The sequence below is a fragment of the Homalodisca vitripennis genome, chromosome 2 (genome assembly GCF_021130785.1).
Source record: "Homalodisca vitripennis isolate AUS2020 chromosome 2, UT_GWSS_2.1, whole genome shotgun sequence".
NCBI lineage: Eukaryota > Metazoa > Arthropoda > Insecta > Hemiptera > Cicadellidae > Homalodisca > Homalodisca vitripennis.
The window spans coordinates 138828872-139034027 of record NC_060208.1 but is presented as its reverse complement, the minus strand read 5'-3'; the positions used below and the strand labels follow the sequence as shown (position 1 = coordinate 139034027).

General features: G+C 32.9%; 5 protein-coding genes and 1 long non-coding RNA gene across 15 annotated transcripts; 4 read left to right on the top strand and 2 right to left on the bottom strand.

Moving 5' to 3' along the window:
* Positions 1-3824: 3824 nt before the first annotated feature.
* On the top strand, positions 3825-42552 carry LOC124354814 (guanylate kinase). Of its 6 annotated transcripts, XM_046805547.1 has the most exons (6): positions 3826-4189; positions 14437-14707; positions 16997-17220; positions 28803-28913; positions 32853-32902; positions 35859-42552. In XM_046805547.1, exons 2-5 carry the CDS (start codon positions 14451-14453, stop codon positions 32873-32875), a joined length of 615 nt encoding a protein of 204 aa, XP_046661503.1. In that variant the 5' UTR covers positions 3826-4189; positions 14437-14450; the 3' UTR covers positions 32876-32902; positions 35859-42552. The 6 variants fall into 6 exon arrangements, with proteins under 6 accessions (XP_046661502.1, XP_046661500.1, XP_046661499.1 ...); XM_046805546.1 differs by lacking the exons at positions 32853-32902; positions 35859-42552 and adding an exon at positions 32637-32811 and having other exon boundaries at positions 3825-4189; XM_046805544.1 differs by lacking the exons at positions 32853-32902; positions 35859-42552 and having other exon boundaries at positions 3825-4028; positions 4143-4189; positions 28803-29093.
* Positions 42553-46619: 4067 nt separating this feature from the next.
* Positions 46620-86568, bottom strand: LOC124354813 (maspardin-like). The gene is made up of 7 exons (XM_046805541.1): positions 86177-86568; positions 71057-71191; positions 70786-70891; positions 70134-70254; positions 64333-64441; positions 56236-56487; positions 46620-52252 (listed from the first exon to the last, which is right to left on the bottom strand). The coding sequence occupies exons 1-7, from the start codon at positions 86270-86272 to the stop codon at positions 52157-52159; spliced, it is 915 nt and encodes a 304-aa protein (XP_046661497.1). The 5' UTR covers positions 86273-86568; the 3' UTR covers positions 46620-52156.
* LOC124354816 lies at positions 74077-80247 on the top strand. The gene is made up of 2 exons (XR_006921716.1): positions 74077-74127; positions 79708-80247. It is a non-coding gene; the product is annotated as an uncharacterized LOC124354816 (long non-coding RNA).
* Positions 86569-96682: 10114 nt separating the features above from the next.
* On the top strand, positions 96683-158629 carry LOC124354811 (DNA ligase 4). 2 transcript variants are annotated; one of them, XM_046805538.1, is made up of 18 exons: positions 96683-96773; positions 108319-108550; positions 115538-115695; positions 117590-117744; positions 119005-119180; positions 123274-123488; positions 124098-124255; positions 129583-129778; positions 129967-130093; positions 131683-131803; positions 131890-132083; positions 139442-139579; positions 140994-141243; positions 148905-149167; positions 156957-157073; positions 157258-157382; positions 158370-158522; positions 158563-158629. In XM_046805538.1, exons 2-17 carry the CDS (start codon positions 108413-108415, stop codon positions 158515-158517), a joined length of 2679 nt encoding a protein of 892 aa, XP_046661494.1. In that variant the 5' UTR covers positions 96683-96773; positions 108319-108412; the 3' UTR covers positions 158518-158522; positions 158563-158629. The 2 variants fall into 2 exon arrangements, with proteins under 2 accessions (XP_046661494.1, XP_046661491.1); XM_046805535.1 differs by having other exon boundaries at positions 96771-96788.
* LOC124354812 (general transcription factor 3C polypeptide 3) lies at positions 96797-108192 on the top strand. 2 transcript variants are annotated; one of them, XM_046805539.1, is made up of 2 exons: positions 96797-96980; positions 104564-108192. In XM_046805539.1, exon 2 carries the CDS (start codon positions 104595-104597, stop codon positions 107199-107201), a length of 2607 nt encoding a protein of 868 aa, XP_046661495.1. In that variant the 5' UTR covers positions 96797-96980; positions 104564-104594; the 3' UTR covers positions 107202-108192. The 2 variants fall into 2 exon arrangements, with proteins under 2 accessions (XP_046661495.1, XP_046661496.1); XM_046805540.1 differs by lacking the exon at positions 96797-96980 and adding an exon at positions 100064-100193.
* Positions 158630-162141: 3512 nt separating the features above from the next.
* On the bottom strand, positions 162142-204277 carry LOC124354810. Of its 3 annotated transcripts, XR_006921715.1 has the most exons (9): positions 203900-204277; positions 198674-198895; positions 196833-196920; positions 193431-193715; positions 190664-191063; positions 183714-186988; positions 168237-168367; positions 165631-165837; positions 162142-162324 (listed from the first exon to the last, which is right to left on the bottom strand). XR_006921715.1 is itself a non-coding variant. In XM_046805534.1 (7 exons), the coding sequence occupies exons 1-7, from the start codon at positions 203973-203975 to the stop codon at positions 186970-186972; spliced, it is 1137 nt and encodes a 378-aa protein (XP_046661490.1). In that variant the 5' UTR covers positions 203976-204277; the 3' UTR covers positions 186818-186969. The 3 variants fall into 3 exon arrangements, 2 of the variants coding, with proteins under 2 accessions (XP_046661489.1, XP_046661490.1); XM_046805534.1 differs by lacking the exons at positions 162142-162324; positions 165631-165837; positions 168237-168367 and adding an exon at positions 189816-189862 and having other exon boundaries at positions 186818-186988; XM_046805533.1 differs by lacking the exons at positions 162142-162324; positions 165631-165837; positions 168237-168367 and having other exon boundaries at positions 182568-186988.
* Positions 204278-205156: the final 879 nt, after the last annotated feature.

The following is a 205156-nucleotide window of genomic DNA, read 5'->3' as shown; positions in this document are numbered from 1 at the left end:
TCTGACTTTCTGCGGTTATATGAAAGATTATTGAAAAGACTAATGGTATTATATGTTAAATATCTTTAAAAAATATAGTTTATTAAAATGTTACTGTAGCTGTATGATTGCTCAAATACCATATGACCATAACCTTTGATTGTATATCATGAAGATGTCAGACAAAATTGTCTATAAAACACATCTATTACCTTGACCAACTTAAAACTTGTATTACAAATAATTACCAGGAAATTAATACATTCAGAGTTGTACAAATTAGAACCTTTAACACAGAGAGAGATAATCCCCATCCACATTCAAACTGTTACTGATGGCTAATTTTATCATTTGGCGTTAGGATATATTTTCGGGTAAAAGATTTCAATCAAACTAACGCACCACAGCCCAGGTTTTGGTGAAAGTTTTGGATTTCAGAAGGATTAGATTTGACGAAGAGCCGGGGATGTATCTACAAACAAACACGTTATTTTAGGTACATTTTAGCAAATCATTCATGAAAAAGAGAAAATGAAGGAGCCAAAAAGCTTAATCCTGGAGTTCTACATTTACAAACAGTATATGGAGGTATCTCCAAAAAAGCAGTTTCTCTAGCACCTATAGAAAATATGGAAGTTATGAAAATTGGTAGGTACTTACTACAGTTCATTTTATTGCCTAGTTATGAAAAGGTTGGAAATTAGAATGATTTAGAACCATTGGAAACTTCTTACAATTGAAATACAATCAACATAGCTCTTTACATGTACCATCTGCTTAAAAGCTTAGCTGAAAACTTGTTATTGTCTGTTTATACCATAGATTTTAGTTTAATCTCCATACCCATGATCAATTGAGAAAATGGACTTAAAAAGTGTATTTATCTAAGCTGTGACATTTTTTTTTATATAATCGTAAGGAAATTCCTCCTCGGTATAGCAATCACTAAAGGTGTTATTGTATTAATTTCACTAATCGTATGTGTAATTTTGTGTGTGCATGCTATGATCTATGGCCATTGGTTATCAACCATAATGAGTTTGACACATTGCGGGAGTGTGCTACTGAGTGTGAGTTCCCATCTTTCTTGCCTTGGCAAAAAATTGTAACAATAAAAAACAACTTTCAACCAATGAAATTTGAACAAACACCATGACTTTTAAATACAAAATAAAACTTAAGACCGAATGTTTTTCCCTTTTCTCCCTCCAACCATCACCATCTTGTTCTTGTTCTATTTTAGATGACGTTCCATGTCACCGAAGAAGTTCCCGTTATGATTTTTATTGGATGTGGGGTATATGTTGGTCAGATCACCTACTTTGTGCAGTTACATGGTGTTAACTTGAAACACTCCAAGCGAGAAGATACCCTTTATTCCTTTATTCCTAATTCCATGAATACTCATAATATCCCAAACTCTTATACTACCTAACCCATTCACAGAGATTGGAGCATGGGTGTTGGGCCAACGTTTCTTATAACATTGTGTGGGCCAATGTTGCAGACAATTACTTGTGATTATCCACAAAACTTTAAATAGTGTACCTTGAGGTTGTATGCGTTACTTAAATCCTGCTCAAAGCAAATAAAATGTTAAAAATTGTTATCCTAAAAAAACTCTGTGTTATGTATTTTTGAGTTTTGTGACGTAGAACTTGATCTGTTGTAAATTTTGACTGTTTGTTCACCCGTTCATCGATTACTTTTTAATTTTGTATTAATTTCTATATTATACATCCCTGAACTGCGGATTGAGTAATAACAATAACTACGTACCTTCGTCAAACTGCGTTCATACACTACTATAGTTTCGCCTTTTATGTATTGACACCGACACCATAAGATGACCTATTAAAAGTCGAAACTACGGTAGTATATGACAAAAGTTTGAACTATTTGACGATGGTATGTATAGTTTAATTTGTTGCCTATGCTTAACCTTTAGCCTTAGGGTGATGGCGCCTGAAGAAAAGGATAGACCCCAATCCTCAAAACGTACCATAATGTTCCTTTTTGGTAACATTTACAATGGTAAATTTCCGAGACCCTGTTATTCTTTAAAATTATTCATAGTCAACATTTAACTTTAAAACATGGAATATTCCATAGTTTTTACCTTATTTTGAAAATCACGAATGTTGTTAAGGTCAGACCATGTTTCGTTTACGAGGACTCGTTTAAAAGTGTCATATTTTTACTTGATAAAGTCTGTATCATGCTAAACCGCTTTCACTATTTATTGGAGACAATATACCAGATATGTCAACAATATTCTTTACCACCACAAAATTGAAAAATTTGTCATCACTCAAGTTGATAAAGCTATTGTCTGTATAAGTTTTATATCCTTTAACTTATCTTCCGTAAGTGATATTTATTTGTGTTATGCCTTACAAAAAATCTACTTATTAAGTGAATAAACTCACGAAATCAACCTGTAAACACGAATAGTTATGATTTAACTGCAGTATTGTTTTCGTAAAGCAATGTCTTAGTGCAATCGCAATCTACAAAATTGGGGTATACACTAAAAGACGGAATATGGGGTTCGATAGACACCCAGAACAAAACATCTTCCATGAAACATAAACCCTATACTTTGCTGTTATTAATTGGCGTCTGCGCTCCGGATATTAACAAAATATTCTTCTAGGGTTCAAATTATAGGCCGTTTTTCAATACACAAGTTCTCCCACCAATTTCACCTTACTGAAGAATGCTGTTACATAAGGATAAATCAGAGTGTTTCAAGATTGCTTTTCAAAGACCTTTCAATTTCCTCATATATTTTTTGAAATATTAGATTTTATTCCGCAAATATTTTGATGGAAGATCGTTACAACGATGTCCTATCTGGTAGCAATATTGTATTTAATCATCCATGTTGTTACGAGACACTATTTGGTGTCTCAATTTCTCAAACAATTTCTCACAAAATTCACAAAAACATATAAACTCGGGTATGGGTCGTCCTTGGAAAAATTTTCCTCATTGTAGTTGTTCAAACTTGTAATGTCATTATTAACAATTTTATTGAGTTTATCATGCCACTCGATTTCTATTATAATGATTTTCTTTTTGTCTGAATCTGCTAAAAAATATTAAAATAGAGAATTAACTCGTTCAAACTCGGAAGATTATTATTAGTTCATTCATTATAATACAGAAACCATTTTAGTAGGATCTGGAGTGGTCATCTTGTTACAAATAGAAACTTCTACTATACCAGTTACATGAACATTATTATTCAATATTTTTGAATTTTATTACTCAATGGCTTACGTTAAATAATTAAACTCATAGTTTATCAACTATTTAGCTCTCTGCTTTGTCTTAGAATCGCCAATTTTTAGAACTTTATTGTTTGAAGGAAATACCGTATCACGATCCTCAATTAACTTACAAATATCTATACCATAGCTATCTTTAATCCTAAAAAGAATAAATGTTAGAAACTACATTATTTTCTAGTTGCGGCTTAAACCGACCCTTTGTGTTTTGTACTGCTTTAGCTACGTTTTTATATTTAATAGCAAGTGACATATTTAACGTTGTCATCAGCAACCACAGAAACCAGCAACCACTTAGTTTATGTTACTATAACTTGAAAAATCTTAAAATGATAAAAACATCAAATAAGATTTTACAAAAATGAAGTGGTGATTGTCGATTAGCCATAATACAAGACACTACTTTGGTTGGCAACGTAAGCAGCATATATACATACACTCTCTTTATAGTCTATCAGTCCGAACAAAATTATTTTACTATAGTTACTGGATATTGGTTATTCTGTTATCAGCTGACAATAACACATTATGAAATAAGTTGAGCACTTTTAAATAAAAATACAATGTGATTTTGCGTTGCTAATTAACCTATCTTAAATCAAATTACGTGACTCTCGTGTAAAATCTGTTGTTTTGTATAATTTGGTTTTAAAACTTGGTTTGTGTAGTTTTTTAATGAAACTTGTGGATTCATTTTTATAAAATACTACACATAATATTATTTGTTATAGTTCTTGCTGGCGCTTAAAATCTAAGGTACTAAGTAAACTCCCATTTTTGGAATTTAGATCTAATCCTAATTTATAACTGGGATTTTGAGATAGTATTTTGTCTCCTACATTAATTAATATATCTCATTGTTTGAACTAGTTGGTGAATATTTTTTACGACGTTTTCGGTTTTAAACACATTGAGAGGTAAGACTTAAATTAACTGTACAGCTAAATGTTTTAACTATATCCTTTACCTAAGCCACGTGATTACATTATTAAGACTCAAGGTAAGCTTAGATCATTATTATAAGTACTTAAAGTTAAAAATTTCGGAAAATTGTTTACTGTAGTCACCTCACAATATTTTTTGTTTTTACAAAATGAAAATGCTTAACCCTGAAACTGGCAATGGTATTAATCTGTACTGGCGGCTCTAATTTAACAGCCACTCAGATGATTTTTATAATGCATCCCATTTCATATGTCAGTCCAAATTATATTTGGAAAATATTATAACAAAAATAACCCATTTTAGTTTCCATGTACCGTAGCCTAAATGATGTTTTACAAAAAATTTTTTTTAACTATTCCGTTATTCAACTGCTTAGCAATAAGTTTTACATCAAAACTGTATATCTACAACTAATCCTAAATGTTGTGCTAATTCCAAAAATATATAGATTTCCTAACCTTAATCTAAAAATTTATTTGTTACATTGATTTGTATCAAAAGGTACGGACATATTGTTGTTTTCTTTTAAATAGGTTAATCTTTAAGGTTCAAATAAGGGTAGAGTACAATAAGTGGACCCGGTTTTTATACTGATTAGTATAATCATCGATTCTTAATATTCATATATGAAATACAAGTCTAATTCAATTATATCAACATATTTATAGCCTATTCATAACAGCAATCATATTTGAAATTAATGTAATATACATAGTGATAATCTCATAAATAATAAAGGAGCTATAACAATCAAACAAGCAAAATATAATACAAAATGGATACAGATATACTAATTTTGAGGGTTTTACTTAAATATAGTGCTTTCTTGCAGTTAAAACAGGGTTTTCTCTGTTTATATAAAAGTTTGGGGAGACTGTTATAAGCAGCCTACATTTGTTATTCGGTTGTTTTTATCAAATTGTTCGGTATATTATCCACCTTCCTTATGAAAAAATCGTACACAATCAGAGTTAAATAATAAATTACTGTGACAAGAAGAATCTTGTTTATTACAATTTTAAAAACATACATTTAACACTAACATTTTAAAACAAAACCAACTAAGGCCTAGACTTACAGATCAAAGAAACCTTACAATATTTATAACTTGCTCAGCTTGATAGCAATGAGTAACTCCTTTTGTGAAATGAAGGAAAGAGTTCTCCCCATGGGTTACCAGGAGCCAAACGTACATGTTGAAGCCACTTAAACTAATCTCGTCACTTGTGAGAAATATCCCACATATTTTCCTCATATTTATCGCCATTTTCAGTCTCAAAATATTAGTTACTTCTTGCTGTTTATTGTTTACATTAAAACTGCTATAAGTAATAATGTGAAATCATATGCTAAGTTACATAAGTTGTAATATCGAATTATGCCTTCAAATAAAAACATTGAACAATTCGTTAAAACAACCGAATAACGAGTGTAGGTCACTTATTAAAGTCTACCCAAATTTGTTTGGGAGGGAGGAGATTTAGTATTTTCCTAATAGTACATTTTCTCTGCAGTAGGTTTATTAAACTGATTTTTTGTGTCTTAGTAGCAACTGTTTGGAATATAAAACACATGACTTATGCATTGTTTTCACCATTGCAAATTTGTAAATAAACATTTACAAAAACTGCAATTTTTATTTTATTGACAAAAAACTGCTTGTTATTTAATATTTGTATTCTACTTATTTTAAAAGTAATCACCACTCTTTATGGGAATCAGAGCCCCACCACATATATTTATATTATATTTACTGTGGGATTTATATAATACTAGCTGACCCGGTGAACTTCGTTTCACTTACCTCTTAACATAAACCATATTAATTTAAACCCTAATTATGCATTGCAAAACCTGTAACTTTATAAAGGCATCATCATCATAGTATAGGTCATGCTATGGCATCTTAGAACTGTTCAAAATTCAATGAATACAGCGCCTTCTACACAGCAGCTGTTGAACAATGCCACAATAATTAATAAAAAAAAAAAAAAACATAAAGGTGCCTTTAAAAAGGTGTTTTAAATTTCTATCAGATCAAGTGTCAGATCGCTTGTTTTTATAATTGGCTGAATTTGTAACGTGATAGTCACTGTCCTTTAAATTGATTGATTGATTTGTTTTTATAGAAGAAGAACTTTTACAATGCATTGTCCCTTTTGCAAAAAGTGGATAGAACGGCAGAATAAAACAACTACCTGTCCCAGTTACACTAAAAAATTGTTAAGATGCGACGAATGTTTGACAATAACCGCTGATACTTTCAACTTTTGTATCAAGTGCGGTCACAATTTGAGCCGCATAATAAGAATTAACAGGGCCAAGGAACAAAAAATCAAGTGAAACAACAATTGTTATCAAAACCGAAGTTCGCCTCAACAATGCTATCATCATCTTTATCATCTGAAGGAATAACATTTTCAGAACTTAATTTAACTGGTGAAGAATTAAAATATTTGGATGAGACAGAAGAAAATCAGGAGCACAACATCGGCAATATTCTGGCTTTGCCAAACTTGTCCGAGTCACCGAGGCCTCCTGCCACGCCGTCAGGTCCTAGCGAGCAAAGTGAAGACATCGTTAGCAAACCGGGTTTATAAATAATATCAATTAATCTAACATATTATTTGCTGATTCAAGTGCCGATTTTTTCAAGTGCCGAGAAATTTAAGAAAATATGTTTCTTACCATAAAGACTGATCAATATACTGTATATTAATATATGTTTATTAAAAAAACATTTGAATCGTATCAAAATGATTTTTATTTCAGACATTATGTATTAGTAACAACGTATATACCCAAGGGCACAACATGACACATTTAGTAATTACATCTCACATGGTTTAAATTTTGTTTTTTTTTATTCTAGACATTTTGATAACAATTCAAAATTAATAAAATATTTTTGCATACATTAAATACAACACATTTATTGTCAAATTATCATATCGGACAAAAGGAAATCATCGATTTTTAAATTAGGGCGATCATTTGTATTATTTAAATTTTTGATTTTTAACTTTAATGATCAATAGGAATATTTTATAGATGATCTAGCTATAAAGTAGTTAATTTGGCAACACCGGGTCTGTGAATTTCAATGTATATTTCCGAACGCACCCTAATTATTATGAATGAGAATAACGGATCAGGTGGTGGGACCAATTGTGGCAATTTTACTTTACCGCCTGCACAACATAAACCTGCAGATTCACCGCTGTATTTTAATGCTTTACAATGTAGACAAATGATTGACATTTCCCCAATTGTTACAGATGGTTTATGATCTTGTTAAATTTCTGGATCGTAGGAGATCGTTCCAGGTTCACAGGAGCATTGCGTTTGCGGAATCGGTCAATTTCCTTTTCCCGGGCTCGCTGCTGTTGTGATCGATGTGCCCGAACTCGTTGCATTCTTTGTCTATCCACTTCATTTTGATTTACTGTAGAACGCAAATGTGCCATACCAATACGACTGTTATCATTATCAGTCTCTTGCTGGTCATCAGTGCGATTAGCGCGTGAGATAAGTCGTCGCACATTCGATCTACTTCGACGACCTATGTTAGGTCGTTTTCATCTCGGCATTGTAAGCAGTATCTGATATTAATGTTTTCTTGCACTAATAATGTTAACCTATAATGGCGACAGCTTTTTTACCCAAAATTGCATGCAGTAGAAGTAAACATATGATACTGAGACACTTCGTCATTTGTATTTGTTACAGCTCTTAAATTAAATTAAGTTAAATACATGAACATTAATCAAACGTTTGACAGGTAAGAACAGTTTGTATGAGAAAATCAAATTGTTGTTTTTAGTATTTTCCTTGCAATTTTGTTATATTTTCTCATCGTTTAAACCTTCCCTGGACTTCCACGAACATTTCAAGACCAAAATTAGCCAAATCGGTTCAGCCGTTCTCTAGTTTTAGCGAGACTAACGAACGGAAATTCATTTTTATTTATATAGATTTGATATTTGTTTATTTTGGAATGATAAATATTATAGTACCAAATTTGATCCTATATTTTTCAATAAACATTTATTTACAAACGATACTTGTAGAACTCCTTACAAAAATGTAATTTGATGCTGTATTTGCCACATTGCATGCTTTTAAGTGACTGGGCTGTTACTGTATTCCTTTTATTATCCATTGCTGTATTTTTTATATTTTTTATTTTGGCCTGTTTTTTTATCTCCAATCACAGTTACAATTAATTCATATTTAAACCTAAAACGTTAAGTTTTACAACGTAAGCTATTGAGCTGTCTTAACAAATTGATGTGCATACGTGTCTTTTGCAATAAAGATTATAGAACAGCCACTTAAACGTTTGTTTCAGTTTCTTTGGTCTTCTATTCTGTTTGGTTTACTTGTGTCACTGATACATATTTGTATACCTATACTCAATGATCAATGACCATATTTTAGTATAAGTGAAAGCTAACAACATTTTCCTCCGAAACATAGCCACACAGTTATAAAGTTATAATAATAGACCAAGTGTAAAGGGGAGTGGGTAACTTTGGCAATCATTACATAATGTTTCAAACATTTAATACTATTTGTTCTCAAATAGGATTTCCACAAAATATTGTTTTTATTTTTTGTTAACTCATGTTTATAGGAAAATTTAAAAAGAGGAGATTTTTGTGAAAATTCCTTGAAACTATATTTGGTACTTTGGGATTATACCGACCACACCAGTATGAAGAACACAAAAATATAAATTTATAGAAACAAACATGATAGAACGAAAAAAACAACTCTTTAATTACAAAATTAAAAACTTACAACGATTATAAATATTGTTAATGGGGTCAGATTCTGTTATATGCCCCCAACGCTTAAACTTCAATGAACTTAGAGCGTTATAAAACGATATAGTTGAGTAACAGAACTAACATTCCATCAATCAACAAGCATTTCCAGTTGTTGTGATTGGTATTGTTGTTGCTGTTATCTTATCTTTCTCTTATCTTATCTTTCTCAAGAATCCCGATTAAGGTGGTGGCATCACATGATTATTTAAGTTTTTTGCAGGTACATAATTGCCTTTCCATTACAATTCAATTTATATTTCTGATCAGCCCCAAATTTCAGATTCAATTTCTAGAATTTGATATTTTACTGATAGGTACTATCAGCAACAAAAAAATCAGCATTAACGGTTTAGTGACTCTGGTGCTGATATAACAAAAGTTTATGGCCAAATAAAAGAATCTCTTGATCGCCCCCTCATGTTATTAGCTGGGAACAAACGATATGCTCAAGAAAAACACCTCAGGTAATCTATGAAAAAATGGAAAGCAAACTAAAAAATTTCAGCAAGACAAGATCAGTTTGTATTACCACAATTCCTCCTCGTTTTGACCTACAGCATGACAAGCCCAATACATGACGAGATAGCAATGGCGAACAACCTACATACGAGAAATTGTTTCCCGACTAGATAATGTTATATTATTGATTTTGATTCTTTCAATAGACTGCATTTCACACGCCATGGCTTGCACCTGAACTATAGGGGAAAAAAGAAACTGAGTTTTATGATTATAGATTTTCTAAATAAAATTGATACTGCTAATATCAGGTTAACACCAATCACTAGTTTCCCTCTCTCTCCAATATCAGCAAGGTCCTCAATTATACCAACAATGGAAAATAAAGAACCAATTACAGTAATTGAGGCGAACATCATGGATGTCTTTGAAAAAACATCAAGGAGACGAACATGTTGCTTTCTCACATTGCATATCGGCAGACCTAAATAATAAAAGAAGTATGAGTGCTGGAAATTGCAACGATTTTTAAAGAAAAGTTTGGCAAACCCTCTATGAAAGATTGCATTACAAGTCATTTGGCGTACCAGAAAACTGCAGAAGGTGCTGAAATATTTAGTTTTAATTACAAAAGATAAATACTACCAAAAACCCAAAATTAGCAATTATAACCTAGCTTTTGAAGATTTAACTCGAGAATTTAAAAAAAAGGGGTCTAAAACAACTTATTTGTTCACCAATGGGTTTGTACAAGAGATGGTATTGAACCTGAACACTTTGTTGCTGAACTGATTAAGTTTATTAAAGTCAGTAAAGCTTCTGTTTACATCGTCACATGTAATGAGTACGCAAAAAGGAAGCTTCGAAACGGACTATCCTATTCCGCCTTTGTGAGAAGCTAAGATACACCATCTCTTCTCACCGTGAACTGTGGGAGAAAGCTGATATGTCCCCAGCTGCAATACCGATATCTTCTGATGGTCTCGCTTCAACCATACTAACACATCCAGCAACTCCCAGTGAGATGACAGCACTTTTGAGTTCTGCTGATGAGATGTCATCATCTTGTGACCTCAGACGGGGAGACAATGGAGCCTGCTACCTTAGATGATAATACAGATGCTCACTTCACTCCGACAGTATCTAGTGGTAACATTTGTAATAAATGTGCTGGTGATGATTGGTCAGTTGTGTGTCATGTGCTACAGGTTCACTAAATAGTACGCCTATAAATATAGATTTTTTAGGAGTAAGACCCATAGAAATAAATATGCTTAGGTTTAAGACGTAACCAAAACACAAGTAAACAAAAAAAAAATACTAATACTAATCTGAATACTGTCTCTAAACTGTAACGGGTCAAATTCCAGTGTTTTGTTTTTAAATATTCAAGGTCTAAAAAATAAAATTTCAATTTTGGATAGCTTTTTAACTGATAAAAATATTTTTGTGGTAGGTTTGTGTGAACACTGGCTCAAAGAGGAGGAAATTAAACTAGCTGCACCTGATGGTTATACCTGTGTCAGCGCTTTCTGTCGGTCAAAACCACATTCGCGGGGGGTTCGTTGATTTTTACCCGCAATGAATGTCCAAAGCAGGACATGTGATGTAAATCAATTTGTTTCAGAAGTAAACTTTGAGGCAGCTGCAATTTTTATTGATAGTTTAAAACTTATAATAGTGTCACTTTATATCACTCACCATCCGGAAACCACATATCTTCCTTGAAAATCTTGACAAGTTTGCTCTCTTTCTTAGCTAGCTGCCCAAATTACACCTCTATCATAGGGGGGGACTTTAATTTTAATTTTGACGTCACCAAAACTAATAACATGTCAAAACAGTTTTGTAATGTCATGCGCCAGCATGATTTTTTATTACATTACATACAATAAAGCAACCAGAGGTGCTAATTGTCTGGACAATGTTCTAGTAAAATTACCAAAGAGAATTTAAAATAGATTGTGACATTTTTAACTTTTCCTTTCTCTGACCACAATGGTCTCATAATACATGCACCTTTTGGTTCAGTAAAGAGGAAAAAACAATTGGCGCGGAAAATAGTCCAGATTCTGTCAGTTATTGCAAATTATTTGTTTCTAATAATGCCTGGGCACACTTGACAGACAAACTAAACACGTATCAGTGGGGATGGCATATTGAGTATGAATAACCAACTGCTCTCAGTGCTTTTCAAATTTTTTTTTAAATTGCTAATAGACAATATCAACTATTTTGCCAAACTAAAAAAAAGTAACCAGAATAATTTATCAGTATTAAAACATTAATTGGTATACTAATGATCTAGCTGACATAAAAAAAAAGATTATTATTTTTGAATGGTATAGTAAAAAATTCTAAATCGGCCTCAGAAACCTGAAATAAAAAGCTTTTTTAGACCTGAAGAAACATTATAAACAATCAGGTAAAAAATGCAAAATTAACTCATAATACAAAATTAATAAATAATAGCAGCAACAAATGTAAAACTGCCTGGAAAATAATAAAAGATAATGGAAAAATGAGTTTTGTAAATAATTCTAACATTGGAATTTCACCTGATTCATTCAATAATTCCTACATCAATTCTGTAAATGAAATAAAAAATAAAATGGGCTCTGCCCTAGATATGGTTCAGAGGAGCTTATTAAAAATTTGCCAGTGTGAATTCTCAAAATTTTGCATGGCGACCAATTACTCCTAATGAAGTAATTACATTAGCCAGCAGTCTTAAAAACTCAAATAGTTGTGACATTTATCTAATGTCCAATAACCTTTTAAAAAAATATAATAAAATCCATTGCAAGTCCTTTGTCTTACTGTTTTAACTTATGTCTTGTGGAGGGAATTTTTCCTGACGAGTTGAAGTTAAGTCGGATATGTCCGGTTTTTAAGAAGGGGCCCAAGGACAAGCCGCAGAGTTATCGCCCAATTTCGATTATTCCCGTTTTATCCAAAATATTTGAAATGTTGGTTTATGACCAGATAAATGCGTATTTTGAAGGAAAACAAATTTTTAAGTAATTCTCAATTTGGATTTAGAAAGGGAAAATCTACTATTGACGCTGTAGATATGTTGGTGCAAGATGTGCTATCAGCCTTTGAGAACAAGGGCTTTTGCTCAGGCCACCTTTGTGACCTGAGCAAGGCTTTTGAATGTGTAAATCATTCAGAACTGTTAATGAAATTGAACTACTATGGTGTTTCAGGGTCACAATTATGTTTTTTTAAATCAATACCTTAGCAATCGAAAACAAAAGGTTTGTATAGATGGAGAATGGTCCAAGGTCCAAGGAGTTAGTGGTCTCATACGGTGTACCTCAGGGCTCTGTACTGGGGCCGCTCCTTTTTTTAATTAGTATTAACGATCTTCCAAATTCGGTTAAAGGTAAAAACCTATATGTATGCTGACGACACTACATTTTTTTAATTCTAATAAAAACCTTGAAGAACTTAGATCTCTTTGTCTAAATACTTTAAAAGAGGCTTCTGAATGGTTCATGTCGAATGGATTCCATTTAAACGAAGAAAAAAAAAAAAACACAAAAAATCTCATTTTCTTTGAGAAAATTTAATGAAAACTTTCTAAAAGATAACCCTTCTACTAACGTAAAGTTTCTAGGAATTTATGTTGACAAGACTCTTACTTGGGGACCACATATTGATTATTTAAGTATTAAATTATCTCGAGTAATATTTTTATTAAAGCGGTTAACTTATTGCATTCATCAAAATTACATTAGATCAGTGTACTTTGCAAATTTTCAATCGGTATTCAGATACGGAATAATTCTGTTTGGAAACTGCAGTAGGATTAGAGGAAATTCTCGTGCTACAGAAAAAAGCTGTCAGAACCATTTCTGATGCAGGGCCCTTAGAACATTGTAAACCCATATTTGTAAGCTTAAATATTCCTACAGTGATCAATGTGTATATCTTTGACTTGATCCTGTATGTTTTATAAAAACTCTGATATGCTTAAACCAAGCAGTCATAAGTATGACACAAGATCTAAAAACCAGTCAAACATTAATTCTTGTAGATTGACTAAAACATTGAATAGCCACATTGTCATCTCACTAAAAATATATAATAAATTACAAAAACTTAATCATTAAATATCCTGAGAAAACCTTCTGTAAAAAGTTGTATAAATGGCTGATAAATAATCCCTTTTATTCCATTGACGAATTTTTTAATTTGAATATCATAGACTTTTGAATTAATATTATTCAAGTTTTGTATAGTTATAATTTTAATTAAAACTTAGTTGTACTTGACATGCTTGTATGTTATACATGTGAATTATGACTTTGTCAATGCTTCCCTGCTCTTAACGGCAATAAATTATTATTATTATTATTATATTATTATTATATTATCTCGAGGGATGTTTTTTTTTTTTTTTCGTTGACATCAGCGCGGGAAGGTGCTGCCGAAGCCCGCGCTGATGGCCGGAGGCACTCGAATTTTTGGTGACAGAGTGTGATCAAGAATAAAAACAAGTTTTGTGTGTTTTTTTCAATAAAGAGTTTAGTTTTTGTTTGGTAATGTTTGTTTTAGTTGAATTTTTGTGTTTGGAGAAATGTAGGGGTAAAACACGTTATCTACTAGACCGTTATCTACTAGACCGCTCGACTTTGACCTCTGTCTGAGGATGGGGAGGGGTTTGCGATAGGACAATTCCTGTTTTATATTGACGAAATATTGTTCTACGCTAATCTAGTAATCAGTAGAAGCAAAATGTCAAATAACGATTCATGTCTGGGTGTGGTCGGTATAATCCCAAAGTACCCTATATTTTTTTTTACCCTCAAAATTTGGTAATCTCTGAGAAAAACCGGTAATATAGCAACTCTTAAATATGGTAGAGGTAATCTTAAGTATGGTAGAGGTAATCACTTCATTAACTCTGCACCTAATTTCAGCTGGTGCGCGGAGAATGGTGCGCCAGGGTCCTAAGGTGTTGGTACTGTGCGGACCATCTGGCTCCGGCAAGTCATCTCTCCTGCGACTCCTCTTTGAGGAGTTTCCGGATAAATTCGGGTTCTCCGTATCCCACACCACCCGAAACCCTCGTCCCGGGGAAGAGAATGGGAAGCACTATCATTTCACCACCAAGGAGGAGATGGAACAGGCTATAACCCGAGGGGAGTTCATAGAGTCAGCAGTCTTCTCCAACAATATGTATGGGACAAGGTGGGTTAGTCTTTTATAAAATTCATATACTGGTAAAGTTTTAATGTATATCAGAGTATATGTTATTAATGTGATTGAACTAGGTATTTGTTTTAAAATTATAAATGATTAAAACCTTAGTTTATAGAGTTTGGTAAATAAGAATGTTTTGTTTTTCATAATCTATATTGAAAACCTCTTAACACTCAAAATTAGTTTTAAAAATAGCTGTAACAATGAATATTGAACTATAATAAAATACACCATAAGGGAAACATTCAGAATAATTTTTGTCAAGTTTAATTTTAGCTTCCTTGGTTAGAGTGTGCTAAGGTACGAAGTGCAAAGGATTAACATATGAAAAATAATATTATTTAACATGTTTATGTTTGCTGATCAAAATGATAGCAAACTTTCTAAAGAGAGAAAAGGTATTTAACCCTTTTAGTGCCAGACAAAAAAATCAAAAGTTGGTCTGAGAAATGCCAGTGATTTTTCACATAATACTACTGAAGGATGCCAGGCCTGTTTCAGCCGTTTTGCAGTGTTTTACTAAAAAAATTGTAAAAATTACAAATATTGAGATATTTTCCGAATTTTTTCATTGTTTTGCAGTAAAATAAATTTCCTTATAAAAAACTATAAAGCAAATTATATTTCTAAATGTAATTAACTTAAAAAAAATTAGACATTTTACTTACAGTTTTTATATTTTTCCAGTTTCACATGAAAAATAGTACTTTAAAAAATTATTTCACTATAACACATTTATCACTTGAAAGAGGAATTAAAACTGAATACACACATAAAAAGTTTTGATTAATATTTCAAAAACAAACAAAAAATCATGATAATTTTTTTAGAAAGTTACATTTTCAATTTTTTGTGTTATTTACACTATTTAGCTTCTTTATAAAGCTTATAATATTTTCCGGTACTTTGGGATTATACCGACCACACCAGTATGAAGAACACAAAACTATAAATTTATAGAAACAAACATGATAGAACGAAAAAACAACTCTGTAATTACAAAATTACAAACATATAAGCATTTCCAGGTATTGTGATCGGTATTGTTGTCGCTGTTATCTTATCTTTCTCAAGAATCCCGATTACGGCAGGCCGCGCGGCATCACATGATTTGCACGGTACATAATTGCCTTTCCATTACAATTCAATTTATATTTCTGATCAGCCCCTCTAGAATTTGATATTTTACTGATAGGTAATATCTCGAGGGATGTTTTTCTTTCGTTGACATCAGCGCGGGCTTCGGCAGCACCTTCAGCGCCACACTCGCATTTTGGGTGGCGGAATGTGATCAAGAATAAAAACGAGTTTGAGTGTTTTTTTCAATAAAGAGTTTAGTTTTAGTTTGGTAATGTTTGTTTTTGTTGAATTTTTGTGTTTGGATAAATGTAGAGGTAAAACACGGAAGTACAACAAAGCGACGCGACTCTGCAATCACGTTATCTACTAGACCGCTCGACTTTGACCTCTGTCTGAGGATGGGGAGGGGTTTGCGATAAGACAATTCCTATTTTATATTGACGAAATATTGTTTTACGCTAATCTAGTAATCAGTAGAAGCAAAATGTCAAATAACGATTCATGTCTGGGTGTGGTCGGTATAATCCCAAAGTACCTATTTTCCAATATGAAACCATTAAAAACTGTCTGAAACTACTTTCTACTTAAAAAATAATGTACAATTTGTAAAATATCAACAACAAAATTTACACACTTTTGTACATAGGTATTATAGTTAGGTGGTAACACAAATATAGTGAGGCAAACATAAGGGATGCAATCCTTTTTTACAGCGTTTGCACACAAATGTAGTTTTCATTTTATTGAAGTTTACTTTTTATGTTAGTAAACTATTTATAAACAAACAAACACTGTGGAAGCAGCAACACAAACAACCAAACACATCGATTAGACTTGAACTATCAGCTGACACAACTTTCTCTGATGCAACAACCACGGCCATTTCTATCATGGCTAAACACCTGACTAACCTTACGATATTACTGTTATTATTTTTTTTATGTAGATTGGTTCATTCTGATTGTTTGTATACCAACAAATTTAGAACAAGTTAAAAAATTATTGCGGTATGATTTTTACTCCGAACGTCCGTATATACGGACGTCGGCATTCTTCGGTAGTTATTCACGCGTCCGTATATACGGACGTTGGCATTTCTCTGTAGTTTTTTAAACGTCCGTATATAAGGACGTTGGCACTAAAAGGGTTAAATTAAGATTTAATCAGACTTATACCTTAATGGTATTTTCTTAACAGTGTGTCAGCAGTGAGGTCGGTCTGTGAGAGTGGGAAGGTATGTGTACTAGACATTGATGTAGAAGGAGTAAAGCAAGTGAAGACAACAGATCTTAACCCTCTTCTGGTGTTCATCAAGCCACCCTCCCTTGCAGACCTGGAGACACGGCTACGTGGCCGTAAAACTGAGACAGAGGATAGCCTTCAACGCCGGCTTGACGCTGCACGCAAGGAAATGGTTTATGGTAGGTCCACTAACGCCAACCTAAATAGTGCAGGATTCTGTTGTATACTAGCCATAATTATTTCAATCCTTTACATGATGTTTATTATAAGTTAACAAATTACAATCCTTACTTTTAAAGTAGACTGGTAATACATCTGGTCCTTGATGAAAATCAATTTTATTTTTTGATTTGAGTCTGAACTGAGCTAATTGTGCAGGCAGTATGGTTTTAATTGCAAATAGTTATTTAATTATTTTCAAAATTTTTATTCGAAATAACTTTTATGTGAATGAAATAAGTTTATAATAAAACCATAAACAATAAAATATTTTGTTAATTTGCTCTGAGGAGAAAGATTAAGTAGTTAAAGAGGACTCAGATCCATCTAATGTGAGACAGAAAAGGTTTCACGTGAAACATGTTAAAATATGAGATACAAGTCACAGTTCCAACTTTAATTAAGTTTAGTATAAATTTGATTTTAATAGAAAAATTAGCTAGTAAGAAAGTTCTCTCACTTCTTCTTGCTTCAACTTAATTTAGTGCTTATTATTAATTAATATTAGTATTTATCATAAAGCTGGTATTAGCTGAAGGTAACCATATAATCAAGACACATCATTGCAAGTCTGGCCATATGGGCAGTTACCGCACCCCATTTCCTCCCTTACCTTGCAGCATTGCCACAAGTCATATCAGCTGATTGTTTGCATGAGGCAATGCGACAACATCTCGCTTCGTTCCGGTTATTTACATCTGTTTTATTGTTCGGCATGTTTTTATTTTATTATTATTTTTTGCTCATGTTCCTTGCCGTATTGTAAACACATGTTAATTTAAATCATGAAGGGAAAGGATTCAGGAAGATAAATGAGAAGTAAAGATAAGCAGTAATGATCACTCGATTGTTGAATTCAATAACTATTCAATTTTTATTTTTTTCCGTTTCTGTTACTTGTTTTGCTAATGAAAAAGAAAAGGAGTCAGGAAAATGTGTAAAGATCAATGTTAGTTTCTAGATTAAGTAAAGGCTTATAATACACATTATTTGATGTCCCGTACGTGCACATTAATACAGTTTTTCTTAATTTTGTATATCCAAACTATCATTGCTAAACCACAATTGTTAAACTAAAGAAAATGTTATTTTCTCTAATCTTGTCTTTATTTACCGCTAACTTCGCTGATCAACTTTTAGCCTTTAATACTTCAAAAGGTGTGTAGAGTGATTTTGATTAGAGATTGGGAAAAAAACAATAAGCATAGTATATGCTTGGGAGAAAGAGAGAGAAATAGCTGATTTTGCATGCCTATGCAGAAACAGTGGTGTCACCAGTCAGTGGGTATAGGTAATAAGCTACATTTACAACAATGCCCACAACATTGCTGAGGAAATAAGGTTGCCTGGTTTGTGACAGAGTCCGGCAACTGACCGTCACTAATTACTCGGTTGCGTCACTAGTTACCCTCAACTAATAGACTACATATTATACTATGAACCACAAATTCATCGGCAACCAGTGGTGTCCCTAGTTACCCTTAACTTATAGTGGCCTACGATTTAATTGTATGTTTAAGAGAACTCAAATAAGCTAATACTCTCTTTCACTTTCTAATTACCTCCACCCCCTTCTTGGGGGAAATGATTTTACAGGCATTACATGGTACAAGATCTGTATTAGGTATTATATAATTTAAAGTTATAATGGTCTTTATCTCATAGTAATACTTTTAAAACAGGATAGCTACCTGACTGGGAAAACTGGGAATAAGTTGGGAATCTCAGTGTAGAACAGGAAATTTCTCAAAACACATTTACTTTCTTTAAGAACTTATAAAATTAAGAAATAATTTGATAGCTACTTAAATAAGGAGTTAATTAATCCCAAACACTGTATTTTATACAGTGTGATCTATAAATCTGTGAATGAAGATTGACAATGAGTGGGTAATTATGTCACTGGATTGATTACAGAGTGCATGGACGACAGCGTGAGGTTACTAAAGTTTGTATGATCGGCTATGTGTTTGCAAATCCCACCTGATGTTGATTATTCCAAGGTTGCCGCCACTAGTGTAGTGGAGTTTATCTTGATCAGTCCTATCTGTATGTCGCGTTAAGTCCCCCAAACATGCAGTGATCCGTCGGATTATTAAAGTTGGACAACCGATTGTCCCAGTTTAGTTTGTGAAAGATTGCTCCTCACACACACTTTGGTCATTAAATTTCATAGGTTAAAACAAAGAAAGTTAGTTTATGTTTAGATATCACTGTCTTATCCAAACCTGAATTGAGCTAATATTGTTGCCAGTCTGGTAAAATTCCCCACACATGTTTGTTTTCATCATTAGAACATCAATTGTTGGATGACAGCTGGTAAAAATTCTATCAGTTCTTCAATCAAACATTCATCTGAACGACTTCACTGCACACATGATGATCAGTCGGACAATTCCAACTGTTCAAACCAAACCGTTCAACCAATCGTTACCTATATGAGGAGCCTTACGTCATGTTGTTTCATAGTGCATGACTACAATCTAACAAACACATTTTTGTAACTTTAACCACAACCAATTGTTTGTATTTATTTACTTAGAAATTGTGTCAAAGTCAAAGTCAAAAATATCTTTATTAACATAATCTTCAAGATTAGTAACAGAGTCATTAACATTAGAATAGTGTTAGTTATCATTTTTCCAATTAAAAAATTCAGTCAAGGAGTAGAATGGTCGGTCCTGCAGCCAGTTCTCTGAGTTGTCGTCCAATTGTGATGTTCAGTTCTCTTGAGTTCGTCCGGGAGTATATTCCATATCTTGGCACCGATATAGCTTGATTTCTTTTCAGTGGAGGAAAGTCAGTCTGTGAGCAGGAAGATGGTAGTCGTGTGAAATCTGGTATTGTAGTAGTATATGAGTTTTTTGCTCCGGTCTTTACTGTTTCTATTGCCCTGATAGTATGTAGAGTACTACTTCCAGAACATATAAATCTATCACTGTCAGGATCCGGAGGTCTTTAAAGGCTTGCCTGCAAGATTCACTGGGCTGTAGGTTTTTTTAGGAGTCTAAATGGCTCTTTTTTGTAATACAAGAATACGCTGCAAGTTGCCTGCAGCTGTGCCGCCCCAAACTGCAATCCCATATTTTAAGTGAGACTCAAAAATGGCGTAATATGCTGTTTTTTTGAGGTTGTCAAGTCACTTATACTTTATCATCCGTCGTATCACGAACAGTCCGGTGCTAAGTTTTACTGCATAAGTGTCGATGTGTGATGTCCAAGAGAGTTTGTTGTCAAAAGTAATTCCAAGATACTTTGCGGATGAGGTTTTCGTCTAGGCCCGGAAGTGTTTCCAATGCTTTTGCCATGTCTTTCCCAATATCAGATGTTTTGTTTTATTTTCATTAACAACAAGTTCATGTTGTGGCAGTATTGTATTGCCAATGCCATATTTTAGTGCTACAAAACTCTCCACTAGTTGTTCTGTTTTTTGACCACCCAAAAGAAGGACAGTGTCGTCGGCATACATAAGAGTTTTACTGTACCTTGCATGAACTCGGGGAAGTCATTTGTAAATAATATAAAAAGAACAGTCCCAGCACTGATCCTTTGAGGCACACCTCGCGTGTGATGATGATTTTGGATCAGAATTCACCGTGTTGGTTCTTCCATGTCCTGTGTGATTGATTTTATCTATTTTGACTCTTCCAGTCAGGTAGCTGGTGAACCATGCCTTTGCATTTCCTCGTATTCCAAGGCTTGTTTAGTTTGTTCAGAAGGTGCTTGTGATCCAGACAATCAAACCCTGCTGTAATCAAGAAAGATGGCTGCTGCGTTGCTTCCGCTCTCTCGTTAGGTCCAACAAAAACTCAGCGAGGCTTATAAGGGCGGTTTGTTGTGGACCTTCCTGCTATAAAGCCATGTGATGTGGTTTTGCAGATGGTTAGAGGAAAGGTGTTCGAGAAGTCGGGCAAGTACTAGTTTTTCAATTATTTTGGATATAGTTGGAATTAGTGAAATGGGTCGGTAGTTTGCTGCATCAGTTGTTAGGCCCTGTTTGAATTTTGGATAAACCTTTGCTATCTTCAATGCTGCAGGGAACATTCCTGACTTTGTGATTTGTTTGTAATGTCAATCAATGGGTCTCTTATTTCATCTTCACACAGCTTTATTAATTTGGATGAGATGTCATCATATCCTTTTGAGGTTTTTTGTTTGTATTGAGATGGTTTGATGGTTTGGGTATTTTGGATGTCGGTGTTAGAACCTGGACAGTTCGGTTTTAAAGGGTTACTTTGACAGTTTCTGTTGGATTCAGGTAGTGCTGGCGTAGGGTAGTTTACAGTTCCTAGTTCTTATTGTTCTTTCAGCAATTAGGTTAAAGAATTCATTCAAGTATCTGATATTTCTTTTTCTTTATAAGCTCCTGGTCTTGAATTATGATCGTTTTAGTTTAATTGAATGGTTTCTTCTTTCTTCTTCCTTCATCGTTGATAACGTTCCAGATTGCTTTGGATTTATGTTTTCTTCTTGGAATTTTACATTAGCTGTTTTCTTAATTCCGGAGCTGCAGGTCGTAATCTTTTTCAAGATAGTGCTTACTTTTTGTGCTCTTCTTGACCGGTTTGTTTGGTAATTTTGGGCTTTAAGAAACTATTTTTTTATGAGTTACTACAGTTACTAAGACTGTGCATAAGACTGTGTAGTTCTTTCTTCTTTCTGTAGAAGTAATGTGAGGCAACAGAATATGGTTGAGGGCTCGTTGTAAGGTATTGTTGAACTTGATATAGGCTTCATTAGCATTTTCAGTGTTGTAAACTTCTTCCCAGTTTTCCCTGCTTGAGTAGGTCTTTTAGTTTATGTAGGTTTCCTGTCATTCATGTTTTCTTCTTTTAGAGGTTGACTGAAGAGTATCCTGGGTTGTCTCTCTTTGGGATTCTGCACATCTGTCCTGAATGGTCAGATATTTCCTGCATCTATAATTTCCACTTTGATCTCTTCCACTTCCATGTTTGTACACCTTCTGTCCATGTTTGATCTGTCAATTGATGATGTTGGTGTTATTCGAGTTGGCGGCAGGTCACTCTCTATACATGCTGTGCAATTTAATGTATCTCGTAGTCTATAGTAGTCATTCCCCTTGTCAAGACAATCAATGTTGATAACTACCCACGAGAATTGTAGGATGTTTTTCTGCACATATGTTGTCAAGTGAATCATAGATTGCTTCCAGTCTTCTTCAGGTTTTGCCATCTGTTCTGTAGACTCCCATAAACAAATAGAGATGTTTTACCGGTTTTAAACTTTTACTGTCGCTAGCTCACATGTCATTTCGATACTAACATCCTCACTGTCAATTGTTTTCTATCTTCCCATCCCATTGAATCATGAGCGTAAATGGCCACTCCACCTTTGCGATGTGACTTTCGGCAGTATGCTGCTTTTAGACTATATCCAATGAGTCTAGTGTTGGCAAGGGTTTCTTCTTTTTTGTCCATGCTCTGTGATAATTACTAGGTTGGGTTTTAAGGTATCAAGAAGAGCATTGAGTCTATCAATTTTGTTGGCTATGGTGTCTGCGTTTTGGTGAAAGATGGTTAAAAGGCATTCTATTTAATGGGTTTCTGATGAGTTCAAAGTTTCCTTCGTTTTTCATTTTTGGTTTTTGATCGTCTTGGCGTTGTCTAAAAAATTAGTTTGCTGTAGTTGATTGATGGCTCTGAGGTGAATTCATTGGCTGGTAAAAGCTCTCTGTTCTCCCCTGAAGTTATATGTTGCTTCATGTGTTCTCTATAAAAGTTGATATTGTTTAGAAAGAAGTCATCATAACTTTTCATCCCTCCCTTTATTTTAGCATTTAGTGGTGGAGATTTTTTACTTTTCACTATCTGTGGTATAGAACTGGGGATGGTTTCTCTTATATTGCCTTATTTTTGGTGGTGGTGAGTTACTTGATCGAGGTAGTTCTTGAGAACGGGTTGCCCGTTATGTATATCCCAGTTGATGTTTTCACTTTTTTCCTCAAAATGGTTTATTTGGCGTGGGTTTTTCTTGCTTGTTGCGCATTTGAGGGGGATTGAGATGTATTGGTTATGAACACTTTTAAAAATGCTTAGCAGCAATTTCTTGTTCTTTTAGTTTTACTAAGGTTTTTTTTTCGTTCTCCCACTTAGCTTTATTAGCCACTTCATTTACTCTTTCTAGTTCATTTTTCAGTTCAGCATTAGAGATAACGAGTTTTTCATTTCGTTTTTGAGTGATTCATTTTCGTAACCCTTCTTTTTCAGAGTAGCATCAATTTGATCAAATCTGTCTCTCAGTTGTGTGTTGAGTAATATAAGATTGTTTAGCTGGTCTGTGAAGTTTGTTCTCTCATCTTCGGCTTGTCCGAAATGAAATCATCTCTTATTTTTCTTCTCATTTTCGAGCTTTATTGGTCATGAATGTAATTTCACTTTTTAGCTGATTGTTTTCTTCAAGCTGGTCTTTAATAATGCTTTTTGTGTTCTCCAGGGTATCTTCTAGTTCTAGTTCATGCAGTGATTTACTTGATTGTATGTCTTGTATTTTTTTGTTTAAGTGTGTTGTTTTCAGACAGAAGGGCGGTTCCAATTTCAGCAGCTAATGTTAAAGATGTTTCATGGTTGAAGTTTTCTTCCAAGGACAAAGTTTCTGTATTTTTGTTTGTATGTCTTTCACGTTTGATGAAGTATCATCAAGTGCACAGTTACTGCAATTTCCACCTTTTAATGTGTTCTTCTGTCAAATTTTTATGATATTTGTCAGTCCAGTTTAGGCATTTTGAGTGGTACCAATATTTACAGTCTCCAGTGCAAAGTATTCCCTTATACCTTACACCTATGCCACACACACCCGCATGGGTATTTAGACATGATTAAAGTTGGTCAAGAGGTCCGATTGTTACGGTGAAAAAGCTAGCCAAGATATCAGTTTTTTTAAGATTTTGGCTGGTTGTCGGTCAATCTTGAGGTCTGATAAGTCAGTCAAATATAAGAATTAGATTAAGTCTGACAGTTCTTAGTGTTTGGTCATTCACTATGTCATGAATCATGAATTTCTTGTCCTTTCTTGAGTGTCCTTGTCCCTTAGCCGTGAGCAGGATTTTTATTTCCCCAGATTATTGGGGTTACCTGCTCTTCGTTCCCAGCTGCACCTGTGTGGGAGGGGACACCACAGAGGACCTGTGCAGTCTATTCGGCCGGGGTGCTGCGGAAGCGCCCTGATACTCTTTATTAAACCAGGGACGCTTCCAGAGTAGTTTGGCCCTAGACTATTGAGATTGCTTTTTATGAGCTTCAGATTCAGCAGAATCAGCTTTAGAAAGCACCGATATAAGCATGCACAACAATATACTACTCTGTGGCCGCAGCCGTGTTCATGATGACATGATTTTATTCTTATGGAAGGTATGTTAAGGCAAACAAAATATTTAAAAACCAGTGATTGATTAATTACAAGCATTTTTCTCATATTTGGAGGCATCTATGGAAAAGACACTGTTCGATACTGGTGTCTACTAATTGTACAGATCACAAATTAACTACACTTTTATAACTTATGTACCAGCTAATTTTCTGATGTATTCTTCATACAGTGTTAGACGGTGTGATATATTAGGAACCACAATACTTCCACAGTACTGTAGCTGGAGCTGCCACTGACAACGAAAACCTGTAAAAACGTTTATTAGGCGTGAATATTTATAATGCCTCTGAAATCTTGGATTGATTTTGATACGCAATATGTGGTTCTTTTCAGTTGATTACAATACCAACAGAAGTGCTTAAAATAAGCTTTGAAAGATATGACTTCACAATGTTACAATAGCGATGTGTCAAGCTGGTTCTGAATCCAATTAAGTCTATTCTCAGACGACAACTAATCAGCTGTGGGCAAATTACTGATTGATAAAACAGTGCTAACAGTGTATAAAATGCTATTAACAAAAATCATGCGGTAATAGAATAGCATTATTTAAAAATATTATTATACATGAAATTTATATTTTCTGTCTATATTCACCATTGTGTGTGCTGGTTATGTGTGGATGTCAGCTGCGTGATGGTAAACAGACGATTGTTACTTTTTATTTTTATCTTTATGTCGTACTTTGTGTAGTTTCATATATATATATATATATATATATATATATATATATATATGGAAATATATATATATATATATATATGGAAGGTAGAGGATATGGCTAGTAGTACTAAAAATATATCAGTTTCCCTCAGCCTCTGTGAATCCCATTGAAATAGTATTCTAAGGCTTGTCTTCTCCCCAAACAGACAAACAAAGTTAAAAAGTAGAGTTCAGATGAAAGTTCTTTGGTTTATTTTAGATTGTACAAAACCAATGTTATATATCGGCAAAATGGTCATCTCTTACAGAAAATTTATACCACAGACCTCTACCCTAGACTAGACTCTACAGCTAGACTGTAGTCTACCCCCATGATAGTGTTGTGTTGGTAATTGTTTGGTGCATTTTGTTAAGCTTCTTGTCCTACGAGAAAATAAAGGTAAACACTAATTTTGAAACTTATGTTTTCAAACGTATGTATTAATTTCATATGCATAAATAATCATTTTTCTCTTTCTAAATCCATATTGTTGTGTGAAAAACATTATTGAAATAAGAATGGAATATAATGTGTGAAGAACATCTTTCAAATATTGTTATAAATGGTAAGAAAACTGAGAAAGGTATGTAATTAATAACGATTTACTTGCCAAAAAGTTTGGCACTCTATGCATATAATCTTGGAAAATAGTAATTGACACTCAAAGAGTTAAAAATCCTTTCCTCAGTGAGAAATATATATAGAGTTAAACTTGAAATTATTAGCCATTTTGGGGTTAAATTTTTTACAAATATCAGCTCTCAGAGTGAGAAAAGATGAATGGACGTAATATATGCATTTATACAGGGTGTCCCATGAAGAAACGGAGAAACTGTCAGGACTTGTTCTTACAGTGAAAATAACGAAAAAAGTTCATACACACATAGGTCCAGAAACGCTTAGTTAGCGAGCTATACAGGGTGAAAGATTTCGCCCAGATTTCAGTGCCACCGATAAAAGGGAGCCCTATTAAATTATTTTGGCCGTTACCCAGGACGTAAAATTTAATGTATATTATGCAAATTGAACTGAAAAATTGAATAAAATTGGTAACAGACCTCTAGCTGCAGTAATTTTTAAGATATCTGAAGAAATACACAAAATTCGGTGTCCAAAAACAAGTTTCATTTAGGTTTCAAGTAGATTAACTTTGTTAAATGTGTAACAAACACGTAAAATTCTTTAACAAAACTTGTAAAGAATTAATTTCTTAAGATAATGATGTAAAATAAGCCAGTAAAAATTGTACGTAAACGTTAAGAAAATCAATTTTTAATTAAATAAATAACGTATGAAGAATAGACAAAATCGGTTACACTTTTTTTTCTTACTGAATGTACATCCTAATATTCGGAGAAAACATGTTAATTATTGAAAATATTATTGAAAATAATTATGTATAGATTTTATTTATAGAAACATTCTTCTATTTTTTTCTAATGAATTACATACTAGTAAAAAAACTTTAGTGTCATAAAATCTGAAACTTAACAATAATTGCGAATTAATTTACGTTATTCTACAACTTTTGTAACAAAAATGTTATTTTCATAGGTTGGCAGTACTAACAGCTGTTTAACAATCACAATTACGAACTTTTTTTGAATATTTTATATTGAAGTGTCATACAGATAAGTTAAGTGTAAATATTGATACAGTATAAAAGTTAATATGCCGTTTCAATTTTCTAATGAAGAATATGCTGACATAATGTTCTGTTACGGATATGCTAATGGAAATGCGGAAGCTGCTCGACGTGAATATCAGGAAAGATTTCCTGCAAGGCGGATTCCGAATGCAAAAACCTTTTCTTCAGTGTTTCAATTTTTAAGAACGAATGGATCATTTCCAACAATTTCGTTTTCGGTTGAACGGCAGGCACATCATTGCGTTAACGATGAACTTCAAGTGATTCAACATATTCATTGTAGCCCGGGTACTAGTACGAGGTGAATTGCGTATCGCACTGGTTTATCGAGAAACAAAGTGTGGCGTATCTTGCGTAAAGAGAGACTTCATCCTTTTCACCTGCAAAAGGTACAGCATTTGCTGTCGACAGATTACCCTTTACGGTTAAACGTTTCTCATTGGCTTCTAGACAATGCTGAGAGGGTGAATTCAATTTTATTTACTGATGAAGCAACTTTCACGAGAAACGGGTCCTTCAATTGTAGAAATAATCATTTATGGAGCGAAGAAAATCCACATGGTACCGTAGAAACCTTTTTCCAACACAGATTTCACATTAATGTTTGGTGTGCCGTTATTGATGACAAAATTCTAGGACCATTCGTTTTTGAAGGAAACCTTACAGGAAATATGTACGAACAATTTCTGAAAAATGATTTACCGGCTCTTTTGGAAGATATCCCTTTACAAAAAAGATTAAAAATGATTTTCCAACACAATGGTGCAACTCCTCATTTTTCTTTAGTAGCTAGAAATCATTTGAATGCTAATTTCTTGAACTGGATTGGGCGTGGTGGACCAATCAACTGGCCACCACGATCGCCTGACTAATCGCCTCTTGACTACTTCTTATGGGGACATATCAAAGCTATGGTGTATAAACGTAAAGTTGATACCAAGAAAGAATTACTCGTTAGAATTCGCAACGCATTTGACAGTATAAGAAACAATCCAGACAATTCGCAGAACCACCACAAATATTTTACGTCGAGCAGAGTGCTGTGTGCATTGTGAAGGAGGGAATTTCGAACAGTTACTAAACTAAGGTTAGTTATTTTGTTAGCATTTATTTTTTTTGCAATAGTAAGTGAAAATAAAAGTTTATAAAAACATGTACATTCAGCAAGAAAAAAAGTGTAACCGATTTTGTCTATTCTTCGTACGTTATTTATTTAATTAAAAATTGATTTTCTTAACGTTTACGTACAATTTTTACTGGCTTATTTTACATCATTATCTTAAGAAATTAATTCTTTACAAGTTTTGTTAAAGAATTTTATGTGTTTGTTACACATTTAACAAAGTTAATCTACTTGAAACCTAAATGAAACTTGTTTTTGGACACCGAATTTTGCGTATTTCTTCAGATATCTTAAAAATTACTGCAGCTAGAGGTCTGGTACCAATTTTATTCAATTTTTCAGTTCAATTTGTATAATATACATTAAATTTTATTTCCTGGGTAACGGCCAAAATAATTTAATAGGGCTCCCTTTTATCGGTGGCACTGAAATCTGGGCGAAATCTTTCACCCTGTATAGCTCGCTAACTAAGCGTTTCTGGACCTATGTGTATATGAACTTTTTTCGTTATTTTCACTGTAAGAACAAGTCCTGACAGTTTCTTCATGGGACACCCTGTATAGTTTCTTCATTCTAAAATGATCATGGCTAATACCAATGCTGCACTTGAGTAAGTCTTGTTTATTTATTTTCAGTTTTTAATATAATAATAATAATTAATTAAATACTGTATGTTTTTCAGGTGAAACTCCAGGGAATTTTCATCTAATAGTGATAAATGACAATTTGGATAAAGCATATAAAAAGTTAAAAGAGTTTGTCTTGAAAGAACTAGAAAAAACGGATGACAAAGGTAAATTAGGTGATAGGTGTATAAGACATATAACATTATGGCGGATTTTAAAATCAAGGTTTATTTCTTTAATGTAAAAAGCTGCTTTAACTGAAAAGTATTAATTTTTGATTGTGTGTTTATTCCCCTTGACCTGTTTGATTTTGAGAACATTTTTGAAAATAAACATAGTATATTTTACTCACTGCATGTTTATTGTATGTTATGATTTTTACGTATTATATATGTTAATCTTTTAATAATACCTTATTGAAAGTATATAGTTTTCTATAGTGGTGTTGGATTTAATTATTGCTGATATACAACTTTAACAACTAATAATCATTTACACTAGTTTTTTATATAAATATTTGTTCTTTTATATTCCAGACAATTTACATACTTTACTGATTTCTTATTCTGACTGTTATTAACACATTCGAGTCTACGCTCGAGCCAGACTCGAGCGCCGTTGTTTAATCACCCGGCCGGCGCTCGAGCGTGACTCGAGCACAGCTTTGCCGATTGATATACGGAGTTGCCCGAGTGATATTCGAGTGCCGTCTGCTGCATTAAAAAGCCAGCTTTGTTGGTTAGTTCAGAAAAATTCCGCTAGGCGCTACTACGTCATACCCGCTTGAAAGTATCGACTGACGTGGCCTGGCGCGTCGTCAGTCTGTCTACGACAACAATAATTTTTTTAGCATTTGGAATTTTTTTGGCAAATAAAATAATTATTTGTAAATATGTATATAGTAAATGCCTTTAAAAAAATTGAAATTACTTATATTATTTATTCAAAAGTTAATTTTCAAGTAATACAAGACATGCGGGAGTTTTTATTTTTCTTCAAAAAATGTAAGTTTTGAAATTTTTTTAAAAATTTATTACATTTTATAGGAATAAAGTTTTACATATCAATTTAAAGAGGAAAGATAGAACTTTCAAGAAAATATAATATCATATACATAATATTTAACAGTTTTCTAAAGAAAAAATCTGAAAACCCAATAATTTGTGCAGACCAGGCTATTAAAACAGCAAATAGCGAGCCAGACTCCAATGTGTTAATTTTAGATTGAATGTTTAATCTTTTAACAAAGTTGTTTTATTTAATGTGGGGTTTAAATATTATAATTATGGTGATAACTTTGTTAACCACCATGGAAGTTATCTTTGTTCCTGTTTACTGTCTGGTTATAACAACTGTACACAGTCAACTCTTGAGTTTTCCATTAATTCAGGTGATTCTAACCACAGATAACCCAATAATTAAGGAGACGATTGTCAAAAAATTATCCAAAATCTTCTTTTCCTGAAGATAGTGCATGTGAAAGTATTACAACTTAATCAACGAGTAACTTTATTTTACAAACCTTGTTTTACTTTAAAAGTATATAAAATCTTTTTAACTCCAGTAATAGTAAATATTTGTTTTAGTTTCAGTTAAAGGTAAAAATTGCACATATTAAGAAAACATATATTGCATTAATAATGTGACGACAGCTTGCATAAACCTAATATTGAATATTTAGAGAGTTCAGAAAGTTGTTTGCATCACTGTAAAACATTTTTCAAAATAACAACTATTTTCATTGGTATATTTACTTTCTAATCATTGTACAAAATGTCATTCTTGAAGATATAATATTGCTCACCTTGCTATAAATAGGACAAACAGCACAAGGCACTAGTTGCGCCACCCACTTGGACATAATTTGATTTGTATAACAAGTTATATACATATATGGGTAAAAGTAATTGCAAGTGTAGAAAATGGGTTGTAAGATATTGTTGGAATGTGATTGTTTTATGCATATTGTGTGTTTGTTCAAAAACCAGGGTAATTTATAAATTGACCTTCTTTTGTTTCTTTTTTGGAACATTCTCAATCCTCTTCACATGAAAGAAGAAAGATATTATTTATTTGGCTATTCAGTTCAAGTTTTTTTGTTTTTGTTTTTTACAAAATGACCATTTAGTCACTTGCATATTGAACTAAATGGCTAAATGTAATTGGAATAAGCGGCAGATAGCAGTGACTTGTTAGTTATCAGTCCCATGTTCAGGGTCAACAATCCAGTGTCACTTGTATTTGTTTTTTACAAAATGACCATTTAGTTCTACTTGCATATTGAACTAAATGGCTAAATGTAATTGGAATAAGCGGCAGATAGCAGTGACTTGTTAGTTATCAGTCCCATGTTCAGGGTCAACAATCCAGTGTCACTTGTATTTTACTATGAGACATGTGCATGCAACTGCCAAACAAAATAAAAGTAAGGAAATATACAATGTGTTATTCGTGTTTTAGCGGCCGCAAGACCCGTGATAATAACCTAGTTTAATGGTTGACTAATTGTTAACCGTCACTGCAAAGATAACCAATCCAAAAAAGCCAAATCCAATTCAATAAGATAAGCCAATCAGATTGAAAAAATACTAGAATCTTTAAATATTTTCTTGATTTTACAGCAAATTTATTTTATGAAAACACAGATTCTAAAGAGGATTGAAGAAGGTTTCCATATATAAAAATATGAAGGTTAATAAATATGCAAACTTGGTTTTATACAAAATAGAGTCAAAATATTTTCTGGAATTGCTAGGTATATATTCAAGAAGCAGTTTACTGAAGGGGAAATTCTTATTACTGGGGTTGGCAGCCATTACACTCTGATATTCTTATCCAGAACTGCAGGTTGTTTCTGACAAAGGCTATTTTTATTTATTCAATTTTGAAATGTCTGGAGCAAACCAATGTGTAAAACATGATATAGGTAATAATTCCAGAAACCTTTTGACTTTACCTTGTAAAAGGAAATAATTTTAATTCAAGGTAAACAGCAACAAACATGTTTTATTTTTATATTTATTTGAAATTATTGCATTATTATCAAATACATGCCTACACTTGTATGTAACTACTGTATGTTGTTACGTTATGTATACTGAGTTGTTTCTAATGTATCTAAAATATATTATTTTATTACAAAATACAATAAAAACAATGTCATTATTAATGTTATAAAATATTTTTCAATTAGTTTTTGGATTTAACCTGAAGCCATAATTTCCCAAAATCTAATCTGAATTTGTACAGTAGTTTGATTATTTTCCCGTACAACTAATAATTTAATTTTTATCACATTTATAATCTATTTTAACCTTACAAAGTTAATATTTTGGTTTCTGTAAACATTTATAAATATCTTTCAGTTTTTATACAATGTTTTCTTATTTTCCCATTCAAATATATTTAAAACAAGTAATATATATATATATATATATATATATATATATATATATATAATTATTATTATTATATACAGTATATTGATCTAGTCCTATTAACTATTTTTCTATGTCCAGATTGCCTTTTTGCAAATTACTAGCCTCACAACACTAGGCTGAAAACTTTGACTGTGGCAGACACGTTAGTGTGTAGTGTACTGTAATGAGTAGTAGTATCACTCAGTAAATCACATTAAAGGTGTTAGAGGCAATAGACAATTGTAGGCAGTATTATGCTTCATCTCCAATTTAAATTGATTAGAATTAAGTAATTATTCTTGGAAAAGTATTGCACCAGTCTTCTATTAATAAATAATTATTTTAAGAAAAAAAATAACAAAGACAGGAACAAGGTAGTAATTGTTAATTTTAGGATTTTTACAAGAACAATGTTTAAACACATTTTAACTTGTTAAGATATTAATCTGATCACTTTGATGTGTTTGGCAGCTACATCAACTGAGTCCTTTATTGCACCTCCAATGGCAATGTAGAAATGTAATAAAATATCAGATACAAACTTTGAGAAATAGATTCAGTAGTTACACAATTTGATAGTAGACAATGACACTAGCAGTGGTATGGTACCAGTTTGTTGCTGTTTATTCTGGCATGAAGTTGTGTGGTAACAAAGAGCTGGGGACGCTCAGTGTGTGGCATGTACAGGTGGGAGCAGCTCTGCGGAGTGAACAACAACGTCATGATCATGACTTCTTGTGAGTATTCTTCCTGCATGGCTGTAAGAAATACCCTATTGTGTGGAATATCAATAATATAAAATCATTGATATAATATCAGTTTTTATATACCAGATCATTCCTTGTTGTTCTCAAATTTAGACAAATTGATGTATTATAATTGACATACATTAATATTAGTCTGATTTTATAGAAATTTATTTGCATATTGCAATTACTCTCATGATGAAAATTTCTGGACACATTTTTGCTTTCCTCTGATCATAACCGCCACAACGCTAAAACAGCATTACCCAGGAGTGTATGTGTATGTATGGACTCATGAATACAATAATTTGTGATAGGTTCAAACTAAATTTGTGGCATAGAGACAGTATTTGCCTGCAGCTCAGATTAGTTTATCAGCCAGTATCAACCAATAAAAACATTTAAGATTAGTGGCCTTTTTGCATTTTGTGCAAAATTTTTATCTCCACTATTTCCCCACATGAACTCAAAAGTTATTTATGGTTTATTAGTATTAAGCATTAAAAATAATTTTACATGCAAATTTGTTGATATCTTTTAAAGTTTCAAGACAGTGGGCAATCAGAGTTAATAAAAAAGAATACAGTAGAACCTCTCATATCAGACCATGACTGGACTGAGCCATGGTCAGAACGGCCAAAAGGTCGGATATCAGGAGGAGCAAAAAATGCCTTTCTCTGGTAAAAAAATGTCCCTGGCATAGACAATAGATCAGTTGGAAGGAGCTCAGTAAACAACTGGTTGTGACAGACAAAATAACATTGCCAGACAGACACTCATACATAGACACTAGATCAGTTGAAAACAGTGCAGTAGGTTCTGACAGACACACCAACATGGTCTTATTTCCCTCACGCAGATGTTAGATCTTTTAGAAACAGCTCAGTTCACAACCAGTTCTGATAGAAAGGCCAACAGGTCTTATTACTCTCAGACATAGACACTAGATAAGTTGAAAGCACAGCAATACACAACCGGTTCTGGCAGACAGGCCAACATGGTCTTATTACTCTCAGACATAGACACTAGATCAGTTGAAAGCACTGCAATACACAACCGGTTCTGGCAGACAGGCCAACAGGTCTTATTACTCTCAGACATAGACACTAGATCAGTTGAAAGCACCGCAATACGCAACCGGTTCTGGTAGACAGGCCAACATGGTCTTATTACTCTCAGACATTGACACTAGATCAGTTGAAAGCATTGCATTATACCATACGTTCTGGTAGATAGACTAACATGGTCTTTTTAGACTCAGGCATAGACACAGATCAGTTGAAAACAGTGTAGTATACCATACGTTCTGTCAGAGAGACCAACATGGTCTTATTACTCTCAGACATAGACACTAGATCAGTTGAAAGCATTGCATTATACCATACGTTCTGGTAGATAGACTAACATGGTCTTTTTAGACTCAGGCATAGACACAGATCAGTTGAAAACATGCAGTATACCATACGTTCTGTCAGAGAGACCAACATGGTCTTATTACTCTCAGACATAGACACTAGATCAGTTGAAAGCATCGCAGTATACCATACGTTCTGGTAGATAGACTACCATGGTCTTTTTACACTCAGGCATAGACACAGATCAGTTGAAAGCATCGCAGTATACCATACGTTCTGGTAGATAGACTACCATGGTCTTTTTACACTTAGGCATAGACACAGATCAGATGAAAACAGTGCAGTATATAACAGGTTCTGTCAGAGAGACCAACATGGCCTTATTACTCTCAGACATAGACACTAGATCAGTTGAAAGCAGTTAAGTTGTTAAAATCTAGATAATGATTAGAAGATGATGATATGATAGAATTCTAAAAAAACACAAACTAAAAGAACTTTTACATATAGTAATTCTACTTAACAGAATTTTCTAGGTCAAAACTTTAGATATGAAGTGATTGTAATGCTCTTATGTTGTTGCTTAACCAACAAATACAACAATGTTGGTATTTCAGGAAAAGTTAAACATTTGCACACGTTTTATAATAATTTCAAAAAAGGGTTAGCATATGTTCAACACAGATAGTGGTTTTCTGAAACCATATTTAACTTAACAATTCTGAGCTTATGAAATTAAAATTTTTTAAATAACATGAACTATATTATATTATAACAAATATAATAACATTTAATTCTGATACTCAAACGCCACTTCTGCAAACTAATATGTATATCAGTATTATCATCTAACTATAAACCATTCATGTTTTGAGAGTCTTTTTTTATAGTAGTAGTCTGTATATTGAATCTCTTTTGTAAAGATGATTTTAAAATTTCAAATTCGTAATTTTCATTTACTATTTAAACAATCTTGTAATGTATATAAATTATTTCATGAGTGCTTTTAATTTTAAAATAATATAACAAAACAGTTTTAGTTCTTTTAACAATAGTAGTTATCAGTTATAACTATTTCTGAGGCTAAAGGTGAAGAAAATATCTGTGATAAGCAATTAAAACATGGTATTTACTTTATCTTAATGAATTTATACATACTGTATTGTATAAAACTGGGAAAATATGTCACTATAGCAAACCAGGGTTGTAATATTGCATTGCATGAGGCATAAAGTGACATATACAAACCGAAGATCAAGTACACAGTGTGTCTGGCTGCATAATTATTGTACAACATTGCATCAGGCATAAAGCAAAATACTTCATGGTAGAAAGCAAGGTAAACACAATAGGTGGGATAGTTTTACAAGGTGGGCTGGAATAGTTTTACTAATACCTTCAAGCTAACCTGTATCTTAAAACAATTTATGGATTATATGTAGTTTTAAATACTAAAAACTGTGCGTGCTTTAATTATTTAATTATATTAAAAATAATAATCACCTATAGTAATGAAAAATTTATTTCATTTGCAAAAATTATAACTATACAATTAGTGTATTAAATATTTATACACCATTTTTATTTTTCAGGTAAACCTGTTTTCAAGCATGAGAAACTAATAGCACTCGTCTAAGTAGTTCCTGAATAGGTCCTCCGTAGAAGATAGAAACGGATCGGTTTGTCTGTTAGCATTAGTTTTTTTTCTGACTGGTACAATTTCTGTAGTTAGGGTGTATGAACTAAGTATTTATTTTGTTAAGAGAGGACACCTCTTCTTTTAGTACAAAAAGAAGTGAAAGAGAACTGTTACTTATTAATTTGTACACTATGTACGTGATAATTAAAACCAGTGATTATGTTAGTTATAACCTTCAAAAGTACAAATGGCTTTTGGCCTAAAAATACGTCTAGGTGTCAAAAACTGAAAAACTATAAAGGTTTTATGTAGTACTCATGACGAGAATCATAGATTTAACTTTATTATATTATAAAGCTGCAATGTTGGATTTGCAACACCTATTGATCAGTTAGCGTTAGCTTTGAAAACAATGTTGTTTGTAAAACTGAAAGAGAAGGTGCTCCAGTAATAGTTTTGCTACAGCCAACACAAATTATTTATGTGATTAAGTTTGGTATAGACCAGTTTTAATGTGAAAACCAATCTGAATTTATGGTTAAATATTTTATCATTCATATTACTTTTTTCCAATTTATTTTCTGTTGTGTTAAGTTCTGTCTTTTATTTGTATTGTTTTGACCAATATTGTAATCCTTATGAGCTACATGAAAGTTTCCCAATTATTCATCAACCTTTTATATAAATGAACATGAAAATAATTGACTGGCTGTCTAACAGATAAATATTTAGTGGTTTAATTGTTAATATCATTTGACTAGCATTCAGAAGTATGATACGAATGCCAATAATTTTGTTGTTTTCTTACTTGGTGAATATGTTTATTTTGGTTCAATGTTCTGTACATTATTTTATTTATTTGTATGTGTATGTGGGTTTTATACTAACAGGTCTTACATTTCGAATCAGTAAATTTAATTTACTCTTAAACAATATAAAATTTGAAAGTAATGTAATATTAGATACAATAATAGGTTAGTCTGTTGTGGTATTCGGCAGTTCACTGCTGCTTCGATTGTGCCAGACCAAGGCAAGATCACAGCATCACAGCTTGCTGATCATTCTTAGTCTTTATTGATAATGGGTACTTTGTATGGACATTTACATTATGTGTTAAAAAAAACCTTAATACGCAATATATTGTAACTGCCATTTCAGTAGGTAGAATTCCTATATTTAATATTTGAAATAGTTAACGCAAAAAAAATATCATTGAATATTCAATGTCAAGTGATCAGAAACTCAAAACTTCTCTGTTGTTCGTCAAGACAGGAAATAAATGACCGATGACTAAAATACAAGACAAGTCTCAATTCAATTTTTTAAAGCTGTTTCGTCTTTTTGAAAAAAATGTTTGTATTTATTAACAGATATAGTTACTAAATTCATACATATAATAAAAATTATTACTTTTCAAGAGATAAAACCAATGGTAAGGATTGAACATGATTTAAATCTTACCTATTGCATAAGGTGGTAGTAGATGTTTCTTTAAAAATTTGAGATCTATTGGATAGAAATGTTTTTATGTTTTCCTGAACCCTTACATTTTCACTACAATTAATATGTGGTGACTTGTCCAAGTTGCAGAATACTAATCAAGTCTCCAGTGGCTTAAAGAAATAAGACCCAACACCCTTTATGTAATGGTGGCTTAATGATATAATTTAGCATAAGTGTTTGTTATTGTAGTTGATAAAATTAGTATTACCTTCTCGACAACCCTGGGAAGATTATGTGATACATGCATGATTTTACATCATAGTCTATCATGTATCAAGGGCCCATAATATACAGTAAATATTTTTTATTTGCTTGCTGACCTCACAAATGTTGAGAGTGACAGATTTAAATTTTTGTAAAATTAATTTACAATTATATGTCTAGTTAATGAAAAATCATAAATTCTGTAAATAAATACTATGAGATTTCGCAATAGATTTTTTCATTTCAAATTCTTTAGTTTTTTTTACTTAGGGATTCTTTCAGAGTTAGGCACATCTGCCAATGATCATCACTTAAATTAAATATAATTCTGAAATGTCATTTTAAAAATATATTTCATTAATATACTAAAGAAAGTGATACCGGTAACATAATTATCTATAGATTTACGTGTTAGGTAAATCTCACGTGATGTAACAAGTGATTTCATGCAAATGAGACTGAATGCACTCAACACTGAAAGATATTTATAATCCATATTCAAGCTATATTTCTATAAACTTTATCATGCATTAGTGCAAAATGTTACATTACTTATGACAAACAGCAATGCAAATGTCTGATATTGTCACAGACACACAAATCTCTCCCTAGGGTTGTTAAGAAGCTTCTGATCATTAGGTGAGTGAAGAATATACTGTGCAAAATTAATTTTTAAGGAAGGAGCTAACTTGGATAAGCAGCCAAAGGAATAATTTCCTACCACCTTTGGCTATTAGTTTAGTATGTGTTGGTCACTCTGAAAACATTATCATTCTGTACTCGGGCTGTAGCACAGTGGCAGATATATGTCATTAAGAAAGAATATATTTAATAATTATGTATAAAAACCAGGTTTTATTTTTGTGAACTTAGTACTCTTTGGTTTAATTCACGACTCGTTGAGGATGAATACTTGGGTGGTGTCTTAAAATTTGGCACAGGCTGAGCCTTGTGTATCATTTTCTAGTGTAATCTTGCTCTTTCTTCTTCTTCCTTCTTTCCATACCTATCTTTTCTCTCATGGTGGTCAATTCCTCTGGGTTTAAATATTGTTACGTGTATTTTCTTTTTGTTCATTCAGTTGCAACTGTGTGCAAAAATCCAGAGAAGACAATAGTTTCGGCTGAAAGTAATTTTTAAAATGGAGAACGAGGTTTGATGATTCTCCTGCCTCACTGAGGAGTGCAGTTTTTTAGCTCCTTGGTGGACTAATGCTTTCTTCAGGAGGGTTGAATAAAGGAACTTGATTCACTTTAAAATCCTTAACTTCATTTCTGTCTCCATTAGAATTCTGATAGTCATCATATGAAATAACAAGTCAATCTCTGTTTTAAGTATGTTCCTTTTAAATTTGAAGGGCTAGTAAATCCCCATTCACCCATTTCCAGTTTCTTATCTCACCACATGCATTCCCAGTTTCTTCACTCACCACATGGTCAGTAACATTAATTTAATTATCTAGTCATCACTTGTTTGAAATGAGTCGCCAATTTTTGACATCTAATTAAATTAATTCAAGCATTGAAAATTAAAACAATTTGTATGTAGTATTAGTAATTTGTGTTATTTTATAGTCTTTAAAGGTAATATAACCCAGCTTCAAATGAATTATTGAATCGTAAATGTTTATGTCCAACTCAATACTCTAATATATTTTAATTGATTGTATGCTATAATTCAAGATAATAATGCTGAAGGATTAATTTAGTAGTAGGCTACATTAGGATTAATTTAAAACTTATTGAAAAAGTCTCACTGCCTAATCATACAATTTATGCTGTTTTTATTTGTTTATTGTTTGTTGTTTCTTTGTCAAATGTAGTATTAGACAGTAAGATTTATTCACTTTGTTTTGATCATAACTGGTTAAGCATATTGTCCGTAATAGTTATGGAATTATACTTACCGGAAATGGTCAAATCTCCACATATGGCTTGATTTTGCCTTTTTCGAGTTCTTCTGTGATATGGAATTAATATATATGGAATCGAATATGCATTTTTAAGGAATAATTCATAAAACTTAGATAACAAAACATTACTTATATTAAATTTGATATTTTACTAAATGACAATGGTAGGCACTATGTTATGTTTACCATGTTATTAGAATAACTTAACACTAATGCGTTGAAAATGATTGATTTAATTTAAGATTGTGCAAATGCCTGTAAAAGGTTTTAATAAAACATGATTTATTAATCCAAGTAGGATATTTGTTGTGTTTCCTCTTTTTTATTGTTATTGATTTAATTTCTCATCTAAGATTGTTATTTTCTCTTGTACATACAAGGTTAATGCAAACCTCAGCTAGTAGGTTTGCATTAACATCTGAGCTTAGAATTGTAGAAGTGTCAAGGTTGTCATAATTTAATAACTGCTAATGTGGAGGTTAACTTAACATTTTTGTTGTTTTATTGGCACTGTAACAAGAATTGTGATTGCATATTAGTTTATTTGTTATTTATCATAATTATGATAGTAAGTCTAAACATCACTATGAGATGGAAACTGTATATATCTAACAGTATCATCAGTCTCTTGTATTGCTGGTTACACAACTGAATGTAAATTTTATTTTGTAACTAAATACAAAGCAAGGAATTGGAGAAGGATTTCCCAGATTACAACCTTGTATTGATATTGTGTTATAAGGCAAAAGTTCCCATCATTGTGTGCCGTAGATGACTTTAAGGGTAATGTAATTAACTGATTATAAAAGATTAATATTTCTGTACTTATAATAATTCCCAATATTTACCAAGTATAGCATGAAATATAATTAGTTAGTGATTCTCAGGAAACCTTAATTAACATTAGTTGTACAATGAGTAGTTATTGTTGTACACTCATTTTATACTCTTTCTGCAATTTCTAAGTCAGTCATAATTAATTTGTAAAGAAAGTATGTAAACTATTAAAAAAGCTATTGTTGTTATAAATATTACTATAATTAAATAACTGCATAATTTGTCAATTATTTTTACTAGATGTTATATAAATGTTTATTTTTGTAAATTGTTTGTAGATATAAAGTAGTTTATTACGCCTACTAATACACTACAGTCTCGTTTGACCGAATTTTCTGAGATCGATGTAATTTGGTTAATACAGAATATTTTGAAATCTTCCTTTATATAGCAAAAACTTATGTTAAAACATGGAGTATGCCTGCAGGTTTTGGAATGTCACTCTTTATTAATTTGTTAAGTAAGAAATAAAACTGTTTTATTTCGTTAACCCAAAATTTTGTTAATTAAGTTTTGTGTTAATCAAGACTCTAGTGTACTATAATGTGATTACATCTAATTTTTGTATGAAAAATTGTCTTCAATGTGGAAAACATTTCAAAGTGAGTTAAAATTATGTTGCGTTGCTTTGTTAAAGATTATAAACTTATTTGAACCGTACAAATAGTAATACTATAATGTTTTGATTTATGTAAATTATGTGAATATTATAAGAGATTTAGCATTCTAATGAAGAAATCACTTTTAATTGCAACAAGAAAAGAAACCCAATATCATCAGTGTATCAAGGATGTTCGAATTGAAATGCCATAGGAAAGAAGTTAGAAAATGAAATGATTGTACAAAAATGGATTCATAATGAAGTAGGTATTTGTATGAATATCATCAGTGTATCAAGGATATTCAAATTGAAATGTCATAGGAAAGAAGTTAGAAAATGAAATGATTGTACAGAAATGGATTCATAATGAAGTACGTATTTGTATGAATATCATCAGTGTATCAAGGATATTTAAATTGAAATGTCATAGGAAAGAAGTTAGATAAATGAAATGATTGTACAAAAATGGATTCATAATGAAGTAGGTATTTATATGAATATCATCAGTGTATCAAGGATATTCAAATTGAAATGTCATAGGAAAGAAGTTAGAAAATTAAATGATTGTACAAAAATGGATTCAAAATGAAGTACCTATTTGTATGAATAAATACGAACGTAAAATATTAGACTTATCGATTTTTAAATAGAAAAGATGCATAAATCAAATAAATTATTTAGTTTATAAATTATAAGTTTTCTGCTTGTTGTAAATGTTAAAATTGTAAACATAAAATATAGTACAGCCTAACTCAAAAAATCCACACACAAAAATGTAGTTATACGATTTAGGAAAATGCATCTAAAAAAATCCCATTAATAATCAATTTTGTTTTTGTTTTAAAGCCATTTGACACTTTTAAAAGTTATATTTATAAATCGGAATCAATTACTATAATAATATAATTTTGCAAATACTATTTTATCATAAAACAAAATAACTAATAATCAGTTTTAAATAAATAAAACTAATACTTCATAAGGTTTTAGTATTGTTTGTTCTATTTGAATTACCTCTGTATTTTCTTATTCGTAATAAATATTTGGGATAGTATAATTTTCATAGGATTTACATAAAGATAAAAATAGTTCATTATTAATCTATTAGGTGAATAGGTACAGGAAAGGTTTTGAAAAATATCAGTGTCACTAACCAATGATAATTTTGGCTCAATGAAATAGAAAGTTGTGTGTATAAACTTGTGAATGATAAATCACATTCCAATTGATGAAATTTTATATTTCTGTGCTGGTAACACCTGTTTGTAAAGGTGGTAACAAGAGGTTTGCATTTCTCAGACTGATTTTTTTCTAAAGAAGTTATATTTGAGTACCTCTGTACCACAACTATGATGAGTTGAATGGCAAATACAAGTAAAAATTTGGAGAAAACCTTATTAGAATATTATGTTAAACTTTTTGTTATCTTTTCTTTGTGTACAATGGAATGAACCTTAGCTTTTTTAATTAAAAAATGTTGGTAAGAGTTACTGCTTTTGTTTTGTATTTTTGTACAGTGCTTGCTCTTATTCTAATTTGTAACATGTAATAAGTGTCTATGATATTGTGCCAATAAAATGTTATAAGAGATTTATTTTATTCTGAAGCCCACTAAATTTGACCAAGTTAATGTCATCAGATGTGGGTGGGACCACATCAATGATGAATGGGTCTGAGCCCACGGAAGCAGTAGGATGTAGGTAACTGCTGGCCATGTGTACTAGATTTTATTTTAAAATAATATTCATATCGATACAAATATTTAAAAATTGTTCTTGCCAAAAGCGGTCCAAACCTTAATGCTACACTGAGATTAGTATCTAAGACTAGTCAACATATTTCATTAGGTCTGGCCATGGGACTGTGCTGTTTCGGTGAGAAATTTCTGTTCACTTTGAACTGCTGTCCTTAGTAATTTACTTTTCATCAAGATGTTTTTACAAATCACCAACAAAGTCATATTACACTTGCCATACCAATTCGATATACAATCGAAATAAAAACTGGTAAATTAATCTAAAGCAAAGGGAGCAAAATCTCGATTAATTCTTTATACCGATAACATTATTAATATTCTTTTAAACTGAATAGCATTAAAGTGGTTACATGTTTTATTATAGTTTCTAAGATGATAACAACATATCATTCAGTAGCCAGCAGTGGTAAAGTAAAGACCTCATTATTTTCTAAGTGCACAAGGTGGATATCCTTGTTCTGTGATAAGCAGGTTTGCCTGTAGAGAATTTACTATATGGGTAGTTGGAGGGTTAATGAGCTTATACATATAATGAGCATTTAATCAATCAATTAAAACTCTTTTTTTAAGGAATTTGCAGGGTTTTACCACAGTTTGTTGGGATAGAAAATAAAACTAAATATCATCATCTGTATACAAAATATGGATAAAAGTAATGTTTTCATTTGGTCATGGCTGATGATTTTACACATGTGCTGACAAACGGTTATAAAAATCCACCAACGGTTATGCTCAGTTTTTACCAAAATAAATTCCATTGGACCAAATTTAATTTTTTACTTGATCAAGATTTTATTACTACAGATTATCCTGCCTAATCGTCTTGAAGTGATGATTGGTTTTTTCCATTGTATCATGTTTTTCTGCGTGTTAAAAGATTTTTCACATAAGGTTTTGATTAAAAATTAGGCAATTATATACATAAGATTTATTAAGTGAGTCGCCCATTTCCAAAACTCGTTATGTCCACCAAAAATGAAAATTGAGATTTTGGTGCCAACTGATAGAGGACAAGGTTAGCCACCATTTTGCTGTTTGAAACAGATGCATAATTCGTCTTTTCCCCCCTTTAAAAATAATCTGTAAAGATCTGCAGCAGTTCCAAAACTCGTCAAGTCCACAACAGCTACAGTTCCAAAAATACGTTATCCATCAGTGAGTACAGCAGCAAAGGCCGTTATGTCCAGTACTGTTTGAAATGAACTGCTGCAAGGCACAGTTCCAAAATCCGTTATGTCCATAAGTAGATTTACATGCTATTTTATAAATATTATTAAAATTAAACATCTGATGTTTATAATAGCAGTAAAGATACGTTTTCTTGTTTTGGTAGACCTGACATGTTAACATGAACAGCTGAAAGTAAAAAGAATTCTAGCTGGAGATTTTGTGGGTGGTTGCAAAGTGTATTGCGTGTTATTTCAATCAGATATTTTTATTTAATTATTGATATACAAGGATTTTGTAGTACATGCAATAATGGAAAATGAAGACGGAATTGTTGAAGGTGAATTAATAACACCAGCACCACCTGGAAAAGGAAGAAAAAAGAGAAGAAACCAGGAATCATGGAAGAAGTCAGTCGCCAAAAGAATGAGGTTAGTATAATATTACACTATATATCCCTATCTATTTCAGACAATTAAAAGATTGTTACACTTTAAAATTCCGGTTTTAACCTGTACTTGCTAGTTTTGTTTACAAACTCAGGTATAAAATAATGTTAATTAGTTTAAGACTAATAATTTCCTTCTTTTTTCAGATATAGCTGCAAGAAGTTACCAACAATGCCTTCCTGCAACCACAATGGAGGTTCATTCAGATGTGGTGAGCTTGGCATGCAGGACATAAGAAAGATGAACCAAAAAGTATTATTCCAAGCCTGACCGACAAGTGCAGAACGAATTCATTTTAAATTTTGTGACTGTCGAAACTCCAAAGCGTAAGAGACCCCGTTACAACCTACAAGAAAAACAGGTAACAATAAAGTATTTCCTAAATAAACAGCGAAATGGGGTTATTTCAAGGATTCCCGTTTGCAAGAAAACCTTTACAGATACATTGGGAGTCAGTAAGGATCGAGTACAGATTCTCTGTAAAAAATTTCTTGAAACAGGTGTCACACCTGTTGACAAAAGGGTGGTGATACTAGGTCACAAAAAATTTCAAGGTCAGAAGGAAGCTGTAAAAGCCTTTATTGAATCAATAAAATCAGTTGAGACACACTACATGAGAGGGAAAAAACATCCAAAGGAAGTATTTTATCGAGTGACCTCTCGATATCAAAGCTACATAACTTGTACAATGATAAGGCTGGTGAAAACTTTCAGGTAAATTATGAATACTTCCGAAGTATTTTTACTTCAGAATATAATATAGGTTTTGGATCACCGGCAACAGATGTTTGCTCATACTGTCTCGTTTCACAAAGAAAATTTAAAGTTAACTATCAGTGAACAGGAAAAAACCAAATTAGAAACTGAGTTAAAGGTGCATAAAATGAAGGCTACTGCCTTCTACGATCATATTCGCAATGAGATTGAAGGCATTAAAATATTAACCTTTGATTGCCAAAAGAATTTAATAATTCCAAAACTTCCCGACCAGTCATCCTACTACTTAAGGCAGATGTATGTCTTCAATTTTACCATTTGTGAGGGGTTGTCCCATGACTCGCAGAACAGTAACAACACATTTTGCTATACTTGGCTAGAACATGAGTATGCCAAAGGTTTCCACTCAGATTGCCTCGGCAGTGTATCATCGTCTTTGCAACACAGACCTGAATGGTGTAAGCACTATAAAACTAGTGGCTGATGGTTGTGGAGGCCAAAATAAGAATACCACATTAGTAGGTATGGCTATGTACATGGCTTCTGAAAGATGCACCACCTGCTGTTACGCAAGTTATTATTTTATTTCCCATAGTAGGGCATTCATACATACCACCTGACAGAGTATTCGGAAGAATAGAAAAGAAAGCTCAAGCCAAGGCAACCATACTAAACCCAGAAGAAATACTTCGGCATGTTTTGCGGAGGTGGCCACAGTGTTTAGGTTAGGAGAAGACGTGCCAGTTCTTGACTGGAAAAATGCTGTAATAGACACAGTAAAGAAACCTGGAGCATGGCACTTTAGATTCCAGCCAAGTAAAAGGTTAATACTCCAAAGAACTCCTTCGACTGTCACTGTTCAGGGAGAAGTAGACTACAATTTTAATATTGGACTGCCCAGGACTATTTGTAAAAAAGGAAAATCGTGGCGGGAAACTAATCCTGAAGTCATTGAAAAAGGCGTTAAACTAAAAGAAGCTAAACTAAAGGACATCAAATCTCTTCTGACCTCCCATTTTGGTTCACAGTGGAATATGATGGAGAACTTACAGTTCTATCAATCTCTGATCCAGACTCAAGAAACAATCAATGACATACCCGAACCTGAAAGATGACAATGATGAAATCCCTGTTGATGATGACCTTCACGTGTAAATTTAATTTTTAATATTAATTTACTAAAATATTTCATGTAAAATTTTAGACTTAGTTTTTTTTTAAGGTAATGTAAAGTTTTCATACAATAAACAAAAATGTAAAAATGTTGTTTTCATCATTCAAAAATCCCTGCTGTTCTATTAAATTTACTACGAGGGACAGTTCCAAAACTCGTTAAATCCCAACTACAGTTCCAAAACTCACTATGTCCAACTTAATGTGATTATTTTAAAAAAAAACAATTGATCTGTGATTTCCAGGTGTTATAATAATGAAATCAGAATGCTAAGTCACATGTTCACAAAAAAAATCATAATTATATCTCTCTTAGGAAGATAAATACAAGTTTTTTTAGGTATCCTGTAAAATTTACTCCAGCGGACATAACGAGTTTTGGAAATGGGCGACTCAAGTAATAGTATCACATTTTTATAAAAACTTACAAAACATTAAGCTTGCCTTAAGGTAACAGTAAGAGTAAATAAAAGTTATACCTAAAAATAAAGTATTTAAACAATTTGATCCATAACGTATAAAAGCATGATTATTTTTTGATTAACGTCATAAAATATGACTCCTGGTGGCACTTGCCCCAATCAGTCACACAGATAAAGCAGTACTTGTTTGGAATCCTAAAGCTTACATATACTAACTGTGCTGTGTAACACTCATAAGTATTTAACAAAATGCAGCTTGGGAGACAAAAGTACTATTGGATAACCAAAGAACATGAATAACCATATGACAGCTGATATTTTGATATTAATACTGCAGTATAAACCCTCAGCCAATTAATGCTTGTGGTGTAGTACCTAACTAGCACCCACAGCCAAAGAAGAAGGAAAAACCTTGGAATGGCCACTGTATGTAAGTTAACCGGGCCTGAAACTGATTTATAACCAAACCAAAAACCTTCAAGATGCTGTCTGTAATGTCTATTCCGCTCCTACTTTTCTAAAAATAACAAACCTAGATCAATGCAGCTAAGAAGGCTCTTGGCCTATCAATACTAAAATAGTAATACTCTCTGTCAAAACAATCAGCATGTTCGTTAAAACAGCTGGCCAAGATCAATTATTATGGGATAGCATTGTTTTGCTATTTACCGCTCCTTCCCAGTGACTATGGCGCAAGTGCCTTCTTAGCCGCCTTTATCTGTAACTTGTGTTTGTGCGGTAAATGAAGGAGTCAATAGCAAATCCAAGCATGGCATGAAGCTATAAGTATGGCCCTGGATATGTATTTATTGTGACACTATTTTATAATGCTCGGTCTGGGTACCTAAGCAATTATTTTAACTCTTACAGCCTAGGTCTCAAAGCTGTTATTGGGAATTGTTTTCTGGTGAAGTTAATGCCATGAGAATCCTTTCCTTGACAACCTTAGCTAGCTACTCTCAAAAAAGTTATTGCCCTTTAGCTTTGGTAAATTATCCTCCCTTTTTAGTATTACAAAAATTATATATATTTTTTAAATTTTAAATGCATATGATCCTTTAGGAAAGAATGGATTACCTATTATACATAAGTGTCAAACATGTTACAGATTCCTTGCATACTGTTTCAAACTGTCAGGCAGGGTTTAAGCTTCGATCACATTTGACGAATTTTGCGAAAATGTGACGGTGTTTAGAAAAGCTCTCGCAAAATCATAAGGAAAGCGAGAAAGAACAATGACCTCCGAGAAGTATACCGCATTTAGAAAATAAGTTAAAAATACTGTTTTATTCAATGATACTGTAAGATAAAATTTTAGACACTCCGCCGCCTGATGAAATGTCTGGTTTGAAATTAAAAAAATATAGATACCCGAGTTTGAACCTTAACTAATAAGAGTATGGGAGTTACTATAAATATTAAGCTTGTTTATTTCTGCGGCTAGACATATAAAGCAAATGATTTACAAACAATAAGCAAGTTTTATGTCTGGAAGAATGTAAAAGTACCGGGTTTGGCTCTTTACTACTAAACTGCAAATTTGAAAATGAATAATTTATTGTTAAACCTGCCATGAGAGGGCCAAAGCCTGTATGAGAAAAGATGATGGGAAATGGTTAAATGTATTAAAATAATATTTAATTTATTACGGCTTCCTCTTGCAGTCAATGACAGTAGTGGGCCATTGAACAATGTAAGAGTAGTGTCTAACGAATTGCCTTGCTTTGTTGGTATAACATCAGTGCTGGTGCACCATGGCTGACACGCTTCTATTTCTTGTCTTGGCATCTGTAACTAGTAATGGGGATTGTTTTTGGGTTATGTTATAGTCAGACTTTAAAAGGTTAAGTATAATCAATTTAAGGGTCATTAAGAAATTCATTTCAATGACATTTAAACATAGGTGTTCACATAAAAAGAAGGCTACAGATTTATTAAGGTTGGATATTAAGCTTGCACCTAATTAGTTTTTTAATGATAAACTGATGTTAAAAGTTATTTGTTTTATAAAAAAATCACTTCATTTTGTATGTACAATTTCACAATAAATTAAAAATACTATTTTGTAACTAAACTGTTTTTAATCGATCATCTCACAAGAATCTCATCTTTTAATTATTGAGGTTGTAAACATTTTAACAACTACTTTTATTTCCAGTAAATATTGGTTCTGGAAGGTAAAGTATTGGAAAGTATTATTGGAATAACCACTGAACACTAATGCAGTAAGTGCCACTGGACAAATATTTTAAGCTAAAGAATCTAAGAGCTTGTAGCATTGTTTATAAGAACATTTTCATCACAGCTTAAAACATGTTAGGATTAAAATAATCAAAACTGTAAGTTATAACTTTCCTGGACTCTAAATTTGCTGCTCTTTTACATTTTGATCCAAAATTCATCCTTACACCTAAGAGAACCCATTACGCATGTTTCAAGTCTCTAGAACCTTTCAATCAAAAGTTATTGGACAAAAGGAAAAAACGATTTTAAGAAGGACCTGCTGGATCCTTAAAACTTGAAATAGTATTAAGGCCATGTCACATGCTTGATACTAAACTTAAGCAGCTTATTTCCAATCACTCTTTAGATATGGCTTTATTCTCTGATGTAATTCTTAAAGGACTCAAGTTATCATGCAAAGTTTTAACCCTCCGACTGATGACCGACGGTCCAGACGTTCTTTCCACTATTATAACGCAGAAACCATTTAAGTTATAAAGACATAACTTGCACCATTCGAATCCTTTACACATAAACACCAATTAACTTGATTTAGTTTATATTCGTAATATTACTTGTCAGCTGATATCGAGCCAAAGGCTGCACAGCATTTAGCTGACAGACTATGCAGCTGTTATAATACACATTTTTCAATTTGTGTACAAGTAAAAAAAACCATATTCTAGTAAGTGCATATTTTTATTATTTTACATTTTTCTCTGGTTTCCAATAAAAAAATGTATATATAACACTTATTACAGTACTTAGCATTTAGCATATGTTTGAAAAAATATGCTACGCAAAGACAAAAACCAGTGTTATCATTCTGGAAGTTTCTTATTATCAGTCGGAGGGTCCAAAACTTGTAATGTTTATTTATTAACGTATTTTATTTGAAGTAGCAAAATAAACCTAGCTGGTATATACTGTGGAAACTTGACATTAGTAATTTGCAAAAGATCATATGTAAACAAATATAGCTTCTGAAAATAACAAAAAATGTAATATATGAGTCAGTATATGTGGTTTAAAAAAACAGTGGATAAATTTTATTTATAAGAAATATGCAACTATAAAATATGTTTTATCATAAAAATAATATGTTACCTTTTGATTTTTTTTTGGGTTAATTTTCTTCTTACTTAAAGGTACATTTTAGTTTCCCAAAAGCCATCTCCAGTATTTTTTTATTCAAAGAAGCCAAAATTGTAAACACAGTGAATAAAAATAACTTTGGTATAGAATTGTTATTGTTTATAAAAATATATATTGGTACGTTTCTTTCTTGTTTATACTGCTAGTATTTTATGAACAGGCTACCTGAAAGAATAGATAAAACATGAAATTATACTATTCTTATAGCTGCATTTAAACCTATGAGATAAGATTTTTTTAAATAAGGAAACATTCCAATATTTAGCATAAATTGTAGTAAACGTAAAATTATACTGTCAACATACAACAGTAACGAGTATAATGTTGAACAACTGTAAGGATCGTTCAACAAGTCCTTAAAAAGGGAGAAAAACTAGTTTTTTGACAAATAATTTTTTGTATCTTAACATTATCTCCTTTCAGCTCTATACACTTTTTCAATCTTTTTCCAAATTTTTTAAGCTATCCAAAAAATACGATTTCGGAAGTTCTTCAAAATAAGCACTTGTTTGCTCAATAACCTATATTGAGCAACGTTGCTAATAATAACCTATATCAACCAGCGTTTGAAGTAAACTGTTGTCCGCCAAGCTATTTTTTTTTCAAATTCGGAAACAGTAAGCGTCATTGGGGCCAAATCTGGCAAATATGGTGGATGTTACCACCTTCTGAACTTCAATTCAGCTATTTTTGCTGCTAAAACCTTGCATGTATGCACATGCGCATTATTCTGGTGAAAGAATATATTTTAATCTTCAAATGTGGGCGTTTTTCTTTGACACACACCGACAAAGAACTTGTCCAACAGAGATGAACACTACACCCCGCTTATCGTCTAGCCATTTTCCAGGTAGTCGATGAAAATGATACACTGTGCATCCCAGAAGATTGTAGTCATCACGTTGCCGATTTCCCTGTATTTGCCTTCTTCGGCACACGTTCACCTTCAAAAGTCCACTGTTGTGAATGTCTTTTTGCCTCTGGAGTGTAGAAGTGAATACATGTTTCATGGACAGAAATGTATCGATGAAAAAAAAAAAAAAACTGTTGGATTGCCAAAATAGCCTCAGAGTCAACCACACGATTTTTCTTATTGTCCTCGGTTAGCAAACATGGCACCCATCTTGCAGAAATATAACAACTTTTTATGCAGAACTGAAGCGACTGCACCTTGTGATATCCCTGTAAACTCAACTATTTTGAGCACTTTATTTCACTAATCACTCAAAATCATTTCTCAGATTTTTTCAATCATTTCATGAGTAGACACTTTAACTGGTCGTCCCGATCGATGTTTTATTTGTAGACGAATGGCCACATTTAAACTCATTTACTCAATTGTAAACTGTTGCAAACACAGGAGCAGATGTGCAACTCAGATTAGATTTTTTTCTGCATTAAAAGCGTTTCAAATGCGGCGAAGCAGAAGTCAGCAGAGCAAAAATGACTTAATTGTCCTGCCATATGCAAAACCAGGAGAAAATTCGTAGGGGCCTACTTTTTAAGCTCCAAGGAGATTAGAGATCAAGAGCCCTCAAATCTAATAAACTTTTGGAAAAGCTTTAGCATTTAAGAGCCTAAGGTAAGGTGTAAGGTAGAGGTGTAAGGAAGGCACAAAGTTCCTTTTAGGACTACAGTTTTAAAGTGTTTCATCACCCCTTGAAACTCACTTTTCTCTATTATTATAAACAAACTAAAGTTGTTCACTTCAATTGTCACCTATGCTATGGATTGAGCTGAAATTTTGACAGCTTTATAATTAATAATGCTGCTTAGAAACAATTTTTTTTCAATCCTATGAGTGCCATCTCTATGATTTTCTAAGGACTTATTGAACCACTCTTGTAATATAGTAAAATGTTTACTACGACTAGAGGATTACGCACCCTGTGAATAAAAACAATAATATACTAACAAAGCATCTTAACAATAAGTATAATAATATACAAATATAAATCTGATATAAAAAATAGTTTCACTGTTTAAACATAACTTATGTTTATGCATAAGCTACTCGGTATTACACCTAAAAGGCATTTTTTGCATCATCACAAGAATAACGAGGAATGTTTCAAGACCACAATTTATATATCCTCTGAAAGGCAACTTGTGAAGTCTTATCATTTTATCTGTCATCCTTCAGGTAATTTCTCATCTTCGTTTTCATTTTGTTTATACCCATTTTCTATTGCACTCAGGGGTGTTCCTTCAAATTTCCTAAGGTGGATCTAAAACAAAACCACAAAGCAATGGTAAAACCAGACACTTCTGATCTCTTTTTTTCTACACACTGCATTAAACATAGTATATAACGATACGCTTTTATATACACTACAAAAGTAAAGGTACTCAAAGAGTAAAGATTCAAGTTCTCACTCTTTTAGTTTGAAATATACTCCAAAGATAAAATGGAAGTTCCCTTTACTCCAGAAATAACAGGTATATCTATTTACAACAACTTTAGTTTCTTTCAGTAGTTTTTGAAATTTCAATAGTCAGTGCTCATTGTATTACTCTACACAAGGTTTAATAATGTTTCTTTAGATGGCCAAATGGACATATATAAAGAAACATAATATTAATATTTCTAAGAAACACAATTAGAGGAATTTGTTTATAAATTGAGTACTTTAACTAGTCAGGTATTGCAATATAACATTTTTAGCCCCAGCAGTCCATATTAATTGGCAACAAGTATAATCATCCTCACCCGCAATACTCAGTGGGGCTGTGTGTTGACAATGTGCACTTTAACTAGTCAGGTATTGCAATATAACATTTTTAGCCCCAGCAGTCCATATTAATTGGCAACAAGTATAATCATCCTCACCCGCAATACTCAGTGGGGCTGTGTGTTGACAATGCGCACTTTAACTAGTCAGGTATTGCAATATAACATTTTTAGCCCCAGCAGTCCATATTAATTGGCAACAAGTATAATCACCGCAATACTCAGTGGGGCTGTGTGTTGACAATGCGCACTTTAACTAGTCAGGTATTGCAATATAACATTTTTAGCCCCAGCAGTCCATATTAATTGGCAACAAGTATAATCATCCTCACCCGCAATACTCAGTGGGGCTGTGTGTTGACAATGCGCACTTTAACTAGTCAGGTATTGCAATATAACATTTTAGCCCCAGCAGTCCATATTAATTGGCAACAAGTATAATCATCCTCACCCGCAATACTCAGTGGGGCTGTGTGTTGACAATGTGCACTTTAACTAGTCAGGTATTGCAATATAACATTTTTAGCCCCAGCAGTCCATATTAATTGGCAACAAGTATAATCATCCTCACCCGCAATACTCAGTGGGGCTGTGTGTTGACAATGTGCACTTTAACTAGTCAGGTATTGCAATATAACATTTTTAGCCCCAGCAGTCCATATTAATTGGCAACAAGTATAATCATCCTCACCCGCAATACTCAGTGGGGCTGTGTGTTGACAATGTGCACTTTAACTAGTCAGGTATTGCAATATAACATTTTTAGCCCCAGCAGTCCATATTAATTGGCAACAAGTATAATCATCCTCACCCGCAATACTCAGTGGGGCTGTGTGTTGACAATGTGCACTTTAACTAGTCAGGTATTGCAATATAACATTTTTAGCCCCAGCAGTCCATATTAATTGGCAACAAGTATAATCATCCTCACCCGCAATACTCAGTGGGGCTGTGTGTTGACAATGTGCACTTTAACTAGTCAGGTATTGCAATATAACATTTTTAGCCCCAGCAGTCCATATTAATTGGCAACAAGTATAATCATCCTCACCCGCAATACTCAGTGGGGCTGTGTGTTGACAATGTGCACTTTAACTAGTCAGGTATTGCAATATAACATTTTTAGCCCCAGCAGTCCATATTAATTGGCAACAAGTATAATCATCCTCACCCGCAATACTCAGTGGGACTGTGTGTTGACAATGTGCACTTTAACTAGTCAGGTATTGCAATATAACATTTTTAGCCCCAGCAGTCCATATTAATTGGCAACAAGTATAATCATCCTCACCCGCAATACTCAGTGGGGCTGTGTGTTGACAATGTGCACTTTAACTAGTCAGGTATTGCAATATAACATTTTTAGCCCCAGCAGTCCATATTAATTGGCAACAAGTATAATCATCCTCACCCGCAATACTCAGTGGGGCTGTGTGTGTTGACAATGCGCACTTTAACTAGTCAGGTATTGCAATATAACATTTTTAGCCCCAGCAGTCCATATTAATTGGCAACAAGTATAATCATCCTCACCCGCAATACTCAGTGGGGCTGTGTGTTGACAATGTGCACTTTAACTAGTCAGGTATTGTAGGAGTGTGTAGTATATATAGTGTACATTTAAATATGCAACAATTCATTTTGAGGTTTTAGACCAAAGAAGAACATTGGTGATTTACCTAGGTACTGGTGACCATTGCTGCAGTGTGAGTCTAACGTAACATTTCCACAAAAAAGCCACTTTATATAGTTACTATAATACTTTTTGTTAAAAGTAATGGCAGCTTTCGATAGTGCATAAATCAAGTATCGATTAGTAAGAAGTTTGGTACTTTTATGTAAGTTGGAAAGAAGAAGATCATATTTAATTTGTATTGTCATAATTGCCTTCCTGTAGTTTACATATTGGTAGTTTGTTAACCTTTTATGTTACAAGCATGTTAGTTATTTGAAGTTATTATTTAGTCAAGTGGTATAAATAGTGTTATATTTCATAATGTTTACGTTTCTTAATCTATGCAGGCCTACGTTAGAGGTGTCAAATTTGTATTTTAGCAAGTTTAATTTATTTTATATGTTGATGTTTACCAACATTATGTGCGTTTGAAACGGATAGCGACTTTTTAGATCGAGCTAGTAATATAAGAAAGTTGTTAGAAAGTGAACTAGTAAACCATGACTATGACTCTGGCAGTGAACTTTCTGTTCATTGTGATGTATTTTCTCCCTTTGATGAGAAGATTCTACCAGACTAAATCATCCGTGATCCCTAATGGCTGACCATATTGTGGTTTATCATGGACATTTTCCTGTCCATCTTTGAAAGCTCTCACCTACTTCTGGGCTGAATACATGGACATTGCAAAAACTACTGTAAAATGCATTCTTATATATACTATATATATAGTAGGTATATACATATATGTATATAAATATGACGTTCTCACTAAAAATTCTACCAAAGTATTTTTTGTACATAGTATAAATTTATATATATATATATTGGTATATCAACAATCATAATGATCCACATTACAAACAAAAAATATATTCCTAGAAATGTTTTAAGATGAGATGTTTAGTTTAAATTTAGTGTAAAACACGAAAAGGTAAAAATGTAGCTTTCTAAGAATAACATATTTTTTACAGTTTTTAAAATATTAATCACAATTTTTTTATGTTTGTATTTAGTTTAATTTTTTCTTTCAATTTATATAATGTTTTATAGTTTTAGTTTTTAAAAGTGCTATTTCTCATGTGAAACTGAAAAATACATACAGTACTGTGTATAAATATTTTAATTTTTAAAATTAATTTACATTTATAAGATTTGTTAATTATTTTTAATTGTACTTAACAGTTTTATTTTTAAATATATACTTTTCAATTCAAGTGTTCACTTATTCAGAACTCAGTTATATCCTGTGTATTTTATAAATTTGGTTTAGATATCTCATAAGTTTAGGCCTAGGAGGAAAAGTAAACATGTATTTACATAAACAGTAGTGTTACCTTTACAGTTTTGTGGATAACAAACTTATTTTTTGTGTTTGTTTATAATTTTAATTGTACATAGTAATATCACATTTTTTTAGGAAATATTTTTTTTGCACTATTTTGCATACAAAACTGAAAAAATGTTAAAAATTGTTTTGGTAAATACCATAATGTTTTTTTATATAATACATTAGCAGTGCATGTATGTTTGATGTATTTTAAATTTAAACAATGTATCTGTAATTTTTTTTAAAATTGAGAACCTATCTAAAAAGTTGTTATTTTATGGGTGTTTAGTAAAATGTTACAATATCGCTGAAATAGGCATGGCATTTTTCAACTGACCTTGAAAGAAACCTCTGGCATTTTTCAGATAAACTTTGTTATTATCCAGCACTAAAAGGACTAATAGGCAGTTGCCTATATTTTGGTGTTTCAAAGTATCATCATGATAATCTGAAGTCACTTGGTGATAAGCGTTACCTGCAGGTGAAGATTGATTTCATCGCTGCGGCTGAGGTAAGGGAAGTTTCCACCACTCTTGAGATGGGCAAGCTTGGCGTTGGGGTAGAACTTGTATATCTCCTCACGCACTGGGCTGGAAAGCGCATACTCATCGAACACATCGATGATGGTCACCGACTCAATGTAGCTGAGTTTCTGTGGTTCCACACACGAGTAAACACAGTTCATTGTCAGCCGAGATGCCAGATCCTGCTGCGTCAGGCTGTCCAACTGTCCACAGTCAAACAATTAAAGATACTTTAAGTTGAATAAAAGTAAGAAACACAATAGAGTACATCGCTTAATTTTTAAATGGAAACAATAATAAATAAAAATATATTAAAATAAGTTTGTATAAAAATCACTTTGATTTGTGAAAAAATTTTAAAATATATATTCTAAATACAAAGTGCAAAAGTTTTAAAAATAGTATTTTAATGTGTACAAGCAGTTCCCACGACTTCACACAAAATTTTCAAAATCAAAGGCCATAGCTTTCTTAATGAAAGCATTTATGATGTATAATGATGGAGCCCTTAAGTTTTTTTTTAACATCAGGTACATATTATTTCAGTATCCATGATTGAGATTCAAAACGTAAATACAATTTTGACTAGTTCTATTTTAGGTTTTGTTGTATGAATAAATATATAAATATAAATCCCAAAAACCTAATTTGGTAAAAAGTGTCAACTTCCATCTGTTCAGATTAATTTTCTATCCAAAGTATTTTAAGTGCTACAGTTGAGTTTGACTTGTGCCCCAATAAAAAAAATATATTCCAACAAAAACCAACTTTTATTAAAAAGCGTCTACTTTCAGCTCTTTTCATTTACTTTCTGTCTAAGATTTTTCAACTGCCATAGTGATAGTTTGCTTTTATGTCCCGATATAGACAATATATAACACGTACAACTGACAAGTTACTGCGGTCCAAAAGAGTCAGATATGATTGATTAAATACACTTCCACTCTAACTTATATACAGTTCGACAGTTGAGTTTATATTGTTGCACAAACCAAGAAAAAAAACACATACGATAGTTTTGGAATCCAACTTAGATTTAAAAACTATAGTTTAAATTTATGTTTACAAAAATAAATTTCCTTAAAAAATAATGACTATAAACTCAATAACGTGACTAATGCCGATTTTTTTCTAACCCAACCCGGCTGAGAATAAAAGTTAAAATGGTTTACAAACAACTGATTCAACAACAACTTTTAGCCATATAATTCAAAAATTTATAACTACAATCTCTAAGTTAATACTATTGTACATATCTTGTTTAAAACTTTGGTCTTAATAGGATGACAAGTTTTCCTGGTTATGAATGTTCAAAATTGTAGCAACACTACAAAAACATGCATGCAAACATACTGTTTTGTATTGTTATTGAAAAGCGCCAAAACAGTTATCATTTTTTGTTTTTACCAAAATAAAATCTAAATTCAATGTTTGTAAACAATTATATTTATTTTTAGCCAACAAGCTACATTTTGATTTATCTACCATGATTTTTGCTCAACTAATTAGTTTGTGGTCAATGTTCAAAACAGGTTATCTGTACTTTTTGATGTGAGAGTAATATCCAAAGAACCCCCATGCTTGTTGCTATAAAAGCGGTTCTGATACTGATACTAAAGCGCCGTGGCTGATACTTCTAAACTTCTTGTCTTGGCGTCTGTAACTAGAACTGAGGATTTGAGGTTATTTTATAGTCAGATTTTATTTTGAAATTTTAGACATTCGTGAAAGGTTAAGCATAACAAATCTAAGCAATTTGTTAATGATATCTGTTGAAGGAACTAGTAGAAAGGTCCATTTCACTGAGGATTAAACATTGGTATTTACAAAACAAAGAAGGCAGGAGTTTGAATGATGTTGGTAGGGCCTAATTAGTTTTTTAAAGGTAAACTTATGTTAAAAGTTACTTGTTTTATAAAACATAACAATTCAACAGTTTATTTTGTATTTTAAACTGAGAAAAGACCGGTTTTTGTATAGTTTTGCAATAAATTCGAAATTTTATTTCCTAACAATATTGTTTTTAATAAAAACCTCTTCATTTAATCGTTTAATTATTGAGGTTTTAAATATTTTATCAATGGTATATTTACTAATATAAATATTGGTTCTGGAGGCTAAAGTACTATAGAAATCCAGACTGTTTTTCGATAAGTATTATTGTAATCTTCACGGAATACCAATACTATTAATAAGTCTACAAGGCAAACATTTTTGCTAAAAAGTCTTAAGAACTTGTAGCATTTTTTCTCAAATATTTTTCATCTCAGCTTAAACCCTGGTTTTAGAACACTGTTGAAATATTATTTTCAATGCATTTGATGGTTTATTCATCACTCGTGCAATCTAAAATAAAAATTAGATAGTTACTTTGTTTTTGCAATCTGTAAAAACACTCTACTACTGATAAAACACTGTGTAATTTTTCAACATTTTCTAAAATTTAAATGTAAACAATTGTTTCTGCCACTTTAGTGAACCTCAACTGAAAATGTCAATAGCTGTTTAGAATCAGTTAACAGTTGACTTTGGATTACGTTATGAAAATATTATAATTGCTTAAAAATTGTGAGAAATTTTACCAATGTTTCTCACCTTTTAAACTTTCCTTGGACTTCTACAAATATTTCAAAACCAAAATTAGTCAAATTGCTCCCACCGTTCTCGAGTTTTAGTGACACTCAGCCAGACAACCAAAGAAAACTCAGTGCTGGGATCAAGAATGTACACTAGCAAACGTTATTTTATTTTTATATACAAAGATTGACTCATGAAAATCTTGTATGTGATTTCTTTAACTCTAAAACTAACATGAGTTGCAGTATGACTCTCTGAACTGATAAAAGATATATATGACACATTTTTCAGGTCATGTTACTCGGTAATTGTTCAGCTTACTTAGATGAAACATTTTCCCATCTCATTGTTTATATCACTACAATAACCAAATATTACTCTCTTTGCTAAATCGGTAGAAGAAAAATCCAAATGGCTTGCAACTTAGCCAACTATTTCATGTTCCTTCTCAACATTGCAAATAAATTAGCAAAATTAGGGCAAATGCCCCAAATAAGATTATTGTACATTAACCAGAAATAAAATACTAAAAAAATTACATGTGGTTGATAAGAATCAAATTGACATACTACACAACATTTACTCCACAACTTAATATAGTTAATAGGTTTTGATATGTTTACAAACAAAATTTAAGAACTTACATTATTTTTGGAACATAACCATATCAGTTCTACGGTTAAAGTTTAATTCAAAGTTTAAGAACTAGTACAAATAAGATTGTGTCTCATTGTTTATTTAACAGCATCAAAAAGTTTATAAGTGTGCTTGTGGAAAAACCAGTGAATAATAATACAAAAGATAAACATACTGACAAAGTCTAAAAACATATTTGTTCTAAATGTTTGTTCAGAGCAGTGCAAGTATTTAAGATTATTTCCACTTCCAATTATAACACTCAACCTTCCTTATCAGAGTCATGACCTGAATTTCCAAAGTTCTTTGATTTCTAATTTGATTGTTTATTTGTCCATACTCTTGGTTTGTTATCAAGTCTGTTATGATTAATCTTATTAAAAATCTTAAGCGGTTTCATGACTAAATTGAAAAGTGTTAAATTACTCCATCAAGCTAATATTATTAGCAAGGTTAGCACTAAATTGCTGACAATAGAAAATTCTAGAGAAATAGGAAAATTGTAAAAAGTAAGACAGTGAAGAGGATTTAAGGTTATTTGATTCAAAAATAAATAATTCGGGACTAACAAAAAAATAATAAAAACCTATAATTAACAATTTATTTCATTTGTGCCTGAAAACTGTTATTTTTATAACGTTACTACCGTAATAAGATGCACTTTTTCTGTATGTTTTAAAGCCCAATGGTTTAAGATAGTTTAAAAAAAATTACAAGTTTAATAATTAATTGTACCTACAAAATATACTAAACTTAGGATATCCAAGAGTACCTATTTTGTTTTATAGATTTTAGATCACAAATAAAAGTAAAGTACAAGACTCATTTGCAGGGATCAAATAAAATATCTTTATAAAAATATAAAATAGGTATGTTTTATTTTAACAAATATTTGTTATACTTGTTTATTTGTTGTATTTAGTATATACTTGTAGCAATCAATAAAGAACTAAAATAATTGTGTTTTCATTATTGACAGCAACATTATTTATCAGGTTAAATTTATCCACATTCCACATACAGTACAAAAATGTTTACTGTTTTAAATAATTTGTAAATAATTGTTTTAAAAAACAAGATATCTAAGTAAGGAATTAAGAAGGAATAAATTTTTCTTTATTATATATAATTTAAGATATGTACGTGTCAAAAAACTAATCAGGAGAATGTCATGTTGCATCTGATATGAAAATGTAAATACACTGTGATTAAAGCTTGTCTTTTATTATTTCCATGTCTTTTAAAGAATAAAGCTTATGGGGATTAATTAATTACTTTAATATTATACGTTGTGTAAATCTTTTAACTAAAAATTAATCACAAAATGGGTTACTACCCGCTAACATCGAGAACAGCCAATTTGTTTAATCCTTTTTGTAAAATATTCGTTGGAATGTGAGGAAGGTTTATATGAAGAGAAAGATCGAAAAAGTCACCTAAAATAGTTTAGAATTCAGAAAAATGGCAATATTTATGTTTTAAATCCAAATTCAACTGACACTAAAAGCTGTAAACATTTTCAGTTGAAGTTCGTCAAAGAGACTGAAATATTTTATTTACATTTCATTTATAGATTAGTGATTGATCAATAGTGTTGGAGATAGCAAAGACAAGTTAATATTAAACTTTTAACTCCAGATTGCGCCAGTGATGTATTTAAAATATTAAATGCATTGTGTATATTATTGAAACACTGCTACAAAACCAACCTTAATGAACAAAGCTGTGAATGTTTTCACATAAGATACTTAACACAGGTGAGCTTGACATTGTGATATGGCATTTTTACACTGGCTTAAGGAAAAACAGAGAAATGAACACTGACATGTCTCAATGATCCATTGTTTCCCAGACTACAAGTCAAAAGCAATAAGACAGAAACTTTTATGAATGATTATTTTTAAATGTTGCATGAAATTGGTAAGGAGTTTTTACTTATACATATATAATAGGCTTTTCAATTTTACGTATGTATGTATATTTTTCTTTATTGGGAGAAAAAGGCAAACTCAACTATGGCACTTTCTTTATTGGGAGAACAAGGCAAACTCAACTATGGCACTGGAAATACCTTAGACCAAAAGTAGACATTCTTTGACCGATGTAGGTTACTGATACCCACATACATATGTAATTCTTGAATTGGGGCAGTAAGGTAAACTCAACTGTTGCACCGTAAGTGAATTTAAACAGCCGGAAGTAGGCTTCTCACTCCTAAGTATGTATATATTTTTTGGCATGGAGTAGAATTTTGTGAAATAATGACGCAGAACATTGATAATAATACAATTAGATTAAACATTACTTTCTCAAATGAAGCAACTTTTACGTTAAACGGTAACGTTAACAGACACAATGCTTGTTATTGGGCTGATGTTTACCCTCATTGGATGAGAGAGCAACATATCCAGCACCCTGAAAAATTAAATGTTTGGCTTGGCATTGTGAGGAAATAGTTTGTTGGGCTCTTTTTTATTAATGGAAATGTTAATGCCGAGGTATACCAGGAAATGTTACAAAATCGGGTTTATCCAGCTATCCAAGTAGCAACCAACAACTGTAATAAAGTTTAGTTCCAGCAGAATGAATGTGATGCACCTCCACACTATGGCGTGCATGTTCACAAGTATTTAAACAATATTCATCCAAATCGCTGGAAAGGCAGAAGAGGAAGTATCCCGTGGCCACAAAGATTGCCATATCTATCACTACTTGATTACTTTGTCCAGGATCACATTAAAAACAACGTCTATATAACGATACCCCTAGTGTAGCACTGGGACAGCAGTTTGAACATCTGATACAAAAGAACAGGTTAGCATGTTTTAGCTGTTTTATTGCTTAACGTAATTTTAATTACTAGTGCTATTGTAACTTTACATTTGAACTGCCCTCTAAAAAGCCCATTTTGGGGAAATGGTTTTCTTTAGTTTCCTAGAGGGGAGTCCTGAGTTTCTATCACTTTTTATTTTTAGTTTTGTCCATTGAAGGTTGAGCAGTATCCATCCATGCTTTTAAGTTAATTAATTTCAATGAGCTGCCATTTTGTACTGGGTTGAGATAGAAAGCTCTAGTTTCCACTGTTCTTATTTTATCTAGACCTTTCAAATAAGGTGTCACTTAACGGATCATTACATTTAAACATTTTGGGGAAATGGGTAAAATTGTAACAGTGACTAAAAAGTTATTCCTAAAAGACTTCTATTTCCTAGAAAGGTCAGAGTTCCGCCTCTCCATTTTTATCCATCAAAAACTAAACAGAGTATAGCCATACTTTTAACTCAGACTGTATATATATATATATATATATATATATATATATATATATATATTAAAACACAAAGCCCTAACTCACTCCTCACTAATTCTCCAACTTCCCAATATCACAGAAACTTCAAATTTGACACATGTGTGCATCATGACTTAAATAGAAAAGCTAAACCATTTTCATAAAGATAAAAAATCCATAGAGGTTGTTGAAACCCATAGAAGAACTATTCTTTTCAACTTCTCAATGTCCTAAAAAGTTGAAATTCAACACTCGCCTCTCTTTTGCTAAACCCAAGGAAGAACTATTCTTTTCAACTTCTCAATGTCCTAAAAGGTTGAAATTCAACACTCGCCTCTCTTTTGCTCCTAACAGTCAAATAAAACATGTTTCATGCCGATCAAATAAGCATAGGGGTTGAAATGGGATTGCAAACACTAGAACACTATATTTTAGTTCTGCCAGCTTCCAATGTCCTAGAAAGATAAAATTTGACATACTCAAGTCCCTTATGACTTATAAGGAAAAAAAGCATGTTTATGAAGATGAACCACCCACCCATAAGGATTGAAATAGAGTTACAACTACTAGAAAAATCATGTTTTTGTTTTTCAACTTCCCGATGGCCTAGAACAATGAAATTTTAAATAAACTTGACTTACACTCTAAATAGACAAAGTATATACTTTTCATGCTGATCAACTGTCAAATTGGAGCTGATGTAGAGTTGAAACACTTAGAGGAACTATATTTTGTTTTTTAACTTCTGGCTGTCCTAAAAAGGTGAAATTTGACACATGTGAATTATGCACTCAACAGGCTATCAGTACAGGAAGTATATTAGACCGCAAGTAGATTGCAATGACCGGAAGTAATCGCTTTACCACCAAAGTAAACTTTTCAGTTGTATATAATCTCTTGATCAGGGCAAAAATGCATGCACTACTGGGGCACTAGGAATAAGTTAGTCCAGAAGAAGATTACAAAGAGCTAAAGTAGACAATTTTTATTGAAGTAGGCTTCTTTCTCAGACCAAGTATGTATATATTTCTTGATAACTTCAAGCAAACTCTATTATGGCATAAGAAATATAAATTAACGCTTCTTGACATGCATAAAAACTGCTTCAGTCTTCGACTTCAGAGGCCCAAAACACTGCACTCCAAACTTAATAGTCCAACTATTCTGAAATGGATCAGAAGATTGGACTATACCTAGTGATCATCACTTATTCCAGGAGTTTTTACTATACCATTATTAAAGGATATGCTTATTACGTACATATTATTCAATAGGAAAGCGTATGCAAAGCAGTGGGTAACTGACAGTATTTAATAAAAACATATTTAAATAATTGTTTTGTTTAAAATGAAGCATTACTAGCATTATTCAAAACAATACAAATTCATAAAATTAATTTTGTTTATTTTAAAGATTGTTTTTTGCAGATTTTGTTTTTTCAAACAGCCTACACTTACTTGTATACTTTATGAAGTTTTTTTAAGGTTTAGGAAAATGTAGGAGAAGTAGAAGTCCTGTGTTAACTCTACATTGTTATACATCTTACCCTTTCAACCATAAAGTCTACAGACTCAATGATCCTAGGATCAGCATGCTCAGCAGTAAAGTTTCCCATCACCATTTTCTTAAGTAGTAGTGAAGGTAGCATCCAAAACCTGAAAAAACATGAATTTATTAATTACGAATTAATTGTTTAAATTTTTAAGTTCATTCTTACACAGCAAGAACGAAAACAAAACTATTATTTTCAAATAGATCTTAAAACTCACGTTTTATTTTTTATACTCAAGGTGTTTGGATAATTGTTAACCTTACATCGGGCGCTAAACTGTATTTTTTATTATTAAACTACTTTTATTATAGTACTACTTTTCTGATGTCGGCAGTCGTTTCCCGCAGTGTACTTCACGGGCATCTTTCGGGAAAGCGAAACAATAGCCTCCCGCTTATCTGTGTCAAAATCTGTCAGTATGAGGTCTACTTCCGTGCGAGACTGGACGATTCCTCCGTGAGCGCCTGATGTTGTGTTTGTAGTGCTTGGACGAAATCTCCGTAAGCGCCTTATAGTGTTTAGTTTTTATGGAATAATAATCCGTGTGCGACTAAATGTGTGACCTGTGATGGTTTCTTTTTAAGTTTTACAATATTATATTTTATTTGAATTTTGTGAAATGGAGAGTGAATACGAGAGACTTGTCAGACTTTTGGACAGTGTGGAGAGGGAAGAACAGTATGAATATATCAAAAGACCAACCGGTGGACTTGTTCGGGAACTTTTTGCAGATGACGTAGTAGATGATGCAGATTTGGATGTTGGATCAGACAATGAAGAAGAAATGCAGGAGCAATCTGGTGAGCAACAAATCGTTTTTCATAATGAAAATTCTGTTTAAGATCAGTTTTAAAGAGTGTTGTAGTTCCACGTTGGCTGTGTCATTTTGCCCCGAATCGTTGTTTAAAAAATGTTCAAACTTCCATTCCCACCTCGATGTGTCCTATGCTGTGGAAATTGTATGTAGTGTTGTTGGAAGTATACTAAGTGTTAGTGAAAGTATACGTATGTCACTAGGCCTATATTCATCTCAGGTTTTAAATAGGTTAAATGATAGTGCAAATTAAATATCACTGTATTGAAGGCTCACACTTCTTCGCAGATGGGATAGTCAATCATACTAAAACAAAGCAAATCACTTTGATACGTTAATTTATTTTGATGTGATACAAACAACTAATTGTACTCACTTTGCTTTGTTGTTAATTTATTCACTAAAAACAATATCCCATCGCCCAGTTATAACTTTTAATATACGATTTCACAATTCCGTATTGCATCACTGCCAGGTGGATCTACACGTCTGACGTCCTCTCTGCTTCAGCTCTCCAAACAGAAGGAAGATTCTGGGGCCAAAACCTTGCGTACTGTCTCAAACAATGCTCAACCCCTCTCCCGTTCAAATTAGCGTCTTCACAATTGAATATAAGTTAATTTTTTTCTCATAATCATCGAATTTTATCACGTTCACTATAATTGATCAATTTAAGTCTTTCTATTTTCTTTAACTATTTTTCTATCGCTTTTTATTTAAATTTTTTGCAACATGTGCTTTCTGATGTCATCAATACGCAAGTCATTTTATCCCACAATTGGCTTTTTTGCATAATTTTATTTGGTACTTTTAGTAAAAACAAATTTTGGTTATGTTTAGCTCAGTTTAATTATTTGAATTTGTTCCCGTATAAAGTTTAACATATTTCTCTATTAATTAAATTAAATATAATTAATTAAATAAATCTCAATTCCAATAACATGTGATTTACTTGTGTCACGGTCATTTGGTTCACCGTCTGCTAATTCCCCGCGAATATTTCAATGTCGTAATTTGACCTGTCACACAACTCCCCAAATATAAATTGATCACATATTTGTTGTGAATTTATTTTTCTCCTCTTTATTAATTTTTCCAACTACCTCAGGTAGTGCTTCTGCTACTGGTTTTATGGGAATTTTATTATAATTATCTTCATTGGTCAATTCATCAAACATGTCATTCTCTGGTATAAAAGCTGTATTCACCCCTAGTCTTAGTCAGGATTTTTTCTTATCTGATCTTATCAGATTTGTAAGCTCATTTGCTAGAATTGTTTAGACCCTCTTTATTCAGATGTACTAAATCTTCACACCATTTTCCTTTATAAAATATTTCTTTTTCATATAATTTCACATTACAGTCTGTACTATCATAGTTATCATAATACTTCTCTGCCACTTCCAAAACTGTAATTTTTTTCATTATTTTATTTACTTTTTATATGTTAATTTATTCTCTCAAGTTTATTTAAATGATACCTGTTATTCTCACCTAACTTTGGTATGGGTGGAATTGTTACCAAGATTATTTTTTCACCTTTCTCTAGTAAAACCTCTACCAGTTTGTCATAATCATTACAAATGCTTCTTACTTCTTTATCCCTTAATAAATCATTTGTACCTATCATTACTATTAGCTGTCTTTCTAAATTATTTGCAAGTTTTAGCTCTCTGGTCAACTGGTCAATTGTCTGACCTCCTATGCATAAGTTAATTCTCTTTCCTCCTTTCTCTTTATATTCACCTCTTAAATTCATTATTTTCTCCCCAAATCTCCTAAGTTGAGAGTCTCCTATCATTTGGTATCCCTCAAAATTAGGTTCTTTTTTCTCAATCGTTTCCTTAATTCTAGCCTGTCCTACCCATTTGTTTTCCATCCAGTTTCCTCTAGTCACCTATTACCTCTCATGCTTCCTCTTCCCCTTGTATATTCATATTGATCTCTCTGATACCTCGTTTCGTTGTTTTCATACCTTTCTTTCTCCTTTCCATAATCATTTGTGCCTCTACCTCTATTATCATTTTGTCTTCTCCTATCATTCTCAAACTCTACTCTCTCCCTATTATATGTGTCCCTATTGTAGTATGTGCCTACTCTAGTCAAATTATTTCCTCTTATATTCCCTCTAACTTGTGTCCCTCTATATGGTGTATCTCTAGGTCTTAAATTCATATATTGATTTACATTTCTATTAAGTGTTGTCTCATTTCTCATATCAAATGATCTGTCATAACTTCAATTTGTGTCACTATTCAGTACATTAAGTTGATTCAACAGGTTTTCTAGATCTTCCGATCTTTCAACATTTTGAGCTGCAGCAATTGCACTACTTATGGTTCTAGGAACATGTTTGCTTATGTATGCTAGGAATGTTTCCATGTCAATTCTAGTTTCTAAATACTGGCTTTTATTATAAAATTCCAATACATGGGTTACTAGATTATCAGATCCAACCCTATATGTACCCATTAGTTCTTTCTCAAATTTGTTCTGTTCCCCTATAGACCAATATTTCCCCTTAAAACTTCTATAAAACTGTTCAAAGTTTTTCCAATTATTTATGTGCTGTCGTCCCCACTTTCCTGCTTCATTTTTCATATATTTTAAAATTATCAATACCTGGAAGTCCCATCCTTCTCCATTTTTCTATATATATTTCTTACAAGCTTCCAAAAATTCCATGGGATGTACATTATTTTTTATTGGATCAAATTCCAATAAGAATATTTCTGTTTGCTGGTTGGCTTATTCTCTTACCCACCATGCTTTGATTTCTCATCATATTCTCTAGTTCTGTTTGTTTGTTTTCTAATTTCCCTAAAGTTTAATCCAATCTCTTATTCAGGGATTTTTCTACTCTATTTCCCATGTCCTCTATTTTTCCTCTTTTATTTGTCGTGAACATTCATCTGTAAGCTGCGTTAGCTGTGATGATCCTGATAAAGAAATGGAAGTGTCCAGCGATAGTTTACCGTAAGGACAATTCAGTACAGTACCAGTGTGCTAGGGAACATTTCAGTACTGTTTATGGAGTGAACATTGTCGTTATAAGAACCAGAAGGAAAATGTTCTGAAACTTTGTGTAGTGTGTAAGAAAATTTTTAGTAAAGAATAAATTTTGATTTTAGAGTAATAAATTGACATTACAATTGTATAGTATCTCAAGAATTAACCCTAGAACTGGCAATGGTGTCACTCTGTACTGGCGGCTCTATTTTAACAACCTCGCAGACGTTTCTTATAATGTATCACATTTCATAACTGTTAGTCCAATAATATAAACTATTATATGTCAATGTATTCACAACTATTTATGGAGATCATTATAATAACAATATCTTATTGTTTCCATGGAAATATATTTTTGTTTTTTCTACAAAATGTAAGAAAACATTTTTTTGGACATTATTTTTGTAAATATTCCGTTGTGTAACTGCTTAGCAATAAGCTTTACATCAAAACTGTAAACGTATAACTTATTCAAAATTTTGTCCTGATTCCAAAAACATATAATTATTGTAACTTTTACCTCAAAACGTATGTGTTACAGGGCTTTGTATGAAAAATCACCCGTATTATATTATTATACTTATTTTCAAAAATGCGTAGATTTCTAAATAAATATTATTTTTTGTGGGTAAACATAATCTCATGATTGCATTTTTACTTATATAAGTATGACAGATAAAACAAAAATAAAATAAAATAATAAATTTTAATCTTACCTTATTTACATATGTACAATATACTCAAAAGTTTCATTTTTCACTTAGCGTCACTAGATTTATTGGTCTCTAAGGTTTTCACCCATACTAAAACTATAACCTAAGAAAGCTAAAAAAACAATAATAACAACACTAAAACATTATAAAATACAATTTCCACAAATACTATTGGATTCGTAACCACAAACACAAAACCCGGCACTTGTTTACAGTTTCACAACAATGTGGTTGACCCGTATTACGTTCACGTCAGCTGTCCATAGAGAACGATGTTTTATGGTAAACAAAGAAGACAATAATCGAAGTAAGAACAGTAAATCGGTACTATAGTTAATGCTGTTCCAGAATGTATTAAATAAAAATCATTTATATGACCTTAATTGCCTAATATTTCAATAACTGTACATGTCTACTTTGGCGACGAATATTCGTCGTTGCCAAATCGGACGGGCCTTTGGCGAAAAAAATTCGTTTCATACCAGGTGGAGGGTTAAAGTAAGTTGTTTTTGTAAGAAGTTAATAACGAAGTTAATTTCCATATATTAGTACAGTAGGTTAAACATTTTTACAATTAATTGCATTATTCCTTAAAATAAATCATGTTGTTATACAATAACATTTTTTAAGATTTTGAATTTCTTATTTGGAAAATTCATTACATAAGAGAGTAATTTTTATTTAATTTCTGTTGTAATTAAATAACAACAAATAAATTAATTACAATTCATACATTGTAATTAAATCAATGAATATTTAAACAAATAAAAACAGTTTAAACGACTATGATATCCATTATTCGCTAACCTGGAGGAAACCTCTGTGAGCGCCTGATGGTGTTTCTAATTTTAAGTACCTGATGGAGGGTTAAAGGAATTTAGAAATATTAGAAAAAATATTAATATTAAAGATAAATGAAATACAATACATGAAAAATAAAATAATCTTGATTGAAAAGAATGATATTAAACAACATTTGATCAATACACAATGAACTCATTTGGTTTGCAGCAAATTGTAATAACTCAGAACAAAAACTCTTACAATGGACTGTTTAGAAATGGAAAGACACTAAAATCATTCATGCTGTTATTCAAATCCTTAATTATCAACTAAAACTAGTTATGAACAAAAAGTATGTCTGCAAATAAAACTACATAACTGCATAAACATACATTTATTACATTCACATGCCTTGCTAAATTAGAATTGATTGAAAGCTTTGTAGAAGAAAACATACAGTTCATTAAACTTACACAGCTGCTGAATCATCGTAATTAAACACAGACGTGTCGACAAATGTGTTGCACAAAATTAATGAGGCAACCCGTGGACAGTTAACTGTGTACTCTGCAAATTTCTGAACAAGAAAGCCACCTGAAAAACAGTCATAAAAAATACCAGAACAAATTAAAAATTAGTTATTCCTTTAATACATCTGTTATATCTTTGATGAGATAACAATTACCATTTCTAAACTATTAAATTCACTGAATGTGTCATAAGATATTCCAAAATTACACAGAGAATTAGCATTTTAATATTATTTCACTTCCTTATACTTTGTAAAATCAGTACTAAATATTAAGAATGATTTATTAAAAAATTGTATTTCTTGACAAAAATGCACGCTATAATTAAAACATAATAAACCAGTTGGATTGATCTTTTTACTTAATTGTGAAATCTAAGTAGCTTCAAAACTCTCGATCTCCATAAAATGAAAGTGAATACTGTTTTTAATGAGCCTTGATGAAGAAAAGCTAGAAACAAATAAAAATGTTTATTAAAAAAAAAAAACAAATCCTAAAGTTATGAAAATATAATTGGTAATTACATAGCATATAATTGTTTTTTAATTAGCTTCTGTCCATATAACTAAAAAACATAATAAAAGCTGAAACCTACCTAAGGAGGCTCCAAATAGATGCACTTTTTCCAGTTCTAAGTGATCAAGCAGCTTTTTGAAACCCTCACACCATTCTCTGACGGTCCAGTAGACAGGATTTTCAGCCTTCAACCAAACAATACACAGTTATTTCATGCCTGCCATAAATGCTGTATGTTTCTTGACAACAGTTTTAAGAAAAGACGACAAATTTGGTTAATTATATAATTTTAAACAGAAATTGATTAGCATTTGAATTTCACATGAGGTAATTGATAGATGTACACTCACAGATATAATCCTGTATCCCTTGGCGCTAAGTGCCAACATCTGTTTGAAGTAAACATCGGCAGTGCCACTAGCAGGTGGGAGACATATTAGAGGAGTCTTCACTGTCTTAGGTCCTGAGTCATACACCTTCCATCCCTGTTACAAAAATGCAGTACTGGATGTATCACAAAAGTATTTGCCAATTGAAGTATAATACAAAAGATAGGGAGGTTGTTCCTACAAGATAGATAACAAAACTCCTTGAATTTTAAATTTTATTCCAAAAGGGGTTTGTTTAAAAAAAATATATCTTCCTACAATTGTCAGCACTGTTAATGGAAAGTCATGTTCTCCTTCTTTCCATTATTATCTCAAAAACTCAGTCATTTTTGGCGAGAATGTGTTTATTCATTGGATTTTTCAATGTTGTTTTTACAGAAATATGACTGGTGTGAGCTTCATAAAGAAAGTACCTGGTCTCGTTACAAGTCACACCTTTCTGTAAGACGGTATTTTTCCATATGGCATGTAACATGTCCGATACTAATAAAGATGAAAAACTTACCCTGTTGCGTTAAATTGGCATTTTATAAAGGTATACACTGCTGTCATTGGTTCCTTCCTGAATGTATCAGAATGATAAATATTGAAGATGGAGCTTGTATTAGTTACTATTAACTTAATTACATTTAAAAACACACAAAACCAATAAACTTATTTAAAAACTTATTTTGTATCAAAAATAAAAGTTTTAAGGTATTGGTTTTAAATGTAATTAAGGATGATAAATGTTGAATATCTATCTCTCTTATACAAGAGACAACAATAAAAAATGGTTTTATAATAAATCTCATTATAATACTCATTTACGGGATCCCTCTGATGAAATGTTGACTTTAGTTTCTTTGTTATTGGAAAAAATTGGCTTAGCTAACCACTAAAGAAGAATTTAAAGCAGAGATGGGTGGAAAAATTACAAGTCTCTCAAGCCAAATTGCTAATTATGAATCATGGCTCGAATAGGTTGAAATCATTGAAGGAAGCTGTTCGAGAACTTGGAGAGCAGATGTCTGAGTAGTGAAAGTAATCATAGCTGAAATCAATGGTAGGTCTAATAGGGCAAAGAATGTGAAATGAAATGAAATGAAATGAAAAATGCCTTTATTTACAGAGGCGAAGTTAGGACTTAAAAGTCCTCTCTACCACTTAACCTCCAATGTGTTACCTTGTACAAAGTACCTGAATCAAATAGCAATGATGTCACCGTAAAAAAAGTTCAGACAAATCAAAATTGATTGAATTCTTTCAACCTGAGGTGTCTTCAAGTGATCTAATAACTTTTTTTGATTGGAAAAAGCATCTAAGATACCGCATCAAAATCATACTCAAGATCAAGGAACTTGCCACTGATATATTCAGAAATTTTTATCTGAGGTTAATTGCTGGTATTAAGTCAATACTGTCTGATGTCTTACTATCTATTGATAAAACCTACAACAAACAGCAAATCTTTCAAAACTTAAGAAACGATGCAAAAGAGGATAAATTTGCTTAACAATAAAATAAAATTTGTAATATTGTTAAATTGTAATTATTATATTATACTACAAACAAAGAGTAATTTGATTTTATTTGTTAATGTGATGCCCAAAATTGTACATAATAAAAGAACTAAATAGTTCCAAGTATAAATCTTTTTTATCTATCTACTATCACAATTTAAATGTCTTAGGACAAAACTTTATGAAATTAGACTCTCATTGGGCGACTTGTGTATACATCATTATAATGTTGACAGAAACATATCTTACATTGGATATTAATGATGCTGAGCGAGGTATCTATAATTGTGATATCTACAGATGTGATAGATCCACCCAAACACTGATGTGAAAATGCCAATAGATTTCATCAAGTTCCGCTCCATTTCCCCCACCATAATTCATAGCCATTTCCCACCACTCACCGGAGCGAGATAACCAAATTAGCTATAAGGAAAACAGAGGAGATGTGTTGTGGCAGTTGAGACAACATTTAGTTCTAAGCAGGTGCAAGTTAATGCCTCAAGTACCCTAGAATCTCTGTAAATATCTCACACAATGTAAATTGCTTAGTTAGCTGTATCTACATTCCTCCAAATAAATTGGTTCAGACCTACGTTGAATATTGTCAGGAAGTTGAGGAGGCTGTTAGAGTTCAACAATGTCAAGAGGTTGTGTTGTTTGGAGATTTTATTATACCTCATGTTGACTGGACAATTCAAGTCCAAGCAAACCTCGTCTCATGCGATGTTTGAACTTGCTGGGTTTTTAAACTTAATACAATGTAATCTGGTGTTGAATTCAAGAGCAATAGTTTTAGATCTTGTGATTGCTTATATAGATGCAGTGTTGAAACAGGATATGTCTCCTTTGTTGTCAATTGTTATCCAAAACCTAGAAATTTCACTAATTAGTTCTGCAGAGTTCTAGAGCAGAGTTAGTACCAGATTTGTTGACATGTGATTTTGGGATGGTTTTAATGGGCATACTCTCTTCAGACATACCAACCATCTGCACTGTCACGAGATTTTAACATAAATAAATCATTCAAACAATTTAGTATAGTCTAATGTTTCATCATACGAGGGTCGTCCACAAAGTAACCTCCGTTTTGAAATAAAAAATAAACCAGTTGAGATACAACAAGTTTGTTATATAAATGTTAAAACTACAGCTTTTCTCTACTTTTCTACATATTCACCATAAAAATTCAAGCACTTATCATATCTTTTAACAGTTTTTGAAATTCCGTCTTTAAAAAATTCTGCCGCCTGAGAACGTAGCCAACCTGTCACAGCGTTTTGAAGCTCTTCATCACTCGCAAACCTCTGAGATGCAAGCCACCGCTTCATATACGGGAAAAGATGGAAATCACTAGGAGCCATGTCCGGGCTGTAGGAGGGGTGGTCAAAAACGTCCCATTTGAACTTTTCCAAAAGTTCTGTTGTTCTTTTAGCTGTATGAGGGCAGGCGTTGTCATGGACAAACACAACACCAGATGTCAGAAGACCACGACGCTTGTTTTGAATCTCTCGTCGTAGCCGTTTTAAGGTTTCACAGGGGTGCGAAGTGGCGGGGTCTTCATACCCCAACACATGTGCCAAGCCAGAGCGTCCACGAAGCACACGCACAGCCACCTACTCTCTTCTTAAGTGCTGTACTTTTCGTGTGCGTGCACCTGGGAACTGCCTGATCCAACTCTTGTCTTCTTTTTACAATTCCGATCAGGCTGAGCTGATCTGGCGGGCTTTCTATAAACTATCCCACAATTTTTAATTTTCTTTTCCTACTACTCTCACCTGTCAGGTAATCTTCCCAACAATCTATCTTAAACTATTCTAATTCTAGTTTCCTTCTGTATCTAAGCCAAGGTGGAACAGCATATGCCGAGGGCTGCGTGATCAAGGGAGAGCTTGGTCGTAAATATGCGAACTCTTGATACCTGGCGACCTCCAGTTTAAACCTAGCCTTCCCCAAGTAGAGCGAGACAATGCTTGGGGTGACCTTTAGATCTACGCTACTCGTGGGAACACAATGAGTACAGAAATTAAAGACAACCAAACAAAACCAGAGAGCTCTTGTAGCACTCAAAAAGTGAATGAAAATTCACGAAACACAGAGGGACTGATGATGGGCTCTGACCCTAGCAATCCTGAACAAACCCAAAAAACAGGCGGTCTTCCTAGTAGAAGTCCAAAAGCCTCCGACTCGGTCAGAGTCGAAACCGATGAAGAAGATGCTATACTGGAGGGCGATCACCAGAAGGAAGAGGGAGCAAAAGTCGAGAGACAGCTCCCAGTACTGCCTAAGCTATGTGGAGCCGCCAGGAAACGCATGGTCTGGTTTCGGAAAAGGAGGTACTCCCAAGAAGAAGCCAGGGAATTGGCCTTAAAACCAATCCCAGAAGAAAGAAATAAAAAATTAAACAAACAAAAGGAGGGAAAGAAACCGAAAAGACCTCACTCTGATGGATCCACTCCGGAGGCCCATCAGAGGAAGAAAACAAAGAACGAAGGAAATCAAGGGGAACACAAGGAGCAATCTGGACAACCCCAGAAACCTTCCTACAAACAAGCGGTAGCTGGTATAAGGGTGGGGGTTTTGCACTCCAACTGTCCAGAGACCCTACTCACAACAGAACAGATGGAGAAGATCCAGAGCTTCATCCTGGAAGCTATCGTGGAGGAACAGGAGGGTCCCTACTCTCCAAGATTCTACGGTATCAACAGGAGACAAGGGGTTCTAATCTTCACCTGCGAAAATACCGAAATAGCTGAATGGCTTAAAGGAAAGCAAGACTCCCTCAAGCCTTGGGAAGAGGCCAGTCTAAGGATTGTACCAGAGGAAGAAATCCCTCGTGCGAGAATTGCGACTGTCTATCTTCCTGATAGTACACACGATACTACCGACAAGATGATGAAGCTCCTAAAAGGACAAAACAAAGAGCTATCTGTCGGAGAATGGAACGTTCTGCGGAGAAGCGACGAGGGGAAGTCTGTCCTACTCACCCTGGCAGTCGACTGCGCTACAGCGAACAAGCTTGAGAAGGAAGGTCCATGGATCGGCTACAAGTTTGGAAAAGTTCAGCTTAGACTGAAAAAGAAACACAGAACAACCCACAAGGGAAGAGGGGACTTCAGAGAAATCTGAGACGGTCACCACAGGAAAAAGCACCGCTGAAGAGATGGAAGTGGAGGAGGTCACGAAGGTGTCAAATCAATCTGTACATACCTTACCAGAAAGGTCTACTCCACAAGCCAGTGCAGCGGTCGAAGATGAAAGACCAACCTGTTCTCTCTTCTTGAAGAGGGGACCTTCTCTCAAAGGACCATCCGTCTCGGCTCGAGGAAGAAAAGGGGATAAAGTCTCCAAGCAATCCAAAAGAAGAGACGGGGATGGACCACCTGGGGGAGGTGGGAAAAAGGCGTAAGTATGCGCCTAATACAGATAAACCTACACCATGCAAAGGGCGCAACTGACATCTTGGGAAGAAGGTTTATCTCAACAGGCCTGGATATCGCCCTAATCCAGGAGCCTTGGATCAATAGAGGTTGCATCAGAGGACTGACAACTCAGGTAGGTAATCTCATTTATGATCGAACAATTGAAAACCCAAGAACTTGTATTCTAACTTCAAAACTAATAACAGCCTTTCCGATTACAGATCTAATAACAAGAGATCTGGTGGCGGCTACAGTGAAGGTGGCTTCACTGCAAGGGGACAGAGAGGTTACTATAGCCTCAGCCTACTTCCCCAACCCGTCAACAAGCTGCCCACCGAAAGAAATAGAAAGACTATTGCAGAGCTGCAGAGACAGAGGCTCGGCCCTCATTCTCAGCTGCGACTGCAATGCTCACCATACGTATTGGGGAAGCACAAACATAAACAAGAGAGGTGAGGAACTTCTACAGTTTATGTTCAGCTATGACCTAGTGTTAGAGAATAGAGGGTCAAGCCCAACTTTTATAACTAGAAATAGGAAAGAAGTCCTAGATATAACCCTATCTACAGGACTCAAAAACATAAATATTGTAAGGTGGCACGTCTCCAAGGAGGCCTCACTATCGGACCACTGTCCAATTAGGTTCGACATAGAGGAGATAGGGGAAAGATACGTGACCCACAGGGTTCCTAAATCTACCAACTGGAGAGGTTACAGAGAGTCCCTAGCAGAAGAGTTGGAAGAAATAGGACCCTTTCAGAAAAATGAATTTGAATTAGAAAGGTCAGCACAAATAGTAGAGCAAGCTATAATAAAGGCCTACGAGAAAAACTGTCCTCCCAGGCAAAACCGGTTGAAGAGGGATGTGCCGTGGTGGACTGGGAGGTTGGAAACATTAAGAAACAAAACGAGGAAACTATTAAAATAGGCAAAAAGGACAGACGATTGGCTCCCTTATCTACAGGCCCAAAATGAATATAAAAAAGAACTTAGAACGAATAAAAGAAGAACCTGGAGGAATTTCTGTAAAAATATTAACAGTCTTCCCGAGGCATCCAGGCTCCAAAAAACTCTCCAAACGGAGCATACTAATCCAATGGGGACTCTAGTAAAGGACAATGGAGACCTAACAATGAACAGGAAGGAGACCTTAGAACTACTTCTGGAGACACACTTCCCGGGGGGTCAGCTAACTCGTAATGAGGATACTTATTCTCTATATGCGGGGGGATCCAGTCGGGAGGTGGCAAAAGCCAGACAGTTGTCTAACAGACTATTTACACACGAAAGAATTAAATGGGCGATAAGATCGTTCAAACCATTTAAATCTCCTGGGGCGGATGGAGTTTTTCCAGCCCTTCTTCAAGAGGGGCTGGATATTCTATTAAATACCCTTAGCATTCTATTTAGAAGCAGTTTCGCCTTAGGATATATACCAAAGAACTGGAGGATAGCACTAGTGGTGTTCTTGCGTAAAATGACAGGGATCCAACAAAACCCAGTTTGTACAGACCCATAAGCCTAACCTCCTTCATGGTGAAAACTATGGAAAAAATAATAAATAGACACATAAGGGACGTAATATTACTGGAACACCCACTTAGTCCCACACAACACGCATATATAGAAGGAAAATCAACCACCACTGCTCTCCACAGTTTAGTGAGAGAGGTGGAGAATACCTTCGAAAAAAAGGAAGCCCTAGTCAGCGTCTTTATGGACATTGAAGGAGCTTTCGACCAAGTAGCATATCAATCCATGAAGACTGCGATGGAACGTTTTGGAGTTTCCCCAGACGTAGTCAAATGGATAGTAGCCCTCCTAAAAAGCAGACAGGTGAAAGCCAAGTACGGGGATGAATCGGCTGCGATCACGGCCCAAAGAGGCTGCCCCCAGGGGGGAGTCTTATCTCCTCTCCTGTGGGCGATGGTAGTGGATGATCTCCTAAGAAAAGCAGAGAAGAGGGGAATAAGGCTACTATGTTATGCGGACGACCTAGTGCTTATGATTAAAGGGAAAAACATAGGCAGGCTGGAACGCCTAATACAAACAGAACTGAACTTCATAAGCAACTGGTGTCATGGGGAAGGTCTGCGGATCAACCCATCAAAAACTAATATGATTACCTTTACCAGGAAAAGGAAATTCCAGCTAGCAAAAACCGGTCCTGGAGGGAATCAGCATTAACCAAACAAAGGAAGTGAAGTATCTGGGTTTAATCCTGGATGAGAAGCTCACTTGGAACTTCCATATTAGAAACAAGACATCCAAAGCAATAATGGCCCTCGGGGCCTATAAGAGACTCTTTGGATTTAAATGGGGACTTAAACCCAAAATGATATATTGGATCTACGAAACCATAGTAAAACCAATGGTCACATATGCTGCTCTAGTGTGGTGGCCGAAGGTCGAACAAACAACAGCTGCAAAAAGGCTACAGAGTCTTCAAAGGTTAGCTTGCTTAAGCATCACGGGAGCAATGAGCTCCTGCCCAACACTTGCAATGGAAGCGGTTCTGGGTTACACTCCTCTTGGCCAGGAAGTGATGAGAACAGCCGCGATGAGCGCAATGAAGCTACTAGGAACAAAGGTAATAAATGCTACCTCCCTAGAAGGCCACATGAAGATATTGGAAAATTTTCCTGAGGCTGAAATGCTAACCAAAGTATCTGATACTATGGTTAAGAAATACTCCTTTGAAAAACCATATACGGTCTCTATCGGAAGTAGGGAGGAATGGATTAAAAGGGAGGCCTACCCTAAAAAAGGAGTCCTGAAGTTTTTCACTGATGGTTCACTCCTAGACTCTAGGGCAGGATATGGAATACATGGACCTGGAGTTGACATGGCTGTGCCCCTAGGAAGACATGCCTCAGTTTTTCAGGCGGAGGTCATGGCAATAGATTCGTGTTCCAGAAGACTCACACAGTTGAGGACAAAAGGATTATCATACCTAATACTCTCTGATAGTCAGGCTGCACTGAAGGCACTGGATACCTGTTCGATTGATTCGAGAGCGGTCTGGGAATGCAGAAATGCTCTAGCAGAGCTAGCAACAAATAACAGAGTAACACTCGGTTGGGTGCCGGGTCATGAAGGAATTCATGGGAATGAAAAAGCGGACATCCTCGCCAAAAAGGGAGCAGAATCCACATTGGTGGGGCCTGAGCCAGGTTGTGGGATAGCCTTCTCCAACATTAAAGCTCTGGTTAAAGATTGGGAAAAGAGGACAAGATACAAGAATTGGAGCAGAGCCTCGGGTTTAAGAATATCTAAAATGTTTATCTCTCCTTTTGCAAAAGGGTGGATAGCTCTCCTAGACCAGAATAAGGAGGATATAAGACTGATATTGGGAATGTTGACAGGACATGGCCCTCTGAGGAAGCACCTTTTGAAGGTAGGCCTTAGTCGGAGCAGCGAATGTAGACTCTGTGGAGAAGAGGAGGAGTCAGCAGAGCACATTTGGTTGGATTGTCCTGCCATCGTAGAGACTAGGAAAAGATACTTGGGAGCATATCTCCTCAGCCCCAAGGACATCAGAGAACAGGAGCCCTTAAATCTGATTGGTTTTTGCAAAAGCCTCGGTTTTTGAGGGCACAAATTAAAGTAAGGGAGGCGCAAAGGTCCTTTTAGGACTAAGTGCGGGGACAAAGTGTCCTCTTCCCTCAGAAGGAAAAAAAAAAAAAAGGCTTCACAGTAAGCTGCAGCTGTAATGGTCGTACCACGCTCCATAAATTCAACGAGCAAGATGCCCTTAGCATCCCAAAAAATTGTAGCCATCAATTTTCTTGCTGAAAAAGATTGGTGAGCTTTCTTTGGCTTGCTTGGCGAAGTAGTATGACCCCATTGCATTGACTATTGTTTTGTTTCGGCATTCACATAGGCTACCCAAGTCTCATCTCCTGTAACGATCCTGTTCAAAAATGTTTCTCCTTCAAAGTCATACCGAGTAAGAAAGTCTATGGCAGAACTCATTCTTTTCATTTTGTGATCATCGGTGAGCACTTTTGGAATCCAACGAGCACAAAACTTGTGATAGCCTAGTTTTTCTGTTACTATCTCATGCACAAGACTTAGAGAAATTTCAGGAAAATGATCTGAAAGTTCCGAGATTGTGAAGCGACGGTTCTCGCGAATTTTCTCATCCAATTTGTTCACTAAGTCATCACTGACGAGAGATGGCCTACCACTCCGGTCTTCATCGTGAACGTGCGTTCTTCCATTTTTTTAAAAAAACGTACCCATTGACAGACTACACCTTCGCTCATAACGTTTGGGCCATACACCGCACTCAATTCACGATTAATTTCAGCTGCTATGTAATTTTCGACCACAGAAATCTTATTACACCACGCACTTCACACTTGGCGGGATTTTCTATCACGGCGCTCATGTTTTTACGTTGTAACAAAAGAACGCGTGATCGCACGATGCTCTTCCTTGCACAGCTAGAAGCGTACTGAACGGTTGCGCACGCCGATGTGAGAATGGCGGCGCTACCCCCACTACTTATCGCGCCACGCCCAAACGGCGGTTACTTTATGGACGACCCTCGTACTTCCAGTAGGAAAGTGGACAATTCAAGATTTTCACGCTGGTTTTCTGCAGAACTCATTTAACTTGTGATTTAGAAATAAAGATAGACTATAAAGAGACCTTCGAACGCCACAACTTCGTGAATTTCTCGTTCAGAGGTCAGTATCGCTTCCTGTCTGCAGCTTGTTCCAATGACTACGTTAACCATGTCCAAGACCAAAGGTTTTATGGAACTTCATCAATAATATTGGAAGAAAAAACAAGTAACACCATCTTCATTGATATGCAATGATTGTTCTTCTTCGGATGCTAAACAGTTGAGCCAGATCTTTGCAGACTTCTTTTCTACAGTGTATGCCTCTTCATCAGTGACTATTCCTGCGCCTATAATTTTAATACACCAAATTTTCAGAATATTTCATCATTGGATTGAGGTCTTTTGAAACTAAGGGTGAACTGTATGGCTCTAAGAGTAACAGCCCAGACATGATTCCTTCTAGGATACTGAAGTATTTGCAGAGTCTTGCTATAGTGTTCTATAACCTAACTTTTAATGTGTCTCTTCAATTTGGTATTTTCCTTGATAAACTGAAGATTGGTCATTTGATTCCAATTTATAAGTCTGGGTGCATGTAGTGAACTATAGACCAATAGTCATGCAAGCAGCATTAACAAAATTGTTTGAAAAATCAGCTCAGACCATTCTTTCAAAATATTTTGAGTTTATATATAAGGGTATATCTAAGGATTTATCTTGGTTTCTTACTACGAATAACTTCTTATAAAAATAATTGGTAAACAGTTGTTAAAACAGCACTTAAATAAGCAGTCTTTATTGTAATTTATTGTTATTATTTGATTAAACAGCTACCAATATATTTTTTATAATTTTTAAAACGAGTTGTGTAAGTTAATGAGTTTGTAAAATAGATTTACTGTTCAAAATAAATAAATAAATCAGCTACTGGTATATTAATCATCTCCCTAAGCATGTTTTATTTCCCACTTCATTTTATTCAGAAGATTATATGTTAGGAACAATGTCAAAATAACCTTCCACTTATGTATAATAAACCCTTCTAAAAATAGTGGCCTCCGGATAATACCAAAGTACCCAAATATCACCAAGTTTTCTAAAGTTAAATGTTCTTTTTGATTTCGATAAAGTCACTTATTAAAGACTAAAATATTGCTTTATTATCTCAAAAAGTGTTTACAGAAGTTAATTTTTCAAATTAATTTATCAGAATCTGTTGATTATATCGATATAAAAACCAGGTCCGCTTAACGTACTCAACCCAAATATTGAGTGACACATTTTAGAATACTCCCTGTCTACTATTCGATATTACTACATCATATAGATAATTAGGTATGTACATAAAATGATAAATTTAACTTTTATGAATTACATTATCTAACCTTGAAATTGGGTAGCCTACTATCTCAAGGGGTAAGCTATATTTCTTTTACCACCAGAAGACCGCACTTCTGAAGGAAAGAGCAAAACACTGGTAACTATTTACTAGTTCAATCAAAATTTTAACATAAATTAAAAAAGGCATATGGGAGTAGTGCAATATATATTATAGGGAGGAAGCCTTAATAATAACTGAAATTACATTGGAAAAGTACCGATTCAAAATGCCCTAGCCGCCAGTGGGGGCTTCAGTGGCACCTTTGGCACCACCCAGTTTTTCTGGCAATAAAAGAAAAATAGCTCAGATCACGTAAGTGCTTAGTTAGTCCAATACGATCTAACTTTGGAAAAGTAGCATACCTGGAAACCAAGTGGCCTATACAAGAAACAATAACATAGCAAACATTTGTCTCAGGTAAAACTAATACACTTGTAGAAAATAATGCAACTGTTGTAACCAAATTCAAGGAAACTCGAATACAAGACCGCTAATGGCGACAACTAAATACAACGTCTTTATTATGAAATCCACTACACAGCAAATCTTACCAGAATCAGAAACAGAAAAGATAATTTAATAACCAGATAAAATAAATACGATGCCTAAAGGCAAACAAGACTGAAAGGACAGAGAAAAAACTACATTAAAGAAGTAGAACCTGATGTAAGAATTTCGGTACTTTGGTATTACCCGGAGGCCACTACTTTTGAACGAGTTTTTCTTACCGTCAGCCAAAATAAATTACAGTATTAAAAAGAACAAAGGGTAGGGTCCAATAAGCGGACCCGGTTTTTTATATCGAAATTGGCAAACGATATTACTTAATCATAACCATCGATATAATCAATCAATACTGATTAATTATTTTTAACAATTAACTCAAATAATCTATATGAACAGCTGCAAACACTTTCAAATAATACAATTAAGGTAATATTTTAAATTTCACATAAGTAACATTGTGTATTAAAAATGGCTGTCAATCTTAGGAAGCTTCACGAAATTGCTTTAAAAGACGATAAAACATGTTTTTATGGCTTCAGAATGTTGGGTTAGGACCTAAGAATCCATTATGTGATATTTGTAGAAAGGTAACAAATGTAACTGTCAGAGGAGCTAACATGGTCGTCTTCAGATGCAAAAAAGAAGGTAATGGTGGACACAACTTTAGTAAAAACGTTTTCGTTCTGTTTCATTTAGTTAAAGTTATGAGTTTCCCTGATTTTGGTTATGTTCATTTATTATTTGTTACATCATTAAATTCACATTTTAATTTAAAACATATGATTGTTATTACTTTTATATCGATTGATAGTCTATGATTCGATATGCGAATATTAGGTATCGAATATTAGGTATCGATGATTATATTCTTCGATATAAAAAACCGGGTCCGCTTATTGGACCCTACCCAGAACAAATTTTATCTAACCTATTTTGAAATTTACAATTAATCACGACAAACAGTTATTGTATTCTACCTCCCAAAAGGAAGTAGAATTGAGTTGAATGCATTGCCACCAGTCGCCACTACTCCCAATCGCCACATGTACTCTGCCAATAAAAAGACTTTCCTCTTCAGTAGAGGTAAATGCCAGAGGTAATAATTAATCATGATGAAATTATAAATTATTGAAGAGCATAACAATCAATGAAAACAAAAATTAAAAGAACAACAATATTAATTATTCAAAAGTGACAGGTAATTTATGTGTCTAAGCCTACTTGAAGGATCGCTGGTCTGGGCCTATTTGGAGGCGATTTGCCTACAGGAAGTGAGACTCATTCATGGTATTTCACGATTCATTATGAACAAGGAAAGTACTTTAGTAACATATAGTGAACTTTATTTTGGTTCCCAATTACAAAAACTCATCCAAAAATACAGCCTCAAGTTAATACCAAAGAAGCAAAATTTCTTCTTCGTTCGCCTGTGTTGATTATACTTTGTTGTCCTGTGTTGGTGTTGATTATCCCACCTACCATTGCCTACCCCCTCCTTAGCTTGTTATCCCCCACCCAGAAATCCTGAATCCCTTCGGTCCCCAGATTGTTGGACTATTTGAGATATAACCTAAATTTTCTAACCTAAAATATCACTATATTATCAATTTTTTATTGTAACCGGCAAAAAATTCTTTCTGGGAATTAAAACATACAATTTTAAGAAATTGAGAAAAGTGGTTTGAGATCCTTATAACAGATATGGCTGCAGTAAAGTGCAACCCACCATTTTTACAGATATATGAATACTGATTCAAAAGGACAGTTTGATTTATATATAATTACGTGACATTGGTTACTTATATAAATGAAATATTGACAATTTTTAAGATCAATATAAAAGAAACATAAGAAGTAATTATCTATTTTTCAGCACACTATAGTAAACCACGAAATGAGTGTTGTTTACACAATGTATCTTTAACTAAGAATACACAAGAGGTCAATAATGTATTAAGTATTATTAACCCTTTAAGCGTCATGAAAAATTTGACCTGATCTTAGATAACGTTACAATTTTTTTACATTTCCAATGTGTAAAGTTAAATTTATTTTCGTTTCTGTATGTCAAAATAGAGTTATTTAACGGTGAATAAAATTTTTTAGCCCTTTTTGGATTTCCTAGGCTAATTTTTAACTTTTGAGAATATCGTAGTATAGCAGTGTAGTTGTCACTAATATTTTTATCATTAATTCAGTAAGTAGGGGAATGAAACACAGTTTTATAGATAAACATATACTATATTACAAACCAATAAAATTAGAAAAATACAAAAGTAGACAAAGAGTGTTTATTTGGTAGCGGGCTGTCACAACTGACATTCCGCGCGTATCCCGCAAGCCACTGTTATCGCGTGGACTTTGAACCTTCTTATCGCTCGGCAACCTGTAGGACAGCCTTGCGGGGCTTGAATTATGTTTCTTGCTTTCTGATAACATCCTTATGACCGTAGTAAAATATTAAAAAGTTAGGGGTTGACCAAGTAATTGCTCAGAATTACCAAATATTCAAATTCTGAATCGTCTGGATTCGCCATTCACACGAATAATGGCTAAAAAACACTAAATAAATACTGGAATCTGCTGTGTATAATATGAATAATTTACTTTAAAAAGAATAGGACACAACAGAAAATTAGCGATAACCGAAATACATATGCGTGTACCGGACGCTTCTCACTAACTGACTAGATGCCTTGACGGGAGCTCCCGTCAATGACTTTGTGAAAGGGGCGGGGCCACGCCCGCTAGACAGTGTTTGGCCAATTAGAAGCCACTGCCACTCCCATTGTAACAGAATTCCAGGCAGGGCAACCCGTCTGTATGTCGCATGACTACTAGAACCATCTAGCAGCAAAATATTCAACTAACATAGCAGTAAGAAAATAAAGAATGCAAAAACGCGGATCCACGGCAATAACGTTTTGAGCTTGTAGTGGCCCTCCGCGGATCCGCGTCAATAACGCTGGAAAGGTTAAAAGAATTCACAAGATAAAATATAAGGGTAGGGTACGATAAACGGACCCGGTTTTTATATCGAAATTGGCAAATGATATTACTTAATCATAACCATTGATTAATTGTTTTGAACTATTAACTTAAGTCATCTATATCAACACCTGTAAACAATTTTAAATAATACACGTAGGGTAATATTTCAATTTTACACAAGTAATTTTGATTATTAAAAATGGCAGTCAATTATAGAAAACTACACAACATTGCTTTGAAAGATGATAAGACATGTTTTCCGTGGCTTCTCGTACTGAAAAACCCATTAAGTTATGTGAAACTTGTGGGAAAGAAACAACAGTAACTGTGAGAGGAGCAAATATGGTCTTCTTCAGTTTTCCTAATTTTGGTTATATATAATAACTTGTTTGATCACTGTAAATATTAAATTCATATTTTAATTTAAAACATACTATGATTGTTATTGAGGACTATAGATACTTTAATATCAATTGATAGTCTTGGATTTGAGATGCGAACATTAGGTATCGATGACTACATTCTTCGATATAAAAAACCGGGTCCCCTTATCATACCCTACACAGATATAATAAGAGGGTAAAACAGTAACTACCTAACAACAAAATATGTAACAACTTAACAATATTTTAAGTAGGCTAGGCTAACATTAAATAAAGTATATTACAACCCACAAATTTTACAAGCACTAAAAAGAAAACTTACTCTAGTATTGGAATCCACAACAATTTTCTTCAAAGGAACACTGCTTCTAAAACTAATGTATTCCTGTGATTTTGACATATCTACAAAAAATGCCATCACTGGTATCAGCAAACTTAACCTTTTGAGAAAAATCAGTCATGTAGGCCTAAGATAAAACGTCATGATTACAAGTGATAACAACTAAAATCTTATAAGTACACACTATTAATTGTATCAATTTAATAATTCAATCTTAGTTAGACTAACAAGAAGAAACATCTAAAGAGTTACACAACTTAGCATTTTGACTTGTTGTCATTGGCAATGAATAAATAATTATGTAAAATGAAAACCAGAAAAACAAATATTCAACCAGTTAGACCTTTAGTTTTTTACTGACTAGGTTCAGAAACTCTTCCATGGAGAGCGGAAAATCCCGTACTTGGTGTCAACTCTAGTTTCTGCTTACTTCTAAAAATAAAAAATCCCACGTTACTAACGGAATTGGATTTTTGCTATAATTTAGCTTTGAGTGTAGATTTTTAGTTACCACCAGCATTGATTGTCCATATAACATAAAAGAAGTTTGAGCTACAGGACATCCTTTCTTTTCCAAATTCATGTATTTATATATAATATTCCAAAGTTGAGTAATTATTAAATATCATGAAAGTTAATACAGGCAAACATGAGTAATCATTTAGACTACTAACAGATTTTGGAAAAAAAATTACTGTCTAAATTGTATTGAACTGATAGATCCAACCAAAATACTTGGTATTTGTTTAATATTATGCATTTATTGATTGTTATTGGGTATATGTTGGTGCTATTGAAGCATATTTTATTGTTATTCATTGTTATTGGGTATTTGTTGATGTTATTGAAGTCAAATTTTGTTATCTATACTTACTGATACATGTGGCCTTTTATTGTTATTATTATATACATGTTCTTTGATATTGTTGTTTCTCAAAAAAATTATTGTTGTTATTTTCATATTTATTATTGTCATTTGTAAAGCGTTATCTAGTTTTATAATTTATATTTTGTATGTTTCTCATGTTTAAACTGCTTGTTGTTTTCTTCTTCTTCAGTAATTACCATTACCATTACCACTGGAGCAAACGTTGACCAGTAAGACTGGATAGTTCTTGTCAAAATAAATAAAACATTAAAACACTAATAACATTGTCAAAAGGTTAAAATAAACTATTTATATGGAACATGGAGGCTGTTAGCGACCTCAACAAATGTCTGTCATGTCGACCTCAAAATATTCTTCAATTTTATAAAAACTTTTTGGCCTAAACCAGCCCACCACTCGACGTCCAAAACTGTTCCTATCCAGACTGCGCACTTCTAGGGGCAACTTGTTGAACACTCGCAGAGCCGTGATTTGGTGCGAACTCTTCGTCTTGGTCAATCTACAGCGAGGTATGTCAAAAGCTGACTTGCTCCTTACATTGTGGCTGTGGACATCACTTCTTCTTATAAACGAATCTTCATGTAACTTAATGTATGCTAGACAGTCCACAATGTATTGGCCAGCAACAGTGAGAATACCTAGGGCCTTGAATAAAGGTTTGCAGTAATCGGTGTAACCACTGGATGTTAAAATTCTCACCGCAGTTTTCTGCAGAAGGAGCAAACGTTGACAACTCGAAGCATGGCCCCAGAGAAGAATTCCATATTAAATATGATTTTTATATGACTATGGAACAGCCCGTAGTAGACGGAGAGAAGGTGTTCTGGCGGTAGTAGGTCTTTAAGCCTTCTCAAGAGAAATAGGACTCTGGAGAGTTTCCTGCAGACAGCATCAATATGCAGCTCCCAGCTAAGTTTCTGATCCAGCAGGAAACCAAGCAACTTGACTGGTTCAGTATTTACAAGGTCTACAGTGCGACCGAGGCTGCAAGTGAGTTGCTGGGTCTTTACCTCATTTAGCTGCAATTTGTTAGTTTGAAACCAGTGCTTGGCCTCTCAGTTGCTATCTAATCACCGATGAGTCCGGACCGCTTATCTACAACGTCCCGTCTTATCTGATTACACGATTCGGCCTGCCTAGTTGAGGTTATACCTGTCGTTAATTTATTTTTCATATTGTTATCCTTATAACCTTTTTTATTACAATGTCGGAAAGGTGTGTTAAGGGGGTTCGGTATGCCCTATCCTTCCCATGTTAATTTGGCCAATTTTATGTACCTTTTTCTCAGAAACCTTTAAAGCTATCATCATAAAACTTTAGGACACTACTATTTAAACCTTTGTTAACATTTAGAGCGGAACAAAGTTAAAAAAAAGAAGTTTTTATTTAATTTGTTGTAAATAAAAAATTTATTAATTTTTTGTAAAATAATTTATAATTATAATTTTTTTAATAAAAATTTAAAATAGATTTTTATAATGTCTTCCGCTCTAAATGTTAACAAAGGTCTAAATAGTAGTGTCCTAAAGTTTGATGATGATAGCTTTAAAGGTTTCTGAGAAAAAGGTACATAAAATTGGCCAAATTAACATGGGAAGGATAGGGCATACCGAACCCCCATAAGTGTGAAACCGTTTTTCTTGCTAATGTCGTTATAGCCAAGTGCGTTGAGTGCAAACGTTCATTTCACCCCGCGTGTTCGCGTGCTGGTTCGTCGCAAAATTTCACGAAAGGCAAACATGTCTTGGAAGTGTGACACATGTTTTGAAGAAAACGCCTCTTTGTCCTCTATTCGTAGCAACGAAGAAATGGATATTAAGAAATACATGGTCGATCTCCTTCAGTCTCTAAAAAAAGACATTAATAAAAACACGGATGATAAAATCAAAACTGTTTTAGAATCCGTTAACTGTTTATCGGCTGAGCTGAAAAAACTTGCAGTGTAGTGTGACTGAGTTACAGAATTCTCACCAGAAGATGGAAGATCGCTGTGACGACCTCGAAAGAACGAACAACAAATTGAAAGAGGAGGTGCGAGATTTACACCTTCAGCTGCAAGACATCGAGCAGCCAACATAGAAATTATCGGGCTTCCAGGAACACACGGGGAAGATATATATTATTGCCTACAAAAGATCGCTCACGCCATTAATGTCCCCTTCAAGAGAGAAGACCTCTATTGCTCACCGGCTGCGCCTGTACTCTAAAAAGCATGTCCACCCGCCGATAATCGCGCAGTTCGTCTCTAGGAAAATGAGGGAAGAATGGAAGAACGAGAAATCTAAACGCTTCTGACATTGACTCAGCGCTGAACAACAGCCCGGTGTTCATCAACGAACATTTAACTGCGCATAACAAGGCAATTCTCGGGCGAGCACGGAGACTACAGCGAGAGAAGAAGATTAGTTTCGCCGGTTTCTTCAACGGGAAGATCCTTGTCAAGGTGGCTGAGGGTGCTGAGACCGAACGAGTCACTGCGCTTGCTGATCTAGACAAATTTGATAAATGAACACTATTCCGGCACAAGGTACACTGTTTAATGTATTACTATAGTTTATTGAAATAAGTCGATGAGAGAAAATTTGTGTTATGTTTTAATTATTTATTTGGGTACATTAGTAACACTTATACTACTTACATATAATACGTGTCTACCTAATTTAAAGATATATTCTTTATTATATTCATCAAATAATGTTCATATTGTTCATATGTTATATTCATCAAATAATCAAATTATGTTTACTAGCTTGTTGTTTAAAAGCCTCACTGTAACAAATTGTATTAATATAAATTTTAGTCAATCGTTTTAGTTTATTAAATATATTTATTAATATGGCACACAAGTAGGATATTATTTTAGTTTTTTATTTTTTCGAGATCAGCAGAAGTTTGAATTGTTTGCCACTATGAACAGTTATTATTCCAATATTTTAATATATGTACCTTACACAAAACATTCCTACTGTATTTTTTCTGTAAAATACTATAATGAATAGAGTTATCCGCTCCACTTACGTTAACAAGAACGTGATTGATGATAAATTGCACTTTAGCTTTTCATTAGCTTTTTGTCATTAACTCTTTTTTTGATTCTTTTCTAAAATCCGAGTGTTTCAAAAGTCCGAACGGGGTCGGGTCCGAATTAATCAGGATTTCAATAAACGCTCTATTGTACTTGCGTCCCAAAAACCACCAGAATTAGGACTGCTCTGATTTAAACATTATACAAAACTGCAAATAGCTATATAGTGTTAATATGTTGTTATATTTAACTTAATATTTTAGTTCATTAACATTTATAAAGGTAAGTACTATCTAAAAATTATCAAACAAAAAAATCATAAATGACAACTATGTATTCGTGATGTTTTTGCCACAGTGATCGATGTCAATTTACGACCGTGTCCTGTATTTACCGCACAGTCGCGTGTGTATTGTGGGGACGGCAACAAAAATCATAAATAACAATCATGTATTCGTGATGTTTTTGCCACAGTGATCGATGTCGATTTACGACCGTGTCCTGTATTTCTCGCACAGTCACGTGTGTATTGTGGGGACGGCAACAAAAATCATAAATAACAATCATGTAGTCGTGATGTTTTTGACACAGTGATCGATGTCAATTTACGACCGTGTCCTGTATTTACCGCACAGTCGCGTGTGTATTGTGGGGACGGCACGCGGCGCTATCACACGACATACGGCGGCAGATAAGTAATTAATCGCTGATAACAGACACGGACTGATAGTGATAACCGAACACCTGGTGACTACCCCGTCATCTTTGCTTCCTGTAACTCGTTATCGCCTCACTTTTATTGGGCTGTGTGTGTTTGATAACCATACCTAGTGACGTAAATGGAAAGTTACCAAAAATGTATTTTATATAGTAAATAATTTTATAAATTCTATTTATAAGGCACGTGGAACACTTTAACGCAATTTCGTAACCTATATAACATCATACCGTCTGCAGCAAAAAATTACCGTTTCGGATTCCTTTAGCAAATGTTTTTATAAATGATTATTTTTTAATGTTTTCATATCATTTGGCGTAACATTTTAAGAAATAAGATATATTAACATATATATTTTTCATTCATTTAGGTTAACGTACAGTGTTACATAGTAGATACGTTTCGGGAAAGATTATATACAGACTGTCCACGAATCTTCAACCAAATCTGGTGAGATGATTTTTTACAACAAAATATTTAAACACCATATGCGAAATGTCATAGTATAATTACACATGGTTAGTTTTACGTTTATTTGTGTGTTTGATATATAACATTATACAGAGTGAGTTTTATGTCCTGGCACACCTGGATATAATTTAAACGGCCCGAGATATATATGTGAAACCTTGACCCTACCGATTATAACATATTTTTTTAATTTTTCAAATTGTTGAAAAATCCAATAATGCAAACTAGAGGTCTCTACGTTTATTGTAACATATTTTATGACAAATTTACAATAATAAAATCAGTAACTGTCTTGTCCTACACACTAACGCAAATTCTAAAAACAGTTACCTGTGTGCTAGACGTGAACATAAAGGATACCGTACTTCAAATTTGTTTTTAAAATCATATGCTTCTAGCGCACTTAATTTTTACCACCTGCGCCCTGCGTATGCCCCACAAAACAACCATAGAACAGTTGCATATGATAAGTCATTTACAGTTTCGGCTTGGCGACTGTGGAATGCCCCTGCCTGTTCAAATCACCTCAATATCCAGCCACCCCCCCCCCCCTATTTGTGGCGTCATTAAAACGGTATTTCACTGAGCGGATGATCGCGGCTGTTACGTCCTAGGTCTCGGGCATTGCTGGGGTGGTTGGGGAAAAGTGGTATGATTGTAAGAGTTTATTCTTGAAATGTATAGAACTGTGAATCAATAAAAGAATACTGATAGGAGTGTAATGTACTGATTTTCTGTGTGTTAAGAGTACTGTAGTTTAAGAATTTTGTTTGATTGTAGCCTTTGGACATATGTTATTATCTTTTCTTTTATTGATTGCTTTGTATTTTCTGTATACAGAGTGAGTTTTATGTCGTGGCACACCTGGATATAATTTAAACGACCCGAGATATCTATGTGAAACCTTGACCCTACCTATTATAACATATTTTTTTAATTTTTCAAGTTGTTGAAAATTTTGCCCCCCTTTTCTAAAGGGGGGTAAAGGGGGGCAACTAAACATTTTCAAATACAAACCCCTACCATGCGACCCCTCATTTTAAAGGGAATAAAAAAATAAATCCAATAATGCAAATTTGAGGTGTGCCAGGACATAAAACTCACTCTGTTTATTATTTTTAATATGAGTGATATTCGTTTTGAATTTAGTCTTAATCGTATTTGCTTTGTGCATGCAAATTTGATAATAATAAATCGTATATTATATGTGGTCACGTTACTTTTGAGTAAAAAAAAAAATTAAAATACCATACTCCTATAAAACATTAAATAAGAATTTCAAGTTTTACTTTGTAAGTACATTTTTTACTTATTTTGACTTTTCAGTAGTATTAATTTTAAATACCGTACCTTCTATGTACTTCAAAATAGGCTCTTTGTCCGAATGTCTAACTATAAACTAATTTTACTCCTGCATTAAATTTGTTCAGATTAAATGTATAGCATAGCAGTATAGCATCAGTATAGCATACACATATAAGGATTTTGATGTTTATTGCTTCCGATTTATCCTTTTTCCTTATTTGCTCAATAATTTCTTCTATATATTGTTTATTTATATGTTCTTGCAATTTCTTTATATATTGCTACTTATCTATAAAAATAGACAATACAAGCAAAAGTTAAATTTATAAAAATAATTCTGCTATCTATAATAAAAACCACTAATCCGTTGAGTATTAATCAAAACACTATCTTTTTTTGTCTTATTCTGCCCGTCCTCATGGGCCAATGGCCTGTGTGAGAATCTTACCAAATAAAATAAGAAGAGGTCGATGGAACTGATAAAAAGTGCTATTGTCATAGACAGGATTTGAACCCCCGCTATGTCTTACTAAGGTCCAAAGTTCGACGGCCATCTGCACCCCCATAACTAATAAATAGGAGAAGTAAAACTATTTCTGGCAAAAATTTTATTCAGTTTTCAATACTACAGTAAAGCAATGTTAATTGCCCTAATTGTTAATATTTTCCTCCTACAATAAAAAAGTTTATGCGAAACAACTTCGCTGTGTTAATTGGCTTTATTATAGCAACGATAACATCGCTGTTAGTGCCGCTATTCTCCGATGAGCCGCACTAACGGCTTTTGAAAAAGCGCTAAAAGTTTTTCAACGGTCCTAGCTAGAATTCGTGTTGTGAGACGATTATACATCTAAACACAAAGATCATACTGTCTAAAACAGTTTTTTTTCAAATACTTTATATATATATATATATATATATATATATATATATATATATATATATATATATTATATAAAAGACGACATCAGAGACACCTTGAAATGGGTGAAATGGTAGGTCAACACTCAAATTGAATCAACCCTTTTTACTGTGGCCACGTTATGTGGCGAAATTTCGGTTGCTCCATCGTGCTTAGAGATCGTGTCAGGCACACTGTAATGTACTCAATTGTGCACCTGATAAGACAATGATACTGCCACTTCACCTAGCAGGAAAATAAACTCGGTTATATCTGAAAATTATGAAGCTGCCAACAGCTTAATTGATTCACAGTTCAGTGGATTTGTACCTTCCATCAAAAAATTTTCTGTAGGCGTGATAAATGTGGAGTGAGATGTATCTGAAGAGGAAATCCTAGAAAGTTACTAGAATATTATTCTTACTCTAGTCCAACTAATCAAAAAACGTGTCAATAATGAACTGGTACATACGTACTTTGTCAAAATTACTTTTGAACCTGATAGTTCCCAGACTACAAAAAATCAAATTAGGTTCGGATGAAAATTGTTACTTTTAATATTTCGGTTAAGTAATGTTATGGTTGCTTTGCTTATCGCCATGTAGCTAGTAAGCTCTGCAACAATAGGCTATGTGGAAATTGCGGAGAAAACTTCCATTCTGATGAATGCAAATCACAAGATAGAGAACAAATGTATGCTTTGTTTAAACATAAAATTGAGTAAAAATTATGAGCAGTCTACAACTCTGACATTTTAACCTAAAAACAATTGGGTGACCTTTTAGCTCCGCTTGAATTTTAGAAAGTCCATCCAAAATGTAGTAGTACTACTAGTAGTGTTACTGGTAAAACACTGATACGAAACACAAATAAAGGTACAGACTTCAATAAAAAAACTTTTTTTTACAGTTGGGAAAATATGGTAAACGATTTAAATTTAAACCTAAATCACTATTAAACCTAAATGGTTGGAATTTATACAAAAAATTGTTAAGAACAATATTCATATAGCATAAATTCAAGAAACTTCATTAACAGAAAGTGATAACATCGAAGATAACTATTACAATATGAAAACATGTAAATAGATTAGACAGTTATGGAGGAGTTTTAAAAGTATTACATAAGTCAATTTCATGCACCGTTATAGCAAGGTACAATCCCAATATCATACAGTTAATTGGAATTGAATTAGATAATTATAAGTAATGAATATGCGTATGTATTTAAAATATATTATTTTAAGCCTTCAAGTAAAGTTGACAGACATGTTTTGTAACAACAAATATTTAATAAGGTTAAAGGTTGTCTTTACTTGGTGGGGATTTTAATGCTCACCATCTAATTGGGGTGCAAATATACCAAATACAAGAGGAAATGACATATTTTTAAATATAACAATTCTTTATTTATTCTATTCGATAGTTATAACTTAGATAATTATTCTGACTTTGTTCATTTTACAGACTATCAATGTTCAAAATAGTTCATCTGCAAAAGTTTAACACATATTTTCAGTAAAAATTAAAGCTAGATGGCACAAAACATTTTTTTAATTCTATTCCCAAAAATTCCAATTTTACAAAAACGTCAAATTCAAATGATATGAAATTGTTAACACATGTTCGGTTATAAAAAAAAAACAACTAGTAATATTTTTAGAATCGCCCAGTACTTCACAACTTAATGTTTGAAGTGCACTTTAGGTTATGAAAACATTAGAGCATATATTTTTTTATTTGTTCTGAATATGAATATGCAAGAAATCAATGTTTCAAAAGAATCAGAAACAACTTTAAAATGGCAGATCAAAATTTGATAAACATTTTACAATCAAACAAACGATTTCCAAATTTTAAATAACTTAATAATTTTTTTAACTTAAAAGCATTTGAAATTACGTTAAGTTACAACAATCGTTCGCAACACTGTACGTGTATGTATTCTAGAAACGGTGCTTATTCCGTGGCCCTCCTTTTCAGGATAGTAATGTGGACTTGTTCCAGGTGGAATCAACTCCACAGTTTTACAATATCCTTTACCTGTCTATAAATAGATTACATAAATTCATTATTTAAAGTAAATAACAACATATACTACAATACTTAGAGAAATGTTGGAACATGTATGTTCATCCCAATAACATTCTTCATAATACAATTTAAACATTTACCAACTATTCAAATAATTTGTTTACATTTTAATAAAAAAAAGTAGTGATGCGCGATTACGAGATGTTACAATCGAAACGTTTCGATTGTTTGGACCTCTCGAGACATTTCGATTGTGATTCCCTTAACGAAAGGTTCTTACCGAGAGGTTTTTGCCGAGATGTTCCTAGCGATTGTTTCATTGCGACACAACATCTCTTCTCGTACCGGGCAATCGAAGTGTTTGACGAAATTATGAAAACGAAATGTTTGATTCCATCATCCATAACTTTGTTTTTGCGATACACCATAAACGCTTGACGAGAGGTTCCTACCGAGAGGTTTCTAGCGATTGTTTCGTTTACGTGTACGATCTATTCTATTCTTTTATTAGGGAATCGAAATTCTAAGTGAGATATGTTTGCCGATCGACAGAAGGATTTAACTGAAAAATAAATTAATTTAGTTACTTTTTTTACTGACTTGAATTCCGACTTGTTTTAATGAATTACTATATTAGTAGCTACATTTAACATTATACTACATTAAACGCTTATTCACGTTACAATAATGACGTATGAACAGTAAAACATTCAAAAAATAACATTGTACAAAATAAAAACATTTAATATTTTAAATTAATAACCAAGATAAGCTATTTATTATAATTTAAGATAATATACTCAATCTTAATGCTTGAAGAATTACTATAATTTACATTTTGACTAAACACTATAAAGTAAACTACTGGAATGGAGAGGAGAGTGGTGCAAACCAATATATTATGGAACGGAAGTATGAAAAACAGGTTGAGACAGGCTCGTGAAAAGTAAACAATAACAAATTGGCTTAACGAATGCAACAATCGAGAGAAACCTTTCGATTGTAAAGACCTCTCGCTAAGCAATCGGAACAATCGTTAAGCAGAACCTCTCGAGAAGGAACATTTCGATTGTAATAACCTCTCGCAATCGCGCATCACTAAAAAAAAGGGTCAACCACAGCAAAATCTTTTGTACTACGAAACACCATGGATTTCCGCAATGCATGCCTTTCTTGCCAAATGAGAGAAAAAAATGGTTTGGATTGTTATGGTTTGACTTTGACTATTTTGTGGAAGGTATGTCATATCTTGGTAAACGTGTTTTATTTTTATGTGTTTATTTATTATATTCTGTTTCATTTAACAATGGTTGTATCTGATCTGTTCAATATATTGTATTTGAGATTTCAAAATTCATATTCAAAGAATTTCCTGTTTTTAACTGAACTTTATTAGTATTTTATGCAGCATTAGAAGAGTTTTCTATAATCTAGGCATTAAAAGGTAAAATTTAAATATTACTAGTACAATATCTGTAATTATTGCAATTTATTTATAGACATAACTACAATTTTGGTCCAGTGTACCCTTTACAGTCCAGTGTAGCAGTATGAACACAGGGATATGATGATAATACCTCTTATTAACATCAATCTCATTAACTCTAGGATACTATATAGTTTGTAATATATAAATCAATAAGTATTTAGGTATCAATTTACAACCATGGAAAGGTATGTTTTTTTCATGAAAACTACAATTTTTCCTGAAAACAATATTGAAGAAAAAATTCGTCGGCAACAAAAATCAAAGGAGCTACGATTTTTTTAAATCCAATGAAAACTCCGTTTTTGACAGTTTCCTATAACTCCGCATCTGCTCAAACTCAGTATAGCCAGATTAAAAAAAACGATTATCATACCAACAACAAGAAATTATCGTACTTTCATATAAAATAATGGTATCAATTTACAATAACGTGACCATGGAAAGGTATGTTCATTTTTTTTCCCTGAAAACTAAAATTTTTCCTGAAAACAATAGTGAAGAAAAAAATCGTCGGCAACGAAAATCAAAGGAGTTATGATTTTTTGAAATCCTCTGAAAACTCTGTTTTTGACAGTACCTCTGGCAATACTATCCATATTTGAAAGTTTGGTATTACTCCGCGGCTCTCTCAAATAAAGAAGGGACGCCATTTTGAACTATTTTGTTCCTCTGTGTCTATTCTTAACCTCCTAGTTCAGTAGTGGTAATGGCACACCTTTGTGTTGGATGTTTATTAAGGTAAATGATAAGTAACTGAAATGATGCTGTAGTACGTTAATCCTGTCAACGATGCCTGCCCGCTACGCAGTGCTTGCTCTTTTAGAAAAAAAATTAACTCGAGCTTGCAAAAGTCGAATCCCAGATCACGTGATGCCCCTGCTCCTTAACGCAATAATGTCCGAAAGGCATCAATATAATGCAATAATATACTTTCCTCCCAGTTCATATGCACCTGTGATAATAATACTTGGCTATAAATGCCCAACCCATGAAAAAAAGTCCATTTTCCATGGTCACGCTAATGTAAATAAATACCAGTATTTACAAGTTAATTATTATTGAATTACCGAAACATCAGTTTTTCATACTGATCTGTAGGCTACATGTTATAAAATATTTTGCATTGCAATGGAAATCTGCATTTTTACAGCTTGAACAAAGCAATTAGAAAAGTATAAAATAGATTATGATAGGGTGTAGCATGCCAAAAAAACCATAACCATTAATTAATAATGTAGATGAAAGTTTAAATAGTGAATAAATGAAAATGGTAATTGTCACATTAACGGCCAGGGTGGCAAAATACGAGTTTTGCGTTATTAACTTATTGGAATCGTCCTACAGAACAAAACAATGTAAGGTTTGACAGGGTGGAAATGAGAAATAACAAAGTTTTAGAACATAAAAAATGGAGCAACTGTTCAAGCGCGGAGCAATATTTCCATGTTTTACATCCACATCGGGCGTCACGTGACCTTTTGTGACCATGATTCAACTCGTGATGACGTCATCGGATGCGACGTCATCGGATGCGACGCCATCTTTGCAAATGTAAATGAATAAATAATACTGAAATAAGCAGAATTTTGATCCAAATTAACAATGTTTTTCTTAAATTTTGAGCTACGTATTAATTAGTTGTTATCGAGTTGAGACGAGTGCCTCCGGCCATCAGCATCAGCACAATTAATTACTATAACTATTAAGTTGAATTATATGCTAAGTTAAATAAATTGTAATATCGAATTATTCCTTTGGATAAAAACAATCAAACCAGTCGATAATAGCAATTGAATAACGAGTGTAGGCCGCTTATGAATGTCAACTCCAAATAAACAATGATAGATATAGCAGATTATGATATAAAAGTAACAGAATAGATTATATATATACATATAAATAAAAACAACAATCACAACTAAAAGTGACAGTTGAGATAGACATTCGGTACTTTGGGATTATACCGACCACACCCAGACATGAATCGTTATTTCACATTTCGTTTCTACTGATTACTAGATTAGCGTAGAACAATATTTCGTCAATATAAAACAGGAATTGTCTTATCGCAAACACCTCCCCATCCTCAGACAGAGGTCAAAGTCGAGCGTCTAGTAGATAACGTGATTGCAGAGTCTCGCCGCCCGTTCAGCTGGTGCATCGCTTTGTTGTACTTCCGTGTTTTACCTCTACATTTCTCCAAACACAAAAATTCAACAAAAACAAACATTTACCAAACTAAACTTTTTATTAAAAAAACACTCAAAACTTGTTTTTATTCTTGATCACATTCCGCCACCCAAAATGCGAGTGCCTCCGGCCATCAGCGCGGGCTTCGGCAGCACCTTCGGTGCTGCCCCGCGCTGATGTCGACGAAAGAAAAACATCCCTCGAGATAGTACCTATCAGTAAAATATCAAATTCTAGAGGGGCTAATCAGAAATATAAATTGAATTGTAATGGAAAGGCAATGATGTACCGTGCAAATCACGTGATGCCGCGCGGCCTGCCGTAATCAGGATTCTCGAGAAAGATAAGATAACAGCGACAACAATACCGATCACAATACCTGGAAATGCTTGTAAGTTTGTAATTTTGTAATTGAAGAGTTGTTTTTTCGTTCTATCATGTTTGTTTCTATAAATTTCTATTTTTGTGTTCTTCATACTGGTGTGGTCGGTATAATCCCAAAGTACCAGACATTCTATTCAGCAATACAAATTAATTGAAGCCACAAAATCAGTTTTCCTCAATATTAATGTCTCATGATTTTTGTTTTGACTACACTGTCCTGGATAAAGTCAACAATTTCAGTAACACTTGGGCCAGACCTTTAAAGTCGGGCCATTGTACTGTTTGCTGTATAGTTAGTGTGGTGGTGTTGCCTGACAAACAGGTTGCTGGATAGAGTGGATGATGGAGTCTTGAACTGGACCAGATGCAATAAGTCAGGACAGTCAACCTTGCCATTGGGTATCTTATGTAGTAGCACATCAGCAGATAAACGGCGTGTCACAAGAGGGTGGAGCCTCAGATCTCGATACAGGTCTTCTATGGGAACCTGCTGGTAGGGAAGCTCTTTCCTGACACCTACCATATGGAAAAATCTTCTTTGCATACCCCCCAGATCCACAATGAAGAATTTCTGATTCTGAGGATTCCATATTGGTGAGTCTTATTCAAGTATTTGGCGCGCTAAGGGACAATACAAAGTTTTTAAGGCAGGTGTACTTAAATATCTTGAGAAGCAGAGAATGAATCCTAGCAATCTGTTTACCCTAACACAGATCTTCAGTACATGGGATTCAGAGCTTAATGAGGGTGTCATTATGACACCAAGGTCCTTTACCTCCTGAACACGAGCTATGGGTTCACCATGTACCGTATCTAGGCTATGGAAAGATTACTGGAGAGTGGCAAAGGTGAAAGGCTTGACACTTCTTAGTATTGAGGTTTAATCTATTGGCCTCACACCAGTGATCAAATTTATGTAGATCCTCCTGGATCTGTAGACAGTCGTCTTCTGTAGATATGATAAAGAAAATATTCACATCATCAGCAAAAAGAAGTGAATTTCTCTGAAGTGACTCGGACAGCTCACTTCAACTTCAACTTCAAAAAAAAAAAAAAAAATTCAGAGGAAATAAATAGCTGATTTAAATTTGACATTATAACCACCTGTTTTATTTATGTAGTATTGTCACCTGAGGATTAATGTGCTCTAAGTTTTATAAAAGTTAACCAGCCTATTCCATATTGTGATTAATTTTAAAAATTTGTTGGGAATTGATTTTTTGGCTTCAGAGCTTCAGCTTTTAGCTAAACTATCAAATACAAAACAATTCTTAATATAACTATTCACAGTTAATTAAATTTAGCTGTTTATAATGAATACAATATGTTTAAAATTCACTCAAACTCTCTAGCCTAATCATTTATGTAGTATTTGAGTAATAACCACAACAAAAATGGCGATGAACTGATGTTATTTGTGTCCCTAGCTGTCTTACACGCTTATCCTCCAAAATCCTAAGAATTCAATTTCACTCCCTTTTATTTGTTAAATTTAATAAATACACATTTCTTTTAATGTACAACACAATATACTTGATTTAAAGTGTTTTTTTTATTAAATTCAAAATTTTAATTTTTTTAAAAGCGTATTTTTTGAAAATAAAAAATGCACAATATATGATTTGTGACTGCCTAAACATTTTTTTTAGGTAAATAAAAATATAGTATTTGTATAAATTGTTAAAAGTGTTTTTATATCATTAATGTAATGTGGCTAAAGTAAACATTATTCTCCAATCATTATGACTTTTCTACAGGTGTATTCTTATGCCTAATAGTAATTAGGCTATAAATACAATATATATATTTATTTCCTCTTCCTCCCTCCGAACTATCTCCTTTGGGGGGTAGGAATGACCCACATTTTAGAAAATTTTTTTTATTTTGAATAAATTTGTTCTAAAAAGTGTTTTAATGTCTATTTTCTAGAAAACCAAACAAAAGTTTTTCATACCCCTAATGTAGACAATAGACAGTTTCTTTATTCATGTACATAGAGTTACAGAATTGGCGTCAAGTAGGTAAAGGTAATAATTTAGGATATTAGTCAGCAATGTAGAAAACAGTGGATAAACCATTTTAAGCACTATGATTAATGGTTCCTCCAGTTTATAAATTCTTCAAGGGAGTAAAAGGTCCTCTGTAGAAACCATTCTTGGAGTTTCTTCTTGAAGCATTTCTGTCCACTGTTTATTTTCAGATAGTCTGGAAGAATATTGAAGAGTTTAGGTCCTGCATAGCTTGGCTTCCTCTCGTACAGAGCAAGGCGATGAATTGGCAGGGCATAGTTCATGGCGTTCCGGGTGTTGTAATGGTGCATTTCTCCCAGCCTTGTAATGTTCTGTGAGACAGCATAGCAGATCACTTCTGTCACAAACAGAGATATCACAGTCAAAATTTTAAGATTTTGAAAAGCTTGCCGGCAACTAGCCTTTGGGTCTAGTCCTGCCAATGTTCTCACAGCTTTCTTTTGAAGTATTAGTACCCGTTGGAGATTCCCGATGAGTGAGTTTCCCCATACCACTAATTCATATCTTAGATGTGCTTCAAAGAGTGAGAAATAAGCAGTTTTTGCTGTGTCCAGATTGCTCATTTTTGTTATTCTTTTTAATACATATAGGCTACTGCTGAGCTTTCTGCAGAGTTGGTCTACATGTGGAGTCCAGGTTAGATTGTTGTCAATGATGATTCCTGGGTAGTTAGCTTCATTTTTCAATTCAATATCTGGCAAGCCATGTATTACTGCACTTGCTCTTCCTAAGTTCAGTTGTTGGGTTTTGCGGTCATTTAATATAAGATTGTTTTGGTGACATTATTGCTACAAAGGAAGATATTTCAAGTTCTGGTATTTGTTTCTCGGCCACCAGCAAGGCTGTGTCATCAGCATACATCATGAGTTGGCAGAACTCTTGTAGATATTTTTGGAGGTCATTGGTTAACAGAATAAAAAGCATTGGTCCAAGAACTGAGCCTTGGGGAACACCTCTGAAAATTGGTGGTGATCTAGTTTTATAAATTGTATTGTTTAATGTATATGCGACTTCGCGGTACTCTAGGACGTAATGAAGCACCGTTGTCGTTGTGCCCGAACTGAACAGAACATTGAGGTGGTTCGTGACAGTGTGGCTGTTAGCCCAGCGAAATCAATACGTCGCCGTTCACAACAATTGGGTTTAAGATGTTCTTCTGTACGGAGAATTCTTCGATACGATCTCAAATATCACCCCTATAAAATTCAGCTGACGCAACAATTGAAAGTGGCAGATCACCAGACGAGACAACAGTTTGTTGATTGGGTATTGAGAAATTCGCAGGAGGAAGAAAACTTCGCAATGAATATCATCTTCAGTGATGAAGCGCACTTCCAATTGATTGGATTTTTTAATAAACAGAACTGCCGTATCTGGGGTTCAGAAAACCCACGCATGATTAACGAAATGGAAATGTATCCACAACGAGTGACAGTTTGGTGCGGCTTTTGGCCGGGCGGCATCATCGGCCCTTATTTTTTTGAAGATCAGGAAGGGCAAGCTGTGACAGTGAATGGAGACCGATACCGTACGATGATTAGGGAGTTTTTGTAGCCTCATTTGGATAACATAGACATTGACCAGTTGTGGTTTCAGCAGAATGGTGCCACGCTGCCCGTGAAACAATTGTGTTGCTCCGTGACCGCTTTCAGGATCGCGTCATTTCTCGTAATTCCGACCATCAATGGCCACCAAAGTTGTGTGACTTAACACCTTGTAACTTTCATCTTTGGGGTTATCTAAAGTCATTAGTTTATGCCAATAAACCCCGAACCATCAATGAGTTGAAGGAGGAAATTCGACGGGTTGTCGTCCAAACTGAAGTGGAAACTTGTCGTGCAGTCATGGCTAATTTCATGGACAAAGTTGTTGCGTGCCAGCGTAACAGAGGAGGACACATGCATGACATTATTTTTCATACATGAAATCGGAAGGTTAGATGAACATATTTATGTATTTGATTTCAGATTTTCATTAAAATAAATCTTTTAATTTGATATATCAAAACCGGCGCTCTTTTTGAATCACCCTAAATTTTCTAGAAAACACCCGAGATTTTTCATCTTCTCAATTTATTTTGGGGTGGAGGAGGGTCAGTAAGGCCCACGAAATGACATGATACTATTTGTTTAAAGTTTGTTATTAGCGATGGAAGGTTTGACAGGATAACAGGATTTAGGAAATTTGCCATTGTTATGGTTACAAAAAGTTTAACACAACGTTTCGAGGATTGGAATCTATCCTCGAAACGTTGTACATCATTCTGTTCTCTATTTTTGTATGTACTAATACCTTCCCCACCTGAGGAAGAGATATGGCAAATGTCCAAAATCCTGTTATCCTGTCAACATGATATAATTTTACATTATAATAAAGGTAATATTTTCAACAAGGTGTCTAGTGTTTTTACTTGAAGATTTCTTAATGGTTCATATCTAGTTACGAAATCCCTTTTGATCCCAGGATTTTTAGAGGTCTATATGTCTGAGACCTACCACCTACAACTGAGGTATCAGCCTGAGTCTTTACTGAAGTTGTAGATTTCTATAAAATTACATACAATTTTTATTTACTTGTGGTAATCAATAATTATTCTTGTATATTATTTCATAAAGCATGCTCTATTACATTAAACAAGACTTTTCAATCATGCACCAAAAGTTTTATGTCAACAGTGTTAAATTTACTTTGGTTAGGAATTTTGTCTGGCAGTTTTTAGATACAAAATTTTGAATATTGTGTGCTAAGATGCTAATCTGATAAATGTTGTCTGTAGTATGTAAAATCAAGATCAATGAATTATTTGTTTGGATCTAGTGTTAGTATCACTGATACTGTATTCATTCTTTAAGAGATCTGTTAGTAAAAAAATATAGTACCTTGTTTAAATCTTTTACTTACTCTAAATTCTACCGTACTTTTTTGTCCCAACAGGTAACCCACTTTTGAATTCAACCCAAGAAAAATGGATGAAGAAAATGAAGAACCGATTGATTCAATTCCTGTGGAGAATGAAATAAATCCATTGACTGAAATTGATATGGATATAGATATGCCATCGACATCAGAGGATTATTCTCTAACAACTCTTCAATCCGTGATTCCTGTTAGTGTGACGGAAGAAGATTCAGGCTCTGATGATGAACAGACTGTTGTAAAAAGAACTAAAGAAGAAGTGCAAGACCTAACCAACAAATATTTAACTGGTGAACTTACATTTAGTGAATATGCTGCACAATATGGAGAAAATGTTTATGAAGAAGCATATGAGGAAGATGAACCTGAAAAGAAACAAGAACAAGAGACTTCTGCTGAAGCCAATGATTTTGAACAAAATCTTGCTGAAATCAAAGAAAGCAGCTCTACTAAGAAAAGGCCTAAGATTAGATCAAGACAAAGAAATAATTTACCTCCAGTTCTGAAGGGTTTAATGGGCGAAGCAAACTTACGATATGTTCATGGTGAACATGAATTGGCTATTAAGCTCTGTTTTGAAATCATCAGACAATTTCCTTGGGCTTCTCAACCGTTTGAAACTCTGGCTAGCTTATATGATGAGAAAGGTGACACTGAGAAGTCACTTCAAATTTCTCTGTTGGCAGCTCACTTGAATCCTAGAGCATCGAAACATCTTTGGATAAATTTAGCAGAGAGGTCAGAAGATCGAGGAGATCTGAAGCAAGCCATTACCTGTTATGGTAAAGCAATTAGAGCAGACAGTAAAGATTTTGAGCTCCATATGAAACAAGCAATTTTGTATGAGAGAACTGATGATAAAAAATCTGCCTTGAAGCGTTACTCAAAATTATTGCAATGTGTTGGACCTCAACATGGTGAAAAATTAGTTGAAATTGCAAAAATGCTTGCACATAGATATCATGAAGGAAATGATTTGCCCAAGGCTAAGGAAGCTCTAAAGACACTGTTTGAGAAATGCCCAAATCTCGTTACAATCGAGTTGGTTAACTTTATGTTAGAGATACTGATAAGTCTGAAAGACTTTGAAACAAGTATTGAAACATTGGTAAAGTTTTGTAATTTACAAGCTACTTTCGACAAAACTGAAGATAGTAAGTTCAGACTTTTAACATGCTCTGAGCCAGAAAACATGGTTGTTGATATATTTGCCAAACTTGTAATAATAGTGATTCATTCTCAAGCATTCCATTTATTTGATCACTTTTTAACTAAAGTTAAAACCATGAATCCTGAAGAGGCTGGGGATTTTTATTTTGATGTTGCTGAAGCACTGATTGCAGAGAAAAGGTTTAAGGATGCAATGGAGCTATTGACCCCTCTGACGCAGAGCACCAACTTTAATTTGCCGGCGATTTGGCTGAGAATGGCAGAGTGCTTGAAAGCGTTAGATAGGATTGAAGATTCTATAAAAGCATACTTGATTGTGGTGGATAAAGCACCTCAGTTACTAGGAGCACGGCTAGCAGTAAGTGAGCTATTGATCAGTTTGGGTAGAAGAGACAAAGCATTGGAGGTTCTAACTCAGGATGAAGACAGCGAAGTATTAAATACAGCTCTACTATATGAACGGTGCCTACTTTTACAAAAAATGCCTGACAAAAAAGAACAGTTCCTTGTAGTAGCAAATTTATTTCTTTCTCGCCATTTTGTTCATATAGCTGCTAAAGAGGATATAACTGCTTTAACCACATCAAAAGCTGAGAGGAAGAAAAGCATGATTAAAGAAAATAAAAACTTCCAAAAATCTTTCAGCCAAGGCGAAGAATTGAAAGGAGAGTTTAGTCAGACTTTTAATGAACCAGCATCAGAAGATGAATGGCAATTGTTTTGGTCCGTTTGTGAAGTTTGTTTGGAAATCGGAAATTACAGCACTCTGCAGCGTTTAGCTTTTTCAGCCCAAGGATCACCCAAGTTCTCAAAATATTCTAACCAAATTGATCTCTTGTGTCTGAGTGCATGTTATTACAACAGTGATGCTTATTTTGGTTACAATATGGTCAGGGCTCAGGTAATGAAAAATATGGATTGCAAACGATCGTGGAATCTGTTTAATATGATGATTTTGCGGGCAGATGACAGTCGACACAACCGGTTCCTTATGAGGTTATTGATCCGAAATCCTCACCACAGAGCACTGACCACCCTACATGCCAACAATTGCCTGGTTGCGGGAACTTATAAGTATGCTTTAAGTGATTATACTGCTGTCTATCAGAAAGAGAATTCTGCAATGATGGCTTTCCTAATTGGTGTTACACTCTGTCAGATGGCCTGCCAGAAGTTCTCTGCAAAGAAGCATTCCCTGGTGACCCAATCGGTGGCGTATTTCTGGAAATACAAGGAGTTGAGAGGTCGAGAAGGTCTGCAGGAGTCACACTTCAACATTGCACGAGCTTTTCATCAGTTGGGTCTCCTGCCCTCAGCCATCCATCATTATAAAAAGGCACTGGAAGCAAAGAGCAAGTTTATTGATGATAATGCAGAACATCTCAATTTACAAAGAGAGGCTGCTTTCAATCTTCATCTCATTTATTTGTCCTCGGGTACAAGAGATGTTGCCCGCATGTACCTAGAAAAATACATTGTAATATAGTTTTAATAAACAATTTAAATTCCTTAGGTTTTAACAAATTTATTTTGTTTAGGGTGTGTGGGTCCTATTAATTTTGTAATAACCATATCGATAATTATTAATAGTGATAATACGGTATTTTACTTGAATTTAATTGAAAATATTTATTTAGACAATATACAAGATTGTACACATTGTATACATCGAATAGCGGGAAAGCAATTAACAATGATAAAGTAATTACATAGTTTATTATCTACAAAATTTATTATTATGTATGTATGTGCCATTTAGCAATATTCAACAATTTATTACAATTTTATGTCACAAAAAATTATTCCTCAATATTGTATAATGCCTTACCTAATAGATATAGTTTTAAAGTTTTATTAAATTTAGTGATATTTTGCTCTTAAAAAAAAAAAAAAAAATAATACTTCATGTTTACTACAAACTATTGTGAGATTATTTACTATAATCTAAGCTTACAGTCAATTTTTGCACCCAATCTCATATTTTATTTACAAAATATTTAAATTTACAAATTGTGATAGTTTGAAAAAGTTTGTTTGTTTGATAAAAGTTCAGTTATTCTGTTGGAAGTTGTGAAAAAGGATTTTCAGCATCAAATAAATAGCCATGCATATATTTAAGTTATTACGTTTTTGTTATAAATAGATTGTCAGTATGCTCTCAAAATTGGTTTCTGTTATTTCTGTTAGTTTAAAATAGTCTGTGTTGAAATGTATTCAATTTTTTTTAGTTGGTCTGTTTTGTAAAAACATGAACAATTTGTCTTCTTGATAGTATTAAACCTAGGCAACTAAATGAACTTTGTTTAAGGCCATAATGATGTATGTTTTGTACTGCACAAAGGATGGCTTTTAAATACAGTCATATAGCCTATGGCTTATCACTAACATTGTAACTATGTTGTATTAGAAAAAAAAACTTATTTGGTCTTTGTTCATATTTTATTGTAATTATGAAAACAATATAATATTGTACTTAATATTGGAAGTTTCTTTTCATTCCATCATTATGTAGGTCCTTTGTAAAAAGGATTGCAGTAATTAATTTTAAGTTTATGCTTAGAATATTATTAATGATACAGTACCTGTATAGTCTCTTTGTCCAGTTCCTGTGTTGGAGAGACTGTCAATAGAGAGTTGAAACGAAATGAATTTAAGAGTGAAAATATAAATTTGGAGCAATAAATTGACTGAGATAAAATGGCATCAACCAGTAGACAGAACAAGGAGCTCATGTTCAGTGAGTTTTGTGCTGTGTGTGACAAAATCAGCACAGCTCGCAGGGAGAAGAAGGCTGACATTCTGAAGCGATTCATCTCGGATTACCATGCAAATAATGTGAGTTAACTAAACTGCAACTTATTAATCCTCTTCATTACCAAAAGCATCTATAAAACTACTAACTACGAAAATTTACCAATAAAAATATAATTATTTTCAAAGTATATATTTTTTTACAAAACTTGGGTGTGGTCTAAAATAATTTTTATATTTAAAGATTATATCAAAATCTGAATTAAAAAAAAAAAAATGTATGCACAATTCATTTACCTTTAACCCGTTATTAGTCACACTGAACTATAATGCTGTTAGATGCACTCTGTTTTTTTACTAATATTTTTAAATGTGAAAATGTTAAATGAAATAAAAACTGTTTCTTGTTCATATTTACGACACTGTTATTTGTTTATTTACATCAAAATAACAGTAGTTGTGGATAAATTAAAAATCTAAGTCAGTTTAAATCACTACATGTAAAACAATAACTAAATTGTATTTCTACTCATACTTATACTTGTTAAAAGACAAATTTTTCTAATATAAAATCAAAAATATTGGATGAACAAATCTATAATAATTCTTAATTTTCAATATTAACCATTGGCACCATATATATGTATATACAAAATTTACATGAAAATTAAAGTTATTCCACAAAGGTTTTGGGTTAAAGCTGATAAGTCCCTGCCACTGACCTCTCTTTCCTGATGTACTTGTCCTCCACAATTCAGACATCTTGGTGTGTTCTCTACAAAGTTTCCACTTGGTACATATTGTGTTTTGATTTTCCTGCTTGTTTTGTGTGACACATGTAGCAGTGGCGGACTCCGTCCACTTCCAAGGTCACTACAACTTACTGTATTGCTGCTGTCCCAACTCCTACGTTGTGTACCTCTCCACCGACAGTCATGGAGGTAGAAGCCGATATATTTACAACTGACTGTCTAGTGATGGAAAATTACAGACGTCGATATAAAAGACCACCATGCGACCGATGATGGGTTAAACCAAATTAAAAAGGAGTGTTATATAATGAAAAATAAATTTTAGTTAAATTTTTCCAAAACCCTGCATTTTAGCATAAAAAATTTTTTTTTAATCTCTAGCACATGAGTATTTCTTAACAGTTTTATTTATGGTACAATATTATTTTAGATTGTTTGTAAATGCCCATATCATGAAAGTATTAAAATTTCAAGATATATTTGTTTTATAATAGTTATTTCACCTTAAACTAGATTTTTTTTGTTTCCTTGAAAATGTTACTGTGTAAATTAATTTAAAAAAATCTGAATTGTATATATTGTGTGATATACAATTTGTTTACCTGAAAGTAAATTAAAAAATCAACTTTTAATGATAAAAATAAATGTCTGGTAATTGTTTTTTCAAACCTTGTGTTTCCGTCTAAAACCCCCTGGCACATTTCGCATAGTCATTCAAAAAATAATCAGCCACATTTCAACACAAATATTTTTTTCTCAGGCACTAAACAATTAAGTTATCCGTAAATAATCTGTATTGAAATAATTTTTAACTTCCAAGTTTAATTGGTAGACATTACTAACTATAGTTGGTGCCGGCTATATTGCAGTATGGATATAGTCTACCACTGTTCACTAGTTCTCACTTTTGCTACATTTTGACTACCACACTTATTGATGAATTGATAAATATTTGTTATGTCTTCATATATTTATAAGTTATACTAGCAAAAATATTGGCACATAAAAATTAAAGTTATTCCATAAAGGATTTGGTTTAAAGCTGATTAGTCGCTGTCACTATCCTCTTTTTCCTTATGTACTGGTCTTCCACAATGCGGACATCTTGGTGTGTTCTCTACAAAGTTTCCACATGTTGCACATCGTGGAACATGTGGGTAATGTACGAAATTGCCCGTGGCTTCGCACACATTTTCGTAGGTTTTGCACTTTTATGAACACCTGGTCCATGTAAATTATATTTCCGATGCCAATGTTGAGTTCGCCTTCTTCCCACAATCAAGAAAATATGTTAAAAAGTGTATATTTATGGTCATTTTAATTTACTTTGGTCTTATTTTTGTTTCAAAGCTGATTTTGCCTCTCTCCCAATCAAGAAAATATATATACATTTACAGCTCAGAGAAACCTACGTTTGTCAAAAGACAACTTAGATAGGTTTTATAACAGTCTTTAAATGTACAGCAAAAGTTAGATTACATTGTCTCATATATCTGCACTGCTAGCAGTTACCTGCATCTTTACATGCAATTTTAGTAGGTGTTGCATGTTGACCACTGCTGGTTCAAGTGAATTATATTTCCGACGCCAATTTACAATTTGCCTTGTTGCCACGATCAAGAAAATACGTTAAAAAGTATATAATTATATACATTTTAATTTACTTCATTCATGTTTTGGTCCATAGTTAATTTTGTTTTGTTTCCCAATTAACCCTACATCGGGCGCTAAACGGAGTTTTCCTCCGTGTATTTTTTATTATTAAAAATAGTACTACTTTTCTGATGTTGTCAGTCGTTTCCCGCAGTGTACTTCACGAGCATCTTTCGAGGAAGCGAAACAATAGCCCCCCGCTTATCTTTGTCAAAATCTGTCAGTATGAGGTCTACTTCCGTGCGAGACTGGACGATTCCTCCGTGAGCGCTTGATGTTGTCTTTGTAGTGCTTGGACGAAATCTCCGTAAGCGCCTTATAGTGTTTAGTTTTTATGGAATAATAATCCGTGTGCGACTAAGTGTGTGACCTGTGATGGTTTCTTTTTAAGTTTTACAATATTATATTTTATTTGAATTTTGTGAAATGGAGAATGAAGACGAGACACTAACTTGTCAGTACAGTAATGTTCCGTGTGCTTGGGAACATTTCAGTTTTGTTTATAGAGTGAACATTGTCGTTATAAGAACCAGAAGGAAAATGTTTTGAAACTTTGTGTAGTGTTTAAAAAAAATTTAATAAAGAATAAGTTTTGATTTTAGAGTAATAATTGACATTACAATTGTACAATATCTCAAGAATTGAAGTAAGTTGTTTTTGTAAGAAGTTAAAAACTAAATTAATTTTCATATATTATTACAGTAGGTTAAACATTTTTACAATTAATTGCATTATTTCTAAAAATAAATCATATTGTTATTATAAAATAACATTTTTTAAGATTTTGAACTTCTTATTTGGAAAATTCATTACATAAGAGAGTAATTTTTATTTAATTTCTAAAAATTAACATATTACATTGCAATTAATTCAGGATGAATATTTAAACAAATAAAAACAGTTTAAACGACTATGATATCCATTATTTGCTAACCAGGAGGAAACCTCCGTGAGCGCCTGATGGTGTTTCTAATTTTAAGCGCCTGATGGAGGGTTAAGAAAATATATAACAAATAAGAGAAGTCTATTTCTGTCTAAAGAAAACTAAGATGGGTTTTATACCAGTCTTTAAAATTATAGTAAAAGTTTTTAAATATTTAAGAACATTTAGAGCTGGAATTAGTACATTAGTTCAAAATTTCAGTCCAGTGAAATTTCATCTAGTATAGTTCTTGTCGAGTGTTTCAAAGGGAGTCTTTGAAGTCAAATTTTGACCTTCTATGTTTTAGGAAATTTTCTAAGATAGATTAGTACTTAATCACTGAAATTTAAAACACTGTTGAAAATTATGATTACTTATTAGAAAATGTATTTACTGTAAATGTAAACAAAATTGAAAAAAATAAACAATGTTTTTACAGAACAGTTGATTACACTAGTCAGGCTTATTCAATTAATATTACACAACTTAAGAGACCAAGATGGGATTTTTTTGTTACTTTAATGACCAGTGGGACATAGCCCAGTGGGATTTTTGAAATAAGAATAGGCCTATATTCATCACAGGAACTGTAGGAATGTTCATGTAAAATTTCAGTGCAATCGGTTGAGTAGTTTACGCATGAAAACAAAACATACAAACAAAGGCACTTTCGAATTTATAATATTACTATTATTTTGTAAGGAACACAATTGTATTGAAAAATATCCATACCACAGAAATTCATCACTAAAAATTGTTCTGGGGAAATTTTGAGTTGTCAAGACATATTCTGCACGTTTCCTTGTACAATATTCCCATATTATCTATGAGATTGTTATTAAGATTGTAGATATTAAGTTAGTTTGGTAATCAAATATGTTTTAAATAAAAATCTTTGTTGTAAAGTACTTATACAAAAACCTAATTGTTTTAATAAAAGTTTAATAAAATACTTGATTTACGTTTTATGTGTAGAGGTTACACCACGTGAAGGTACAAATTTGCACACTTTTAGCTTCAATATCAGTTAAATGTGAAACTTTGATAGATGTTTTACACAACTACTGCGTATATATTACAATAAAACAGTTATAAACATAGCATTCGACAAATTAGTCACAGTAAACTTAATTTTAACTAAAATCCATTTTATATGGAATATTCTGCCATCGTAAAACAATTTTAAACAAATATTTGATTTACTATGAGTTAAATTATTAATAATCATAATATTATAAATTATATATTTATTATTATAAACTATTATAAGTTTTGTAGCAGTCTCACGTCATTGGTAGAGTTGTCAACGTTCAGATCAAACCATTTATTGCTGTTGATCACATTTGTGTACATGATATAGGCATTGTCTTAATTTGCTGCTTATATAAATTGTTACAAATTAAGCAAGGATATTAGTTGATGTTGTGTGGTCTCCTGATTGGACGGCCTGTGCCTACGTGCAGGGCACTGGAAGATTCATTTGAATGTGGTCTGTGATAAGTGACTTGAGTGCATTAGATAAATTCGCATCTTTCTTAGAGATCTTACCATTTTAAATAATTGTACAGTTACTTAAAAGATCATTTTTATAATATAGTTTAATATTATGTAACATAATTTTAAACATGCCTCTTATATCCAAACTGAATTAAATGTATTTTAATCCTCTATTAAAGTATATGCAGTTTCCACTCTAAAAATTTAAACTATAGTATCAATATACAAGTTTGTAAAAATTGTAAGTCTTTACAGAACATGAAGTCCATCGAAATATAGAATATTTTGGAATAAAAAAATGTTGAATTGAATAATAACAATTTACAGTATAAAGATTTTGATATTAAAATATTTGAGACTGTTGGGTACATGATGCCTTTAAATATATTGTCAATATTCATAAACTAAATAACGGACCTAAAACATATTGAAGTATGATTTAGCCCTTCAACTTATTCTTATTTAGTTACTTGCTATACTTAATAATTTACTTAAATGAATATTAGTTTTTTCAAAGTGCTTCATAATTTGAAGTGATGCCGGTGTTGGAAAGATATTAGAGCTATCAGAAAACATCTATATATATATAAAAATGAATGTTTGTGTGTTTGTCCTTTATGGAATCGCAAAATATTAGACCATTATGAAAATTTGTATGTATACGTATTTTTCCACGGGGAAGGTTTATAAGCTATGCCCATTAATGTAACTCGCCACCAAGCGGCTTTGCAAAAGATAAAAGGTTTCAAAGCGCCTGCACACTATAAACTGAAATTACGAGACAGTTACGTATATTACATAGCCAAACACTATTTGAAGGCGCTAAGTTATTATGTATATTTGTCTTTAAGATACATTTCTGATTGAACTTAAAGTTTGAGTGTTAGACCACTTCATAATAAAGTACATGTACGTGCACAATGGCTATAAACATAAACATATTTTCTTGATCGTGGCAACAAGGCAAACTCTACATCAGCGTTGTAAATATAATTCAATTAAACCAGAAGTTCACATACACGGACAAAGCTTACGAAAAGCGTGCAAAGCCACGGGAAACAGCTAGTAATGTATAAATTTAACATTTCATTAGAAAATGTGCAAAAGAAGATAATTATGCTATAAGTATGTTTGTTAGTGGATCATTTATCATGAACACAGGAAAGTTTAGGTATATAAACATTTAAATAGTTTTAATGAATTTATTTGCTTGCCCTATATAACTCAGAATAGCTTGCAACACACCTGTATCAAATTTATATAAACTGCCAATAAAACACGTGCTACTGTCAGAAATTTACTGTCAAGGTTTTTTGTTAGTTGAGGCAGATTAAAAATTGGCATGAATACATCAATAACTCATTTTCTTGCATACCAATTTCAGAGAAAACATTCAGTGACATTGCAAAATGGGAGTATGGTGTATCACCAGGTTGGTATGGTGTCTTAAGTTAGAAAAACCAAATTTCCCTTATTGGCGTTTTCACTACCCTGCATGAGTGGTACAGAAAAATGGCCCAGTCTGTGAAAAATCATTCATGGTTCTACCAACAGGATAATGCCCTGGACCACAATACTTTGTCAACATATTTTTTTGGTCAACCCAAGACATCCCTATCTTAGATTATCCACTTTCCTCACTAGTCTTAATTTAACTCTATGACTATTGTTATTTGCTGAAGACCAGTCAATTTTGAGAGGAATGATACTTGAATTTGTTAAAGCAGAGATAGAAAATCGAGCAAAGATTATGAATATCCTTATTGAAAATTCCTTTCAGCACTGCATTGCAAGAGTGCATAAATTGCTAAAGAGCATATCCTGATTATTAAGTGATTACTTGTATGATATCAATAACTATGGTTATTTTAATTTTATGATCCTCAGTTTGTGTAATGTATTATTTCACAACTTTTATAGGTGCTATCCAAATTATCTGGAACAAAACAGAAATAAGATATGGTTTTACTGGTTGGTTCTCATGACGTGAAAGTAGGACTTTGCTCAATGAAACTCTAATAAATGGAAACTGTCTATGAACTTAAATAAAGTATTGTACGTCATACAGATTATGTTGTTCTCCAATGAGAGTTTGATCTTAATTTGAAATGTTGTGTTTAGTGAGACTTATAATGTAACTTTCATTATGTATGCAAGCATAATTCAATGCTGATATGAGCTCATTATTATTTATTTTTGTAATAAGGTTCAGACTGTAAGTATTATTAGTATGGTTTGTAACTGTAGGAAACCAGTTTCTATCGAGTGTTGCGACTGCTGCTGCCGAAACTTGACCGAGAACGAGCAGCGTATGGCATTAAAGAATTTGTTCTTGCCAATATCTACGTCCGCATCCTCTGCCTTCATCCTGAAAGTGCTGATGCACTGAAATTGAAAAACTTTCGGTTAGTAAAATCATTCTAATATTTTCCCAGCTGTTGACCATTTTACATATTTATTTTTAAGTAATAAATAAATGTTCCATGACTTAACTTGTGGCCTTAATCTCCCATACCTGCTATAACTATGTTTTTGAACTAAGTACAATAATCATTTTATTCCATTTATACAGTTTAAAAAATATAATTTCGTAGGTAAATATTTTTCATGTAAGAAGATTTTTCAATTAAATATGTTTTTAGTTTTTTTTTTTACGTAAAAGTGCTATTTTCATGTTTGATTACATCAGGAAGTTTATTTAATATTCGAGTACAAAGGTAGTATAGCCCCTTTTCATGTATGGAAGTTATGTGTCACTGAACTGTCATGTGCTGGCTATTTCTCTAATTTACTAAGAATAGTTCATTTGTGAAGAAAACACAATTCACAATGAAAATACTATAGTTGTTAGTAATGAACATACAGAACTCATACCCCACCATACTATACACAGTAAATACACAGAATCCAGAAAAATACGTTTTACACACCAATCTTAGAATTGAAATACCCTGTACAAATTTTGTAAGTTGAAAATCTAAATATAATACTATAATGCAAATTAGATTTCTCTTTGGGAAAATGTACAGTAAGGAGTATATGGGGACTGCATAACTGTGCATGGTAACCAAGGGCATAATAGATTTTATGGATCCTATTAAATAAGTAATCAACATGATGGTCCCATGTGAGATTGCATCTATGTGAAAACCCAGAAATTTAACTGAAATCAGTTGGATCGGGCTGTCATCTATAAACATGGGACAATCTAAATATGGTTTTGTTGGTTGACTTTTTTTGACATTTACAGTAATGTAAGCCCACTTTTATAGAACCATTGAGTTGTTTCTTTAACACTAGTTGTTTAGGATATAGTATACAACCATTAAATATTGGAAATTGTAGGTTACTGTTATCTGTAGTCGCTCTAGTTAGTTGTACTCTCAGTCATGTAAACAATGATTTTGACAAAAGCTGTTTTTTTTGTAACTATTATTTCTCTCATGTTCAAAACTAAACGAGTAGTTTTGTCCTGGACAGGACATAAGACACACGGATCAGGCAAAATGTCATCCGAAACGAAAGGGTTCCGGCCTGGGTCCTCCGTGGCCAGTAGGAGGTTTAGTGGGTTGTCCGCAAGGGAGTCCCACACTCTGTGCGCAAATGCATTCCCCCTACGTAAAAAAAAACTTGGTTGATAGTCTGCTGCTAAGTAGACACATAATGATGAATCTAACGAGAAAGTCATCATAACTTATGACTGGGAGGGATATCTACTGGATATTTTCATCCTGGTCATTATGGGATGTTCCAGTGAATAATCTACTTGATGCGGTTGAGCATGAGGCATTACTTTATAAACATTGTAGATCTTATGTTCAGCACCAGATCGCAAAATAAAGTATTAATGAAAATGTTAGAGAGATGCTTTCAAATTTATTAATGACCAGTGTAAAAAATGTATTACTAATTTTCAATTATTTAGGTTTTCTATCAAATGAGGATTGTAATTGTAAGTTTTGTTTATAAAAAGTATTAATTTTATCGCCATCATGTCAACTCTAAAAATGTAATAGTAAATATTAATTTACACTTTCTATTAAATGAGGATTACAGTTATTGTACTTTAGGACAATTTCTATGTACTGGATCTTTTTATAAATATTTCACTGGTATCATTTGGTAAAAGTGCTGTTTATATCTTTGAGTTACAAACATTCTTTGTTTGCTTAATTGTACTGGTTCCGAGTGTTCAATAATTTATTCTTACTTGAGAATCCCTCAAAAGAGTTAACTATTAATAAAATGTTTATTCAGAATTTTATTATAAAGTGTTATATTTGTGATTACCGTTTCCAGAGCACCAAAAAATGCAGGAAACCATGCTGGAGACTTTGGTGAAGTGGCATACTGGGTATTGAAGAGCCGCTGCTCAGAAGGTGGAGAGCTTACAGTGGATGATGTTCAGCGCCATCTTGATACTGTAGCTCTTAAACATGCAGAGAGACTTCCCCGTCAGTATTAATTTATGTTATTTAAATCATAAATTATTAATGAAAAAATCGAGATTCATTATTGGTAACAAAATTATGTTGCTTCAAGTTTATATGTACTAAAAAAATTTGGAAGGCCGTTATTGCATTACATTGAAACATAGTTTAAAATGAAAACACCTAGCTTTTTATAGAATGCTAGATTTTTTTTTTATTTTCAAAACACAATTTCTCAGAAACTATACTTGAAGAGAAGCGGTCCAGCTTTAATTCCCCCTATTTTCCATTGTAACCTAAGGAAAATTTTCTCAGCTTCTATCTAATAAAACCTCATCCAAAATTTTTATCTAAGTATCTTTGTAAAAACGCATTTTAATTTTAGAGTGTCTTGTTATACAAAACAATTCTATATATCATATTTTTTTTAACATTTGATATGTTGCCTCATACATTTATAGGGGTTTATTAAATGTTGTATATTTAGAAACTATAAATCATTTTGATAATATGTGTAATGTGTATTTACAAAGAAATCCTGAAAAGTTTAATACGTTATGTCAAGTAGATTCAGGGAAAAAGTTCCTTTTTGTGGACAATTCTAAGTTATGGAAAAAGAAAGAAAAATAAAGTAATATTTATTGTGTAACTACGCAGTCTATTCATATTCCTTATTTGAGTTATATTACTTTATTGAGTCTTTTAAAGCTTCTATCTTTTCTCTCAATATTAATTGAGAGTACCTACCTTTATGTACTATTACCTTTTTTACACTTAGTACTTAAAATACAACCAAACAAGCTTTTATTAAGATTTTTTTAAAGTTATTTAAATTAATTTTCTGTGAGATGCTGTCCGGTTTTTATATGGCCATGTGATAAAAAGTAAGCTGAATAAAAAAATGTTTTAATACAGTACACTACTGTTAACATTTGTAGCTATTCATAATTAACAAAATCCAATCTTGCTCGGGATTTTCCTCGATTTCTTCCAGGTTAGGATGTTGCATCAGTTGAGTACTTCAAATTCATTCATAACCTTGGCTGTAAGTAAAGAACACTAGAGTAATTACAGCGTGTGGTTTGATTACTGTTTTTAGCCCTACCTACACAAACCCTATCTTTCTCATTGTACTCTTTCTCATTTGCCCTAATTACAATGGTAACAAACTTCAGTTTATTACTAGATTGTTGTGTTTACCTTGCAAATTATATGAAGTGGCTTTGTATGGAAATACATTGGCATTGTTTGAACTCGTTAACCTAACCAGCAGTATCCTGATAGGAGAGAAAGATAAGGAGCTGGAGGTGATGTTACGGCGCATGTCGGCCCAAGAGCAGAAATGGTTGATCCGGATTCTGTTGAAGGACATGAGGCTGGGGTTAGGACACACCCGAATTCTGTCCGTGTACCATCCAGACGCCAATGATCTCTGGGTCCTCAACAACAGCTTACAACAGGTTGGTTACTACCAACGACCAGTATTGATGATTTATTTTAATGGTTTATTGCTGTACTCCTTATGGCAGGCATGCATTTCATTATGTTCATTGAGATATTGCAAAAGCAGATGAAAAAATTAGATTATTAAAGAAGTGTCTGAGACAACTTGTAATGTTGTAAACTAGCTAGCAAAAGAAAAATTATCTACCCAAAAAGGATTTAATAGAATGGATTCTCTGTGGAAATCCTAATTTGTATTAAATTAAGACTACAAATAAATTTTGTTACATTGAATAAAATTATTAGTTTGAAGTTAAAGAAGACTAAACATTTTAACTGTACAATTTTGGCAGGATTAAGAAGGGAAACGGAACATATATGGTTGATGAAAACTATTTAAAAATTTATTCATATACCTTGGTATTATCCTGTTTTATAGTTATTAATTATTTAATACTTTTTATAAGTAACAGATTATTATTAGGTGTTTAGCGTTTGTCTGTTATCACCAACCCACTTGTAAAAAAGTGTTTAAAAAAGTTTTAAATGTGTTCTGGTGTGTGTCAGTCCAGATTGCAAAAATTTATTGTTATTAATTATATATATAGAACAGCATCATAACTTTGTTGATCCACTGGTAAGTCTGACAACATCTAAGTGGTTGTTAATAGTTCATTTCCAGAGACATTTGTAATATTTACGATTGGGGCAGTAAGCACACTGCTATTATTGCATTTTATTGCAGTTTAGAGAATAATTTATTTAATGACACATATAAAGATGAGGTAAGTATACAAATTGATAATAATGCTGTTCTTCCTACATAATGAAATTTGTATTATAGAAAGATGTGTCTCCCTAAATATAACCATGTGGCAGGCTCATCCTGCAAAATGTTCTGGGAGACTCCATTCCATGTTAAAATACAAAACTTATTAATTAGTTTATCATTTCATAAATACAACTACTTAGTCCAGTCATTTAAGGTTATATCTACGGAAAAATTCCTAGTGAGCTAAATTTTGGTATACATCTTCATTATGGCGTTTTAATGAAGATGTGAAAAATCGACATAGATATTGTGCCGGCTAAAAAAGTTATAAGGGTCAAAAGGTCACGAAAATCAGTTTTTCACGAATATATCGCGACCTATGGCTTGGAGGTCAATAAAGGTCATTATAAAAATTATTTCTCATACGATTATCTACAAATAATGTATTGCATTTTTCTGTAAATTCAACCGTTTTCGGGCTAGAGCACTGAGAAAGCGACTACATTATGATGGTACATTCGTTTCCGCACCACCTTTGACGTAAAATGCAAGGAGCGTTTGTTTTTACATGGTTTCCCCCGTTGGCATAATCCATGAACTGTAATAAAAGTGTTTTTATGCTCAATAATTATTTATTTGTATATTGAAAAATAGGGGAAACAATTTATAATAAGTTTCTTTTATATTCATTCGTTGCCAATATCAATTACAAAAGATTGTATTTAGTAGATCATTGAGTGCTGGTGGCAATAAAGTTGTTATTGGCTGTAATATATTATTTTTCAACTCCCAACCTCATTAGTTTTTATCTATTTTATCATTAATTTTATTTAACATTTGACTTAGTGGTGGATAGGAGTCGTGAATAATTGTAATGGAACTAATATCTTCTTTGATTATCGATGCAGCATTTTCTGCAATTCATAAATGTTCATCTCAAAGATTTTTCTTTTTTTCTTTGTGCCACGAATTAGTAAAAATATTAGCTGCAGTATCTCGAAAGCAAATTATAGTCAAATATTTGCTCTTCGTGGTAACTACAATATTATTCCCATATCGAGCAATCAACTTTTTTATAATTGTCTTGTCATCTGGAACGTAACCATGAATTACATCTTTCAACTCAGCCAATGTGAATTGACAATCGTCATGGTTTTCACTGTAATGGAAAACATTGTCCATAGCAATTCTGATGTTCTCATCCAATAGACGGCCTACATCACCCTTTCCACTAAGTAACAAAAAATTGAAGAAACACTTATCATGGTACTTAGCTTCGACAGAGACTAGGTCATATTCAAAATGTATCCAAATATTTAATATTACCATCACTTCGAGCGACACTAGCATTTTTTAATGTTTGTAGACCACATCTAACTTCTACTACGTCACCACTAGATATCCATACATATGAAACATTTGTCACTCATTATGAAAACTGTTCAAGAGCACAAAACTACGAAAATAATGTCTTTAACACTCAAGACATATTTTTCAACTGAGCTAAACACAGTCCGACAGGCAGTAGCAGTTATAAAGAGAGGGGCCTGGAAGAATAAAGAACGGAACATTTCCAGTGGAGGTCATTTGTATTATATATAGTAGATTTTACTAAGTTCGAAAACCTCTATAATATAAGTATATTTGTCACAAAACGCCACATTAGAAGTTAGAAGTTTTAAGAAAACTTAAATACGTTGATAAAAAGCAATAAAGTTCACGTCTTATATGTATACAGCATATATTAACCTATGTGAGTGCATTCTACCTGCTTTCTCAGCACTCTAGTCCGAAAACGGTTGACTTTACAGAAAAATGCAAGAGACATTTTTCATAGATAATCGTTTGGGAAATAATTTTTATAATGACCTTTATTGACCTCCGAGCCATAGGTTTTATAAATTTGCCTAAAGGGTTAACTTCTACACCAGGGGTGCCCAACCTTTTTTACCCAAGGGCCACATTGTAAAGCCTTTATGGTCAGGCGGGCCAACATCCCAGGGGATTTGGAACCCCAAACAAAACGTATTGCCCGGGGTTTGTTCCAGAAATCTTGTGCAAAATATGAGTTTTAAGGTTATTTGGCCCTTGTTTCCTGATTATTGTAATTTCTTATTATTTATTTGTTGTTAGGTAAAGGTTTATAATATATTATGTTTTTAGGTTCTTTTAGTAGAAATAAATATAAACCCAGACTTTTGGATGTTTGCTCTAATTCTGAGGGAACAATAAAAAAGTCACCAATAAATTGAATACATTGATTTTAATTAACCCTACTAGGATACTAGGACATACAAATTACCACCATAAATGACAAAAAGTGAGGTTGTTTTGTTTTACATATTTTAAAATCAAAATACCACTACTGACAAAAAGTTCAATGAGATCCTTGGAATTGCTTAGTGCTGAGAATATCTTTCCACTTAGGCTCAAAATACGACAATCATTGTCAATCTTCCTCTTTTTGGTACTACACATTGCGATATAATGTTTTTTAAATAATTCGCACTATTATTAAAATTCAACTGCTGCAGTATTCAACACGTAAAGACTGACACCACAAACACTCTTGTCTGCATAGAGACACACGGGCAGTAGCACTAGCACTAGGATTGCAGGGGTGGGGTGGGGAGGTAGTGGAAATAAACAAGTCACGTGGCGAGTGACTATCTATTCGCCAGCCGGCAGCCACGACCGTAGTCTGTGAAATCTGTCTGCAACTACTTTACTTCTTTCAACACTCATACTCCACCAAATGAATACGTGAAATCGTTCTACGTGAAATCGGCTGGATTGCTTGGTTCTCAAAATTTGTATTTATTTAATATTGCAAATGCTTGTAAACAAATTTGGTTGTTTTGGCAACAAGGCGGGCCACATAAACTGACTCGCGGGCCGAATCCGGCCCGCGGGCCGTAGGTTGGGCAGCCCTGTTCTACACCATTCATATAGTTTGGGAAATAATTTTTATAATGACCTTTATTGACCTCCGAGCCATGAGTTTTATAAATTTGCCTAAAGGGTTAACTTCTACACCATTCATAGCCTAGTCACAATGTGAAATTAATAGTTTTTAACTAATAACAACTAAAATTACTTTAGAATTCCAAAACATTGGATGCAAGTGGTGAGTGAAAATGGTTATTAATGTATGTAAAAATGTTAGGGAAATCGTATTATTATAATTTAAAACTTTGATCTGTATTCACATAAGTTATCTCTAAAATATACACATTTCATTTCTGAAACTTTAATTAGAAATGCTGGATTGTTTTCAAAAAGGCTTGTTATCACTATGCATGGGAACATGAAGATTGTTATTATATTGTCTACAACAGGTATGTGAGAAGCTGAGAGATCCTACTCGGAGACTTCATGAGATAGAGATAACTCTGTTCAATCCATTCTGTCCAATGTTGGCGGAGCGCTGCAACGTTCAGGACATTGACAAACACTTGCAACGGCGACCAGGACCTCGTTACATTGAGACCAAACTTGACGGAGAGCGTAGTCAATTCCATTACAACAAGGGGGAATTTAAATTCTTTTCCAGGTGCTTAATAATACCCATAGCAAGTGCATAGTTCTTTCAACCTTTATTTCCAACATACTAATCTGATAGGTTGTCCTGTGCCAACCCTGATTGTATTATAATGTTGCTAAGTTTAAATTTTAGCTCATTAAGCTGTTAACTTCAATTCAAACCCAAACAACTATTTACAATAATAAAAGAGAAATCGTGGTAATAAATTTTGTATAAATATTACTGCAAAAATAATGTAAATTAACAATATTAAATTTGTACTCAATAAACTGTACGCTAGTTTAAAAAATTCTTACTATCAATATACCATTTTGTGTTATAACCACAATTTTTTTAAAAGGAACTTTCCAATTATTATAATTTATTTATGTTTATACCTATTTGATATTATTTTTGAAATTACTAAACATGTTTGTATACAAAGAAGGACATACCTTTTAGAAATAAACACTGGATTTAGAGTAGGTTTCTACTGATAAAATAAGAAGAGTTAAACTAGATGACTCTTCTTCATTTGTTTTGATCAAAAAAACCAGCAGCAATCCATAATTATTTTCTGGATTAACAAATAATTGAAAACAAACCTCTAATAGTATCTGAAAAATGTATTATTTGTAGGAATGCTTTTGATTTTACGGATTCATTTGGAAGTAGCAGCACTTCTGGGTCTCTTACCCCATACCTGGCCAAGCAGCTGAAACCTAACATCAAAAATTTCATTTTGGATGGAGAAATGATGCCATGGAATACCAAGTTCAAATGCTTTGGCACTAAAGGTAAGTATTTCGTCTATCTCCTTATGCTTTAAGTGTTTATAATTTCACTTAGCAAATTGGAGGTTGAGTTACTGTCTATAAAGTAGTCATAAATATTAAGGTCTGATCTGAGTACCTGGGGCACAATTTGGGTGATAATAGATTAGCAAATACAGAAAAAAATTATTCAATATAATATAGCAAGTGTTCATAAGGTCTTGGTAACTGTTATTTATGTGTCTGATGGTTTTGACTTTTACTCATATGTGCCCGCCACTCCATTTTGAAACAATCTGTATCCTGCAGACATTTACTGGTGTATTATTATTGTTTTCTATAATGGATTCATCAAATGTTGAAAGCGATGAGCTGCCCACCATTATTGTGACATCATAACATCCAGTCTACAGCAGCACCAACTCACTGTTTCAGCCATTGTATTGATAGTAAATATTTCATCACTGATATCACCAGTGGACACTGTCAACTGAAAAGTTCTGAGTTTGCTTATTAAACTTTGAACACATTTACAATACACTGTTTTTTTTCTGGTTGTGAACAACTTGGCCACGTTTATTTGTAGTCACTGTAGAAATATTCTCTTTTTTAAAAATAATTAAAAACAATTCACACATTGTATTAACACTGAAACCTCAGAATTGAGTTTATATGGATTATAACTTTTGGAAGTCAAAAACTTTTAATTCATAAATTGTACATACATATAATGAATAGCATATACAGGGTGTATATTATGTCTGGAAACACCCAAATATATCCTTTAATAATTTAAATATAAATTTGAAACCTCTTACAATCGTGGATAGAGATTGGGCATTCTACTTTTTGGAACAATGTTTTGTTATGTCACACCAACGGGGGACGTCCTGCCGAGGGTATCGTGAATATTCTTAATGGAAGCCTATACCTTGTGATACATAATTTTAAAGGTAATAGCTTACTGAATTGAATGCCACAAACCGCATCTCAAAGGAATTATTCTATCAGAAAATAGAGCATTTTTAGTATTTGAAAATTTACTGATGTTCAACAATGTAATTTTAACATGGTTCTTGCCACAAAATGTGTTACACTAATTTTTTAGCATTTTTTAAATGTTAAATTAAAATAAAATAAACAATTTATTTTTTAAGCTGGTTTCATTAGTGCAAATTTACCAGTTTTTATTACAATGAATAAAAACTTATGAGTCACTTTCTCTGATTACTTATGATCTGTACTTGGTGTTTTCCAGTCAGCAGGAAGGTTTAAAGAGACAAAGGTCACTAGCCTATGAGAAACATTATTGTGTTATTAATCATCTGGTCTACAGGTTTCAGTTTGTTGAGCATGGAGCTTTCACTAGACAGGTCTAAGCTTGGGAATTACAAATGGACAAAGGTCATATCATTCCTGACGAGTTAATCAGTGTCTCTCTAAAGCATTGCTGTCAACAAGTTATCTAATTACAGTAGTTCAGTTTTTATTTGGCATTTTAATGGAATTGTCTGAAAGAGAACGAATTACTCTGTTGATGATGCGAGGATATGGCGATCGTCAAAGATCTTATCGGGAAGTTTGTAATTTGTTTAATGACACTTTCCCAGAAAGGAATCCCATAAGTGTTTCAACAATATCAAAAACTATTGAGCGTTTTTGAAATGACAGGGAGTGTACGTAATCGGCCAAAGTCGGGTAGGATACAATCTGCAACAGATGAAGAACATGCACTAGATGTTTTGCAAACATTTATTGAAGACCCACATACATCGCTCAGAAAAGCTGCACAGCAACATGATATGCACCCTATGTCTGTGAGTAAGATTTTGAAAATTAATAAATACAAACCATTTAAAGTTCATTTAGTCCAACAGTTTAAGTGAGGATGATTACGACAGAAGAGTTGAGTTTTGTGAACTTGTGATGCGCAAATGTGATGACAATAGAGATTTTTCTGACCAACATACTATTTTCTGATGAGGCAACTTTTTTTCCTAAATGGCAATGTTAACAGGCACAATTGCTGTTACTGGGCTAGTGAAAACCCACATTGGATTACTGAGTCCCCATTCACAGCAACCACAAAAACTGAACGTATGGTGTGGAATTTTAGGTAACAAAATTGTTTGGACCCTTTTTCATCAATGGAAATTTAAATGCCGAACTTTACTACAATATGCTCCAAAATGAAATAATCCCCAGCTATTCAAATTGCATCAGGAGAATACTTTGATAATGTATGGTTTCAGCAGGATGGTGCTCCACCCCAGTATGGGAGACAGGTAAGAGAGAGTATTTGGATTTAAGGTTTCCTCATAAATGGATTGGCCGAAGAGGAGAAATCGATTGGCCTCCAAGATCTCCGGATTTGTCACCAATCGATTATTTCCTATGGGGTCATTTAAAATCCAATGTTTATAGAGGAAGCCTCATAATTTGGAAGACCTAAGAATCAGGATTATAGAGGAGATTGCTTTGATAACTGAAGAAATTGTTAGGCAACTCTGTCGAATCATTTTACACAAGATTGGCTCATTGTCAAACCGTAGAAGGAACACAGTTCGAACAATTGCTTTGACACCAAATGCAGGTAAAACGTTTGTTGTAAGACTTTTCTAACAGCATACATTATTTTTTATTTGTAATAAGAAATCAATAACATAAGTATTTCCATAATTGTACTGTAATAAAAACTGGCAAATTTTGTGCTAATAGAACCAGCTTAAAATGAAATTTTTTGTTTTATTTTAATTGAACATTAAAAAAAATGCTAAAAAAATTAGTGTAACACATTTTGTGGCAAGAACCATGTTAAAATTACATTGTTGAACATCAGTAAATTTTCAATACTAAAAATGCTCTATTTTCTGATAGAATAATTCCCTTGAGATGCGGTTTGTGGCATTCAATTCAGTAAGCTATATTACCTTTAAAATTATGTATCACAAGGTATAGGCTTCCATTAAGAATATTCACGATACCCTCGGCAGGACGTCCCCCGTTGGTGTGACATAACAAAACATTGTTCCAAAAAGTAGATGCCCAATCTCTATCACGATTGTAAGAGGTTTCCAAATTTATATTTAAATTATTAAAGGATATATTTGGGTGTGTTTCCAGACATAATATACACCCTGTATAATACTACAAACTAACATGTCATATCAATCAAAATTTTAATTTATAGAAAATCTTACCTTAGCTACAATTTTTCAACAGTGCTTGGCAAAATCCCTCAATTGAGTATAGAGATAGGTTAATTAAAAATGCCTCAAGTCTTATACTAAATTTTGTTTATTATCTAATTTTTAAATTTGTACAGGAATATAATTTAAAACCTCGTCCCACTATAAACCAAGATAAATATTTTGAAACTAATCACAACACTATCACATGATGAAGAATAATAAAGAGATACATAGTAGATGCGCACTTGTGATAAGTGAGAAAGCAGTAATACACGCCACGGGTATGTTTGGTTATGACTCTGTGGGAGATGCAGAACTGACGAGCAGGCGGTCGGAGTTAGACAAAGGGTGCTCCCCTCCCCGTGCTGCAGAGTGAAGGTCGTTTATAAATACTTCCTTGGCAACAGCGATAAGCTTGGAACGTGTACCAGGCATTTTGAAGGCCTTTTGTGAACTAAAAAACTCTCCAAGAAACATAATATATAATATTGATATAATTGTATTTGGCATTTTGGTCAGTCTACCATTGTAATATATCAATCTAAGGGTTATATGGATAACTAATAATATGATTAGTTATTTAACCTTTCCCACGTCGTAGATGGATAACTAATCACATTAGTTATCCATCTACGACATGGGAAGGGTTAATAAATTCATTCAGATTTTCATATTTTGTTGCTCCATAGATAAAGAGAGATCATATGAAATATGTCAATGAACATGGAAAAAATATATTTGTTTAAGAATTTCTACACTAAAAAAGTGGTTTCATCCTAATTATTGCAAATAAATTGGAGTTAATCCTATTGAGTATTAATTTAACATGTTTATCTCATGTCAAATTATTGTCAAGAACTAACCCAACAAATTTAATTAGTTCATTTTTACTTATTTCAACATTGTCAATGCATATAGTTAATTGTGTTTGTTTTTCGTTTTGTTTAGTTTTAAAATGTATATATTTAGTTTTTTCTAAATTTAAAATTAGGTTTCTGTCTTATAAAAAATTATTAAGATTGGGCTGGCTAACATCTGCATATTTTCGATCTTCTTCAAATGTTTTTCCTGATACTTTAAGATTTGTATCATCTGCATTCAAGCAAAAATTAGTGTGAGGTTAAAAATGTAAACATTTGTCTCTATATTTTAGGTAACATAGGAAGAGAAGAGGTACATGATTTGACCCTTGAGGCACTCCTTTTTCAACATTTTGTAATTTAGATATGATTTGAATAGTCTATTTGCGATATTTCCACATATTGTTGTCGGTTTGACAAATACAACTCAGTGAATTTCTTTTGATCCCCAACTGGCTTAATGTTAATAGTAATATCTGATAATTTTCATCCTGAAATGCATTTGATAAGACCATGAGTATTCCAATGACGTTCTGATGTTTCATTATTGTTAACTGAGTCAATGATAGATTCAGTAAAGTTTACTGAGATGGTGATAGTCGATTTACATTTCCTAAAAATCTGTGTTGTACTAATATTACTTTATTACTTAGTTTATAAATATGATGATAGTCTGTTGTAAACAACCTTCTTATATATTTTTCTAAAAGGACCTTGCCATATCGCTGCCACAGCTAATGGCTTTAATCTTCGTTACGTGGCCTGTGTGTGAAACTGCTATAAATCGTGGCAGGGCCGATCGCCACGAGTTGCCATTGTGTACTCACAGTTTGGATGCCTTAGGTGTAAAAGATAAGCAGGAATTTTTACATTTTCCATCATTATAAAATATTAAACACTGAAACATTAGGTGCCTATGTTTGAGAACTTGTTTGTGTCCTCTTATGGAGATTGCAAAAATATACAGTTATAATACAGTTAACAAAATATAACAAAGTGGCTCATAAAAATGGGCAGAAAAACTTTACAAAGGATATTTAGCATCTATCCTCCTTGAAACAAGAGGGAAAATAACTTAATAAGATTGCACAATATAATTGAAATTAATATGTTAAACAAAGCATTTCTTTGTGTACATTCTGTGATAAAAGGAGTTCAATTAATGAATAACCAATACTACTACTAAATAATAATTCTGTAAGGTAATAAAATGGCTTTGTTGGTTTTTACAATAGTCTAAACTATTTGATGAAGCGTCTCAACACAAGATTTTGTACCAGTAATAAGTTGTTGTGCTCAGGGATGAATCTGGATGTGAAGAGTCTTCGAGTGGGCAATGTGCACCAGCCGTGTTTCTGTGTCTTTGATATTCTCTACTATAATGACTCTGTGTTAACCAACAAGCCTCTGAGTGAAAGACTGGAGACTCTAAAGAAAGTTTTCACACCTCAGGAAGGCATCATTATGCATGTGCCTCGCCAAACTGTCAATTGTAGGTGAGCTTACATCAGTTATTAATGAAAATTATTAGAATTGAGACTTATATTTACTTCATCAGATCAGCAAATAACCAATAAACCTAAGTGCTAACTATTCATTAAAAAATCAGTTTATCAACTACAGGAAGACTTACCGTACATAGTAGTTGTGCTTTGAACTCACTAATTATTTTATGTGTTTTTAGTGAAGAGGTTTTGGCAGCCCTGAACACTGCCATTGACAACTTTGATGAGGGCATCATTGTCAAAGAGCCAAACTCCATTTACAAGCCTAAGTCCCGCAAAGATGACTGGATCAAAATCAAACCTGAGGTTATTTTCTTTGTAATAATGGCTTCATAGATAATAAAAACTTCAAATCATTAACAATATTTATATATTAGGGATGGATCATTTCCAATTCTTGATTCTACGATGCTTTTCACTTGTTTCCGATACCAACATTTTATAAATATTTTATTACAATATAATGAATAAGATCTTTAAAAGCTTAAAAACCTCTTGGAAAGTAACGATTTCACAATATCATGACGAGTATTGAGCCGAATCTTAAATCCACAAAATCTTCAAATAAATTATATATATGCAATTTGGATGAAGGCCTGGTATATAGAAATAATAATATTCAGTCATATAAAGGAATGCAAAATTAAATTTCTCTATATTTTACAATATCTATACAATCAGTTTTACTTTTCATCTCTTCTATGACCTAAAGCTTAATTGTAATGCATTATCTCTCAGAGTTATTTATTTTCTTATTTTTAACAGAAACTTTATAAACCTGAACTTTATTAAAATTATTTATTTTCTTTCTTCAACTTTATATTATTGTGCTAATCTTCTATTACCCCTTATCTAGATATGTCCAAATCATTTTTTATCTCTCTTTTCTCCAGTTTCTTGTCCAGGGTGTGTGTCTATACTCTGTATGATTCATAGTCTCACTGTGTACATGAGTGTGAATTTCATACCTAAAACATGTTAACTCAACAAATAAATGAAATAAACTCTTGTATTATGGAAACATTTCATATTGACAACTTTACGTTAATTGAAAATTATAAATAAACGCTAATTAAGTAAAAGAAATTCTGTTTCCTAAATTGCTTTTGCTTAAAAAGGTGTTAATTTAAACTCTAATAAAAAAATATTGAGGCATTCTAAAAAATTTGGAAAATTAAAGTTTTGAAGCGCAAATTCTAGGGAAATATTAAATTAGAAAGTATTTATGGGGCTTAGACAAAAAATAATATCTTCAGAAAAATCCCTTTTCTTCCCAACGCCTCCACTAATACATAGCTGGGTTTTAAACTAGCAATGGGTAGTTAGTTTTATGTATTTTTAATTTTTTCCAGCTGATTAATGTATTTTTCCGTACTTCATGATAATTTTGTATTGTTTTTAACATCATGCTTGCCATGACGATAAGAAATAATGGCCAGTTATGAAATTTTATAATTTAGTAAACTTGTTTTACGCCTCTATTGTGTTTTGTAAATGTACAAAAAAGGACCATGGATCAAAATACAATAATAATAGTCGGGGTTTGGTCAAAAAAAGATAAATATAAAATATTTTGGTATGTTTACAATGATAAGTGTAATAATTTTCTGAGCCCAAATAGATAGGATGTCTAATGTGTATCAGATTGTCATATTTGCTTTAAATAAATAAATTCACTCACTATCACTAATCATTTATTCATCGCGTTTGGTAAACCTTATTTATGTTTGATTTCCCAAAGTGTATTCTTTAATTATATTTTTAGTTCTTTAAATCATCTATAAAAAGTAATAAATTTGTTATTTATTTAATGGCATTCTCCAAATTAACCTCACAATTGAGACACATTTTCTTTCCTGAAAACTGGAAAACTTCATATTGGTCCTGTGTTACAGTACACACCAGGAGCCATGGTAGAACTGGATCTACTCATCATAGGTGGATACTATGGAGAGGGCAGAAGACGAGGTCTTATAAGCCATTTTCTGCTAGGTTTAGCCCAACCTGCTCCAGCCGGTATGTAGAGAAACTTAAGCATGTCGATCTCTGAAGTACTGTTACAAGTTTGTAAACTGTAAGCTATGATTGCAAACTGGTTGTAGGTGAAGAGCCGGTAGTGTTTGAGTCAGTGACAAGAGTAGGCTCGGGTTGCACAATGGAGGAATTGGCAACACTCAGCAGACAGTTGGAACCACACTGGAAGCGCTGCCAATCAAGCAACCCTCCCACCGGACTGCTTTGGACCAGGGAGAAGCCAGAACTCTGGATTAAACCACAGAACTCTGTCATCTTGCAGGTTTGTCCCTTTTTTCTCTTGTGATTATAAAATAAAATGCAAGAGATGAATTTGTTTATTTAATCTTATGAAGGTAAGTTAAATATTATACAAGGTATGTTCAAAAAATAAAAGGGATTTTCAAGTTTCACTGGTTTAGAGAGCCTGATTGTCAAGTTTTTTTTATTATGTTGGAACTCATGCTCCTAAAGTATAAGATTAACAGCTGTATTTGTGGTTTACTTTTTCAGTTGCAGCTGGTAAGGTTAGACATGTTTTATGAACTCAGTGATTTCCGTTGAAGGCATTGAGGATGACGCATGCTCCAGAAACCCCAGCATATCGACAAACGATGAAAACACGAAAAAGGAGGAAGAAATGGTTATGAATGATTACTGTATAACGATCAGAGAACTCCCGGATGATGTCGGTATATCAATTGGTTTATGCCATATTATTTTTTTGAATGTTTTTGGTATGAAGAAAAAGGCAGCAAACATGTGGCAGCAAAATTTGATCGAAAGTTGTTGAATTTTGATGAAAAACAGTGGCAAATGGAAGTTGGTCAGGACTCGTTTAATGAAGTCAATGAAAATACAGAATTACTTAAACGTGTAATAACAGGTGATGGAACATGGGTTTACGGATATGACGTTGAAACTAATGCTCAATCATCTCAGTAGAGGCATTCTGGATCGCCAAGACAAAAAAAGGCTCGACAAGTGCAGTTGATAGTGAAGGTTATGCTTATCGTGTTCTTCTATTTTAATGGAATAGTACATCATTAATTTATGCTACGAGATCAAATGGTTTATAAGGAGTAGTACCAGCAAGTTCAATGACGTTTGTTTGGAGCAATCCGAAAAAAACACCTGAATTTGTGGCAAAACAATTCATGGCTTTTGAAACGTGACAGTGCACTTCAGTGCTTGTTTGTGAGTTTTTGCCAAAAACAGTACTTAACTCCTAGTCCGTGTATACCAAATCTTGCTCTAGAGTCAAGGTGTGATCTATCTGTGTAAACTTCTGAAATCCTTTGGAAAGCAGCTCAGTGGATACGCCAGGAACACGCTGACTTGTTTCAACACAGAGTGGCAGACCCACCGATCTAGGTATACAGAGTGGCAGACCCACCTTTAGTAGGGTAGGCCTTTTCATGTGCCCTTCTGAGGAGGTAGGCTTGATCACCTTTTTACACAAGAGCTTCATTGCACTTAATGCGCCTGTCTTCTTCACCTCATATCTCAGAGAGTGTATCCCAGAACCGTTTCTAGTGTTAGAGTTGGACAGGAACTCATTGCTCCTGTGATGCTTATGCAAGGTAACCTTTGAAGATTCCGTTGACTCTTGGCAGCTGTTTTTTTTTCCTACTTTCGGCCACCACACTAAATTAGCATGCGTGACCATTCGTTTTATTATGGTTTTGTACATCCAGTAAATCATTTTGGGTTTCATTCTCCATTTCAGTCCAAAGAGTCTTTTATAAGCCCTTAAACTTGTGTTTCTTTGGATAATATGTTTTCAATATTTGGGTTCCATGTTAGACTTTTATCCAGGACTACCCCTTAGATACTTGACTGCATCGAATGTTTTTTACTTATACCTTCCAGAACATTTTGTACAAGCTGGAACCTTCTTTTCCTGGTAAAGGTTATTATACTTGTTTTTGATTAGTTAATCCATAGACCTTCCCCATAACAACAGTTGCTTATAAAGTAATAAAGGGCTTCTTGAGTGTGACATTCCAGTGTGCTTTTATTTGTTTCCATGACCATAAGCACCAGTTCATCTGCGTAACATTGTAGACTTATTCCCCTTTCTTCTCCTTTTATTAAAAGGTCGTCAACCACCATTGCTCACGAAAGGGGAGTCAGAATCTCTCGTGGGGTCATTCTTTCTAGGCAGTGATTGTGACCGATGCAGTCAGTGAGTAAATATCAATCTGGAGGAACTCCACAAATGGTCCCAGCTACCTCCATGGATTGATATGTTACTCAGTCATAAGCTCCTTCAATATCCATAAAGACTCCATCCACCCTTGGTGATTTAAGGGGCTTGAAGGATGTTATTGCCCATTTTCCCATTCAATCCTTTTTGCCATAAAGATTCTTTTTGATTGTTGTCTGGATTTTGCAACCTCATAACTGGATCCCTCCCCTGCCAGAGAATAGAAATCCTCATTCCGAGTAGAGAGTCCGCCCATAAAGTGTGTCTCCAACAGTTGGAGTAAGTTTTCCTTCTTTCTCATTGTTAGGCTACCTTTGGCCTTTATTAAAGACTCCAGAGGGTTAGAGTGATCAGTTTAGAGAGTTTTATGAAGTCTGGCAGTTTCTGGTAGACTGTTAATGTTTTATAAAAGTTTTTACAGGTTCTTCTTTTATTTTTCCTAATTTCTTTCTTCTATTCATATAAGAACCATTCATCTGTCCTTTTTGCCCATTTAAGAAGTTTTCTAGTTTTGTTTTCTAGCATCCTTATCCACCAAGGCACAGCTATTTTTAGCCTGTATTTTCTAAGGCGACAGTTTTTCTCATGGGCCTTTATAATGGCATTTTCTGCCAAGTGCAGCCGACCTTTCTAGTTCAAACACATTTTTCTGGTAGGTTTCTATTTTCTGCAACTCTTCTACTAGGGTCAATTATGTCGAACCTAATGAAACAATGGTCTGACGTGAGGCATCCTGTGAGACATGCCACATTGCTATGTTAATGCCTTCAAGGCCTTTAGATAAGGTAAAATCCAAAACCTCATGTCTTACTCTAGTAATAAAAGTAAGATTAGACCCCTTATTTTCTAGAATAATATCAGTACTGAAAATAAATTGCAGAAGCTTCTCACCTCTAGGGTTTATATTGGTGCTGCCTCAGTAGGTGTGGTGCGTGTTGCGTTCGCAGCTGAAGATGAGGGCTACACCTCTATTTCCGCAACACTGTAATAACGTTTGTATTTCCACTGCAGGCAGTGTGTTGAAGGATTAGGGAAATATGCTGAGGCAAAAAGACCTCTTTTCCCCCTTGTTATGAGGCTACTTTCACTGCTACTGCCACTAGGTCTTTTGTAATTAGATCTGTAACAGGAAAACCAATTATATGTCAGAAAAGTAAAACACACGCTCTTGAGATTTCATTTGATTTATCATATATAAAATTACCAACCTTAGTCGTTAGGTCCCGTGATGTAACCTTTGTTGATCCAAAGTTCCTGGATTAGGGCGATATCCAGACCTGTTGTGATATACATCCGTTCCGAGATGTCAGTTGTTCCCTTAGTGTGGAGGGCATTTATCTGAATGAGGCATATACCTATGCCTTTTTACCATCTCCCCCAGGTGGTCCACTCCTGTCCATCTTTTTGGAATGTTTGGGGACGGTGCCCCTTAACTCCCCATGGCAGAAACTGATGGTACTTTCAGAGTGGGTTCCTTCTTCAGGAAAAGGGAGTATGTTAAAGTTTCATTTTTCTCTGCAGTGTCTTTTGGAGTAGACCTCTCTGGTATTTACAAAATCGTATGATACCTTTGGGGTCTCTTCCACTTCCAACTTTTCCGCAGTGGTCAGTTCTTTGGTGATGATCTCAGACTTTCCTGAGGTCTCACCTACCTTTTTGGGGTCTTTAGTGATCCTCTAATATTTCTTCTTCAGTCTTAGCTGAATTTTTCCCGAACTTGTAGCTGATCCAAGGACCCTGATCACTCCTGCACAGCACGTTCCATTCCCCAACCGTTAGCTCTTTGTTTTGTGCCTTTAAGAACTTCATGATCTTTTTGATAGCGTTGTTTATGCTATTTGGGAAGTAAGCAGTTATGATTCTTGCATGAGGAATTTCCCTCTCGGGCACAATCCTCAGACTGTCTCCCTCCCAAGATTTTAGGGTATCTTGCATGCCTTTCAGTCATTCCACAGTTTCCTGGTTTCCACAAGTGAGAATTAGAATTCCTTGTCTTCTGTTTATACCATAGAAGCCCCTCCTCTTCTTCCATGATCGCTTCCAGGATGAAGTTCTGTATTGTTTCCATTTGTTCAGATAAGAGTAGGGTTTCCGAAAAATCAGAGTGTAGTATTCTCACCCCTATGCCCTCTGTAACTTTTTTTTAGGATAGTTTGTGTGCAGTTGCAGATTACTCCTTTCGCGACCTCTGTTGTCCCTCTTCATTTCTTGTTTTCTTCCTCTGATGAGCTTCTGGGGTGGAGCCATCAGAGTGAGGTCTTTTTAGCTTGCCCTCTCTGACTTTTGAACCACAGATTTTGGTCTTCCGGGAAAGCAGTACATATGGAAATGTACTCTTCCAGGAATGGTTTTAAGGCCAGATCCCTGGCTTCGTTTTGGGAATACCCACGTCTTCGAAACCATGACTTTCTTTTCTTGGCAGTACCACTCAGTTTAGGGATTTCTGGGGCTAGCCTTACAGCTTGTATTCCCTCTACCCTTTGGTGGGCTTCTTCCAGTATGGCATCTCTTCAGAAGTGTCGACTCGGACTGAGTCGGAGGATCTAAGACTTCTACTAGGAAGTCTGCCTGTCTTATTTGTCTGTTCTCCTACACCCATTCCTCTGTTTTTCGTGGACCTTCATCCACTTGTTGAGAACTGCTAGAGTTCTCTGGTTTGGTTTGGTTTTTGTTGTTTCATTCGTACTCATTGTGTTCCCATGAGTAGTGGAATTTTAAACGTCACCCAAAGGGTTGGTCCGCTCTCCTTGTGGAAAACTATGTTTAAAGTGGACACCAGGTTCCACAGTTCGCATATTTATTGATTGCCCATGCTTAGTTATACATAGGATACTCTTATTTCATCTCGGCCAGTCAGGTTTTCACTGGAATTAACATTTAATGTAATATATTTTTATCTAATATTTTATTGAAGCTTTGGTGACAATGTCAATGCATTTTATTGATGTTATAATGACTAATAAAGATTCTTGATTCATATTAGAAATCAAGCTCTCCCTTAACCACACAGCTCCCAGCATACGCTGTTCAACCTTGGCTCGGAAAGATCATATCAGTGATAGTGATGGAAGCGTGGAAGATGTAAATATTTCCCATGCTCAAAACCCTTTTGCTGATTCACAGTTTATGCAAGGATTGAAGAAGTTGAATCTCAAGATGAATTGGAGTTGATTTGGATTATTTTAAAATTGTACACTATGTTTTATTATTTGTAAAGTAATTTGTGTGCAGTGAATAAAAATATCTATATTTCCTAGGAAACAAGAAGTTTAACCCTAGAACTGGCAATGGTGTCACTCTGTACTGGCGGCTCTATTTTAACAGCCTCGCAGATGTTTCTTATAATGTATCACATTTCATAACTGTTAGTCCAAATATAAACTATTATATGTCAATGTATTCACAACTATATGGAGAGCATTATAAATAACAATATCTTATTGTTTCCATGGAAACATATTTTTGTTTTTTTTTACAAAATGTAAGAAAAATGTTTTTTGGAGATTATTTTTGTAAATATTCCATTGTGTAACTGCTTAGCAATAAGCTTTACATCAAAACTGTAAATGTATAACTTATTCAAAATTTTGTCCTGATTCCAAAAATATATAATTATTGTAACTTTTACCTCAAAAAGTTTGTGTTACAGGGCTTTGTATGAAAAAGCACGCATATTTACTTATTTAAAAAAATGTAGATTTCTAAATAAATATTATTGTTCGTCGGTAAACATAATCTCATGACTGCATTTATACTTATATAAGTATGACAGATAAAACAAAAATAAAATAAAATAATACATTTTAATCTTACCTTACTTACATATGTACAATATATACAAAGTTTCATTTTTCACTCAGCGTCGCTAGATCCCGCCCTGCGAGCTCTCTAAGATCATTTGATCGGTCTCTAAAGTTTTCACCCATACTGAACAACTAAAACTATAACCTAAGAAAGCTAAAAAAGCAATAATAACACGACCAAATACTATTGGATTCGTAACCTCGAACACAAAACCCGGCACTTGCTTACAGTTTCACAACAATGTAGTTGACCCGTACTACGTTCACGTCAGCTGTCCATAGACAATGATGTTTTAAGGTAAACAAAGAAGACAATAATCGAAGTAAGAACAGTAAATCGGTACTATAGTTAATGCTCTTCCAGAATATATCAAATAAAAATAATTTATATGACCTTAATTGCCTAAAATTTCAATAACTGTACATGTCTACTTTGGCGACGAATATTCGTCCTTGCCAAATCGGATGGACCTTTGGCAATGAAAATTTGTTTCATACCAGTTGGAGGGTTAAGTAAATGTCCAGCAAAATAATAAAAGATACATATATTTTTCTTTATTTTAGTTTTTAACTGATTATTTTACATGTATGAATAAACATTTGCATGTATGTATAATAGATTGTCATGTTTTATGTAAAATATGTTAAAATCATTTAGATAGTAAGCAAAATATAATAATAAATGTTTGTTTTAAAAAATGTTTATAAAAATATTTACAATAAAAAAAAAATAATATTTTTATTACAAATACAGTATTTAGTAAATTAAATGAAGATTTTACTGTAAAGGTAGTGGTAAAAAAGTTATTGCTCTACCTTCATTCTCAAATATACATAATTATTCCACCAGACAGTAGTACTCTTATTTATCCTTTACACAAAACCTGAGCCTTTGAGAATATGCCTGAGTATGGAGGAACTAGTTTGTGTAAAACTTTGCTCAATGATGTAAAATAAGAGAATTATTTGAAGAGTTTTAAAAATAAAGTGAAGGGCTATTTGCTGTAAAAGTGTTTCTACAGTGTAATTGAATTCTTGACTGAAAAGCAATAAATTTTTAATAATTATTTAAATTGTGTGTCTTTGTTCATGTTGTTTTGTGGATTTTTTTCTGTTTGATATCTATGTTTATATTTAATGCTTAGTGTTTAATATTTTATGTAATACAAGTTATATTTTATTTATATTAATGCTTAATGTTTAATGATTTATGTTTAAATTTTATCCTTTATGTCTTATCTATACAATTTATATAAATTTATTTACATTTTAATTTACGTTAGGTATTTTTAACAAATTGACATGTCATCTACTATAAAGTAATTAATTACATACTGTACATGGTGGTGTTATGTGATAACATACAAAAATAAATAAATAAAAAATACAAAATCTTTTATTGATTCAGCTTTATAAAGCTTCAACCAAAGTCTTACAGTTTTAGGCAATTTAATTGTTGCTACCGGTCCTACAGAGTCCTCAATAAATACTTCCTCAATGGGTTAAACTATTTTAACAATTTTACAGCTTCAATAAAATGTCCCTTACAGAAGCTGCTTAAAAGATTTAAGTGTATTACTTTTGATCATTGACTTCAGCAGGCTTGTATCTATTATTTTATTTTTATAGGTGAAAGCATCCGAGGTTGTTCAAAGTGACTTCTACCAAACTGGTTACACTCTACGCTTCCCTCGTATAGAGAAAGTCAGATATGACAAGCCTTGGAAAGACTGCCTTACTACAGATGAATTCACCAAATTGAGACTGGTATTTTTAAACGGTTTTAACAGTAGATTCTCACAATCATTATTATTTCAGGAATTCTTTTCTCACTGTAGATTTGTTGTTTCCCAGAGATAAATGAATGTAGTAAACTGGTACAGTAATCATGTTTTATAAGTTGTTCAACATCTGTTCACTAAAGTGATAAATATGTCACTCCCAATAATCAGAGGTGGATCAATCATGTTTTGAGTAAACTCCACAGTTTACAATTTTACAGAAAACATTCACAAAATTTTGTACTATAAGTTTAAAGAAATAATGTTTAAGTTTAGTAATTTGAAAAAATGTGTCACTTTGTTTTTATAAAGTTGTTACTTTAAATGTAGTTTATCTCATGTATGTCACCCGGATTGAATATATATGCTAACAACTGTGGGCTGCGAATTTAGATTACGTAAAAATGCTGACTACTAAGAGAAAGCTATGATGACTTGTGTGTCGGTACTTCACACTCTCACAGCTTTTGATGAGGGTTATTACTGATTAATAGATTCCTGCTTACAATAATGCCTAGTTTAATTTAAGTTAACTTTCTGTCACATATTTGAACATGTTCCTTACCTTCATTTTTATATAATATAAACTCTAGATAGATAAATCTATTTTTCATGCAGTACATTTTTTAATATAAAGTAAAACATTGTTATTAAGTTACTCAGTTTAAATACAATTTTCAATACTTATCCTTTTGTGAATAATTTTTATAATTGTATCAACAATTTAAGCTATCTTTGAGCTATATTTGTGAGTGCATAACCGATACTTTATTCAAGGGCCACATTGCATGTATATATATTGCAAATTTAGATTAGTTTTGTTATCACAAGTGTTTAAATAATTCGCTGCAACAAAACCACTAATTATATATAATTGTGTATATATATTATGTTTTTATTGTCTGATTTTAAAATACGTAAAGTCAATTTGTATATTTGGATTTGCTAGAACATTTCAAATATATGTAAATTAAGGTTAAAAGTCATATGTTAAACTGAACTTAACACGGGATAAATTATGCGATTTATGGCAGGTTCAAAAAAGAGGTTTATAAGCCATTTTAGTTCAATAATAATTTTAATTTAACATTGATGGGTGATGATTTTTTTATTATTGTCTTCTTGCTTACTTTAGATGATTAGGAGTTATCTGTAATAACTGAGAAAACAGCCAAGGAAGTGCTTAATTTTTGTTAAGTTGGTTTAGAGTATAAAAATGAACTGTACTAACTTACTTATATTCAGCATTAAATTTTGAAAGAAACTATTGACTAAGAACCTGAGAATGAGATCCAATGAAAATATATAGAATAACCAGCATTAGTAGAGCAAAAAACTCACACGAATAGAGATTTTACAAAAGTAAGTTCAAGATAAACACAGGCAGATTATGTTTGCAGGCAGCTAGTGGGAGCTTGGTGGGATCATACATCACAGCGCAGCCACCTCGTGCCAAGAAACGTCGTGCAGCACAGCCTCAGCCTAGTGTATCAGCACAGTTCCGTGCCACCCACCTGGACCATGTCAAAGCTCATTCGCAACTGTTCACTGGGAAGGAAATCTGTATACTCACCGGGCTACATGAGGTATCCAAGCAAGACCTAGAGCGCCAGGTGAAGGAGAACGGAGGCAAAATTGTACTCAACCCAGGTTTGTGTTCTGGCCCATTAGGTGATCCACTCTTTCTGTAAAATAGAGTAAATACTAGAGTGGGAGATAACGTACAAAAGAACAAGAGGTGAATCAAAAGGAAGATAGTGAATATCATGTAGGAGTGTTTTAAAAAGAGAAGGAAAATGTGATAAAATACAGTAGAAGAAAAATAGTAGGAAGACAAAATTCAAGGAGAAAACAGTACAGTATGTCGAATAAAGATGTGTTAGTGATTGAAGTTTCAAATCCAATACAACACAACAATCTGATAAATATCATTTAAACTTGAATCATCAGTAAAAAATTGTTATATTCAAGTGCATGTTTCATCCATTACTTATTTTGTTGAACTCAATCACCACTTGGAAAACCCATTGAAGGAATGTTAATCTCTTGTTTAATTTTCGAACTTTGTGTATTAATTTGCTGAAACAACAGAATTATGCTTATCAAGTAATATTTTAATTAAGAGGCAATTTTAAAACTGAGTTACTGGCATTGAAAGTAAAATAGAAATGGTTAAAACTTTGTTTTATTGAACAATTTCAAATTTACGTTATAGCGAGTCACGTGTTTTTTTTTTTTTTTTTAATTGGTCAGCCTATTTAGAATCTCATAGAAACTTTTAAAATTTAATACCTCCTTAAACCATTGGCATACCTTTTTTTCTATTATTTTACAAAAAAAAAACTCACAATTCTCCAATAATTTGTGTATTTTACCACGAGGCCTTTCGACATCGAAGATGCAATCATCAGGTGTGAATCAACAATTTAAAAACAAATATCAGCTGAGTAAAACTTAATAACAAAATTTATATAGTTAAAAGTAAAATAAATTAAATAAAGTTTTGGTCAAAAAAGAATTTAGTTATATTTTAAAGGAATGGTGAATTTTGAATCGGTCCAAAATCATTAACATTTTATCTTTATGTTTTGTTATGTATAATGTTTCATATGCGTCGAGTCCTTCTTGTTTATGGACTTGTTTTAATAATGTAAAGTTTTTAAAGGTGTGGTTTGTTTCAAATGCATGTTTGGCATTAGCTGATTTTTCAGTTTGTCCATACAGTCGACTCCCGATTATCCGCGGGCGGGTTATCCGCTTTGCGCATTATCCGCGATCCGCGAACGATAGCCTATGTACTGTACTTACTGTATGCATATTAGTGATAAATGAATTAATAACTAAGTAATAAGTAATATGGTGGAATATTAACTACATAATGTACTGTATAGACAGTTATTTGAAGACGTAAGTTGTGTTGGCGACGCGTGATGTGTAGCAGTTAGAGTGGCGGTGTGACTCGTCTGGCAGGCGGGCAGGCACCCAGCTCAGTCTGCTCCCCTCCACTTATTTGCCTCCCGTCTCACTTCCCAAGCATTTCCACCACTGCCACCTCCACTCCCTTGTGTCACTGTGCACTGTTGTCGCGCATCAGCCATTACTGTCACTCATCTGCCATGACTCATCAGTCTGTCACTGCCTATTGTCTACACTACACTGTTTACTTTACATTTGTTGCGTTATTCTAAACATCTGTATTTTTGTTGATTAGTTAGTGTATTGACTGTTCAACCTTTTCTTAGTGACTGGCCTTCCGTGTGTCAACTGTTCTGCTGTTTCTTTTTGAAGTGTCTCTCGTGTGTTATTGACTATTCTGCCATTTCTTATTGACTGTCTTTTCTTGTGTGTTATTGACTGTTTATCTAGGTGTGCCTTTACATACTTTGTTTTATCAGTATACTGTAGGCCTATATTAATTCGCTATGTCAGAAAAACGAAAGAGAGTTGTTTTAACAATCAACCAAAAACTTGAAATAATAAAAAAACTACAAAACGGTGTTTTGAAAAAACACCTGTGTGCAGAATATGGCATTGGAGAAACGACCGTACGTGACATCTTTAAACAAAAAGATAAGTTATTGTCGTTTGCTGCTAGTGCTGAAACGTCGTCTGCAATGAAAAAGAGAAAGGCAATGAAGCTTTCTACCTATGAACACCTAGACGCTGCACTACTTGAGTGGATTGCTTAGTTAAGGAGTGAAGGTACGCCAATCTCAGGTCCGATCCTAGCAGCAAAAGCTAAACATTTTCACAAACTGCTTGGCCTCGAAGGTATGTTTAATGCTTCTTCTGGTTGGTTAACTAGGTTTAAGCAACGCCATGGCATCAGGGAAATTTCACTGCAAGGTGACAAACTCAGCAGTGACACTGAAGCTGCTGAACTATTTAAAGCAGAGTTTGAGAGAGGAGTATGTTGCTGCTGAAAATCTGACTCCAGACCAGATTTATAATGCAGACGAATCTGGTTTGTTCTGGAAATGTTTGCCGACACGTACACTTGCTTTTGAAAGAGAACGTCAAGTTTCAGGGCACAAATCTAGTAAGGAAAGATACACAATTCTTTGTTGTGGCAATGCTTCAGGGGAGCATAAATTAGATTTAGTTGTTATTGGTAAGTCCAAAAAACCACGGTCCTTTAACCCTTTGGATGCCAGCCCATTTTCCAAAAGTACTACCCAGAAACGCCAAGGGCATTTACAGCAGTTTTGCAAGCTTTCACTAAATGTATCATAACTTTTTTACTTTTTAACAGATATTGATGATTTTTTACCATTATTTTGCTTATGAAATGCCCTTGTTCTGTTGGTAAATTTTAGTTGCATAAATGTAATTTAAACTTATAAAAAAGTTAAAAATTAAGAAAAAAAAATTAAAATTTCCAAAAAACATTTTTTTTAGCACAAATAAGTGGTTTAAAAGAAAATGTATGCTGATTTCCTGTTATATCCTAGTAAACTATATCTAACCCTTAACCTAATTACAAAATTTCAAAAGTCTACCTTATATAGAAGTCCAGTTATGATTTTTTTCACTAAATGTGACACGGGCACAGTTTTTGTAATTTGCATGGACGTTGTATGTAATGTTACACTATATTCACAAATCAATATTTGACACTATACAAATCGGTACTTTGGGATTATACCAACCACACCACTATGAAAAACACAAAAGTATAAATTTATAGATATATTATAAACAAACATTGTAGAACGAAAAAACAACTTTTTAATTACAAAATTACAAACTTACAAAGATTATCAATTGTTAATGAGGTCAGATTCGCTTAAACTTTTTTCAATGAACTTAGAACATTATAAAACGATGTATGTATTTGAGTAACAGAACTAACATTCCATCAATCAACAAGCATTTCCAGGTATTGTGATCGGTATTGCGGTCGCTGTTATCTTATCTTTCTCGAGAATCTCCATTACGGCAGGCCGCGCGGCATCACATGATTATTTAAGTTTTTTGCACGGTACATAATTGCCTTTCCATTACAATTCAATTTATATTTCTGATCAGCCCCTCTAGAATTATATTTACTGATAGATACTATCTCGAGGGATGTTTTTCTTTCGTTGACATCAGCCCGAGCTTCGGAAGCACCTTCGGCCGGAGGCACTCGCATTTTGGGTGGCGGAGTTTGATCAAGAATAATGACAAGTTTTGTGTGTTTTTTTCAATAAAGAGTTTAGTTTTTGTTTGGTAATGTTTGTTTTTGTTGAATTTTTGTGTTTGGAGAAATGTAGGGGTAAAATACGAAAGTACAACAAAGCGAACGGGGCGGCGAGACTCTGCAATCACGTTATCTACTACACCGCTCGACTTTGACCTCTGTCTGAGGATGGGGAGGGGTTTGCGATAAGACAATTCCTGTTTTACACTGACGAAATATTGTTCTACGCTAATCTAGTAATCAGTAGAAGCTAAATGTCAACTGTCTGAGGATGGGGAGGGGTTTGCGATAAGACAATTCCTGTTTTATATCGACGAAATATTGTTCTACGCTAATCTATTAATCAGTTGAAGCTAAATGTCAAATAACGATTCATGTCTAGGTGTGGTCTGTATAATCCCAAAGTACCAATGAATCTAATAAAAGGGGCATAGTAAAAATGCCCTAACAACAAAAGTAATGAGAGAATTACAAACGTAAACAACGCATAGCAACACGAACGTAACCTCAATCTCGACCAAACAATTCAACAGCTGCGAAGCTCAAATACGACCAAACAAACAGTCCATAAACGAATTAACTACTTTGTGGTTGCAAAGCAACTAATCGACTATCGATTAGTCAAAGTTTCGCGGCAATAAGATGAACTATAAGAAAATTACAGGTGAAAAACGTGACGTACCTATATTACGGCCGTTGGCGATTTTCAGTTGAGTAGCCGACGGCCGTAATACCGGTACGTTGGCATCCAAAGGGTTAAAGGTTCTAGAGCTGTAAACCTCCCTGTTCAGTACTTTTCTCAAAAAAAAAAGGATGGATGGACCAAAGAATCTTCAAAGAATGGTTTGAAAAACACTTTGTCCCACAAGTTGAAAACCATCTTATGTCCAAAAAGTTGCCCCTGAAAGCAGTTTTATTAGTAGATAACGCCCCTTCACATCCCGCTGAAAATGTGATCCAACCAATGGATCAAGGAGTTATTGCAGCCACAAAAAAGAATTATAGGTCCCATTTACTAGAAAGAAGAATAAATGAAGGTTATGACCTGAAATCGTTCTGGAAAGATTTTTCTATTCTTGACAGCATTTACGACATTGCAGCAGCTTAGAAGTCAGTAAAATCGTCAACCTTGCAAAAATCATGGAAGAAACTAATGGCGAGTGAAGAAAACAGCAATATTAGTGTAGAAGAAGAAGCCCTTCAAGATCAATCTGATGTAGATTGTGCATTAGCTTTAGCACAATTGGCAAGAACCGTCAAAGGGGGTGAGCAAGTTAATGACGAAAACATCAATGAATGGATGAACTGTGATGCTGACGATCCCGGGTACGAACTCCTGAGTGATGAAGACATCATTAACAAAGCTCAGGGAGTCGAGGAAGAAATTTACAATAATGAAGAAGAAGAGATGCCTCCTCAATCGCGTGTTTCACATGAATCAGCTCTACAACACGTTGAACGACTTATTGAATATTTAGAGGGCGAAGACTTCGGGACAGTTGCAGACGATCTTACATTACGTAAACTTAGATCACAAATTAGGATTAAGTGCCATAACAAAACAAAACAGAAGAAACTTACTGATTTTTTTAAAGCAAATTAATTTGCAGTTAATGTAATATAAAATAGTTTTATTATTTAGAGTAGGGTATTTACAGAACAGTACTGTATTTTCATTCCCGTCTATGTATATTTTTAGTTAGCTATGATGTACAGTACAGTACTACTAACTTTTAAATTGTTTGTACTCGATACTGTATTAACTGTAGGCTTACGTAACGGTATACAATACCGGTACGTAATGTTAACTTTGAACTTATTCCAGCCTTTTAAATGTAATAAAAACTTAGTTATAAGTCATTAAATGTCCTACTTTGCTTATTTCGAGTTTTTCTTTGCCTTTCTTTACGTTTTGCAGATTATCCGCGAATCATGTTATCCGCGGCCGCCAAGCCACCCTATTCCGCGGATAATCGGGAGTTGACTGTATTTATAATATCTTTCGTGTTCTTTAAATCTTTGTTTAATGGTTCTTTTTGTCTGGCCAATATAAATTTTATCACAACCTTCACAGTTAATTTTGCAAATGCCACTTTTATTTTCATCTAAAATTTTATCTTTTGGATTTCCAATTAAGTTATTTATCTTATATGGTGTGCAAAATTTTATGTTCATGTCAATATGTTTTCTAAATACTTTTTTAATTTCTTTATAAAATGGACCATAACTCATGGATTGCCAGTTCCGTTTTTCTTTTTGTTCACTTTTTAAAGTTGTTTTTGATGTTTTTGATAAATTCTTCTTTTGTTTTTTTTAATGAACTGTCAATTAATTTAGTTGAGTATCCATTGAAAGCTGCTACTCTTTTTATGTTTCTTATTTCCTTCATGTATTCATCGTGTTTTAAAGATGTTGTAAGTAATCTATTAATCATTGTGTGAAAAGCAGCTCTTTTTTGGGAGGGTGGATGGTTCAAATCATGTGGTATGTATCTGTTGTTGCAAGTGGGTTTTCTGTAAATGTCATATTCTATGTCGCCATTATTCTTTTTAACTAATATAATTCAAAATTCACCATTCCTTTAAAATATAACTAAATTCTTTTTTGACCAAAACTTTTATAAATATACTAATATTTAATTTATTTTACTTTTAACCATATAAATTTTGTTATTAAGTTTTACTCAGCTGATATTTGTTTTTGGTTGATCCACACCTGATGATGGCATCTTCGATGTTGAAAGGCCTCGTGGTAAAATACACAAATTATTGGAGAATTGTGAGTTTTCTTTTGTAAAATAATAGAAAATTTATATTCCAATAAGAAGAGCTCCTCCTCCTTCATTGCATTGGCATACCTATTTATTAAGTTAAATTTATTGGTAATTTAATTAAAGTGCAGATTTTAATGGGTTTTTTTTTGTTTTATTTCCATTTTCAGTTCTCTTTTGTATATGATGTTTATATTTCTCTCAATCATTGAAAATCAGACTAAACATTCATGTAACTAAAAATAAAATTTGTTCTATATTTTATTTTTATATGTATATATATATATATATATATATATATATATATATATATATATATATATATAAATAAAATATAGAAAAAATTTTATTTTTAGTTACATGAATGTTTAGTCTGATTTTCAATGATTGAGAGAAATATAAACATCATATACAAAAGAGAACTGAAAATGGAAATAAAACAAAAAAAACCATTAAAACCATTAAAATAGTATATATATATATATATATAAAATAGACCTTTTTATGATATGCAGTGCTTTTTATTTTACTTCATAAAACATAAAATATACCTGAAATATAACATATTATATATAAAAATGTTCACTATAATATGTACTAGATGGTAGTGATCAAGAAAAACTTACCAAAATATTTTAAAATTTAAAGACCTTGAACAAACAAAATTTGTTTTTGAGGATATTTTTCACAATTTCCATGGAAACACATTTGAAATTCATTATATAAAAAATATTCACAGATCTGAACTGAACAATCATGTATAACACTTGTAGTTTATATTTATATGAAAATTGCTTTAAATATGTTTTTCACCAGTGTAAAAAATCTGAGTCAAATAATATACAGTAATGTAATTTTCTGTTAAAAATAGTAATTTAGCAATTTAAAAAAATGATCCTGCAAGTCTCACAACTTGCCTCTGAACCATGGGCAGCGGTATAGTGAATTATTAGAAACTTGAAAGTAAAAATCATTTTATTTTGTAATAAATGCCTTTGTATATCTTATCATTCCCATCATATTGGATTTAGTAATTAATTAATTGATTTGTTATTAAAGATTCAATATGTATTTTTAATTCTGTAGATTCATTTATATCCAGTCCTTACTTTAATTAAGTAAGCATATTATGTTGGTACTAGGTTTGGGTTTGGTAATTTAACAATGTCACTATCCTCTATAGTTTGTAAAAATTCGCAGATAAAAACAATACGCAAAACCTCTCTGAAATAAATCTCTACTAAACCAGAGTGAAAAATTGAAACTACTGAAACATAGAGTACTTGTTAACCACTAGCATAATTTAAAATAATACCTCTTTTTAAGTAACAAGATAAGTGAATTGTCTCCCATGTGCAGGTAAGACAACGTACTGTGTGATAGTGGGCAAGGAGAACATACGGGTCACTAACGTGTGCAAGGCCGGTACTTACAATGTGGTGCGTGCCCAGTGGCTACTTCACAGCCTGGATGCCGGACAGCTACTGGAGTGGACGCCAGCAGATGTGGTCAGTGCTACACCGGAAACTAAAGACCAGCTTGAGCAGCATTATGACCAGTATGGCGATAGCTTCACACAGCCAGCAACTCTTCACTCCATTCAGCACGTGTTGCCGCAAGTGGTCAGTGTAGAACTATGAACGACTATACATTCAGTTACTGCTCAGTTAAATGCCAGTTATCATTAAATGACCTTGAGTTTTATCTACTATCTTGGCCATTATCTAATAAATTAAATGTTTCTAAAAATTCTATGAACTGTAAATATACTAATACACTGTAAATATATTTTGAGAGTGCCGATGGCCGAGTGGTCTAAGACGTTGGACTTTGAGCTGAGTTGCACTTTTTATCAGTATCATCGACCTTGTACTGTATGGACTCTCCCCTTATTCTGTTTGATAAGATCCTCGCACAGGCCAGTGGTCCATGAGGACGGGCAGAGTAAGGCAAAAAAGGAGATCGGCTTTTCCTTAAAAAAAAACTGCCTCTTCATAAATTTTAGGTATTTTTGGTATTTTGTAGAACAGATATTAGTTGATAATTAAGAACGTTCTTTTCATCATCTTTCTATGTATTGGTATTATTTTGGCTTGGTTTAATTTCATTGGAAAAATATCAGAAACAAAAGAGGAGTTAATTAGATGTGATAATACTGCACTTACAGGGTTTGTCCGGAAAGTAATAGGACTGATTTTCTTTCGCCGAGACTGTACTTCGGAGCGTGCGCGCACTGACTGGATTCGGTAGAGGGCGTTCCTAGCTAACGAACAAGTGGCTGGTAAGTTGTCTCTGAGCACCTGAAGAGTCAGTACAGGCATTTTCGCGTGACGTGTTTCCGTGAGTGGTGCAAGCCAAAAATGCAGCGTTCGTTAGAGCAGAGGTACGCGATTAAATTCAGTGTGAAACTCGGTAAATCTGCGACAGACCCACTTGATATAATCAAGCAAGCTTACCCAGATGTTGCTTTAGCAAAAAGTGGTGTGTTTCGGTGGCACCAGAACTTTTTGGAAGGCCGGGAAGAGGTTACTGATGAAGACCGTGTTGGAAGACCTTCGACAAACACCGACAATGTGACTCGTGTGCGCAAATTTTGAACTCAGACCGTCGCCTAAGTATACATTTAATTGCCCAGATGTTAAATTTACCGAAACTGTGGTTCATGAAATTGTGACAGAGCATTTGAACATGCGCAAGGTGTGTGCGAAGATGGTTCCAAAAGTGCTCACTGACGACCAGAAATTGCGGCTCACACCTCCTTTCTTGTGAACAACTACCTGACCAAGGCCGGCATCCCAACTCTTCCACAGCCACCCTACAGCCCAGATGTGGCCCCCCCAGACTTTTTTTTGTTTCCTCGCCTGAAAAGGCCGATGAAAGGCAAGCATTTTGAGACGACAGAGGGGATCCAAGCAGCATGCACCGCGGCTCTCAAGGCTATTCCGGAGAATGCCTTCTGTGACGCCTTTAATGCTTGGAAATCGCGCTGCATCGATGCAGAAGGAGCCTATTTTGAAAGTTTTTAAAGAATTGTAACGATTTGCTCAATACATTTTTTTTAATCGACTCGGTCCTATTACTTTCCGGACAAACCCTGTATATTAATTGTTTTTATTGCATTAATTACTGTGACTGGTACTCAATCGTGTCCATTAGATGTTTTGTTCTGGAATGAATACATTATTTGTTCCACCTCTCTTTTATCTATTGGTCTTAATCTGAATGTTGGTTTTGTAAACTGAACATCACTATAATTACGTTCCAAATCAATATTTACACACTGATATTTATTTTGTTGATCTAAATCTTTTACTGTATTAACAAAATGGTCATTGAAAACATTTGCTATTAATTTAGGATCAGAGACAATTTGAGTTCCTCCTATCAATGAAATATTGCTAAGAGTTTCCCTCTCTTTTACCCCTACTTCCAAGTTTATCAATTTCTGTACAATGTTTGGACATTAGCTGGTTTATTGGTTTGTCTTTGAAAATAGTTTGACTTGGATTGGATCAATTTAAGCTTATTATCTTTTTTTGCTTTGTTTAATTTGGTTTTTAAGTCCAAATTTTTATTTTTTCGATACTCTTTAGTTTATTGAATGAGATTTACTTGGTTAAATTTTAATTTGTCAGTAATCTAATGTAATCCAATTATTTGTGTGTGTGTGTGTTTTAGTCCTTTTGGAAAGCCTGCTTAAAAGCTGTGAAAAGTATTTAAAATTTTCTGGTGTGAACTTTCTTATTTATTGTTTTACAGACAATCTCTCTCTTTACAAATAATTTTCTACCCTTATTTCTAGCAATTGACCATCGTGATCTGAAAGACTGGTTATCAGGCCTTTGACTTTAACAATATCTAAATCTATATTTTTTACTGAGAAATTGTCTATGGATGTTTCTGAGTTTTCAGCTACTCTTGTGGGAAAGTCTACTAAATATTTCATATTTTGGCCCCTTACTGATTCTTTAAATCATTTATAATTATTTTCATTTTTTAAAACATCAATATTGAAGTCCCCCCCTACTATTAGTTTATCATATATTTTACTAATATACTCTAATAATATACTAAGCCTTTTAATTTGGAACCTTATATCCAAATTTCAGTCACCGGCTCAACTCAAATCCTTCCTCCGCCAATATCATTACACCTCCTTTTGATATGTTTTTTCTTGGAAAATGAGCTTTTAGTGTACAGTTAGTAATACTAAAACTATTTCTTCTTCTTTTGTATCATGTTCTGTTAATAATAATTTGTGATTTTATCTTATTTAAAATTATTTCTAATGTATTTATTCTGGAAGAAATATGCTGTATATTTTAACCCTCTCCCGGTCGAATTACCGCGATGCGCTTTTGGTGCTACTGGGCTGAATTAAATCGGCCACTCTGCCGTGAGGGGACACTTATTCGCGTTTTAACTTTAATAAAACTATTATGTATTGTACATCGTTATAAAGATGATTAAATCCTCTATAATAACGTTGTATTTATTAAAATAATATCAACCTTATGAGGTAAATTAAAATCAAACAAAAATGGTGCTATCACGCAAACACCTTGAACCTGCCATCTATGAAGTACAGAACCAAATGTAAAGACTGCGAAAACAACTAACGAAATGATTTCAGTAAATAAGTGATTATAAAAAGTCCCAAATAGTTCATCAAATTACGTAAGATAGTAGCACAAGTCAGAAAGAATTCTACTACTAAACAATTAGATCACCGTTAATGAAGTAATCAATGAACCGTTTCAAATTATTAATCCTAGATAGCGCCCCTAGTCATAAAACTATGAATAAAAAAGGCAACAATGACACTGCCAATAGATATTTCCAGTATTAGTTCCCCAAACAATCGCATGACAGCAGCACAAAGCAGAGGGCGTTGATAAAGCAGTTGGAGGCGTTTGGACTTTAGCGCCAGGCGCCCTGCCGAGGCGTTTCGAGGCGTTTGCCCGGGAGAGGGTTAAATGAAAATTTTAAAGGACAAGGATTTAACTACATTATCGGAGAGGTAGTTTGAACCAGCAAGTTAAAAAATGAATCAGGTGACTGGGTTGCACTATAGCTATTAACAGATGAATTAACTATTCCAGTCACAACACCACTGCTCTGCTTCAGCACCTCATAATAACTGAGGTCACCGGGCACCACTGGCACTTCTTCACTATGGTTTTGTATCTCTATAGCTGAAGAAGAGTCTTCAGTTTAGTAAATTGTGGGGTTTTCTCTCTCGATGGTAGGTGTAGTTTCCCAGGAATCATGGTTTCTAAGCGTCCTCCATCATAACCAGGCACCAATCCCGAAATAGTTTTATGTGTGATAATATCTCTCAATTTTTTAACAGTCTCCATGAGTTATTCCTTTTTCTAATACTCAAGACGACATATGGGAATATGTAACTATAGTGACTCTTGCTTTTGTACAATTTTGGAATTAAATTATGTTATTGATAAAATGAGCCAAATCCAAAATCACGTACACAACCGATTGGTGACACATTAAATTTCTAAGCCTCTTTATCACGATGTTCTTTGTCAGATCCTAGAAAGCTGTATCATAGTCAGAGTCAGTAGGCTTGCTATAATATCGAGGTTTGGAAATCAAGCTAAATACTGAGGCACCGCTATGATTATCCTGTACAGCTAGGTGGCTGGTCAGGCATAGAGAAAGTTGGCCTCTCCGGCTGTCATGTGGCGACTATCTTGGAAATCCGCAGACGATATGTGCAAATCTCATTGTAGAATACAAAGTAGTTAATACCTTGGCCGGCCGCTAAAGCTATTGGAATGGTTACACAATAACAAATAAGTCAATAACTACACATACACAACAGATGTAATATATAAAGGTAAACCTGAATGACATTAACTAATTATTAAAAAAAACTACGCCTGCGCAAAAGCTCCTTGTAGCCGATGTCCAGTTACGCACAAATATGTCCTTCACCAACGGCTAACACTGTACAATAAAGTTCGTAGCGACAATTTCGCAAAGACAGGTTTGTGCAAATCTCACTTATTTATTATTTTGGTGAAGCCCAATAATATCTGCCATGTTTTGATCAATTACATGTATTTATTTGTTAGTATTTGTTTTTGTGTTGTGTTGCATATAGAAGTCATTACTGCTTTCCTTTTTACTCATATATTTTGTCTACAAAATCTTTTATGATAAATGCAAGTTTCTTTTTTCCTGTAAAACTTAGATGCATCCCTTTCTGTGTAAAATGATGTCTTTTTAAATGATCAAAATTAGTGAGACGGACACTGCTAATGTGTAAAATAAGTTGTCTAATGTAGTTGTTTCCTAGAGCTATATTATGGTGTATTTCATTATCGTGCTCCACATCATATCGGGTGGGGGGGAGGGGGCATCATTGTTACACATACTAGTCTGGTTTTACTTATATCTTTTAGCCCACCTTCTATTGTTTTGTAATATTTTGAGGGTATTCTTTTGACATGTCATTAGTACCAGCTAGTAAGACAAGGGGTCTCTGCTTTGATTTTGCAGCTTGATTGTAGATATATTGCAGATCAGCACCAGCTTTTAAAAGTCCGTTCACATAAACTTAACTGTTGCTGCACAAAGCGATCAACTCTTTTAGCAGTCCCGATTCACTCAGCCTAGGGCGGGGTCTATAAATCTTACCAAACAGATCAGAATCTCTGGGGAACCTTTATTCATTAAGAAAAAGAAAAGGGTACCACCTTGTTTTCCTCAGTTTTGGGTATTAGGGCCAGAACAAGGAAAAGACCCGTTACTGAATTTGCCGAGATGGGATGTTTTAAAGACCAACCAACATGAAACAAAAAAAATGATAATAGGTATAACCATTAATAATAATTACTAACATGAACTATAAACAAACAAACAAAATCAATTAATAAATACTAAGATAAACTATTAACCTTTAAGTAAAATTACGAACAAATGCATTGGCTGTTAAATGAAAGGCGACGTATTATAACGAGCTTAGTTTATTATCGCCAACAGGAAACTCAGCGTTCCAACAAGTACAAGACAAATCAAATACGAGATAATAAAATTCTTAATACTAAACCAGATTAGAAGAATAGAATACAAAGTAGTTAATACCTTGGCCGGCCGCTAAAGCTATTGGAATGGTTACACAATAACAAATAAGTCAATAACTACACATACACAACAGATGTAATATATAAAGGTAAACCTGAATGACATTAACTAATTATTAAAAAAAACTACGCCTGCGCAAAAGCTCCTTGTAGCCGATGTCCAGTTACGCACAAATATGTCCTTCACCAACGGCTAACACTGTACAATAAAGTTCGTAGCGACAATTTCGCAAAGACAGGTTTGTGTTGCCTCAATTATATAAATTACTGGTACCAGTTTATGAGGTAAAATTGAAGTTCTACTTATCGATACACAGTTCATCTGGTAGAACGACCAGCACAGCGGTAGGTAGGTAGCACCAATGTAGCAGGTGATCCAGGTATGTAGGCAGCAGGTAGGTTAAGTCCACTGGCATATGCACACAGCATGTACAGCGTGCAGGTACAGGTACAGCGCAAGTGTAAGCGTGAGGTTAAACTCCCGTATGAATCCCTGAGTACATTCCAGGCAATAGAATCTAGGATTAAATTTACATTGACATAAAATAGGGCATTACAAGTTTTACTTTGCTTGAACAGGAACAAGCAACAAGCCTGTTAAATTAAATTCATCCCGTACAGTAATATTTACATTAAATCTCAGAATTAAGAAAAATCCATAAAAGTAAATTTAGTTTATTAATTACCATTCAAATTTTATATTACCAATAATTTTTACAGATACATAAAAGCAATAGTTATTTTACATCCCATATTATGCATGTTCATTATACAGTATAGAACATGACTGCATTTCATCTGGTTGGTCAAAAGTGTTTAGTTAGCATTTTAATTAATTTAAAGCAAGTTTCTATAATCAACAGAAATCAATTATTCATGTCATGTGTTAGGAAAGGTTTTCAACAAAAGCAAATTAAAACATCTTACCTCAGCTAAAATCCAGTAAAGAGCAAGGAGGGAGCAGTGTAGGGCAGGGAACAGTCTCATGTAGCTCTCGTGAACGACAAACTTACATTACCATTGTGATTTCATGAGGAAAGAGGGATAGTTTTGCAAGGCATAACCTCTGTCAGGCAGTAGTACAGTTTAACAGTCAGATTGAGTCAAATACATTGTATGGCCAGCTGGAGCTGCAGCATTGTTCTCTTACTCAGCTGATAAGACAATTTACAAGTTGATCAGGCTTGTACACCAGTGTGAATAATATTTAACTCTCCCTTCTGCCAATCCTTTGCCCGAAAATAAAGATGTTACAAGTATACCTCTTCCTTAGCTGTCAACATACAGGTCTACCTTTACTTTATAAGTAGGATTTTCTGTTGGTAGTGTTTTCACTTCTTCACTTGTAGTATTTGTTTTATTTATACTAATTTGCGTCTTGTTCTGTCTGTTGTTCTTGCGTATTTTGAGGTTCCTTGTTGTTTAATAAAAGGGTAAATCTATTTGATGTCTGGATTTTAGTCTTTTTTAATTGTCCACCTATAATTACCTGCATTCGACCTTTTTACCTCTTGCCACTGCTCTTTAACCAAGTTACTACTATGTTCATTTAGTTTTGCTACAGTTTGTATCATTGGAATTTTCTTTGGCTGCTGCATCATTAATAATACTTTTTTTCAGTTTGAAGTTGGGTATTAACTGTACATCATTGCTAATGAGCCTGCTAAGCAAAAACAATATCAGTAATGTCTGGGATTGAGTCCTACGACGATGGTTCTTGTTTACCATCCAAAAGGACTTGTGCAATGGTCTCAACGAAAATTAGCATATAAATCCCACAATCTGTACCATTAGTTTGCCGTGGAACTCTTACCACAGTATTATCAAAGGTTTTGTTCACTTCAAGTTTTTTACCCAGGACTGAGGCTATTTGCTTAACATGCTCAGGTTCATGGAATTGACCTGCTTTGCTAAATGGGATTTATCTTTTGGTTTTGATAGGGTGGCGACTGTTAGAGTACTTTTGTATGTGTTTCTTTCAAATCAGTGGACCATAGAAGGAAGTTTTCAAGGCTAGCCAGTTAATTTTCCTATCAATTACCAATAATCCTTGGCTTTCAGTCCTATTAATTCAAACCTATTCTTACAAGGTATATTACCATTTTGTGATTCACATGTTATAACCTTTTTTTAGTATCATGTCATTTAAATTTATCTGTTTAGAAATGTAAAACAATTACTTGCAATTATGTGAAAATAAGAACAGCCATTTTCCAAATTAGGTAACGAGAATTCAAGTACAATTCATTGTACACAATCATTTCTGTTAATAGTTTGCAAACTTTATTGCATTGTTTCTTTTCAGGAAAAGAGGGAAATGTCAGTTAAACAGATGAAGAAATTAGATCAACTGCTTTTTCATGGTTGCAGTCCTTTTTCTGTTTTCCGAGGCTGTTTCACCTATTTTGACTGTTACGAGAAAGTAAGTTTTAGTGTTTTGTGTCAATTTTATTTTGTTGGTGTTTTCTTAATTACTTTTATTAAATGTCACCAGTCGTTTTAGATGTATTTGAGTATAAAGATATGTGACAGTTAAATTATATTGTAATCTATAATACATATAGTAATTCAAATTTATCTTTGAAGAAGTACTGTTCACTGTACAGGTGGGTGAACACTCAACACTAGTAGACACTCCATTGAACTCTGTTGTGTTTGACTTCAAGTTCCAGAGTGGTCAAGTGTGTCCTACGGTTAACGACCAGACTACCCACATAGTGGTACACTCGAGGTAACCACACTCTAGTGCTTAGTGGGAGCTTTTAGCATTATCATGCTACCTTCATTCTAATACAAAAGCAACACACCAAAACAAGACCTTTTTGAATACAAAATACTAATAAGTCAAATAAATAGATCGTTTCAGTTTTGTTGAAAGTATTCTTTGATTTTGAACAAATTCATTTACTGTATGTACATCTTAATCAATACGATTAATATTTAATATGGTACTGTACAATTTATTAGTGATCAGTTAAGTTTTTTCCAAGTTAAAAATGTATATTAGAACACAAATAGAGTTTAAGTAAAAGTTTACAGTCTTCTGTTTAACATCTGTTACCTGAAGATATCCACAGTGAGGCCGAAATATTTCAAGAAGTTTATTGGCTAATCAATGTTACGATTCATTGTGAACTGGAAAACTTAGATGTGACTTATAATTTGTAAAATTAAGTAATTGCCCTGACTTGTGAAATTTATTTTAAAATATTACGTTCTTCTTCGCTTTTATATTATTTTTGTGTTGCACGGCCTCCAAATAGCAAGAGTGTCAAACTAAACATATTTGACTTGTAAAACATTCATCATTTGGTATTTTTAACTTTTTTTCTACCCACCCTTTTTGATTCCCATCAAAATTGGTGTAGCTGACAATTGATTTCTTTCTCAAAAGAAATTCCTCTCTTGATTTCATACAAAACTAAGTTGTGTTTTTACACAATACCAATTGGCTTTCGCCTTCAGAACAAACACTTTTCACATTGTTGTGTGTATAAACAACTTTGTATTCAAAGTGCTTAATTTATAATTTTTAAATGTTTACAGAGCTTATGAAGATAATAAATTAATGTATGTTATTTCCAAAGACAAAAAAAAAGTTAGGATAACTCTAACCATTTATTCTATTCTACCTTCGTAGTAAATGAGATTAGTGTTGTTTTAGACTTGTAATGTTGAGTATTTCCGAGGTTATAGTAAAGGTTATACAATTTTTCAGTGATTTAGACCGGCTAGAAGAGTTGATATCTCGAGCAGAACAGCAATCCAGCCAAATTCACATTGTCCATCACTACTGGCTTCTAGACTGTATCGAATCTAAGGCACAGCTTTCAGAGGAGAAATACCTCCTTCATCAGTGGGAATAATGGTCATATATATATATATATATATATATATATATATATATATATATATATATATATACACTTTTTTAATTTATTTGAAACAACTTTGTAATAAAAATGTTTCTACTTGGTATTATTTTTTCTTCATTTGTGTACTTTCCCTCGAGTTAGTGTGTTGAATATCTTTGTTTGTTCTTTATCATAAAATTCTATGGTTATTGGTGAGAATCAAAGTAGTTAGACAGTGAAACCTATTCATTAGGGGTTGGTCACACTTTCCACTCATTTTAAAAACCGTAACCTTTTAAGAATTACAATCTATTTACATATATGGTCCATCCAGAAAGCTTATTATTTGACATGAAAACAAAGTTTAAAAAATGTCTTCTATAAAACAGCATTTAAATACTACTTTTCAACGCGTTTTCTTACAAATTTGAACGTTTACTGAACAAAATTTGAAATTCTATTGTCATAAAATTCTACTGTTTGTGTCTTTAATGACCTACTAAGTCCAGTTGGTCATGCCTTCTAATATTTCTGTCGTCATCAAAGTGTTGCATTGCTACAAGCCACTATCACTTGTAATAGAAGCTTGCTGCAAGGTATAGACTGTAATACAAATGTGGACTGCAACTGGGTTTTGCAGTTTATATAATGTACCAGTCTTATCTCAGATCACAATTTGATCAATTAATAATGAGTCTCCATTTTTGTTGTAATATTCCACAAATGTCAATAATGCAGCCATGTTTAATGATTTCAAGATGTTTAAAATTTTTAGGACCCAACTGGCACAACATTCATACAAGAATTACATGCAATAAATTCATGACATTTGTCGAAAGCTAAGCGAGAACTTAACGTGAATTGGAAATTTTCCTCTATCTTCTAATGACATTTATAACCATTTCATAAGTCATGATGTTTGGTTGTCTACTTTGATCATTATTATGCCATTGATCAGCCAATTTTACTCTCTAGGAACCATTCTAGGAAAAGGTCAGGCTCATTTAAGACATTTTGTGTAGTTTTACCAATATGGATGTAACTCTGTAATGTAAGCAACAATGATAATTTTAATATTTTCTTTCATTTCAAGTAGATTTTATTCAATTTATTCAGTTTTACAATAGTAAATGTTGGTCTTGAAAATCCTTGGTTATTATTTTTAAATTAATGTTTTATAGTACGAACAAATAATTTGAAATATAGCAGACATATGAAAACACCTTTCAGTGAAAAAATTTATTTTTAAAACACGTAAGTGTATCATGAACTGTATGCTGGATTTTTATGTCATTTATAAATATAAAAGTTCTCAAACATCATAAAAGGCCAACACATATTTATACCAGTAAAATTAACATATAAGATTGTGAGAAAAATAGGTACTTTGTCAAATGTGCTGCATACTGTTATAGATTTTTATTCTAGATTTTTCACTGCTGTTTCTCTTGTCAGTTCTTTTACCAGCTGCATTGTTTATATACACCAGGGTGGTCTGAAAAGTTTCTGACATAACAAAGATACAAGACATTTTTCTTGAAACTTTAGTTGCATTTTTCAACAAAGTCTCTGCAAAATAATTTTTTACGAAGATGACTGCCTCTTCATTTGACAAAAATCTTTGTCCTCGAAGCGCAATTTGTAGATGAGAACATAAAGAAGTCGCTTGGGACTTGATCTGGTGAGTAAGGTGGATGGTTAAGCAGTTCAAACCAGAATTAAATGATGGTGCAGAGTCCTCATATACAGAATCCAAATCATGTTTGATTTGCCAAGGCGTATTGCCTTTAAAAAATTTAATGACAGCTCAGTACTTGATTTTGTCCACGTTCACAAAAAAAAAACTCACATCAGCTCACTCAAATGACTGTTATACAAAAACTGCGCATTCAAAATGGGTGAAACTTTGTTGAGTAAACTGTCAACAGATGAAGAATAAAATTTAGCAGCTTTTGTTTAAGAGTGCTGCCATCTTCACATTGAGGTTGGACACTTTTCAGCCCACCCTCGTAAATTTGTTTATAAGTTGATTTAAAGAATTTGCTTCATTGCACGTTTATGATTTGAGATCAAAATCATATCTCCTAAACATATGACAAAGCTAACTTCAACTACAGGATTGACAACAATAAAGCAAGACAGCTGTACCTTACATCAAGTGGACTTACCATACAAACACTAAATCTCTATCCCTTTACCCTCATAATAACTCATCTCACCTATACCATGATCACTTGGGTGTTGTGTTATATTGGGTCACTATCATTACAATGCAGTTGTTTACTCTGCGCTGTCAGCTGTGATGTTGATAAACCTACCCACGTGTCTTGTAGGCTGCAGCTGATAGGTATATTTATTTGGCAGGCTGGTGTAATGTCCCTAAGGGACAAGAAGTTAAGAAAACTCTCATTAAATTTAGTACTAAACAGACCTTAATCTGCTTCCGGAGTGACAGGATATTTAGGATGGGAAAGACTGGGGCTAGAAGCTGCCTTCTGTTGAAATCCATGAGGAATGATGTGGGCATTATATCTGTCATGCCACCTTCGAAGAAGAGGCAAGCTCTGTACTAGTCTCTCCAATGAAAGCAGGCAGGGATAGCATGCCCTTATGTCTATGCTAGCTACTGTCTTTAACTCTCAAGGAGCCCCACCAACTCCAACAGTCATCCTCCACAGTAGACCAGACCTATTGACTACTCTTACACCTCAATACCTTAAAATTCGTAGTTAGTGATGTGCCACACCTGGAAATCCTAGGGTTGCCCAGATTTAAGTGACACATCAGTTTTTGCTGTACCCAGTGTAGGTTTAACTGGAAGGTATAAACCAGCCAGAAGTGTACCCTCCTGGGGTGGTGTAATGTCATGGTGTACAGGTTTCAGTGTAGTTCTTAGCTGAGGGAGGCTGGAATACTAACACATTTAACTCATTGCCAGTCACAGGTGGGGATAGTTGGTTCTACTTATCATGTGTAGTGCACATTCCACTATTTCTTTTCACACAAACCATTCTCGGATCACCTTTTTGGTTCATTTTCTTTGTTGTGTTTATTGTATTGGGAGTATATACATGTAACTGTAGTCTGATGAAGGAGGACATTGAAATCATTGAACACCTGTTTTATGACTGAGAAGAATCCAATTCAAGTTCCGACAGTCCCGATGATGACTTTTTTTAACATTGTGTGGGAATGGATATTTGTTGTTGTGATAGTGTAACTTTTTAAAAATAAATACATATTTTTTAAATAAACATATTATTGCTATATGTTAGTTTTCTTATCTGTGACTCACGAGACTTTGTAAAAGCCTGTGTTCAAAATTGATCTTTAAGTCACCTCTACTGGAAACTAATACTTTTCGGGAGACACAGTTTCCTTTTCTGGAGCAACAGTTAGGGTGTGTTCATATGTCAGCCATGGTTTTTCCTTTTATTGGCAATTGTTAATACAGTAAGTAAATTCATGGTATTTGCACTAAGTTAAGTTTTCTGTTCAGAAATTTCAAGGTCCGGTAAAAAGATAGTCTGATCGTGACAGATACACAACAATTATAATGTACAATCATAAGTACATTATACTCAGTTACGTTATTTTGATGATAAATATTTTGGTTCAGCATAAACAGAATAAAAGTAAAAGTACTTAACTGTATTTATTAATAAATTAGTACATTATACATATATTAACATTTCTAATCGGAAATCTTCTATTGGGTGTTAGATGGGGACCTTCGGCCAGGCCTTGGGGTGAAGAAAGGGTACCAAGCATCATTTATATCTCCTCTTCCTTCTCTCATCAATGCTGCATCTGGATAATCTGTAAATAGTAGCAATTTATCTAATAAAAGTGGCTACTAATTAAGGTATGATTTATAGTGCAGTCATTGAAGCATTATTGCTCCGAATTTTTTTACTGTGAACCGAATTGCATACAATTTTGGAATTAGGTTCATCTTACCCTTAACTTCAAAAGTGAAAATGATTTGTACTCCGCAACCACCCTGGGGGTGGTTGCCACCCCTTCTCGGGGGTGATTTTTTATTTTTCAAAATAACCTTGGATATCGATAGAAGGCCTAATTTTAAGCAAAAAATCATTTATAAAGTTTTTCAAAAAATCCAATACTTTTCAAATTATTGGCAATTGAAAATTCACAATTTTTTCACGTTTTTTTATCGGTTTTTTGCAAATATCTCCAAAAATATACGTTTTATCGAAAATTGTATAAAGATTAAAATTGTAGCAGGTAAAAAAATGAACAATTTTGTTTTTTATAAAATATTCTAAGTGCAATATTAAACTAGATATTAAAGATCAAAGCTGTTTTTTATTTTGTCTGAAATTTAATCAATGTGGTCAATGCCATCTAGCGGCGAGCAGATGCATTTTAGGCATTCTAATAAAAAAGGGTTTTGTAGTGCTTGAAATAAGCTTTAAAATGAGAACTATTAAAAGTCTTTTGCACGTAAAATAAGTGAGCTGTATTGCAAATAAGAGGAGCATCTAAAGTTTTTTTCTTTTAAATCAATGGGTTTCATAAGTGCCATTTCCACCAAAATTAAAATTAATCGTATTCCGCCTAGAATAAACTTTATTATGAAGAGTTTGATAGATTTTATCAGTTTGGCTACTTCAGGACACATATGTTTAAAAAAAATCACGATTAAAAACAAATTCAAATTTAAAAAAAACCACCTTTTTTCATAATATCTCAAAAATGAGGATAGATACGTATAAAAGTGTAGGAATGAAAATTTTAGGTATTTTTCTGACAAACAATTTGGTTTTTTTTGTTTTTTCTTTCAAACAAAAATTGCCTTTAACCCTTCACCGTTGAGAAAAAGGTTTTCTGCTATATATTGCAATAAAGGATGTTGTAGCTCTCTTAAGTACCTGTACAATGGTTTTTTATAAATTGCGATAGCATGAAAATTGAAGGAGTTATGGTCCAAAAACTTATCATATTTTTTTCTACTTAGTAACTGAAAATTTCGGAGTGTGAATATTTGGAGCAATGTGAAAGTACGCAGTATAATAGAGACCCAAAACTATTGTAATGTGTATATATATACGTAATATGGCTAATATATTTTGGAAACGTAGGCATGAATACACACCAACGTTCTTGTATGTATATATAACACATGTGAGTAAATTTTTTATAATTTGTAAATATTTTATTCAATAAATGGCAATTTTTTACTCTAAATTAAATTATTTTTAAATATATAATCATATACATTTACGGTTATAATTTAGGGTTGTTTTAAGGGTAGAAAACTTAAGAATATGATAATCATTTTCGAGAATGTGCAATAATATTTAAATCCTTTTCATTTTATAAAAAAAATTTTAACAATTTTTTATCAAGGGGTAGTTTTCAAGGGTTAAAGGGGGTTAATAATTTGATAATTATCATAGAGAATATAAAAAATATTTCTTACTCTATACTTACATCTTTTTATGACGTACCAAAGTATTTTTTGTGATTTTTTCAATTTAGGGGTTGTTTGCAAGGGTTGTAAGATTTTCAAGGGGTTGAAAATGATTTTAATATGAGGTAATTGTGTTAGAAAACACTTTACAATTTCACCACTTACTATTAGACATGTTTTCTAGCGATAAAATGGCTCAATGTCAATTTTTCCTTTAAGGGGTTGTTTACACCCCTTAAAAATAAAGGCGGAGTTCAGATCATTTTCACTTTTGAAGTAAAGGGTAAGATGAGCCTAATTCCAAAATTTCATGCAAATCGGTTCACAGTAAAAAAATTCGGAGGTAAGACCGTATGTTTCGCTTCAATGACTGCACTATTAGTTTGATAAATCATGTTAACCCGAAATAAATTGCAGCATTCTACATTAACACATCAAAAGCTTGGCTTTCATCTCTTTACATTATTTTGTGTAAGAAAATAAATGTAAATAGCTCTAAAATGTAATGAATTTAGTATAATTATGCCTTGGTTATTAGACATAAGATGGTATACAAAAATTATAAATCAGGAAATTTTCATAGTTAGGATTTCTGTGATTTAACCAAAGACATTTATTTAAGGTAAAAAATAAGTCTAATGAGGAAGGGGAGTGTAAAATAAAAATTTTGACACAAACTAAATTGGTAATTGGATTGAACAGTTCAAAATAACTTATAGTATAAAATGAATAATAAAGATTCAAATGTTAGTTCCTGTATTGGCAATCTCAATGAAAAATGAATTAGTTTAGTGACTCCAAAATGAAGTTTTCTCTAACCTTTCCAAGAATAATGTCATCTTGGAACATCTTCAGATATTATTCTAAAACAAATAATGTTTGTTTTGAAATAAAATAGTGTTCAAAATATAGAAAATTAAAAATTGTTATATACATATAATTATTTATTAACTATGGTTTACAAATCACACTGAACAACATTAAAGAGTATATAAAATAGAAATGTTTCATTTCTTTCAATGCAAAATTTATTATCTGGATCTAAAATTTCACAGGCACGGATTAAAAGTCATATAAATAATACACAAGTATCTACCAGGGATTTAAGCAAATGACAAAGCCAACATTTAGTTCATGTTGAATTCTGATAGCTGGAGCAAACTGTATGATTTCAGTAAAAGATGGTGAATTTTTTCACTGTATTTTCTTACCACCAAAGTTGGCAAGCACACTACAATGCATTACTACATTTTTATCTTTGTTTAGTAACACAACTAATGCAAAAACAATAAAAAGGTTTTTTCTAACATAGTGCCAATAACACCCGAACTCCTTTTCTGATGCTTTATATATCAACGAGCATCAATAAGAACTTGATGAGTGACACATAAATTATTTAATTTCACCAATATTTGTCATGAATCAAAATACGTGCTTAAATTATTAGATAATTATTGATATATTATATGGTATAGTCTGATGAACAGAATGTCCTTAGTTCAAGCCATTGATAAGTGAAAAAAGTTTTTGGTAAGTATGACATTCCTTAAATTGATCTCATATAATTGATTGAGCTTCATTTCCAAAAATGTTATTTTTATGTGAATTTTATTGTCATTCAATATACCCAAAATGTGTTTCATACTTTATTTAAATTTACTTACACACTGACATATTGTAAGCCTTACCTTGGATCTCAAGATTCTCCAGGGAATCCCATGGTGAGTCAGTACGGTAGAGTCCCTCACTGTCTTCCATTGTTCGTTTACCAAGCCGAGGTTTGATGAAGGCCCATGACCGTAAATTCCTTGGTAGTATAAAGGGATGGAGTTCAGGTTTCTGTTTCAAGGCATCACGATTGGCAGCACTCTCAAAAGTATCAAGGGACTCCACAGCTGCCATCAAGAAAGTTAATTAATATTCTCTGTAATTTTTAATAATGTAATATTTCTCACAGGGTTTTGAAATTAATATACAAGTTTATATCATTAAATAGTTGATTGCTTGTAACATCCTCTAACAACTTAACATCAGCTTATTTTTTACGATGGTTTACATTCTTCAATTAAAAAACAATTCTTTATCGAGTCATTTACAAGTATTGGTATCATTTGATTTGTTTTATATTTGTAACATCTAAATTAATGCCAAAAGTGTATTTTTTATGTAGAGTAGCTGTTCTTTAATAATTTATGCATTTAATATAAGTTGAAGACAGTAAATTCCTTATAATGCAACTCTGCCATTTTAAAAGGTTCACCACAAAATATAACTTAATATTTCACTTACTGAGTATTGTATATTTATTTGATCAATATTATTTTTAAAATATCCTTAATCCACAGACCAAAAATGTTGAGTCTGTTTCAGTTATATTGAGTACATTTGACATATTATACACATAGGAAAATTATCTTAACAATTAACCTTTTGTAACCAGTGTTTTAGTGTCATATGGCAATAATTAATACCAATAATGATAAATTCATTAAAACAATTCAAGAGTTAGTTACATTTAAGAACTTATAGATTAATTTTAAGACCACCTGACTAAATAAAGTGAGAAAATGCAAGAAGTGAAAATATTAGCTGCTAATATTAGTTCACAGAATGAAAATATGTTAAGCACTAAGACCAGTTATCACTTTTACAGTCTAAATATTCCATTAGAGCGCTGCACAAGGACCATTTTAAAAACAATTGACTCAACAGCGAGCAGGTAGAGGAGGGCTAGTCTTAAAGAAATAAATACTTTACTAATAGGTGATGTCAGGCCATAGTGTTGAGACTGAGCTTCATGGTGATGATAAAAATAAATATATGTGTTCTCACTATGGATTCTAATTTTATATATATATGCAACTGTTTTATCGTATGATAAGTTGCCGTATAGATGTTGATTATGTTTGGTAAATGAGTTTTATTTTTGTAATACATTTGAAGGAGTCAACTTCTTAATATCACTATTTTGGTTTAACAGTACTATATCTTGAATAAATCTTAAATAACCACATGTTTGAGTAAAGTTTTAGGTCTAAAATTTGTTTAATCTTTTACTTTGGAAAATATATGCTTTTTGTAATTTTTTACAATCAGTGTTATTAGTAGCAGTAAAAAAATCTTACAATAATTTGTGTTAAATAAATTAAAGAGAGCTCCTTCTATCAAAAATATACAGTAACATTTTATGTGTAATTAATATTTTTTCATTTTTACTGTAGTTAAAAAATTGTATTTAATCATAAACTCGAGTAAAATCTATTTTGAGGGATACTACTCTATTTAGATCCAAAATATTGTTGCAGAGTTAGCAATCTTAATGACACTTCTGACAAATTTGTGTAGTAGAATATTCATGAGAGAGGAATGAAACAAAGGCACAGAATCACAAGCATGTCTAATTTCTCTAATTAAGTACTTAAGCTACATTTCCCACATGTGTAAAGTGCTACCACAGTGTAGTGGAGATTATTATTAAATTAGAATAATAGCTATAAGATGTGTGATAGTTGCTTTTGTACTGTATTAGAAAGTTAACTCTTTCTCCTCATATATACATACTGAACTCTATAAAAAGTGACAAAAAGTTTTCTAAAATGAATGTTACAACATTCCAAAAAGCATTATTTCAGAATCACATTATTACATAAATGAAGAAATTTTTAAATGAATTCACCACTTAATTTTGTTCAGATCACAAAGACAAAACTTCACTCATTCATAGCAAGTGAATGTGAATATTGATAATGCTACCTTTTTGGGCTCTATTAGAGTACATTATGACAGAAAAAGTAGGGATTTTCAGAATTTATTAATTACTACAAAAACATAATGTAATTAAGGTTATAATTACAATTTTGTTAATTTTGTATATGGAATTGAAAACAGTATTTGAATTATTTATGTTTTAGATGTGTCTAACTGTCAATTCACTTAACCCATAAAAATGACAAACTAGTATAGCCCCTTCTTGATTTTGGAAGTTTACTACACAGTGCTCTCTGTGTATTTCAATGTTTTGTTCACTTTAAGAAAGTTACACAGCAAGGTCTACCATTTACCATGAGTTTTGTTTTGTTTCATTTATATGGATATTAGCAGAGTTGAATGCAAATAAAATTTATTATCTTTAGGTAGGTTGGGAGTCATATACAATGTTGCTATCTGAATACAATTCAATTTTTATTCAATAAATTTTGACATGTTAATATGACAGAAACATATATTTTAATTATTCTTATGACATTAGCTCTATATAAATGTAGAATCACTAACATCTTTGACCTATCATTACCTGAAACATAAGCGAAGATGAGCAGTATGTAGAACCCGGTTGCTGAAACCATTTTGACTGGGCTTCTCTGAGCTCGTGGCTCACTTTATATACAGTTCAAGCCACCCTCTTTCCTCATTATTCACTCCTAACTAAAACAAATCATGTTGTCCAATTACAATTTGGACAGTCTTAGTTAATTGAATCTTAATTTATTTTACTCAACTATACTACTACAGTTAGCTGTCATTAATCTCTTAATAATTGAAAAGAACAAAATAAAGGTTAGGAGTAAAACAAAATTGATTCCAAATAGTGTTCCACAGTGACTTTTGGGTCTGGAATATGATTCAATGGACATTACATTCTGGTTTGTGATACATTTTACTAACATTTCATTTTTATAATAATTTCTTACCAAGGATTAAGAAAATCACTGTTTTTGTTACTATTTTAATCTCCCTCCTGTTATGAACCGAACATATGTTTTTATAACTACTTTTTATATTGTAAGCTCAACATAAAGAACTGTTTTTTATTGTGCAGGAGACAATAAATTACAAATGTTGTTGTCTTTTAGTTTTTTAACATCACAATGACATGTTTTGGGAATAGCCTATGATCACAATGTCAGTAAGTATATATACTTTATTTACACTTAGGACAAGAAGGTGGAAATCCTTAAAACTTTAAAAAGAATTTTATAAAGAAGTTTTGGTAGACATCCTTTATCAGTCTTATGAACTACAAGGATATCCACCTGAATCTTGTGGCCAGTGAGCCATAATGTCTTGTTATAAATATTGATTGTGTTTAGCCATGGTGATTGTTTATTTCACTCCACTCATCTTAATTTGTTGTACAAAGTTGAGGGTACAATATTAAAACATTTATATTTAATTTGACCATGCTTTAATTTCAAGCCAAATATTCAGTTACCATTGATATCATGAATGATACATGACCTAAAATATTTTATTGAAGCTCTTATTTTGTTAGTTAACCAACCCATTCAAGATTGTTCGGAAAGGAAAAAGGTTTTGAGCCTGTTTTAATGAATATGATTGTTTTGATGGTCATAGGTGAACATTTACTCAAAATATTATGTAAATGTCCTTCACTAGTTTTGACACTGCTATTGATGGCACCGCAATGGCTCATTTTCCTTATGGGAATTTGCTAACAAAATACCAAACAAACTACAATCAAGTACTAATATCACAGGTCAAAAAGCCATCTGTGGATTATAAAATGTAATCTTCAAACAACTTTTTTTGCATTATGTACATTTTCAAGTGCACTCACTTTTAATTCTCTGGCAGGTTATTAATTTTATATTTATATACCTTATACTTTATAAGAATAATAAACGATAAATTCTTATAGTTAATTCCAATCTTAAGTTGAGGAAGTGAGTGCTTCTAAGCCTTTTTTGCCATTTAAGAGCAGTTGATGTATTGTGTCACAAATCTTATACTAGTGGAAAATCCATTATAAGATTCATATTGTGTCATCATATGTAGAAATAAATATCTTAGTTTCTTAAGAAGAGAAACTATGAGTACTTCGGTAGATTGGTAGATTTTGCACAATGCTACACAATTCCATTCCAATTTAAACTACTATACTGCCAAGAAGTATTAGGAGTACAGTAACTAACATCTCTTAACTTTTTTTAAATAATAGTAAATGAAACAAAACCGTTTAAGATATTCCTTTTAGTTTTGTTTTTTTAATATGTTTGGAAAGAATCAAAAACCACATTCTTGCCTTTTTCCTCTAGAAAATGCTGGCTTATTAAACCAGCAAAATAAAACATTTTCCCCTAAAAATAAATGATGAAATTTGGATCGAATAGGCCAGTAATTTATTGAATACTACTGTTTAATTTATTTACTGTTTTGCTGTTAATAATTTTTGAGATTTGAACAAATCATCATATAACATTCAGATAGCTTGTAAGGTTATCAATTCTTCATTATTATATTAGATCTATTTTTATTACTGAGATTTACGTTGAAATATTCACAAAGCTCTCTTCCTAAAATAGATATTGTTAATGTTGAAATCCTAAATAATATAATAATAATAATTTTTTTTATTTGTAATAAAACATGTTACATGCATTGACAAAGTCTAACTCAGCTACCTTTTTTAAAGACTGTACAAATTCTGGACACTTTCAGTTGCTCTTGAAAAATACCCTGACTCATACACAGTCATATTGAAGCAAAGTGTTAGTGGCTCAACAAAAGTATAAATCAATTTCTTTAACAGATTATTAGATATATTGTAGATGTCATTACTATCTGAATTGTTCAGTCTTTTAGCTGCATCAATTGTGTCAGATGGCTTGATTGATTTAAATGATAAAAATGATGAATGAATACAATTAGCTTGTAATCAATTTAAACTACTATTAATAACTGTACCAGTGTTCACTTTAATATTTTTTATTGATTCAATAAAATATTCTGAATTAATATCAGTTTGAAGCCTATGGGGTGTACTTTTACTCTTGCTTTTAATTATTTTCCATGCTGCTTTATTTTTATTGCTGCTGGATTTAATATAATTGGTGTTGTGATTAAGTTTGGCGTTTTTAATAGATAATTTATACTCTTTTTTGGTGGTTAAAAAGTTAGAGAAGCTCATTCGAAGGTTCCCTAGAACTTCTGATTAAAGAGTCAAAACGTAACAATTTTCTTTCATATTACTTAATTCACTAGTGTACCATTTATATTTAACATTGCTTTTAGCTATAATTTATTTTTTCTTAACAACTGAGTAATAATTTATATTATTTAAAAGAATTAGAAAAAAGGACTGAAAAGATTGTTCAGCATCAGTGAACTTAATTTCATTAATTAAGTGTTCTCAGTCATAAGCATTCAAACTAGATATTAAGTTACATATTTCTTGTTTAGGAAAAACAATTTGTAAGTACATGTCTTTCCCAATAAATCCACCAATTTACCATTTGGTGGAATAAGAGATTTGAGTACCTGGCAAATTAAAGTCAGCCATTACACCATTGTGATCACAAAAGGGAAAACAAAAAAATGTTACAAGAGTTAATCCTATTCTGCTCACAATTGACAAAAATGTTGTCAAGGCAATTTGAACCCCATGTACAAGATTGGTTCAGACAAAAAAATTTTACTCCCTTAATAAATTTGAAAAATATTTAAGGGATGGTTTGTTCTTTGTAATAGCAAATTTCATGTTCAAATCACCTCCAATAACTATCATATAGCTGATCCATTGAGTTAAATATAATAAAAGATTTTCAAGTTTATTGAGAAAAGTATTATGGTCACCATTAGTTGAATGGTACAATGAAACAATAATTAATTTGAATTTATCTAATAATATAGTGGTTACTTCAAAATGAAGTTCTATACAAAATCCTGTAACATCAAGAGGCCTTGCATGAAAATTATTGTCAACAAATATTAATCTTCCTCCTCTAATCCGGTTTGCTCTACAGAAAGCAGATGCACAGTAGAAACCGTTTGGAAAATAAGAAGTTACCACTGATTGTTTAAGAAAATGATCTGATAAACAAATGACATGTAGGTTCGTTCATTTTTTATGAAAGTTTCTAGAACAGTGGTTTTGCCATTAAGACCTTGAATGTTTAAAAATAGATATTTTATATTTATAATATTATTTTGTAAATGTTATGAGTTAGAACAATTTTCAAAATGATGAAAGTGCAAATTACCTGGTCTTAAGTTAATTAAATTTCTATAGTTAGATTCCTTTCCTCCTCCAATAAAGACTCGAAACTGATACACCTACAGGGTGCTCAAGAGGACACTGATCACTATCACTTGTGACATTCACCAAAGAAACATGATCACTTGAAATGCTCTCATTTTGCCACGGCACTTCACTTGTGAAGATGATGGAGTGTTGACCTCAGATACTGAGCTCTCATCTGTGACGTCAGAAGTTGTTATGAGGGGTGTTTGTTCTGGCTCCATGATACCGATGTCATTCTCCAACCTCCTCACACAGCTAATATATGAGGGGCCTTTTCTCAACTTCCTGGTAGGATGTTCATCATAGGTAACGATACTGACAGAGGCTCCTATGACTTGACTAAATTATAGTACCCTAGCAGCAAAATGTTCAATTGGGATTCCATCTCTGACACATCCCATAGGGGAGCAAATAAGATACTTTAGATCCTTTTTTACAAAATCTTCAGTAAAGTGCTTAAAAGACAGATCATAATCATCTAAGTCTGGTTTATTAAAAAAATATGGTTTGTAACCAGGCCATAAACCGAGGCTCCAGATTTTAGTTTCTGGTACGCAGGTGTATGGTAAGACAGTCTTTAACCCTAGATTTTCCGAATTAATCATTAAACACTACTGCCACCCCTGCACTCATAATCCTGTTGCTTGCCAAATCTGCTGAGATGCAATGAGCAAAAGACATAATTTTATTTTTTATCTTTTATAGATCTTAGGCTTTTGCAATAGTTTTTGTAATTAGCTTGCTTATATATCTTGATTTAAAAATAACATGTGCTATTGTCAGGTTTCAAAACATTTTGTTTTATGTTAAGTACATATGTGGAGTCAATTTTCAATGTATGCATACTGTAATGATTCTAAAAGAAATAACTAATCACTTTGCCGATTTTCATAAACTACAGAAATGTTCTGTTATTTGTCAAATTGTTTTCAATTATATTCAGTTGATTTCAGTACAATACAAAGTGTTTTAATGGTGTAGGAAAAGAAGTGTAAAATGTTCAGTAAATAAATACACGTAATTCTGAACAGAGTTAGTACAAATAAAAATAAAATTGCAACACGTCTAAACCTTGCTAGCAGTTTGTGGATAGTTTCATAATAAATTATTTGCAATATCAAAAGATATATTTAAACTAATAGCAGAAAACACCAGCCAATAAGAAATGAAGTACATTGATTAGCTTGTACTTCTTTCTATGTGTTAACCATCTAGTGCCTTGGCTAATGATGGAAAATACTATAGCAAGATCACCTAATGTTAGTTACAAGGGTAAATCAAATGTACAGGTAATTAATTTTTTTCCTTTGTTTGAGAACCTTATTATTGTTTTAACATTTTTCAATATACTCAGCTGCGTGACCTACACACTTTTACCATTGATTTTGAAGTTTCAGTATTTCCTCCTCACAGAAAGTTTGAGGATGAGTTGTAAGCCAATTGCGCACGTGCTCCTCGAGTTCTTTATTGCTTTCAAGTCATTTTTCCTCTCAGTGATTCCTTCATAGGCGTGAACAAAAAATAGTAACAGAGGGAGAAAAGTCAGGGCTATAAGGAAGGTGCTCAAGGATTTTCCAACCCATTTCTTCCAGCATTTCCCTTGTCAAAGCCGCAGTGTGTTGCCTGGCGTTGACATGGAGGAGAATGACATCTCCGATAGGCATGTGTCTTCTGTTTCGAGTCGGCTTTCGCCGACCATAACAACTGACAGTTGTAAGCCGCATTTACTGTACGTTTTAATCATTAAACACTACTGCCACCCCTGCACTCATAATCCTGTTGCTTGCCAAATCTGCTGAGATGCAATGAGCAAAAGCCATAATTTTATTTTTTATCTTTTATAGATCTTAGGCTTTTGCAATAGTTTTTGCAATTAGCTTGCTTATATATCTTGATTTAAAAATAACATGTGCTATTGTCAGGTTTCAAAACATTTTGTTTTATGTTAAGTACATATGTGGAGTCAATTTTCAATGTATGCATACTGTAATGATTCTAAAAGAAATAACTAATCACTTTGCCGATTTTCATAAACTACAGAAATGTTCTGTTATTTGTCAAATTGTTTTCAATTATATTCAGTTGATTTCAGTACAATACAAAGTGTTTTAATGGTGTAGGAAAAGAAGTGTAAAATGTACAGTAAATAAATACACGTAATTCTGAACAGAGTTAGTACAAATAAAAATAAAATTGCAACACGTCTAAACCTTGCTAGCAGTTTGTGGATAGTTTCATAATAAATTATTTGCAATATCAAAAGATATATTTAAACTAATAGCAGAAAACACCAGCCAATAAGAAATGAAGTACATTGATTAGCTTGTACTTCTTTCTATGTGTTAACCATCTAGTGCCTTGGCTAATGATGGAAAATACTATAGCAAGATCACCTAATGTTAGTTACAAGGGTAAATCAAATGTACAGGTAATTAATTTTTTTCCTTTGTTTGAGAACCTTATTATTGTTTTAACATTTTTCAATATACTCAGCTGCGTGACCTACACACTTTTACCATTGATTTTGAAGTTTCAGTATTTCCTCCTCACAGAAAGTTTGAGGATGAGTTGTAAGCCAATTGCGCACGTGCTCCTCGAGTTCTTTATTGCTTTCAAGTCATTTTCCTCTCAGTGATTCCTTCATAGGCGTGAACAAAAAATAGTAACAGAGGGAGAAAAGTCAGGGCTATAAGGAAGGTGCTCAAGGATTTTCCAACCCATTTCTTCCAGCATTTCCCTTGTCAAAGCCGCAGTGTGTTGCCTGGCGTTGACATGGAGGAGAATGACATCTCCGATAGGCATGTGTCTTCTGTTTCGAGTCGGCTTTCGCCGACCATAACAACTGACAGTTGTAAGCCGCATTTACTGTACGTTGGTCATGCAGAAAATCGATAAATAAAAATATATAGCCCAAAATAATATTTGCAAGGAATTTTCCACAAGAATTCGAATGGCACGAATATTTTCATCTGCAAGGTTTGTCCTTGGGTGTCGATCATGATTTTCATTTTCAACCCATTCTCGCCCACCCTTAAATTTTCTTACCCAAGTAAACACACAATTCTGTGACAGTGTACTGTCCCAAAACTGTTGACTGCAAACGAGTTAAAATTTCAGATGGTTTAACGCCTATATTGGTTAAAACTTTATGATAATTCATTGTGCAACAGACAAAGGGACTTCTTGCTTTGTCATGGCTCGTACTGACGGCAATGCTGAACTGTACACTAACCAGGACAATTCCCCCACTCATCATTAACCAAACATCCACTCCACACAGCTTTATCCAGTTAGGATCTGCATTCTAAGAACACGAGAAACATTTACTGTTTATATTTGATTTACCCTCATATTAATGCTACCTTCATCTGTGGAGGTTATACTCTACGAGGAGCCATCACCTTCATTTTTAGCATTCCAGCACTACTACATTTACAACGATATCACTGCTTATCTCTATGAAGAAATAAAGTCTAAAAATGGGTCTAAAAAACATAAATGTAATATTATGTTTAATAATGTAACGATGATAAATATAACCCTATAACTTACATTTGAATCTATATTTTGATAAGTACTTCATATTAAAACGTTTTTATGAAGATTATTTGTAATTAACTGAGTTAAATAAGAATGAACAAAACTGGTCATTGTACATTGGGAACACAGTTCTGGTTAGAAGGACATCTCGATTATTGCATTGAGTGCATGCACAAGAATGTTTGGATCAGCTAGTCTATAATCCTTCAGGAGCTATGGCTGTCTGGAAGGAGAATAGTCTTCGTGATGTCACCGAGGCAAGATGGTAGTAATGTGTGTCTGCAAGATGTGAAGTGATATTACAGAGTTGTGTGAAGTTCAGCTATCTAGCTGCACAAGCACTCCGTCTTTACTGACAAGTTGAAAAACAAAATATAGTTCTTCTAGGGGTTGCGACCTCATTTTAACACCTATGGATGTTTATTATATTAAACTTCAACTCTCTGAGATATTGGAATTGGACATTTGTGATGAGTGAAGTGATATATATATATATATATATATATATATATATATATATATATATATATATATATATATATATATTGTAACCTAAAAAATATATATTTTTCATAAGTAAAAATTTTGGAAAATAATTGTGAACATCTCCCTTTAACTTTACTTTGTAAGATTTTACATCTGAAGTACAAAGCAGATACCAATTCTCAGTTATGTTTATGTTAAAAAAAAGTGAGAAATATCTGTAATCTTGTTTACGATTTAAAATATAATCAAAGAAATGTAGTTTGATGTCTGCAGATTGATTACACTGTTTGCTCTTGCATTTAATACTTTAATAAGTATATAGTCAATAACTTAGTCCCATAAAAGATTAGAGAGGCAGCAAAAACTTCTTTGCACAAGGTGGCAAATAGCTATCAAGATAAAAACAAAATTCAAGAATTTAATTTATGCAAGAATAAATTTCCAGTAGACCAGCATTAAACAACAATTAGGGAGAATCCATTGATTGGGCTTGTTATGTGACACAGGATGACTTACGTTCCTAATCCTCTGTGTTTGTAAAGTATGGAGTGCCTGCAAGTGAGCTGCCCAGAGGTGTGAACAAGACAGCAAATAATAGTTATTAATAAATGAAAAATGCTTTTTTTAATTAAATTAAATTTTAAAACAACAAACTATTACTACAGGATGAAGTGAAATAATACAAAAAAGGAATGGATTAAAACAAAATACAAAAGTTCTTGTCCATTTATTTAACAAAAATTCACCCATCATAAAATTCAGTAAAACTATAAAAATAGTTAATAAATAATTGTTAATCGATACATAATATAAATTGCAAAAACTTATTTACAGTTCAAAGTACAATTAACTATATTACATACAATGGCTTTCATTTATGTTTTTAAGCAAACCAAACCTGAATTATCCTTAAAAAAGTTTAGATATATTTAACTCAAAACAAAGCTAAAACAACTGCTAAAATGTAAGATTTGATTTAATGTGACATTTATTTCATAAAATTTTAAATTATTCATTAAAATAACTATATTAATAGTTGCACTTAATCTTATAAATTTCAGTTGAAGCCTTAAAAGTACTTTATATAAAGAAAATGTAAATTTCATTTAATAATAATTTGAATCAATTTCAACAATAACTATATCATGAACTTTTGAAATATAATTTTTAATTACTTTATTGGACTATCAATAAATAATTATTGCTTTATTAAATAATTACATGAGCTTCACTTTATGAAATACCTTTTAATTATCTATTTAAAAAAGAAACCAGAGCCAATCTTTGGTCCCTGGTTTAGATTACTACATTTAAATGTAACAACTTTAAAAATACAATACTATAATGAATGTAATGGACACACAAACCAAGTACAGATAATAGGCTCCATTACAATTTGCATTTGTTTTTCAATGGAGATAAACAGATCCCAATAAAATGGGTAAGATTACTTTTCCAAAAAAAAATCAGGCATAATAATTTTATATGTTGGTTAGTACTAAAATTATACTTATTTTTTCATTAATTAATTCTGAATTTACTTCTACAAGTATATACTTCTTGAAGTGGGAAGGATTCTTGATACTGATTCCTCAGCATCAATCTTGTCAATTATCTCAGTGCGATGCAATAAGAATGGATGAAGCTACGGCTACCAGTAGTAGAACTTAAGGTTATACTAACACTAGCAGTTACCTATAGATTTACACACAATTTATATGTTTTGCAAGTGTATGAACACTTTTGGTTTGAGTAAACTAATTTCCGACGTCAATGTTGAGTTTTTGTTGCAACGATCAAGAAAACATGTCAAAAAGTGTATATTTATTGGCATTACAATTTACTCCGGTCCTAGTATATTTTGTATCATAACTGATTTTGTTTTATTTTCCCGTACAAGAAAATATATAAACCCAGAGAAATTAGTTTAAACTTTGTTGCTTGCCATAAAATGGCATTTTTTGGTAGATAGGGGACAGTTTTGAAAATATATTTTTTATATTTTACAATTTATTCCAGTCAGATTTTTAATAACAAACTAACTATAAGGGCGGTTTGATAAGTCTGGTAAATTTGTATGAAAGAACGAGACATTTTTGGAACCTGCACTGTTGTTGGTAAGCCTTGTAAAAGTATCAGATTTTGATGACATAAATATAAGTAAGGGAGGCACAAAGGTCCTTTTAGGACTAAGTGCAGGGACAATCATCTCTTTCCCTCAAAAAGAAAATAAAGCCTGATATGTCCACGGATATTACAGCAAGTTTTGAATGGCAGCTGTTATTAGTTGATTGTTGGCAACCAGCTAAAATCATAATTACGTAGTTCGTTCCTTAGGATGGAGAAAAGCGAATTTCGTGTCGTCATTAAACATTTTCATTTGAAGGGTTGGACAGCTGCACAGATCAAATCTGAGTTGGATGAAGTCCATGTGGGTTCTGCACCAACATTGAAGACCATTTACTTTTGGATCAATGAGTTTAAACGTGTTTGGAGAAGCACAGAAGGTGAAGCACACGGGTTAGCCCGTTAAAGTTACCACACAGGAAACCATGGATAAGGTGCATGATATGGTAATGAAAGATCAAAGATTAAAAATTCGCAAGATTGTTAACATTGTAGACATCTCATCTGAACAAGTGCATTGCAGCTTCCATGAAAAACTGGCCATGAAGAAGCTATGTGCGCAATGGGTGCGGCCTGCTTACTTTGGACCAAAAACGGAAACAAAAGAACATTTCTACTCAGAATCTCACACTTTTCAAATGCAATCAACAGGACTTTTTGCGCAGATTCATAACTGTGGATGAAACTTGTATCCACCACTACAGTCCAGAGACTAAAAAATTGACGAAGAGAGGGTAGAGTGCACCAAAGAAGGCAAAGACTGTTTTGTCAGCTAGAAAGGTGATGGCCACTGTCTTTTGGAGTTCCCAGGATATAATCCTGATAAATTATTTGAAAAAGGCAGATCGATAACTGGGCCCAATTATGCTGCTCTTATAGATCGTTCGAAACAGAAACTCATTGAAAAACGTCCAAGATTGGCATGGAAGAACGTGCTGTTTCACCAGGACAATGCTCCAGCCCACACTGCAGCTATCGCAATGGCAAAAGTGCTCGACTTGAGATTCAAATTTGTTCCTCATCCAATTCACCAGACTCAATTCCAAGTGACTTATTCTTATTCCCAGACTTGAAAACTTAGCTTGGTAGCAAGAAATTTTCATTGAATGAGGAAGTGTCTACCGCTATGAAAGGTTATTTTGCAGTTTGACAAAGCTAACTTTGCTGATGGGTTGAAAAGATTTTAAGTTCGCTGGATCTAGTGTACAGCCTTGCAAGGAGACTATGTCGAGAAATAAAGTGAGTTTTCGCCTTTAAAACAATATTTTATTCTGTTTTTACCAGACTTATGAAACTACCCTCGTATATATGCTACAAATTATTATCCATTGTGTAATAATTGTAATTAATAAATAACATTATCGTAATCAAAAGTTATTTGAAAATTTGACATGTTTGTTACTTGGTTTTCGAATGCTCTCACATTTTATTCTCATTTTGAATTTGTCTTTGCTTCAGTGCTATTCGTCAATTTATGAAGCCTCTTTCTAATGCAGAGGCATTTGATATTGATGGTGTTGTAAAGTGTTTACGTAATTACAAATGTTACGTGTGTCAAATGCTTTCCTGAAAGAAAACATCACTCACGAATGGTGCTTGGAATGCTTGCAGAACCAATACTGTCTATTTCTGAAGAAGAAATCCAGCATATTCCTTCTTTATGTAAACGATCTTCCTAATTTCCTTATCAACAAACGTAAAAGCTCTCTCTAACACCATCCGTTTTTGCGGAACATACCTGCTTCTTTATCATTTTCTTGTCAATGTTCACTCTTTGAACAGTGTCATTTTCAGTAAGTTCTTGGGTGTCCACTTAGATCACAGGACTCCCACATAAATTACCTTGCAAAGCAGCTTAATTCAGTAATTTATGCCCTGAGGTGCTTATCTTCATCTGCTTCCCAGGAAATTCTTAAACTGGGTTACGGTGGCTTATTTGAGTCCAAAATTAGATACATTTTTCAAACAGAAGTAATTTAGATTTTTTAGATCACTTTTACCATATAAGACACAAAGAAAACCTTGTAATTAATTTAAGGAAAAAGAATTCTTAAAAAAATTCTTTTTTTTTACTTTGGTCTAAAAGTATTTAATTCTGATCCTCAGTATTAATATTAGAAATCAAAATACAATAAAATAATTTAAAGTTCATAAGGGCCACTTGGCTGGTAGAGCTTTCTATAGTATACAAGAGGCCCTTGGATAGATCCCGATGTGATGCAGCAGCTCCAATCGCATTCTCAGGTTGCTTTTTAGTTGGTATTGTTATTTTTTGTTTCTTTTTTAGACCTTTTATGCTATACCATATATATGATAATTTATTTTAGATATTTTAAGTTTAATAGTCTTAAATTTGTTATTATTAATTGTTAAGTTATTATTATGATATGTATGGACTTGCACAAAAAATAGAATGTCTGTGTGAATAAAGATTCAATTCAATAGTAATGTTACAAAAAGTGTACAATGACAACTGTTTACCATGAATACAAGTAAGTATATGAGTGGTTTAAATGATTTAAAGAGGCTCACTTATTGGCAGACCATCATTATCAAAAACTGATGTTGACATTGAAAAGATTGGACTAAGTAAACCTTAGTCCACGACTACATTTACATAATTAGTCAGAATTACTACATTAGCATCCTTACTACCCTATGTGAGCATATACAGAGAAAACGGAACGATTTGTGGAAAAACAAGTAACTGATCCTCTACCAGGACAATGCTCCAGCTCTTAAAGCTTTTTCTTTAGTAAATACGTTTTAGGCCAAACACAACATCACCATCTTAGATCATCCACCCTACTCACTCGACTTGGCCCCCTGTGACTCTGCTAATACTAATCCAGTTATTTTCTAGCCAAACCTTGTGTGTTCCAACAAAATATGCTGTAGAAAAAAGAATTTTATAATTTATTTGTACAAAAAACTTAATACAATTTTTTTAGCAAAAATGTGTCAACAAGCGCCCCGTTACATTTCATTTATTATTCATAATATTTTGATTATCTACTTATTTTTTATTCGACCTAACTAGTTTCCAATGTGGAATATATTTTAAATCAAAATATAAAAATTCAGCATAGGCAACAAGCTAAATAATTTGTAGCTTCTTTATGGTGGTGAAAAAATGTGCGGTTCCACAGTATTTTAATTTTTTCCCTAAAAAATTATATCTTCATAACTATGGTAATATATATTGTTTTTTCTAATAGGGTATTCTTTTCACAATATAACAATATCCTTTTTTTTAAATTTTTACATTTAATTTAAGGTACACAAAAAAATACTTAGCCTACTTTTATCAATTTTTGTAACTTATGCGTTTTTCTTACAAAATTTATTGCAAGAAATTCCAATTTTATTTCTACTCAAAAATAAAGCACATATTTTTTCCGCATAATATTCTACACATTTTGCTACTTGAAATGTTCTTACAAACCTTTCTTACTGCTAAAAAGTGGTCAAATTCAAAATGTTGGTAAAGAAATTTATTCTCGGTTCTCCATCTTCTCATGACAACATATATAGTAAAACAACATTCAAGACTGTTTCTTAAATTGCATATCATGAGAAAAAATTATGTGCTACAATGTATATATTAAACAGGTTTAGTATTTTTTACGGATTGTTTAAAAAAAGGCTTGCAACATGCACAAAAACCAGAGTCCATCTAAGAGATTTAGCATGGCTGCAGTACTAGGGTTAATAGTTGCATTTGTATTCTGTCCATCATACTGTTGTATACATTTTATGAATTTGGACTTCTATAGATGTTAAATCTATATAATAAAAGGAACATTTTTAAATGTGAAAATATTATAATGGAAATCTGCACTAATTCTCCTGTGCAATTGTACAGCTGTGTGTAAAGCCTGAGCTACACTGTAATCTCATCTTGGTTTGGTACTTTTCAAATCTTTCATAAAATACTAATCCCAAACATCATCACTAGCGCAACCCGTACCAAAACGGCCCAATGACAATTAATTGACGTGATTTTGCCATATTACTCCTGATCACCAATTATTCCCGCTATGTCATGGCTTAGGTCACTACTACTGTCTGTTTCATTTACATGTTGTCTGAAAAACAGATGAATGAAATGAAATGTATGTATATTTTTTTAAGCTAAAAGCCACCATCGGACTATTTTGTAAGGACTGCTTTAAGAAAAAATACATGACTAAACTTCATCTGAAAATGGCAAAAATATCTATTTATAATAGAATAATGAATGTTTAACTAGACCCCTTTTTAATGTGGAGTTAATACCATAACAGATATGACTATTTATAATAATATCTAACTAAACAATCTCAACTCTGAAGCAGTGAGCTTTATAAAAATAGCACTAACAGTAAGAATTCATAACTTTTACGAAAGACTTTATATTTTTAGTAGGGATTTAGAAAAAAATATATACTAAATCATTTTATGATTTATTATATAAAATTACCATATACAATAATTATTTTTAGTTTATATTTATACATATCTAAGAGTTTAAACATTTATGATATTTAAAATATTTTACAAATTAATAACAAAATGTGGTGTCTGTGCAATTGATGCCTTTAGACCAAAAACTTAAAATATACAATGTTTTTAAAATAAATCAACAGTCCTTCATCAAAGTAAGTTCGACAAAGGCTGTAGAAAACTCTATGATACAGGTAACAAAACATTAACATTCTCACAGTAAGCACTCGTAAATATCACAACTGTGTAGTAATGGTGCACAATATACCACAGTGGGGACAACAGTGACCTTGGAAATAATGGAGGAATAAACTTTATAGGCCTGCTAACTAAAAGCAGCATATTTGCAACAAAAGAAAACGGACGTGTCGTAATATTCACAAATACTTATGGTACTTTATTTATAACAGAATAAAATTTAAAAACCCTTGATTAAACTCACAATTTTTGAATACATTAAAAATCATACACTTATCCAAAAATAAAATCCTAAACAAGTTTTTATTTATCACATGGCTAGTTGACTCTCCACATCTCTTAAAAGTCTTGGTTTATCAAGAAAATTAAAAAATAAATAAATAAATGTAAAGAATATTTGAATCCCCTGCTGGAACTTCTTTCATCATTTAGTTAGAAAGAAAGCACTGTAGGTGAAGGTAATGTGAGAATTGATGCCTCATAAAGCATGCTTAAGCTTTTATAGATCATGTTTTTGTTGACAAAAATACCCATTAATTCAGGCTAATTCATCTGCTGGAACAGACATGTTCAATATGTAAAAATAAATAATTTTCAATAGAAAGTATATTTCAACAACTAATCAGTCAATTTGTGTTTCAAGTCTTAATATCATTGAATAATCAATTTGATCACACAATTTAAGAACAATTACCCCTTATTGGTAAAATTGTGAACAAATCTAAATACAAAAACGTTTGAGCAAAATCATATTATTAAGATCAACCATCTAATTATTAACTACCATTAAGAATTGGTTGGTTAAGAAACTATACCGGTATATAAAAACTATTTACAATAGGTACAATAAAAATAATAAATACATAATATTATTAAAACTTAATGATTACTCACGAATCAAAACTGTTTTTCCTAAAAACCACATTGAAGCCACTCTTAGAATCATCAACTAGATGAGGAAAGTCAAACGGAACACATGTGGAAGATGCTCTGGAATCTTCGTTTGTGGAAGGGAAGGTGATTTCAAAAGAAGTGTCCTCTAAATCAAACATGATCTTGTCAGAAGTATTGACGGTAACACTGTTGGTCAGTTGTTGCCAATGGCTCATGATGGACTCGGGGAGGGATGTGCTTGTGCCACTGCTAGGCTGTTCCCAGTGGGGCACGAGTGAAGGAGGAGATTGAAGTGAACTGGATGTTTCTTCCGACTCACTCACATGTTCCCAGTGCGGAACCAGTGTAGGGGGTTCGTTGTCGGGTAGTACCACATTATTTATATTATCTACATTCTCACCACCACAATTTGAGAGTTTATACAAGTGCAACATACGGTTCTTTGATGCCATCTCAACTGATTGTGGTGTATTTTCAACTGAAAATAGAGGTTTTTGACTAGAACTATTTTTCACAGTCTCGTTGTTACAGTTATTCACTAATGTAAAGTCCAAGCTTTCTTTGTTGTTTTCACAACTACTCAATGTTGTTTCGTCATATGAGCTATTCGTCCTTTGACTTAATGATTTTTCCGACTCACATTTGATGAATGGAGAAGTGTTTAAAGTATCTATAGCACCATTTTGTGAACATTTGTCAGTTCCTTCTGAGTGGACAGATTCATCTGTATTATGATTTAAACAAATATTTATCTGAGAACTCGATTCTGGAGACTTACTAGCGCTGTCAGAATTTGATATGCTAACTAATGTACTATCTATAGATGCATTATCTTCAGTTTTAGTTTTCATTTTTATAGAACCACTTCTGGACCGAGTTATTGGAGAAGTAAACTCTGGAGATGCTGGTAATAACTCGTTACTTACATTGATACTATCTTGAACACAGATGTCAGAGAAAGCTGTACTATCAGATTTTGTACCATAATATTTTCTATCGTACTGGTCCCTTGGTGAATTCTTGCTCTTTAAACTACCTTTCGGAGGAGTTGGTTTCAAAAATACAGGCTTAGTTACATTATTAATGTTTCCTGGAATGTCACAGGACAAGCTTCTCGTCCTACGATTCAAAAGGCTGGTTAATCCTTTACGTAAGTTATTCATTTTGGGAGGAGTTCTTCTATGTAGCAGGTTTATTCTTACACTGTTATCAATCTCTGTATTACAAGACATTCGTCTTGTAGTTGGTATGATTCTCTTTGATGAGCCTAGTTGTTTAATGTCAAGCTTGTTAGAAGTTTCTTTAGAGACTCGTATCTCTGATTCATCAGCTGTCATTTTAGCATCCATATCAAAAGATATTTTTCTACTAATTTGTTCAAGTTGAACATTTGTTTTCTCAGGCGTTTGTGCTGATGTTGTAGCTTCATTTAAACTACTTCTGATCATACGACCTGATACAATTGGCGATTCTTTACTTTGGGCAATAAGTTTTGAAGGGGCTAGTGTATTAGTTGAACTTTTTTCTAGCTCTACCCCTTCATTTTTAACTTCTAAATCAAAAGACATGGTCCTAGTGATACAGCTTGATATTTCAGGTGTGCACATAAATTTAATTCTGGATTTTGAAGGAGTCCTCTCACGGTATGTGTTTGTTTCAGATCCATCTGGAGTAGGATTTGTTTCTGAATCAGATGTTCTTCTGGAACAAATATTAGTCCTACAAGGAGAATTTATGGACTTTAGTATAGATTTTAATGGTGTTTCCTTTTGAGATGACTCCAACTCTGAAATCATAGACACGCTTCGGGTAACATAGTTTGATATACTTACTGAATTTGGACAGTTTGATAATGTTTTATTTACACATGAGGAGGTTTCTGCACTATTGGTATCCATGTCGGTAGATATGCTTCTGGTACAGCGAACAGATTTTTTAGGAGTGCCTATAAAATTTATATTGGATTTTGATGGCGTTTTCTTATTACATGAATTCGTCTCTAAACTATCTGTTACTGCTTTGGCATCCAAAGCAGAAAATATACTTCTGGTACACCGAGAGGACTTTTTAGGAGTATCTGCAAATGTTGAATTGGATTTTGATGGCGTTTTCTTACTACATGGGTTCATTTCTGAACTATCAGTTACTGTGTTGGCGTCCAAATCAGAACCTATACTTCTGGCACACTGAGAGGCCTTTTCGGGAGTAACTATACACTGCATGCTGGATTTTGATGGTGTTTTCTTACTACTTCTACATGCATTTATCTCTGAACTATTGGTTACGGTGTTTGCATCCAAGTCAGAAAATATATTTCTAGTACACCGAGTAGTCTTTTTTGGAGAATCTGTAGACTGTATGCTACATTTTGATGGTGTTTTCTTATTACTTGTACATGCATTTATCTTTGAACTGTCAGTTACAGTGTTGGAATCCAAATCAGAAAATATAATTCTGGAGCACCGAGAAGATTTTTTAGGTGTATTTGTAACCTTCTTATTAGATTTTGAAGGCGTTTTTTCTTGAGATGACTCTGATACTGAATTGACAACTGTTCTGTTAACCCCCATTTCAGCCAACATACTTCTAGTAACACAAGTTGATGTGCTTGGCAAATCTGTATATTTAGAGATGAGTTTTGATGGAGTTTTCTTGGGAGTCCTAGATTCTATAATAGAACTGTTACAATCAATTTTATTAGGTGTACTTCTCAGTGTTCTGAGTGTTATTTGAGATGATTTCCCATATTTCTGAACGATTTTCAAAGGACTTTTGTTGTTATTTTTCTTCATTTTGAAAAGAGGAGAACCTATTATTCCATTCCTGCTGCATTTAGAGTTTTCTGCTTCACTTTTTAGTTCTTTGCAAACAGAAGATTTATGAATTTCTTCACAGTTAGTGGGACTACTTGCATTTTCTTTTGAACAACTAAGCTCGGACAGAGGATTTCTGGAAAGTAATTGTCTAACACCATCTTGCTTAGGTTTAGTTTTACATAAATTATTTTCCGCTTGTCTTATGATATTTGTGCACACTAGAGCCATATGTTCTGAAGTTGGATCACTGTTGATCTGTTTGATAGTGTAAACACTAAACTGCTTAGCCAGTGCCAACATGTTTTCACTAGTGCTGCCCTCTTGCTCTCGTATCGCCGTATTCATCAGCCACAGCTTCTGGCATGCTTTGAAGAGAACAGACATGCACGGCCGAAATAGCTCATGGTTCATCCCCATGTTTTCTTCCCGTAGAGCGTTCGTCACAGCCCATAGCATTTTCTGTGAAAATACAAAAAGAATCAGAGGAACAATTCTTAATTCTTACAAAAATGTAAATCTACGCACAGCAGTAATAGAAATCAATGCATATTATGTAACATTTTTGCAAATAGAATCTCTGTAAATATTTTAATATACTGTTGTGTAGTTAAATTAAAAGTTGACTTTGTTGTATACTGTCATTAAACAAGATATCACAACAGAGTTATAAAATGTTATAATGAAATACTTATTGTTTTGTATAATTTATCAAGTGGGATTCTTCTACAAAAATTCCATAACAACAGACCTATGTTACAAAATTAAATCTGTTATTAGAGTATGAAATTGTATAAAATGATCAAACTCAGATTAACTGTACAGTGCAAACCTTGTTGTCGGACCTCTTAATGTCAGATCTCTGGATAACATAGTTCAGTTCAGGAAAATTTTAAATTGGCTTTTTGTCATCCGCCCAGACTGACGGTTGTGGGACGGATGTTTGTTTGCCAATATACTGTTCATAGAACTCGATGAGTCAACTGGACGCATAACAACTTGTGGGGAGAGGGGAATAGCTTACCTGCTCAGCTCAGGCCACCACTCACTATAGTGTATGTGTTCTGATTTTTTTTCACTGAAACATTGTGTCAGTTCAGTTTGTGTATTTGTGTTTGTACAGTTGTTGTGTAGTAAATTTCTGTGTTTTTAAACAATGGCAACAAAACATAAAAATATTGTAACAGGAAAAACGGCTCGAAGCTATGGGACGAATTGATAAAGGTGTGAGCCATTAAAGTAGCCATTAAGAGTTGGAACTTTTATTTTCTCAGACTGGAAGAAAAAAAGGAAAAACAGAAGAGTTTTTGTTTTAAAATTATGGCTAAGGACAGTTTGGATAATCGATGAAAAGCAAAGAAACCTGAAAATGAATCTCTCAATGATGCATTGTTCATATGGTTTTATTCAGAAAGAGAACACGTTTTAAAATTGTCCGATATCATTGTACAGCAAAAGGCTCTTAGTTTGAATAAGCTTTTGCCAGATGGTGATCCAAATTTAATTGCCAGTCAAGGCTGGCTCGATAGTTGGAAAAAACACCATGGTATTCACTAACTTACTGTAACTCGCGAAAACTTCAAGAAAGACTGAAGATTTTGTAAAGAAAGAGAATTTATCAGTAGATCAAATTTATAATGCCAACAAGACCGATGTCTGTTATTACGTTACCAAGCAAAACGCTGGCTAAGAAAATTTGTGAGTCGGCAAAGGCTTAAAAAAAGCAAGGATCATCTTATCATAATGGCTTGTAGCAATGCGTTAGGCAACTATAAATTTCTGCTACTTTTAATAGAAAAATCAAAAAACCCCAGAGCACTAAAGAATGTAAATCGTGAGTCATTATCAGTAATGTACCAATCCCAAAAGAGTGTATGGATGGACAATGTGATTTTTAAAGACTTTGTGTGTTATGTTCCTGGTGTCATGAAATATTTTAATGAGCATGGCTTGCCTATCAATGCAGTCTTGTTTATTGACAATGTCCCTATACACCTGGCTGCTGAATCACTTGTCAAAGGCGACATCACAGTTAATATTTTATACCTAGTGTAACTGCACTGATTCAGCTAATGTACCAAAAGCATTTTAGTAATTATTAAGCGTGTCTACAGACAACACATGTTAAGCCAACTAATTGAAGGAGAAGAACAGGGTGTGGTGGACATTCTAAAATCATTTAATGTCAAAACAAGTCATGGAATAAGCTATGGCCTAGTGTGAGTGACTTTCCAAAGAACCAGATTGAAGCCATAGGGAGAGAAACTGATGAAGTGTAGCCTTAGAAGTTATTAGGAATGTTTAAGAATGTTGATGGATGCTCAGAAGTTGAGATTAATGATATTGAAAGTTGTCTGGAAGCTGACAATGATGGAGACTACAGTACTCTTGTTGATGACCAAACTACATGTATTGCGACTTACTGTGATAAAGATGCTGATAACAGAGAGGATAGTGGCAAAGAAAACACATAAAATATTCCAGTTATAAGTCATGCAGAAGCAGCATCTCATTTGGGTGAGTTAATGGTATATTTCGAGCAACAAGAGGAGACAACACTGGCTGAGCTTCTCTTGTTGAAAAGGATGCGTGGCTACACTGCACGGAAACAGCATTGACAATCAACTCAAATTAACAAAATTCTTTCAGAAAAATTAAACTGTATTATACTTTATTGTAATGTGTATTTTAATTGTTTGAAAAAAATTATTGTTTATACATATTGTTTTTTTATATTTTCCATTTAACCCAGTTTTTTATTTTATCGGATCGGCCACGGTCCTGGCTAATCAGACTTAGCGAGGTTGCACTGTACTAAATACTATAAAATTACATTTTAAAATATTGGGTACTTGTAATCTGTAAATTAATTATTTTCCAACTTTTTGCCTGTTTGAAACAAAATATACTTTTAATTACAATTTTCATTATATAATAAACACTGGATTAAGAGCACTTTAATACAACAAAAGCACTACAGTATGAGATATATCATTGCAAGCCGTTTGGCTTTATTATTTTTTAATAATGTAAAGAGATCTCAACTAATAATTTTAATACTAGTATTATCACAAGAAACTAATAATCTATATTCATGCGAAGTTCAAACAATATATCTCAGGCCTAAGTGCATTAAACAATACTTTTTGGCCACAATGATATTACTTGTTTTATAGTAAATTTACATTAAGTACAAAGCTTACATCTCAAACACTGAATTAAAATACCCTCTACCTTTTAATATGTATTAGAAAATAAGCCACAACTTATGACTTCCATAAAAACTTACATTAAGCATAATGGATTTATTGTTTTCAAGATCCTCACCGTGCAGTCCTATGCAAAGACATGGGCAGAAAATAATTACAATTGTATTCATAGGCTCTAGAGTTCATCATGGTCAATAAATGTTAAACACACCATTAAGTATTTCCTGTATAAGATTAACAAGAACTAACCTAAGGTTTTTGGTTCACACCATGTTAAATTATTGTTAATACCATTATTAAAATCTTGAAATATTCCGGCCTTCCTGTGCAGAACCACAGATGTTAAACTAAAAACACTAACACTACAAATCCTCTATGATACAGGTAAAATCCAATTATTCAAAAAAAAAAAGCTTGCTTATAAATAATCAATAAAGAACATATTTTGAGTGAGCTGTGATACATAAAAGCATATTGGCCTTTACTTGACTATCTAAATTAATGCCAAATAACTCAAAAGTTGAAATTTAAAGTAAAATCCTATAACGATAAACTAGTTATTGTATTGTTTTCTTTGTGTAAGGCATTTTATTTTTTCATGACATAACCAAATTCTTTAAGTTCATGTTGTAAAAACTATATATATATATATATATATATATATATATATATATATACACACACAAACATATATTTACATTTAACTGTAATACACTTTTGAATAAATGCAACAAGTTTTAAAGAAGTTTAAAGTAACCTTTAAGAATCAAACTAGATTTGCCAACACAGGAAAAGTAGAAAGCCAGTTTCAGTGTTTTACATATGTTGCCTGAAGTATGCTCTCTACAACAAGACCAAAATATTTCAAGATATTAATTTTGATAACAATGTTTCAATCGGTGTAGATGATTTTTCATGACGTTCTAACCTGTTTATGAGTCCCAGAGAGAACGCTCTGAGAAGATTGAGTTGTTGGAAATTTGGTTTGTTGCAGTGACATATTCAGATGTGGAGCGGTCTCTTGTGAGTGGTCTTGGAATGACAAACTCCTGTTGACTCGTTTCCGTGGGCTCACCCTCTTCGGAACTGGGCGTTCCCGTTTCCCGTTTTCATTAATTTTTTCACTACTGGAGTCTGCAAACAGGTTACGTTTTGATCTCAGGACACATCGAGTGTTAGGGGTTTGCGTTACATCTTTGGCTGGCGGCTGATCAGGGCTCTGGAACAACGCCCTTTTGTGTGTGTTGGTCTGTGTTTGGCTCTTTTTTTGTGGCGTGGGTTTTGATTTTTTTGCAGAACCTTTTTTCTTACTACGATTGCCTATTTTTCTGAAAAAAAAAACAAAGCACAAATTAATTTATACAAATAATAAATTTATTGGTAAAAACTTGTTAAAACAATAAAAACTGAATAATTGTCTGTATACTATAATTCACGGGTTAGGTTAACAAACAGATTATGTGTTCAATGATGACATTGAAAGATCTCAAATAGTAAAATGATTGTTATGGACATAAACAAATACGCAAAAATAGCAGTGCAATGTTTCAAAGTTAGAAGTTTGAGTTCTTCTTCAAATAGATAAATAACAAATACCATACAATATAGACAAATTACTGTGACATACAAGAGAAGCACTACGGTTTTGTTAAAAAGTTCATAAAAACCATCCCCTAAAACTGCAAAAACTAAAAACATCAGTACGTCTACACCCACTGGTCACTGACAAATAAATACATTTTTAAAACATTATTGTTGATTCTGTGTCATAATTACACTTCCTATGGTAATAATACTTTTAATTCTGTCTCTCTCAAAGTATTGTTTAGTAGATTCTTGTAAATAATGAAGAGGTTGAATCACTCATCCCTACTGATTATATAAAGATGTGATCACATCACAGTAGTGAAACATGTTGATCTAAGAGAGCAAAAGCTGTACCAGTAAAGTACATATTTTTAATCACAATCTTATCACAGAATTTATACCATATGGAATCTTTGATTTCGTGGATAAGGATGACTATGTTTTAAGTATACATTTCAAAGACTGTTAAGGTGGTACTGTAAAGTTTTATAGACAGTTATAATAGGTGAACACTCAAAAGATTATACATAGATTGCTCCTGATAAATTATTATTTTATTACAGCTGATATTAAGACATGTAGATAATTTTAACATTATACTTCAAAATAAATTTTAAGTAATTTCATTTACTGCTTCACAATTCTTTCTTTATTGTCAGTTTTTCATAGTAACAATGTCAGGATATTATAGTAACAACAGTGAGATTGAATAATTACTTTTTGACAGCTGTGATATTTGCTCTCTTCTTCAGGAGTCAAATGTTAAAACAAAAATTTAAGACACCAAAGTTAGAGTAACAACGATAAAAAATCTGTTTTTAATGTTTTTTATGCAGTAAATTGTGATTTGTTCATTGCCATGTTTTCCCATGTTTTATTTTTCTTGAATATATAATCTTGTTTTAGAATGTTTTTTAAATGAAATGTTTGTGGTTGTGAAACCCCTAATTGTGGCAAATAACCATCTGTAGTAATTAAACTATCCTTCCAAATCATCACACTGTCTACAATAAATTTTAAGCAAGGAAGATGTTAAATGTTAGGATCTGGTCATTAGCAACTTACAACTAGATCTAAATCCAACTTATGCTTAAGAAATACTAGTGCAGAGAATGTGGGAAATATAACTGTACAAGAGACCTCAAGCTACTTGTAATTAACATGAACTCATGAGGAAAGCAGTGAAGAGACATCAATCGTTTAGAGTGGTTCTTCCATCACTTACCTGTACTGAGCACATTAACTGTGAAATTTACCTATCATTACTGGACTCAATTGAATTGATACAAAATTACAAAAGTTGCTTTGTAGAAACTGATTACACGGGCTGGCACCCAACGGCCATATTCGGTCAGTGACTCGAGTCTAATTGATATCACCCAAAGTCGTCCGAATATGACGCCTAGCCTCTTCTCCACACCTGCCTAAAAGCTGTGTCCACCACAAATGGAAAATAACGTTGTTGCGTATTAAATAAATTCATGTTTTGTATTGTTCAGGAAAATGTTACTTTTTCCAAAAGGCGAGCCAGATTACCAAACCGATGTTTGGATAATATGATTTTCAAGTTATCATAACATATAAAAAAAAAACAAAAATTATTAAATTCAGAAAAGTATTAGATGATTTCCTATTTTAAATTTGTACCAAAAACTCAATTACAAAAAAAAAATGTAATTCTATAAATGTACTTTGGATAATAAATAGGGACAATAATCATGTATATTGTAGTTACAGTAAAAGCCAGTCAGCTAATCATAGTTGTTTAATCTGTTGCCAGTTTCATTCTTAGTATTATGTCTCCTGATCATATTTCTTGTGCAAATTACTTGCTAAAACTGTTTACCACTCAGTTGGGAGATACTGTTTGATTGTAAATTTTGTTTGATTTTAACTGCCCAGTTGAGACATTTGGAATTGTAGTAATTACTTCGAGGTACAAACAACTCATCTTTCAACCAAATTTAATTAAATTTTTAAGAGAACTAGATCATCTTGATTAGATTTGACATATTAGAATTTTAAAAATAATTCAGTTACTATTACTAAATTAGTAAAAATACTAAATCCTTGTTTTGAACAGTAAAATATACAGAATTTATACATACTTGATTTCAACCATAATCATCTTCTTATCAGGATTATTGTTGCCAGCAACACTGCATAGATTGGCGGAGGAGAATGCGTTGCGTCGCCGCGCTAAGTGGCTGAGACGGCGGCCAGGACTATGACCCCATGCACGAGTGCGGGCGCGCTTGCGCGCACTGGCTGTGCGTGTAGGACTCTTGGCAAACAGTGCATTGATGCATGACGACGTCTCTGAACCCACATAGCGCTCCTTGTATCGTAAACTGAGTCTCTCCACCTCCTCACACACAGCACTCTTGTTATAGCTGTTCATGAAAAAAAATACAATAAAGATTTACAAACAGATGTAATTCTTCATATCATTGTACAAGCATATTCACAAATTAAACCTACCACCTAACTCTGTTTGTTAATAAGTGTTAATAAATCCTTAATTAACAGGGGTGTTACTATTTAATATTTATTTACTATTTAATTAGCAAACAGTATATATTATATATAATTTTTTTAATAAACATTGAATCACAAAAAGTACTTGCTCCGCCGGGACTCGAACCTGGATCTCTCACTTGCCAGGTGAACGTGCTACCATTACACTACAGAGCCCTTACTTTTTACGATTCAATTATATTGTATTTGGCCGTCTGTCACATATGCATTTAAATAACTAAACTAACATATGATCAGAAGACCATATACCTGTCAAACGACTTTTGTTTACATTAATTAAATTTTTATAAATGGCAATAACCTTATTTAATTTTTTCAATAAACATTGAATCACAAAAAGTACTTGCTCCGTATGTGTGTGTGTGTGTAAACAACACTCAAATCACTAATAAAACAACTTATATGAATGAATGATGTAATGCTTATTGTACCAAGGGAAAGAAAAGATTCCAGTATGTAGAAATTAACAAATTTTGCACCATTCTGCATTTAGTAAAATACAGTAGAAATTTTAAAAGAAAACGTTTCTACACTGACAAAACAAAACAATCTTTGATAGTCTTGTTTTTAAAGCAATAACATAAAGCTAAATCATTAATACCAACAACAGAAAGAACAATTATTTTGCTTTACATGGCTATAAATTAAGTGCTTCTAGTATGAATAATTTCTGTACAAATGCTTTTCTTGTAAACACTTACAACATTTCTCTACTGATATTCTCACTTTTAAGATGCAATAAGTAAATTCTCACTTTGTGTTATTTTGGTTTACAGGTTAACAATAATAAAAATAAATAGTAAACATATGACATTTCCTGCAAAACTTAAGTGACAACCCCTTAGTGAAGCCGACAATTCTGTCATGACACACTCTTACTTGTGATGGCTAGATTACTCAATTTATAAGCGAATGTTTTCATATAATAATTTTTCTGTCATCCAGGTAAAAAACTAAAACATAAAAATAAAATAAATACTGCATGGATTCAGATATATGCTGTACAGAACCTCAATCCTCGCATTGAAAGGGTCGAAGGCTGCTAGTTACAATCATTTTAATACTTTACACAACTGGTAATGTACAGAGTATTCATGATTTCTCATTAAATTCCACGTTTATTTTTTAATAGTAATAATTATTAAATTCCTACAATATATTTTTGGTGCCCCTAATGACATTCCAATAAAATAAAAAAAATTTTCATCTTTTACTTTTTATAAGGAACATAGAAAAATCCAGATTTTATTTCATGTCAATACCTCCTTGTTAATCAATCAAAACAACTTTACTCATATGATATAAAACATGCACAAAATAATGTCATGTACTAAAAATATCATAACAAAATTATTCTGCCTAAATATTAAATAAGAACAATTTTGGAATTTATTTTAAACATTGAACCTTTTACTCCAATCAATTTATTTCCTGTCATACTTTGGAACAAATAGAATATTTACAGTACAACTTGTTATTACTTTTATGACTTGGTATGCAAAATACTATATACGAGGTATGGCTATTAAATAACGGGACTGATATTGTAAAAAAATTTATTTTCATTTTAAACATAATTACTTATTATGACCTTCAATACACACCCCTTCTCTATCCCTGCAATGCTCCATGCGAATTTTCCATTGTTGGAAACAATGCTGAAAGTCATCTTCTGTCAACTCTTTCAGGAGTCTTGCCGCTTTTTCTTGAACAGCTTATACGGATTCAAATCTTGTACCTTTCAATGCAGATTTCTCCTTAGGGAAAAGATAAAAGTCGCATGGTGCTAGGTCTGGCGAATAAGGTGGATGTTCTAACACTGGGATGCTTTACTTGGTCAGGAATCGCTTGACAGATAACGCGGAATGAGCTGGCGCATTGTCTTGGTACAAAATCCATGATTTGTCCTTCCACATTTCGGGTCGTTTTTTTCTTACTCTTTTACGTAGTTTATTAAGTACCTCAAGATAGTAATGTTGATTAATTGTTTGACCTTCAGGAACCCAGTGAAGGTACACAATCCCACGAATGTCGAAAAAAACAATCATCATTGCTTTAAATTTTGACTTGCTCATTCTTGCTTTTTTGGCTCTCGATGAAGTTGAGGTCTTCCAATGCATGGATTGGCGCTTCGTTTCCGGATCATAAGTAAAAAACCATGATTCATCACATGTTATTATTCTTTCCAATAAATTTGGGTCATTTTTAATGGCATTCAAAGTGTCAGTACAAACATTTTTACGAGCTGCTTGTTGATCAATCGTAAGAATTTTTGGTACCATTTTTGCACACACTTTTCGCATGTTCAAATTGTCATGTAAAATTTGCCGTACACATTCTTTATCAATGCCTACAGATTCAGCAACTGCACGAATGCTTAATCGTCGGTCAGACCGAATGAAATTAGCAACTTTTTCGACATTGTCTTCCGTTGAAGGACGACCTGGCCACAAATCATCTTCCACGTCTTGTCGACCATCTTGAAAACGCTTAAACCATTCAAAAAACACGAGTCCGTGATAAACATTCACTGACATACACTTCTTTTAGTAAATTATAGGTTTCGATAGCGGTTTTTTCCAAGTTTAACGTGAAATTTAATAACAATTCGTTGCTCTATTATTACGCTAACCATTTTTCCGGCAAAACAAAATAACAACACTTACATAAATGAAGGTTATGACACAAACGATGTTGTTTTCAGAAACGAGACTAACTGCATTCTGAAGAGGAAGTCTCAAACTACACAGTCATTGTTGGTTGGCGCATGCGCACTCGTTCCACTGCAGTGTCAGTCCCGTTATTTAATAGCCATACCTCGTAATTAGAAAAGCTGTTGTTGAAATTAAATAATTTTATCCTAAAATGGCCAGCTCCGATGTGTGTCTGTTCTTTCTGTCTTAATATTCCAATTACATCGGTGTTGGCTGCCAGAGTGTAATTTTAAGTAAAAACATTTTTTTACAACTCACTAAATATCCCAATGGTCCACATTTAGCACTTCAGGCCATGGGGTGACCTTCACTTCTTCCTCCAACTGCCTTGCCAAATTCTGTTTACCTACAATTCAAACATTTTGTTAGTGGCAATCAAAATATCAGTATATATCAAATATATCTATAGATTACATATTAATATTATGAATGTGTGCTTCAGTCATTTTCTGAAACGTTTTGTACTGCTGATTATTTTTTTGTTTGTTTGATAAATTAAGAGTACCTATTCCTCGATTCTTAATTTTCACCAAATTTCATCATGGCTTTTACAAGTAATAGAGGAAGGTATCTCTTCCATCATGTATGTGAATCTATAAAATTAAATAAGCACGATCAAAATAAGTCACTTAAGTGACATACAAATTGAAAAAGAAATAATATGTATAAAATGTATCTATTTAAAATAACTTTATTAGAATATTTTTTCTCAAACTATATTATTAAAACTTTTTTAAGATTAATATTCAAATTTAACTTACATTTTGTATTTAATGTTTTAAAAATCTTGTAAAATGCTGATTACAAGGTTTGTTTAACAACACTACTCAATATAACTTGACTGACGATAAAGCAGCTGCTTGTTTAGTGTTCCAAAACAAACTGAGATTTAAAAAATTAAAATGAAATAAATATTAACAATTTTTTAACAAAAATAATACAATGGTTAATCAAAAATGCTAATATTTGGTTTTTTCTATATTTTGCATTTTTTCAATTAAACTATACATTTTTTATTTTATTTATTGAAAGTAGGCTAAAAAAAACACAAAAAAGAGCCTTGAGCGGACCTTTTTGATCAAACAAAATGTCAAAAAAGCGGTTGAAAATATTATTAAATTTTTTAAGTACCCTAAGTTTTAATTATGACGGCTGGATATGTATTAATACAAAAATGCAGTATATTTAGAATAATAAAAACTATACTTGTTTCAAGTTTCACCATAATCAAAATATATTTTTAACATAAAACAAATTTTAAAACAAACTTATTTTCATTTTTTCTCAACACTTTTTGATGTTAGGGTAGGAATGGTCACTAGATTTTTTATCACCAACAACTTTTATATTTAACTGTTTTTTAACAGGATGCACTGTTTAGCTAATGCACGGAAATTGCTAAAGCCCATTTATCCCCTGAAAATCATTCCACATCACCCCCTAATGGATTTATTTGGTCTGGATCTTTTAAAAATTTAGTTATGATGTATTTAACAAAAGTGCGTCTTTATTTTGGTGTAAAAATACATTTGGTATTTTTTACCATTCTTACAGCTCTTTCTAGTGGACTACTAAGTCAGTGAAACATTCACAACGTTTCTGTAAGGTTTACAATCTCATGTTGGAGATTGTATTGCAAATAAAACTGAATTGCTGTACAACATCATTACACAAATCTTACCATGTTTAGTAACAGACACTTGTAAGCAAATGCTGACATACCACATTGGGGAGACTGAAAATGTAAACACACTTCTTACCCAAATCCATCAAAGGTTCCCTTTTAACGTTTTAAACAATAAAACTTGTTTAACAAGATATTGAAATTTTTCCATGACTGCTTAGTTTAAGAATTTAATTTCATGTTTTGTTCATGAAACAAATATCTAACTAAGCATGCTTACAAATTGTAACTGTCATGAAAGAGATTGTAATAGCTAGTTAATTATCCAGAGTTCATATTAAATTTATTTTTATCCCCTGTTTCATTCTCTAGCTCTTCCATGAAATGATAATTATTTGGTGAACAAAATTTTTATTGTGTGGAATACTTTTACCACCCTAAAAGTAGACCAAATTATGATATCTAAATAACTTACCTTTGCCAGGTGACAAGACCAGCCTAAACTTCTGATGGTCTCTCCACAGCTTCAGGATCTCCCGAGAGTCAAACTGAGGAACGGTGAAAGCAGGAGGTGGAGGAATACCCATCAATACAGTTTGGAATCCTTTTAAAATTTTTTCTTCTTTGGTTAGCTCAGAAGTTCTGTCAACATTTTCATCTGCATTTTCCTTGTTACTGGTATTAGCAGGATCATCATCTGTAAAGTAATCATGATAAAAATTGTAATTATTGTTTATTTCATGAAACTATCATGTTTGGTTTTATTGATGATTTCATTCTGTTGTGTTGATACAAAACAAGCAACACTTGAAATATAAAGACAGAAGTCTTATTAGGCTCATTTGTACAAAAGTGTTTCTGCTCATAATAAAATGACCTAATGAATAACAAACTCTACAAATGAATGGGGTTTATGCTCCATTTGAATGGGGAATGATTGAGCTATCAAAAGCTCTAGTTTGTTACTGAGGGTGTGACAAAGAATCTGTTTATTTAAAACAGAGAAGAACCATTCCCATTTCCTATTTGTTATGCATTGTGTGCGAGATATTAGATTTCTAAGTACTTTAGTAATCTGTGAAAAGTTATCAGTGCTAATAATTAAGTTTTAGAATAAATAAATGCAAAATTTACTATAATCTGTTTGATTAATTATTAAGATTTAATCAGCCATCAAGTTTGAGCAAGTTGAACTAGCCAGTATAGAAATTTGTAAATATAAATAATTATGTAAAACACTTCACATTACCTTATTAGTGGTTTTTTTTAATAGAAAATGTTTAGAAAGTGAACAGAAATTCATCAGAAAACAATAAAGATACTAAAAGTACAAAAAAATTTCAAACAATTCAAAAAAAGAACTAGTACTTGAAAGGGCTAACACTATTGCCTTTGAACATCAACAAATTAGTGTGCCTTTGGTGCTGTCCAGCACTGATGGTGACAAACTAAGAATATCCTTTGAGATTAGCATAGATCAAAATTCAAGACAGTCTCAAAACAAATTCTTGAGAGAGCTAAAATATAGTACAAATTCACCAAACCATTAAGTCCTGGATAGGATTAGGCCTATTACACCTATCCACAAAATATGTCATATTTTGTGGATAGGTGTAATAAATATGTCAAGTTTTGTGCGATATTTGGTGTCTGAAAGGCTAAAAATTTGTTGTGAAAATAAAAGTATATAAAGATGAAATTATTAAAAGTAGTAATATATTATTTTAGGTAATGTGGTTGAAGTAAATACTATCCTGAAAATGATCTCACCTTATGAGGCAGATTTGAATAATTTGCAGGCTTATGTGAATTAAGAATATCCTAAATTACTAAGAATGTACTATATATTTTATCCATTCAGTTTTTCCGTAACTGATGCACTCATTGCATTTTATTTTGTAAATTTAGTAGCCTATAATTCTATGTATCTGAACCTAAATTTGAGTTTATCTAAAACAAAATAAAATTTATAGCCACTTAGAGACGCCAAAAAGTTATCATTGCTGCTAATCAAACTTCCCAAAATATCTTGTATTTCACTTGTATGAAAGTTTGTTGCATAAATTATAATTAAAAGTAATTTTATATTCTTTTCTAAAAATCTACTTTCAAATTCATTTCATTGGTAAACTCCTGTATTTAGTTTTTCATCCTGAGAAGTAATATATGTATTATAAAATAATATTTATGTAAGCATAAAATAATGTTACTAAACTATTAATTAGGTTACGACTAACCCTTACATACACCTATTTTTCATAACTTATGAACATAACTGCTTTTTGTTTAGTAGCTTTAGTACGGCTCCATGTATGTGTGTGTAATGAAGTTTATCTATGAAGTTTTAAAACTATAAGAAATGTTATACACAATGGCTATCTTACATTTATATTTTTCTCAAAATAGCTTCATTTCATAAGCATGGTTCCCCAGAATAAATCAAGAAGAATATATTAAAATAAAATGTTTTAAGGCAACAAGTATTATTCATTGTTTCAATCTGAAAAAAAAACATGCTTACAAGCTTTAATAATAGTCCTAAAGTTGTGGTAAATCAATAAATGTATGGCTGCTGTTTCGCATTGGACAACCACCACATTCGTTAGGATGTCAAAGTAAAAAATTGGGTAGGGTACGATAAGCGGACCCGGTTTTCTATATCAAAGAATTTAGTCATCAATACCTAATATTCGCATCTCAAATCCTAGACTATCAATCGATATAAAAGTACCTATAGTCCTCAATAATAATCATATATGTTTTAAATTAAAATATGAATTTAATATTTACAGTGATCAAACAAATTATTATAACAAAAATTAGGAAAACTGAAGACGATCATATTTGTTCCTCTCACAGTTACAGTTGTTTCTTTCCCACAAATTTCACATAATGGGTTTTGTTCTGCACAAGTCCAACATGTTGAAGCCACGAAAAACATGTCTTATCATCTTTCAAAGCAATGTAGTGTAATTTTCAAACATTGACTGCCATTTTAATAATCAAAATTACTTATGTAAAATTGAAATATTACCCTACATGTATTATTTTAAATAATAAGTGTTTACAGCGGTTGATATCGATTATTTAAGTTAATAGTTCAAAATAATTAATCAGTATTGATTGATTATATTGATAGTAATGATTAAGTAATATAGTTTGCCAATTTCGATATAAAAAACCGGGTCCACTCATTATACCCTACACATCAATAAATACATAATTCTATCTATTCAATATACTTTTTTTAATCAGTATCAAATTATAAAAAGATTGACATGAATTAAACATATTTATTAGTATACAATAGATTTTAGAAATAAAAATTAAATGAAATATTAAAACAAGTACCTAGGTCAGAGTTAGCTGATTACTTTTTAAATAAACAAATAATCATAAGATTACAAATTATGATTTACTATTGTTTTTCATCTAAAAATTCCTCACTGCTCTACAAAATATTAAACAGTGGATCCACACCAGATAACCACCATCTAGAAACATCTATTCGGCTTGAAGGTCTACTAACTAAGGTATTCATGTTTTCCATGAGTAAAATGAGAATTTTTTATAAAAAATATCTTGTTTTCCTTTGGAAAGCAGTATAGTATGTAGCCACCACTACATTCGTATCGGGGTATCAATTTATCGATTAAAATGCCTAAACAATCGAACACAAAACACTTTAATTATTGTTTAACACCCTTTACTTAAAAAAATGTAAGGGGAACTGGTATATTTTTTTGGCAAATACCAACTACGCATTTTTATAGCACTAAAAAATCGGGTTAAAAATCAACAAACAACAAGGAAACCAAAAGATAACTTTGTGTGCATATGAACAACAAGGTTCCTGTGTAAAAACAAAGAGGTTGCTATAATAGAACAAGATTGTTCTTTATTGGCGCATTGACAACATTTTTGCTGCAGTGGTATTAATACGTTATGACAAAAGAAACAACTGAATAATACAAAATCAAAATGTCAAACCAAATAACATTGTAAGTATTTAAGTAATAATAGTTATAGTTCAGCTATGTTTTTATATAATATAGAAAATAAATAATGGTACTTGGGTATGAACCGGAGGCCATTATCTTTTTAACAGTTTCTCGCTATCAAATTTATGCTGCAGTGGTGTTAATATGTAAGTACCTTTTCTTGTTTCACCAGAAGTAAAGGGTGTGTGCGTACACCAAAGTCTGCACTGAAGGCCAGGGGCATTTCTGATTAGTATTTTACTGATTTCAGATACCTCCCCGATCGTACTTCTCCAACGTCAGATCACGTTGTAAGATTTAGGACTTGATCTAAGGTCAGGAAAGTGGCGTCACCCTGCATTGCTGGCTAAAAAGGAAATAATTTCTCTCGAGATAGTACCCAAATTCAAGCTCAGATCACGTAAGCTATTATAAAGGTTATGTTAAACTTTGGTACTACTAGTAACAAATTTATGATAACCTAATCTAAACCTAGGCTACTTATATCTCATAGTTACACTGTATAGTTTATTTAGTAATATTTCCATTGCTAATATATGCCTCATTGCTTACACGAAAAGGCCTGGGTAGTTACTGGCTACCAAATACCCAAAACAAAAAAAATTGTTATGAGAATAAATCATTTGGCCCAGCTGTTACTGAAACAACAGTATCCAGGTAATTTAGTGGTAACCACTAGATTACTGAATTACCTCTTACTAACACTAATACTGGAGATCTGTAATTGCAATAAGTGCAGTGGTTATGTACATGTTTTATTTGTGTCAGACATCCTACAAAAAACAGCAAAAATTAAGTGCTATACTGTTTTGTTTGTTATATTTTATAAATACATATCCTAGATTGTTTTTTATTCACCAACATTATTGCTTTTTTTTTGTTTTTGTATTTGAAATACAAAAGTAATTTTTCGTAAGTAATTGTACCAAGGATTCTTTACTCATGAATATTGATGATTCATTATTATCGATCACTTCAATGTTGGGTGCTTATTATACTGCAGCAAAAAAAAAAAACAAATAAAAATAAAATGGTCTATTTATATCACAATACACTCAATGTTCTTTTTTGTTGATTTTAATGGTAATTATAGGCATTTTTAGTTAAATACATTCTATTCAACTGTTTTGGTGGCAAGATATGGTAATGCAGTTGAACTTCATCAAATATGGGATTAGCCTATTCTGTATCGTCAATATTCCATTACATAGACCCCTAATATTTTATGCAGGCCTAGCCATCATTACGAACATTATGTAGATACTTATCAAAGTTAATCCAGCTCAAGTATTACTCACTGAAGTAATTGTGTCTGTATTGAAAAAGCCTATTCAACATGAGTAGGCCTTTGTTCTGAATTCACTAACTTTAACTCAGCTTATTTCTTAACTCATTAATCTAAATTTTTTACTTTGTATTTCAAGTTATGTTACAATCTTAATATTAGAGCTAAACATATGGAATTAATTTACCCTAAATTTTAAATCCAAAATATAAAACCTTAGTTTAATACCTAGATGTTTAATAACCCAATTTATTTTAAATACAATTGTTACTGCATGTTGGATACTTCTGTATTTATACAAAATAAACTTAGATTTGTGATGAAGCCTTTTTTGTACGAACTTAATTATATGATGAACTACCAAAATAACTAAAGTAAACCATGCACTTAAGAAAGAGGGCACAAAACAACATACCTGAGGAGTCTTCTTCATCGGATTCAAACATTAATGGTGATGTTGCCTGGGCTCTCGAACGAGAACAATTTTCCATGTTTCAAAATAATATTTTTCAATTATTTGAATAATGTTTTGAAACGAAATAGGTCTAACGGTCTCTCCTCTTCTGAACTGGATGGACTTTGGAATCTATGGATTAGGATTATAATTCGACATAACAAGAGCTAATCCACTCCAGGAAAGATCAATAGATGTTTAACTTTAGTTGAAAAGTTCTAAGCCTAACTAATTTTGAATCACATTATATATTACCAAAACAAGAGAATGACTTATGGATAGTCAGACGAATAATAATTACTATTTTGGAAGTCTGATTTGGCGGAATTTCACCATAGAGTTTTAAATGAAACAGTCGCGCAAATAGAAAGAAAAAGAACAGTCAACGAATAATAAAACATAGTATAACCTCTGACTGTCCATCCAGAAGTATACCTTAAAAGCCTCAGTATAACGAAATGATAATTATTAGATATTGGTTAAGAAAATATCCATAGAGTATTAACAAAATACTCGAGATGTATTAATTAATTTATGTATTATTATTAATCCCAAGGACTAGCAAGTCTTTCTTCCAGGAAATTAACTTATTCCATATTGAATCACGCTCAAGGAAACGCTGGATTTCCTTCATGCCTGATATGGACTAAAACGCGTAGTTGGATTAAAATAAAATACTTTGTTATTGTAACTTAAGTTAATATTGAGATAACCAACTACCTATTAGATTTCTTATTATTTTAATGGGTGCTCTTGACGTGTGTTTTTGTCTTTAACACAAACGTATCTTCACCGTTCTTTTCGTTGAAAGTGATAAGAATGACTATACTAGTACATACTAGAAGAACTACTTTACAATGTTTATATTTTATAAATTAGAATTACTCCCAGTGATATAGTTATTCGCTAAATTTGGCTGAATTGAATAATATTTCCAAAGTTTAAATGACATTTCAATTGATGTATTTATATTTCTCACAATCAAATACTACGTGTATGCGATATTTGTATAAAAATATATGTAGCTCAATATTTCTGCTACGTTAATTATTGAAGTCTTTAATAATCGTACTCTTTGGAATTATGATTTGGTCCCTGATAAATATTATGTAAAGAAATGTTTTTCGTTTGTCACTAGCAGTGTAGGCCACCCCATAAGTTACTGCTGCAGCCTGCACTAATGGCACTCGTAATCATCATCTGAATTTTGATTTTTTT

Bases quoted from the DNA above. Each gene is read 5' to 3' on its own strand.
- LOC124354814 (XM_046805543.1), top strand. From the start codon at position 14,451: ATGGTGCGCCAGGGTCCTAAGGTGTTGGTACTGTGCGGACCATCTGGC. The intron at 14,708-16,996 runs GTGGGTTAGTCT...TTTTCTTAACAG, and splicing joins AACAATATGTATGGGACAAG to TGTGTCAGCAGTGAGGTCGG. The intron at 17,221-28,802 runs GTAGGTCCACTA...TATGTTTTTCAG, and splicing joins ACGCAAGGAAATGGTTTATG to GTGAAACTCCAGGGAATTTT.
- LOC124354813 (XM_046805541.1), bottom strand. From the start codon at position 86,272: ATGGCATTTTTTGTAGATATGTCAAAATCACAGGAATACATTAGTTTT. The intron at 71,192-86,176 runs GTAAGTTTTCTT...TTTTTGTAACAG, and splicing joins TTGTGGATTCCAATACTAGA to GGATGGAAGGTGTATGACTC. The intron at 70,892-71,056 runs GTGAGTGTACAT...GTTTGGTTGAAG, and splicing joins AGGGATACAGGATTATATCT to GCTGAAAATCCTGTCTACTG.
- LOC124354812 (XM_046805539.1), top strand. From the start codon at position 104,595: ATGGATGAAGAAAATGAAGAACCGATTGATTCAATTCCTGTGGAGAAT.
- LOC124354811 (XM_046805538.1), top strand. From the start codon at position 108,413: ATGGCATCAACCAGTAGACAGAACAAGGAGCTCATGTTCAGTGAGTTT. The intron at 124,256-129,582 runs GTAAGTATTTCG...TGTTGTGCTCAG, and splicing joins CAAATGCTTTGGCACTAAAG to GGATGAATCTGGATGTGAAG. The intron at 132,084-139,441 runs GTTTGTCCCTTT...TTATTTTTATAG, and splicing joins AGAACTCTGTCATCTTGCAG to GTGAAAGCATCCGAGGTTGT.
- LOC124354810 (XM_046805533.1), bottom strand. From the start codon at position 203,975: ATGGAAAATTGTTCTCGTTCGAGAGCCCAGGCAACATCACCATTAATG. The intron at 198,896-203,899 runs GTATGTTGTTTT...ATTACTTTACAG, and splicing joins CGATGAAGAAGACTCCTCAG to ATGATGATCCTGCTAATACC. The intron at 196,921-198,673 runs GTAAGTTATTTA...TTTGAATTGTAG, and splicing joins GGTCTTGTCACCTGGCAAAG to GTAAACAGAATTTGGCAAGG.